The sequence below is a fragment of the Zalophus californianus genome, chromosome 3 (genome assembly GCF_009762305.2).
Source record: "Zalophus californianus isolate mZalCal1 chromosome 3, mZalCal1.pri.v2, whole genome shotgun sequence".
Lineage (NCBI taxonomy): Eukaryota > Metazoa > Chordata > Mammalia > Carnivora > Otariidae > Zalophus > Zalophus californianus.
The window spans coordinates 64,748,951-65,037,308 of NC_045597.1; the positions used below are offsets into that span (position 1 = coordinate 64,748,951).

The 288,358-nt window shown below is 36.9% G+C and overlaps 1 long non-coding RNA gene and 1 pseudogene across 1 annotated transcript; one reads left to right on the forward strand and one right to left on the reverse strand.

The window, feature by feature from the left end:
- Positions 1-6,439: 6,439 nt before the first annotated feature.
- On the reverse strand, positions 6,440-228,893 carry LOC113920693. The gene is made up of 4 exons (XR_003519346.1): positions 228,852-228,893; positions 104,685-104,821; positions 10,448-10,529; positions 6,440-6,569 (listed from the first exon to the last, which is right to left on the reverse strand). It is a non-coding gene; the product is annotated as an uncharacterized LOC113920693 (long non-coding RNA).
- LOC113920688 lies at positions 94,406-95,511 on the forward strand (annotated as a pseudogene).
- Positions 228,894-288,358: the final 59,465 nt, after the last annotated feature.

The window sequence follows — 288,358 nt, forward strand, 5'->3', positions numbered from 1 at the left end:
GGCTGATTCTAGCTTAATATCTTACATATTGTATATGCCAAATAAATGATTGTTAGGCAAAGGTATAATTGTTTTTATAGATTTTATTATTTATTTGACAGAGAGAGAGAAACAGTGAGAGAGGGAACACAAGCAGGGGGAATGGAAGAGGGAGAAGCAGGCTTCCTGCTGAGCAGGGAGCCCGAAGCGGGGCTTGATCCCAGGGCCCTGGGATCAAGAACTGAGCTGAAGGCAGATGCTTAACAACAGCCACCCAGGCACCCCGCAAAGGTATAATTTTAAAATAAAAATATTGACATGGTTTTTCTGCCAGTCATAAAGATAATTAGGAATATTATAACTAAGGAGCTATATGCCAAACAAATTTTACAGTGCCAAATCAAAAATTGTTAGCTATAGTAAGAAGCAGGAAAAGGCAACTTGTCACCAAAAAAACAGTCAATAGAACCAGATCCCAAAGTAAAAGCAAAGGCTTAGCAAAATTTATATGAGGATTTAAAAGAAAAATTAAACATAAGGAATGAAATGGAAAATATTCAAAAATGAAAGGCTAAAAACCAAATGTCAATAATAGGGAACTCCAGGATGGAATAAAGAGTAGATTAGACAATGCAGAAGAAAGAAAAGATTAGTGAATTTGAATATAAAACAACAGAAATTAACAAAATTGAAACAGGAGAAAAAAAATGGACAGAGCCTCAGCGACCAGCTGCAAAGTATCAAGCAGTCTAACATTCATGTAACTGTCATCTCAGAAGATTTGAGTATGTGTCAGTGTGGGGGAGAGGACAGAAAAACGTTTCAATAAATAATAATAACAGTAATTTTCTAAATATTTTGAAAACTATAAACCCAAAGATCCAGTAAAGCTCAATGAACCTCAAGCAGAATACACAATATTATTCACACCAGGGCTGTCATGAGCACACTAGGGAGGCACACACACGAGTTGTGTCTTTCCACGATGTCAGCTTTATTCAGTCATAGAGCAAAGTTAAAGATTTTATTTATTTATTTGAGAGACAGAGAGAATGAGAGAGAAAGCACATGAGATGGGAGGAGGGTCAGAGGGAGGAGCAGACTCCCTGCTGAGCAGGGAGCCCGATGCGGGACTCGATTCAGGGACTCCAGGATCATGACCTGAGCCGAAGGCAGTCGCTTAACCAACTGAGCCACCCAGGCGCCCAGTCATAGAACAAAGTTAAATCACAGTGATAAAGCAGGTTCAGGATTCCAGACTCAATGACATTTCACCTTGTGATTAAACTTGGCTTCTTACACAGCGCAAAGTGGGACAGGAGACAAGTCACACAACAAACAAGGTAACAGAAGGGTGTAGGAAGTTAAAGAACCAAACACAAAGTCAGTCTGTAGGCCCGCAGTTGAGATAAGGCCTTGATCTGGTCCGGGTCAGCTCTCGGTACTTACTGCTTCTGACGTTCAAGCTGTGCAGGATCTCGGTTCTGTTCAGGGATTCATTAGGCACAGTCTTCGGTGCCAGTTGCCTTTTTAAAGTGGTCAGACATAGAGGGGTCAGGTCTGAAGAGTCTGACAGTTTGCTGCCCAAATCCTTTTCTTTTTTCTTTTTTTCTTTTTTTTATTTTTATTTTTTAAAGATTTTATTTATTTATTTGAGAGAGAAAGAATGAGAGATAGAGAGCACGAGAGGGAAGAGGGTCAGAGGGAGAAGCAGACTCCCTGCTGAGCAGGGAGCCCGATGCGGAACTCGATCCCGGGACTCCAGGGTCATGACCTGAGCCGAAGGCAGTCGCTTAACCAACTGAGCCACCCAGGCGCCCTCCTTTTCTTTTTTAAAGGGATTTAATCAGTTTTGGGTCCCTGCAGACCTCCTCTGGTTTTGCTCATTATCAGTTCCGGGGTGTCAGCCGACATTGGTCCTGGCGGTATCTCCTAGCTGCAATACCTTAACTGCTTGCATCGTTGTTTGACACGGGCTCCTGCTTGACATGAGAGACTCCGTTTTGCTGTCTACAAGGACATACCACAATCAAACTGCCAGAAACCAGTGGTAATAATGGATTCCTAAAACCAGAAGATAAAAATCATACTATTTCAAAGAGTAATTAGAATTAAGAATCACTATAGAATTTCTATTAGAAATTATGGAAGCCATAAGGAAAAAAGAAAACTGAAAACTAGAATTGTGTAGCCAAACAAATATCCCTGAAAAATAAAAATAGAGATTTTATTTTTCAGACTAATGAAAGCCAGGATATTTGTTGCCAAAACACTTATACTACAGTAAATCATAAAAACAGTTTTACAGGCAAATGGAAAATGACTCGACAGAAACTTCACCCTAGATTAAAAAAAAAAATTAAAGGTGCTAAAAATGATTAATAAATGTATAAGTATCATAGACGTATTTTCTCATTTAAAAAACTTTTTTAAATATAACTGATGGCTTAATGAAAAAACACATGGGATTTTGTTGCTTCACAAGATATAAAGAACTAAAATACATAATAATAACAAAGGATGAGAGGATGAAAGGAGTATACTATTAAAAGGTTCTTACAACGCCGCATGTATACTTTTTTCTCTAATTCAAGTGTAATTAACATACTCTCATATGGAGGTATACAGTGATAAGTTAAATATGAAGATTATAAATCCTAGAATGTCCGCAGTGATATAAAAGCAAGATCCAAGTATGTGCTGTCTCTATAACTGTGATATAAAAATAAACTCCCAAGTGTAATATAAATATGAACCCTAGTCCTGTGTATATGCACACAGAACTAGCTTAAAATACAGGGATACAATCAGTTACATGATGCAAATACTAACAAGAAGGAAGCTGCAGTGGCTGGATTAATACATATAAAGTAAAGAAAATATAGGAATAAAAAATGTCAGTGATAAGAGGGGATATTTCATAGTGACAGACATATGAAATCAGCAAGAAGGTCAAACTGAAGTGAATAGTCACTCAATAACATAAATAGAGACAACTGATTTTTGACAGAAGTGCAGAGTTATTTCAATAGAAAAATAATCTTTTAAATAAATAAGACTGGACCCATTGCTAGAAGAAAACATGAGAGAAAAATTATGATATATATGTATAAAAACCAAAAAGTATGATTAATAAAAGGAAAAATAATAGTAAATTGAACCTTATCAAAATTAAAAAGTTCTTATCTTTGAAAGAGATTGAAAACAAAAACCACAAACTTCCAAGAAATGTTTGCAAAACACATTTATAATCAAGGACTTGCAGTTAGAATATATAAAGAAGTTTCAAACTCGATAAGAAAATAAACAATCCAATAAACAAATAGGCAAAAGATTTGAACAGACACTTCACTAATATATATTTATATACTTATATCATCTGTGTTAAGAATGCAAACTAATTTACAGTGACAAAAAGCAGATTAGTGCTTGCCTTAAATGGAGGTGGGGGGAAATGAACTAAATAAGAGCACAGGAAATTTTTCAGGGTGTTAAATATTATCTTGATTTGTAGTGTATACATTGTCTTGATTGGAGTATATATATATATGTCAAAAAACATGAAACTGTGATAAAATGTTAAAGTGTATGACAGGGGCGCCTGGGTGGCGCATTCATTAAGCGTCTGCCTTCAGTTCAGGTCATGATCTCAGGGTCCTGGGATCGAGCCCCGCATCGGGCTCCCTGCTCCGCGGGAAGCCTGCTTCTCCCTCTCCCACTCCCCCTGCTTGTGTTCCCTCTCTCGCTGTGTCTCTCTCTGTCAAATAAATAAATAAAATCTAAAAAAAACAAAAACAAAAACTGCATGACAGTCTAGGAAATAAGAAAATATGAAAATCTAAATATAAGAGAGAGTTCATAATTAAATGCTAAATTCATCAGCATCAGCTAGAATAGGCAAGAATGAGAAAGAGCAATTTGGTTGCCATTATCAGAACGGGTTATATGAAAAATGTACTCAGAAAAAAAGAAGATATTCCTTCACGAGGAAACAACAGAGCTAAAGGGAGAAACGACATGTCCTATATAAAGTTTGAGTGAAGACACCTGAGTTCCAGCTTTTGTTTAATAATGAACAAAGCTTAATATCTTAGGCAATTGTCTTTGTTCTCATCAAAAACAGAAACAAAAACAAAAAAAACAACCACAAAACATTCTAAAACCAATCTCCAGGACAAGATCGACCTACACCTCTGTGAAAGAAGTGAAACTTCGCAGGTAGGAAATGCTCTAACATCTGTGTGGTAGGTGTTCTCACACCTGTGAGGGCTGCCAGAAATACCCAAAGGTAGAAAACCATGCAGATTAGAGAGTAATTTGGTAAGGGCCACGGTTATAGCTTATCTACAACAGTATAATTTGGTCAAATAGTGAATGCATTTTAGATTTTTATTCTTTTTTTTTAATTGAGGTATACTTGCCATATAACATTATATTAATTTTAGGTGTACATAAAACATAATGATTCAATATTTGTATATATTGCAAAATGATCACCACAATAAGTCTATTTAACATCTATCACCATACATATTTAAAATTTTTTCCTTGTAATGGGAACTTTAAATTAGCAACTTTCAAATTTGCAATGGAGTTTTATTAACTATAGTTACCATGTTATATATTATATCCCCATGATTTATTTAGTTTATAATGGAAGTTAAATCTTTTGACCCCTTTCACCCATTTTACCCAACCCCCAAGCCCCTCCTTTGGCAACTACCAATCTACAATCTATTCTTTGTATCTGTAAGTTCTTTTTTTTTTTTAATTCCATATATAAGTGAGATCATAAGGTATTTTTCTTTCTCTGTCTGGCTTATTTCACAAAGCATGATTCCCTCAAGTTCCACCCATATTGTCAAAAATAGCAGGATTTCCTTCTTTTTATGACCAAATAATATTCCATAGTGTGATTTGTGTGTGTGTGTGTGTGTGTGTGTGTGTGTGTGTGTGTGTGTTTATATCACATTTTCTGTATCTATTCATCCATCAATGGACACTTAGGGTTGCTTCCATGTCTTGGCTGTTGTAAATAATGATGCAATGAACATAAGGGTTGCAGGTCTTTTTAAGTGTTTTTGTTTCTTTCACGATAAATACCCAAGAGTGGAATTGCTGGATCATACTGATGTAGGCAGTCTGGGTCAGAGGACCCAGAGAGGGTTCCCACAGGTCCAGCCAAGAGGATTCCTGGCTACATGCAGGATAGAAATCAAATGCAAGCCAGCAGGAGGTGGGAGCAGAGTTTATTGAAGGTATAAAGAGTGCTAAGATACAGACAGAGTGTCTGGGAGACTCAGAAAGGAAAGGAGAGAGAGTCTCGTCTTTGCTTGATGTCTGGGGTTTTTACTGAGGATTGTGGTCTGATGTATGTGTCCTCCAGGCATCTGGTCAGAACAAAGATGAGTGCCCAGGTGTCTTTCATAAATCAATTATTCCTTGGAGCCTGGGGGTCTTGGCATCGAGATGTCTAGCTCCAGTGATTTGGAATGAGCATATGACTGGCTTTGTCCAGTTACTCTCACTTGGTCCTTCCTTAGATGTTATCTATTCTAAAGAAATCATTAACTTCTTATCACTTACAAGGAGGACATATACTCTGTGCATTATGAAACATGTATAAAGTGGGGGGTGCAGGTCCTAGCAAGAATAGAAGCAGAAAGGAGAAAAAAAAGCAGATTTTTATGGAGTCCTTCAGTTTTCCTATCTCAGTATGGTTAGGTTGTTGAAAAGAAATTATGTTAAAAGAATAGTTTTTAAAAGCCTCATGGAATAATGAAATGAATTGGACATTAAAACCTGACTACCTGGTTTCAATTCTGGATCCATGTCTATTTCTCCATTTCCTTAATCTTGATAATCTTCTATGGGCTTCATCTTTGATTTGAGATATGTCATCCATAGAGGCTGCTTTTAGGCAAACAGACTTGAGCAATGGAATATAGACAGGCCCATCAGGCGACCCACCTCAAAATATCCATAGGCCCTCACTGACCAATGGGTTACTTACAACCAGGCACAGTTACCAAAAAAGGGAGAATTCCATTCTGTGGCCATACTTCCTCATCTTTCACCTTAAACACAGTCCCCACCCATTGCCTCCTTGCAGACAACCTCTCCTCTGCTGTGCTGCCCACAGCTCCCCTTTGGAGTAGTCGAGAAACTTCTATCTCCTTCTACCTGCCTCAGGTGAATTCTTTCACCTCCTGCATTGTGGTATTCCACATGATAGTCACCCCACATATGGGGACCCCCATCTGATCAAGAGACACTGCAGTTGGGCACCACACCATCTATCTCAGGACTGTTGTAAGCATTAAATCAGACACTATGTAAGCGGAAAGAGTTAGTACTCTCCAGATAAAGACAGAAAGACATAGCTTTCCTGACATAAGAAAAGTCATTTTAGCCCCCAGCCATCTTGTGAAAGAATGTAAGAACAACCAGCCACTATCAGGCCAGGAGATAGTCTAACTGATGAGGGAGAAGAAGGCAAGCTGAGGGCAAAGCACAAGCTAACACCCCACCATATCCCCCAATTCCCAAGGTGGGATATATGTGACATTCCTCAGGCACTGCTGGCCATCCTAGAACAAAGGAAAGGGACAAACAAATGGTTAGCAGAGAGAAATCATAATCATGCAATACCCGAGTCTCAGTTTGTAACTGTCTTAATGATTCACAAGAAAAAAGCAGTCTCTAGAAACCTATACACTCAACATCACCCTCCCCTCCATAGGATAGAAAATCTTTTTTTTTTCTTTTTTTACATATAGCGTATTATTAGTTTCAGAGGTAGAGCACAGTGATTCATCAGTTGCATATAACACCCAGGGCTTATTACATCACATGCCCTCCTTAATGCCCATCACCCAGTTACCCCATCCCCCCACCCACCTCCCCTCCAGCAACGCTGTTTGTTTCCTAGAGTTAAGAGTCTCTTATGGTTTATCTCCCTCTCTGATTTTGTCTTATTATTTTTCCCTCCCTTCCCCTATGATCCTGTTTTATTTCTTAAATTCCACATATGAGTGAAATCATGTGATAATTGTCTTTCTCTGACTGACTTATTTCACTTAGCATAATACCCTCTAGTTCCATCCATGTTGTTGCAAATGGTAAGATTTCATTTTTTGATGGCTGAGTAATATTCCATTGTGTGTATGGAATAGAATATATATATGTGTGTGTGTGTGTGTGTGTGTGTGTGTGTGTGTGTGTGTGTATTCATCCATCGATGGACATTTGGGCTCTTTCTACAGTTTGGCAAATGTGGATATTGCTGCTATAAACATTGGGGTGTGGTGCCCCTTTGGATCACTACGTTTGTACAGGATAGAAAATCTTAATAATCAGTTACTCCTTACAACCCCAGTGTAGCTCTTTCTGCCCTCAGGTCCTGTCCCTGTGCTTTAACAAAATCACCTTTTTTGTACCAAAGATGTCTCAAGAATTCTTTCTTGTCTGTCAGCTCTGAACCCCAACACTCCAAACCACATATAATCTTATTCAAAAGTGAAGATGACCTGAAGCACACTCCTAAATTATCTTTGCAGGATCTAAACCCCTGTGAGCACTCAGATACGGGAACAACTGGAGCCAGAGAATCGATGATGCTGACCCTTGCCAACCCCCAAGACTTTGACCTGGATTCAGTCACCTTAAGATGACTTTTGGCCCAATTTTATGCAGTATTCCCCATTGCACAAGCCCCTTCATGAATATGTATGCACCCTTAGCTTAAAAATTCCTCAGTTTTGTTGTTCAGGGAGAGAGACACTGCTTTGGGAAAGATCCAGTGTTCTCTTTTACTTGTTGCAAGTAAAACCCTTCCTTTTCCTATTCTTCAACTTCTTTGATTGTGTCTTTTGACTCAGCACCCATCAAGAGACAAATGCAGTTTTGGGTAACAACTATACACGAAATGCTGGACATATTCTCTTATGTCCAGGCTTTCAGAAATATTAACTTGGCTTTTTGTTTGTCCTAAGTGAAATTAGACTATTATAGCCTAAGAGAGATGAGTGAAATAGTAGAGAAACTTGGAGATAGACATCAATTAAAAGGCCAATACCATAATTTTCAATGCTAGGATAGCCAATAACTTCACTTTTCTTGATAGTCAGCTTTATTATTTCATTGCTACTACTTTTTTTCAGATCCTTAGTAATTCATGCCACTACAATAATATCAAGACAAATCTTCTGATCCTATATCCATCCTCCTTAATGCATCCTACATACTACTGACATATTCATTTTTGAAACAACATCATGCCTTCCAAGCCCACATAAAAAGCTTTACCAGATCTTTAGTTTTCAACACTCCAAACCAAAATAAATACCTAGACTTCAAAAAAATCAAAGAGGCAATTCCAATCCAAGATGGTAACATGAAAGCTTCCTGAATGTACCTCCTCCCACAGATATAGCAAATCGACAGCTATACACACAGCCATTCCCTCTGAAAGAAATCCAGAAACTGGCTAGGTGGCTCCTAAAAATCAGATGAATGAGAAAATACCATCACCCACATCAAAATGGGTAGGAAAGGCTGAGACACACTCCTGACACAAACCCCACCACCTGCAAAACACCATACAATTGGGAAGAAACTCCCAACTTCTCCCTATGGTGCAAAGGGTTTGGACCCCACATTTGGGGCTCCAACTTTTTAAGACACCCACTGAAGGATGAGTGCCTCCTTTCCCACACAAAACACCTAGCTCTGAAAGCCAATGGGACTGTGTCCATGAAGCACACTAGACTATAACAAGTAAATAAATAGTTCTTAACAGGTAATAAGTGTATATGTACAAAATAAATTAAAATATTTAAATAAGAACCTTATTAAATGGATGAAGGAGAGTCAGGGGAATGGCAAGAGAGGCTAAGTGGTACAAGATTTTTTGAGGGCTGATTAATATGTTCTAAAATTACATTACAGTGATGGTTGCACAAGTCTGTAAATATTGAATCGATACACTTTAAATGGGTAAACTTTATGGTATATAAGCTATAGCTCAATAAAGCCGTAAAAAAATAGTCATTAAAATAAAAAGTTATTTTCAATAGATAAGCCAAACTGTAAACCCAACACGAAAAGAGAATTGTCGTATTTCATCAGTTCTAATATGCAGATATTGTTCACATTTTAACATCTCTGAAATCAGGATGCATCTTATAACCAAAGTTGGCTTATGATCACTATCATCCAGGCATCCTTATGATGAAATTGCCACTTCCTCGTGTCTCACATGTATGAATTTGCTCATATCTGTTCACTTGAGTTATGTACTTGTTTGTACTTCATGTATTTCATATTATTTCCATTTACAATATTTTCAAAATATTGCATTTATCATTATTTCATCTTCTTAGAGTCAAGGAAAGAGCGGCAGAGATGAAATTGGATATTAATGAGACAAATATCATTGTAAGCGGACTAGTAATAAGTGAATTTTTTTTTCAAAATAAAACAAAATCCCTTAAGAATTCTAGGCAAGATGATGACTGATGCTAGTACAAACTGCGAAGGGGATATTCTTACTGCTATTTTTGGTGATCAAGTAGTTTATTCTTGGTGCCCAAGATTCTCCAGTATTTTACTCATTTACCTATTTACCCATAATCCTAGTCTCATCCTCTTTTTCAAAAATTAGTATCTTAGTAGTAGAACCTAACAACAGAGCAGATTAAAGTTGAAGGAGGGTCTAAATTTTTCAAGGTGTCCACTGGGACTCCCATTATCACTCCGGAACTCCTTACTTGAATATTCACTACAGTTTCTGAGTCATTTAAGTTTTCACTGATGTTAGTCAACCAGCCTAAGGTAAATTGTTAAATGACCACTTGCATCTGCAACTGGAATCTAGAACATCATTTTCTGGTTTAAAATTAAGATTCTAATTTCATTTTTATAACTTTAAGAAGTTCCTTGCTTAATATATAATTTTTAGTCTTCATATTTTCTGATTCTGTCACCATTTTAGCATACAAGAGTTGAGATGGCAATAGTATCTTATATGTGGTTTTGCCAAAATCCATTTTTTTTCCAATTTTGTACTAATATAAATAAATTGGTCATGTTTTTGCGAGGTTTTCAAAAAATTCATACAAATGTTTCCAGTAACTTTTGTAAAAATAGATTATAGGAAATTTTCATCTTCCTAATTTGAGGTCAGAATTTTTTTTACACATGTAATCTATCTTTATAACCTACATAAGTCATATTTTATTTTCCATACTAACATCCTAGTGAATATTGCAAAATAAAAGAAGGAAAATAGGAATATACTTGGGCAAATAATATACTGAGAGTCAAAATCATAAATACCTTATCATTCAAGAACTTGGGGAAATAGAATTTTTCAGGTTTTGTTTTTGTTTTTTCTGTTTTTTTGCCTAACATATCAGGTATGAAGAAAATAAAAACAACACAAAATAAATGCATCTTAAATACTTACTGGTGGTTATGTATTTAGCTCAAAACTTTTGTTTATGAATTTTGCTCCTTGTAGAATCACTGGAAAATTGTGGGACAGAAACCTGAAAGGAAGAAAGAATCATATGTTGAGCATAAACCCTGGAGTGTCTCACTCAGCAAAGAAACACTTCTCAGCCAGCCACAAGTGTTTACCACATGACCATGAGTGTCTGATGACAGTCCATGGTTGGCCCATCCCGCGGTTTATTGGTTTCTCAAATACTTTACACAATGAATGCACTTTCTCCAAACTTCTCCACCCATGATGAAGAATTTTTGTTACTGTATTCCTCAAACATCATCTTTACTCCAAAATAAGGATATGGGTTTTTAGTTGCCTTGCTCTTCTGATGATCTTACATTTTGTTATTTTTCTTTTCCTACTTCATAAAAGTTTCCTCCAAGAAATATCAATTACATGATTGATGGCAGCTAATGGGAATGTAGGTCCATATGTGGGAGCAGGGGAAAGTAATAACATGTTATCCAATGGACACATTCCCTAACCTCATCACTACTGGTACCACAAAAAATTATCACCAGAGTAAAGAAAAGTAAACATTTACTGAGGAGTTTTCTTAAAAAGATTCTGTGCTAGTTCAAGAAATCCATAGAATAAAAATGTATTTAGTCTATGAAGCTCCAGACAAAGAAATACCTAGTTTTAAAAAGTTTTCCATCAGTTGGAACAATGGATAAAGGTATAAAAATGCCTGCTGCACTGGTTAGAACACATGTTGGTGAGTCATGACTCAGCAGTTAGGACTTCATCTTTGTGTTCTAGGCATTGCCTTTCTATTTATACTGAGGATCTTTTATTCTAGTCCTTCAGGGAAAGGATCTGCATCTAATTGCTGACACTTTCTTTCTTAAGGCAAAACGATAAATCTCTCTGTGCACCTGTATCTTACCTTGAAATTATTAAAGAGATTAAATGACATTACATATATGAAGAATGCAGCATACAGGTATTTAAAGAATGTTACTTTACCTCCTGTTGGGGAACTTGACAGACTTATTGCACCAAAGTCACAGACTAGGCTCAGGACAGATCCTTTCCTTCCTGAAAATCTCAAATTTCTTTTATCTTTATGGTTTCTAGACTGTGTTTCTTCAATCCATCTTGTCCTTGTTAATTCATACCTTTATGGAAGAGGCATGAGGACAAAGGCTATAGAAGAGGAGAGCAACAGTTGGAAGTTGAGAAACTATTGGAATAGTAGTGACCTGCCTAGCCTATCAGAAAATGCCAAACACCATCAGTCGGGAAAGCCTAGAAGAGACACCAAAGCTCAGAAAGACCTAGGAAATGAAAGCACAGATTTGGACCTCCTGATAAGAACATCAGGATCTGGAAGATAATAGATCAGTGCTTTCACTAACAACAGTTCAATATTTTTCAACCCTAAAAGCTATACCCTGTCAAGCCATCCATCAGTTGTAAGAGGAAAATAATGACATTTTGGAGCATGCTAATGCTCAAAGTATTTTCCTCCCATGGATCCTCAGTCAGGAAGTTACTAGATAATATGTTATATTGTACAAGGAAATTAGCCAAGGAAAAGGAAGACATGGAATTAGGAGTTGGGGAAAAGTACAGAGGGGGGTCAGGGATGCCCCAGGTGACGTGAAAGAAGATCTAGAATAAAAGCCTTTCAGGGGGTCTGGATAATTGTGAAGCAGAAAAATAAGAGCTCCACATAGAATCTCTTCTTAAAAAGGATGAAATAGATTAAAGGCCTCATGTGCCTATAGACAAGAAAAGTGAATCAGACTTCATCAGAGAATTTGCATGTTAATTCTGTACGGATATTACTAAGCTAAGAAAAAATAAGCAATAATTCCATGAAACAAATTTTTTGTTCAAGAAAAGTAATCATGATCAGTAACTTAACTATGAATTATAATTATATATTTATAGTTTATAACAAGGTGGGAATGCCAATCTAATAAAAATTAGGATGAGACTCCTCCAGAGAAAGGGGTTGGGAAAAAGTATATGCATGTGAGGAGGAGAAAAGCTGGGCCATAAGAGTTTGATCCTATTTTCTGTTGTATGAAATCAATTAAGTGTCCCCAACCAAAAACCCAGCAAGTAACAGTATCAGAATGTTACTAAGTAATAGGGATTCAAGTGCCAAGAGAAGTCACTAGACTAGTTGAAACTGTTTGTAGAGTAGGAACTGGGAGGAAGAAGAAGAGACTATTATATTTGAAACTTAACATTCTTAGGATAGATAGATAGTTCTTACAGATATTCCAGATCTCTAATTGAGACATAATGGAATTATTCCTCCCTTATAGTCCTTCTTCTCAGACATCTTCCTAAGTAGCCATAGACTGAATTACCTAGCTCCTTGCTACTTGAAATGCAGGCCCCAGACCAGGAACATCAGTATCACTTAAGAGCTTGTTAGAAATGCAGAATGTTAGGACTCATCTAGACATACTGAATGGAAATTTGCATTTTAACAAAATCCCTGTGCACATTAAACTTTGAGAAGCATTGGTCTAGATCACTCTGCATTAGCCCCCTCATCTCTAGGTAAAATGTTTAGTCCTCTCTCATACCTTGCTCTGTCTCTACCCTTCTGCAAATCTCAAAACCAGCAATTATCCCATTACAGTTTTCAACTTTGGTACTTTTGACATTTGGACCAGAAAATTCTTTGTTGTGGGGACTATCCTGTGCACTCTAGGATGTTTACATCCTAGATGTAAACATTCTGGGCCTCTACCAACTAGATGCCAAACTCCCTACCCATAGTGACAACCAAAATTTTCTCCAGACATTACCAAATGATCCCTGAAGGGTAAAAATTGGCCCCAGTTGAAAATCTCGGCACTATAGAATGAATCTTGAGGTAGGGCATAAGGTGGCACGATCCTCAGGGTGAAGTGCAATCAGAATTGGGAGAAGTGACAGGGTGCCTGGGTGGCTCAGTTAGATAAGCAACCAACTCTTGATTTGGGCTAGGGTCATGATCTCAGGGTCATGAGATTTAGACCCCCTCCAGCTCTGCTTGTGTGTGGAGCCTGATTAAGATTCTCTCCCTCCCTCTCCCTCTGCCCTTCCCCACTGCTGGTGTGTGTGTGTGCTCTCTCTCTCTCTCTTTAAAAAACAAACAAAAAAAGAATTGGGAAAAGTGAGTTGAGAGGCAGAGAGAACCATAGTTTGAAAAGGAATATTAAACACTAAAATATGGGGCACCTGGGTGGCTCAGGCAGTTAAGCATCTGCCTTCGACTCAAGTCATGGTCTCAGGGTCCTGGGATCAAGCCCTGCATTGGGCTCCTTGCTCAGCAGTGAGCCTGCTTCTCCCTCTGCCTGCCGCTCGCCCTGCTTGTGCGCTCTCTCTCATCAAATAAATAAAATCTTTAAAAAAAAAAAACACTACAAAAGTAATTTTATATTTGAAATAAAATACCTGTGGTTTAAAATATATACTATTGACAGTAAAGCACCTGAACATTTCTTTGAGGATAGGCAGAAGATTCAAAACTCCTAAGTTAAATCCATCTCCTTTGGGTCCTAGGGCTCTTATAAGCATGCTTGCATTTTTGAAATTCCTATTGACTTAGAAATATTTGGGTAATATGTTCCAAATTTCAAAGTTATTTTGCAAAGAAATGGTCTCAAAATTGCAAAGAATATACCCTTAAATGTGTGAAAAGAGAAAAGATACCTGAAAACTTGTGTTTTTTTAATTAAAAAAAGTTTTTAAAAAATCCAGATTTATATATGGATCAACACCTGCACCTTTACTCAGTTCATATGTGAAGCGGCATCCTGAGGGAAGAGTGACAGTAGGACCATCAGTCATTTGTGTTGAAATGTATTACTGTTTAGATGGGCTGCAGGTAAATGGTTTATGGGTACCATTACCTTTTCTCACCTAAACAGGCCTTCTAAATGGGAAAGAGACTTGAAAAGATACTCCTAGTATTGCAGGCCCAAAGGAACAACAGCAAAATGCTAGACTTGACCTGCCTCCTACTCCTAGTACAATTTCTTAACCACCCACATAGTGCAATTAAGAAAAAAAAAAGAAAAATGTGGACAAAAATTTGAAGGAAAATGGCAATTTTATGAGGACTATTTAAAATATGAATTCATATAAACTTGTATTAATGACAAACCTTTCAAGTATATATTATCCTGGGAATACAGTTAATTATTTGTGTGTGTGTGTGTGTGTGTGTGTGTGTGTGTATAAAACTAAGACATATATTTACATATAGCAGAACTATCACAAGTGTGTGTGTGTGTGTGTGTGTGTGTGTGTGCACCTTAAGAAACTCTAAAGTGTAGCAACATAAATTTGTTGGACCCATGCCTGTGGAATGAAAGATTAGTCCAGGGAATTCTCCAAAGTAACATAGGAATAGTCTAGTTACCTGGTGTTTTCTAATCAGATGGTGTTTCTTTCAATTGGAGGGGTTGTACTTATAAAAATTTCTCCAAATAAAATCACCATTGATGATCTGGAAAGCAATCTAATTTATTCATCCTGCTTTACAACAGGAAGTGGTTTGAACAAAATTGAACTTCAATGTTACCAGATCTAGAAAGTCTAGAGCCTGCTGCACAGAAAATGTAAGGAAAGACAGTCTTGTCGAAGTGTTGAATGGATGGCTTGTTATCCTGATTCCCCTCTAGATATGGCTCATCATACAAGTCAAACAACTGTATGATTCAAGTCAGAGTTAGAGTCCACACCAATATCCAACTAATGCCCTCTTTGTAGTCCTACAGATGTCTGGGTTAAAATAAATACTGTTCTACTTTGAAACTCTGGAAATTCCTAATTCCAAACCTCAATTCTTAATTGTTAGGTATAAAACTTTTTATTCATAGATTTTTCTTCTTCATCTGTAGAACATCTCCACTTGTTATAATATTGCTTTAATAAACAAAAATAAGCATGTCCCTAATTGGGAAGGCCCATGAAACCAAATAAATGATGAGAGGGAAAAAGAAACATTTTTTATTTATTCAAAAATAAAGATATTCTTGGGGCGCCTAGATGGCTCAGTCGTTAAGCGTCTGCCTTCCGCTCGAGCCCGCATCAGGCTCCCTGCTCCACGGGAAGACTGCTTCTCCCCCTCCCACTCCCCCTGCTTGTGTTCCCTCTCTCGCTGTGTCTCTCTCTGTCAAACAGATAAATAAAATCTTAAATAAATAAATAAATATATATATATATTCTTTAAGTTAACACTAAATTTTCACACCTTATCAAATGCCTACTACAAACCAAATACACTGCTAAACAGAGGGTACAAAAACACAATCCCTAGCCTAAGTATCAACGAATTGATACAGGAATGGACAATTTTGCGATGAGCCAGATGATAAAAAGACTTTCCCATACACAAAATTTTTGTCATTTGAATAGTCTGAAAGAAGAAAGGCAATAATCCAGTTTGACAAACATATATATGGGAAGCTGTAATGAAGGAAGGGAAGGAAAGGAACAAGAAGAAGAGATGGCCAAGCTGGAACCTTGATAAAACCACAAAGAATTCAGCATGGAAGACACACAGTGTTTATGCAGAAAGGAGTAGAAGGGGACAGACTTTGAAGCCTCCTGTGAGCTAAACTCCAAAGCTGTAGAATTCATCCATGATGACTGGATATTGAAAGATTTTAAGCAAAGAAGATGGATGGGATCCAGATAAACAATACATTCTCTTGGAAGCTGGCTTAGAAGTCTGGCTTCTAAATTATTTTTGGTTCCCCTGGTAATACTCCCACAGTAAATGATTTACTATAATTACAGATGATTTGAGCATATTTTGAGACATTAATCTTTGTTAATTTGTATTATATATACATTAAACACAGAACAAACAACAAAAAATTCTTCTAGACCTAGAGAAGGAGAAGGGGTTGAGTATGGGTTGGAGAGCTAGCCCAAGAATTGCATGGAAACATCACAGAGGCAATAACCAGACCTGCAGACGGATGGGGGATGTCTCAGGGCAGCCTGTATAGACTGATGTAGAGTTCTTAATCCAAGCGAGGAGGAAGAGTAAGTTATACACAAAACCAGCAGAATGAAGAGTCAAAAACATTGATTAATTTTTGTTTTAATTATAAATAAATCAAATCATATCTTTTGAATGCACACTTCTCGCTTCCTCTAAATTGCAAATGCTGGTAAAAGTGAAGGTTATATCTATGTTGATCACTGTTGTAATACTAAGATTGATTTTAGCACATAATAAATCCAAAAAATACTATTTTAATAAATAAATATAAGAATAGATGATCCCTTTCAAAAATAATTCTGGAAGGAATGTGGAGATGAACTAGAAAAGGATAATTCAAGGTTTGCCTATTGAGTTATGTTCTGGAGAGGAGAGGAGGTTCTCAACTAAGTGAGTAGAAATAAAGAGGGATATTTTCAAGAAATATTTATAAGGTAAATTTAGATATTGGTTTACAATTGGAAATTGAAAATGAGGGTAAGAGAAAAGTCAAGAATAATATCTGAGTAACTATCTGGAAATAGTGATGTTGCTATTCATTGAGCTAAAAAAACAGGAAGAAGAAACAGTTCTCAAAGCAAAATAACTAGTAATTGACTTGGTTTAGGTGACTATGGCACACTCTGGTAGAGGTTCCCAATAGATTTGCCAAAATCTCAGAACAGTGTTTTGGCCTGGAATTTCATATTTAGTTGATAGTTCCAACAAATAGATCACTCAGAAAGATAGTGTAGAACTGCATTGTTCAATATGGTAGCTAATATCTACATTTGGGTATTTAATTTCAATCAAATTAATGACAATTTAATAAACATTAAAATTCAGTTACTCAGTCACACTGGCATATTTCAAGTCCTCAATAGCCACATGTTGCAAGTGGCTACCATATTGGACAATACAGAGAATATTTCCACTTCTACGGTCACATCTATGACATTGTCATCACCTGGCCATGCCAAATCATCTGTGAAATTATAAATTCCAACATTTTACTATCTGATCAAGCATTCTATCTCTCTAGCTTTCCTCATTCCCTTCCTTGCTGGTATAACTGCTTTAAAAAACAAAAACAAAAACAAAAACTTCACCTTATTTTCCCCTTCCATCTTTTCCTACTCCATAGTGATCCTTCTTATCATATAACCTCCTTTACACTCTCCATTCAGCCTGGACTTCATAATCCATTATTCCTTTTCTAATACCTGCAATGTTCTCACACCCTAGTCTTTTTTCCAAAATGCCTGCAAGCTTTCAATATTGCTATCAATTCCCGAACATACCTCTGCACCCACACCTGGGTGCTGAGTGCTGCCAGAATAATCATAGGGATCTGCATTTGGTGCCACCATAAAGCAATGGTCTTAGACCCCAGCCAGGTCTTTAGCCCTGCTAAGCACTATTCCTGGCCAAATTCCTTTCCCATTTTCCCCAGTGGCTGTAATAAATCTTTGCACCTCTTCTTAAGTCTTTTACTCCACCACCAGTACTTATTTCAATAATGATCTTGCCTCCTAATTCCCTGAGAAAATCAAGGCCCTCAAGCATGATCTCCCTGAGCTTCTTGCTCCCTATATTATATGTGGAGCAAATTTTCTTCCTTTTCCACCAGCCTCGGGGGGTGGGGGGGGGGGGATGTTTTATGCTTCTCCCAGGTTCATTTCTTTGTCTCGCAATCTAGTAAGATAATCATTTGCTCAGTCGTTATTTTCATATGTTCTTTCTCTTTTAGCATCTGTTCTAAAGCCTGTAAACATTCTTATTTCTATTTCATACTAATAAATATCCTCCTGGCCCATGTATTTCTCCCTGCTGATGTTCTTTCTCATACTTTTCCTTTAAATCCAAGATTCTTATATAATCGTCCGCCCTTAACTCTATTCCTTTCCTCTCATTCATTAACTTCTGCTCCCCTTGTCCAGTGACACACGTTGGTAATACGGACTCTTCTTAACCCTTAGGCTCCCCAGTAAAGAACGAAAGGAGATGAAACTTCACCTATCTTGAAGGTGATATCATATCATATGAGGTTTAGAGTATCTGACCTTCTTAATGAGGTCCTCTAATCACTTTGCTTTCATAATGCCACCCACTAAAAGGCAGTTTCTCATCCAGTTTACCCTCTCCTCTTACTTCTCTCCCATCATTGCTTCTTAGTCACCTTCAGGCTCCAGTTTTATTTGGAATTACTCCTTCCTATGACTTTTCATTTCAGTAATACCAATCAACCTGCCATCCCTTGAACAGTTAATGCCATTGTGTGCCTTGGACCCTTGTCCTTGATCTTTTCTCCCCAGTGTTTCATTTGCATTTTTTTCTGCTAAAGACCAGCTCAAGTATTAGTTTCTCCAAGGGGCCTGCCTTAACAACCTCAGGCTAAGTTGGAGGGCTATCTCAAGGGTTTCCATAATACTGTGTGTATATTTTCATCTCCATACTCAATTTTCACATTTTTAATAGCCTTGCAATTATTTGCCTGTTTCTTTGATTAGGCCATTAACTTTTAAAGACAGTTGGTATTCCATGAGTCTCTGCAGCCTTATCAAAGAAATCAGAGTACCTGGGATATAACAAGTGCCCACTGAAACTATGGAATGTGTGAAGTTAATTTAATAAGGTGGAATAGTTTAGTAATAACGGGAAGCTACTAGAAGTTTTTGCATGGAGGAGTTATCTGATTTAACAAGTATTTTGTGACATTAAATCTGGAAGTAATGAAACAAAAATTTGAGTGAAAAAGAGTCAGAAAAGCAGCATCAGAGGCAGGATATCCTGGGAGGAGAGATAGTACTGTCACACAGGACAAGAGGCAAGAGATTTCCAAGGATTAAGTAATAGTCAGCAATATTCCTGTAACAAGGCCAGAAAAGACAGGCAGAAAACAGACTGTGATAGAATGGCCCCCTGCAGAGCCCGTGCAAATTTTTTGTTCAAGAAAAGTAATCATGCCCCAAAACCTGTGACTATGTTACCCTACACAGCCAAAGGGGCTTTGCATGTGTGATTAGTTAAGGGTCCTAAAATGGGGAGATTATCCTAGATTACTCTGATGGATCCAATGCCATCATAAGGATCCTTATAAGAGCAAGCAAAGGGGATCAGAGTGAGAGGCATTATGTGACATTAGAAGTCACAGGGATGCAGGGCCGCAAACTAAGGAATGCAGGCAGTCTCTAGAAGATGAAAAAGGCAAGGAAAGAATTCACCCCTAGAGTCTTCAGAAGGAACACAGGCCTGGCAACTGAGTTTTAGACTCCTGAACTCCGGAACTGTAAGAGGATACATTTATGTTGCTTTAAGCCACTGTTTTGTGACATTTTGTTGTAACAGCAATAACTCAGTTGTTGGGCGTCTGCCTTCGGCTTAGGTCGTGATCTCAGAGTCCTGGGATCGAGCCCCGCATCAGGCTGCCTGCTCCTCGGGAAGCCTGCTTCTCCCTCTCCCACTCCCCCTGCTTGTGTTACCTCTCTTGCTGTGTCTCTCTCTGTCAAATGGATAAATAAAAACTTAAAAAAAAAGAAAAGAAAAGAAACAATACACAGACACTGAGAGAGTAAAAGGGTTAAGTCATAAGGGGAGACAGTGGGTGTAAACCATATGGGTGAAAAAGCCTCTTAGTGAATGAAATATAAAGTAAGATAAACATTTGGGAAAACAAATCCTAGAGCCTTTTCTTCACAGGAGAGACTTTAGATTTTGAAGAAAAACAGTGTGTGCGCAGGGTTGAATTTCTAATGGAAACAGAAAAGAACACTGTCATGAGCACACCTACCAACATGCTTACTTTGTGGCAGCCACTCACAGTCATGGCCCTTCCCACTTTACAGAAGCATCACAGTAAGTCCTTAAACTATTTACTTTATGAGAAAATTATGAAAGGAAGATTAAATAATTTGCCCAGGCTATACACATTATGAATTGTGGGGCAGGACTGATAACAAAGTCCATGCTATCAACCCCCCAAAAGACAGAAAAGGTTAGCCCTGCTGTCAAGTGCTGACTCCCTGTCCTTCGAGTTGGGAGGGGAGGAAGCAAAAAATGGGTGAAGAATTAGATGTGCTTTGGATATAAAATAAAGAAGATGAAAATGTACTTAGCAAAATAAGAAAAAAAATTTATGAGCCAACTTTTAAAGTGTGAGGTCAAGATAAAAATATTTTCCCACTGAATCACAATTTTCAATCAACTCTTTGATTATGTTTATACAGTTCTAACAACTGCTGAATGGTCAAGAGTTTCAGTTAAACCAAATTTTCAAGTTCTTCCCTTAAAAGAGAAAAAAAGTCAGAAACAAAGTTATCATATCAGAGTGTTCAGGTTGAATCTAAGTCAAAATAAATTACATTTCTAGTGAGTTTCAAAAGTACAAACTATTTTCTCACATCTGTAAGCAATAGATTTTACTCAGTGTGAGAAAATCCAACCTATTTAGCAGAACACAGCGTAAATTGACTTATCTGAATGGTATTTTGTGCTTCTAATTTGGGAAGGTTCTTGGTTTAACAATTTGTCTGAGTCCAAAAAAGGAAAAGACTACAATAAGAATTGGGTAAGTACAGAGAATTGATACACAGATATTTTCAGTAAGAATTTTTTTTAAATGTTTAAAATCTACACTTTCTTAAATATTCACAAATAATTCTAACTTTTAAACAATTAGATTAGATTCGTTTAACAAATATGGGGTCGTTGGATTTGGGCTAATTTTTGAAGACAATTTAAAATGCAGATCAATGAGAAAGACAATGTAAGTTGGGAAAACATTTCAAATGAACAGGCCACTTTGAGCAGTTGTATAGAAGTAATAATAAGATTAAGGCTTTCAAGGAAACTGTTGTATAACAGAATCAAAATTTATACTGAATTAGAAAGAACAGAATTATCTTTTGAAGAAGTGAAATTATGATATAGACAACAAATATAAAAAGATGCCCCAAAGTTTATATGAAAAGGAAAAAGCTTAACATTATAATGTAAATGGAGGATGGAGAACAGAAGTGCAAACAAAGAATGACAGGTGCTCCTGTAGAGAAATGGAGTAAGTGAACCAGAAATAATATCCAAAGATATAATGAAGAAAACATCGCTGAGTTTTAAAAAATTACCTAAGCATACAGGTGAAGATGTTTTATTATATTCTGAGGGGAAATGACAATGAAAAAGACCCTCAAATTAGATACAGCCTGGAAAAATAGCCTATCTAATAATACTAAAAGTATACTTTCATGCATCTATGCAGCAACTGAAATTTTCAAAAAATGTGAGGATCTATTTAAAGAACAAAACTCAAGATCTCCCCAAGCAGCTTTCAAAATTCAGGTAACAAGAGAGAAAGTTTTAGCACAAACATTGAATGCATGTGATTGTGGTTATCCAGCCAGACTGGAGTTTATCTCAGACAACAACAAAATTTCAGATACTTAAGGACTCTGAAAATATATCTCTTCTGTAACCTTCTTGAATAAAATAGAATTTTTACGCCAACCACATAAGAATTGCATTACCTTCTTATACATCCTTATATAGCCCTTCCTGAAATAACTGTTTGTGGATATTATTTCTCACGCATCATCCATTCTCAAGCGAGTGCTATATTCATACTACAAGTTTGCTCACAGATTATCTGATCAAGACTGGCTCTAGATCACTATCTGCTGACAAGTTTGCTCACAGATGATATCATAACTATTGGCTCCAGATCACTATCTGCTGACATGGATGCTTGCTCAAATCTATTGTCAGAGCCCATTTTACATCCAGTCCTAACTGGAGCTCTGTTTATGTGCAGTGCTCTCATTTCTCTTGCCTCCAACCTGTCTGTCTTCTACTCTGTCTTACTCTAGCCATAGGCTTTCTGCTGGTATTGGTGGCAGGGCTGAGTCTGTGGTGGTGACCTCTTCTAGGTCAAGTCCTCTGTGCTCCTACAGCACCTGTATTCCTCCACCAAAGGGCTTATGAGAGTACAACTAACTGCTTGTTAAATGTCTCCCATTGTTCCTACCACACTCACACAATCATTATAGATCAGTGCCCTGAAGAGCCCCTGAAATACAGAACATACTAAAAAAATTTTAATACCTGTATGAAAAGTAGCTGCTAGCCAGATGTTATTTAATTTTTCTTTTTAGTTGACAGAGACTTCAATAGCTCGTGTGATATGACAGAATTTGTGCCTCTGTTGCCCCTAATATAGTATATATTAAACAATGTCCTCATTATTGGACCCAATGGTGGCTAATTTGTTACTATCATTTACTCACACAGAAATCTTTTTCCTTTGATTGAAAAATACTATATTCCTAATATAATTAGGCCCCAGTATGTCTCTTACATGTAGCACTCAAGTTACATCGTTCAAAAGTTGCTTTTTGTTTTGTTTTGTTTCTTTTTAAATGAGAGATAGAGAGCACGAGAGGGAAGAGGGTCAGAGGGAGAAGCAGACTCCCCGCTGAGCAGGGAGCCCGATGCGGGACTCAATCCCAGGACTCCAGGATCATGACCTGAGCCGAAGGCAGTCGCTTAACCAACTGAGCCACCCAGGTGCCCCTCGTTCAAAAGTTTTGATAACTTAGTCAATTCTGACCATGTTAAATGCAAGCACACAATTAATATACCATAATCAGGGAAACTGAGAAAGTAGCGAGAGATGGGGGCATGCTGGAGCTGGCTCATGGCAGCTCATAAGAACCAACTACTACATTTTGAGGAATTTGAAGAGCTGGTTGCTAATCATAGAATAAAAATAAATCATATAAACTTACAATTAAATCAATTACATTAAAAACAAGGATAACAAATACTCCAAACTCACCATTTTCTAATTATTTTTATGACATTGCTATTACCTATGCTCTTGAGTTTATTTACATTCATTGTAACTGTATGGTAGACATACCACATAATGGTGTGCTGCTAGGCATATCTTCCAGCTCTTCATTGCTGCCCACCCTTATCTTGGTTCATATACCCATATTAACTTGAAGTTTTCCATATTTTTAGTCAATATGGTGATTCACAACAAGATCTTAATTCCCTAGACAACACAACCAAAACTTCCCTTTACTTGTATCACTTCTATTGAATGAAATGAACAACAAATGCTTTTAAGCCTTCTGCTACACAGTCATCACTGAGGACTCAAAAAGTTTGGAATTCCTTTCCAGCAAAGAGGACCAAATTATCTTAGCATAAAGATCAGGATAGTTTAAGCTTCCACTTCTTCATCGTAGGGACTGTTCAAATTGATGTGGGACCATGAGTGAATGGTCAAAAAAGAATTCTTGAGGGGCGCCTGGGTGGCTCAGTCGGTTAAGCGTCTGCCATCAGCTCAGGTCATGATCCCAGGATCCTGGGATGGAGCCCCGTGTCAGGCTCCCCACTCAGTGTGGAGTCTGCTTCTCCCTCTCCCTCTGTTCCTCCCTACCACTCCCCAACTCGTGCTCCCTCTCTCAAATAAATAAATAAATTCTTAAAAAACAAAGAATTCTTGAGATGTTTTTGGTGCAAAAAAGTGCTTTTATTATAGCAGAGGAATAGGATCTGTGGGCAGGAAGAGCCACACTTTTGTTGTGTGAAGCTGGTGATTAGATGCTTAGTGTTCAGGGAGGAGGGGCCATGCAGGGAGTATTAGATCATAAATGTTTTCTTCAAATTTCTACTCATAAAACTACTTTTGCAAGATTTCTCTGGTGCTTATCATTCAACTAGATAGGATGTATAGGCAATCATGAGACCCTTTAAGAATGCAGCAAACAGGATGTATTTGATCCTTATTGGAACTATGCAGGCGATAGGTCAGACTTCTGGGCTAAAGGTGAGTATTTTTCTGCTTCTATCCCTCATCACAAACTACCACCATTTTCTAGATGTCTAATTCTCCCATAAGCTGAAATTTCCTGGTTAGGCTGAGAATTAGAAAAGGAAGAATCACAATAAAAAACTGAGAACAATGAGAAGAAAGGGAACATAACTGGGAAGGATGCAACAAGAGCATACCTATCTGACTTGAAAGAACAGCAAATTAGAAAATTTAAGGGAAAAAATAAGGAATTGGGAAAGAAATATATATTTTTAAATATACACATACCTTCAAGATGAAACCAGTGGATTTTCCACAAAAGGAAAGAGTGTTGGGTGCATCATTCCTATTTAAGCCACTACTTTCTTCCTCCAAAGCTTAAGCTTGTTACAGGAGGCTGTTCTTATCTCTAATTATTTATAGAAATGAAACACTTCCTAGCTCATATGCTTATTTTATCTAAAATTTTGTATATCTAGCTTATCTTTCTTCTGAAAGATTTTTTTTTTACTTCAAGTTTCCCAGACTTCTCAGAATTTTCTAATGTATCACACAGATTCTTACATAATTTAGTCTGAAATCTGGATAATTCTCATCCCGTCCTTGCTCATCACAGAATGAATAAAAAGTAGAATTTCACTACTTCTTGTAAGCTAATTAAGAGACTCTGAAATGAAGACACATTGGGTTAAATGAAAAAGAAGGAAGTGGCACAGATGCATTTATAAGTCGCTTATACCTTTAGTAAATAATTTTAAAACAAAAGTTCTGTCTTGGATTTCCTATAGTTGGTGGGCTATGGGCACCTTTGCCCACTTTAATCTTGGAGGAGTTTTCTGCAAGCACAAACTGAAGCCACTATATAAAATTCTCCCTCTTTGTCATCTCTCTACAGGAACATTTATGTGCATTCAAGTCAGTGCTGTTGGACTTTTTCCATGTCAATATTATTGGATTTTCCCTTCTCTCCAACTTCTACTTGCAACAGCCTGTACATTGGATATGTGCTTTGCTATGTATAATTCCATATGCAACATGGTTTAGATCTTGATAAATGGAGGATCCTGCCAAGACTGCATGTCTTCCATCCTCAATTAAATTTTAATTTACTGGAAACCAACTACACATTCAGCAGTAGTGCTAGCCATGCCAGGATAATATTAAGATATCATCTTTACTTTCATGGTGATTCAAATTATATCAGGGAAGAGACAATTATAGTGCAAAACAGAACCCTTTATGTGAAGCTGAAACATTCAGCAAAGAAAGAAAGTCTTAATGGATCTTAAAGTCAATGCAAAAATATGTATAAAAATAAAGTTTTCCATCACAATAGATGGCCAGTGGGACAGTGAAGGGAACTATAAAAAAAAGAAGAAGAAGAGAGACTTAGACATCATGATTTGGTCACATGAAGCTATGAGTCCTCTGCTCTGTATGTTAAAAGGATGTATAAAAGCAAAGAATTCAAAGTAATTCTTCCCAAGTACCTCTGGCTGCCAAATGCCAACTGTAGGGAACATGCAAAACTGAAAGAGGCACAACAAGTAGAAAGGAACATGAGAAATAAGAAGCAGTGCAAAATGTCCATGCTCACTGCTCTACCCTGGGAAGGGGTGAGATTAGGTAAATAAGTCTGGAAAACAAGGCATATAAAGAAGTATTTCTGTGTCATCAAAGGCCACTCTATTTTCATTACAGTGTTAACAGAAACTAAAACACTTAAATACTATGTCTTCAGATCTTGGCAGTCCCACCTTAATGTAAGAAAAAAGCCAGTGGACTGGAAAGCTAATCCTTCTCTTTTCCTCTTCGGGGCCTATGGTGTTCTCTTTAAAGGAAAATTTACTCTGATCACTTTTCAAAATGTTTATACTTATTAATGGAATAACTTCATAAAGACTCAGAGCAAACCAGAATCTTGAGCCAAAAATATAGTTATATGCTTTGATGGCATTTGATGAAAGTTTTGATTTTTTTAAATTTTTAAAATTTACTTATTTTTGATAGAGAGAGAGAGTAAGCACAGCAGGGGAGGGGCAGAGGGAGAAGCAGACTCCCCGCTGAGCAGGGAGACCAATACGGGACTCGATTCCAGGACTCTGGGATCATGACCTGAGCCGAAAGCAGGCACTTAACCAACTGAGCCACCCAGGTGCCCTGATTAAAGTTTTATAAGCTCAACATTTTGTTAGGCACAGGTAACTTTAACATACAGATACACAAAAGTAAAATAAAGGATTTGTAGGCCATAGGTTTTATTGATCACTGCCTTTTTATAATTATTCAGCTTTCAGAAATCAATTCTCCCTGAAATAAAAAATAACACTTTTTAAGAAATTAGAGATTCTTCCCTTTCTTTTATATCAGCTTCCATAGGTTACACCTATATTAGTTTGTTTAATCACACTAATTACTGTATGTTTTGACTGAGCAAGAGTAAACATACGAGGAAATATACCAATTCTTTTACTATAGTGTAAGTCAGCAGGAGGGGAAAAAAATAAATGAAACTTAGCAAATCATGAATTTTACATGGAAATAGCAATCATACCAGATACTTTTTACCAAGGGAGCATTCACTATGAGCCAAATACACTGCCTTGATTAGTCAGCTCAGTGACCTTTTGATGAAGGTACTGTTAGTGCATTTTATACACAGGAACATTGTTAAGTTGCTCAAAGTCACATTCAGTAAATGACAGAGCCCAAGTTCAGAACCAGGTCTGTCTGATTTGTTGTTCCCTAATCAATCCACTTAAAGTAAAAATGTATTTGTTCCTTTCCTCTTCCTTTTGTTTTTATTCTCATGGAATAAACCATTTATTTTCATTTCTATTTTAAGTATAAATTGTGTTTATTTCTTCAGAGTAAGAAAAATAAGTCAAAATTATTATAAAACCAATGGTAAATAACCTATACTCTAGAGTTAAATTTTTTTATCAGTCTAGCTGACAATACTGACAATTTATTACTGTTTTTCAGGTTCAAATATATCAACCTTGCCCTAATGAACTAAATAAAAAAATCTTTCCAAGAATTAATTTTGCACTGGGTTTTTGCAAATTTCATTCTTTCATTTCCAATATAATGTTAGAAAAGTTTGATTTAATTGAATTTTAAGGAATCAAAAGAAATTCAAGAAATGTTTAAAGAAATCTTTAACATGTCTATGTCATTAGAAATATTTTTATTAAAAATGATAAGGAAAAGCTTAATGTTATCCTTTATCTACCCCTAAACATACCAAGAGAAAACATAAGGTATTACTACATATAAAATATTACCATTTTTTAAACTGGAGCTCTAGTGATGGGCAGGACTTCTATTGTTGTTTTGATGTTTAATTAGTAAAAAGCCAATGTTAGTGAGAATTTTGTCTGCATTAACATAGCCATAACTCTACTTAGAAGACAATTTGAACTTTGAAAGAGATGAAATTCACAATAAATAGAACTTCCTCTGCAAATTCAATTTCTGACTGTAACATCCCAAAAGAATAAGAGAAAAAGTAAATAACCATTAACAGCAATTTTTTGTTCTTAAAAGATAAATAGCATTCTCAATAGAATGAATTAATTTAGGAAGACTGTTTATACAATTTTCACATGCTCTTCAGTCAGCCAAAAAAAATGCTGGAAGTAGTGAACATTCAAATTCCTACTCTGATTCAGGATATAGGCCCTAACTCAGATATGAAGGTCTTTCGTTAGTCATTTCCGTCTTTCAAAGATGTGGGTGATATTTTGAAAATTAGCTAACAAAATTTTGGGGAAAATGTATGATTCATAGAGAAATTTTCTTAAATCATAGTTTTCTTACAGACTTCAAAATGAAGAAAACAATATCAATTTAATAATCCCACTTTGTTTTCATCCCACTTTGTTTTCAAGTTAATGGAAGAGATAGTAGGAAAAAATCAACATTAAATAAGGTTGTTTTTCTTAAGTGATAGCAGAAGAGAACACAATGATAAATAAGACAATAACACAGCATTCAAATACTGTTCAGATGCTTTTGAAATATGTGCGAGCTACTCACTTTAAAATATAGGGGGGAAATGTGTTACTTTTTTAGACTTTTTATTTTTAAGACATAAGAAGTTTTATTTCTTAGATGTTATAGATATGCCTCAACTCTGGAAAATAGGAGCATGATTTGTCATAACATCATAGAAAATCAAAATGAAAAATTCAAATACAAAATTAGAAAATTACATAACAGTTATAAGTCTAACAAAATGTGTATAAGACTTGAAAACTACAATGCTAATGAAAGAAATCAAGGAAGATGGAGAGACATATTGCGCTTGCAGATTGAAAAACTCAACATAGTAAAGAGGTCAACTCTCTCCAAATTACAAGTTTAACGCAATTCTTATCAAAATCACAAGCTGTTTTTGTATGTATAAGCAAATTTTCTAAAATTTATATGGAAATGTCAAGAAACTAGAATACCTAAATAATTTTGAAAAAGCAGAATAAAGTAAGAAGTATCTGACTACTCAATTTCAAGACATTATTTAACTATGATAATTAAAAATGCATGGTATTGGGGCGCCTGGGTGGCTCAGTCGTTAAGTGTCTGCCTTCGGCTCAGGTCATGATCCCGAGGTCCTGGGATCGAGCCCCGCATCAAGCCCCGCATCGGGCTCCCTGCTCCGCAGGAAGCCTGCTTCTCCCTCTCCCACTCCCCCCTGCTTGTGTTCCCTCTCTCACTGTGTCTCCCTCTCTCTCTGTCGAATAAATAAATAAAATCTTTAAAAAAAAATGCATGGTATTGGGAGAGAATTGACACATAGATCAATGAAGTAATACAGAGAACCTAGTAATAGATCCTCAAAAATATGCCCAGCTGATTTTTCACAAATCTTCAAAAGCAATTTAATAGAGGAAAGATAGTCTTTCAACAGATGCGCTGGAGTAATTGGACATCCATAGGCAAAAAAGTGAACCTTGATGTGAACCTCATGTTTCATATAAAATTAACTCAAAATTGATGATGAATTAAATTAAATGGAAACTACAACACTTTTAGGAAAAACTTTGGAGAAAATTTCTGGATCTAGGTCTAGGCAAAAGAGAATTATTATTATTATTGTTACTATTATTATTGAAGTATAGTTGACATATGATGTTATACAATGTATGTATATATAATGCCAGGTGTACAACATAGCGATTTGACAACTCTACACAAAAAGATTTTTAGACTTGACAACAAAAGAATGATCCATATGAGGAAAAATTGATAAGCTAGTCATTACCAAAATCTAAAACTTTTGCTCTGAGAAAGACCCTGTTAAGGTGAAGAGAGAACCTACAGAGAGAAAATATTTGCAAACCATGTGTGTGACAAAGGACTAGTATCTGAAATATATGAAGTCTCAAATCTCAGTAGTGAAAAACAAATAATCAAATTGGAAAATAGGCAAAAGACATTCTGAAGAGACACTTCACCAAAGAGGATATACAGATGGCAAATAAGTACATTAAAAAGATATTCAACATCATTAGCCATCAGGGAAATGTAAATTAAAACCTCAATGAGATATTAACTGCACACCTATCAGAATGGCTGAAATAAACAGTGAAACACCATATTTAGATTTCAGGTTGGAGTATACTAGAGTATATCTAAACTGGCATCACCTTGAAAAGTTAGTCTAATAGATAGGGCTTTGTCCCCTGCATCTACATAGCTCCACCAGGCATTCTTCCTACATCTACTCTCCACCTCTCTCCTTTTAGGTCTTACTGTAGAAATGGTTCCTGTGCTTGAAATCACTAGGGTATTACCCACTCCTCATAGGTTTCCTTAACCTGTCTGTATCTCCATAAGTGGTCTCTTACTAACTCTCTTGAAAGACCTGAGTGTCCATCTATTTCTTACCATGATCCTGAATAGTAAAGAAAACATGAGTTTTAGATCTGCAGTCAAATGAGTTTTCTAATACTTCATTCTGATTTAGAATTACCCACCTGGTGCTGGCACAGCTGGACAAATATGGGTTTTTCCCATAAGGACGGGGTCCTTGCTACCTAGTACAGAACAGACCTGTGTTAAGTGTCCTACACTTGACAAAAAATGTCAATTCTGTAGACACCTCATCACATGGAAAAATTAGGTCAGAAATGTGGAGGCCTCGAGTGCCTAGGTGGCTCAGCAGGTTAAGCGTCTAACTCTTGATTTTGGCTCAGGTCATGATCTCAGGGTCGTGAGATCAGGCTCTTCATCAGGCTCTGTGGTGAGCATGGAGCCTGCTTAGGATTCTCTCTCTCTCCCTCTCCCTCTGGCCCCACCCTGCCCACCCCACTCATGTACATAACTCTCTCTCTCACTCTCTCCAAAAAGAAAAGAAAAGAAAAGAAAAGAAAGAAAAGGAAGGAAGGAAGGAAGGAAGGAAGGAAGGAAGGAAGGAAGGAAGGAAGGAAGGAAGGAGAAAGAAAGAAAGAGAGAGAGAGAGAGAGAGAGAGAAAGAAAGAAAGAAAGAAAGAAAGAAAGAAAGAAAGAAAGAAAGAAAGAAAGAAAGAAAAGAAAAGAAAAGAAAGAAACATGGAGGTCCTGCCATAATATGCAGAGTACACCAAGAAATCCTCTAAAGCAGTGATAAAAAGAGAACATAAAATAGAAACTTTCCAAAGGATATGAAAAAGCAATTCACAGAAGAGGAAACTCAAATTGTCAGCTATATAATTCCTAGCCCAAATGGACATTCAATATGCTATTTCTTTTTATGAGATCACATTATTAATTTAAAGTTAGTTTCCTATTTGGTGTCATACTGAATATTCTGTCATTGATCAAAGCAATCAGAGATAACCTGTAAGTCAGTCCCAAACTTTATTCTATAAGGGCTTAAATTTTTGTCGTCTTAGTTCAGGACCATCATTCCACTATTTCAGACTATAATCCTGTCTTAATAAATAGGACTTACCCTATGCCAAGCAATTCTCTTAGTGATTCACATGTGAGAACTAATTTCACTTTTACAACTAACCTGTGAAGTCCATAGTATTATTATTCCCATTGACAGATAAGCAAACTGTGTGTCCAAGATCAGTTGGGATTTAAACTCAAGTGGTAGTCCCATGGTCCATGGTCCATGGTCTTAACTACATTATGCTGCCTCTAATTTGCAACTTGTTCCTGGCTTGAGCAGCATTCAGTCTATTTTAATCATCTTTTTTCACTTGTTTTAAGTAGCATAAACACTACCTCCCTTCAAGTACAAGGGAAAATACAAAGTTGCTGATGGAAAATGTAAACTGTGGTCTAATCCAGTGTGGATATCATGAAAAAAAATAGCAGGTATTAGATTAATATATTTAATTGCAAAACAACAGATATAATCATTTAAAGCCAACATTCTCTTCCTTCTTTGAGTTTCCCCAGTACTTGGGAAAGACTTAATGGCAATGGGAGGGGAAATTTCAGGTTGGGAAGAGAGCTCAGATCTAGCTACCTATTTAAGGAGGCAGAAACTGTGCCCTGCACAGGATTTCTTAGGGAGATAAGTAATGCAACCAATGAAGGAGCACTCACACTCAACACTGAATGCCATTGAACCTGTAAGAGGATTTCAACAGTAAACCAGGACCATAGGAATGCAGTGTTTCTCTTCTGGACAAAAGATGCTTATACCTTAAGTACAAAAGGTCAAAGGTCCTAAATGTTAGTACTTGACTTAAAAATCACTTTTCTCTCCTCTTTAAAATATTCACAATCTCTATTAAAATTGGCAAAAGAGGGAGAAATTATGGAAAGAAGAGAGAAACACAAAATTGTAGACTACAACTATTTTTTAAAGGTATGTGGGAAAATTTTCCAGTAAAGATAGAAAAATCCTCCAGTAAAATATAAGTTCCATAAGGGCCTTATTTATCTTATTCTTTATTCCATCCTTCTGTCCTCATTGCCTAGAACATTGCCCAGCCTAAAGAGATGCTCACTAAATATTTGTTGGATAATTTAATTAACTAATTGATTAGCAAATAAATGAATTAATGTTGGCAGACCAAGTCCCACAAAATATTTCTATTTCTTTCTTATACATAAATCCTGGCCATTTTTGGCTTAAATTATCAGGATTATGTGAATGAAGATCATATTTTGACCCTAATGATCAGTCTGATCTCAGCTGATTAAAATATTTTCAGAGATGCCAGACTTGTGTTTCCTTGCCAAGAGTTGCGTTGTTTCTTTCTCCAAGTCCAATGTATGTACCTTCTTTTTGCCTAATCAATCTTAGGCCTATTTTAGTTTAAACCTAAGCATTTCACCAATAGAACTCTCTCTCTCTCTCTCTCTCTCTCTCTCTCTGTCTCTTTCACCACCTACTAATTTTAATGAGGACTGGGCTCTAAGTCATTTCAGAGAAAAAATAATCATCAATCAATTCACAGATACATGTGTTTATTTGTTGAAATCTCTGGTTTATCCCGCTAAGGCCTCCACTCTACCAAATGTCTCTTTCAGCTCACCCTGTTGAGAGAGAGAGAGAGAGAGAGAGAAGGCCTGCAAGAGCCAATGAGCACTTAAGAAGGCATCCATCTGCCCAAGTAAATGAGAAACTGAAGCCTTTCAGAACAATCATTGAAAACACTTTGGAGTCAGCACATAAATACATCTGAAACTGTCCTCTCTAAACCCCAAAGCCACAGATTCAAAGCATATACTAATATATCAAAACTGTATACTAAAGCTTGTTTTCTAATAAACAGTGTGTTGACTGTTCTCCCTATCAGTGGTATCCTGGCAAAACAAAAGTAAGCCCATCGGGTAAGGACTTAGTCATTTTTGTTAATGCAGCTTCTAAGATAGTAAATGAGTTAATGTGGTCATTATAACTGGTATAGTACCTGGAAAAGAGCAGCACTCCAAGAATAGGGACTCTTCCTCCTTTCCCTTTCCCACTTAAATATAACAAAAATCTCCTGCTTAAATTTTTAAAATTAATTATATATGATTGGAGTTGAAAATCAATGTTCTTGTTCCTTTTGATTTTCTTTTTGGCTTTTGGGGGCCGAATTTATTAATAGAACTAAATTAATATAGGCTGGTTCAATGTTGTCTGGATACTAAGACAGATGTCCTACTTAATTATACTGTTCAAACAGAAGAAGGAAAAGGATATTAATTTGTCATCCTTTCTTTCCAGCTAACACGCATTGATCTTAAATTTACACTATCACTCCAACATCTACTAGCATAGCATTGTCTCTAGTCAAATTTGTCTATTTATTTTCATTCAAATTCTCCATACCTTTGCTTAGGTCTCTGTCTCCAGTGATTTGAAACCTGACAGCTGCCTCTATTTTCCATAAAAAATGCATGGGGACCTGAGGTAAAATTCCAGTCTCTGATATATAATTAACAACCCTCTTCTACAGACTGCATACTAAACAGACTTATATTTCACAGTTTTTAAAAAGATTTTTAGGCACTCTATCATCTGTATGATTTTTGTGAGAATGTTTGCTCTTTTGCTAATTAACCGGTATTTATAAGCCTCAGAAAGATGGAATAAGTCTTTAAGTACTGGTCTTCTTTCCTTAACATAGGCATTAGGCCAAAGGTTAAGTAGGACTTTAAGGAGGATATGAGGCGAGTGTAGAAACTGGGTAGAAGAAGCTGCTTGAATGATTCCAACATTCCTTAATAAGATACTATAAGACATTTTTGTAAAACTGAGCTCATGTCTCCATTTCTTGTTTTCGATGTCTGTACACAAGATGTCTAAACCATCATACTCCAAGCCATATTTCCCTGAAGTAAAACACTACTATGTAACATCTGGAGGAAAACTTGGAAAAGCATGATACAAAACTAAAATTCCACCAGGGAATATGCTGAAGAGCACTAGAAGTTCTGTACTTCAAAGTTTCCTCCTGTTTTTTCAGGTTTGTAATGTTAGAGGCTATCTGCATATAAACACATCACACACAAAGGCCTTAAGGCACTTTCTTCTCAGGGAAATCAGTTTCTTTTTTTTAAAGATTATTTATTTATATATCCATTTGGGAGAAAGAGAGAGTGAGGGAGAGCACAAGCAGGGGGGAGGGTCAGAGGGAGAGGGAGAAGCAGACTCCCCGCTGAGCAGGGCGCCAGACTCAAGACCCCAGGATCATGACCTGAGCCGAAGGCAGATGCCTAACAACTAAGCCACCCAAGTGCCCCTCAGGGAAATCAGTTTCAATTAAATGCCAATTAAACAGAAATCCTGCCAATTTATCGTTTTCTAACTCCTTTTTCAAGAGAGTGATTGTGGTGAAATCCTGGATTGGAACAGAAGTTACCTTAAGTAGAATCTAGACTAGCACTTATTTTTAACCTTTACACTTAGAAAACAGTTTCAGATAAAAGTTGGCCATATAGGAAGCAAAGTCTACATACAAATTATTGATGATTTATTGCTATAGGTGGCTCCATACTGGTAAATTTCTTAAAATTCTTGAAGTTTAGCTCCAGAATAATAAAGTTAATGAGTTTGGGGAAATAAGCTCCAGGTCCTGCTTTTTCAGTTTTTACAATTATCCTTAACTACAGAATTAAAAAAAGAAAAAAGAATATGTAATATTGTAATTGTGATAAAAGAATCTGTAATGACATAGAAAAAGGAAACAAAATCCTTCTCAGGAAAAACCTTGTATTTATTTAGAAGGAAGAAATCTAAGCCAAAATAATACGCTAACTGTGTTGGTAAGGATTGCCTGCCTAAACAAAAGGCAGTGGAGAAGTTACTCCAAACAGGAAGTGGTAAAGGATTTGAGATTCTGAAGAAAAAGTCTGAGTAACAAAATAACGGAGCCAGTGAGAAGGAACACAGGCTTGCCAAAAAGAAGATAATGGAAAACACCAGAGGTGGTATGACAGAAGTGAGAGTTCAGAGAATACACAAATATTTAATGAGGGAGAGGTATGGGATGTGTCACCCTCTCTCCCATAGAATCTTCATTTAAATCTATATTGTTCACTTAAGGTGTCAAGTGGATTTGAAATGAAGAGATATGAAAATATCCCTATCCAGCTTTGTAAGAAGGTGAATACACCTATGTAAGTGCAGAAACTTGGGGTTGAGAGAAAAGCTTTAATCTGGGACACAGTGAAATGCAAATTTATCTAATTAACTGTCATAGTATCATCTTCCCTTGACATGTTAATTGATCTTTATTATATAATTCCTCTATATTATATTTAAACTTTCCATAGGCTGCCCATTATAGTCAAAAAAATTAAATCCTGTAACACTAAATTTGTTATTGAGAATAGACCATGAACTTCATGGATTGAATCTTTAAAAAGAGACCGTAGGATCATCCAGCAATTTTGGCATTTTCTTACCTAGTGTAGAGGCTGCTTTTAGGCCACCATTTTGAACAATGGACACCTGAGTAAGGTAGAAGGGCCCACAGTGACCCCTAGCCCTTGGCTGAATATAAGCCCATTGGGAGATCCACCTCAAAATATCCATAAGCCCTAGTTCACCAATGGGTTACTTACACCCAGGAATGGGTACCAAAAAAAGGAAAATTCCATACCTTCCCCTACCCCTTCACCTTGCCCCTTAACTACAGTCTCCAACCCCTGCCTCCTGGCAGATAGTCTTTCCTTTGCTATCCTGCCTGCTGCTCCCTTGCAGTGTAGTCAATAAACTTCTATCTCCTTTGTTCTGCCTGGGTGACTTCTTTCACCGCCACTCTGCAGGTCTCCCCTGGATGGAGTGAACCCACACCTAGCACCAAATTGGGTCAAATAATATCTTGGAGCTCACATATGTTTAGCTAACATAAGCTCTGAAGACTATGTCTTATTATGATACATGATTTTTTAGTATGGATGTCAAAGAAGTATGAAATATATTCCCATTTTACACAGTGCTCTCAATCACAATTTTTATGGAACAAATTTATATCTATGGATATAATATTGCCAGAGAGGAAGCTGTTTTTCAATCATAAGAATGCAAATTAAGACTGGATAGCTCACTTTTTTCCAAAGATATGTCTATACAATTAAGTGTATCTTTTTATATCCAAAAATTACTAAAAGCCATAAAAAATGATTTATTTTCTTAGAAGCACATAGATTTTTTTAATACAAAAATACCTAAAGCACAAGAAAAGACAGAAAGGGGGAGGGAGGGAGAAGGGGGGAGAGAGAGAGAGAGAGAGAGAAAGAAAGAAAGAAAGACGAGAAAGAAAAAAACAATTTGCCTTTTATTACAAGTTAATGATTAAGATAACATGCAAAATGAGTGACCATTTCTGAATAAACATTCATGATGGCATCTCTCTCAATCTCATTTTAGTAACTCATTTTTTTTTATTTTTAAAAAGCTTATTTTTGTTAACAAGTGTTCTTTGAAGAATTTTTTTTTCCAAAAACATGTCTCAAGATCAAACTAAAAACTCAGTTGTATTAATCAGCTTTACAAAGTTAATAGAATTTAAAATATAATTAACTATTAGTTAAAGAGGACTGCTTTAAGTTAAAAGCTACTACTGTGGTTAATGGCCTTGAACTGTGTTTACGCTCCTGTTATTGAAGTATGCACGTGCACGCCCGTGCACACACACACACACACACAACTCAGAATGTCTTTCTTTTCATTTTTTACCTTTTCCTTCTTTTAAAAATGAAGATGACTAGAACATGGAGGTTAATAATATAATCCAAACCAAGCATATTTTTTGTATGAAAAACAGATAACTAAGGCAGCATGTATATATTTCAATTATCTGAACTTGTTCTCAAATTTTATTTTATCCTGCAGAGACGGAGAAAAAAATACATAAAGACACCTGTAGAATCTCTGGGGCACTGATCTCATCTCTTCTTTATTTCCTGGAGAAATGCGGGCATTAGAAGTCATTCCTTTTTATGCATTAATTGCTTATTTATAATGTGCCAACAAATCTCTTCTTACACTTCATATGGGAAAAAGTACAAAATAAGTTCTGTGCAAAATACGTGGAAAATAAAGCAAAGAAGCTATTTGTTGGCTTTTTCCCCCCAGTCTCTCAGATAGGAACTGAATGGAAATCACATTTTTACACTAATAGTCATTAGAACTTCAAAGTAAATAAAGATTTACAAAAGTGAAAATTCACAAGTAAATCTATTAGATTTTGCATTCATTTAAGGAAATTATTAAATGCTAGCTTGGATGTAGAAATAGAAGTTCTTAACTTCCTTGATGCTATAACAAAAAATAAAAATAAAAAACCATAATCTTTAAATCTAGCTTTCTGAAAATAGAAAGTCAAAGGAAATAGCAAATACTCTCCTGATAGACTTAAAATAGATATCAATGAGTAGAAAAGATGGACCATATCTAAAGAGAAGTTGAAATAAATTTAAAATCAGTTAAAAAGAAAAAATACTAAAAATTATGGGAGACATACTTTATTGGGAGTTTCAATTAATGATACCTCTATTAAGAGTCAATTATGTGGGCGCCTGGGTGGCTCAGTTGGTTAAACAACTGCCTTCCGCTCAGGTCATGATCCTGGAGTCCCGGCATTGAGTCCCACATCGGGCTCTCTGCTCAGCGGGGAGTCTGCTTCTCCCTCTGGCCCTCCCCCATCTTGTGCTCTCTCTCTCTCTCAAATAAATAAATTTTTAAAAAAATCTTTAAAAAGGAGTCAATTATGTGCCACAATATTAAACAAACAAACAAAAAGACCAGTGAGACTTTCAGGAGCAGTGAAAGAATACAATACATTAAAAAAAAATAATTATCACCCTACTTTACATTGCTCTGACAACGGTGTTTGATTCTCCCTTATGTTAAGACATCTATGTGCAAATGAGAATACACTGAAAAGCTAGCAAATAAGGTGGTATGGGAAACTATATCACATGAAGAAAATTGAAGGACTGAACATAGGGGCCTGGAGAAGAGAAAACTCAGGCAAATGTCAGGGAAAAAAGCAATTTTCTCTATGTGTTAAAAACACTGTTTATTGAAAAAAGAGCCCCATTTGTTCTGCCTATCTCAAAAAAGGACATCTAGGCTTCATATAGAGAAAAACATTCTAAAAGGCAAAACTGTATCATTATGGGAGAGGTTGCCATATTAGTCAGGTCTCTTGCTCACAAGTGGGAAAACAAACCAAAAAAGGAAGGAAAAAGGGGGGATTTATTGACCCACACACTCAAAAACCTTTGAACATAGTATATTCAGAAGTTCAAAAAATGTCATTATGCTGTCCGTTTCCGAGTTTCATCTTTTTTTTGCTTGGTTTCTTTCTTAGGTGACTTCTTGATACAGGAGAACTGAAAGAGCCACTGGAAGAACCAGGCTTAACAGAGCTTGAAATTACAGAGAAAAGAAAGCAGCCCTCTATTTCCCATCTTCCACTTGTGAGTTATAGGAGAACTGTAATTGGGTCTGCTTGGCTCCCAAGGTAGTTACTTCTTAGACCAATCATTATAGACAATGGGGGATCAGATGTCTTCTCAAAGGTCAGTTTGTTCCTTCCCTGCTTGATGCTATGAGAGACCTATCCTGGGTCTTATGCCTATTCCTAACATCACAGCAACCATGACTGACATGAGCAGAATCACTCTAAGCAGAAGAGAGGACAGTAGGTAGCTATGCAGGCAAAAACAAACAGGAAAAAAAAATGAACCAAACCAAACCAAGCCAAACTAAAATAATATGCACCACATCTACTTGAGAAGGTAATGAATTTCTCATCACTGAATATGTTTGAGCAAAAGTTAAATAACAACTTGTCAGGGACAAAAGGCCATATTGCCCCTTGTCAACAGTGAAGCCCTGAGCAAGTCATTCCTCATTTCCTCATTCAGTCAACAAATAATCATTTAGCACGTACAACATGGTAGGCCATGAAGACAAAACGGTGTACAAGACCGATAAGGTACCTGTCCTGGAGGACCTTATAACCTATGGTCCCTAATCTATAAAAGAGATTATATTTGTCACACAATATTAGAGTTTAAAAGAAAAGATGTATGTGGAAACTGATAATTATAAAATAACATATGACTGTAAGATATTAAAGAGCATAAATAGAATAGCAATATTTGGCCTGGGAAAAGTAGGAGGGAGTTAAAAGCAAACTTCATCTCCAAAGGAATTTGGTCTACACACACCACATACAGACTTCCCAACTCTGCTGTACAGCCTGTGATCCAATCCAAAATGAATTATGTCATCCAGTAAATATCAAGGGGAAAAAAAACCTCAGGGTGATTTCTCAGCCCAGGGGATACAATGAGAGGTTTAAGGAATAGATCATCCCATGGGCCATAAACACTGTGCTACTGCTTCTGAGACAAGATACGAGTGAGGTCCATAGCAGGCTTGACCTCAGGGCTCCATGAGCCAGCCCAAAAAAGGGTAACTTTTTAGAGTAGCCAGAATGCCTCAGCACCCAGCCTTCTAGGATGCTAATGATACTGGCCTGCTAAGCTAAAACTTAAAGGACATGAAACAACCTTGGAAAGGATGAGTAACCCCATCAACAGACTCAGTTTAAAGGGGCTGACAATAACAATATCTTATCCAGGAATGTGTCATCAGTGCCTGGGCATAGCGCCAAACACATCTTCCGTGTGAATGCTGCCGTTAGTGGAACACACTCTAATTCTAACTATACCTTTTTTGGGAAGCTCTTAGTGTGAGTCATGGTCACTTCATCTTTCTAAGCTTCAACTTCCTAATCTGAAGATGAAATAAAAGTGAGTGTAAATGCATAAATTCTTAAAAAAAAAACTAAATGAATTTACAGGATAAATAATGGAATATTGCCTCCCTGCAACTAATTCTTAAAGGTGGCCTGAGGTACAATTTTATTGCCTTAAGAGAGTGCCAATTTCCTCCATTGAAATCTATCTATTCAATGAAGACAATCTAAGATGTAAGAATTCACTGTTAACCTATGGGACTCAAATTTTTTTTATTCATTTCGAATTTTAAAATGTGGTCAGATACTGTTTTTTGAGGAGTGGGGAGTGAGGTCATTGGGCAATGTGGAAAAATAAAGTTGCTCACCACTGTCTTAGATTTTATCCTGGTTATATCACTCAGACACATGTATGATTAGTGACAGGATGTATGATAGAAAGTAGGACAAAGAGAAACCTCGAAATCAGACGTACTTACTTCAGCCTAGCTTCCAAATCATCTGAGTTGAAAGGCCTGCTTGGACCAGGATTAGATTCTGCCCACATGACCCTTTACATCTTTAAGTCAGACATTGAAACCCAAACATGGAATTTCCTTCTAGCTCCAAAATATTAATGTCATATCTTCACCACAAGAATAAACCAAGAATAATCTAAAGAAATTTCATCCCAGTTTAAATAGGCAAATAGGATACAGAAATTTCGCCCAGGTGATTCAAAATGAAAAGCCTAGAAGAAATTGCCAAAACATCGACCTCAAAGGGGACATTTAAATTGAATGAGGAATTCCATCCTTAGGTAATGACCTTTGGTATTGAATGCTTTGGTATTGAAACACCAATGAAGTGGCAATGGCTTTTACTTTTCCACTTTCAAAGAAAAAATAGGCTTCTGAGTCAAATAATTTTTTTGAAATATTTTGTGTTCTATGGGTACTGTTGATCAATGGAGTGAAAGGTGAATTTTGGTTTCTTATTCTAAATTTTGTTTTAATTCCCAAGTTTCCATTATTGCATGCTTCAGTCATTTGGCAATGAGAGGATCAGATGTCTTCTCAAAGGTCGGTTTATTCCTTCCCTGTTTGTATTAATCTCCAATACATTTTTTTTTCCTGATGAGAAGGATAAAGGGGTATGCATGTCTGTGTGTACGTGTGTCTATCTTTCATTTTGTTCTGAGGACAACAAAATAGCAGGCTCTCTTTTGATGTTCCGAGTCTTTGCAGCTCAGATATTTCCAATTAAGTGACTTGCTTCTTTTTTGACAGAGTCTATTACCTCATGGCTGTGTTTACCAACATTTCTCCTGACAGAGCACACATGAAGCCAACAAGGCTGCCTCTGGCTGGAGGTGATGGGCTGCAAAGGAGCTCTTCTCAGCGAGACCACAACAGAGCATCAGCAACTTTGACTTTAGCAACTCAGTTGTTAGTGGCTCCCTTCAAAGAGTTGAAGCGCAGTCTTTGCCAACAGTTCTGCTAAAAAGATCACCTAATTTTTCTATATCACTTTACAGGCTTGCATTCTCCTTCTCATTTAAAACACATTAATTGCTCATACGTCTGGAATGAAGTTCTGTATGATACAGTGTTGTTTTTCCCAAATACAGGTTACTTGAACTGGGTAGGTCCCTCTCCACATGCTGGAGGATCTCTCTCTGGCTGCACTGTCTCTGATAGTGTTCTGTCTGATAGATTTTTTCTGCCTTATTCTACAATCAGGGGGGCTTTAGTAAACAAACAGGCAGCTCACAAGTAAAGAACCGATATCTTACAGATTCACAAAATTCCTTTCAAAAATTCAAGAATCTAGGCTTCAAAAGGAAAAGGTAAAATTAGGCAATTTTGACCAAAGAAACAGCATTCGATGTCAAAGACAAATGGGGATGGACATATTAGTAACAGAAAGAATTCGTGTTTGCTGAACATGGCTGGCCTCTACCTAGTGTCAGGAGAATGCCCTTTTTGAAGGGCACTCTGAGCAGAGGCCACCAGAGGACTTTCTGGAAAGTGGGTTGGTGAGGATGGGGCATGTTTTGGGCAACACTATGGCTGACTCTCATGGAAGTTTTCGTTTTTTAAGTTTTGGTTTGCATGCAACAGTGATTTCAGAGGGCTAAGGAGAAGAAAAGGGAGTGAGCTAATCAATAAGCCTGCTTATTCCTCACTTGCTTCTACTGCTTCTCAACATAGTATTGAGAGCAATTGCTTTAGTAAGTCTGAATTTAGTATACAAAAAGATCTATTCCTAAAGCATGCTAGTTAATATCAGAATCTTTTGAGAGAAATATTCGTTTTACACCCCTGAAGGAAAGAAATGAACCCACAAAAATGAGAATGTGCTTTCCCATGGCTTTGTTCTCACTTGCTGTCTTGCTGTCTCACTTTCTTATTCTCAAATTCTAATGACATAAAAGACAAAAATTCAATTGATTTTACTTGTAAGTCATATTACACTATCTTGGTTCATTTTTTAAAAAGAAACAGTTAAATCACACTTTTCAAAGTTGATTTTTATGGTTTAAGGGTTTGTCAAAGTTCTCCACTGAAGTTTTCTTTTTTCTTTCTTTGTTTTGTTTGCTTTTTAAGTGATTTTACCATTACTTGGTTTCATTGTTTCCCTGAGGGAAATGTTGTCTTTATATTTTAAAGATACTGATCAAAAGCTTGGAATCCTTTCTTTTGTTATTTTCCAGCTGACTGCTTCCAGAAATAGATTATAACCCACAATGAACACTCAACCACCTCTATTTTTGTTTTCAAATTAGAATACTGCTTTAATTAAAAAAAGTTTAACCATGATCATAAAATTTTGACTAAAAAGATATATAAACATTAAAATGCTAATGGTAAGTACTCATGCCTTGTAGAATTTGAAAGACACAAATTCGATTACTCATATAAACAGAGTTGGAGAGAAATAGAATTGAAATAAATAGCTTCTGTCATTATTTATAGGAAAAGAAAATCTTAATTAAGAATTATTTAAAAATCTCATCAGAAATTATTTACCTAGCAGTTTATTTAAAATACCTATAACTGGAGACAAAAACAGTTCTCATCCTAGTTCTTTGAAACTGCCAACTTTTGAAGAGAAAATTCTGATGGTACTCTTCAGGTGTGACAATAGACTCAATTATTTATTATAATTCAAACAAAACCTAATTCACTAGACTATCTAAAAAGGCAACATTTTTATATATATTCAGCAAAATTTGTGTGCAATTGCTAAATAATTAGCAAACTTCTCCTTCACATGGCATCTGCACATATGTGTGCAATGTATACATATGGATGTAAGCAGAATGAAAGCCATCTTTGTGTATTTATAAAGTTCCTTTTTAGTGAATCCAAGTTTAATAAAAAGTCATCTGCAGCAAAATATTTGGCAAAAACCATATAAAAATCAAAGGATTTTATTTTCTCAGGTGCTTTCACTGGCAAGAAAAAGAACTCTTTCTAAATGTTCAGAGATATAAAGGAAAGAGTCAAGAAGAGCTTAAGTAATCCCCAACCTCTGATAATATCATCATGAAATGTAACTCTCCTAAAAAGGCTGCTAATATAATTGACAAAGGCTGGCTATACGTAATGGACTGCTCAGAATATGGCTATTCTTATTTTCTAAGGTTGAAATATGAAAACATAAAAATACTGTGAAATGTACAGGATAGAATATCACTTAGAATTGTCAGTGGGCTCTACTGGGTTGAAATTTCTGGAGAATATTATGGTGTTCTTGCCAACTTTGGACTCCTTAGTGAACCACTTGTTTTTCCTCATTTTTATTACTGCCTTGGTTTTCAAGGGTTTCCCCCTCCCCCAGCCAATACTGAGTGCTTCTTAATATTTTTAGATTGTCCCTCTGTCTCATAATAATTCTCCAGCCAGTCTAATCATTATCAGCTGCCATTGAGATTGTGATTCATTTACATCAAGAAAAGCCTGTTTGTTTTGCCTATTTAGGGGCATGATTTAAAATTTACAAGAATTCATCAGTTCCCTAATTAGAGCATTGGATTTCACCCACCTGACCAAAAATCACTGCATCTAACGTAGTCTGCAAAAGGACAGCATTTGTCCTTTTGAGTCATACTAGGCTTTCTCAGAAATGTCCTTTCATTGCACAGACATTTCCTTTACTAAAACGACTGGCTCACTGCAGCTAAACACACCCATATGGCCTGCCCCAAAGGCTGCCTTTAATAAACTGGCCAAATAAAACACTGAGAATGTCTGTAGAGGAAGAACACTAATGAGTACCTTTTAGAAAATGACTAGAATGTGGTTTTATTGAAAACTACAGTGCTAAAAAGAGAAAGAGATACAGAGAGAAACTATGCTCAGGCAAGGGCGGCCAAGTTTCCATAGAGACACTCTTTTACCCCATTAATCCTTTCTTTCCTTTCATGATAACTTTTATCTGGATCATATTACCGCTTAAAATAAAAACTATTTCTGTCTCTCTTGCAGGTAGCTATGGCATTTGACTAAGTTCTGGCTAACGGGATGTTTGCAACCTAAAGTGGAGAGACATGTCCTAACCCTCCCCCTTCCTCCACCCTGCTACCTGAAAAGTGGATGTGGAAGGGAAGCACGGAAAACCTGAAGGATAAGGACACCAGAGACATGCTGTAGCCTCATGATGAAATCTCCTGGGTCACTGGCAACCAATGGAATTGCTCTCCTCCAACTTTTACATGAGAGAGAAATGAAACTTTTGTTTAAGATACTGTTACTTAGGGTCAATGGTATAAGCAGCTGAAGCTATGTGCTACTTCTTCCCATGAACAGCCAGATTTCATATGCTAGCCTTCAGATGTCTGAGAGTCACCACACACATAATTCTGATAATCTTATGTTTTTATTGTTCTAAGGAATGACTTAGACTTTTTGCTAAACCATTTGGACTTTAATGTTGAAATCTCTAAAATCATTGCTCTTGTGCTACCCTCTGGGTTCTATTACTGGTATCCACAAGAATCAAGGGGTGGAAATGGGTCTGGGGGAGAGGCAAATCCTTGTGCTGGACAAAGGTCAGTTTACAGATATAATTGTAAAATCAGGATTAGACATTTGGCCATGTTTTATCAGGAACAAAAGTTATGGTCTCTTGAATTTAAGCCTGGGTCAGGGCTCATTCTCTTGCTGTTTTGCCCTTCTTATGTATAAAGAGCTATCAGAAACCACATATCAAGTGTACACACCCGAGCAATTTTTCTAGTTTTCTTATTTTCTAACTATGTATTTCTCCTTGTCCGTTCTTTATTTATGAAACCATCAGTTGAACATCTCTCCCACTTAAAAATTAGTCCCATGATTCACAAGTGGCCATTTCCAAGTCTGTACCTTCTCTCACTTCATGTTTTGGGGAATGAGACAGATGGTGGTTATCATCACTTTATTCTTATTAATTTCTTGAACCCACACCTATCTCTACTGTTGGTTTATGAAGGATTGGTGTTTCATTGTCAGTAAGTGCTCTATTTATTTGTTAGACCCCTGAGTGCGTTTTAGGTTGACTCTCCAAGGAGCATTCAAGTAAGACAGCATCTTACAGAATAACAGTGGCTAACTGTTGAAAGATCATCTAGTCTAACCTCACAACTAGTACAAAAAACTCTTGTAGCTAGTTGCTAGCTATGTTTGAGTGAATTACTTAACCTCTCTGAACCTCAGGTTCTCACTTATAAGTGCAAGTAAATTTCTATATTATACAATTAGCGCTGCTTCAATAATAGTAGTAATAACACCAGTGAAATTATTGCTTGATGTTGCTGTTTAGCCTTCTCTCGATACCTTAAAATAAAGTCTCCTCATCTGAGAAATTAAAGTATTTTAGTTACTCTCTGGGTTAAAAGGAAAATTCATTCTCTGTAATTTTAACCATCTGTCCTGGACTTTTCCACAGGGTTTGAAGATTGAATCTATTCTGTTCACATGATCCTGATTCTTCTCAACAAAACTTTTTATTCCTCAGGCTGAACATTCCTGGTGATTCTAACATTCTCAGACATGATAGAGATTCAAGTCTTTTTCATGAAGCTGACTTTTACCCTCCTGATAATCTGTGTCTTGTGTCCTTCTCAAAGTATAATACACAGACCCAAAGCAGACAGTTTAAGCAGTGACCGGACTTGTACTTTTTGATGGAGAGCAGTGGGCAAACACATGCATCCTTTCAAAAGAAGCCTAATTCAGAAGAAAGTTTTATTCAAGGTCAGGATTCCCTTATCCAAGGTTTCTTCCTCAAACTTTGTTCCCCACTTCTACTTCATTTGGGTTTAACCACTTGGGTATGATTCAGATATGATTATTGAAAAATCAAAGCACTTTTGTTTGTTTGTAGGTAGGTTCAGTCATATATGAGTTGGGTAAACTTGGACAATGCCTCATTTTTATCATTTGCAAAATTCCTGCCTTGCCTATCCTACTGGATTAATCCAAGATTCAAATGAAAATATGGACGAAAAAGCACCATATAAATAATTGTACAGTGTTGACAACAGTAACAAATTTTCCTTTCCACATTATTTTCCATTCTTTCTGAGTTTCCTTGTTCATAAAATGGGAATTAAAATACAGAATTATGTAAGGATCAATATGTGTGCAGTTAATATGGTTCCTGGCACACACTGGTCAATAAATGTGAAATTTTAATTTATAGTTGATAGATTCTGGCTCTCAAAACGACACAGACATTGTACCCATTTGCATGAATATAAGTCATTTTCCAAGCATCCTCTGTGGAATTTTTAAGAGGGTGAGACACTAATCTGAAAATAGGTCCCTCAAAAGATACTCTCCTGCATGAAGAAGAGTTAGATTTACCAAATTATTTCCTTGAAATGAATGACCAAGGTAATTTTCTCCTTCTCTCTTCACTAATAGTCACTGTTCCTTAAAGTCTCACATATACACAAATCCATAAGAGAAATCCATTGAAATATAATCTATTACCCTTAGGTAGAAATAGGGAGACACTACTTATCAAAGAGCACTTTATATATGTGCTGCTGAAGTGAGCACTATCAAATAGCACTTTGATTCTCCAAAAGAGATAGATAATTCACCCTTCCAGTTCAAAGAGCTTGCTCTTCTGATGGTAGCTCAACCTGGAGAACTTAACTCCCTAGCCTGAATGAATGGCTCACTGTATCTCCTGACCTCTAAGTATATAAAGAATAGACAACCATATAAATTCACACTCTGTCAAATTTGGTACCCAATGCCTATTGGATATAACATGTTTTTTTGTTATCATTTACATTCTTTTGGTCTCTGGCTATATTCCTATATTCCCCCATATTATCCATTTATAGTTATTTTAAGTCTTTAAAAAGATTTTATTTTTTTAATTTTTTTATTATGTTATGTTAATCACCATACATTACATCATTAGTTTTTGATGTAGTGTTCCATGATTCATTATTTGTGTATAACAGCCAGTGCTCCATTCCCCCTAAGGTCAGGAACACGGCAGGGATGTCCACTATCACCACTGCTATTCAACATGGTATTAGAAGTCCTAGCCACAGGAATCAGACAACAAAAAGAAATAAAAGGCATCCGAATTGGCAAAGAAGAAGTCAAATTCTCACTCTTTGCAGATGATATGATACTTTATATGAAAAACCCAAAAGACTCCACCCCTAAACTGCTAGAACTCATGAAGGAATTCAGTAAAATGGCAGGATATAAAATCAATGCCCAGAAATCAGTGGCATTCCTATACACCAACAAAAAGGCTTTATTTTTGGTATGATAAAAACAGATTTTTAATTAAACTTATAGGATTCTTCCATTATGCACTGCCTCTGTTGTGGGGAAAAAATTTAGAAACCAAGTTAACCTGAACCACTTCAGCTTTAACCACAATGGAAAGTAGAATTTACTGTTATTCATTTATTAAATATAATGTGACCCCAAGCTACATCTGTTCTTAAAAATGTCCAGCTGTCACCTAAAACTTCTTTCTCCCATTCTCCTTCTTCTCTCTAAATAGTAACAATCTTATAACTGCTTCAGAGGGAAAAAACAAGGCCATCACTTCAAAACATACTCAAATGTCCATTTCAAAATAATCTTCCTCATTTATTTATTCATCCTTCTACTCAAAGGATACCTCAAACATTTATCAGACCTTTATTGAGTATCTGGACACTTTAGGAGATAACAAAGTATTTCTCAATCCCAAATACAAAATGAAGGAGCTTTAAATCTATTACCAAGGAGCTACTGTCTCCCAGAAGAAGGTCCTAATGTACAGATGGTTAATATACAACCCGGAAAGCAATGAGTATCATTAAGGGAAAATAGTTAAAGTCACTATAGAAGAGCAGAAAATTGAAAGATCTTAGCTAGCCTCAGAGACACTATGTAATCTGCTTCCCAGTTATAGCTATGATTTGGGAACCTAGACATGGGAAAGGAGAGATTTTCCAGGGGACAGGAAGAACTTGAACAAAGAAAAAGAGAGAGAAAATTCATAAAATGTGCAGATATTATAATTAGTATAATTAACCTGACCTTATACTAATTCAGAGGAATTAGGAAAGTGAGACAAGAAATTCACAAAGAAAGATTTTAGTCTTTGTCAAGCTAGGTTGTATACCTTTTATCTGTTTGGAAATAGCGAGCCATTGGTTGTTTTCTGGCAGGCCAGAGGCTTCAGGAACATTAATCAGATAGTTATGTCTTGAATGAATTGGAAGGGAAAACTGAAGTGAGAGCTAACTTGGATAGTCATGGCAATGACCTAAACAATAAGCAAAGGGAGCCTGAAAGAGGCAGTAGGAATGGAGTAGAGGAGTTAGATGGACACAAGAGAAATATAAGGGCGCCTGGGTGGCTCAGTTGGCTAAGCGTCTGACTCTTGATTTTGGCTCAGGTCATGATCTCAGGGTCGTGAGATTGAGTCCTGAGTTGGGCTCCATGCTGGGCAAGGAGTCTGCTTAAGATTCTCTCTCTCCCTCTCCCTCTGCTCTCTCTCTTAAAAAAACAAACAAACAAAAACATATATTGTAAAAGACAATGAATCTTAAATATTTAATGTGTATGTGATTTTCAGTCAAACCCATGATGCAGAATTGTTTCAGGCTTAATTTTGTTTTCTTTTGTTTGTTTTTGTTTTTTCCAAGCTTAGTTTGGACTCAACATTGTATCTGAATACCAAATACTAAAATAAGTAAAACCTAGACATAAATTCATAAAACATAATAAAAATACCAAATTATTTTTTAAAACAATACAAAATTAAGCATTCTATTGTTTACAAACTTCCCTGATTTCTATTCTCTTTTATTTTTGTAAAAACAATGTAGCATTGCTTGCGCATTTAACTATGAACAGTGAAAAGTCCATATTCAGCCTCATTTATATGTGTAACATTCATGTTTAAAATCATTCCTCAATCATACTTCAAGCAAAACTATAAAGAAGCAACCTCCCACATATTCATCAAAGACTTGACAAAGCAAATTTCATTGGAGAGTTCCTTCCGGAAGGAGGGCAGTAGGATAGAATTTCCTGAGTACAGTGATCTTCAGTGCCAGGGCTGACAAGCAAATGGATGGCTTTTTCTATACTTGGAAAGACTCAGAAAAGTAAGTCAAAGAAGGAAAATTGGGGGTACAACAGAAATAAAGTAAGAAGAAACAATATTCAAAAATATTGGGGCTCAGATTCTGAATTTGTACACCTGCTTATAAAAGGAACATAAAAATGTTTTTTGTAAAATTCAGATTTATATATAAATGTAAGTTATTATAATTATAGACCTATAGAATTATAAAAATTGAAATGCAGAAGTGACCTTACCGGCACTGTATCATAACTTTATTTTGTGGACAAGCTATTGCTGAGAACAGCTAAGACTCCAATCTCTTCTCCCTCTCTGTCTAGTTTTCTTGTTAATAATTAAAATAGACTTTATTTCTAAAATGCTACTGCATCTGTGTTTTATAGAAAAAGCAAACAAGATTTGAATATGAACTAATCCTCTGAGATTTGGAGATTAAGCCCATTTCATAATTATATTCATCATGAGTGTCCCTAATGACTCAACAGCTACCCTCTCTAGGCTACTGTGCATTTTCCATGGCTCTGACTCTGTGCTTTCCTCCCCTCCCTTATGCACTGCTCACATGACATCTGATTTGGGTCTGGAGATTTGGCAGGTCTTTAGCAAGGGTCTTTGCCATAGTTCATAAGTATGTAAGCTGTTAATTTACTAGATCAAAGAATGGAAAAAGCTATAGGCCATACCCCTAATGTTCCTCATCAAAAACAAGTACATAAGAATGGAGTATGATGATTCAAAAACATCACAAACTGCAATTATTTCATTAAAGCATTATGAACTAACAAGACAGATGAAGTGGAGAATTTCCTTTCAGGAATAAAAAGAACCCACATGAGTGAGTACAAAAACCCAAGATAGAAGTAAATATAAATGTTAATTTAGAACTAAAAAAGGCACTTGAAAAAAGATATGTTCTAGGAGCATTTATCTAAAATTAGGTGAAAATGACTTTTGGTTATTCATCACTAATTAAAATGTCAATATCTCTGTCCTTCTTAGTTACTGAAATTCTTTGAAAATAAATTATTTTTATAAATATAATGCTTTTGTCTTATTTAGAATTTGGGAAATCATCAGGAATAGCATACTTAGACAATGACAACCATGTCTGGTTATGATATTTTTTGCCAAACTAGGTGACATCATTATATAAATTAGATTTGACGTGTGATTTTTGTGAAGTTATTTTCTTTTCTCCCATTTTATTTCTGTTTAAACAACTGTGGAAGGGCAAATGAAAATGTGTAAACAGTTTATTCTAGAACACTTGTAGGAAATTTTTCTTAATGTTGGCTGCATTTTTTTTTCATTTTCCCCATGAAATGTAAGAGTGATGTTGGATAAAGAACTACATATGTCAGTTCTATTTTAGCCATAATGCCCGTAGGTGTAATTAGATTTTCTTGCTTGAAATCCATGTTATTATGTGAGTTCGTGGCATGGCACTGCTGTGAGCAATCATCACAGAATGTCTACAATAGTCTTATAATGAGACACATATTTATATTAACACAATATTTTATTTTCCAATTGAAGTCACAGTCTCCTTTTTCAGATCTATGGGATGAAAAAATTCAAACCTTCTCCAAACAGCCTGGACGATCCTATGACACATTGCCATATGTTAATAACAGATTTTAAATTTTCCTGGATAAGGGCAGATTTTTAAGTGTTCATACATAATCAGTGTATGCTGTAAGTAAATGTGAATAGGAGATGGACAGGATTGTTTTAAAAAAAAGTAATAAAAGGTGAAATATATGTAAATAATATCCAGATAGATGATAGATAGATAGATAGATAGATAGATAGATAGATAGATAGATAGATAGATAGATGCAGAAATTTCCATCATAATTAGATGAGCAAACAAAGAAGATGGTTTTGAAGTTCAAAAGAGTTAAGATATGATTTACTTAGTATACCAAATGCCAGAGATATCTGATTCAAATACTGCCTGCATCACCTACTGGCTGTATAACTTAAGGTTCTTAATCTCTCTTGAAAAATAACTTTTTCTGGACGCCTGGGTGGCTCAGTCAGTTAAGCGCCTGCCTTTGGCTCAGGTCATGATCCCACATCCTGGGATTGAGCCCTGCATCGGGCTCCCTGCTCAACAAGGAATCTGTTTCTTCTTCTCCCTCTGCCCCTACCCACCACCCCGCTCATGCTCACTCTCACTCTCTCTCTCAAATAAATAAATAAAATCTTAAAAAAAAAAAACTTTTGGGGCACCTGGGTGGCTCAGATGGTTAAGCATCTGCCTTTGGCTCAGGTCATGATCCCAGGGTCCTGGGATCGAGCCCCACATCGGGCTCCTGGCTCAGTGGAGAGCCTGAGTCTCCTTCTCCCTCTGCCTCTCTCCCTGCTCATGCTCTCTCTCTGTATCACTGTGTCTCAAATGAATAAATAAAATCTTTAAAAATAAATAAATAAATAATAAATAAATAAATAAAATAACCTTTTCTGTAAACAAATATCTACTTTATAGAATTCATATTCAGTATACAATAAATAGTATTTTCTCCTCTCCACTCCATCCTGTTGTAAAGTTCCTCTCAGTTTAGCTAAACTTTAAATAGATTTCTTCATAACTGTAAGTCCTGACTTCCCTTTTCTTACAGTATTAACTTTAGAAAACTTGCAATTGTCAATTTTTCTGTCTCTTTGATGTGTAAATATTTTTCCAGTCTCTTGTCAGCTTTACAATCCTTTCTCAAGGACATAGGAGTCATTCCTTTGAAATGTAATCATCAAGAAAGATAGGGAGACTTCCAGGACCAGTTCCATGTATAAGGAGCTTAGTCCTCATGCTTCTTGCAGGGGGACAGGAAAAAGAACCACTTAGAAATATTCCAGAGCACTCTGTTCTTAAGAAGGACTGACCTCAGAAAAAAACTGGTTAACCAGAGGCTAACCTGTTTGGATATAATCAGAGCTTAACTGACCTTGGAGAAGTAAATAGCAAATTCCAGCCCACTCTAGCCATCTTATCCCACCTACACATGGAGAAAAAGACAGAAACATTTGTGAAGTTCAAAGTTATACAGCAGTTCCTTTTGCCTGGTACATCAGTTGACCTATCAGGAAAAATTACAACGCATGCCAAATGGAAAAAAATACAATTTGAAGAGACAGAATAAATATCAGAACCAGACATGGATGTGATATAGGACTTAACAAACCAGGAATTTAAAACTATAATTATTATGCTACGGGTTCTAATGGACACTGTAGGCTTGCAAATGTAGGGGCTAAGGATAGGCCCCCTCAAGATGGTCTAGTTTGGCATAAACATTTTGAGTTAAAATCAATCAAACTTCATCAGATTCAATAAAAGTTCTTCACCTGCTCCTCAACTGCCTATCTGTACCAGGAAGAGAGCTATTAACAGAAATTCCTCTTTACCTAAAATACTTATCTGCATAATAGGGCAATCTGTTTTCTAAGCATCTCCTCTCATCTTCCTGCTAAGGGTCCTTCTTCCCTTTGTATCCTCAGACCTCTATTCCTTTCCCTGGCTCATATGAGGATCATGTTACCTCACTGTCTTTGGAATTCCCACGTCTGTGTGGATTCCCTTATATGTATGCTATTAAATTTAATTTTCTCCTGTAAATCTGGTCTCATATCAATTTGATTCTTAGTCCAACTAGAAGGACCTTGAAGGGCAGAGAAAATTCTTCCACCTGAACACAAAACAGATGGGCAATGTAAGCAGAGAGATGGGAATCTTAAGAATAAAAAAAAGAAATGCTAGAAATCAAAAACACTGTAACAGAAATAAAGCAAGCCTTTGATGAGCTAATTAGTAGAGTGGACACAGCTGAAGAAAGAATCTCTTAGCTTGAGGATATCTTAAAAGAAATCTCCAAAACTAAAAGCAAATATAATAAAAGCTAAAAACAAACAAACAAAAAAAATCAGAACAGAGTATCTAAGGACTATGGGACAACTATGAAGGGTAGAGCAAATGCATAATGGGAATACCAGAAGGAGAAGAGAGAAAGGAACAGAAGAAAATTTGAAACAATAATGACTGAGAGTTTTCCAAAATTAATGTGAGACACCAAACCACTGATCCAAAAAGCTCAGAGAACACCAGCAGAATAAATGCAAAAAGGAACTACACCTACACCTAGGCATATCATATTCAAACCACAGAAAATCAGAGATAAAGAAAAAATACTGAAAGAAGCCATAGGAAAAACACCTTACCAATAAAAGAACAGACAAAAATTACATCTGACTTCTCAGAAACCATGCAAACAAGACAGTAGAGGTAAATATTTAAAGTGTTGAGAGAAAAAAAATAACACTAGAATTTGAACCCTAAGAAATTATCCTTTAAAAGTGAAGGAGAAATAAAGACCTTCAAACAAAAAATAAAGAGTATTTGTTGCCAGTAGACCTGCCATACAAGAAATGTTAAAAAAAAGGTTTTTGTTTTGTTTTGTTTTGAGAGAGAGATAGCAAGATGAGATGGAGGAGGGGGAGAGGTAAAGAGAAAAAGAATCTCAAGCAGGCTCCATACCCAGCAGAGCCTGATGCCGGGCTCAATCTCATGACCCTGAGATCAAGACCTGAGTCAGAAACTTAACCGACTGAGCCACTCAGGAGGCCCTAAAAAAGTCTTTAAGAGAAAACAAAAACGACAAAGGTCAGAAACAAGTATATACATAATGAAAGGAAGAGCACTGAAGAAGGTATAAATGAAGATAAAATAAAAACTTATTTTTCTTTCTTAACTGATCTAACAAAAAAAATAGCTTGTTCAAAATAATAATAGCAAAAGAGATATTTAATAGTATATGCTTGTATATAACTGAAATGAACGACAACAATAATACCAGGGAAAGACAGAAGAAATAAGATTATTTGTTACCATAAGGTAATCATATTACCCATGAAGTAGTGTTGTGTTATTTGAAAGTAGACTTGGATTTATGGTAAATGTATATTGCCAACTCTAGGGAAATCACTAAAAAAGTTTAAAAATAAGTATAACTGATATGCTAAGAAATGTGAGAAAATGAAGTCATATAAAATACTCAATTAAAACCACAGAAGTGGGCGCCTGGGTGGCTCAGATGGTTAAGCCTCTGCCTTCGGATCAGGTCATGATCCCGGGGTCCTGGGATCGAGTCCCGCATCGGGCTCCCTGCTCCTTGGGAGCCTGGTTCTCCCTCTCTCTCTCTCCCCCTCTGTTTCTCATGAATAAATAAATAAAATCTTTAAAATAAATAAATAAATTAAATAAATAAAAAAATAAAACCACAGAAGTTCAAAGAAGAGTAGAAGACAAAAATAGGAACAAAGAACAGGGCAACATTTAGAAAACAGTAACAAACATGGTAGACATTAATCCAAATATACTAATAATCATATTGAATGTCAATGTTCTAAACACATTGATTAGAAAAGATTGCCAGAGTGGATCAAAAAACGAGACCCAACTCTATGTTATCTATAAGAAACCTACATTAAATCTAAAGACACATACAGATTAAAGGTAAATGGATGAAGAAAAATATACACTGCTACAAGAAATCAAAAGAAAGCTGGGGTAGCTATATTAATTTCAGACAAAGCTGATTTCAAAGCAAGGAGAGTTATCAGAGATAAAGAAGGATATTATATAATGAGAAAGGGGTCAATTCTCCAAGAGGACATAGTAATCTTTAATGTGTATGTACCTAACAACAGAGCATCAAACTACCTGAGACCAAAACTGATAGACCTACAGGGAGAAATAGATGAATCCACTATTATAATTGGAGACTTAAACACTCATCTACCAGAAATGGACAGAAAACAGTAATGACAGTTGAACACAAAAATTACCGTCAATAAACTGGATATAATAAACATCTTCACATATATAGACCACTTCATCCAACGACAGCTAAATTCACATATTTCTCAACCTCACATGGAACTTTCACCAAAGTATATGACTTTCTGGGGAGAGGGTTAAGATGGCGGAGTGGTAGGGGTACCCTGAGCTTTCCTTGTCCCTCAAACACAGCTAGATCAACATCCAACTATTTTGAACAACTAGGAATATGATATGAGGGTTAAGAAAAAAATCTGCACAGTTGGAGGGAGAGAAAGTGGCAGATGTGAGGTTCAGAGCCATGAACTGGGGGAGAGGAAAGGCACGGGGCGGCAAAGGAGAGGGAACCCTTTCTGCAGAGCAAAGTCAGGGAGAGGGAGAGAGCGCAGTGGGTAGAGATTGCACAATAAGCTGTGGTGAGGAGATCTGGGTTGCTCTGGGAGAGATTGTTCCCCATCTCGGAGTACATTAGAAGAGCGTATTTTGCCTCTCCAAGGATAAAAGGCCAGCTGAGAGCCATTGAGCTGCACTCAACAACAGGGTTAGAGGTGTGTGTATAGAGCAGAAAACCTCTTAACAGCTTTCTGCTGAGAGCCACAATAGGCTTAAACCTCCGTGTGTGCCCACCTAGCGGCTGCTTTTCTGGGACAGAACTGAGCAGAGAGCAGAGATGGGGCAGACTGTAGATAACCTGGCTGCTGCTTTTTGCAGTCCGCCACAATAGATTCGAGCCTGCTGCTTTTCTGGGACAGAATAGAGTAGGGGACTGAGTTGCACGCAGAGGGCTGATAACCTGGTTCCAGCTTTTCGCTGAGCATTACAATAAACTAGCCTCTGTGCACAAACTGTGCAAATGCTTTTCTGGGACAGTATGGTGCTGGGAGTGACTGGAGGCTCTCCTCTGGGGGAGGGGGATGGGTCTGCACCTTGCCAGGCCCTTTAAAACTTGGCGTTTTGAATCCCAGCCACTGGCCTAAAATAAAATACAGGACATCTATGGTGCCAGACACACCAATGGCCCAGGAACAGACAGGTTAAGGGCAGGGAACTGATGAAAGCCCCAGACATAGGAGATTGTTCGCTTTTCTTTGAGGACCTCCTAAACAGTCGTGGCCAAGAGTTCCTCTCCCCAGGGACAAGCGGGCAGGATGACACCACATTCATCCTTCTATACCATCTTTTCCTCCCCCCACCCATCAGCCCAGTCGGATTTCAGAGATAAACACAACACTTCCAGTGGAGGCTGGAGTCCCCTACACTAAACCGTTGCCCCCTGGGCCAGGCAGGGGCATCTTCACAAGGGAAAGTCAGCTTGTGAACCAGCCCAGCAGGCCTCCTCTTCTGAGGGAGAGTCTCAGAAGACCAAAACAGGCCACCCTCCCACATGTACAAAGTCTACTGATTAAAGAATGCTCAAAAATGTCAGCTTCTGGTGGAAATAGGACCAGGCTTGCTTCTTTTTTTTTCCTTTTCTTAAAATTTTTTAAATTTTTAAATTTTTTATTTTTCTATTTCTTACTTTTTTATCTTTTATTATATATATATGTATACACACACACACACACACACACTTTTTTTTTCTTTTTCTCTCTTTTTTTTGGTATCAAGCTTATAATTTTTTGTTCATTTGTTGGTTGGTTTGTTTCCTTTTCTTAGTTCTTGGATCAGGCTTCTTATTTTTTTTTTCTCGTTTGTTCTCTCCTTACTGTTTTTTACTTCTTTCTTTCCTATTCTTTGGAATCAGGCTTATAGTGTTTTGTTTGTCTGTTTGTTTGCATTTTTGTTCCTTTTTCTTTTCTTTTGTCCTGGATCAGGCTTTTTTCTTTTTTCTTTTTCAGGCTTATCTTAACAAATCAAAGCACACCTAGTGAAAGGGCCAAACACACTCCCCACTACAAGCAAGGAGGAATTCTGTAGAGGGTGGACCAGTGGAAAGGGCAGAAAAACGCAACAGCAGAGTGTGCACAGCATACATCAGAAACACTTCCGTAAGTTTTTATTTTCATTTTCTTTTTCCTTCTTCCTTTCTCTTCTGGACAAAATGACAAGAAAGAGAAATTCACAGTAGAGGAAATACTACCAGATATTTATTCAATATGGATATAAGTAAGATGTCTGAGTTAGAATTTAAAACACGATTATAAAGATACTATCTGGGGTGGAAAAAAGCATAGAAGACACTAGCGAATCCCTTACTGTAGAGATAAGAAAACTAAAATCTAGTCAGGCCAAAAATAAAAATGCTATTACCGAGATGCAGTTCCAAGTTAAGGTTGTAAAAATGAGGATGAATGAAGCAGAAGATCGAATCAGTGATATAGACAACAAAATGATGAAAATAAGGAAGCTGAAAAGAAGAGGGAAAGAAACCTATTAGATCATGAAGGTAGACTGAGGGAACTCAACGATTCCATAAAGTGAAATAATATCTGTATTATAGGAGTCCCAGAAGATAAGGAGCAGGAGAAAGTAGAAAAAACTTCATTTGAACAAGTTATAGCTGAGGACTTCCCTAATCTGGGGAAGGAAACAGGCATTCAAGTCCAGGAGACACAGAGAACACCCCCTCAAAATCAACAAAAATAGATCAACACCTCAAGATGTTATAGTGAAGTTGGCAAATTACAAAGATAAAGAGAAAATCCTGAAAGCAGCTCAGGAAAAGAGGTCCTTAACCTGCAAGGATAGACACATAAGGCTGGCAGGAGACCTGTACACAGAGATCTGGCAGGCCAGAAAGACTGGCATGACATATTCAATGTGCTAAATGGGAAAAATATGCAGCCAAGAATATTTTATCCAGCCAGGCTGTCATTCAGAATGGGAGGATAGATAAAGAGTTTCCAGGACAAAAACTAAAGGAATTTGTGGACACTAAACCAGCACTGCAAAAAAATATTAAAGGGGATACTTTGAGTGGAGAGAGAGCCCCAAAGTAACAAAGACCAGAAAGGAACAGAGACAATCTATAGGAACAGTGACTTTACAGTTAAATCAATGGCATTAAATTCATACCTTTTAATAATTACTCTGAATGTAAATAGACTAAATGCTGCAATCAAAAAACATACGGTATCAAAATAGAAAAAAAAAAAAAAAGGCCCATCTACATACTGCTTATAAGAGACTCATTTTAGACCGAAAGACACCACCAGCTTGAAACTGAGGGTGTGGAGAACAATTTGTCATGCTAATGGACATCAAAAGAAAGCTGGAGTAGCCATCCTTATATCATAAAAACTAGATTTTAAGCCAAAGACTGTAATAAGAGATGAAGAACACTATATCATAATAAAGGGGTCTATCCAACCAGAAGATCCAGCAATTATAGATATTTATGCCTGTAACTTGAGGGCAGCCAAATATATAATGCAATTAACAACAAAATTAAAGAAATTCATTGATAATAATACAATAATAGCGGGAAACTTTAACAGCCAACTCACAGCAATGGATAGATCATCTAAGCAGAAGATCAACAAGGAAACAAGGGCTTTGAATGACACAGACGGGACTAGATGGACTTAACATATATTCAGAGCATTTCATCCTAAAGCAACAAATACACATTCTTTTCAAGTGCACATGGAACATTCTCCATTGTAGATCACATACTGGGTCACTAATCACAAAACAGACCTTAACAAATACAAAAATATTAGGGTGCCTTGGTGGCTCAGCTGGTTAAGCACCTGCCTTTGGCTCAGATCATGATCCTGGGGTCCTGGGATCAAGCCCCACATCAGGCTCCCCCCTGCTCAGTGGGGAGCCTGCATCTCCCTCTTCCTCTGCCCCTCCCCCACTCTGCTTGTGCTCTCTCTCTCTCTCTAAAATAAATAAAAATCTTAAAAAATACAAAATATTGAGATCATACCATGCATATTTTCATACAACAATGCTATGAAACGTGAAGTCAACAACAACAAGAAATTTGGAAGGACCACAAATACATGGAGGTTAAAAAACATCCTACTAAAGAATGAATGGGTCATCCAGGAAATTGAAGAGAAACATAGAAACAAATGAAAATAAAAACATGACAGTTCAAAACCTTTGAGATGCAGCAAAGGTGGTCCTAAGAGGAAAGTATATAGCAACAGAGGCCTTCCTCAAGAAACAAGAAAAGTCTCAACTACACAACCTAACCTGGCAGCTAAACGAGCTAGAAAAAGAACAGGAAACAAAGCCTAAATCCATCAGGAGAAGAGAATTAATAAAGATTAGAACAGAAATCAATGAAATAGAAACCAAAAGAATAGTAGAATCGATCAATGAAACTAGGAGCTGGTTCTTTGAAAGAATTAGTAAGATTGATAAACCCTAGCCAGACTTATCAAAATATTAGGGTGCCTGGGTGGCTCAGCTGGTTAAGCACCTGCCTTTGGCTCAGATCATGATCCTGGGGTCCTGGGATCAAGCCCCACATCAGGCTCCCCCCTGCTCAGTGGGGAGCCTGCATCTCCCTCTTCCTCTGCCCCTCCCCCGCTCTGTTTGTGCAGAGAAAGGACCCAAATAAATAAAATCATGAATGAAAGAGGACAGATCACAATCAAAACCAAAAAAATACAAACAATTATAAGAGAATATTATGAGCAATCATATGCCAACAAATTAGGCAATATGGAAGAAATGGATAAATTCCTAGAAACATATAAACTACCAAAACTGAAACAAGAAGAAATAGAAAAGCTGAATAGGCCCTTAACAAGCAAAGAATTTGAATCAATAATCAAAATCTCCCAACAAACAAGAGTCCAGGGCCAGATGGCTTCCCAGGGTGGTTCAGCCAAACATTTAAAGAAGAATTAATATCTATTCTTCTGAAACTGTTCCAAAAAATAGAAATGGAAGGGGAATTTCCAAATTCATTCTATGAGGCCAGCATTACTTTGATCCCAAAAACAAAGACCCTACTAAAAAGGAGAATTAAGACTAATGTCCCTGATGAACATGGATGCAAAAATTCTCACCAAAATACTAGCTAATAGGATCCAACATTACATTAAAAGGATTATTCACCGTGACCAAGTTGGATTTATTCCTGAGCTGCAGGGGTGACTCAACATCTGCAAATCAATCAATGTGATAAACTGCATTAATAAAAGAAAGGGCAAGAACCATATGACCCTCTCATTAGATGCAAAAAAAGCATTTGACAAATATAGCATCCTTTCTTGATAAAAACCCTTTTCCATGTAGAGATAAAGAGAACATACCTCAATATCATAAAACCCATATACAAAAGACCCACAGTGAATACCATCCTCAACAGGGAAAAACTGAGAGCTTATCACTTAAGGTCAGGAACATGACAGAGATGTCCACTCTCACCACTGTTGTTCAACATAGTACTAGAAGTCCTAGCCTCAGCAATCGACAACAAAAAGAAATAAAAGGCATCCAAATTGGCAAGGAAGAAGTCAAACTTTCACTCTTCACAGGCAACATGTTACTCTATGTAGAAAACCCGAAAGACTCCATCCAAAACTGCTAGAACTGATACAAGAATTCAGCAAAGCAGCAGGATATAAAATAAATGCAAAGAAGTCAGTTGCATTTATATATACTAATAATGAAGCAGAAGAAAGAGCAATCAAGGAAGAGATCCCTTTTACAATTGCACCAAAAACCATAAGATACCTAGGAATAAATTTAACCAAAGAGGCAAATGATCTGTACTCTGAAAACTATAGAACACTTATGAAAGAAATTGAGGAAGACACAAAGAAATGGAAAACATTGCATGCTCATATATTGGAAGAACAAATAGTGTTAAAATATCTATGCTACCCAAAGCAATCTACACATTCAATGCAATTCCTATCAAAATACTATTAGCATTTTTCACACAGCTAGAACAAACAATCATAAAATTTGTATGGAACCAGAAAAGACCCCGAATAGCCAGAGGAATGTTGAAAAAGCAAAGCAAAGCTGGAGACATCACAATTCTGGACTTCAAGCTGTATTACAAAGCTATACAAAAGTATAGTACTGGCACAAAAACAGACACGTAGATCAATGGAACAGAGCAGAGAACCCAGAGATGGACCCTCAACTCTATGGCCAACTAATCGTCAACAAAGCAGGAAAGAATATCTGATGGAAAAAGAGAGTCTCTTCAACAAATGGTGTTGGGAAAATTGGAGAGCAACATGCAGAAGAATGAAACTGGACCACTTGCTTATACCATACATAAAAATAAGTTCAAAATGGATGAAAGACCTAAATGTGAGACAGGAATCCATCAAAATCTTAGAGGAGAACACAGGCAGCAACCTCTTTGACCTGGGCCACAGCAACTTCTTCTTAGACACGTCTCCAAAGGCAAGGAAAACAAAAGCAAAAATGATCTATTGGGACTTTGTCAAGATAAAAAGCTTCTGCACAGCCAAAGAAACAATCAACAAAACTACACACACACACACACACACACACACACACACACACACACACACACACACACACACACGATGGAATATTACTCAGCCATCAAAAAGAATGAAATTTGACATTTGCAATGACACGGATGAAACTAGAGTTATGCTAAGTGAAATAAGTCAGCCAGAGAAAGACAAATACCATATGATTTCACTCATATGTGGAATTTAAGAAATAAAACAGATGAACAGGGAAGAAAGGAAGGAAAAACGAAGTAAGATAAAAACAGAGAGGGAGGCAAACCATAAGATACTTCTTTAACTATAGGAAACAAGCTGAGGGTTGCTAGAGGGGAGGTGGTTGATCGGATAGGGTAATTGGGTGATGGGCATTAAGGAGGGCACTTGATATAATGCGTACCGGGTGTTATATGCAACTAATGAATCACTAAACTCTACCCCTGAAACTGATAATACACTATACATTAACTAAATTGAATTTAAATAAAGAAAAAATTTTAAATAAGCAATCTTTATTTCCACCTTTGGAAACTTAGAAAAAGAAGCACAAATTAAATCCAAAGTGAGTAGAAGAAAAGGAGTAATAAAAATTAGAGCAGAAATCAATGAAACTGAAAAAAGGAAACCAATAGAGTAATCAATGGAACTAAAAGCTACTGCTTTGTAAAGATATATATAATCAACAAACCTCTAGCAAGGTATAAGAAAAAAAAGGGACAACTTACCAATATCAGAAACAAAAGAAGAAACATCACTTAAAATCCCATGGACATTAAAAGGATAATAAAAGGAACTATAAATAATTATATGCCCACAAATTTGATAACCTACATGATATGGACAAATTCCTTGAAAGGCACAAGCTGTCAAAACTCACATAAGAATAGACGATCTGAACAGGCCAATATCTACGAAATAAATTGGATCAATAATTAAAAACCTTCCAAAACAGAAAGCACTGGGGCTGATAAGTTTACTGGTGAAGTCTACCAAATATTTAAGGAACAAATTATACCAATTTTCTTTAATCTCTCTGAGAAATTAGAAATAGAAGGAATACTTCTTAGCCCATCCAATGAAGCCAGTATTACTGTAATACCAAATTAAGACAAAGTTATTACAAGAAAAAACTACAGACTAATATCTCTTATGAACATAGATGTGTAAATCCTCAACAAAATATTAGCAAATTGAATCCAACAAAATATAAAAAGAATCATACATCACAACCTACTGGAATTTATCCCAGGTATGTAAGGTTGGTCCAACATTTGAAAATCAGTTAATGTAATCCAGGCACATCAACAGGCTAAAAAATTTAAAAAATAACAGGATTTTAAATGGCCCAAATCCAGAACACTGACAACATCAAATATTGGTGAGGACGTGGAGCAACAGGAACTTTCATAAATTGCCAGTAGGAACACAAAATGGTACAGCCACTCTGGAAGACAGTTTTGCAGTTTCTTATAAAACTAAACATACTCTTACCACAAAATCCAGCAGTCATACTCTCTGGTATTTACCCAAAGGCATTAAAAACTGATGTCCACACAAAAACCTTCACAAGGAGGTTTATAGTAGCTTTATTTATAATGGCCAAAACTTGGAAGCAACCAAGATGTCCTTCAGTAGGTTAATGGCTAATTAAACATGTCCACATGATGGGATATTATTCAGCACTAAAAATAAGTGAGGTATCCAACCATGAAAAGACATAGAAGAACTTTAAATGCATATTACTAAGTGAAAGAAGCTTATCTGAAAAGTTTACATACCATATGATTCTAACTATATGACATTCTGGAAAATGTAAACTATGGAAACAGTAAAAATATAGGTGGTTGCTAGGGTTTGAATAGAAAGAAGGGATGAATAGGTAGAGCACAGATTTTTAGGAAAGTGAAAATACTGTTTGGTTCTAAATAATGATGGTATCATTTAACTATATTTGTCCAAACCTATAGAATGTACAAAACCAAGAGTGAACTACAGCATAAACTATAAACTTTGGGTGATGGATTTGTCAATGTAATTTCATCAGTTGTAATAAATGTACAACTCTGGTGGGGGATGTTGATAAAGGGGAGGCTAAACATGTGTAGGGGCAAGAGTTATTTGAGAAATCTTGTAACTTCCTCTCAATTTTGCTGTGTATCTAAAAGTGGTCTAAATAAAGTTTTTTTTTTTTTTTTTAAGAAAGAGAGGGCCCCTGTCTCCTAGTCTTTGTTGGAGGGTTGCAGTCTAACTTCAATAAGCACAATTAACAAATACAGATGGCCTAATCACAGAGACCAACTTCCCTGCTAACATCCTCCAGTACATTTTCACTAGCTCACTCCAGTGCTTAAAAACTTTCCTGCCTTTTGTTTTGATGGAGTTGAGTTCAATTTCTTTCCTTTTGCAAAAGTCTTTATAAAGTTTTTCTTACCAGTTCACCTGTCTAATGCAATTTTACATTGACAACTCTCCATGAGTTGGAGAGTTCTCCCTCCATGGTTAGCGATAATGTGACCCTCACCTGCAGGCTCAGTACTCATCTAGGATCTGACATCAATCCAGTCTTGAATATGATGTAGGGAAGTTAAGAAATCTTAGTTCAATAATTCACATGAGTCAGCAATAGGCTTGTTTCAACCACAAAATTTTTGTAATAGGACTTCTACCTTGCTTCTGAAATAACACCGTACTTGGTTTCCACTCATGGACTATATCTATTGGTCTCTCTAAGTAAGATTTCTTACCCTACAATCTTCCCCATTCCTCTAAGACCTTACTATTTCCATCTTCTAATCCAATTAAGAACTAGATCCCAACTAAGAACAGTTCATAAATCCTGTGTTTGCTGTGTGACAATTCCTACAGGGACCTTTATTTTGGTGTCTCAGTACCATTTTCTGCTGCCTATTTAGAAATATCATACAGCCTGCTACCTGGATTATTCCATAACATACCTTGTCATATGCTCTGGAGTTGTTATTTGTCCTGTCAGATGGAACTATCACTTATCACTTAGGTCTTCTTTTGTGCCTAAGTCCCTGTCTTACCTCGTCATTGGGTCTAGATTTCCAGGGTGTGTTGCCTGCTGGTCAAGATTATCTACAAGCACCTCTCAAGTGACAATTTAAAGTCATATTCCCTGCTGAAGTAAAATGCTGCCCTAACTGCTAATACTGGGTACAGAGAGATAGACTCAGGTGTTGTCTGTGTTTTGTAGTAGGCTATAGAATGTACAACTTGTGCTTTAACATTTTTTTCATTTTAGAAATTAATTTAAGCATATAATTTTATAATGAGTTGTGTTTATGGTTTTATACTAAATTTAGGTATATTATTTTTTATTCAATTTAGGCATATTGATTTGGAATAATATATTTTGGAATGCATAGAATTCTTCGGAGGAAAAAATGAATTCCATAAAAAGCGTCCCAAATATTAAAAAAATGTTTAATTTACAAAGAAAATAGCAAAGGCAGTAGAGACTAATAGAGAGGCTCTGGGGTTCCCAGAAATAAAGCCACAATATTGGATACAAATCTCTTTCCATCTGGGGCATAGAGAGAGGAACTCAATGAAAACAATAAAGGAAATAAAATCTTCCTGCCATTTTTTTCAAATTTCTTCTTCAATTAGGTCTGCCCTTAATGGAAGAGATAATTTCTTTTCAATAACTCCCAGGCTGCACAGATTTCCCAAGGAAAGTCTGCACTTCCCCAGAGAAACATATATGGATGTGCTCTTGAGTACCAACTCATAATACTACTAAAACCATTCCTTCCATTCTGCATAGAGTGAGGGCTGAATTTTTTGAATTATTTTTTTAAATAACTTCGTCACAGGCACAAACAGTGTCTGTGGAGAACTCTTTTCTACAAAAGTATAGATAGGTTTTTCTAAATAATCACCTCCCATCTCTACCCAAGTCAGTAAGAATATATATTCAAAATGATGATAGGTGTGAGCTTTTATTACTTGCAGAATTCATTAAAAAGATCATACCTTAAACTCAAATGACATTCAGATATGTTGGACGTGTTTGGCAAAGAGGCTAGACCAGTGGTTCCCATCAGCAATTTTACCCTGCAGGGGCCATTTTTCAATGTTTAGAGACTTTTTGGTTGTTACAACTGCAGGAGTGGGGAAGATTGCAACTGGCATCTAGTGGATAGAGGCTAGGAATGTTGCTAAATATCCTACAATGCTCAAGAAAGCCCCCCTCAGCAAAGAATTATCTTGTCCAAAACGTCAATAGTGCAGAGATTAAAAAACCTTGGGCTAGGCAAACCAAAGTCTTATTGGATGAAGGCTGACAAGCCTCCTGAGATAATTCACTCCAAGGTAAGAACGAACCAGAAGGGCAGGGGTAATTCTGAGTATGGCATAACATGTTGTGCTTGTTTCCAAAACAGCCCCTCCCTCATTGGAAGCATTCCTACATCCTAGAGAAAACAGAAACTAGAAGGAACAATGCCAAAATCTCTCACTAAAAACTCAACAGAGCAGCATGATTTGCAAACCTCTTCTTCAACAATATGTACCATGGAAAAAGGAATGGAGTGACCTTCCACTTTCCCCAACAATAAAAATCACAGCACTTGGAAAACTCTCAGTTCCACCAAGATGGAGTAGCCTCATTCCTCCTAGGTCCTCCCTCTTATAACTAGAATCCCTGGATATAACTCAACAAACAAATACAGCAAGACCCTGAAAGGAAGACAAAAGAAACCTGACAGATTGGGGACCTCAGAACTTGAGGAACATCATGGAGCTGTGTGGGTTCCCTGAGTTTCCTTGCTGCCTCCTGTGCAGCTCAGAAGAGGTGCTGTAGACACCTCCATGCCTGAACAAGCAACAGATAGACAAAGGAAGCTCCAAGAAAAGCCTGTTTCCACTAGCCAAGGGACTGAAGAAAGGGTAGCCTAACAATTTCGGCAATACCTGTCTTACTCCAGCCAAATACCATTGAAAAACCCTTCTCCTTGCCCTCACCTTGCAGGTTCAACAGGCTAAGTGGAAGAGCTTGTCTTCCACCACACACCCCAAATAAATGGAAGGAGGTTCTATTCCCCTGCCCTAAAAGGGAAGTAATCAATCCTCCATTGCCAGAAGCAGGTGGTACTCCAGTTTCACTGCTGGGATACTGTCAGATGGGCTGAGTGGAAAGGTGATTTTCTTTCCTTTTTTTTTTCAATCTTTTTTCCCATTTTTATTGAGATAGAATTGACATACAGCACTGTATAAATTTAAGGTGTAGAACATAGAGATTTGAACTATATATATTGGGAAATGATTAGCACAGTAAGTTTAGTTAAACATTCATCATCTCATACAGACACAAGAAAAGGAAGGAAGGAAGGAAGGAACGAAGGAACGAAGGAAGGAACGAAGGAAGGAGAAAGAAGAAAGAAAGAAAGAAGGAAGGAAGGAAGGAAGGAAGGAAGGAAGGAAGGAAGGAAGGAAGGAAGGAAGGAAGGAAGGAAAGAAAGAAAGAAAGAAAGAAAGAAAGAAAGAAAGAAAGAAAGAAAGAAAGAAAGAAAGAAAGAAAGAAAGAAAGAAGAAGAAAGAAAGAAAGAAAGAAAGAAAGAAAGAAAGAAAGAAAGAAAGAAAGAAAGAAGAAAGAAAGAAAGAAAGAAAGAAAGAAAGAAGAAAGAAAGAAAGAAAAAGAAAGAAAGAAAGAAAGAAAGAAAGAAAGAAAGAAAGAAAGAAAGAAAGAAAGAAAGAAAGAAAGAAAGAAAGAAAGAAAGAAAGAAAGAAAAATGTTTCTTTTCCTTGTGATGAGAACTCTTACTCCCCTAACTGCTTTCATATATATACCATTCTGTAGGGTTGACTTTCCATCTCCCACTCAGCTAAGCAGGCAGTACTCTGATGCTTCAGCCAACATTTGTAGTGCCCTCTCCTTTTTTTCCTCTGTTGCCCTTTCTTCTGGGTTTTTAATGTATTCTTAGCTTATTTTTCAATATATTTATATTCTTATAAATACATTCAAGATAATAAATAGCCTCTTAATGTACTGCTATGCTGCATTCCATAAATATCATTTCCTATTCTACTGAAAGGTTATTTAACAGTTTATTTCCAGACATATGAGGTTTTGTTTTTTTTAAGCCATCATATTATTATTAACTTCAATTTTTATTTCACCAAAGTCAGAAAACATTGTCTATTGTTGCTGATTCTTTAGGATATATGGAGGATTCTTTAAAAGTCAGACACAAGGCCAATTTTTGTAAACATTCTCTGTGTGCTCAAAAAGAATATGGATTCTCATATTTTTGCATGTAAAGTTACATATAAAATGCAGGTCTATAATCTTTTATTTGCAATTCTAAAACTCAAAAGTCTCCAAAGTTAAGATTTTTTTAAAATTATTTGTTGGAAAAATCTAAGCTGCCCTTAATGGATTCAGGGACAAAAACCTATCCTGATCTGATAGGCAGGTACTTAGTGTCTTTATTTTTTATTTATTTCTTTAGCTGTAGAAATATTAAGATTTGATCATGGAGTCTTGTGCTAGGTCTCTCCAGGGATAATATATAGCATATGTTTTATATCATTTTTATTACAAAAAAAATCTATATTCTGAAATTCATCTGGTCTTATGGGGTTCAGATAAGACTGTAACCTAAATATATATTAGTTTATTGATCATATTTAAGTCTTTTATCTCTTTGTTTATATTTAAATTTGTTTTGTTCATTATTTTCTGAGAAAAGTATCCCAAATTCTTCACATCAATTTTTGACTCATCTATTCTCAAATTTCTATCAGTTATTGAGTTACATATTTAGGGGCTATTAATGTTTGCTGCATACATGTTCAACTTTTGTATTCATTATCTATTGCTGCATTATAAAATATCACATACATATTGGCTTAAAACAACACATATTAAGTGGGTCAAGAATCTAAGTAAAACTTAACTAATTTACTCAAGGTTTCACAAGACTAAAATCAAGGTGTCAGCTAGGCTGTGTTCTCATCTTGAGGTTTGACTAGAGAATTACCCACTTCAAGATTCCTCAGAATATTGGCAGAATTAATTTTCTTGTAACAATAGAATTCATGGCAACTTGTTTCTTCAAAGCCAGCAAAGGAGAACAAGAGAGAGAAATTGACAGAGAAAGAAAGAGGTTGCTGGTTCAAATCTCTGAATTCATGAAAAGCATGATATTTCTTTTAATGAACTCACCTGAGTAGGTCAGACCCACCCAGAATGACCTCCCTTCAACTTAAAGTCAACTGGTTATAAGTTTTAATTTCTTCATCTTTGCCATATTCTATTAATTAGAAGCAAGTTACAGGGCCTGACCATAGTCAAGGAGAGAGGATTACACATGGATGGGGTCACTGGAAAGGGCATCATCTTAAAATTCTGCCTATCCCAACTTTGATATAACATCTTTTTTTATTGTGCCTTTTACAAAAGTATGACATTCCTTTTTGTCCCATATGATATTCTCCCCTATAGATTCTATTTTACCTGACTTTAAAAAAATTCTACTTTGCTACTTTGGTTTTATTTTATTATATTGGTAGTAAGTACTTATTTTTCATGCCTTTATTAAACTTCTCGGTATCCTTTTAATTGTTTTAAAATACAACATATTTCTGTATATGTTTTAAAAACCAAATCACTAGGTTTAATATTTTCATTGAGGCCAACTATACTAAGATTCATTTTACTATCTTTTTTCATATTTCTACTTTCCATATTTTTAAATATACTTTTTTTAATTCCACTTTTTGAAAGCTATGTATCCTATTTGTAATTTTCTGGTCTCTCATATGTATTCATCACATTTTTAATATTAAATTGTTATACATAGCCCAACTGACCCTTGTCTTTTAAGGCCCCATAAATATGGCTCCTAGTTTTTCCTCTAGAATGTTCAAATAAGGAACAGACACGTGGGAAAAAACAGAAATAAGGTTTGTGCTGGGAGCAGGTTAAAGAGGGGCATGAAATGACTAAAGGACAAATGAGATACACAAGAGACTAGAAAAGAAACCTGGAAAGCAGGATCCCCTAAACAGACTATGAAGCCATGTCTTAGGTAGATGAAGTCATTTTAGGACTCTATAAAGATAACATTGTCTAAGCATTTAGCATAGAAAATACATGGGAAAAACATCCAAGGTAATGGGTTTTGGTGAGGGCAAGAACTTTGGAGTGAAACTGGCAATATGTGAAAGTGATTGCTTAGGTTCAGATAAAGCCAGGCACCACAGTACAAGAAGAGAGAGATCGAGATAAGGTTGAGAAACACAAGATAAAATACTCACCAAAATTACTTCTAAAATAGTGCTGTTTATGAGCTTACAGATGGCATGCTATTAATTGCCTTATCATACATCCATGTAACATATTCTTTATTTGGTATCACCTTGGTTCTGATTATTTACTTACTTTTTGACATTTGCATTAACATATTTCTCTTATGACATCATGTTCTATTGATATATTCCATTTCTCAAGAAAAATGAGAATTTTTTAAAAAGCATGATCTAAATGGAATTGAAATACTGGGTGCCATCCAGTATCAATACCATTCCATGATATTGCTTCAAAACACACACACACACACACACACACACACACACAAATGTTGAGATTTGAATTGATTGTTTGAAAAGTCCAACAAAATTGACAAACCATTAGCTAGACTAAAAAAACAGATCCAAATAAGAAAAAGCAGAAATGAAAGCAGAAACATTAGTTGATGCCACAGAAATGAAAAGTATCATAAGAGACTACTATAAACAATTATGCACCAACAAATTAAATAACCTAGAAAAAATGGATAAATATGCAGCTTCCCAAGACTGTATCATAAAGAAATAAAAAATTCTGTACAGACTTAAAGATAATATGGGGATTAGATTTGTAATCAAACACCTCCCAACAAAGAAAAGCCTAGCACCAGATTGCTTCAAGCAGAATTCTACAAAATATTTAAAGAAGAATTAAAAGCAATTCTTCTCAAACTCTTAATAAATTGCAGAGGAGGAAACACTTCCAAACTCATTTTATGAGGCCAGCATTACCCTGATACCAAAACCAGACAAAGATACTACAAGAAAAGAAAATCATGGACCATTCACTCTGATCAATATTAATGCAAAATCATCAACAAATTCTAGCAAGCAGAATTCAAGAGCACGTGAAAGGGATCATATACCATGAACAAGTGGAACTTTTTCCTGGAATGCAAAAGTGTTTCAAAATACAAAAATCAACCAATATAATACACCACATTAACAGAGTGAAGGACAAAAATTACATGATCATCTCAATTGAGGCAGAAAAAACATTTGACAAAATTCAGGATCCTCTCATGATAAAAAACAATCCTCCTTTTAGGTATAGAAGGAACCTCAACATATTAAAGGCCATATATGAAAAGCCCACAGCTGACATTATATTCAACAATGAAAAACTGAAAGTTTTTCCTCTAAGATCAGGAACAAGGCAAGTATGCCTACTTTCACCACTTCTATTCAGAATAGTACTTGAAGTCCTACCCAGAGCAATTAGGTAGGAAAAACAAATAAAAGGCATTCAATTTGGAAAGTAAGAAGTCATCTGTTGGCAGATGACATGAACTTATACATTGAAAACCCTAAGGTTTCCACAAAAAAATTAGAACTAATAGACAATTTCAGCAAATTTGGCATTTCTATACACTAACAATGAAAACAATCCAAAAGCAAAATTAAGAGACAATCCCATTCACAATAGCATCAAAAAGAATAAAATTCTTTTGAATAAACAACCAAGGAGAAAAAGGACTTGTGCAATGAAAATGACAAAACACTGGCTTAAAACAAGAAGAAGGAGGAGAAGACAACAACACAAATAAATGGAAAGACATTCATGTTCATGGATTGGAAGATTTATTGTTAAAATGTTCATACTACTAAAAGCAATCCACAGATTCAATGCAATCCCTATCAAAATCCCAATGGCATTTTTTTTCAGAAATAGGAAAAAAAAAACACTAAAATTCATATAGAATCTCAAAGAACCCCAAATAGCCCAAACAATCTTGAGAAAGAAAAACAGAGTCAGAAGTCTCATACTTCCTGATTTCAAAACATAACTGCAAAAACTACAGTAAACCAAGTAGTATGGAATTGGCATAAAGATAGACATATAAACCAATGGAACAGAATAAAGAGCCTAGAAATAAACCTTTGTGTATATGGTCAAATGATCTTCAACAAAGGTGCTAAGACAACACAATGGGGAAAGGACAGCCTCTTCAACAAATGTTGCTGGGAAAAGTGGGTATCCACATGCAAAGATAGGAAGTAGGGCCCTTACTTTACACCAAATAACTCAAAAACTAATTCAACATGGATAAGATACTTAATTGTAAGACCTGGAACTATAAAGCTCCTAGAAGAAAACATAGGAGAAAAGTTTCATGAAACTGGATTTGGTGATGATTTCCTGTTGAAAATAGAGCTACCATATGATCCAGCAATTGCACTACTGGGTATTTACCCCAAAGATACAAATGTAGGGATCTGAAGGGGTACGTGCACTCCAATGTTTATAGCAGCAATGTCCACAATAGCCGAACTGTGGAAAGAGCCAAGATGTCCATCGACAGATGAATGGATAAAGAAGATGTGGTTTATATACACAATGGAATATTATGCAGCCATCAAAAGCAATGAGATCTTGCCATTTGCAACGGAACTGGAGGGTGTTAAGCTGAGTGAAATAAGTCAATCAGAGAAAGACATGTATCATATGACCTCACTGATATGAGGAATTCTTAATCTCAGGAAACAAACTGAGGGTTGCTGGAGTGGTGGGGGGTGGGAGGGATGGGGTGGCTGGGTGATAGACATTGGGAAGGGTATGTGCTATGGTGAGTGCTGTGAATTGTGCAAGACTGTTGAATCACAGATCTGTACCTCTGAAACAAATAATGCAATATATGTTAAGAAAAAAAAAAAAAGAAGAAGATAGCAGGAGGGGAAGAATGAAGGGGGGAAATCAGAGGGGAAGATGAACCATGAGAGACGATGGACTCTGAAAAACAAACTGAGGGCTCTGGAGGGGAGGGGGGTGGGGGGATGAGTTAGCCTGGTGATGGGTATTAAAGAGGGCATGTTCTGTGTGGAGCACTGGGTGTTATGCACAAACAATGAATCATGGAACACTACATCCAAAACTAATGATGTAATGTATGGTGATTAACATAACAATAAAAATTTTTTAAAAAGAAGAATATGCAAATTTAAAAATAAAATAAAAAGCTTCTGCGCAGCAAGAAAACCATCAACAAAATAGAAAGACAACCTGTGGAATGGGAGAAAATATTTGTAAACCATAAATCTTAAAAGGGTTAATATCAAAAATATAAAAAAACAAAAAATCTAAATTACCAATAAAAAAAGTGTAAAAAATTTGAGATATGTGTATATATATATATATACACACACACACACACACACACATATATATATATCTGTTGTATACAGAGATATAACAAATGGTCAAAAGTGTAAGGAGAGATGTTCAACATCACTGATCATTATGGAAATGCAAATCATAACAACAGTGAAATATCACTTCATACCCATTAGGATGGCCCTATCAAAAACAGAAAATAGAAAGTGTTGGTGAGGATATAGAGAAATTGAAAACCTTTGTGCACTGTTGATGGGAATGTAAAAAGGTGCAGCCACTTTGGAAAACAGTTCTGTGATTCATAAAATAATTGAAAGAAGAATTTTCACATACACCTCCTGATATATATCCAAAAGAACTAAAAATATGATCTCAAGGAGCTATTTGCACACCCATATTCACTGCATCATTATTCACAATAGCTAAGAGATGTAAGTGACCTAGATGTCCACTGAAGGATGAATGGATTTGGAAAATATGGTATGTTAATATAATGGAATATTATTCAGGCTCCAAAAGAAGACAATCCTGTCATATGCTACTACATGGATGAAGTTTGAGGATACTATGCTAATTCACCTTAGCATAAGCCAATCTCAAAAAAATTAATACTGCATGATTCCACTTATATGGTATTTAAGTAGTCAAACTCTTAAAAATAGAAAGTAGAATGGTATTAACTAGGGGCTGAGGTAGAGGAAAAAGAGGAGTTGTTATTCAGTGAGTGTTGTTTCACTTTTGCCAGATGAAAAAGTTCTAGTGATCTGTTGCACAACAAAGTGGACATAATTGACACTATTATACTGTACACTTAAAAACAAGATGGTAATTTTTATGTTATATCTTTTTTTACAACAATAAAAAATGACTGAGATTTGAAGTCTCCAACTGGAAAAGTTTTGCATACTTTTGAGCATCAAAAATAATAAAAGTTATGGGTTAAAGTTTGCCAGAGGGGAGGAGGACAGGGGGATGGGTGAAATAGATAAAGGAGATTAAGAATACACTCACCTTGAAGAGCACTGAGTAATGTATAGAATTGTTAAATCATTATATGGTACACCTAAAACTAATATAATGTTAATTATACTTCAATTAAAAAAGAATAATAAAAGTTATAGATAATAATACAAGGAAGCCATGAGTTAATAGAGATAGTTGAGACAGAGAGAGAGAGAGGGAGAGAGAGAAACTCTAATAAATGCAGAAAAATTGATAGGATTTTTTAAAAATGAATTTTACAACTCCAACATAATAATTGACTCATCAAAGATGTAAGACTACTGAGTGAAAAATTGTTGAAAACAGAATTTTTACATGGACTCAAGCTATTGCCCCATAAATTACTTACAGTTAGAAAGGAGAGAATATGCTTTTACAATGGAGATATCTGGCAGTCAGCAGATTAACCAAATAACAGTTGGACATCTGGTAATTATGTGATACAATAAAAATTACATAACATCATCTAGAATTCTTGCCAAAAATGTTTAACCTTAATCTAATCATGAAGAAATCATCAGATAAACCCATAATGTGAGACATTTTATATGACAACTGGCCTGAATGCCTCAAAAATTCAACGTCAGGAGAAAAAAATGGGAGTAGGCAGAACACTGTTCTAAGGGGAAAGACACTAAGGAGACACAGCCATTCAAACATAAGATATGAATCTTGAATGGATCTTGGATTGTAAATATATATATAAAAGAACTAGCTCTAAAATATTTTTGAAGCCATTGGAGAAATTTGAATATGAGATATTTTATTTTGCTGAGTTATTGTTAAAATTTCTTATGCTCAATAATGGCTGCATAGGAGAATATTTATTCTTAGAAGTTACATGCTAAAATATTTGGGATTGAGGTGCCATGATGTCTGCAATTTACTTTCAAATGATTCACCAAATGACATTAGTGTGTGGAGGGAGAAAAGCAAATGTGGCAAAATCATAAAAATAAGTGGATCTATATAAAAGGTATACAAGTGTTCCATTTTTTAAATTTTCAAAATGCAAAACCAGCAGAAATGAAGAAACACAGATTTCTACTGTATTGTTTGGGGAAATAGAGGAGGGAAATATATCGTGCATGAACAAACTTTCCAAGCATCTCCTTTATGCATCTCTGCTTTTCACCCCATTTCAACTCCTGACTGAAGCTACCACTCTTTCCCCTCTCATTCTCTCTCCTCTTCTCTCTCTCCCTCCTTCATTCATTCCATCAATCACTCACAGGCCACACACACACACACACACACACACACACACACACACACACACACACACACCTAAACACACATCCCTTGTAAAATCCATTCAGACTGCCCACTGTCCTCTACAACAAAAAACCTAGGTAGTCTGCCCAGCAACTGCATTATGACAGGGCACTGCATATTTCTTTGTAAAAAGTTAGGTTAGCAAGGTGAAGGAAAAGCTAAATTCATCCTTACCAACAAAGACTGACATGAATTCGTAGGAAAAACAAGGTTCTTGCTTTCTCAATCCATCACATGCAGCCCTAAACTTTTGACCACTCTACAGGAGGATCTATGAAAAGTATTTGAGGGCCAACTGGAAGTGGAGAAGGTTGACCTTCAAATACCACCAAGCCCCTGATAATTAGGTTAGAAATGGTTGTTGTTTAAAAGTTTGCCACAGTAGCAAAGCAGGCAAAGAGCTAATGAAAGAATTTAACAGACTCAGGGAACTCCAAACACACAAAATTAACCCCTCAAGTAGTACAAATATTGTTAAAGTCACCTCTGTGCTAACAGTGCAGAATGATAAATGCTCAGGCATGCCTCTTACACCCTACAGACTGTGAAAGATATGTAGATTGGGAAGGGAAAAGCAACCTCATTGTGGGCAGAACAAAATGATTAGAAGGACTCTAAAGATATTTGGTTAAGAAAATACTAGACCTTGGACTCAAAACCTTTAATAATAAAGTAAACTAAGTTTACCACAAGCTTAGTTTGCTATGCTTTCTCCCCTAATAATAGTCAATAGTACTAATACATAAAAGGCCAAAAGTTTTATATGATGTTTATTTTTATTGGCTTTGAGGCATCCATATTTATAGACATGGGACCCACAGGGTCATGTAGAGTTAGAAATTATCTTCTGTCCTTGTTGGCTTTCTTTTGCTACGTGAGCCAATGCTAGACTTCTTTTAAAACTACCTTACTTATCTAGGAAAAGAATGGTGTGATCATTAGCTGTTTTTTTTTCAATAAAATCCAAGTCTGCAAACTTCACCAGCTAAGCCTTCATAAGAAGTACAAAGTATTCAAAGCTATGGGTGTTTCCCTCCATTTCTGGTTCAAACATTTGTCACAAATTATTATTGTGATGCAATGCAAAATGTATGCCTAAAGGAGCAAAACCTGGTTGATTTAAGAACTGATTATTATTGCTCTACATTCTCAGTGTCTATATGGTCATGTTCGCCTATTTATTCTGTTCCAAAGTTGCATCTATGTGGCTAAAGAAACATTTGTAGAGCAGCTGATTCAGACACCACACAAACAGCATGAGGCAAAAAAGCAAATTAGCAGTAAGTTTAGCAAATAGAATATAACAGCTGTCTCCTATAAACATAAAAAAAGATAAAATGAAACAGAAAAATGTAACTATCTAAAATGAGTATAAAATGAAATGATCACCAATTAACTCTAAGTAGAACTGAATGACTTCTAAGACGCTGAGTAGGGAAAATTTCCTCTTATTGAAGATAAAAAGAAATGTTCCCAAGAAAAAACTTGGTGTTTTACCCTATTCAGAATTATGATGGACAAAAACTAGCAAGAGGTTGGTACTATCCTGTAGATAGGAAAAGTTGACACTTGAGGTTTATCTTAATAATACACTTATTTTAAAGCAGTGTTTATAAAAAAAATAAATGGAGAACTACAATTTTAGGCTCATGTGTTCATTCCAAATTATTTCAACTCTCCAATTTATTTAAAAAATAAATTAAGACAAGTCACACTTTAAGTAAACGTTATTGTGCTTTTGCAGATCCAAAATATGTAACTGTGTGTTTTAGAACACACATACACACACACAGAGAACACAGCATACCATTTGAAATCATGTTTAAGATGTACCTAGAACAGCAATGAGCAAAATGTGTTTGAGGAAATGCAAAAGCACAAAGTTATGACAGTGTTAAAATTGTCCAAATTTTTAAAAAAATATACATTTAAAACATACATTTATGGCATCAATTGCTTTGTATTGTGAGGTTTACTAAATCAAGCAACAGTAACAATTTGAAAGACTGCAGTTCATTGCACTAGAGCTCCATATCTCCAGAACAAATTTCTCAAGACATGCCATAGTGAGAAAGTGTTCTATGTCACATGTGGGAGGAATTCTGACTCTTCACTGCAGGACTCCTGTGAAACCATTTTTTTACAGTGTCTTCTAAAACTCCAGGTGTTTGCCCATAGCATCCTTCTTTGTGGAGTCTCTTCAGGGACCAGTGTCTGGAGGCACACATTTTGGAAATCTCTTCCCTGGAAAATTGAAGGTTTATGATGGTAGTTGAAGCCCTAGGTGTAGATAAGATGGCACACTAGTTTCAAAGACTGCCATTAAGAAAGTACTACAAAGTATCTTAAAAAGAAATGTAATGTGTTACAATCCTGGACATTAGAAGTCTGAGATCAAGGTGTAGGCCGGGGCAGCTCCCTCTGAAGGCTCTAAGGATCTGTTCCAGGCCTCCCTTTCAGCTTGTGGTAGTCCCTGGCTTGTGGCTGCAACTCCAATCTTCATATGAAGTTCTCCCCATGTCTGTGCCTCTGTCCAAATTACCCCTTCACATTTCACTCATCACAAGCAGTTCTATTGTTAACTCATGTTTCAGTTTACCTTTTTCAACTTTTGTGAGGAAAAGAAACCACTGTCAGACAAAAGAAATGTTAGCAGTATTTCATTTCATATTCAAGTAAACTATGAGCTGGAGATCCTGGTACATATTTTGTAATACCTTGAAATAAAACTAGTCTCTCCCTTCTTCTGACTGACAACAGAATTCTCTAGACCATATCTTTTATCATTTAAAAATATTCCATTTATCTTTTATTATATATATTGCCTTGTCATTATGTTCCAGCAATTTCAATAAGTCTCAATTGGAGTTGCAATTCATTATGATTATAAGTCTCTAGAGAGCAACAATACATTCCATGTCAATTTTATATCCTCAGTATTGCTTACCTTAGAGCTCAATGCAAAGTTACATGCTCAATAGAAACTTGTTTAAGAAATTAAATTATTAACTACTCTCCACAGAGAAATCGCCAATAATCATAAACGGCAAAGTCATCCAAAATTTTACGCTGAAGAAAACAAGATTGAATCTACTCCCAAGCCTTTTCTAACTGTAAGGTATATATAAAAGTTGTGAGTTTTCAACATTGAAATTTTTGTCACACATTGGCTTCTGCCTTGGTATCTGACTGCTCTCTTCCCATACCTTCCAATGACGGCTTCTTGGCTTCCTTTACTGATTAGCATCTCTGTCCTTCCCCTAAAGGGTGGCATTCCCCAAGTTCCTATTGTTGGACTGATTCACATCTTCTAAATCATCTCCCTAGAAAATATTCACATATTTCAGTTGTCAACTCCAAAGCAGACTCTACTTAAGTATATTTCCCTAGATCTGACCTCTTTTCTTAAGCACAGAGAAAAATGTCCAATTCTCACTTACCCACACTTAAACTTGTTATTGTCCCTAAAAACATCAATTCTTTCTTCTGTAACCTATATTTTGAGGAAATGAGAGAGTATCCAATAGTCATTTTTGTTTCATTCTTCTCTTTCAGCTCCTACATCCAAAATATTAAGTCTTGATAGTTCTATCTCCATGTGCCATTTATACTCTCTTCCCTTCCTCCACTGTCATTAATGCTGATCTGTTTCAGACCCTCAGTAGCTTTGCCTGAACTACTACAGGAATTTCCTTTATTCACTTGACTGCTGCTCATTCTTTTGCCATCCCAAACTACTTTCTAAACTGCAGCTATGCTGGATCTCTCCCATTTGTCCCTTCAGATCTACTCTCTACCCTTACACACATTGGTATGTCCCCCTGGAAGCTGAGGTATATGGACTATGTCAACAAGAATTTTGTCCTTTAGCTTCCCATTGGTTTTTACCAATGAGAAATGCTGGTAGGAGTTCAAAGGGTAAACAAAGTGAACCCAGGTTATTTATTGCCTAGATGCCTTTGGGTTTTTTTTATTTTTGTTTTTTTCTTTTTTTAAATATCATTTTATTATGTTAGTCACCATACATTACCTCATTGGTTTTTGATGTAGTGTTCCATGATTCATTGTTTGCGTATAACACCCAGTGCCCTTCTTAATACCCATCACTGGGCTAACCCATCCCCCCACCCCCCTCCCCTCTAAAACCCTCAGTTTGTTTCTCAGAGTCCATCATCTCTCATGGTTCATCCTCCCCTCCGATTCCCCCCCTTCATTTTTCCCTTCCTACTATCTTCTCTCTTTTTTTTTTTTTTAACATATAATGTATTATTTGTTTTAGAGGTACAGGTCTGTGATTCATCAGTCTTACACAATTCACGGTGCTCACCATACACAGCACATACCCTCCCCAATGTCTATCACCCAGCCACCACATCCCTCCCAACCCCCTCCACTCCAGCAACCCTCAGTTTGTTTCCTGATTTAAGAGTCTCTTATGGTTTGTCTCCCTCTCTGGTTTCATCTTGTTTCACTTTTTCCTCCCTTCCCCTATGCTCCTCTGTCTTGTTTCTTAAATTCCTCATATCAGTGAGATCATACAATACTTGTCTTTCTCGGATTGACTTATTTCGCTTAGCATAATATGCTCAAGTTCCATCCATGTCATTGCAAATGACAAGATTTCATTTTTTGATGGCTTCATAATATTCCATTATATACACACACACACACACACACACACACACACACACACACATATATACCACATCTTTTTATCCATTCATCTGTCGATGGACATCTGGGCTCTTTCTGTAGTTTTGCTATAGTGGATGTTGCTGCTATAAACATCGGGGTGCAGGTGCCCCTTCGGATTAGTACATTTGTATCTTTGGGGTAAATACCCAGTAGTGCGATTGCTGAGTCGTAGGGTAGCTCAATTTTTAACTTTTTGAGGAACCTCCATACTGTTTTCCAGAGTGGTTGCACCAGCTTGCATTCCCACCAACAGTGTAGGAGGGTTCCCCTGTCTCTGCATCTTTGCCAACATCTGTCATTTCCTGACTCGTTAATTTTAGCCATTCTGACTGGTATGAGGTGGTATCTCATTGAGGTTTTAATTTGGATTTCCCTGATGCCAAGTGATATTGAACACTTTTTCATGTGTCTGTTGGCCATTTGTATGTCTTCTTTGCAGAAATGTCTGTTCATATCTTCTGCCCATTTCTTGATTGGATTCTTTGTTCTTTGCGTATTGAGTTTGATGAGTTCTTTATAGATTTTGGATGCTAGCCCTTTATCTGATATGTCATTTGCAAATATCTTCTCCCATTCTGTCGGTTGTCTTTTGGTTTTGTTGACTGTTTCCTTTGCTGTGCAAAAGCTCTTTATCTTGATGAAGTCCCAGTGGTTCATTTTTGCCTTTGCTTCCCTTGCCTTCGGTGATATGTCTAGAAGTTGCTGCAGCTGAGATCGAAGAGATTGCTGCCTGTGTTCTCCTTTAGGATTTTGATAGATTCCTGTCTCACATTTAGGTCTTTCAACCAGTTTGAGTCTATTTTTTGTGTGTGTGGTGTAAAGAAATGGTCTACTTTCATTCTTCTGTATGTAACTGTCCAATTTTTCCAACAACATTTGTTGAAGAGACTGTCTTTTTTCCATCGGACATTCTTTCCTGCTTTGTCAAAGGTTAGTTCACCATAGAGTTGAGGGTCCATTTCTGGGCTCTCTATTCTGTTCCATTGATCTATGTGTCTGTTCTCCTGCCGGTACCATACTGTCTTGATGATTACAGCATTGTAATAGAGCTTGAAGTCTGGAATTGTGATGCCACGAGCTTTGCTTTTCTCTTTCAACATTCTTCTGGCTATTTGGGGTCTTTTCTGGTTCCATACAAATTTTAGGATTATTTGTTCCATTTCTTTGAAAAAAGTGGATGGTATTTTGATAGGGATTGCATTGAATGTGTAGATTGCTCTAGGTACAATTAACATCTTCACAATATTTTTTCTTCCAATCCATGAGCATGGAACGTTTTTCCATTTCTTTGTGTCTTCCTCAATTTCTTTCATGAGTATTCTATAGTTTTCTGAGTACAGATTCTTTGCCTCTTTGGTTAGATTTATTCCTAGGTATCTTATGGTTTTGGGTGCAACTGTAAATGGGATTAACTCCTTAATTTCTCTTTCTTCTGTCTTGTTATTGGTGTATAGAAATGCCACTGATTTCTGTGCACTGATTTTTATATCCTGCCACTTAACTGAATTCCTGTATGAGTTCCAGCAGTTTGGGGGTAAGTCTTCTGAGTCTTCCACATAAAGTATCATATCATCTGCAAAGAGTGAGAGTTTGACTTCTTCTTTGCCGATTCAGATGCCTTTGATTTCTTTTTGTTGTCTGATTGCTGAGGCTAGTAATTCTAGTACTATTTTGAATAGCAGTGGTGATAGTGGACATCCCTGCCATGTTCCTGACCTTAGGGGAAAAGCTCTGTTTTTCCCCATTGAGAATGATATTTGCTGTGGGTTTTTCATAGATGGCTTTTATGATATTGAGGTATGTACTCTCTATCCCTACACTCTGAGGAGTTTTAATCAAGAAAGGATGTTGTTCTTTGTCAAATGCTTTTTCTGCATCTATTGAGAGGATCATATGGTTCTTGTTCTTTCTTTTATTAATGTATTGTATCACATTGACTGATTTGAGGATGTTGAATCAACCTTGCAGCCCAGGAATAAATCCCATTTGGTCATGGTGAATAATCCTTTTAATGTACTGTTGGATCCTATTGGCTAGTATTTTGGTGAGAATTTTTGCATCCATGTTCATGAGGGATATCGGTCTGTAATTCTTTTTGATGGGGTCTTTGTCTAGTTTTGGGTTCAAGGTAATGGTGGCCTCATAAAACGAGTTTGGAAGTTTTCCTTTCATTTCTATTTTTTGGAACAGTTTCAGAAGAATAGGTATTAATTCTTCTTTAAATGTTTGGTAGAATTCCCCTGGGAAGCCATCTGGCCCTGGGCTCTTTTTTGTTGGGAGATTTTGATTACTGCTTCTATTTCCTTACTGGTTATGGGTCTGTTCAGGTTTTCTATTTTTTCCTGGTTCAATTTTGGTAGTTTATGCATCTCTAGGAATGCATCCCTTTCTTCCAGATTGTCTAGTTTGCTGGCATATAGTTGCTCATAATATGTTCTTATAATTGTTTGTATTTCTTTGGTATTGGTTGCGTTCTCTCCTGTTTCATTCATGATTTTATTTATTTGGGTTGTTTCTCTTTTCTTTTTGATAAGTCTGGCCAGGGGTTTATCAATCTTATTGGTTCTTTCAAAGAACCAGCTCCTAGTTTTGTTGATCTGTTCTACTGTTCTTTTGGTTTCTATTACATTGATTTCTGCTCTGATCTTTATTATTTCTCTTCTCCTCTTGCGTTTAGGCTTTATTCGCTGTTCTTTCTCCAGCTCCTTTAGGTGTAGGGTTAGGTTGTGTATTTGAGACCTTTCTTGTTTCTTGAGAAAGGCTTGTATTGCTATATACTTTCCTCTTAAGACTGCCTTTGTTGTATCTTAAAGATTTTGATTAGTTTTGTTTTCATTTTCATTTGTTTCCATGAATTTTCTAAATACTTCTTTAATTTCCTGGTTGACCTATTCATTCTTTAGAAGGACACTCTTTAGTCTCCATGTATTTGAGTTCTTTCCAACTTTCCTCTTGTGATTGAGTTCTAGTTTCAAAGCATTGTGGTCCGAAAATATGCAGGGAATGATCCTAATCTTTTGGTACCAGTTGAGACCTGATTTGTGACCCAGGATATGATCTGTTCTGGAGAATGTTCCATGGACACTAGAGAAGAATGTGTATTCCATTGCTTTGGGATGGAATGTTCTGAATATATCTGTGCCAAGTCCATTTGGTCCAGTGTGTCATTTAAAGCCTTTATTTCCTTGTTGATCTTTTGCTTAGATGATCTGTCCATTTGCGTGAAGGGCGTGTTAAAGTAGCCTACTATTATTGTATTGTTGTCGATGTGTTTCTTTGATTTTGTTATTAACTGGCTTATATAATTGGCTGCTCCCTTGTTAGGGGCATAGATGTTTATGACTGTAAGATCTTCTTATTGGATATGCCCTTTAAGTATGATGTAGTGTCCTTCCTCATATCTTATTACAGTCTTTGGTTTAAAATCTAATTTGTCTGTTATAAGGATTGCCACCCCAGCTTTCTTTTGATGTCCATTAGCATGGTAAATTGTTTTCCACCCGCTCACTTTCAATCTGGAGGTGTCTTTGCATCTAAAATGAGTCTCTTGCAGACAACATATCGATGGGTCTTGTTTTTTTTTATCCAATTTGATAGCCTGTGTCTTTTGATTGGGGCATTTAGCCCATTTACATTCAGGGTAACTATTGAAAGATATGAATTCAGTGACATTGTATTGACTGTAAGGTGACTGTTACTGTATATTGTCTCTATTCCTTTCTGGTCTATGTTACTTTTAGGCTCTCTCTTTGCTTAGAGGACCCCTTTCAATATTTCTTGTAGGGCTGGTTTGGTGTTCACAAATTCTTTTCGTTTTTGTTTGTCCTGGAAGCTTTTTATCTCTCCATTTTCAATGACAGCCTAGCTGGATAGAGTATTCTTGGCTGCATATTTTTCTTGTTTAGTGCTCTGAAGATATCATGCCAGTCCTTTCTGGCCTGCCAGGTCTCTGTGGATAGGTCTGCTGGCAATCTAATATTTCTACCATTATAGGTTACAGACCTCTTGTCCCAAGCTGCTTTCAGGATTTTCTCTTTGTCTCTGAGAATTGTAAGTTTAACTATTAGATGTCAGGGTGTTGACCTATTTTTACTGATTTTGAAGGGGGTTCTCTGTGCCTCCTGGATTTTGATGCCTGTTTCTTTCCCCACATTAGGGAAGTTCTCAGCTATAATTTGCTCCAATATACCTCTCTCCTTCTTCTTCTTCTGGGATCCCAATTATTCTAATATTGTTTTGTCTTATGGTATCACTTATCTCTTGAATTCCGGCCTTGTGGTGCAGTACTTGTTTATTTCTTTTTTCTCAGCTTCTTTATTCTCTATTTCGTCTTCTATATCACTAATTCTTTCTTCTGCCTCATTATCCTAGCAGTTAGATCCTCTATTTTTTATTGCACCTCATTAATAGCCTTTTTGATTTCAACTTTGTTAGATTTTAGTTCTTTTATTTCTCCAGAAAGGGATTCTCTAGTAGCTTCCACGCTTTTTTCAAGTGCAGCTAGTATCTTTATAATCGTCATTCTGAACTCTAGTTCTGACATTTCACTAATACCTGTATTGATTAGGTCCCTGGCAGTCGGTACTGCCTCTTGTTCTTTTTTTTGAGGTGAGTTTTTCTGTCTTGTCATTTTTTTCCAGAGGAGAATAGATGAATGAGAGAACAAAATGCTAAAAGGGTAACAACGACCCCAGAAAAATATACACAAATAATATAAGGTTAGGAAGGTGGCTGTAGTATACAGAGCACAGTGGTTTTCAAAGTGCTATTCCAGAAACAGCAGCAGAGGCATCACCTGGAAATTCGTTAGGCATTCTCAGGCTGTACCCCAGACCTTTTGGATCAGAATGTCTAGGTCCTCACCTCCCTTGATGTCTTTGATCAGGTGGCCCCCCTACACAGATCTCTCTCCAGATTTTATATTTAGAGTTGTAGATGGTAAAACCCTGCCTCCAGCCCCAGTTTCAAGGCCCAGAGGCTATTTCTTTGATTTCCATACATTTGCCAACATCTTTTGCAGAATTCCTTTATTGAACTCCTACTGAATTACCTGATTGGAATATGCCATCTGTTTCATAACTGATGCACTAACCAAAACAAACAAACAAAAATTATGTCACTTCTGTAACAAAATCTTAAATTTTTTTCCGTTGTTTAAATGTGAAAGTCGGTAGAATGGCATTCAAAGTCTTCCACAGTTTGTACTGTCATTCATCTCCCATTATAACCACACCACTCCCTATCACTGATCTATGCTCAGGCTCACTGTAGTTTACTCAATTCCCTAAAAAGCCATATATTTTTATGCACTGTGCCCCTCTATTCCTTCTATTTCTGGTGAAATGCTACTTATTTTTCAATGCCCAGTTAAAAATCTTTCAATAAAGACTTCTCAATTGAAAGTATATCTTACTTATCTGTTCTTCCAAAATCTATTGCATTATTAGTTATGTTCTGGCTTAAACTATTATATTAGTACTATTTTAAGTAATGGGCTATGTATTAACACTTTTGTGTGTTCATATGGAAATGTTCCCTTTTTTTGTGTGTGTGTTTGACATCTGTATTAAGCATACCAAAAGAATAGATAGCTTTCTGTGAAGTCCCAAGTTTTTAGGAGGAAATGTGGCTGAGCTGGGTGAATATACAACTGTAGTTCTGCCAATCACACAAAACCACCATATCCCCAATCAAATACCAACTTCTATGCTATTGAGCATTATCATAATGTGATAATACTGAGAGGAAAATACAGATGACAGAGCTAAAATAGAAGGGCTTATATGTAATTCTTGGTGAAAGAAAAATAATCCTCAACAATTTTAATCCTCAATAATTTTAAAATGGCATCCTAATTTCAGTGAAGAGAAAGCTGGGGACATAGGCAAGGGTCACAGATGGAGTCAAGTTAAAATATTCTTCTATGCTTTGACTCATAACTCTGTGAACTAGGAAAGGAAGTTGAGAAATTTCCCCAAGAGAACCGAGGGATTTCCTACTTGGCTATGCTGTGCTGAGAATGTTGAATAAATGTCACCTCAATGTTTTTCCATTACTAACATTCAAATTTGTCTGCTCTTCTGGGTCCACAATCAAATTTGAGGCACATATATCAACAACTGCAAAAGATACTAACCCTTGAGGACTTAGTTTCTATCTTAGGCTAAATTTAAACCTAGGTCAAGTTCAGCAAGAGGAATAAGTTTCCATATTTAAAAAAGAAATTTTAAATCAGCACTTACAAGGGCTTACATTACTTAAATGTGAATGATGAAATTGGAGAATATCTATTCTACACTAAATGATTGAAGTGAATACTTAAGAGGCAGTTATGAGTTTGAAACTATATATACTGAACTCCAAAAAATGTGGAAAGAGACAAAAATAGCTATATAGATATTTGGGCTATAACATGAAATACAATTAGATATTTCAAAACAATAAGAGAATTGACAAAACTTTTCACTTTTTTTTCAAATTGTTACATCTTTATATACCAAGTTGAAAAAGCATTACTTAAAACCAGACCTGAATAAAGTAGCATTTGTAGCCACATGCATTTAGTGCTTAGTTGGTATCTGGCTCCTTAACCACATTTGCATGCAGAGGAAATACTCAACATGAAATGAAGGATGGTGGGACAAAAAGTAATAGCCATGTACTTGGAACATCAAGGCTCATCTAGAATTTCCCTTGAATCAGGCCTTTTCTTAAAGTTAGGGACAGACATCTAAGGTTGCATGGGAATGTTGAGAGCACAAAGCCCAGACCAAGGCATGGTGGAAGAAAACATACATGCCAGCAGGGATCGCCCCTGTTTTACCAACTCGTGTCACTGCCATCTCTAATTTTGTGGATCTCTGTCTTGCCTTCTTGTACATTTTGCTTCCCACAATCTCCACAGTTTCCATAACCCACAGCCCTTCCTCACTCCCCACCCAAGCCACTGCTGGCAGAATATATGATTAGCTTGAAAGCAAACTCAGATTCTGAAGTTAGAGGTGACCCATCATGGAAGTGACCCCATTTGTTTCTATTTTTTTAATAAACATTTTCAACTAGAGGGTAATATTTCCCTTTGAAATAATAACCAGCCTAAGATGCCCAGAAATCTAGGTCATTTCTTTGCACTTAGTGGGAACTCAGTCAATTGTTAATTGGTAGTCATATTTATTTCTATGATTTGGATTTAAAATCACATTACTCAGAAACCTGGATCATATCTCCTCCTTGTAAATACATAATTGAAACTTCAACTTGGAGGAGGAATTTTTGTTTTTTAGAAAGGAATAAAAATGTGTTTTAGTTTGAAAGTATATTAAAAAGTCAGTTTTATGAACATCAGTTATATTCATTAACAAATATGTATCTTGAAAGCTATTTTATACCATATTTTAAATCCACACATGATTGAACTAAACAGTGCCCTAACTTTGTTTCTGTAGAGTATAATTCACTATACAGCTAACAGAGCAAGAACCTCCACATAGTGCTAGTACTCTTTTTGGAGCAGAAAGTCATTCCATGTTTAAGTTAAATGAATATATTAGCCAGAGACACAAACTGTTTTGTTACTTATTTTTCCACTAATCCAAAAAAGTGGCTTTGTTTTATCAGAAAGGAATTCTATATTCAATTTTGTGGTTGATTTTCTCTGTCTTTGTTTCCCTTCAAATATCATTACTTAGACATTGTGGTTATAAATGAACTAAAAGATATGTCCTCTTTGTTTTCAAGGTTACTACTAAAATATAAAAAGCATTATAGTATCTTTAGAAGGAAATGTATTTTCCACGAGCAGTAACTTTGTGTTAATTGTCAAAATAAAATTGAATGACTGACTCATAGTATTAAAAGCATATATGAATATACTACTCTAGCCATATTATTGTATTAGAAAATGAGAAAGGCCAGTTTGAATTTCTTCTGTCATTTAACCTTGGTTCCTTTATCTGTAAATGAGGAACTCATACAAAGTACTTCTGATTTCAGTCTAGGTCAACTATTATATTAAGTCCTTTTCATATTTCTTTAATAAGAAAGGAAGAAGCTTATTACCAACTCAGGTAATCACCATAGTCAGACTAAATAACCATTGCATTAAAAATGTCAGTTGTAAAAAATCAATCAATCAATCAATCAATCAATTGTAGGCTTGGATTGATAGAACTCCCAAACACAGAATAATTTAGTTAAATTTGATAGAGTTACTGATAGAATTTGATAGTTATTGATAATAGAGTCACAAAATAAAGACAGTTCCATCACGATAGAGAGTAGACCAGTCACAATGTCCAAGATAGAGAGGTGTAAACTTCTGAACCCCCAAATCCACACCAGGATTATACAGATAAGAATGAAGTATTTGAAAGAATAAAGTCTTTATCTAAAAGTCCAGCTTCCAGTCCATCTACAAGGCCCAGCTTTATAAACATACACATTTTTTAACATATGGTAAAATTATTCAACACACAGGCAACTGTAAATATGTGTAAGAGATCACTTCATCTGGTCTTGGTTTTAGTGTACCTCTCAATATCAGAATTTTGCAATAAAAGTCATGACTGCAGTGTGGTACAGTACCCTTAGACATGAACACAGTTCTTTTTAATGACACCAACCTCCCCAGACTAACCCAACCTGGCCCAAATGTATAACAGAAATCAGTGCTATGGAATAAGGACAAAGGTCAGTTCTGGTAGCAGGACAGGAAAATGAGCAAAAAAGACAACAATGGCAAGTTTTCACATTGAGAAGAAAAGAAAGTAAAGAAAGAAGAAAAGCCATCTCTATACTCTTTACTTTGGTGTCATACACTAGGTACATATTCCTCATTAAGTCATCTTAATAACTATTGAGCACTTGCTTTGTGCCTGGTACTGTTCGAGGAGCTGAAGAAAGAATGGTGCACAAAAGAAACACCCTGCTCATATGGAGTTGACGTTCTACTAGGGTTATCTTCTATGTGACACCAAACAATATTGCTTGGTGAAGGAGACCACTTGTGGGCTCTACCAGACACACTCTCTGTTTATTCAAGGTCAATGGGATGTGGCAAAAAAAGACAGACTGCTGGGCTTCTGGGTAACTCAACAAAATTATAACGAATAACATATGGGCAATGAGAGAATGTTCTGGTACAGAGTCTGAGACCTTCCCATAGGCCCATTTGTTTGCTTATGCTAAAGGTTTCATTTTCCTCAAAACAGAATTGACCCATGATACATAAAAAGTCATAGGGTAGGGGAGAGGTTATTAGCAAATCACTTTGGCATGGAGAGTGTCATATTTCTTTCTGTAGGGTAACAACCATTCTTAAAATCATGGTTAGTTAATTATGCTCTCAAAGAGTTCCTAGAGTATCCTTTCAATGGAGTCAGTCATCATAAGCAACGTGAATGAATGAAGCTGCTAGTGGTAGAAGACAAAAAGGAGTGAATTGTGGAAGCATACTACCTCTAAAGCCATTCAAACCTACTTCTTAAGAACACTATTCAGGCTAAATTTGGCCCAAAGTCTGTCAAATTACAATCTCTGCCATGATATTATGAAAAACTAAGCTCCTTGAATTATAAGTAATAATAATTATTGTCATTATTTTGGTCACAGGAATATTATTAGTGCACACCTCTTATTTTGCCACTCAATATCTAGTCACTCTGCCTTTCATAATCATAACCCACTTTTTTTTTCAGAGCAGATTTTTTATTGTTATGTTAATCACCATATATTACATCATTAGTTCTTGATGTAGTGTTCCATGATTCATTGTTTGCGCATAACACCCAGTGCTCCACGCAGAATGTGCCCTCTTTAATACCCATCACCAGGCTAACCCATCCCCCCACCCTCCTCCCCTCTAGAACCCTCAGTTTGTTTTTCAGAGTCCATTGTCTCTCATGCATAACCCACTTTTCTTTATGGGAAACCAACCTGTACTCTATTTTCTGACCATATGCTTTGAATGGGTTCCTTCCTCCCAGTAAGAGAGGCAGCATTTGACCTGGCATAAGCAAATCAAAGCATTATAATTCTCCAGAGAGTGACTGATTTTGTAATAAGCACATGATCTAATAAGAACTAATGAGATGCAAACTTTTATTGTTATTTGTGGAAAACAGATTTTTGTTTCTTATTTTGGATGTGAAAGTGAGACATTGTGAGGTCTACAGCATGGTTTCATTCATCATGGGACTGTGAAGGTGGAGACTGTCTGACAGAAAAACCAAGGAAGTGTCTTGGACATAGTGAGTGGATGCTTAAGATTTATTGGGCAAATGAATGAACAGCATTGGAGTTTCCAGATCTGGGTTGCCAAGGCAACTTAACATCTGTATAGGGTACAATTTCCTAAACTCTAAAGTAAAATGTGATCTAAAACAGTGACACTTAAACTACCCACAGAGGGTGAGGGAATATAACCAGAAATTGCCTCTCACCACTGGGAATTTTATTCAAGTTTTAAGTTTTATTTTAAGTATAGGCATTGTTTTGTTTTCATAATATTTATTTTAATACTGTTAAAAAAACAAAATTCAACCAAATAAATTTGAAGATCTAATTGACTTTCTTAAGCAACTCATGAATCAGGCAGCATCCAATCTAGCAAGTAGAGGGGAACTCTGGGGAGTTGTGCAAAATGGAAGGTTTTTATAAAAAGGAGGGTGGAGCAAGAAGTTATTAGCAAAATAAAAGAAAAGGTTATTTCAGGCCAGTCACTTTCCTTTAGGGCAGGGGGTCTTATTAGGTAAGATTACTTCATCTTCCTTTAGGGGTAAGGGGGGGCATGGAGAGGGTCCATGTGACAGATGACATCATTGGTGCTGACCAGAAAATTCCAGATTAATTGGCTTAAATCCCAGTCCTGGAGAGGTTAAAACTACAACTAAATCTTGGTTTGCTGAACTAGGGCAAGTGACTCCACCTTGGGCCTGTGGTTTTCTTTTTAACAATATTAAAATAATCCTCAAGTAAAAACTGATATTCCAAGAAGATGGGAAAATTTATTCTCTACCTTCAAGTAATCCCTAGAACATTGTCTTTGCCCTAGAGGTATTGAAAAATTCGGGACTAGAGTTTTCATAAAGAAACATCCACTATTAAAAGTCTGTTAATTTGCATTTCTGAACACTTAACCTTCAAGATATTCTATCAACAATTTATAAGTAAAGAAATAATATTACTGAGCTTTCCTGTAATTCAAGTTAAGAAAACATTACCAAATAGATGTCCCTTGAGAATTCAACTAGGTCTTCTTTGTATTCCTTCCCTGTATTTCTTCTCATCATCACCATTCATAAACTCAACTACTTTCCTTCCACTGTTTTGGCCATTAAAATTATAATATGAATTTGAAGATTGCTACTCAACCAGTATGAATAAGCAGCCCTGCTTCTCCTCATCCATGATGCAAATATAGGTATAAAGTGATTTTTTTTTAAGATATATCTTTTAGGCTTTTACAAGTCAATAGACTGTTTTGCCTACCTTATTTCAACTAAAGAAGGTTTTTAAAAAAGTGTGGGAGGGTAATGTTAAACAAGTTCCTAACTCCCTGACAGCTTTATTTCAGTGTGTCCAGCTCTGAGGAAGCAAAGCTTCCTAAGTCCTGCCAGGACACAGTAATATGCAAAATCCTGAGGACATTCTGCTAACTTGAGGAGTAATTGTGGAAGCAGCGCGTTATGGAATTGAAAACTAATCCTGGATTTTCCAGGGCAATGTACATTTCCTGGAACATTCAACTCTCCCCAGGCAGAAGTCGCAATGTTTATAGCTTTCAGCCTCACTGTTTGTAAATGGAAAGCTGAGCTCAGATTTCACAGTCACTGATTAAGCTGCTGTTTTTTATCCAATATTGGGGGTGGGGAAGGACAGTGGGTTCTCTCATACTGAACCATAAACAGATGTTTTGTTATGTGTAATAAATTCCCTAACATTGCACTTCTTTTGAAGGGAAGGATGAGGGATGTAATAGAATACTTGAGCCAAAAGCTAAAAGAGTCTGTCTAGTTGGCATATCAAGTTAAAAATGAAAAGAAATTCCTATAGATAGTATACTATATGTATTCCATGATTTTATTTTTCAGTGTCAACATAATAGAATGCTAAAGCTAGAAGGACTTTAGAGGTCACCTAATCCAATCCTTTCTTTACAAAAGAGGAAACTGAAAGCCACTGAAGTAAAGGAACTTCCTCAGAGTCACATAGATAGTGTCAATACAGAGAACACATTAAATTCTCCTGACATCTAATACAGCATTACTTTACTGCATAAATGATCGTATAGAACATACACTGATTCTGTATGTTAACTACTAATGAGTGTCATGTACAGATTGTGACACACCATTTTAAATATACCTGAGTTGTATTTCTCACAGTCTTCATGATTGTAAAGCCAAGTATTTAGGCATTACATTGATCTGAGACCTTGCTCACTGGATCTACTTTACCCTACCTCCGCCTGCCCATTAAGAAATGCTTTTGACTAAGCCAGAAAGCTCAAAAAGCACTGGTTAGGAAGTCTGACTTGGCTGACTTGGTCAAGAAAAGAAGGATCAATTATGAGTTAGGAGGAAAAGTACTGGGTCAGAGTGTAAGGACATTTCCTAGTTTCTGTATTTGATACTTTGACATCTTGGTATTAAAGGGAAACAGAATATGCCATCCCAAAACACGTCCCTTTGGTATAAAGAGTATTTTAGGCTGATTATTTTAAGAAACAGATGAGAAAACCTCTGGAAACCAATAGAAATTATCTTTTTGTAAAAGACATTTGCATTTGCAAGGGAAATCTCCATTTGTATGGGCGTCTTCCTCTCAGTATCAGGAACTCGGAGAACACCGAATCTATAGAAACTCCTGAATGAGATGCTGACTTAAATCTGCATAGCAACTATACCCTTCTTTACTGTGTTTTGCCTGATAACCTCCTGTAACTGGCTTCCCCCATCCCAACATCTTTCGTTTTTAGTTGGAGATGGTATTTAAAGTGGTGATTTGGGCCATTCAGGTTATTACTGTTTTCCTGTGTACCTCATATGTACATAGGAGGAAATAATATACATGTTATTATACTTCTGTTTGCTTTTCTCCTGTTAATTTGTCCTTTATTATAGAAGGGTCTCAGACAAGAACCTACAAAGGTAGAGGAGGAATCATTTTTTTCTCCTCTACAGTGTCTCACAGGCCCTGGAGGGACTGCCCCTCCCAGGGCCAGCCAATTCCTAGAGAGAGTAAAGAACTGGCCTGCAAATGTACCATCCCTATGTACACGAACCAATCTAGAGCCCACACCCCAACCACCTCCTTTATTGGCTTTCACTCTCTGGGCCAGCATGCCCCTGCCCTAATCACCCCAGAGCCAGGAAACAGACAACTAATGAAACCAACACACGTTAACAAATATTTTATCATTCTAGCCTAATGAAACTGGCTAACTTGATTGATTTATGGGCCTATTTTGCAGAAGTTGACTGACCACCGATGAGACTAGCTAAGATTGGAGCCAACTGGGAAGAATTCTTACAGCTGTGCAGAAGGGACAAGGAAAGAACAAAAGTAACCTCTGTGATGACCCACCTAGAGATCTTTCCCCCTTCATCATGCTTATGCCACCATTTTCTGAACATGTATCACATTAAGAGGCATGATTCCTGAATATACATGCTCAGAAAGGACACCTCCCTCTATCCCTATATCCAGTCATCATACTCCAGCCTACCCCTTACCCTTAAATACACCAACCCAACCCTTCAGGGAGGTAGATTTGAGAAATCTTCTCCCGTCTCCTTGCTTGGTGCCCTGCAATAAAACCTTTTTCTCTGCTGCAAAAGACACTGGTGTCAGTGTTTGAATTGATGCACACTGGGCAACAGGCCCTTGTCTGGTAACCCTAAGAATAGCCCCTACACCCCAGAGCCCACTCAAATTATTCAAACAAGCCAATCTTAAACCTGCTTGCCCTGTTTTGCCCATTACTTCCCGTGGAAAACACATTTTCCCGTTTCTCCTGCTTGCCCACATCCTCCCCTTTCTCATTCTGCCTCCCGACCAACACTGGTGGATCCCCCATGTGGCCGTGTGTGGTGTAATGTGTCCCTTCCTCTTAGGAACTGTGAGTAACAAACTATCTTTTCAAGCAGCCGGGGAGGTTCTAGTCTATTCTGTCTCACGGCAGCCTCCCCCTTCCACACAATCACGCTGAGCTCGTACCCGCGCTTGGAATCGGGCGGCAACCTCAGCCGCGCCTGCAGCCTGCCACCAGCTCTGGATCATGGACCCCCGCAAAGTGAGTGAGCTTCAGGCCTTCCTGAAAATGTGTAAGCAGGATCTGAGCGTTCTGCACACCGAGGAAATGCGCTTCCTGCGGGAGTGGATGGAGAGCATGGGGGGTAAAATACCACCTGCTACTCATAAAACTAAATCAGAAGACAATATCAAGGAAGAAAAAAGATAGTAAGAAGGTGGAGGAAAACATAAAGACAGACGAACCATCACGTGAGGAAAGTGATCTAGAAATTGACAATGAAGGTGTGATTGAACCAGATACTGATGCCCCTCAAGAAATGGGAGATGAAAATGTAGAGATAACCGAGGAAATGATGGATCAGGCAAATGATAAAAAAGTGGTTGCCACTGATGCCCTAAATGACAGTGAACTACAGAAAGCCATTGACTTGTTCACAGATGCCATCAAACTGAATCCTCGCTTGGCCATTCTGTATGCCAAGAGAGCCAGTGTCTTCATCAAATTACAGAAGTCAAATGCTGCCATTCAAGACTGTGACAGAGCTATTAAAATAAATCCTGATTCAGTTCAGCCTTATAAGTGGCAAGGGAAAGCACACAGACTTCTGGGCCATTGGGAAGAAGCAGCACATGATCTTGCCCTTGCTTGTAAACTGGATTACGATGAAGATGCTAGTGCAATGCTGAAAGAAGTTCAACCGAGGGCCCAGAAAATTGCTGAACATCAGAGAAAGTATGAGCGAAAACACAAAAAGTGAGAGATCAAAGAAAGAATAGAAAGCGTTAAGAAGGCCCGGGAAGAACATGAGAGAGCCCAGAGGGTGGAAGAAGCCAGATGACAATCAGGAGCTCAGTATGGCTCTTTCTCAGGTGGCTTTCCTGGGGGAACGTCTGGTAATTTTCCTGGAGGAATGCCTGGAATGGCAGGGGGATGCCTGGAATGTAGGAATGCCTGGGCTCAATGAAATTCTTAGTGATCCAGAGGTTCTCGCAGCCATGCAGGATCCAGAAGTTATGGTGGCCTTCCAGGATGTGGTCCAGAACCCAGCAAATATGTCAAAATATCAGAGCAACCCAAAGGTTATGAATCTCATCAGTAAACTGTCAGTCAAATTTGGAGGTCAAGCCTAATGCCCTTCTGACAAATAAAGCCCTTGCTGAAGGAAAAGTAACTTCGATCACCTAATGGATGCCGCAATAATACAAACCAGTGTACCTCTGACCTTCTCATGAAGAAAGCTGGGGTGCCATGAAGAGAATCCCTACCCCTCTGCCCCACATTCAACTGAAACATTCTACAGTGGTTTGCCATTAGGGTATTCATTCAGATAATGTTTTCCTACTAGGAATTACAAACTTTAAACACTTTTTAAAACTTAAAAATATTTTAAAACATATTAAAAGGATATGTTAGTCTCTACATTTTTCTTTACTAATCATTTCAGTTTTTTTCCTTTGGATGAATTGGGCAAGGAAGATACTTCAGTGTGGAAGATTTATTGCTCAGTTTGAGTGAAATAAAGGTTTATTAGTGGGAGGCAAATATAACATTTAAATAGATGAAGTTTGAGTTAGAGATACGGTTTCTGAGGCATTTTGACTTGTCTTTTTAAATGTTTTATTTTTTAAACACAGTTTATTTGGATAAAACCATTGTGACCACCAGTATTGCAGTAGGACCTGGGTAGAGACTGGAAGTGCTTGGCAGGGCAGCAGCAACTTTATTCCTTTTATATACTGTGCACCCATGTGCAGATGCATTTAAATCTTACACTGTGGTGAAGGGATGATTTTTATAATGCTGCAGTAGAATTGGATTACTTAGCTGTCTTCTTGTCTGATATAGAAAATAAATGTTTTGCATTATTTCCACAAAAAAAAAACCCAAACTATCTTTCCAATGGAAATTTTTGCTTGATCTGTTGACCTCACCTTATCTGAATAAAAGTATTTACATTTTACAACAAAGAGGTCAAAGTCCAGGAAAACTAAAGATGCCAAAATCCAAAATGGATTTAAAGAAAGCAAGAAGAAACAAGAGATCGGGGCGCCTGGGTGGCTCAGTTGGTTAAACCGCTGCCTTCAGCTCAGGTCATGAACCCAGGGTCCTGGGATAGAGCCCCACATCGGGCTCCCTGCTCATGCAGGAAGCCTGCTTCTCCCTCTGCCTGCCGCTCCCCCTGCTTGTGCTCTCTCCCTCTCTCTCTCTCTCTCTCGCTATCTCTCTCTCTGTGTCAAATAAATAAATAAAATCTTTAAAAAAAAAAGAAGAAACAAGAGATAAGCTATAAGCAGGGAGAATATGGCAAAGGTCTAGCTCAGGAAGAACTCTGCAAACCCAGAATTCTGATTGGGGTATAATTTTGGTGCCTTCCTGATAATACGGGAGGGTTGCCTTAAAATGGCATATTAACAATTTCTTGAACACACTGCCTAATAAATGGTATGTGAGAACTTTAACATTCCTAGACAAGACTCACTATGTAGCATGCCCATGATCAGTGCCCCATTGTAATTTTAACATAGCTTCTTGATCATCTCCTGCTTTTTCTTTCTCCACTCCTTAATTCATCTCTTCTACTGTTTCTAAGTCATAGCTTGTATATTGATAAGAATCTCCCATAATTTTTTTTATTTCTTTTTCAATTACATATTGAATCTTCACTATTACATTTAAAGCTCTTCAAATACTGTCTCCAGCATAGCCGCCAGCCTTGACTTCCACCATTTCACTCTATTCTCTATCATCTGGCTAACTTAAACCATCCATTGTTCCCAGCACATTCTCCCCATGAGCTGAACTACTCCATCGATAGAAGCACCATAGAATGTATTTTATAATATTAGCTTTAGAAACAAGTATACCTGGGTCTGAATGCTTAGCTCCTCCAACAAACCGTGCTCTGATCCTAGAACTTTAAGTTTCTTTTTTCTCATGCTGGAGGAATCAGAATGGGTTCCCTGGGAAATCACCAAGATAATAATATCCATGTTATAGAATTCTTAAACAGGTTAAATGAGATAGTATGTACAAAGATTTCAGCACAATTTTAATGTGAATTAATTCTAGTTAATAGCAACTATTATATCATTTCTAGCCTTAAAGTAGTGTTCCTGAGTTTTCAAAGTATGTCATGTACACTGCCAGGTATATTCAAGAAGTTCTGATACATGTTATAATTGATGTCATTTTTCAAATGAAAAAAACTCATACTCGAGAAATAACTTGCTCAAGCTCATACAGTTAGGTAAGAATTACAAGTTTCTTCACTGTTTCTTACTTTCACTCTTTCTTCTCTACACTAAGCTGACCTAATGCCCATAAAGTCATTTAGGGAAGGGACTGTGACTCATTTATCTTTTACTTTCACAGTACTTGAGAATTTTTTTTAATTTAACTTAACTTCATTGAGTGTTATGTGTGCAGCATTGTTTTAAGAAATTTATATAAATTATATCATTTAAATATGATGACACCTCACAAGATATATATTATAATGTCCATTTTCAAGTGAGGAAATGGAGAATCACAGAGATTAGCCTGCTCAAACCACACAGCAGTATTTGGGAACACCATAGCTACCTATGGCAAAATGTGCCACATTAAATAAGCTGCAAGTCAAAACAGGCATGTAATTCGTTTCTATTGAATTAAATTTTAATTGACATCTGGAAAATACATCCTCCCACTCTGCTAAAGAGTGTAAAAATGGTGATATGTTCTGGAAAACCTGTGTGCATGTGTGTGTATGTGTGTGGGTGTGTATAGTATCTGAGTGTGCTGTGTATATTTTAATAAGCATTCTAACTTTCTTTCAGTACTGATAGAAATCCTCAGTGTAACACATGGCTACTTTGGGAGCAGGGGGCAGGGATAAGGGTGCAGACATAAGCGCCATGGGATAAACCTCTTTTTTGTTTTTTTTTTTTAATTTTTTTATTGTGGGATAAACCTTTTCAGCTTCCTTTGCAGCTAGCTGTGACCCCGTGGAAAGTTCTGATCAATGGGATGTTAGGAAAAATGATGTAAATTAAGTTCTGAGACATACCTTAAAGGCAAGTGCAAGCTACTTCTCCCTTTCCCCATCCTGCTGAAAACATGGATATGATGGCTGGAGAGGTACAATTTAGACCAGGATAGTAAATATCATTCCCTAGGAATGACAGTATGGAAATCTCAAGGTAGCCTGAGTCCCAGTTAGCTACTGAGCCATCTTGCCTTTACTGAACTCAAAATCCTAACTTCCACTTAAACCAATGTTATTTTGGCTCTCGATAGCTGAATTATCACAAAACTTATTTACTAATTATTTACTAATGACTAAGACAAAGCTAACGAAAAAAGAAGGAAACAATTGAAATGTATTTTTGAGGGACTGATGAGTTAAGTATCAAGCCATAGAAATATGGAATCTCAGAGTTGGGAGGGATATAAAGAGTCTAATCTACACACAGAGGTGATGCTCAAATCCACTCTCCAAACTTTACCAAGTGAAGGAAAGCTATAAATAAATATGCTGAATTAGATGTATCTAAAGCAAAGTGTGAAATTTTGACAGTTGTCAGAGCCACATCTATGAGTTAAGTAAGTACTTGTTACTTGAGTGGAGTATGTGCAAAAGCACTGGTATGAGCCTAAAACATGCTGGTTCTATATGAGATGCCACATGAGGGACAAAACTGTCAGGAGACACGGTGGAGGCCCAAAGCGGGTATTTCTGAAGAGAAGATTATCAGATGCTCACATAAGATTTACCACTCAATGCTATATCTAATGTCTATTTTGTTCATCTAATTCAGAAGACTTTGACTCAAATCGTAGGGACTTATTTTCTCTTATTGTGTCCCTAAGTGCACATCTTCAATGATTTGCTTCATGGGAAGCAGGACCAGATCACATGAGACTCATTTTGGTTTTTAAAATATGTGTATTATTGAGTTATATTTGCATGATTATGCAGACAAGTTGAAAGCGAGGTCATTGTTGCTGTACAAAGAGAAACTGGTTTATTCTCATGTTTATGCCAACTGTTCAGAAGGAAAACAAAAAACCAAAGATGCTTACATGCTGATAGTGCCTTAGCTAGCAGGAAGTTCAATACTATGCTCCTTAGCAGTGTGACACAGCATCTGTCTAGAGGCCTGAGAAATTGTAATATTCAGGCATACAGCAAAGAGATTCCAAGAATGATTAAGACATGTTACTCCCTTCTGTACCTTAAGGGGCGGATATGGGTAAGAAAAGAACAGCTTGGCCCATGAGCAACCAGGATCTTCCTGCTTGACTTCTGGATTAACCCAGTCCCTCACCCCAGAGCTTAGAGGCTTGCACTAACCCTGCAGCACCAAAGCAAGGCTTCACATCCATCTTCCTGAATATATCCTTCCTGAATATATCCTCAAGAACTGATTATAAAAGGCCAACCTAAAAGATGCTCTAAAATCTGTTGAAAATTCAATTCTCTTCATCTAACATAATTGCTTCTCCAACCATTTAGCATATTTCTCTCTGTTTTTTTTTAAAGATGTGATTTTGTATGTTCCATTGAAGTGGGAATAAACTGTTACAAAACGTATTTTTATAAAAAGAAAAAAGCAGGATTACTTGGAAAGTTTTGTTTGACTTGCATTCTCCACTGGTCATGTGCCCACAAACAATGCCGCTATGATCTATTATCAAAACATATTTTACTCCTTTAGAAGGGCTGAAATAACTTCTAGTGGTTATGTCACAACTAGCTAAAAATAAAAGCATTCAATTGTACATCTCTATATTAATTGTATTTGTCATTATTTTTATATTATAAAAAAGTATTATTAACATTTAAGCAAAATAAAATTTTTTTATTTAATAAACACTCTTAACCTGATTATTTGGTTGGAGTTAAAGACTAGGTATTTTATAAAATCATATCATCTTCTTGATAATATTTGCTTATTATAAAAAATGTTTAAAGAAAAAAACTGTAACTGTGTGTGGTGATGGATGTTAATTACACTTACTGTAGGTGATTTCACAATATATACAAATACTGAATCGTTATGCTGTACACCTGAAACTAACATAATGTTAGATGTCAATTATAGCTAACTTAAAACAATTTTTTTTTTTTAGAAAGAGAGCACACAAGCAGGGGGTGAGGATTTAGAGGGAAAGGGAGAGAGAGAATCTTAAGCAGACTCCCCACCTAGCACAGGAGCCCACACAGGGCTCAATCCCACAACCCCGAGATCATGACCTGAGCCGAAATCCAGAGTCGGACACTTAATTGACTGAGCCACACAGGCACCCCAATTATATCTCACTTTTTTAAAAAGTTCAAAAAATGTATGAAATACAAGTGTAAAGAAGAAATAAAACTTATAATCCCATCATAGAAATTTTAACAAAACCATATTCTGGTACATTTTATAAAATGTTAACATATCCCATATTTTATATTTACAATTATATCACAAGCATTTTTCCATGTTTAAGATATCTTCTGTTCGCCTTGATATTTTATTTGCATTCTTTTTTGCTACATGGACTATATTTTATTTGCTTTTAACTCCTTAAGTTTCTTGGAAATCTTCTGGCAGTAGAGGTTAAAGATTCTTCTAAATATATTTCATTGTAGTGCTGTTCAAAATAAAGAATAAATGTACTTCATTTAAGTCACCCCCTTATATGATTAAAATAAATTAAATTTAGGTTCCATCTGTCCCTTATTGTGGCGGCAAGGCATGTGTGTTTAGCTCTGTGATGAATGGCCCTGGTCTCTGCATGAAGCCCACATCATCAAGTTCAGAGGCACAAAAACTAACACATTTAAGTTCATCCTTGTGGCTCCAGCTCATGCTTGTGCATTCCAGGTTGTTCTTTTTTAAAAACAGCTTTATTGAAGTATAAGTTACATTCCATAAAATTCACACAATGTAGGTGTACAATTTATTGACTTATAGTAAATTTACAGAACTGTGTATCCAACAGCATAATCTAGTTTTAGAATATTTCTAAAGGGGCCTTTTCTGAATATTTCATATAAACAGCATCATACAATATATTGTCATTTGGACCTGACATCTTTCACCTAGCATAATGATTTTGAAGTTCATGTGTGTTATAGAATGTATCAGTGTTTTGGTTTTTTTTTTGTTATATGAATATACAACATTTTGTTTATACATTCATGATAGAAATTTGAAATGTTTGTGATTTTTATCTATTTTGAATATGTTGCTATGAACATTTCGGTTCAAGTTTTTGCATGAACATATGTTACCATTAGATTCATAGAAATAGATATTGGATTCTATGATAGGTAAGTTTATATAGCTATTGATGAAACTGCCAAACTGTTTTCCAAAGTAGCTATGCCACTTCACATTCCAACCAACAATGTGTGAGGTTTCTTGTTTCTCCACATCTAGCCAATATTTGTTATTAACCACCTTTCCTATTATAGCTATTCTAGTAGGTGTGCATTGCTACCTTATGATTTTGATTGGCATTTCTCTAATAACATGATTATTGAGCACCTATTCCAGTTTTTATTAGCCATTTGTATGTCTTCTCTGATGAAAGGTCTGTTCAAGTCTTTGCTTATTTTTTAAATTAGATTGTCTTACTCTGATCAAGTTGTGAGAGTTATTTATATATTTCAGATGCAAGTCCTTTATCACATACATAAATGCAAATATTTTCTCCAGTCTATAACTGGACTGTTTCTGGACGTTTTTAATTTTTATAATAAAAATTTATAATTTTTATGATAAAATTTTAAAAAATTTTATCATTTTTTCTTTTTTGGTCTGCTTTTGGTATCATTTCTAAGATCTCTGTACCTAATCTAGGGCCACAAAGATTTTCTCCTATGTGATCAACCTAGAAGTTTTAGCTCTTACATATAGCTCTATAATCCATCATGAGTTATTTTTTATTTATGGTGTGAGGTATGATTCTAAGTTCTTTTTTTTTTAAATAGATGTCCAATTGTCCCAGAACCACTTGCAAATTCTATCCTTTTCCCCACTGAATTTCCCTGGCACTTCAGTCCAGCTTGTTCTGGCTCTCTCTCACTTTACATCAATTTTTGTTTCCCAAATGCCTGCCCTATAAGTATCAAGCTCCAGCATCAGACAAGAAGACGAATGCTGCAGAGACTGTTTAAGCAGCTCCAAAAACTGCATATGGTTAAAATCCTTAAGATAGATAGGTAGACAGACTGTCTGTTACTGGTTTTGTTTCTTTGATTGAATTCTCACTAATAATCAGGACTATACTTACTGTACAATGCCTACTAATCTGAAATTTTCAACTAAAATTTTTTGTGGTAAATATTACTCAGCCAATCAAAGATTTGCTATTTATATTGAGAGTTGTAAATATTCTCTAACTACTAGTTAAGCATACCTCTGTATTCTACTGGTTTCAGTGTTCACATCTAAGTCCTTTAATTTTACAAACCTCCCAATTCTTGAGATGTTGAATTTACTCATCTCTTAGTATGTATATAATAAGTTGTTTTATGCCAGCCAGGTCTGAGGATATCTTTCTGTTGAATTTATAGATAAATGAAAATTTAATTGTGTATTAAATTCTTGACTCAAGGGATATTTTTGTTTCCTTGGAAAACCATAAGGAAAGATATATGTTTATTTTCTCATTCTTTTGTCAATATAATATTAACTCTCCTCTTTTTACTTTTCCCAGGCACTTCTGGAAATTTTTAATTAATACATTTTGAAGATGTTCTCCTGAGAGCATATGATTAGAACTGCTGTGCTTCTGTTAAATTAAAATCCTTGTCATTAGGCCATGCCTATCTGTATATCCTATTGGACTTTTTAAGCTTAAAGTCTACTCCTTTTTTTTTTTACATTAATATAATTACTCTAGTTTTCCTTTACTTAATACTTCCCAGAAAATCTTTTTTCATTTTTTACATCCCGACTTTTCAGTTTATTTTTGTCTTAGATATGTTTCTTAATAATATCATATGATAAAAATTTGCACTTTATCTTATCTGATAATGTTTGTCTTTTAATTGTGTAATTTAACCCAATTATGTATATTGTGATTAAGTGCTACCATCATCTTGCTTGCTTTATATTGTTACCACTTTTTCTCTCCCTTTTTGTCCTTTCTTTCTGGGCTTAAGTATTTTTTTCTTTGTTTTCTTCTTATTCCAATTTTTTTCCTTGTAGATATACACAATTTGTTCTTTCTTTTTAATTGGTAACCCTTGAACTTTTACCATGCATGTTTATTATTTAATGATTTCTAAAGTTAATGTATTAATCCCACCCATGAACAACATAAGCACTGTAGACTAAGTTAACTCATTAGAGAAGGGACTGATGAGGCTCAAACATGGACAAAAGCAAAAAAATCCTGAAACCCTTCTTCAAGGTACAGCATAATATCTCATTTTCTGTGAAATATTATATCAGTTTCCCAAAAGTTGTTCATTCTCTTGCCCCCATCTTACTTAACACACTGTTTCTTTGTGTATATGCATACTTCAGTATGATTTCCTTGAGGATGAGGAATAGATCAGCTTTTTTTTAGTAGTACCTGACACCAGACACAGTATATATTAGCATACATTTAGTCTAGTGAATGAATTTTAAAAAGTAACAATTTTATGTTCCTATGCATTTATGATTTTTCATTCTCTCATATTTCAGGGAGATAACCAGTTTTATCAAAAACTTTACCCAGCATGACCACTCATAAGAGAGAAAATCTTAATAAGATTCAAATCACAGGGCGCCTGGGTGGCTCAGTTGGTTAAGCGACTGCCTTCGGCCCAGGTCATGATCCTGGAGTCCCGGGATCGAGTCCTGCATCGGGCTCCCTGCTCAGCAAGGAGCCTGCTTCTCCCTCTAACCCTTCCCCCTCTCATGTACTCTCTCTCTCTCTCTCTCATTCTCACTCTCTCAAAATAAATAAATAAATCTTTAAAAAAAAAAGATTCAAATCACAGTTCATATATTTCATATATACGTGTCTACACTTTTGATTTTAAGTATTATTCTGGTCTTTGCCCCTAACTAATTCATCCAAACAGCTTAAGTATAATGATTTTAGTTTGAGAGAAGCAGGATTAGGCCTTTTATAAATTATTCTATAAAATTAAATCTGTGTCATAAAGAGTTCCATGCGTTTAGGAAGCAAAAGAGGGAAGCTGACCTAATTATGGCTGAGCTAAATGAGTTGTGGTTATTCTTACGTTTATTCATATTATTTTGAAAGAAAATGAAAACTATCATGCTATCTTAAAACACCGTCTGCATTATTTTCTCAAAATTTTATTTACCTTTGTATGTCATGCTGCTTTCACATTCAAAGTTTTTCCAAACTCCTCTAGGGCAAGAATCATGGGCTGTGCAGATCTGTATCCTCCCTGGCAGCCAACCATGCAGTGGTCACTTGGTAAATTTGTGATCATTGTGTCTAGAAACAAATGAATACATGAGTTAGTGAGTGAATAAAGATACAAGAGAATAACTAAATGCAATGGCCTGTCATTTTCTACCTAGCTTTTTTTGCAACTTCCCCATTATTATTTAGAATTAAATTTTATTTAAATTTATTTAAAATTATTTGAATATATTTTTTTGTTTAAAAAAGGAACATTTCTTTTTTGTTTGTTTGACTGTTTTGTGTTTTTTTGTGTAGTTCAACCTGAAACAGGTCCATAAGTTTATGAGTGTGCATTAATAAATATTCCTTTTAGTTATTAGAAATGGAATGAATTACATAATCATATTTTGAAGAGAAACCAACAAAAATGGAGAAAAGAGGTAACATGAAAAAGAGAAATAGACCAAAGGGTTAAAGAGGACCTCTGAAGCGCATCTGAGATATGCACCCAAATGCAGACAAAGTTACACATTAGTCATTTCAGATTATGGAGTACAACCATCCTTCCTAACAAGTTGACTTTTTTAAAAGTCACCATAAATAACTGCCCAATATTAAATCAAAATTTCTCATTATGATAAAAGATAAACATGATTGATGCTGTCATAAAAGTCTCATGTGTACAGATTGTTTTATTTATTCCTCATGATCCTTTGACCTAGGAAGATGAAACCAAGTTTTAGAGGGGCTAAGATATTGGCAGAACCAAGACTTGACCATAGGAAATCTGATTTCAGGGTCCACCCTCAAAATTATTATACTCTTTGCTTCCCAGTACAGTAATAGAAATAATTCTCTTCATAGCAAATTGGTGGTACAACAAGAACAATGGTTCTTCACTCTTAGGAACCCTCAATTTAATAGATATTCATATATTTGAGGTTACATTTAGAGTTAATTCCTATTTTAAGAGGCAGTAATATAGGGATAATTGTAGTCCCTGCTTCTTCTTCCTCTCTCTATGTCCTGCTCCAAACATTTCCACAACACATCCCCATCCCCTCCACATACACACACCACTTTTTAATCTGTACCTAATCTACCTAGTATACACAGGTCAGTTTTTCATATGTTCTTCCACTATAGCAAATAGGAAGATAAGAATGCTCCTAGTACTTGAAATTTCCTGTTTCCAGAACCATCCAAGGGGTAGGTGACACAGGAAGTAAGACAGTTAAGTGACTAAGAATTTAAGCTCCAGAATCAAAGTCTCTGGCCTGTAATTACTATTTGTGAGACATCAGGCAAGTTTTTATTAACCTCATCTGTAAAATGGGGGAATAAAACAATTTCCAGTTGTTGTAAGGATCTAATTATATACTATCTATAATGTTTTTCACTTATGCATGTCACATAGTAAATGCTCAACTAATGTTAGATATGTATGTTAATTCTTATCTGGAAAAAGATCTAGTATCAAATGGTGCCATAATTAAGTTGTTGTTTGTGGTGCTTTTTAGCAGATTCAGTATGTCAGCTACATAGAAAACCATCTATTGTCCAAATGTTAACATGGTAATTATGTAGAGGGCTCCTTTGCAATTCTGCAATTCTACATAGAGCAGGAAATAAATGTGTTACAAGAGCCATATTAAGTTTCTGCCATGGAAGATAAAGGCATATTGAAATTATTTAGATGGAAACATTGTGCCTCTATTTATAAGGCTCTAAACTGCAATTGGGGAAAGTATTATGTGCTTGCAGGCATTTTTCTGGCCTACCTTTATGAAGTGATGGGATAGCTCTCTTTAAAGAAGAACACAGGGGGGCAGAGCAAGATGGCGGAGGAGTAGGAGAACTGGGTTTCCTCTGGTCTCAGGAATTCAGCTAGATAGGGATCAAACCATTCTGAACACCTACGAACTCAACAGGAGATCGAAAAAAAGAATAGCAACAACCCTCTGAGCAGAAAAGCGACCACTTTCTAGAAGGTAGGACATGCAGAGAAGTGAATCCAAAGCGATATTCGGGAGGATAGACGGCAGGGGAGGGGACCTCCGTCGGCCGCTTCTGGCAAGTGATAGAGCCGCGGAGCACAAAATCCGAACTTTTAGAAGTTGGCTCCGCTGAGGGACGTCGCTGCAGTGGCTAAGCAGGGGGTGGAACCCTCGTGGGACAGTGTGGTCTCAGGACCCTCGGGGTCACGGAAAGACCAGGGGTGCCTGAGTGCAGCAGAGCTCCCAGGTATTGGAGCAGGGAAGCCGGCTGCAGAGACAGAGCCGAGGTGCGGGCTCTCAGCTGGGGGTTGCCATAAACCGTGATCCGCGGCCCAGTCGGGCCACTGCTCCTCCAGCAGGGACCCAACAAGCGGCAGATCCGGGGAGACTCCCCTTCCTCCTCTGGGAGGAGCGGCGCGGGAGCGCGCCACAGGGATCTGCTGGGTTTGGAGACTCCACACGGGGTCGGGTGCCAGAGATAGAAACGCTTGGTCACAGGCAGGGTGAGCACGGAGTGCAGCCAGAGACAGGGGACATGGAAGTGACTGACTGCTTTTATCTGGGGGCGCACTGAGGAGCGGGGCCCCGAGTTCTCGGCTCCTCACAGGCAGAGATTTTCACTCTCGTCCTCCAAAGCTGTATGGAAAGCTTGCAGGGAACAAAAACTCCCGAGAGCAAACCCGAGCAGATTACTTAGCCCGGACCGGTAAGGGCGGGGCAATTCCGCCTCCGGCAAAGACATTTGGGAACCATGGCAACAGGCCCCTCCCCCAGAAGATCAGCAAGAACAGCCAGGCAAGACCAAGTTTACCGATCAAGGAGAACGGGAGAACTCCAGCGCTAGGGGAATACTGAAAATAGAATTCATGGCTTTTTTACCATGATTAATTAGTGTTTCAAAGTTAATTTTTTTAACTGTTTTTTTGAATTTTTCTTTTTCCCCTTTTCAACCAATATCTTATCAATCCCTTTTTTAAAAAAACATTTTTATTTTCATTTTTAGAGTCACATTCTATCCCTTCATAGTAGTTACCCTTATTTATGGTATATATATATATAAGTTTTTCTCTCTTTAAAATTTTGAGATACAGTTTCCTCTAACATATCAAAATGGACCCTAAATCTCTAGTGTATGGCTTTGTTCTAGTCTCCTGCCTGATCACATTCTCTCCCTTTTTTTTTCTTTCTTTCTTTTTTTTTAATCCTCTTCTTTCTTTTTTCAAGCACATTCTCAATTCCTTTATTAAAATGTTTTATAATTTTCATCTTTACAGTCATCTGCCATCCCTTCATTGTATCAACCCTTATTTTGTACATATATAAGTCTTTCTTTCTTTAAAATTTTAGGAGACCCTTTCTTCTAACAGACCAAAATACACCCAAAATCTAGTGTGTGGCCTTGATCTAGACACTAGCCTGATCATATTTGATCATATTCTGCTTTATTTTGTGTTGTTCTGTTTTTGTTTCTTCTTACCTTTTTCCTTCTCTTTCTTTTTTCTTTCTTTCCCTTTCTTTTCCCCTGGTTTCAGGTCTTTTCTGATTTGTTTCGAGTATATTTTCTGGGGATGTTGTTAACCTGTTAGCATTTTGTTCTCTCATTCATCTGTTCTCCTCTGGACAAAATGACAAAACAGAAAAAATCACCTCAACAAAAAGAACAAGAGGTAGTACCGTCCCCCAGGCACTACCCAATATGGACATTAGTAATATGTCGGACCTAGAGTTAGAATCATGATTTTAAAGATACTAGCTGGGCTTGAAAAAAGCGTGGAAGTTATTAGAGAAACCCTTTCTGGAGAAATAAAAGAACTAAAATCTAACCAAGTTGAAATCAAAAAGGCTATTAAGGAGGTGCAATAAAAAATGGGGGCACTAATTGCTCGGATAAATGAGGCAGAAGAGAGAATTAGCGATATAGAAGACCAAATGATGGAAAATAAAGAAGCTGAGAAAAAGAAAGAGAAACAACTACTGGATCACGAGGGCAGAATTTGAGAGATAAGTGATACGATAAGACGAAACAACATTAGAATAATTGGGATTCCAGAAGAAGAAGAAAGAGAGAGAGGGGCAGAAGGTATATTGGAGCAAATTATAGCACAGAACTTCCCTAAAGAGGGGAAGGAAACAGGCATCAAAATCCAGGAAGCACAGAGAACCCCTCTCAAAATCAATAAAAATAGGTCAACACCCTGACATCTAATAGTTAAACTTATGAGTCTCAGAGACAAAGAGAAAATCCTGAAAGCAGCTCGGGAGAAGAGATATGTAACCTAAAATGGTAGAAACACTAGATTGGCAACAGACCTTTCCACAGAGACCTGGCAGGCCAGAAAGGACTGGCACGATATCTTCAGAGCACTAAACGAGAAAAATATGCAGCCAAGAATACTATATCCAGCTAGGCTGTCATTGAAAATTGAAGGAGAGATCAAAAGCTTCCAGGACAAACAAAAACGAAAAGAATTTGTGAACACCAAACCAGCCCTACAAGAAATATTGAAAGGGGTCCTCTAAGCAAAAAGAGAGCCTAAAAGCAGCATAGACCAGAAAGGAACACAGACAATATACAGTAACAGTGACATTACAGGCAATACAATGGCACTAAATTCATATCTTTCAATAGAAACCCTGAACGTAAATGGACTAAATGCCCCAATCAAAAGTTTGGGTTATCACACAGGCTATCAGATTGAATTAAAAAACAAGACTCATCGATATGCTGTCTGCAAGAGACTCATTTTAGACCCAAGGACACCCCCAGATTGAAAGTGAGGGGGTGGAAAACCATTTACCATGCTAATGGACATCAAAAGAAAGCTGGGGTGGCAATCCCTATATCAGACAAATTAGGTTTTAAACCAAAGACTGTAATAAGAGATGAGGAAGGACACTATATCCTACTTAGAGGGTCTACCCAACAAGAAGATCTAACAATTGTAAATACCTATGCCCCTAACATGGGAGCAGCCACTTACATAAGCCAATTAATAACAAAAGCAAAGAAATACATTGACAACAATACAATAACAGTGGGGGACTTTAACACCCCCCTACTGAAATGGACAGATCATCTAAGCAAAAGCTCAACAAGGAAATAAAGACTTTAAATGACACACTGGACCAAATGGACTTCACAGACATATTCAGAACATTCCATCCCAAAGCAACGGAATACACATTCTTCTCTAGTACCCATCGAACATTCTCCAGAATAGATCACATCCTAGGTCACAAATCAGGTCTCAAACGGTACCAAAAGATTGGGATCATTCCCTGCATATTTTCAGACCATGATGCTTTGAAACTAGAATTCAATCACAAGAGGAAAGTCGGAAAGAACTCAAATACATGGAGGCGAAAGAGCATCCTACTAAAGAATGAATGGGTCAACCAGGAAATTAAAGAAGAATTAAAAAAAAATTCATGGAAACCAATGAAAATGAAAACACAACTGTTCAAAATCTTTGGGATGCAGCAAAGGCAGTCCTGAGAGGACAGTATATAGCAATATAAGCCTTTCTCAAGAAACAAGAAAGGTCTCAAATACACAACCTAACCCTATACCTAAAGGAGCTGGAGAAAGAACAACAAATAAAGCCTAAACCCAGCAGGAGAAGAGAATAATAAAGATCAGAGCAGAAATTAATGAAATAGAAACCAAAACAACAGTAGAACAGATCAACGAAACTAGGAGCTGGTTCTTTGAAAGAATTCACAAGATTGATAAACCCCTGGCCAGACTTTTCAAAAAGAAAAGAGAAATGACCCAAATCAACAAAATCATGAATAAAAGAGGAGAGATCACAACCAACACCAAAGAAATACAAACAATTATAAGAACATATGATGAGCAACTGTATGCCAGCAAATTAGATAACCTGGAAGAAATGGATGTATTCCTAGTGATGTATCAACTACCAAAATTGAACCAGGAAGAAATAGAAAACCTGAACAGACCTATAATCACTAAGGAAATTGAGCAGTCATCAAAACTCTCCCAACAAACAAAAGCCCAGGGCCAGATGGCTTCCCAGGGGAATTCTACCAAACATTTCAAGAAGAATTAATACCTATTCTCCTGAAACTGTTCCAAAAAATAGAAATGGAAGGAAAGCTTCCAAACTCATTTTATGAGGCCAACATTACCTTGATCCCAAAACCAAAGACCCCATCAAAAAGGAGAATTACAGACCAATATCCTTGATGAACATGGATGCAAAAATTCTCACCAAAATACTAGCCAATAGGATCCAACAGTACATTAAAAGGATTATTCACCATGACCAAGTGGGATTTATCCCTGGGCTGCAAGGTCGGTTCAACATCCACAAATCAATCAATGTGATACAATATATTAACAAAAGAAAGATCAAGAACCATATGATCCTCTCAATAGATGCAGAAAAAGCATTTGACAAAGAACAACATCCTTTCTTGATCAAAACGCTTCAGAGTATAGGGATAGAGGGTACATACCTCAATATCATAAAAGCCATCTATGAAAAACCTACAGCGAATATCATTCTCAATGGGGAAAAGCTGAGAGATTTCCCCCTAAGGTCAGGAACGTGGCAGGGATGTCCACTATCACCACTGCTATTCAACATAGTATTAGAAGTCCTAGTCACAGCAATCAGACAACAAAAAGAAATCAAAGGCATGCGAATCGGCAAAGAGGAAGTCAAACTCTCACTCTCTGCAGATGATATGATACTGTATGTGGAAAACCCAAAAGACTTCACCCCAAAACTGCTAGAACTCATACAGGAATTCAGTAAAGTGGCAGGATAGAAAATCAATGCACAGAAATCAGTGGCATTCCTATACACCAACAACAAGACAGAAGAGAGAGAAATTAAGGAGTCAATCCCATTTACAATTGCACCCAAAACCATAAGATACCTAGGAATAAATCTAACCAAAGAGGCAAAGAATCTGTACTCAGAAAACTATAAAATACTCATGAAAGAAATTGAGGAAGACACAAAGAAATGGAAAAACATTCCATGCTCATGGATTGGAAGAACAAACATTGTGAAGATGTCAATGCTACCTAGAGCAATCTACACATTCAATGCAATCCCCATCAAAATACCATCCACTTTTTTCAAAGAAATGGAACAAATAATCCTAAAATTTGTATGGAACCAGAAGAGACCCTGAATAGCCAGAGGAATGTTGAAAAAGAAAAGCAAAGCTGGCGGCATCACAGTTCTGGACTTCCAGCTCTATTACAAAGCTGTCATCATCAAGACAGTATGGTACTGGCACAAAAACAGAAACATAGATCAGTGGAACAGAATAGAGAGCCCAGAAATGGGCCCTCAACTCTATGGTCAACTAACCTTTGACAAAGCAGGAAAGAATATCCAATGGAAAAGACAGTCTCTTCAACAAATGGTATTGGGAAAATTGGACGGCCACACACAGAAGAATGAAACTAGACCATTTCCTTACACCACACACAAAAATAGACTCAAAATGGTTGAAAGACCTAAATGTGAGACAGGAGTCCATCAAAATCCTAAAGGAGGGGCGCCTGGGTGGCTCAGTTGGTTAAGCGACTGCCTTCGGCTCAGGTCATGATCCTGGAGTCCCGGGATCGAGTCCCGCATCGGGCTTCCTGCTCAGCAGGGAGTCTGCTTCTTCCTCTGACCCTCTTCCCTCTCGAGCTTTCTATCTCTCATTCTCTCTCTCTCTCAAATAAATAAATAAAATCTTTAAAAAAAAAAATCCTAAAGGAGAACACAGGCAGCAACCTCTTCAACCTCAGCTGCAGCAACTTCTTCCTAGAAACATTCCCAAAGGCAAGGGAAGCAAGGGCAAAAATGAACTTTTGGGATTTCCTCAAGATAAAAAGCTTTCGCACAGCAAAAGAAACAGTCAACAAAACCAAAAGACAACCGACAGAATGGGAGAAGATATTTGCAAATGGCATATCAGATGAAGGGCTAGTATCCAAAATCTATAAAGAACTAATCAAACTCAACACCCAAAGAACAAATAATCCAATCAAGAAATGGGCAGAAGACATGAACAGACATTTTTCCAAAGAAGACTTCCAAATGGCCAACAGACACATGAAAAAGTGCTCAACATTGTTCGGCATCAGGGAATTCCAAATCAAAACCTCAATGAGATACCACCTCACCCCAGTCAGAATGGCTAAAATTAACAAGTCAGGAAATGACATATGTTGGCGAGGTTGCGGAGAAAGGGAACCCTCCTACACTATCGGTGGGAATGCAAGCTGGTGCAACCACTCTGGAAAACAGTATGGAGGTTCCTCAAACATTTGAAAATAGAGCTACCATACGATCCAGCAATTGCACTACTGGGTATTCACCACAAAGATACAAATGTAGGGATCCGAAGGGGTATGTGCAACCCAATGTTTATAGCAGCAATGTCGACAATAGCCAAACTGTGGAAAGAGCTGAGATGCCCATCGACAGATGAATGGATAAAGAAGAGGTGGTATATATACACAATGGAATATTATGCAGCTATCAAAAGCAATGAGATCTTGCCATTTGCAATGATGTGGATGAAACTGGAGGGTATTATGCTGAGTGAAATAAGTCAATCAGAGAAAGACATGTATCATATGACCTCACTGATATGAGGAATTCTTAATCTCAGGAAACAAACTGAGGGTTGGTGGAGTGGGGGGCGGTGAGAGTGATGGTGTGGCTGGGTGATGGACATTGGGGAGGGTATGTGCTATGGTGAGTGCTGTGAATTGTGCAAGACTTTTGAATCACATATCTGTACCTCTGAAACAAATAATGCAATATATGTTAAGAAAAAAAAAAGAAGATAGCAGGAGGGGAAGAATGAAGGGGAGTAAATCGGAGGGGGAGAAGAACCATGAGAGACGATGGACTCTGAAAAACAAACTGAGGGTTCTAGAGGGGAGGGCGGTGGGGGGATGTGTTAGCCTGGTGATGGGTATTAGAGAGGGCATGTTCTGCGTGGAGCACTGGGTGTTATGCACAAACAATGAATCATGGAACGCTACATCAAAAACTAATGATGTAATGTATGGTGATTAACATAACAATAAAAATTTAAAGAAAGAAAGAAAGAAAGAAGAACACAGGTTTGAAATGTCCACATCGGTATATTATTTCTGCCATCTACACAACCAACATGAATCTCTAGTTTACCTGCTCTAGCTTCTTACCAGAATCTTCCATCTCAAATCACACATTCCACTTATGGTAAATACCTGACCCAAATATCCAATTGGTATAATAGCAATATACTCTCAAAATCTCCCAACCTGATTCCTACATTAAACAAGATATCCATAAAGCCACATGCTGTGCTTCATCTCATTATACCTTCAGTTTTCATAAACTGTTTTTAATTGTAAAACTATTATCAAATACATCACTCATTTTGTCCTTTATGGAAACATCCACATAAAAATGTCCTCTAATCTCAGAGCCAGATTAAAAATATAAATATAAATATACTTGACAAATTTCTAAGCTTCCATTTTTGGATAATGAGAGCTGTGCAACATGCCAGCTACTAGAATGAAGCTCTGTTAAATTTGAGTTCAAATATAAAGCTTTTCACCAACATTTTTATCTTTGATTATCTTAGTTTTATATTTGTCAGTTAATTTTTAAATTTGATTTTCACACTACCTATTAAAAAATGGAGAGAGAGTGAGGGAGGGAGGGAGGACTCACACAAAATTAGAAACTAAAGAGGAGAAATAACAACTGACACCACAGAAATACAAAGGATTATAAGAGAATATTATGCCAACAAATTGGACAAACTAGAAGAAATAAATAAATTCCTAGAAACATATAACCTCCCAAAACTGAACCAGGAAGATACAGAAAATTTGAACATACTGTTTACCAGCAATGAAATTAAATCAGTAATCACAAAGCTCCCAACAAACAAAAGTCCAGAACCAGTTGGCTCCCCAGGTGAATTCTAGCAAACATTTAAAGAAGAGTTAATACCCGTTCTTCTCAAACTACTCCAAAAATCAGAAGAAGGAAAGCTTCCAAATTTATTCTATGAGGCCAGCATTACCCTGATACCAAAACCAGATAAAGACACTACAAAAAAGAGAACTACAGGCCAGTATCTCTGATGAACATAGATGTGAAAATCCTCAACAAAATATTAGCAAACCAAATCCAATAATGCATTAAAAAAATTATTCACCACAATCAAATGGGATTTATGTCCAGGTTGCAAGGGTAGTTCAATATTTGCAAATCAATCAGTGTGATACATCACATCAACAAGAGAAAGGATAAATACCATATGATCATTTCAATAGATGCAGAAAAAGAATGTGACAAAGTACAAAATCCATTCATGACAAAAACCCTCAACAAAGTGGGTTTAAGGGGAACATACCTCAACATAATAAAGACTACATGTGAAAAACCCATAGCTAACACCATACTCAATGGTGAATAACTGACAGCTTTTCCCCTAAGGTCAGGAACAAGACAAGGATGTCCAATTTCACCACTTTTATCCAACATAGTACTGGAAGCCCTGGCCACAACAATCAGGCAAGAAAAAGAAATAAAAGCCTTCCAAATTGGTAAGGAAGAAGTACAACTTTCACTATTTGCAGATGACATAATACCATATATAGAAAACCCTAAAGATTCTGCCAAAAAACTAGTCAAATTCATAAAGGAATACAGTAAAGTCACAGGATACAAAATCAATATACAAAAATCCATTGCACATCTATACACTAATAATGAAGTAGCAGAAAAAGAAATTAAGAAAACAGTCCCATTTAAAATTGCACCAAAATAATAAAATATGTAGGAACAAACTTAACCCAAGGAGGTGAAAGATCCATACTCTGAAAATTATAATACACTGATGAAAGAAATTGAAGATGACACAAAAAATGGAAAGATAATCCATGCTCTTGGATTGGAAGAACAAATACTGTTAAAATATCTATATTGCCCAAAGAAATCTACAGATTTAATGCAATCCTTATCAAAATATCAATAGCAGTTTTCACAGAACTAATAATCCTAAAATTTGTATGGAATCACAAAAGACCCCAAATTGCCAAAGCATTCTTGAAAATGAAGAACCAAACTGGAGGGGTCACAATCCCCGGTTTCAAGATATACTACAAAGCTGTAATAATTATAACAGTATGGTAGTGGCACAAAAATAGACACACAGATCAAAAGAACAGAATAGACAGTCTAGAAATAAACCCAAGATTATATGGTAAATTAATTTGTGACAAAGGAGGCAAGAATATGCAATAGAAAAAGACAGTTTTGTTTTGTTTTAACAAATGGTGTTGGGAAAACTGGACAGCTACACGCAAAAGGATGAAATTAGACCACTTTCTTACACCATACACAAAAATAAACTCAAAATGGATTAAAAACCTAAATGTGAGACCTGAAACCACAAAAATCCTAGAAGAGAGCACAGGCAGTAATTTCCTTGACATTGTGGCAACATCTTTCTAGATGCCTGAGGCAAGGGAAACAAAAGCAGGAATAAACTATTGGGACTACATCAAAATAAAAATCTTCTGCACAGCAAAGGAAATAATCAACAAAAATACAACCTACTGGGTGGGAGAAGATATTTACAAATGATATTTCCAACAAGAGGTTAGTATCTAAAATATATAAAGAACTCCTATAACTCAACACCAAAACACCCCCAAATAATGCAATTAAAAATGGGCAGAAGACATGAACAGACATTTCTCCAAGGAAGATGTACAGATGGCCAGCAGGCACGTGAAAAGATGCTCAACATAACTCATCATCAGGGAAATGCAAATCAAAACCACAAAGAGATATCACTGCACACCTGTCAGAATGGCTAAAAAAAAAAAAACAACAAACCACACACACACACACACACAAACACACACACACACACACACATGAAACAACAGGTGTTGGTGAGGATATGGAGAAAAAGGAACCCTCGTGCATGGTGGGAAAACCTGTTTCTCAAGTTTCATCTTTCTTCAATGGCATTCAACAAAGGTGCTCTCCCCCATTTCCTAAGTACACTTTTTTCACTTGCCGCTCAGGAACACCTCACTCACTACCTCACTGGCTCCTTCTACCTCTTTGGTTAGCTCCTCTTCTCCAACTTCTAATGGCAGACTCTTCCAGGACTTAGTTCTTGGACCCCTTCTCCATCTTAATTCCTTTCTTTGGTGATCTCATCCAGTCTCAAGACTTTAAATGCCACCTGTATTCCAATGACTGCCTCCTTGACAGAGCCATTAGCCCTAAACTACTCCACCCATCTCGACTGAGGGCAATTCTGTACTTAAATTTTCTCAGGTCTGAAACTTTTAGTCATTCCTGTGTCCTCTTTCTTCTCATATCTTATATCCAGTCTCTCAGACAACGTCATTGCCTCTAACTTTGAAATCCATCCAGATTCTACTACCTCTCCCATCTCCACAGATTCCACCTTGATTTAGGCCAACATCATATCTCACTTGGATTACAACAATAACTCCTAAATAATCTCCTGCTTCTCTCCTTTTCCTACAACAGTCTATTCTCAATGAAGTAGCCAGGTGGATGTTTTTACAGCATAAATGATATCTCACTTTTCAAAAGTCTCCAGAGGCTTCCAATTTCACTAGAGAAATAGCCAAATTCCTTTATTCATTTAAATGGTATACTGTTACTTCCTCCCCCTCTTTTTACTGTTACCTCTCTTATATCATTGTCTTGCTCACTTTACATTGGCTTCTTTGTTTTTCTCTAGCATATCAGACATGTGCCCACCTCAGGGCCTTTGCACAGACTCTTTCTTTTGCCTGGAATGATTTAATCTCATTTCTTTCAAGATCTTTTTTATTCCCTCCTTTGCAATGACAGTTACTCTGATGACCCAATTTAAAATTATAATCTGCTTTCCTCACTCCTAACTCCTCTTCATTTCTTTCTCCTTTCTTTGCTTTACTTTTTAAAATTTCCTTCCATTTAATTTAGCACTTTTTAACATACTCTCTGATTTACTTATTACATTTATTGACTATTGGCGCATACCAGGGATGTAATAAATATTTGTTCAATGAACATGGAAAGAATATCTGTATTGATCAGCATTCTTACAGACAACAGAATCCACTCTAGGTGACCTGAGGAAAATTATTAGCTAGTTCCCTCTATCCTTGGTACAACTGAAATTAAAAAATAAATAGAAAGTGACTTTTTTATATAATTTCCAGAATCACATGGCAAAATTTTCCAGCTAAAAAAGCAGCTGCTGCCATTACTCTGCCAAATGATCAGAAAGCAAATAAGGAAACTGTTGTCATTATTTGAGCCCAAGAAAAGCCAAATCTTCTTGTCCCCATTCTTGCCAAAATATCCTGTCTCTTCCCTCATGACTGTCACAGTAGAAATGCCCACTTGGCCAAAACATAGGTCATAAGCACAATCATAGCTGAAGGGCCATCTGATAAATGTAACTTTTTTCTTTCCAGTATTTCATCTTTGATCTTTCCAGGAAGTCTTGCTCCAAGAGAGTATGAGTGGATGTTCAATAAGCCAATTACATTATGTATCATAACCCACACTGTGAATACTCAACATCAGTAAGGTCATTAACTCCCACACTTAAACCTCTAAACAATAGCAATGTTCTTTGCCTAACCATAAGGCAACTTACCTCACAAAAGTGGAAAAGACCTTCTCCTCAAAAGAGGAAATTCAAAATTTCATCAAACATTGCAACCATTTCTGAATAATCAGCCCTCCTCAAATTTAGTCTCATTCCTCTCTCATTATCCTATAAATATATATCCTATAATTATTATGATCAACACCACCACTACTCTTGTGTAAAATGTTAGTGAAAATAGAACAAAAGGAGGGAAATTTGTAATATATAACTAAATATGTGACAGACTAGAAAGGGAAAAAATAGTTTAATCTTCAGTACTATAAATGATCACAGGCCATATAATTTGTAACTTCCTTTCTTTACTACACACTCCATGTTCCCTTGGCTCCTAGGCAGCACTAGGAAGGACTCCCAAAGGATATGTATATGTATATGTTATAAAATAAGTATATATATAATATCAACTATTTTTATCATATTGGTTGTAAATATTTTTTCATTTGTTCTTTTCTCTATTGACTTTTTACTTCCAAGATTTAAACTATTAGAGGATAATACCCTGATATCTCCCTTTGATTTATTTTATATATCTTTTATACATTATTTTATACAAAGTTTTACATTCAGCATTTTTTACTAATATAGTTTTTCTTTTTTAGCCCTAGTTTATAGCATTTCTTAGTGTTATAATTTTTAAATCTTTTAATCTATCTGGAATGTATTTTGGGATCTGGCCATGCTCTCATATATATTCCATTTCTATTCTAACGCTTCTATATCTATGAAGGCAATATCACTGCTTCCATAGGTTTAGATTTTTATTCATTCATTCATTTGATTAAAAATATTATACAACTTAGTTATGGGTGTTAGGTGATAAGGATAATGAGAAGATATCTTTATTATTACATTCTAGTGATGGAAATGGTTAGTAAATAAGCAATTAAAACAATTCCAGAAGGTAGAGCAGCATGTCAGAGGAAATAAGTGGGATGCAGTGATCTTTAAATAGAAAAAAAAAAAAAGGTAATACAGAGAACATTCTTCTAATAGTAAGTTTAGGGAAGATCTTTTTTTGGTAATTGGATATTTAAGCTGAAAATCAAAGTATAAGAAGGCAGCCACAATGAAGGAGCCAGATGAGGACAACCTGTTTTCTTCATGTCCTAGGAGAGAAAGACTGAGCATAATTTCTGTGTTGATGAGAACACCACAGGGGAGTGGCTAGAGGTTTAGGATATTAAAATAGAGTTAGAATACATAGGGCCTTGTAGTCCACAGAAATTTTGGATCTAATCCTAAATACAACAAAAAGGAAAGATGTCCTTTTGGCTACTATTCAGAGAACTGATAAGAGAGCAATGTTGGAAGTAGGGAGGTGACAGTCATTAGTGCTATCTGCCACATACATGGAATGATTACACTTCCTGGACCTCTTGTGGCTTGGAGAGACCATGTAGCGTTCTAGTCACTGAGTCGTGAAAGGAATAACATGTAAGTTCCAGGCTGAAGCATTTAATTGGCAGTGTGAGATCATCCAGGGTTCTCACTCATTCTCCCTACACAACCACTGGCAACGTTAGATGTGATGCCTGATCCGTTTGTCTGGGACATAGAGTCCAGAGATGTGCAACAGAATCTCAGTCTATTCATGATGGACAAAAAAGCATGTCCTCAGTACATCTTTATTATTACAAACCACTGAGATTTTGGGACCGTTATTTTTTTTCCAGCTATATTGAGGTATAAATGACAAATAAAATTGTAGGATACTTAAAGTGTACAATGCAATGATTTGATATGCATATACATTGTGATAGGATTCTCAGGGCCTTTCTTATAGCATAACCTAGCCCATCCTGACTGAATACAAATGGCCATTCCAATAGTGTAATTAGAGATGGTTGTGGCTTGAGCAAGATCCTAGCAGTGAAGTTCAGAAGTTGACAGATTTAGCATTTGTTTCTGGCTGGTAGGTAGTGCTTTGCAATAAAATGTATGAGGTAAGAAAGCGAGGTGTCAAAGAAAAACCCCACTTCTGACCTTAATAAATAGTGCCATTTACCGAGATAGAGAAGTATAGATTTAGACCAGGTATGATGGAAGGAAAACAATTCAAAAATTCTGTTTGGACAAATTAAGCTTGAAATTCTCACATGTAGCTGTCACACAAGCAGCTGAATATGTGATTTTGGGACCTGAGATCAAAAGTGATAGTGGCATTTATAAAATTTTGGAGATGTCTGAATATACACGATGTTCAAAGCTATGGAACATGAACAGGATTGCTCAGAAGGAGGTTAGGAAGACACCCCAGAGCCAAGTCCTTAGGAACTCCAGCATTTAGCATTTGGTAGAAGAAAAGATGCAAACAAAAGAAATTATGAAGGAGACACTAATGATTAGAAAATAAATACCAGGAAATTTAGTGTCCCTGAAGGGAAGAGAGGAGATTAAAAAAAAAGAAGAAAAAGAAGAAGGTGGGGGGGGCATAATGAATTGTGTTGAATGACATTGAGAAGTCAAATAAGATAAAGACTAAGAAGTACTCATTGGGCAAGTCACTGTAAACCTTGACAAGAGCATTTTTGATGGAGTAATGAGCATCAAAGGCCGGACAGGAGTGGATGAAGAGTAAATGGGTGATGAGGAAATAAAGACAATAGGAGGTGAGAGACATGAAGGGGGCAAGTTCCTGGAGGAGTTTGTGAGGAAAGAAAAGTTTTATTGTAGTTGCTCTATAGTTTTAATGGGAAATAAAAAATATATTAGTTTTTTTAAAAGTATATTAGTATGATTATGGAAATGATCCAATTAAGATTGATATTTTAATATCCAGTAATTTAAGTATGCCTTCAATTCTTTTTCAAAAATGACTTCAGCCAGATTTTTTTTTCATCTTCTTTTACATTCATTTGCGGGTTTCTTTTTTAACCTTTGTTAATTACATTTTTGGCAAACCATGGCTAAGTCCAGAACTTCCCCTGGGTTTTTAATAATTGAACGCTTTCTGAATTGTTGAAAATTTTTGGCTATGAACTTAAATTGCCTTTTTTCTCATGTCAGTAGGCTTATCTGAGACACAGATTTATGTGAAATTTTTTGTCTTCTTAATTCTTCAGTAAATTACAGTAAAACACTCATTAGCTGTTATTTTTTAAATAATTTGAAGGCAAAATGGAAAACATAAAAACTCTCCCAATACTTAAAACTATTTTAATATCAAATCAAACTATGGTCAAGTTTTCATTGAAAATATATTTTTATATATTTATGTATGTAGATGTGTGTGCTTATCTTTAGTTCCAGAAGTGAAATAAAGAGTAGTCTGTAATGCAGTTGAAAAGGGATATTATCCCATATGGGGAGGCAGCCTAGCTCAATTAGCAATTGAAGACAAATACAAATAAAAGATTTTTTAAAATTCTAATTCCAGAAAAAGGAAATAGTCTAAATTGTCTTAATGAATGATTATAATTTTCACTTTTAAAATTATGTTTCCAATTGGTCCTAAGAAATACTTTTGAATAAATTTTTTTTCTACATGGCTATTTGTCAGATCTAACAGTATTTTTATTGCACTTTATTTTCGAAACTACTCTTAAATTTCCAAAGTAAGAATTCAGATGGTAACCATATTTTGTGAATTAAACTCAGTAGAGTTTATTTTCTTAAAGAGTTGGTAGGAAAATAGGAGAACTAAACTTTGCCTTGTTTTAATATTTATTTTAATATGGAAAATCTCAGGTATGTACATTAAAGAAACTGCAAATGTTTCATATATAAAAATAATTACTTTTATTGCACTAAATCCCTTCTATACCATCAGAATATATATATATATGTATATATATGGTATTTATATTATTATAACTTTCCTGTTAGAGATGTTGACTCTCATAATGTTCATTTGCCCAATTTGCTAATTCTAGGAATGCATGCATTTTAAACACTTAGAGAGAGGAATGCCATATCCACTTCTGATTACAAATTTAATCTCCACAAGAGAATTAGGCTCAAGAATCAATAACCTGGATAACCTGACTACCAAACACTAACATGTGAGAAAATGTATACAGAAAATTAAATGTCATTCACAGAATTCTCAGGGAAACATATAGCCTTTATATAAGTGTCCAGATGGACATCATAGATGTTACTTTTACCTCCTTTTTATCCAGCCCATGACTCCCTTGCCATGTAATTCAAAGAACACAAGACCTCAAGTCGTGGAATCTATTACCAGCTCTTCTGACAATTTGCTTTTGCACTTTCCAAATACTTGACCTGTCTGTGCTTTAGATTTCCCCTATAAATTAGTGAGGAGAGGGCTGAATGCAAATAACTTAAATCTAGGTAAAAAATAAATTTATTGGGAAACTAAATGGGTACTTTACAGTACCCAAAGTAAAATGCAGTAAGAACTGAGGACAGGAATCTGTCAAAATCCTAGAGGAGAGCATAGGCAGTAACCTCTTCAACACTGGCCATAGCAACTTCTTTCAAGACACATCTCCAAAGGCAAGGGAAACAAAAGTAAAAATGAACTTTTGGGACTTCATCAAGATAAAAAGGTTTTGCACAGCAAAGGAAACAGTCAACAAAACTAAGAGGCAATCCATGGAATGGGAGAAGATATTTGCAAATGACATTTTGGATAAAGGGCTGGTATCCAAGATCTATAAAGAACTTATCAAACTCAACACCCAAAACCCAAAAAATCCAGTCAAGAAATGAGCAGAAGACATGAACATACACTTCTCCAAAGAAGACATACAAATGGCTAACAGACAGGTGAAAAGAATGTTCAACATCACTAGCAGCAGTGTCCACAATAGCCGAACTGTGGAAGAAGCCAAGATGCCCTTCAACAGATGAATGGATAAAGAAGTTGTGATACATATATAAAATGGAATATTACTCAGCCATCAGAAAGGATGAATACCTACCATTTGCATCGACATGGATGGAACTAGAGGGGATTATGTTAAATGAAACAAGTCAAGCAGAGAAAGACAATTATCATATGGTTTCACTCACATGTGGAACATAAGGAATAGCGTGGGGGACCCTAGGGGAAGGGAGGGAAAACTGAATGGGAAGAAATCAGAGAGGGAGACAAACCATGAGAGACTCTGGACTCCTGGAAATAAACTAAGGGTTACAGAAGAAGGGAGGGGGTAAGGGGATGGGGAAATTGGGTGATGGTTATTAAGGAGGGCACGTGTTGTGATGAGCACTGGGTGTTACACGCAACTAATGAATTGTTGAACACTACATCAAAAATGTATAATGTACGATATGCTAACTGAACGTAACAAAAAAAAATAAAAATTAAATTAAAAGAACTGAGGAACTAAAACCAGGGGGTGGGAATCTTTTGGGAACTATTTACTTTCTGCTTTTATCCCTTTGTAACAAAATGTCTGATATCTATTCTTTTCTGATTTTTCTTCTCTCTCCCTCCACCTTGGCTCCACCAATCAACTTATTAGCACATGTCCCAAACATGGTCATGATCACTCAGATACCTTATAACTCCATACCCACAGTAAAATGAGCAAGTCTGTCCAACATCAATTCAATTCTTGGGAGACAAAATGGCCTAACTTAGGTCATGTTTCTCCCTTTGGTCCCACCAGTTGTAAGCAAAGGACAGGAAGAAATGGAATTATGGGGAATAGAGTATATTCAGCAGGACTGGGCAGAAGGCCCCCTGACAGTTTTTGTTACAACATAATATGGATTGGAAAGAAATTGATTGGTGAAGGAAAAGTTTTGCATCTCTGGATTCTTCTCCAGGACATTTAAAGATTTATAAGCATAAATGGAGGTTACAGGCAACAGTGATTTCAAAATGTATTTAAGTGTTTTAAATGCTGGATATAGTTATCAATAATTTCTTCTGTGGCTTGTTTGAATTTCTCTCTACACTTAATTTTTATTTCATTTTTATTTTTTTTCCAGTAAAATTAACATACAGTGTTTTATTAATTTCTGGTGCACAATATAGTGATTCAACAATTCTATACATTACTCAGGGCTCATCACAATGAGTGTACTCTTAATCCCCTCCACCTGTTTCACCCACCCTCCCATCTACCTCCCCTCTGGTAACCATCAGTTTGTTCTCAATAGTTAAGTGTCTATGTCTTGGTCTGTCTCTTTTTTGTTTGTTTGTTTTGTCTTTAAAATTCCACATATGAGTAAAATCATATGATATTTGTCTATCTCTGATTAACTTATTTCATTTAACATTATACTCTAGATTCAACCATGTTGCAAATGGGAAGATTTCATTCTTTTTTTATGACTGAGCAATCTTCTACTGAATATATATACTACGTCTTCTTTATCCATTCATCTATCAATGGACACTTGGGTTGCTTCCATAATTTCGTTATTGTAAATAATGCTAGAATAAACAGGGATACATATATCTTTTTGAATTAGTGTTTTCATATTCTTTGGGTAAATACTGGTAGTACAACTACTAGATCACATGATAATTCTATTTTTAATTTTTTGAGAAACCTCCATACTGTTTACCATAGTGGCTGCACAAGTTTGCATTACCACCAACAGTACAAGAGAGCTCCCCTTTCTCCACATCTTTACCAATACCTGTTGTTTCTTGTGTTTTTTATTTTAGCCATTCTTGCAGGTGTGCAGTGGTATCTCTTTGTGGTTTTGATTTGCATTTCCCTGATGATGAGTGATGTTGAGCATCTTTTCATGTGCCTGCTGGCCATCTGTATGTCTTCTTTGGAGAAATGTCTGTTCATGTCTTCTGCCCATTTTTAATTGCATCGTTTGAGGTTTTTTGGTGTTGAGTTATAGGAGTTCTTTATATATTTTAGATACTAACCTCTTGTTGGAAATATCATTTGTAAATATCTTCTCCCATTCAGCCCTTTTGTTCTTGAGGAAGTCTCCCAAAGAACCCTGCCCCTCAGCACATGCTCTGAGATCAGTAGATAAACCTCCTTCCTATATATCCCAGGCATTTTTTAAATTGCTGTTTCAGGGCTGTATCTCAGCAGGCCTATTTGTTGTACTATCTCTTTAAGGGCATGGAGTCAGTTTCCTACCATCCTCTGGCTTTCCCAGAAGACAACCCACTGATTTTTAAGGTTCCAGGTGTTTATCCCCACTGATTGTAAGAACCACAATGTTAGGTCCCTCTGGTTTTCAAAGCCAAATGTTATGGGGATTCATCATCCCAGTGCTGGACCTTCATGCCTAGGGCACCTCATGTGGGCTCTGCTTCTCTCCGTTCTCCACACCCATGGCATCCTTCCCTCCCATGGGTAGTCTATTGGGTCCATCTGGCTCTGAACCATGTCTCTGCCCTTCTTACCCTCTTCAGTGTGGCCTCTTCTCTACATTTAGCTGTGGAAAGTCTGTTCTGTCAGTCTTCTGGTTGTTTTCTGGCTTATTTACACTTACGTGGATGTTATCTACACCTACCTTGCTAGGTGTATCCATGGGACAAGGTAAGATCCTCCTACTCTGCCATCTTCTACCCTTGCTTCTGCTCTCTGTATTTAATTTAACATTTTAGGTTAACTAACATAAACTTCCTAATAAATAAGGACTAATTTTTAACAACTGTACAATTTACATCTTTTTGCCAAAACAATACTTAGAAAGTTATACTTGTTTTTGGTCAGTGACTTCATGTCTTTCAGTATAATGAGATTTTATTCCAGAGTACAAAAACGTATACCATTAGAAATGATATTTCAACATTATAGTTTTGGGTAAAGGCTAACCAATTGGCTCAACAGAGTATATAGTTAGTAAAGATATGAAAAAAGATGAGTCATATATTATGTTTGGATAAATCCTAAATATTTGCCTTCTATACATGCACCAAATGAGATGGGAGACAAGGTCATACCTTTTTGAATCTTCCATCTATTCTACACTTGATCCTAGCCAAAAGGCCAGGCCATCTATTCTGACAATATATATATTTCAGAGAACATTCATGTTACTCTTTATTTTTATCCTAGAGGTATCTTTTCTATCCTACAATTTTATTTTTAAGAGATATCTGAGTACAAGGTAACCAACCATCTTGCTTCCCAAAGATGTCCATGTCCTGATTCCTAGAACCTATGAATATATAACCTTATATGGTAACAAGACTCTGCAGATGTGATTAAGTTAAGGATCTTGAGATGGGAAAATTATCCTGAATTATCTGGGTTGGCCCAATGTAATCACAAGGGTCTTTATAAAAGGGAGGAAGAGAGAAATTTTACTACAGGAAGGGAGTGGTTAGGGTAAAGAAGAGTGAGAAAGACTTGACAAGCCACTGCTGACTTGGAAGATGGAGCAGAGGTCATGCACCAAGGAATGCAGGCAACCTCTAGAAGCTGGCAAAGAAAAAAGAATAGGGGTGCCTGGATGACTCAATTGTGGATGACACAATTAATCATGTGATTCTTGATTTCAGCTCAGGTCATGATCTCAGCATTGTGAGATCAAGCCCTGGGTTGGGCTCCGTGCTCAGTGCAGAGTCTGCTTGAGATTCTCTCTCCCTCTCCTTCTGCCCCTCCCCTCCCCCCATTCGTGCACTCTTTCTCTCCCTCTCTTCCCCCCCAAATAAATAAATATTTTTAAAAAAAGGAAAGGAAATAGATTCTCCCTCTGAATCCTCAAGAGGGAATGCAGCCCTGTCAACATCTTGATTTTGGACTTCTAACTTCAAGAACTCTAAGAGAATACCTTTGTTTTCTTTAAAACCACTAACTTTTTGACAATAGAAACTAATGCAATGAGTTCCCCCCAAAATAAAAATTAATGGAGATGATTTAGTATCCTTACGAAAGTATTCTTACCCCACCCAACCCCATACACACTCACTCTTATGTTTTCCTCTCTTCTTTTGAAGAATACAGTCTTGATTTATTTACAAATTATTATATATTTCTTAAATGTACATACTTTTGCTGCTCTCTTATTTTGTTTTGTCTTGGGTTAAGACAAAATGCATCACTACTTTTCATGTTAAAATAAAGAATACAGAGCTAGTTCTGATTTGGATAAACTCAATTACTTGATTCTTCTATCAATGAGAGCTATTATTGTCCCATTTTATCAGTGAGCTAACTCAGGTAATTTATTTGAAGTTATACAACAATAAGAAAAAATTTGCTAAGTCAGGATCTAAAATTGAACAAAATCATCTGAAAACAATGTCCAAGCTCTTAACTATTAGGCAGTTTATGTTATAAATCTCTCTATGTAGTACAGTTGTACTGACTCATACTGCGTGTGATAGGATGTTTACTGTTTTTCATGCCATTAGAAAAAGGAAGGGAAACTAACATTCCTGATAATTTACTTTGAACAAGCAGCTTGCTAAGGGTTTTGTTGTATGATCTTATCTGTTTCTCATACCAATCCTGAGAAGGTATACATTTTTATTTTTTCACAGACAACTTATTGTTGGATAGGTAATTCTAACAGATTTTTCAGAAACCCATACTGTTACAATAGATCAAAGATTTCCATGCTTTTAAACTCATGAACCAGTAAAATATTGGAAGAAAGGAAAACAGTGAAATGACATCAGGTGTGAATTTTTTATTTTGCCAAGTTAAGACACGCAGAAACAAATAAATTAAAACAAGAAGGAACAAGAAAGAGAAAGAAAGAGAAGGAGAAGGAGAAGGTTGAGAAGGAGAAAGAAACTACACAACACACCCTAGCATCTACTATTCCCCTCACTTCATAAAAGAAACTGTATGTTGCACCAAATACCAAAAAGATCATAGTTTCAGTATAAAGGACAGTTCTCTTTTTTTAAGATTTATTTATTCATTTGAGAGAGAGAGAAAGATAGAGAGAGAGCGGGGGCAGGGGGGTAGGGGAGGCAGAGGGAGAGAATCTTCAAGCAGACTCCCCGCCAAGCACAGAGCCTAAAGCAGGGCTGTCTCACAACCCTGAGATCATGACCTGAGCCGAAATCAAGAGTTCGACTGAGCCACCCAGGTGCTCCTAAAGGACAGTTCTTAACATTAGTTTCTCCATAAAGATATTTATTTTTTACCTTGAAAGTTTTGTGAGGCACCTTTTTTGGCACTGTATGCAGGAGGTACCTGACTCTCATACACATCCTAAGCACCAAACAAGGACTGGCCTGGAAGCCAGGTCTCTACAATGCAGGCACCTAACAAGAAAGCATTCTACCACATCTTACACCTTTTCCTTGCTAAGGCAAGAAAGAATCACTATTTACCCTTACTTTAAAAAAAAAAAGATTTTATTTATTTGACAGAGAGAGAGAGAGACAGTAAGAGAGGGAACACAAGCAGGGGGAATGGGAGAGGGAGAAGCAGCCCTCCTGCTGAGCAGGGAGCCCCCACGGGGCTCAATCTCAGGACCCTGGGATCATGACCTGAGCCAAAGGCAGACACCTAATGACCAAGCCACCCAGGTGCTCCCCCTTACTTTTTTTTTTAAGTTCAATTCAATCTGCAATTTTATTCTGTTTCTAGTTTAAATTGTTGTTTCTCAGAATTTGATTCTGTTCATCAGAATCAAATACTTTATCAGATGCCTTACTGCAATGTATCCAAAAGAAAGAATTTATCTCACACACTTATAATAAATATATCTTAGGCATTAACTTGAGAAGATTAAAAGATTCACTTTATAACCCAAACCTCATCCATGCTGATTGGTGAGTGCATCCCATGTGCCTTTAAAAATGCAAATTGTAGATTTGTTCTTTTTCATGCTTCAGAATTTACATCTATTCGTATATTGTTATAATATAATATAAAAAGTCTTTTGCTACTAATCATAGGGCTTAAAGTAAGAGAAATGTGTGTTATGAATCTCCACACATGTTGAAAATAGATGGATAAATTTGTTATTTTGAAAACAGATTGCACTGATTGACTTAACAGAAAATTATAATTGGCATGGTTTGCTATACATTAGTTTGTAAAACGTAAAGCATATTGGCCAACTTCATTACCCTCTCTGAACAAACACTGAGCAATTCTGTGTAGCTTAGGCTTATTTAATTTTGATAGCAGGTCATTCCTACAGCATTCTCTCACTCCTAGAAACTTACACACTTTCACAGAGTACCTTTTGTTTACTTTTAACAACAAAAAAAGTTGTATCTACTTACTGTAACAATGATAGATTATACTGTCTCTTAAGGTTCTGAGTGGAAGAATTCTCTGTAGTCAAGTAGTAGATGCTTAGTAGTAAGAAGTTAACACCTGGAATTATTTCTAAATCAAGTAAGCACATTTATGTAAATACAGCTACATTGGGATATGGAGGACAAAGTGTCATAGGCTAAACAGTATTAGATGAGTTATAAATGTGATTCCAATATCTTGCCTCATTTAGTGCCAAAAAACACCTATAAAATATTTTAAATTAATAGGAGCTCAGATTTTATTAGTTTCCACATGCATAATTGAATACAGAAACTCACTAAAAAGTACTTCTAGAAATAAGTGTTACCAACCATAATTAAAGGAAATATTAAGTGTTGATTGTTCTTCAGATTTAGACTGAAAGTCATAAACTGCATCCTAAAACTTTAGTTTTATTCCTTGCTATTTACAAGTATCATTGTAAAGGGCAACAAAAGCAATTAAGACCAAAATTTTATTTAAAATAATTAGGTTGGATTTTTTTTAACTTTTGGCAGATGTTGACATATGTTTGAAAAGACACTCAAAGGGCTCACAGTTTAGAGAAACATACAAATATGCAAACAGACAGCAAAAACAATGTGGTAAGTGTACTAATATAGGAGCACAAGGGGTGGGGCAACCAATACTGCTTAGGTGAGACAGGGCAGACATTATAGAGAAACAGAAATGGTGTATATTTTTTTTTCTATTTTTCATTATGTTATGTTAATCACCATACATTACATCATTAGTTTTTGATGTAGTGTTCCATGATTCATTGTTTGCATATAACACCCAGTGCTCCATGCAGAATGTGCCCTCCCCAATACCCATCACCAGGCTAACCCATCCCCCCACCCTCCTCCCCTCTAGAACCCTCAGTTTGTTTCTCAGAGTCCATCATCTCTCATGGTTCGTCTCCCCCTCTGATTTCCACCCCTTCATTCTTCCCCTTCTGCTATCTTCTTCTTTTTTTTTTTTAACATATAATGTATTATTTGCTTCAGAGGTACAGATCTGTGATTCAACAGTCTTGCACACTTCACAGCGCTCACCATAGCACATACCCTCCCCAATGTCTATCACCCAGCCACCCCATCCCTCCCACCCCCCACCATTCCAGCAACCCTCAGTTTGTTTCCTGAGATTAAGAATTCCTCATATCAGTGAGGTCATATGATACATGTCTTTCTCTGATTGACTTATTTCGCTCAGCATAATACCCTAAATGGTGTATATTTTAAAGAATACATAAAGATTTGCAAGTTAAAGAGCAAGGAATGGGGGTAGAGAGTAGAGAGAAAGGATATTCTAGGCACAGACTGGAAATATTTACCACAGTAATACTGTATACCTATGAATCCCCTCTTATTTACTTAGGTGGTTTGATTTTTCAGGTTTATATGATTCCACTTCTCCTACCCCCCCCAAGAAAAGTAAGAATTTAGAAGTGGTTTGCAACTAACATACAGATATAACCCAGAGCACTTTTTCAAGTGCAAGAGAAATATTTACTATAACCAAAAGTCTGGCTGAAAGAAAACAATTGGAAACATAATGACAAGGTACTATTTGAGATGGTATCTGCATACTGTAATTTGGGAAAAAAAATACACACTATATCATTTGATATAATATGACTATATGTACATATTTTAATATAGTAAGGGAATTAAGAAGAAAAATCATTACTGAAAATTTTACTGCTTAAACATAAAGGTTGAAAATAACTTCAGTAAAACAAATAAAATATCTATAGCAACAATTAAAGGTGTATTGGTACAAAATATTATGAACTTTTGTGGAAAATTCTTCTTTCAAACATTTTATGGCAACAGTCATAATTAGGCACATATGTTAATGTGAAAGAATGTAGCTCTTATTTTCCATATTGCCTCATATATTCAGGGGGTCTAAATCTACTAGGTCAAATGCAAAGTTCAGATGAAGCAATGCATGAGTGCTGTTTTCTTCTCAGGTGCAGTAAATTATACATTTCTATTAATTTATCTTCGTGTGGTATTTACTTCACATGGTTGATGTAACCATTTCAGTTACCCAACATATTGACAGTTATTCACATCTCTCACCGTTATTCATGAATGTTAATTATGTAATGTCTATTTCTCAGAGAAGTAATCAGAGATAAAAATTCTGCTCCCAAAAAAAAGTCTGATATTGGCAGGGCTGCCAAAATTACATGGACAATTTCCAGTCCTTCTGTGATTTGAACTCTGGCATTTGACCTGTTGTTGATCTTTTCTTCTTTTTTAAATATCCCACCATTAGCTTCTACAACAAAACTATATTCTGAGTTTCCCCCTACCTCTCACATCCTTCCTTCTGAGCTGCGTGTGTGGACTCTTGATCGCCTTTGGCAGGTTTCTTAAATCCTAGCATTTCTTAAGTTTCTGTATTTAATCCCCTTAACATCACACTGTGCCGACTCTTCTGAGAGGATTCATTCCCTTTTAAAGAGTCAGCTCCCCTCTTCCTATGAAAACCAACTTACCCTAAGCTTACTATTATCCTTCTCACCTCATCTGCTCTTTCTCTTACTCTCTCTTCCAGGTTAATGACTGCACCAGTTTTTAGATACCCAAGCCAGAAATTGTGGAGTCATTTTGACTCTTCATTCTCTTTCAACCACCCATTTCCAACCTCCAGTTGTCCACCAAACCCTATGTACTGCTTCTTCTTAGCTCTGGTCTCTTGCATTACTTTACATAGTAAAGTAATAGATAATAGATAATAAGATAATATGGCATCACTATCTCTGCCACCATTCTCCACAAGACAACCAGAATGAGCTTCCTAAGATATAAAGGGGAACATGTTCATTTCTTGCTTGCAATCTTTATGGAAAATACCCCAACATATCAGCATAACATATAAGTGAAGCTAACTTCTATATCTTCTCTAACCTTACTTCAGAGGTAAGGAGGTTTGGAAGATTTGGGAGCTATTCAAGAAAAAAAAGAAATGACTACAAAAGGCAGTAACACACAAAGCTTTACTGGGCAACCCTTGGGCAGGTTAGCATGTGGGGGAAATCTCCCACAGTAGCAGTCTGCCCAGATGCTGTAATGCAGGGAACCCTATGCAGAAGGGGAGGAAGGCAGGGAACTCCTGGGGGAGAAAGGAATCAAAGAGGAAGCTTATGTCCAGGTGATCTCTGCTCACAAAATGGGGAGTCTCTGGATCAGAGAGTTCCAAAGAGCAATAGCAGCTGTGGGGCTGGGGCTTATGTATTGCTAGCAGTGGTGTGGGATGAGGTTTGCAAGGTGGGCAAAATAGGCTGGCTCTAAACAGCTAAAATTATGGTTGTATGGGCTATTTTTTAAATACTTGAATGTGGAAAAGTCTGAATTTGGCACTGGCAGGCTTTTGAGTTAACAGGTCTCAGCCTGCAGGAAGAAATAAAAAATCTAGGGGCCAATACACAGAGGCCATTTTTGTTTCATTTATATAACACCTCTCAACACCTCCTAAAAAAGAATCTCCTTGATCCTGTCTACTTGGCTTTCTCAATGAGTAATTCACTTTTACATATCTATACTGGTGCCCAAGATGTTCTTATGAGACCTTCCATTCAGGAGGGAGAAAAAAAGGTTGATTAACACAGTTGGGGGCCAGTATTGGATGAAATAAAGCCATTTCAAGCTTATATATACAAAGAGTATAATGGAAACTTCCTATAAATCAGTAACATTAAATGTATTAATTATATGAAGTCACTTTCGTATAAACCATTCCACCTCTCCCCTCCTTGCAAACCAAGACCTCTATTCCATCAAAGTTTATCTAATTACCTCAGTCTAACTTTGTTATATTCCTGTTTCTTTGTTATCTAAATATTTCACAGGCATATCTTCATTTGGATCATTGGTGATAATACTGAACAAGTTAAAACCAAAATTTAAATCCCCTGGACACCACTAGAGACCTCTCTCCAGGCTAGCATTAGGACAAACATTTATTAGACACCTTGTATATGATCACCAAAAGTGATGAGCTTGTACCTATGTTATCTTATTTAATTTTCATATTAGTTGTGGTAGCTACCTATTACAAGCCTCTTTTTGACAGATGGGAAAAAATAGAGCTCAGTATAGCAAGGTAACTTTCCCAAAATCACAAAATTAGAAATTGGCAGTATTGAAATTCAAACCCAGATCTGTCAACAAAGCTTTTGTTTTTTTTCTATCAAAAGACACTGACCATCAAATAGTACTTTTTAAAACCTGTTTTATTCCCTTTTGTCAATAAGATTTTCCTGCTCACATCTTTGAAATCCTTAGAAATTCCAGAAATGCTATGATAATGATAATTTTATAACGTCTCCCTTAATTGTCAGAGCTTGGACACAAGGTATTCCAAAATCTTAGAAATGTGAGGCAGAGAATAAAGGGAGGAAGTAGAGAGTAAACTCTCTAAGAATAGCTGTTTGGGACAAGTTGAATTCAGATGTGGTTTGCAAATTATTAATATCAATGGGATCTAATCCAGTCTAGTTAGGATTAGGTTCCACATCAAGTCAGAACATAGGGAACAGGGAGGTCCTTAGTTCCAAGCAGTTAATAAGGCTGTGAAAGACAGATCTAGTGACAGAGGTAATGGCGCAAGGCAAGGCTCACTGGAAAAGACAGGGTATCAAGCCCCTGATGAACCAAGTAGGCACCTAACCATCAAGCAGGACAAAAGCAGAAGGAGGAAGAAGAAATGCAATGGAATCACAGAGGTGACCACCCTCATTCCCAGAACTCTGAAATCTGGATCCAGGTTCCATCACACAGTTGGAAGGACTTAGGAATTCAGCTAACGATGAGCTTGCAGGTGAGGGGCACTGTGACTCCACTGTGGGTGTCACTAAGATGAGAAAGGCAGAAAAAGAGAGCTAAACTTTATAGTAACATTGGAATCTGCCTGTTTTTTTTTCCTCCAAATAAGACAAATGAACATTAACTGTTAGCATGAACACAGACACAAATAATTCTTAAAGCATTGTAACATAACCTTTCTCAGCTAAATCCATGCTCATGGGCATTGAGAAAACACATTATTTTCTGTCTCCAGAATTTGGAGACATATACTTTGACCAGTAGAACAATTACAATTGATTTTAGAAGTTTCAAGACTTAGTATAAAAATTTCCCAAAATATTATCACAACACTGCAGTTGCTCAGTGTTTAAAAGTGCCAGTGGAAAAATCGTATCTTGGGAAATTTGTGTACAAACAGTAGAATGATTAATTAGTTCATTTATTTGGAATGCAAAATACTCGTTAAATACTATGGGAAATTAAACTATTTCCTCTACAAAGTACTTTCCATGCCCATTTTCTTGAAAAGCATCTCTAAAAACATTAATCTTTTAAGGAACACAGTTATTTTAAAATACTGGCAATTTGTTAGAAACTAATTAGTTTTTTAATTTTTTTTTTTTGTTTTGAATCCAACCATTAACTAAGGATAATATATTCCCTTTAGAGGGAGGCTATTTCTGCCTGGCTCAGTTTGGTAGAGAATTATGAGGCCAGGTGCAATCCCCTTGTGGACCAGTTAGCTTTTTCATGGTATTCTAAGACAATGTACCATAGACTTAATCATAGCCAACATCATGAAGATGAACAAGCCAACGGGCAAGAAGAATCATTAGAACAGGAGAACTAGTTGCTATTATGCCTTTGCACACCTGTGAATTTTACTGCATTGTACTCTGATACATTGTCCTGTTGAGACCTTAAAAGAAAGACCAATACAGGGGCACCTGGGTGGCTCAATCATTAAGTGTCCGCCTTTGGCTCAGGTCATGATCCTGGAGTCCTGGGATTGAGCCCCACATCAGGCTCCCTGCTTGGCAGGAAGCCTGCTTCTCCCTTTCCTACTCCCCCTGCTTATGTTCCCTCTCTCACTGTCTCTCTCTGTCAAATAAATAAAATCTTTAAATGAAAAAGAAAAAGAAGAAAGAAAGAAAGAAAGAAAGAAAGAAAGAAAGAAAGAAAGAAAGAAAGAAAGAAAGAAAGAGAAAGAAAGACCAATATAGAAAAGCATTGGAGCCTCCCAGATCAGAAGGCATTCCTGATGTAATTCAATGGATAAGAAGCAGATCCATATATGAACTACTAGAACTTCAAAAGCAGACTTCAAATAGGCTGGAGAGGGGCATTCCATTTCTTCTAGGGCCTCCTAAGACTTGACTTTGGATTTTAAATAATCTAGACTCATGTTAAAAGACACCTGGAAAATGGAACAGGATATTAAATGTATCATTTTATGTCTTCTCAGAGTTTCAGATGAGAGTTCAGTAAAAAAGAAATTAAAAAATAAACACCAATTACCTTCATATCTTAAAGCAAAGACTGGGCTACTTATGCAGGGAGGTCTAAAAGATTTTCGAGCAAATTCTATCCTCTGCCCATCACTCACCTCCGGGCTAAATGAATAAAGGCAGATGAACTTATTTGAGAGGTTTTAGAGTTTGAGTATGGCAGTAGTAAGAACTTCTTTGCAGACATTTGTCAGGGTGTTGTGTATTTTTTCCCTCTTCCAAAGGAGGAGAAATGGGATGCCTCCCTCTTCTCTCAAGCCATGGAAAAGAACAACTCTGTATAGCCCGATATACATTCCCTGAAATTTAAGAGACAAGGGGCTGATATTGGTCTCCTTCCTAAAAACAAAGGCTTTAGTTTAGCCATTTGCCCTAAGGCATTAGAGCAAGAAGAGGTGGCTAAGTTGGGAATGGCTTGTGCTTTTAGGTCTGTGTGAATTTCCCTGGGGTTGGATGTAGACTCCAGAGAAAGAAGCCGGACTGATTCATCCTGAGTAGGACTCTGATGAAGAGGAGGACCTGGAGGCATGAGAGGATGTGGCAAGGCTCATTAGAGCCATCCATTAGAATCCAGGGGCCTTGAAGGAAGATTATAAGCAATTAGCAACAGGCAGTATCTACCATGTCAAAGGAACTGAGAAGGGACCCTCCAAAGAATCACAAAAGACTCTAGAGCAACAACACGAAAAATCATCACTGTGAATCAGCAACATCCAGAGGGCATCAATACTGATACAGAATGATGAAGAATGAGTAGGGCAGAAGATGGAAAAAAAGAAAAGACACTGACCTTACTAACCCCCTTCAGCTACAGTCTTCTAAGCCTGAAATGTGCCTGACCTAGGGGAAGAGAAAGACTTGAAACTGCATTAGTGGGCAAGATAATGTGATTACACTGAAATAAATGGATGTTTTATTGTTTAACAATAACCAGAAACATCATAGCACTTGATCAAGACCCAGATGCAGTATAAGAGCTATTTGACAAAGTGAATTTAATGGAGAATAGTGAGAAATAGGTTGTTGTCTTCTTGCACATAGAATCCAACTTATTCAATAAACTGGCAGCGTCAAGGATCACAGGCACTCTGCCCTTCAGATCAAGGTAGGTGCCTAGGTGAGAAAGGGTCATCACTGTAAGAAACTACAAGTGAGGATGAACAGAATCTGTCTTATAAATCATTTTCTCTCGGTACACACTGCTCTCTAGTTATTTCCTTTTTGTTTGCCCTAAGCATTTAATTATGTCTTATTTTAATATTCTAGCCTGGTCTCACCTGGGTACTATCCAGTTAGCCCAGAGATTTAAAAGGGTAGGATCTCATGTCCCTTAAGGTCATAATGGCATTAATTAGGACGAAAGCCCCAGAGAAGTTACCTTAGAGCATTGTAAGAATAGGAAATATAACACCCAACTGTCTCAACACAGATTTATATATTCTACATTGCCAAGCTGGGAAGATAATAATGTTAATCATCTTAAAGAGTGAGAAATTTTCTTCAAACATACACTATGTGAAAGCATACATCTTATAGCTAGCTGATCAGTTGTATCAGAGTAATTCAAGAGTATTCCTTTAAATGAGCAAAAGTACTTAATGTATTTGATTAACAAAGTATACACCCAGTGTTCTGACAAAAGGTGTGTTAGAGCATAGGAAGATGCAGGGGATCAAGTTCTCAGAACTGGTAGTTTCTGGGGAGATAACAGTCCCACCCCACCCCAGCTTGAGCAGCAGAATTTTAGATATATTTTTGTCCCATGTGGTAAACATTTTGTGGAAAAGTGACATTTGTCCATGTAACTGCTAAATAGTGATAGAAAGACATACACTATATCAAAGCAAATGTAAGGAAAGAGCCAGATTAGGCTACAGAGGGATTGGTGTTTCAAAAATTCATACTCCTCTCACTCCAAAGCCTGTATGTTTTCTAGATTCTCCCTCATCTTCCTAAAACTGGTCTTCTCCTCCTGAAACAGAACTTTTAAGAGACTGAAATTAATGACTTAACTGCCAAAGCCAAGGGTCCTTTCAGTTTTCACTGCATGTTCTTGTTTTCATTTTGTAATTAATTTTTTGTGCGGCCATTTGTTTAATGCCAGGCTTTTCACAGATTATAAGGTCCCATAAGGATGACACCCTAGTTCGTTGCTTGATACCCAGCTCCAAGCACAATGCTGGGTGTATAGCAGGAGCTTAAAAACTAAATTGTTAAATAAATAAAAGGTACTTGGATTGTAAAGGGTTTTGAATGCCAGGCTAAAAAAATATACCTTTATTATGTAGACAAGGAAGAGGCACTAAAGATTTCTTAACTTGTGCCTCTTAGGTTTGATAACATGCTGGGATAATTATTCTGGCAGAATGGTGCAAAATCATCTGGATGAGAGAAAGGCTAGAGACCTAATGCTCAAAACAGAGCCACAGGGGCAGACATTTAACCTTCTATAGTATACAGGTAAACTAATGTCCAAGCAAGTAAACCAAATAAAGCATCTTGGCTATTTTTTGTTTATATTTTGTGTATTTAAATGTGTTCTGTGTGTCTTTCCCCTCACTGAAATGACTGATTGGCTACCTCAACAAATTAAAATCACAGATAATTAGGGATACACAGTCTATAGCTAAAATCATATGGAAGTCATTTCTGACCTATTGAGCAGGACCTATTGCTGGAAAAGTCTTAACTGGACTTCAGTTTTTTAACTATCTGAAAAGGGCCAGAGCATCTGTCCAATTTCTCTTTCCAGTAATCTTATAACTTTTTACATGAAGAGTCATTAATGTTTCACTTTCTGGACTGAAGTGGATGGCAGCCTCTCCGAGCCAGGAAAAAAGTCTGGCTAGAAAGACTCTGGCCTCAAGCTTGGGTATCCCTTGAGAAAGAGCCTCAGTTATAGGAGAAAAGATCAGGCTACATCCGGATCAATCTCAATCAGACTATGGCAGGTTTTTACACTATAAATAAATATCATCATTCATATTTCTTTCATGTTACCTCCTGCTCTATTTCTGCAACTTCATCTCTTCTAAAAACTCAAGTTTATTCATCCCAGTGGATTTACTAAAGCTTACCTTGTCTCGTGAGTCATGAAACCCTATTTTATAAACTGTATGGAAAATGTGCAGTTAACTTATTTTCAGACAGTCCTGGCCTATACTACAATAAATTCATTTTTCCCCCTGAATTTTATTTCAGTAAAGACAGCCAAGGATTCCAAGCTCAGCATTCTCTCCGGGAGACCAAAAGACATATATGCTATTTTCTAAGATTTGAAAGTACCAGGATATTTAAAAAGAAAAAAAAACTCAGAGATTTAAAATTTGAATTTTCAAAATCTTATTCCCACTCAAGCTATTAGGACTATATCTATTGTATAATCAAAGAAAGCATTTATAGTCACATATCAGATAATTCTAACAACATGGTATTTATCATTATTTTTAGGGACAAAAAGGTTAATAAAAGAAATAGGAATTAAAAGTGGAATATCTATTTAAAAGCTAATCATTGATATCATAATGGTTTTGATACTTTGGAGTAGACTATAGATGAGGTTTTTTTTTAAGATTTTATTTACTTATTTGTCAGAGAGAGAGAGAACACAAGCACAAGCACAAGCAGGGGGAGGGGCAGGCAGATGGAGAAGCAGGTTCTCCACCGAGCAAGGAGCCCAATGAGGGGCTTGATCCCAGAACTGCAGGATCATGACCTGAGCTGGAGGCAGACACTTAACTGACTGAGCCACCCAGGCATCCCTATAGATGAGTTTTATAGTATAGAATTGTCCAAGCCAAGTGCGTCACTGCCTTTATTCACTATGTCCTTGGTACAGTGCCTGACTGGGCACCAAATATATATTTGTTAAGTAAATGTTAGTGGACTAATAAACAAATGAATGAGAATGGATGAATCTTTAATTTGATATAAATAACTTAAAGGTAACGTGAGATTGTGTTTTTCCCATACTTTATTACTCATAGTCTATTGTATCTGAAGGTGACATAAAGTTCACCCTCTGGGTACCTGAGTAGCCTAATCTGGTCCCATGGCCTAAATGCCATCTACATACTGACAATTCCCACTCTAGGTGTACCTAGTCCCTGAACTTCGGAGTTATGTGTTCAACTGTCTATGCAAATACTTCTACTTAAGTGTGTGTAAGTGTGTACATACATGAATGTGAGCAAACCTAATGTATCCAAAACTGAACTCTTGATTTCTAATCATCCCCCAACTGCCTGCCTCTCTTTAGTCTTACTCATATTAGCAAATGATAACTACACATCTCAGATGAAAGTCTTAAGGCCATCCTTGCCTACTTCTCTCACATCCTATACCCAACTCATCAATCAGCAAATTTTTGTGCTCTACCCTCAAAATATATTTTGAATCCAACCACTTCTTCCCACTCCAGCACTAATCCTTCTTATCCAAGCTAAATTATCCTCCTTGGGACCATTGCAATAGCTGCCAGATGTTGACCCTGCTTTCCCCACCCTCATCCCACCCTACGGGGATCCTTGTAGAACTTAGATCATGTTTAGATTGGGCTCTCTCCTCCCATACCTTCCCATTTCACTCTGATTAAAACCAAAGCCCATATCTCAGCCTACAAAGCCCTACCCAAATTCACTAGCTACCTCTCAGATCTCCTCTTCTCCCACAGTGCCCCTGATTTTCCAACAATCATACTGGCTCCCTTGCTGCTTTTCAAATCCACCAAAAAAATGGTCCTGCCTCACAGCTGTTGTACCTGCTCTCTCCTCTGGTTGGCATGCTCTAATTCCAGGTTGGCATTCCCTTTATCTTTAATGTGGCTCTTTTCACTGAATTCAGTCTCACCTCATCAGTTCACCCTATCTAAGACAGCACTGACTCAGGTCACTCTCGATCCCCTTACATTGCTTGATTTTAATCCCTATCAATTACCACCCCTTGATCACCCCATAATTGCATAGGTATCATTTGTTTGTTTTCTACTGCTCTACACTGGAACATAAGCTCTATGAGAGCAGCCTGATAGCACTCCGTAAATTGAACAGCATTCATACTATTTCTTATTCATCTTTGAATATCCCATGTTTAGATTCAGTATGGACAGCTACTCAATAAAGATCTACTAAATGAATGAATTTATTTTAGAAATAAGTCTACTAACGGAGCAGTTAAAGTAATAGAACCAGATAAGATCCCACAGAGCTAAGTCAAAGAGTCCATCTTACTTTTGCTTATGTATGTATATAGCTTGTAATCAAAGCCCATTCTAAATCCTAGCTCCAAAGGAACAACTCCTCCTTTGGTAGTATATGTCAGATGGCCTAGATATATGTTTTGGACAGAGCTATGCTCTCAGTTTGTCCTCAATCTGACCACAATCATAATAGGTTAATGATTTCTCCAGATCAGTCTGGGTTGTTAGCATCCTCTGACCATGGCTGAAGAGTCATTTTTCATGGCAAAATATCCTGCCTTGATAAAAAGTGATGGGAAACTTTAGTCACTTTATTTACCTACTACTTTTCTGCATCTGAAGGTCCTGCTGCACTCGTCTCACTGAGATCACCTCAAAACATATCAAACTGCTCATTTATAACATTAATTCAAAAGAAGAATTATATTTTATAAAAATTTAAGAAGCTGCCAAATCCTATTTTTAAGGTACATATGAGTGTCTAGGATGCTGACCAGTACCTTCTTTCTCTTTTCATGTTCAGTTATATACTCCGAGGAACAATTCTTAGGAAAAGGCTTTTATCTTGCACACAAGAAGCATAAATAATAATAGTAATTATAATCTGAAATTACTCTCCCTCCTTCAAAAAAGAATGTTTCAGGTTGTCCTGCTATCTAAAAATTCAATGTGAGTGGGAAAATTAGTATATGTGAAAATATCTGTACAATGACTCTATTGGAAATTTACTTTTCTTTGTTATAATTAATGATCCACAGAGTAACATTTTCTTCCTATAAATTGGAGTAGTTCTGCCTTTCAGGAAAATTTTTATTGTGAAATAAAGCCACATGCACACAAGTACTCATGCATACAACCCAGCAGGAGGAACCCCCGTCCTGACCCAGGCCTGACTAATCACAGTACCCTATTCTAAATGCACCGATAGGTCCAGAAATAGGTATGAAACCCAAGCATGTAAATAAAAGCCCTTTCCTTGAAGTGATATTTTCAGACATTAAAAGAGAAACGTCCTGTCTTCTGGAGTAGCTAAACCTAAAGGAGCCACCTGTCCAGCTACATTGAAGTGACCATTGGGCAGGTGACCATCAAGGTACTAATTGGTTGCCACCTTCTCAATTTGAAATAATCCTAAAGAAATTCTCACTTACACTTATCAAAGAACAATGCCAAAGCCACTTGGAAATAAGCAGTAAATTTAAATTGAAGCTCAGTTTTCTGACTTATCTTCATTCTTCACCTTTTCCCCATTACAGACTGTGTGGGTTAATGATCTGCAAGTTCTTTGATGGTAATGTTTTGTATTTGCAATTTTGTTTTCCCTTTCAGTTTTAGAGCTTAGCTTTTTTATTTCAAATAGTAAAACTAAGGCAGACTATTGTAGTTTCTCTCTCTTAGATGGCATTAGTTCCTGGAGCTACAGGTAAATCAAGAATTATTAGGGGAGTGGTGCCTGGGTGGCTCAGTTGTTAAGCGTCTGCCTTCGGCTCAGGTCATGATCTCAGGGTCTTGGGATCGAGCCCCGCATTGGACTCCCTTCTCAGCGGGAAGCCTGCTTCCCCCTCTCTCGCACTCCTCCTGCTTGTGTTCCCTCTCTTGCTGTGTCTCTCTCTAACAAATAAATAAATAAATAATCTTTAAAAAAAAAAAAAAGAACTATTGGGGGAAATATATAAAAGGAAGATGAGTTGAGAAAGAAGAATGTGAATGGTCCCTGGGTGGGCATCTAAGAATGAGAGTGAGAAGGTCATCCCAGTTTCAGCCCTTCAACTTATAGATGAGGCTCCTGAGAGGACTTAGGGCTCTCAACCAATGTCTCACATAGTTAATGGCAACTCAGCTTCCTTATCAATTGCCTTTGATGGAGAAGGCCCATGTGTAGTTGAAAAAAATGAGGCCACCTCACAAAAGAAAATGTAACTGAGATACAGGCTAGAGAAGGAGAAAGAGGTGAGCGGAAATGGGAGCAAGAGAAAACATCCATGACTCTGAATCAGTCTGTGCTTGTTACAGTTCCACCCCCACTCTCCCCAGGTACAGCTAACTGCCCCAGACTCTCTTTTTTGGTTAAAGTTAAATTGAATTAGGTTTGTGTCATCCCCAATGCTTTTATGCCAAGTTTAACTCTCTGACTCTCATTTTGTGTCTCTATAAAATGAATAATATGCCAATCTCATAAGGTCCTAGGAGTAATTAAAGTCATCATCAAGATGATGTGCTCATCAAGAGATGGTGTAGTTTACAGCAGGGACTTATATTTAATAAATGTTACTTGCCTCCTTTATTTACTAAGCCTGATGATAGATGTGAAAATAAAAATGGCACTTCTGGGGCACCTGGGTGACTCAGTTGGTTAAGCATCTGCCTTCGGCTCAGGGCCTGATCCCAGGGTGCTATGATGGAGCCCTGCATTGGGCTCCCTGCTCAGCAGGGACCCTGCTTCTCCCTCTCCTTCTCTAGCTCCCCTTGCTTGTGCTTTCTCATGTGCTCTCTCTCTCCCTCTCTCTCTCAAATAAATAAATAAAAATCTTTTCAAAAATAAATAAAATAAAAATGACACTTCTGATAGGACTGGGTGGCTCAGTCGTTAAGCATCTGCCTTCGGCTCAGGTCATGATCCCAGGGTCCTTGGATTGAGCTCCACATCGGGCTTCCTACTCAGCAGGGAGTCTGCTTCTCCCTCTGACGCTCCCCCCTCTCTTGCTTTCTCTCTCTCACACTTTCTTTCTCAAATAAATGAATAAAATCTTTTAAAAAAAGAGATAGTAATGTTTGTTTACAAAATAGGGTTAAAATTATTTAAAAAAAAAGAAAACAGATGTGGATGGTTATCTACCAACAGTGTTGTATTTTGCCCTACTGTTCAAGTCTAACCAAAATTCCCACCAGGCTATCCTTCAAAATGCACCATAACTCTAGTATCCAGGAAATATCATAGCCTCTAAATATAAACTAATGCACACACAAAAATGTTCGTTTTTCTCCTGGAAAAATTTTTTGTTATTATCATATACATGACTATAAGAAGAAAAGTTCATCCAAACATATGAGTCAGAGTTGATATACTGTTTGTGACAGAAAAGAGGTTTTGAATCCATTGGAAAGAAAAGAGTACCCTTTACACATTTCTCACAGTACTTGACTGAAGCCAGAAATGCCTTGAGAGTGAAGGTATAGGCTGTCATGTTATCCAAGTATGGGCAGACATCCCCTCAGTCAGGAGTAAGAAAATCTCTCCACTCTTCTTCTTTTTTTTTTTTTTTTTTAACAATAGCTTTCAGGCCATGAGAGAAAGAACTCACCAGGCACGTGTCGTCTAAAAAGTTTGCTAAATATAGCATTTATTATTTTACAGCATTTTACCAAGTGCTTTTTTAGTCAACCTTTGTTTTGGTTGGGATTTGATAACACAATATATTCATACTCAAAAAAGTCTTCATGAATATCACTGATCTAATCCAAATTAGATGAGAAAACAGCTTACTTCTGGCATTATTTGCTGATTTTGCCAACTTGAGGGAAGTTGATATTAGTCAATGAATAAATGTTTACTCAAGCTTTGCCATGGCCATGGGACAAATGATGTCCTAGGGAAGGTTTGCATCTGAAATTCGTATCTGTAATTTGACTTTTTATAGCTTGAGGGAAAAGTTACCCTTTTAAATTATCATTTATTTAAGTTATACAAAAGAATGAAGAAAGTCCTGAGTCCAAATCTTACAGAATAAATAATATTACACTTATGCATGTTACTCATTGTCCTACTTAGCTATTCATGGACAGAAATAAGAATAAACTGATACAAAAGTCTATCATCTTGAGGACAGGAATTAGGTCTCCTTTGTTTGTAGAGCAGGGTAATGTTGTGCTTAAGAGCCAGTGCTCCCAATTCAAATCCAGTGCTGCTCATTACTAGCTGTGTAGTGTTGAACAAGTCCCTTAACCTCTCTATACCTGTTTCCTCATGTATAAAAAGAATAAGGCTAGAACCTTCCTCATGGAATATTGCAAAGAACAAATCAGATATTTAGAAAAGTGCCTGGCACATAACTACTATAAATATGACAATTACTACCACTATCATCCTCCTCTCCCTCCTCCTCGTCATAATCTGAATCCTCTCAAAGCATAGACAACAGTGTCTACCACATAATAGGCGCCCACTAAATATGTATCGGCCAAATTAATGATGAGTAGACATTTCAAATCAAAGACACTATTTACTGTCTTTAATTTACTGTATTTTGTGTGACTGACTAAGATGGCATATAAAAAGAATTTGAACTTTGATATCGGATGACTTGATTTCAAACCCTGAAGGAACCACTTCAGCTATATGTTTATATAAAAATCACTTGACCCCCTCCCCCGAGCCTCTATTTCCACAGGTGGTGACAATTAGCTGACACATGTATAAGGCACCATCAGAGTGCTTCATGACAGATGTTCAAGAGATGTTTGTTCTCCCTCTGCCACCTTCCCTCTCAAAAGCTAGTTACCAATTTAGTGACAGACACAATAAGATTTCTGGTATTAGGAAAGGGGGGGAACAGGAAAGATGAAACATGGGGAAGTCTGGGAAGATTTCTTGGAAGAGATAACCTTAAACTGGATCTAGAATGGTGGGAGGATGTCAACATCTTGAAAGGGAGGGGAGGAATGGTGTCATGGGAGTGAGGCACAGATCAAGAACTGGAGCATAGGTAACCACTTTGGCAGGAGCAGGGGGCTGTGTAAGAAGCATTAAAGGAGAAGACAAGTACAAATGGTAATATTTGTGAGTTTGAAATTTGAAAGTTTTCTTCAGGAAACAGGAAGTCCTCAGGACCCTTGAGCACAGGTAGGTGTGCTCTGGTGCGTGGGAAGCTTAGTCCGCTAGCTGTGGGCACAGAGTGGAGGCAAGACTGACAAAAGGTGATTGCATTAGAGGATGAGACATGCTGATATTCTGGACTGGGGGGAAAGCACAGAAATAAGATGCATCATCTTTCAACAGGGTCAGGTTGCTGAGTATAAGGGGAGAGGGAGGAATAGTAAAACCATTTTGAGTCTGAATAAAGGACAGGTAAGTAAAAAGGGGAAATGAAGAATTTCATTGGCGATCTGACCCTGCTTAAGAGACAAAATAAGAATTTTCCATATCTGTCACAGAGACATATAAATAAGTATTTATCTTTTGTTTCGCAGAATATACTTTCAATATGTTGATTAAGCAAAATGCTGATAATCACAGTTATGAAAATATATATTTTTTGGTGTTAAGAAGCCAAACTGCAGCCTAAGTAAATCATATCTACCCAGTGTATTATATTATACATGTAAAGGAAATAACTTTCCTTCTGTCAAAAGGAAAACACATATTAGAACAAAGTATTTTTGAAAGGATTATGAATTACACTAGAAAGTATTTTAATTGCAAAACAATTTGCATAAATAAGCACTAATATACCAGAATTCAATCATTTTGCAATCATTTATTCATTACAGATCTAATAGTCAATTTCCTAAGAAATGCTGGAAGGATTGGATTATCACATAAGTCACACAGATGGTCAGTGTGTATTCTAGTATCTGTTTACCCAAAATTATCTCAACCACTTTTACCAAATCAGTGCATTAATTATTTTTAGAAAATCTAGACCCCACTTAACAATTCATTCAACCAACACTAAATGTCTGCCACAAAGTGAAAGGTGACAGTCCCAAGTCTAGAGACAGACTTTCTCCTTCCAAGGGTCTCTCACTCAAATCTTCCTAGAATCTTAGTTGTTTACTTGAGGCTCTTCAACACAACGGAAGTGGGGATAAGTGCTTTCCTGATATGCAGAGGCAAACGGTATTATTTACTTCATTAAAGCTGCTAAATTTGGGAACTTGAACAAACCAAGCTGATTCTGTTTTCAATTACAAGAATGTAATTATTTCATTCTTCCCCCTTCCCTTTATCTGTTTAAGTTGAACCTGTTAACCAAGTAAGTTTAATTCTGTAAAAAAAATATTCATTTAAGCCTTCATATGAATTTTTTACATTTTTAACTTCCTAAAATGTGCAACTTCCGCTATACTGACAGAAATAATATATGCTACTTATTAAATTTTGAAGTCTTAGAAGACTGAATATTAAAATGTTATACATAAAAGGGGATTTGAACCTTTTATTTGAAACTGGATTTGAACCTTTATTATAAATACAAAAATATGAAAGAATTTATTTGATATATTTTACCATGTGTCACCTTTCATTTGCAGATTATTCACTATTATTATTCTAAGTCAATTCCATGTCTTGGGAGAACAGAAAATGTAGTGACATACAGTTCCTACAAACTCACAAATAACCTACAATGTTAACATATTAAGTTAGATCACCATCATCACCACTATCATCATTCATTACTGAATTAATATGTTCCAGTCACTACATGCTTTACATGGAATATCTCATTTATTTCTCACAAAAATCCTGGGAGGTACAAAATATTATTACCTCTATTTTGCAGATGAGCAAACGGAGGCTTTGCAAGATCAAATAAATTGCTGATGGTGGTACAGAGACAGAGTTGGGGTTCAGTCTTAGGTTTCCTGACTCCAAAGACCATGAGCCATAGTTATGCTACCTCTTGATATGATTTCTAAAGATTCTATTAATCAGAAAACATAACTAAGATAAGATGGAGCACTTGACTCTAATTAGGGGGAGGAAAGGATTCTATGATTTCTAATGGGAGCTATGTGTAAAGGTATAATTTCAAAGCATGCCATATCGGACTACCTAGTAATTATCTAATTCGGTGAACAGAACTACAGTAGGAAAATTTTGTAAACAAACCTTTCAGCAAAAATACAAGTTTCCTAAGTAAGTCCATATCTGTCTGACCAAAAGCAAGTTTTCACAATCATTTCCATTGGTCGTGGCTTTCAAATCCATTGTGTGTCTTCTCGTCACTTAACAGGAATATGTGTAATACGCATACAAATTCCTGGTAGAACTTTTGCCAAAATACTTTTGTAAACAGTTTTGGAAAAAAATGTCAACTCATGTATTTTTCAGAATGTTTCCAGTTAAAATCAGCACCTCTCTCCAAATAGATAATGTCATCTAAACTCTTATTTTATATATTCATGAGTCTTGGAGCATATTCTGGTTTCTGGATTTGTTTTCTTTCATAAAATTACGACTGCATTCAATGTTTGAATGAAATAAAGATAGTTTATTTGTAGCCCTGGAACCTAGGTGTATACCAAACTCTCATATTCCACCTGAACCACTGACCTCTTCTTCAAGAACAGTAAACCACATCACCAAATACACAAAGGACACCAAATGTTTGTTGAAAAAAGTGAAAAAACTTGAAGATTTTTCAACATATACTAACAGCCTGTATGTTACACAAAGCTTTACATCCAAAATAAATTCTGATATTTGAGGATAACAGGCTAGTATATCAGAAATGGAGCCTTGGCAAAGCTACCAACCAGCAAACCTCATACAGAACACCAACATTCAAGATGGGGAGGAAATGCAGCTTATTTTTCTGATTCTATGTTCTTATAAGGTTTGAAAAGCTAGTGAATTATATATCCAAACTATTTTCTAAGAATATAACTCATAAAGAATTAATTCCTATATAGCTGATATTTGTGGGCATTGATTTAGTCAATTTGAAGGGTAATTTAAACTTCTGGTTTCCTTAAATTGAAGATATGGTGCTATCATCTTACTGTTTTCCCAATCAGAATCATTATACTCCGAGCACAAGTGACTTGTGCACTGGTAGATGACTTAGTTGTCAACTTAGTGTTCTTTGGAAAACATTAAAAAGGACAAACTAGCCTATTAGTTTTCTTCATCTTCCCGGTTCCTGATATTCCACCATTACCAATTATTTTTAAAAAAAATGCTCTCTTCATTCTGTTCTCTTTTAAAATGCAAATATTCTCTAAAGCACAAAAATTTACTCCCTGTAACACTTCCTTGGATTTCTCTTTGCCTTAACAGGAAAAATTCAGGCTCCATACAAAGCAAAGATGGAAGCCAGTGGTAGAAGGAGGCAAGATGAGGCGCTGGATTCAATAATTTTACAAACTCTGTCTATAATTTTCACAAAAGCTCTAAAAGGGGCATTTTATTTGCATTTGACAGAATAGTAAATAATGTTTGTGAGATTCCAAACCAAAACCTATCTTCCTTCAAAACTCATGTTCTTTCCCCCTCCATGGTAAGGTACTATTAGAAGGAGATCAGTATACAGAGAGTGACTGGAAAGGAGACCTAGATAATCAACAATGTCATTCCCTATAAAGTAAGATGCTTTTTATTTATCTAAAATCACATAGGTGATTAACTGAATACCTGACTGCTCATAAAACTCTTGAGAGCTCCATAGAAATAGAAAAGAATACAGTATTTTGATTCGGGGAAAAAAAAGGATAAAATCTCAGACTGTCAGTGCGTAACTTAGTATATTAATCTCTCTGAGTCTCAGTTTTCCTTAGGATAATCTTATAAAAGCATTATTTTTTATATAATGTAATTTTACTATATTTGAAAACCTCTCAAGTTCCACTCAAAATTTATAATTCCAAAATCTTTGTCACACCAAAGAGCCAAGTACAGCCAATATCAAACAATTTGAAGAAATATCTAAAAAATTGACATATTTTTAAAAAATTTTCTGGCAGAAGAATTAGGTAACTTGTGTGAGGCTGTATTCACTATTTAACTGCATAATATGTATTAACTGTCAGTATATTTTCCAGTATAACATATATTAAAGAATATGAATATATAAAGTTTATGTATATGTTTATATACAAGACTAGATTTCAAACTCTATTGGAGAAAAAAATCATGGGACAAGAAAATCCAGTATACCAGACACCCCATGTATTTTGGAATATCCTTTTGTACTTACCTTTGCATGTGTGTTTGACATTTTTTGTAATTTGCACTATTTTGAAACAGTAAATCACACTATGAAAATGACTAAGATAGAGTTGAAAAGTTATGTAGCTTCCTGATCCTCAAAGTGATACTCTTATGTTGATGTAAAATGCAGCCTAAAATAAATTGTAATAATCTAGCATTTATTTTAGCTATCTTTCCCAAATTTAAAAAGTAATCAGAAGTTTCTGCCATACAATTATCTAAAGGATGCAAATCTTCCCTTAAAGTAAAAATAAAGAAACAATTAGTCTAACAGTAATATTGTGGGAGAGTAGTTAATCCCCACAGACTTGTTATGTCATTTTCACTGACTCCCTGAAAGCAAGTAACATGCTCAGCTGGGGAGCTTAAAGCAGGGGCAGTAGTGGACCTGTGCTCATAGGCTAAAAGGTCTTAGAACCAGATGCAGGGAATAGAGAAGTGCATTTTGGAGTCCACTATGTCTAAGACCCATGACATTCCACGTTTAGTGGTGTGAACTTGTCAATTAAATAGTAAAAGATTGACAACTCAGTAATGCTAATTTATTAAATATGCCCTACTCAGAAACGTATCACATTGAGCTTTAGTTGAGACTATATATTATTGATGCATGCTGTAATGGCCTCCAGATTATCTACATAAGCTGTGTTTTTGAATGTCAGACATGGTCACCCACACACAGCTCACTAGGCTGCAGACAACCCCTGCCACTAGTGACTAGCCACAGCCCTTCCTGCAATAGCTCCCATGTTCTCCTCTGGTATTTTGAAAAGTCTGTCAATGAGAATGAAGCCCACTATATCTGAAAGTAACACAAAAATTTTCATCAAAATGAAGTTAATCAGTTTTTAAACATTTGCTGTCTCTTTAGACTTCACTCTCAGACTGGTGGAATTGTTATTATTCTATTTTACTGGTTTTCTCCTTTCCTGGATAAATTTATCCAGATGTTTGGACATTTTTCTCTATCACCCACACTCGCTCACTAACCAAACTTCACTTTGTCCAACCTCCATAAGGTTGCAGGGTCATCTCTAGAGGCACTTCAAATAAAGAGTTCTTTAGAACTAGAGATAGATTTTTTCTTTCCAATAAGGAAATTGTTTCCTTAATGATGAGATAATTATTTGTATTTAAGGAATAGAGTTATTTTTCCAGGGAATTTTAAATGATAACATTTAAAACCACATTTAGTCTGAAATTTCTCATCCTATCATCTTCTAATCTGGGTGAATCATGACAGCAAAAAATATTTCTTCCATCAACACGTGGAGACAATTCCTTCAGAATGAGCCTGACCTAGATTTCATGTGGTAAAGTAACTAATTAACTTACTAGAAAAGAAAGTCAAATATACAATCATTAAACTACTCCATGTCGTCATCACCCTGTCTTAGTAACATAGCTAGGTCTGATTGCGACTTCTCAAAATGTTTGAATATTTGAAATAATAATTTTTAAGAATAAATATTGAATATTGAAGATAATAACCAGAAGCCCATGAGAAAGCAAATACAGATCACAAATAACTCTCTTTTAAAAGGCACAATAATAGAAGCCACCAAATGTGGAATGCCAAATTCATTTAATGCTAACATTCAAGAACTCCAAAAATCAGATGGTGATATAATCCCACATCTGTATAATATAGTAACAACTGAAAATAATGACAGAATCATTTAAAATAAAGGTGTAGCAGCAAAACCTACACAGGTACAAAAAAGCGTTTGTATTAAATACAGTGTATTTTAGTTATATTTAATTTAAAATAAATATTCCACTTTGGGCCACAGGAAATGCTGGAAAGATTTTGTTACTACATTGTATTGAAATTATCTAAATCTTTTGAAACTGAGGAATATTTCTTATTTATATGTGCACCACCAGACATAATATAGCGCCTGTCTCACAAACAATGCAAACCACCTGCCCTAGTGTCAACCGTCCAAGTACAGATTTGTAGATCTCGCTCCTCGTACTCCAAAACACAAAACTCTGGGGGGATCATCAAAACCTACACTTTTAAAAAGCTCTCCAGATGTTTCTTATGCATACTGAAGTTTGATAGCTATTAACATAAAGACCTCCTCACTAAATGTTTGGTGACTTTAGAACACCATTGTGTAGAATGCACAAGAAGTACATTCAAAGTTACCTTTGGAAAAATGTTACCTGGGCACCAAGCCCAATACTTTCCTCAGAGAGACTGATGATACTAAATTGCCATATTTTTCATTCTTCTTTTCATTGATGAATATCAAAAATTCAAATTGTACCTGCTCCACCTCCTAAATCCTGTCATCTTTCCTGGCAAGGTACAGAGGGAATGTTGTTGGTACTATGGACTGAATGTTTATGTCTCCAAAGTTCATATGTCAAAGACCAATGTGATGGTATTTGGAGGTAGATTTGGGAGATAATTAGGTCATGACAACGGAGTCATTCTGAATGGGGTCAGTGTCCTTTTGAAAAGAGACACAAGGGGCACCTGGGTGTCTCAGTTGGATAAGCGACCGCCTTTGGCCTCAGGTCATGATCCCAGGGTCCTGGGATTGAGCCCCACATTGGGCTCCCTGCTTGGTAGGGGGCCTGCTTCTCCCTCTCCATCTGCCACTTCCACTGCTAGTGCTCTCCTGCTCTCTTGTTCTGTCAAAAAAATAAATAAAATCTTTAAAAAAGAGAGAGAGACACACACACACACACAAGAAAGCTTTCATCCTCTCTCTCTGTCATGTGAGGATAAAGCAAGAAGGTGGCCATCTGCAAGCCAGGAAGAGGGTCCTCAACAGGAACTGAATCAGCCAGTACATTGATCTTGGAATTCTCAGCCTTCAAAACTGTGAGCAAAAAATATCTGTTCTTTAAGCCACTCAGCCTAAGACAGTTGGTATCCTACTGGTCCTCCACTGTCACTTCCAGACCAATAAAGAGGCTGAGGCTATAAGCCAGGTGAGACATGATGGCAATTTAGACTGGAATTTGCAGCACTGGGGTTAGTGAAAAGTGCTTAGCTCTAAGATATCAGTGCTCCAGAAGACTCAGTGCTGAATTCTCTTTGAACTCTGTACCTTCTCTTTAGGCAGGCTCATCCATTTCCATTGCCTCAATCACCACCTGCACATGAATCATTTACATTTACATTTCCTACCACCATCTGTCCTTTGAAATTTAGACTGTTATAACTAATGGAGTATTTGGCATCTCCGTTCAGTTTTCTCAAAATCACCATTTCAAAGGTTTAAGTCATAATTTTCTCCCCCCAAATTTAATCTTTTCTAGTGTTTCCCATCCTAGAAATGGCATCACTATCTATCCAATTGCACAGTGGTCATAGATTCCTTATATTACCTTATCCTCCCATATACAGTCTTTTTGCAAGTCCGTTTTATTTCCTAAATATTAGATCAGTGGATTTTTCTGCATTGGTATCACCAATCCCCTGGTCCAAGTCACCATTTTCTCTTGCAATAGTTTCATAGCCAGTTTCCTTATAAATCACTTTTATTCCTCCTCTAGTTTCTTTTCCACAATAAGAGCGATCTTAACAAATGCCAATGGCTTTTCACTGCTTTTATGGTGAGAACTAAAAATTTGGATGTGGTTACAACAAGGTCTGATCGTACATACCTCTCCAGTCATGTTTCCTATCAGCACTACCTGTGGACACAGAAGAGGGACCTCTACTGAACCCCTCACTTTAGAAATTTTCCCATATCTCACACACACACACACACACACACACACACACACACACACACACACACATACACAAGCACACACATATGTGCGCACATACAAAACATATTAAGAAACACATAGGAGCCTCTGTCACTAGAATAGGAACCTAACTGTGACACAGTGCAACTCATTTCCTTGAAAATCTACTTCGTGATTGATATTCATGATTGATACTCAAATGTGGAACATTTCTCCACAGCTCCTCCACTATATCCTCAAAACAAAAGCAATGGCCTCCAAATGCCATGAAGATTTATAGATAGTGTACACCACTGCTAATAGCAGAAGAAGAACACTGCTTGGGAATGCAGAAAGGATTTCAGCAACACAAACTCTTAGATAAGAGCTAAGTAAATCAATTAATTTGTCAAACCCTCTTCTCTGATACCATGAATGTGATAGAATGATGTGTCATTTTACAATATTTGAATGTTTCATAAAGATTTCTCCTGACAGACTGTAACCTGCATGAGGGCAGGAGCTATGTCTTTTTTTGCCCACTCTAGTGTTTAGCATTGCCACATACTGAATAATGAATACTTGTTGACTAAATAAAGGAATAAATTTAGAATAAGACAGAAGTGGTGGAGGGCCTTGGGCAAGTCACTTTAACCTATCTCGTAGTTTATAATCTGAAATGAGGATAAAGACACCTACCTTACAAGGTTGTTTATGACTGTAACAACATAATGCCATGAAGGATACACAAGCTCTGCACATGGTAATTCAATGAATTATAAATGATGATGTTGCTCTTCTCATGGTCATGATTTTCCAGATCCCACCACATTTATTAATGCTATGCTTATTTTTCCAAATTTTCAAAACAAATTGCCTGGAAACTAAATTGTAGCATGCAATTGCACTGGAAAACTAAACCCACTATGTCTTTTGTTTTTTCTGCCAGAATTTTTTTCAAAAGATGAGAACTATAATGAAGCAGTACAGCTGAATTTCGATGACAGAGGAGGCATTTTGTTGAGTGACTCTATTGTGCTGACACAAATATTGATCCTATATGATACTGACTCTCCTGACCCTTCATTTGTAACTTAAAACTCATTCTCTTCTATTTATTTGCAGATGGCATTTGAAGAGTATATCAGAAAATCACATTTGAAATTACATTCTACATTGGAAGGCATTTATTATTAATCACTGTCACTTTTACCGTACTAATCTTCTAACATGATTCTAACTACATTTGTCTGAATATAGATGTCCTTTCCAAAATTCTGGCTCTCAGTACCTTGATCCCCTTTCTCCTCCAATAACTTCATCCTTCATACCGCCTCAACCACTCACTGTCATGGTCATAGCTTAGAATTTGTCACTACCAATGTTTACAAACCTACCAAATCTCAATTTCTAGCCATTCCTCTCCTTCTTCCCCAAACCTCCAACATTTTGCTGCCTGTCTGTACATGTATTGATGGCCTTGCATCCTTCTTCTCTGAAAAAATAGAAGTACTACTTTCTTCTGAACACAACACCTAGATTGATCTTGTTAGAGGGTAAGTCAAATAATGTCATTCCTCTGATGAGAAACTACTTTCATGCCTTTTCATCATGGTCAGCACAAAAGCCACACCCTATAAGGCCTAAGGGTAAAGTTTTAAAAAGGTACTATTGATAACTAGGACAACAGGCATGAACTGGGAATCTTCTAAGCAAACCAAGAAGTGTATTTCACCTACATGGATCTGGCATCCATCAACTCTCTGACCTTATCCCCTACTGGTTTCCCTCTTGCTCACTCTGCTGCAGCTACAGGGTGCTCCTTACTGTTCCTTGAATACACTAGGCACTCTCAGTCTGGAGTGTTTTCACCTCTCTTCTCTTTGCCTTAAACATTCTCCAAGATATCCTCTCTGTTTAGTCCCTCACCTCCTTCAAATCTAGGCCGTCTCTTGGGCCACTGTCTAAAACTACCACATCCCTAGTCTCTATCCTCCTGCTTTCTTCTTCTATTTAGCCATTATCACCATCTACTATACAAAATATTTTACTTACTTATTTTGTCATTGTATGTGTTCCAACACAAGTATGTAAGCTCCCTTTGGGCAGGGATTTGGGAGAGGGGCTTTTTTTTTTTTTTTAATTCCAGAACTGGAATAATATAGAAGACTAGAAGACCCTCAGTCAACATCTATCTTTGAGTCTGACCGAAAATGATGGAAGTTCTTACTCGGCTCAGGCAGTCTCACTCATTAACACGGTCCATTCTTGTAAGAATTGACTTTCAGAACCTGAAAGATAGACTGAATAGGCAAATAGAAAAATCATGTAAAACATAAGCCTACCCATATTCCTTGGCTTGTGGCCCCTTCAAGCAGTGGCATCACTCTGCTTCCATCATTACATCTCTTTTCCTGACTCTGCTTCCCTCTCTTCCCTTAAAAGAACTCTCATAATTACACTGGGACCACCTACATAATTCAGGGTAAAGCCCCACCTCAAGATGCTTAATTTAATCACATCAGCAAAGTCTCTCTTGCTAGGGTAACACAAAAAGGTAACATATTCATAGATTTTGAGGATTAGGATGTGGACATTGCGCTGGGGGGTGGGGGGGAGGATCATTCTGCCTTTGTACACACCAAGTGGAAACACTTCCGAATCATTCACTCCACCACCAAGGACAGAGAACCTGAGACACACTGCACTGATTTCTTGCCCTTACTTTTGTTTGAAGATTGCCTTGGGTTGTACCTGCCTACAGCTGAGCAAATTCCCAGATGCAAAAGGAAGTCATCAGCAGAGGAGGTGCCGGAGTTGGGATGCTACCAGTAGACAGAAATTGTTCTGAGGGCAGAGCACCACTGAATCTGATGGTCATGGTGTAGAGGATAATTAGGAGGGTGTATGTGGGGAAAATCACAGGATATATAGTATTGAACAGATAAGAGTGGCACACATGATGCAACACCCCATGGACCAAACCACTGACATTGGGAAAACACAAATTTTAAAGAGAAGTAATTAAAGCAGGATTTTAGGGATATTCATCTTGCAGGAAAATACTGGAAGCCCAATACAAATGATGCTCCAGTAATCAGGAGGTAAGATGATGGACTGTCATAGCCAATGCACAGACCTGAGAACTGGGAGGAAGCAGTGGAAACAAAAGGAAAATAAAGGGCTAAGCACTAAAACTAGGGATTGAGGAGAAAGGAAAATCAAAGATATTATAAGGCTTCTAGCTCTAAAAGGCTGAAATAATAGTGATTAAAAGAAGTTGAGAATGAAAATTCATTTGAAGGAATAGTTAGGTTCAATTTCAGTCTCATTGAATTTGAGGTAACATGATGGTGGTATTTCTACCTTGAGTCAAGTCATAAAAATTCCTCTAAGTTATTCCTTTTCTAAATATTTCCAATTAAATTGGAATTCTCATTTGAGACACTTAAGATCATTACCATTTCATTTCATGTGTAGTACAGCAAATATTTTGACATTCCTCATCAGTCCATTTTCAATAGTATATTGATTGATAAGCAATATGTTATTAATGCCCAAAGCAACCACATGTTGTGAACTGGAATGATCATGAGGCAATCTATGTTAGGATTATTAATAATGTCTTACGTTAGGCAGCACTTTGCAGATATCTCTTAAAGTCTTCCTGTAATCTTAAAAACTACTTCATATGTATGTTAATATTTGTTTCATTTAATAATTGAGGAGACTGAGACTCAACTGGGCCACTACCCAAGGTTAAGCAATCAGTTAGTGATAGAGTCTGGATTCAAACTCACCTCTAGCACCAAGTTCAATAGTATTTTTATAAAACGAAGATATTTTTCATTATGCCAGACATGTAATGTCTAAATATAACTTGAAGTATTGGAATAAATATGGATTGATTTAAATAGAGTTTACTCAATTACATAATCGTTATCTTTTGTAATGATTTTCTCTGTGTAGAATATGTAATATTATATTTTAAGAGTTTATATTATTTACTTACCTATATGAAGAGGAAGATTCTCAAGGGCAAGAGTCTGTTATCTGTATCTACCATATAACTTGGCACAAAGCAGATTCTAAAAAGGTCTGATGTATGAATAAATATAGTGACTTTAACTGGCATATCTACGGAGTATTTCACATTGTTCAATATTTGTAATTGCTGTCTACTGTCTTTGTCATATGAAAGATGTTAAAAGCTGACATACATTTTCACAAGATACTTATTTCAACTGTCATACAAAACAAAACAAAAAAAAAAGAAAAGAAAAGCTATAAGCCAGAGAATAGAAAAATTCACAATAATAGTTGAAGCTTTTAAAAATACTCTCAGTAGGCGCGCCTGGGTGGCTCAGTCGGTTAAGCGTGGGATTTTGATTTTGGCTCAGGGTCATGGGATCCAGCCCTGCCTATGGCTTCCCGTTCAGCATGGAGTCTGCTTAAGAGTCTCTCCTTCTCCCCCTACCCCTCCCCCCTTCACAAGCTTGCGCCTACCTCTGCGCTCTCTCTCTCACTCTCTCACTCTCGTTCTAAAATAAATAAATAAATCTTAAAAAGTAAATAAATAAAAATACTCTCAGTAATTTATTGAACAATGAGATTTTGAAAAAGGCAAAGACATACAATATATGTATCTACCAGTTTTACACAATGACACATTTATGTATCCAACAACTACAAAATACACATTTTTTTCAGTGTACATGGAATGTTCACCAAGACAGAAATGTGTTGGGCTACAACATGATTCTTACTAAATTTTAAAAGACTGAAATTTTACAGAGCGTATTCTCTGAGCACAACAGAATTTAACTAATAAAAATATATCTGGAAAATTCCCCAAACATTTAGAATTTAAACTACTAATTTCTAAGTAGCCCATCGATCAAAAAACAAATCATATGAAAAACAAGAAATATTGTGAACTGAATGACAATTTAAAAAATCATGTCTATTAATAGAATAAACATATTATAATATATTCACAGTATGGAATACAGTTCAGCAATAAAACAGAACTAATTATTGAATATAAAACATGAATAAAACTTATTGTGCTCTGCTAAAGAAGTTGAATATAAAAGAGCACATATATATGAAATTCTAGAGCAGGTAAAGTTAATTTTGATGAATAAAATCAGAGGAAAAAAGTTGCATGAGAGGGAAGGGCATTGACACAAAAGGAGCTTGAAGGAAATTTCTGAGTGACAGAAATATTCTGTATCTTGGCAAGTGTATTTGTTTCACTTGGGTGTGATTTGCCTAAATTTACTTATTGTATGGTGCACTCAAGATTTATACCTTTCACGTAAGAGAGAAGGTATAACTCTTTATATCTTTAATGTAAGAGAAAAGGAAAAGCTCTCTTTTACATAAGATTTATATATTTTATTTATTTAGACCCTTTACTGTATGTAATTTTACCTCCAAAAATATTTGTAAACAAATATTGAACTCTAGTTAGGAGATTAATCTTTCACAGTACTGTAGTTTAGCAATTCTGGAACTATTTTCTAGATATTCTAGGCTATAAGGGTGTATTAGTTGGGGTTCTCCAGAGAAACAGAATTGTGTGTGTGTCTGTGTGTGTGTGTGTGTGTGTGTGTGTGTGTGTGTGTGTGTGTGTGTGTGTGTGTGTGTAGAGAGAGAGAGAGAGAGAGGTTTTAAGGAATTGACTCATAATTATGGGACTGGAAAGTCTGAAACCCGCAGGGCAAGCTGAAAGGCTGGAGAACCAGGGAAGAATGGATGTTGTTGTTTGGACTCTGAAGGCATTCTGGAGGCAGAATTCCCTCTTCTTTGGGGGACCTCAATCTTTTCTCTTAAGGCCTCCAATTATTTGGATGAAGCCCACATACATTAGAGAGGGTATCTTCTTCACTCAAAGTCTAATTTAAATGTTAATCACATCTGAAAAACAACTTCATTTAGACTGGTGTTTGACCAATCATATGGGTACCATAGCCTAGTCAACTTGACACATAAAGTCAACCACCACAAAAAGAGTGACAACTATGAAAATGGTGGAATTTAAAATGTACCCTGTGATACTGGATTGAAGTTAGAGGTATCACTATAAACACATGGTTTTTAATAAATAGATATAGACATGGACATAGACATAAATATGTAGAGAGCTGCATTATACTTATTCACATACACACATATTCCCTAGCTCTGTCTGCTGAGAGAGGCAAGAAGCAATGACAGAACAGTAGCAATGCACAAAACTAGCGCTCAGATGTTAGTTTCTATATAGCATTCTACACTAAAACACAAAAGCACTTCTTGGAGAAAATGCTGGTTCCAGGGCTGGGGCAAGAAGAGCACAGATTAAGCCTAGAATATCTCATGGTACAAAAAAGCACTCAAAATTATGCAAACATAGTAAAGGCACACAGCAACCAGATTAAAGGGTTCCTACTAGACATGAATAAATTCTGGGACAATGAATAAACAAATGGGGGAGAAGGAAAAGCTCTCCCTTAGAGTAGGGTAGTACTCTAATAAACGTAGAAGAAAGAAAATCATCCATAGATGCTAAAACTAGTAGATGAAAGTTTTTACAAACAGCATGTACATGGTTTCAGTTTATCTCCCCACAAACACTTACGAAACCAAAAAGAAAATTATAACTTCACAACAGAGAGACCTGGCTGGTGCTACCTTAACGATCAGTAGTCTTAGAACAAACCCACATCATATAATTCCCAATACAATGCACGAATAAGCACATAATATCATTACTGTGGTATTTCTGCCAAGAAAAAAAAAAGAGAGCTTGAATGTAATCAGGAGAAAATACCAGCAAAACCCAAATTGAGAGTCAGTCTATAAAAATTGATCCATAGACTTCAAAATGCTAGTCAAGATAATCAAAAAAGACTGATAAATTATTCTAAAGTATAGCTGACTAAAGACTGAATGCAGTACCTGATTGGACTGATCCATTACTAATCAATTATTGGGTGGATCCTATATCAGGGAAAAAATACCCATTAAAGAAATTATTGGGACAATCGATGAAATTTGAATAGAAACTGTGGATTGGATAATAGTATTGCATCACTATTAAATTACCTGAATTCCATAATTGTACTAGATAATGTAAGAAAATCTGTTTAGCAAGTACACACTGAAAAATTATTGTAAAAGGGCACAATATCACTATAATATCTCCAACTTATACTTAAGTGGTTCAGAAAACAAAATATAAACATATGTAAATACCCATATATGTTTATAAATATATGTAAATATAAATGATATTCATAAGATATAATAGAGACTTTATATGATAAATTTAATAAAATATATAACAAATTATAGTATAAAGTTTATATTTATGTACATGCAAATATAAATTATAATAAAGCAAATGAGGCAAATGTGAACAATGGTGAACAGGAATTAAAGAATATCCAGAGTTCCTTCTATTGTTCTAACAACTTTTCCCTAAGTCTGCATTTCAAACTATAAAATAAATCAAATTTAAAATTACCAAAAAACTGGGGTGTCTGGCTGGCTCAGTTGGTGGAGCATGTGACTCTTAATCTTAGGGTGGTGAGTTCAGGCCCCACGTTGGGCCTAAGAGCTTACTTAAAAAAAATTACTAAAAAGGGCGCCCGGGTGGCTCAGTTGGTTAAGTGACTGCCTTCAGCTCAGGTCATGATCCTGGAGTCCCGGGATTGAGTCCCACATCGGGCTCCCTGCTGAGCAGGGAGTCTGCTTCTCCCTCTGACCCTCTCCCCTCTCATGCTTTCTCTCTCTCAAATAAATAAATAAAATCTTTTTAAAAATTTACTAAAAAAATAGAATATTTTTATATGTGCATGATTTTTCTCATGACAAAACAATGCCTACCACATAATAGATGTTCAATTTATTAGATTTATTAAAGAATGGATGACCAAACTTATTTTCTTATGAATATAAAAGCTCTTTGTAAGTTTGGAAAAAACTGTGAAACAAACAGTGAAGGTTTTATTAAAAATTGGAAATCCAGTCTTTATAATTCATACCACGTTTTTCAGTCCCTAGATAATCATAATACACACCATGCAAATATTGTTATGTGATTGGAAAAAACTGAATACAAAGATAAACAAGTCAAGCTATCCCCACAATCATTAAGACCCCAGGGGATTTAACCTTAGGTCACGAGGCTAACCAGGCAATCACTCTCCACTTCAGTGTAATCAGCTCTTACCTCTCTAACTCTCACAAGGTGCATGAATTTGTGTTAAATATTTAACATCCTCTCAAAAAAGGTGTAAGAATGCCTTGTAGAATAACTTAACATTCTCTATTTCTTCTCTGATGATGCCTTCATTTTTACCACCTTGTACAACATGTAACTAAATCGGTAAAAAATCCAGTTCACAATCACATCATCCAAACCACTTGGGCCAGGGTACATGTTTGACTTCAGGAGGTTTTGAGAATTGTTAAAAACAAGTATCTCAGCATTTGAATAACAAAAACATAATAACTTTGTTACTATTTTGAGGACTATTTCACAAACACTAGGACAGATTTATTAAAAGCAGCTTATTTGTATTTTGAAAGAATAGTAACAGAAAAGCAAAACTATTATTTAGTGAGAAAAGCATTCTACCAATATCCTAAAGCTACCAAGATTTTTATAAATAATCTTCTTGCCTATTTCTATCAAAATCAATGCAGTTCTTATTGTATCGCATAGTTGAAACCTTAACACATTTCAAAACCATGGCTCTGTTTAAGAAAGGAAACTACGTGAGAGATGCTGGCAACATTTATCGATTGCCTCGTATGTGCCAGACACTGCATTCAGTATGAATATGCAGATATGAAAGACCTGTTCCTTATTCTTAGTGAATAAGCACAAAATACACTAAGGAACACTGGAATGTACCTAACCCAACTTGAGAGTAGATGTGTCTCAATGATTTAGTGAAGGTGTCCAGTAAAAGCTAATTATGCCTAGCTGAGTTTTGAAGACTCAATAAGATCTATGCAGGTAAAGAAAGTAGGGGAAGGTATTTCTGGGAAAGGGAACAGCAAACATGAAGGTGAAGAGGTAGGTGAAAATATGGATGTTTGGGAAACTTCAAAGAGTTTGATAAACTTGAGGCAAAAGTTCACCAAGAGAATGATGAAAAATGTGACTGAATAGTTTATCAGGGACCTGATTATAAGGAGCCAAGGATGCCATGGCAAGATGGCAGGGATTTGGGATTCTATCTAAGCAACTATGGAAAACCAGTCAGGAAATTTTAACTGAGAGGTGACATGATCAAGTTTATAAAAGAACACTTATTCTGGTGGGTAACACTAAATGCATTCAGAATTGTCATAAATTCAGTATAGATATTTTGAAAGCCTGAACTAAGTTGATGATTAAGTAGAATAACATAGAAGTACACTTTTTTCCCCCTTCTCTCCACATTTTCCACCAAAAACCCATAAAACTAAAACACCACAACACACACACAATCACACAATATTGGAAGGTGGCTTCCAAAAGATGACATTGAAGAAAAGAAGTGAGCTTGGGGGATAGGCTTACACATAGAAGAGTTCATTGCCCTCTTCCCACTGGATTCCTCCATACCATAAGCAAACCATGTCAGAGCCCTGAGTTTGTCTTTTTTTTTTTTAACTGAGATATAAAGACATATAATATTGTATAAGTTCAAGTTGTACAATGTGCTGATCTGACACACATATTGTACAATATGATTACCATCTTAGTAGCTTTGGCTAATATCTGTATCACATCACATAATTATTATTTCCTTTTGGGGAAGAGAACATTTAAGATCAAGTCTTTTCACAACCATAAAGTATGTAATGCCATATTATTGACTATAATCACTATGCTGTGCTTAAATCTCCAAAACTTATCTTCTTGTGGCAAGTTCGTACCCTTTAACAATATCTCCCCAGTTCTCCCACCTGCCAAACCCTGGTAAGCATCCTACTACTCTCTGTTTTTAGATTCCACATGTAAGTGGATCAGTATTTGTCTTTCCTGTCTGACCTACCCCACCTACCATAATGCCCTCAAGGTCCATCCATGTTGTCACAAATGGCAGGCTTTCCTACCTTTGTGAGGTCGGTCAGCAGGCTCCTATCTTTTTATATATTCCTGTTCCCAGGTCTCTTTTCAGGGGTGTGAGCAGGCTACGATTTCCTGTGCATCCTGCTGTACCTTATGTGCCATGTGGTGGTTTCCCAGGGGAGCTCTGAGAGCTAGACCTAAGGTAAAGTAGTAGGAAGCCTTATTTTGACCACAGATTTAAGCTTCATTTTCCAATCTAGCTTTAGCAATAATAAAGCTAATACTTTAACTTTTACCTGAATGTCACATATAATTGCTTGATTCTCAGAGAGGTAAATAGATTTCAAAGGGCTAAAGGCCCATAGATGAAGAAAAAGGTGGGAAGGAAAGTCAAAGGCAACCCGTCCATACAGGCCTCTCGCAACATGCTTCTCTAGCACAGTCACAGGGAGCTGAAATTCAGTGAAAAGGTCAGTGATTAATCTGGCTTGGAAAACAAATTTCTCTCTAACACAGTATCTTTGGTCTACTCTGAGTAGATTCAGGTGGAAATGCCTTGGCAGGACATTCAAGGAAAGAAGCAGTGCCAGAACTTATATCCTCACCTGCTGTGCTAATACAAGGCAAACAGACCTCAGTCTACTCGCTGCCCATCACAGTCAGTCAATGGCATGCCTAAAGGAAACAGCTTTATTAACACTACATGGTTACTGACTTCCCTGCAGGTAGGCCGAGACTTGGAAAACCCCTTCTCACATTAGGGACCCACCCAGCAATGATTCATATTTCTGAGAAAAGCTCTGGTAAGACATTAAGTGGTATGCAAAAGGAATTTGTTATTTGGAGTAAAATCAAATTAAGTGTCACTGATGCCTCACATTAAGCTTACATAGAAATGCATCCCATTTTTCCTTTTTCACCATTAAGATTTGAAATCTACACAGAGTCAAAATATGACATCCCATCATCTGTTGGCTAATATCTTTTCTAGCTCCCTCTGGACCTATGTTCCCATGTTATGAAGTTCAAAACTATCCAAAGAAGCTGTGTGCTGTGGATTGTAAACCTTTCAGATAGCTTGCTGACTTCACTCCTGTTTTTTTGTTGTTGTTTTTAATAATATTGAGAATTAGAACAAATGTCATATAAGATATGAACTGAAATCAATATAGCATTTAAGTAGAGTATGGGAATTTATGTCATCTTAATACATTATGAGAGATAAAGCTTTTTTTAAAATATTAGGTCAGACAGAGAAAGACAAGTCCTGTATGGTATAACTTATATGTGAAATCTAGAAGTTAAACCTATAAAAAACCGAGAATAAAATGATGGGTTACCAGGGGATAGGGGTGGGGGAGGTAAGAGTGACAGTGTTTAAAGATACAAACTTGTAACTAGTAGTAAATAAGCCATAGAGAACTAATGCATAGTATAATGAATATAGACAATAACATTGTACCATAATTATGTAATGTGATACATACCACTACATTGGCAATCATATAACAATATATGAATATACCAAAGTAACATGCTGTATACCTTAAACTTACACAATATTACATATCACATCTATTGAATAATTTTTTAAAAAATACTAATGCTTAAAGAACTGGGTAAAAACAATAAACACATGTCCTTGATATATTTAATATTAATAAACAATACCACACACAACAGTTTGCAATACTGAGTGAAGGGCATTGATGTATTATATATCTTACTGTTTTATAGTCTGGAATGCCATTAACTTAAAAGAGTTTATTTGAACTACTCCTTGCTGGTACTAATATAAAATGAATTTTTCACATAAGCAGTTTCTTGACTTTTTTTCACCTAAAAGAACCCTTTGTGTTTTCTCCTCCCCAGGAAATTAGACATTGAAAGTGATGTCTTTTTGCTTGGTTGCTTTTCTTTTTCTTCTAAAAAAAAAAAAATCACTGGATTTCAAAGAAGGTATTGGATCACCTGGCACATAGCCCTCAATCAATATTTGTTGAATGAATAATTGAATGAAGGAATGCAAATTATCTTGATTCATTGATGCAGAGGGGAGAGGTAATTTGGGTGAAAAAGATAAAAGAATAACTTCCTTTTAACGAGCAAGGCTCCTATTTTGAAAAAGAGAAAGAAAATAGTAGAAAACCAGAAGAGTATCACCTAACAGCTATTTTTTCATTGTTATACACACACACACACACACACACACACACACACACACACACACACACGAACTAAGCCCATCTCTATCACCCCTCAAATAAAGCTAAAGTTGGATTACAAGAAAAGCTCTTTAAGTAGAAAAGGCAGAATTTTCATAAATGCTTTTTTTTATCCCAGAATATATTGTCCTGTTATTACTCCTTATTTCAAAGAAAAATAAAGGTCAATCAAGAGCCTTTAATATTTAGGAAAGAAGTGTTTGGAGAACACAATAATCCAGTGCTGACATCCATACAGTAATCCCATGTTTCTTAGAGTAAAACATGAGATAGGAGTCTAGAAAGTACACATCTTTTAAGTTCTTAATAATATATTCACATGTCAGGGCGCCTGGGTGGCTTAGTCAGTTGAGCATATGACTCGGTTTTGGCTCAGGTCGCGACCTCATGGGTCATGGGATTGAGCCCTAAATCGGGCTCTTCACTCAGCATGGAGTCTGCTTGGGATTCTCTCTCCCTCTCCCTCTGCCCCTCCCACTAATGTTCTCTCTCTCCCTCTCTAATATAAATAATAAATCTTTAAATATATATATATTTAAATACATATATATGTATTCACATGTAAAACTTATTTTCAGGGCGCCTGGGTGGCTCAGTTGGTTCAGCGACTGCCTTTGGCTCAGGTCATGATCCCGGAGTCCCAGGTTCGAGTCCCACATCGGGCTCCCTGCTCAGCAGGGAGTCTGCTTCTCCCTCTGACCCTCCTCCCTCTCATGCTCTCTCTCTCTCTCATTCTCTCTCTCAAATAAATAAATAAATAAATAAATAAAATCTTAAAAAAAAAACTTATTTTCAGATTAAAATAGTATTACTCAATTGTCTCCATTAAACAGTAGAGACTACTTTATCAGGTTTATAATTTAAATAAATAATAAGCTATTTGTATCATATTTACATAAATTGAATATCACAGATGCTTCAGAATATTTCCCACATTTGGAATGATAGATTAAAAGGTTATGCTTAACTCCTAGCTTAACCACATTACAAACCACAAAGAAATCCTGTATTAGGTTTGGTTAATGCTATGTTCCCTTCTAAAAAGTAAAAATTAAAAAAAGAAAAAAGAAAAATCCCTCTGAAGCTTAAAAGGCAAATAACCTCATAAATGTGTTGATGATTCTAGACACCTGTCACATTTACAGCACTTTAGGTTTGTCCTTAGGGAACAGAATTGACATTCAAAAGCGAAAAAAGTAGGTAAAAATTAATAAATACTGTGTAATCATGTGTTTATCTTGATAAAAGTTGATTTATAAGTAGAAAAGTTTCTGAAAAGATATATATTAAATTTTATTTGTGATTTTCTGCTTTTGCTTATATGCATTTTTGAAATATACTTTTATAATATAAAAAATCTTTAAAATTATATTCATGTTCAAAATTTATAGTAATCATTTGTTAATTGAAAAGAAAAAATGTTACTTTCATTTTTTTAATTTAAAGAAAAGAGGCTCACAATTGTGTGCTCCTCTATCTACAAATAAGAAGTCTGAGCTCTGGAAAACCCTCCATTCCTCCTTTTGAGGCCAACTTAGCAGCTAATTCTTTTGTTCATTTTGACAGATCAGCTGCCTCTTCCCTGCAGATCAGTAATGAAATTCAACTACATGAATCACAGTTACTTATACATTTTCTAATTTGACCTGACTTGCTATTTCTTAGCTGTGGGTCTCATTCAACTTTTAATTTTCTGTGATTGGCAGAAATAGCACCACACTGAGGATGTGCAGCTCCAACCTTTCTCATAGGGACTTACCGCCCCTTTTGGAAATCCTGTGCTGCCAAGGAAAAATAGCTATTTGACAATTTAGTTGAACATGCTCATCAATCTAACCTAGAAGAGACTTCAGGCCCAAACTCTAGATTAGAGTTATGTGGTGATAAATTTATCAGTTTTTGTGCTTACAAAAGTAGGACGTTATTTTCTGAGTTAATAATTCAAAACAATTTTCCTGCATTGAGTTCAATGGGCCCCTCAAACTTAACACCAGGATGTGGAAGGGAGATCAGTTTCCTTTTGCTCCTTTCTTCTCTTCCTTCATATAATACCCAAGTACATTTAGACATGTACTACTCCAAGGAAAGTCTTCAAAGTCGGTATAACCACACTTCACAACTGGATGGAGCTGGCCATATAGATAAAAAACATATTTCCACTTTCTTTTTATTACCATTTAAACAACAGTTTCTTGTGGAAGTGTGACTGAGGTAGGTTTTCCAGATCATCTCTTGAAGTGAAAAAGTGATCAAAATGAAGGAAAATGAAGCAGTCTGACAAGGTGTCTCAGGCCGATTCTCTTCAGATGGGCCATCCCCGCGGGGTGCTGCCAGCTGAGGGCCTGTTTTTTTGTTTTTTTGTTTTTTTTGAGGGCTCTGTTTGCAGTGCTGCCAACAGCCAGGAGAGTAAATACTGAAATCCTGAGCATCTGTTACACGGGACATAAAGGAGATGGCAATGCCAGAATTAACCTGGGAGTCTACTCACTTCACACTACCTCCTTGCATTTCATTGGCAGAGCGCTAAACCAATACCAGCAAAGAATCGACTACCACACAGGCTCCATAGCAAGAGACAGACAAAAGAGAACAAAAACTCAGGAGTTAATGAGAGACGATTGACTCTGAAAAACAAACTGAGGGCTCTAGAGGGGAGGAGGGTGGGGGGATGGGTTAGCCTGGTGATGGGTATTTAAGAGGGCACGTTCTGCGTGGAGCACTGGGTGTTATGCACAAACAACAATCATGGAACATTACATCAAAAACTAATGATGTAATGTATGGTGATTAACATAACAATAAAAAATTTAAAGAGGAAAAAAAACTCTGGGGTTAACCACACACTCTTTTATCTTTTAAAATGTATTTGCATTTTTATCAAGAGAATTCATGTGCCTAGTTTTAAAGGTAATGCTACAATCTTATAATGAAAAGGGAGGGGAGATGGAAAAAAAGAAGAAAAAAGAAAAAAGGAAGTCTCTTGCATACCCATTCAGACCTCCCAGGATCTCTCCAAAGGAAACCACTTTCTGTTCTCTTTAGCTGTTTCTTCTGGTATTTGTCTCTATATTTCTAAATGACGTGCTTATATATCTTTTTCTTGACCTGACAGTTTCAGGTATTTTCTTCCTGTGATGAAAGATGAGGACTTAGCTGTTTTATATTCCCACAGTCTTTCTCTCTCTCTCTTCTTCTGTCTCTCATTTTGTGTATGTGTGTGTGTGTGTGTGTGTGTGTGTGTGTGTATCTCTGTCCCTGTCTCTGTCTCTCTCTCAGATTCTCTCTTTCCACTGCCACTATCTTTCTCAGTATCACAAATGTTAAGTCAATTGCCACAGCTGATCTACATCATGAAGTAGAATTTTGTTTTTCCTGGAATTGCCATTTGTTTCATTTGCCTTATTTTCTGTAACTGTCACTAATTCTTCCCTAAATTCTCTGACAGAACTGTAAAATCCTCTGAATATAATCAAACACACATCTTAATCCATCTGTCCCATTGTACTTTTGTGGGCTGCTTTGCTCCAGGCATCCTTCCTCCTCCTGCTCCAGCCTGGTCAGCTGTCAGAATATGCTTGCTGCTCAGCTGTTGCCATTGTGTTTCTCCTTACCATCACCCTGGCACTTCCAAAGCCTCTCTCCCGTTCATTTTCTGTTTCTTAGATCCCAAATTTTCCCCGTCGATGGCCTCTCCTTACTTTCGTTGTAAAAATCATCTGTTATGAGAAAAATGCTTAGAAGAATAATTCTTGTGGAATTTCCATATATCAATTTTCATATTCCAACTGCATGTATAATGTACAGCTTAGCTGGATATTGAATTCCAGGTCAAAAAGTTATTGTCTATGGCAGACTTGATCATTTCTCAAAGTTACCATTATTGCTGTGAAGAAGTCTGAGTCATTTTAATTACTGGCTGTTGGTTTTTTTGTTTGTTTTTTCTTTGCTTGTTTTTGTTTTTTTGGTATATGTATTCTGTTTCATTTCTCTCTGGAAATTTTTAGGATTTTCTATTTCTCCTTTGTATTTTGGACTTCTACAGTAATGGGACTCAGCATGAGTCCTTTCTCATTTACACTCTTGAATACTGGTACAACATTTCAATCTAGAAACTCATGCCTTGAGTTATGTGATATTTTATTGTATTACGCCTCTATTTCTCTTCTCTCCATAATCTCTATCCTCTTTTTGAAACTATAATTAGTTGAATAGTAGAGTCCTAGCTTGACTACTCACTTCTTTCTTTTTTTTTTTTAAAGAAGATTTTACTTATTCATTTGTGAGAGAGACAGAGAGAGAACAAGCAGAGAGAGAGGCAGAGGGAGAGGGAGAAGCAGACTCCCTGCTGAGCAAGGAGCCCAATGTGGGACTCGATCCCAGGACCCTGGGATCATGACCTGAGCCGAAGGCAGACGCTTAACCATCTGAGCCACCCAGGAGCCCTCACTTCTTTCTTTTATTCCATCTCTTTATCTTTTTGTTTCAGTTTTACAAAATTTCACTAACATTTTCCAAACTTTATTAAATTTTTCATTCTTGCTCTCATTTTTAATTTCCAGAATCTCTTTTATACTCTATACTACTTTCCCTCTACTTTTGAAGTATTTTAGGATAGTTCCCATATCTCTCTGAGAATATAAATTCCCCACCAACAATTTTGGACAATTTTACAATTGCATTACTAGTTTCAGGGGTAGCATTTACTGATTCATCAGTTGCATAAAACACCCACTGCTCATTACATCAAATCAACAATAAAATACTTCCCATGAAGTATTTTAGGATATTTCCCATATCTTTCTGAGAACATCAATTTTGTGTTTTTTTTTAATAAAAAAGATTCCCTTCTGATAATGGCATTTTTTTCATTTTACTCCAGTCTTGAAGGTGTTAAAAGCTAGGATTCAATAGGCAACTTCTTTTTCTCTAAGAAAAATGTATAAATGACCATATAACTGAATAGACATGGGTTATTAAATGCTTTGTACTGAATATTACTCTGATAACTTAATATCAAAATAACCTTTAATTTATACCCTTGTCAAGGACACAAATACGAATAAATGGTAGCAAATAAAATCAAAAGGCCTTGACCTAATTATCTAATTTATAGTTATTTGCCCCATATCAGAAATAAATGAGTGAGATTGTCACATTACTCCTCAGTCAGAGGAAAAAAGAAAGTCCCTAGCACCCTAAAGGAGATTTGTGGAGAAAGAGGAACCTTCTTACACTGTTGACGGGAATGTAAACTGGTGTATCCACTCCGGAAAATAGTACGGAGATTCCTCAAAAAGTTAAAAGTAGAACTACTCTATGACCCAGCAATTGTACCACTAGGTATTTATCCAAAGGATACAAACATAGAGATTAGAAGGGGCATATGCACCCCAGTGTTATAGCAGCAGTGTCCACAATAGCCAAAATATGGAAAGAGCCTAGATATCCATTGACAAATGAATGGATAAAGGAGAGGTGGTTTGTGGTGTAGATATATACATAGATATATAGATATAGATAGTGTATATAATAGATATACACAATGGAATATTACTCAGCCATCAAAAAGAATGAAATCTTGCCATTTGCAATGATGTGGATGGAACTAGATGTGGCTGCAATGATGTGGATAGAACTAGAGGGTATCATGCTAAGAGAAATAAGTCAGTCAAAGAAAGACAAACAGCAAATGATTTCACTCGTATGTGGAATTTAAGAAACAAAACAGATGAACACAGGGGAAAGGAAGGAAAAATAATATAAAAACTGAGACAGAGTAAACCATAAAGACTCCTTTAACTATAGGAAACAGAGAGTGGCCGGAGGGGAGATGGATGAGGGCATGGGGTAATTGGGTGATGGGCATTAAGGAGGGCACTTGATGTAATGAGCAATGGGTGTTTTATGCAATGGAAGAATCACTAAATGCTACCCCTGAAACTAGTAATACCCTATATGTTAACTAAATTGGATTTAAATTAAAAAAAAAAATTTTTTTTGAAAAGGAGATTCTTTCCTTTACAATTAGCCCTGTTGTAAACAAACAACAAACCAACATTGGCTCTATTTACATAACCTTCAGTAACCTAAAAAAAAAAACAAACAAACAAATATGGGTGATAGAATAGGACTCCTTTTCCCATATGCATGTAAAGGTTAGAGAGTATGGAACAGCTTTTTTCCAAATAAGAAAACTAAACATGTTGATAAATTCTCAGGAATTCAGGAACTAGGTAGGGTATTTCCCAATAAGTATCCTGAATATAGTTCCACTTATAAAATCTCCCCATCTGGCAATTTCCCCTGCCAGCAAAGGGGGATATTAGAGTTCATTTTTCTGTTTCCAAGAACACTTTTTTTGCACGGGGTTTGGCATAGAGTGAAGGATGAATGCTCCCCAATAGCAGCTCTATTTTCTCAGAGAATGTGATCTCTTCACTAAGAACAGTTATACTACAAAAAAAAAAAAAAAGGGGGGGGAGAGTTTCACAAAACAAACAATAAACTAAATAAAAGATAAGACTTAGGGCACAAAATGGAGAATATTTCTTTTTCTTTAGTTTATGTGCACTAGCTCAATTTCATTTAAGCATGTGAACATGGTCAGGAACATTTCATTTTCACAAATATAATCCTGTGCTTAGCTTCTCTTGTGTGTCATAGTGCCTTGCTTTTACTATCACTCAGTCTAAGGAAAATTTCTGAAAACATTATACTGTTTATCTGAGTAAGAATACTTAAACCCAAATAAAAAAAAAAGCTATTTCTTAAAATATAAAAATGTAAAGAATGGAAAAGTGAGCAACTACTTGTTCAATCCTATGGTATGTACTTGTAGGAAACAGTGTAACAGAAATGTTGGCCAAAATTATAATTAAAAAATCTCATATCAGGATGTTTCTTCATTCTATAGTCAATGATTTAAGAATTCACACTAGTAGGAGAGCAAGGAATATGACAAAGTAGGAAGATCCTGAGCGCACCTCATCCCACAGACACACCCAGGCAACAACTGTGGTCCGAAAATATTCAGGGAATGATTGGTACCGGTTGAGACCTGATTTGTGACCTAGGATGTGATCTATTTGGGAGAATGTTCCATGGGCACTAGAGAAGAATGTGTACTCTGTTGCCTTGGGATGGAATGTTCTGAATATACCTGTGCCAAGTCCATTTGGTCCAGTGTGTCATTTAAAGCCTTTATTTCCTTGTTGATCTTTTGCTTAGATGATCTGTCAATTTCAGTGAGGGGCATGTAAACATTCCCTACTATTACTGTCCATGTGTTTCTTTGATTTTGTTATTAATTGGCTTATATAAGTGGCTGCTCCCATGTTAGGGGCATAGATATTTACAATTGTTAGATCTTCTTGTTGGAGCCAAAGAACAAACAATCCAATCAAGAAATGGGCAGAAGACATGAACAGACATTTTTCCAAAGAAGACATCCAAATGGCCAACAGACACATGAAAAAGTGCTCAACATCGCTTGGCATCAAGGAAATCCAAATCAAAACCTCAATGAGATACCACCCACACCAGTCAGAATGGCTAAAATTAACAAGTCAGGAAATGACAGATGTTGGCGGGGATGTGGAGAAAGGGGAACCCTCCTACACTGTTGGTGGGAATGCAAGCTGGTGCAACCACTCTGGAAAACAGTATGGAGGTTCCTCAAAAAGTTGAAAATAGAGCTACCATACGATCCAACAATTGCACTACTGGGTATTTACCCCAGAAATACAAATGTAGGGATCCGAAGGGGTACATGCACCCCAATGTTTATAGCAGCAATGTCGACAATAGCCAAACTGTGGAAAGAGCCGAGATGTCCATCGACAGATGCATGGATAAAGAAGATGTGGTATATATACACAATGGAATATTATGCAGCCATCAAAAGGAATGAGATCTTGCCATTTGCAACGACGTGGATGGAACTGGAGGGTGTTATGCTGAGTGAAATAAGTCAATCAGAGAAAGACATGTATCATATGACCTCACTGATATGAGGAATTCTTAATCTCAGGAAACAAACTGAGGGTTGCTGGAGTGGGGGTGGGGTGGGAAGGATGGGTGGCTGGGTGATAGACATTGGGGAGGGTATGTGCTATGGTGAGCACTGTGAATTGTGCAAGACTGTTGAATCACAGATCTGTACCTCTGAAACAAATAATGCAATATATGTTAAGAAAAAAAACGAAGAAGATAGCAGGAGGGGAAGAATGAAGGGGGGTAAATCGGAAGGGGAGACGAACCATGAGAGATGATGGACTCTGAAAACAAACTGAGGGTTCTAGAGGGGAGGGGGGTGGGGGGATGGGTTAGCCTGGTGATGGGTATTAAAGAGGGCACGTTCTGCGTGGAGCACTGGGTGTTATGCACAAACAATGAATCATGGAACACTACATCAAAAACTAATGATGTAATGTATGGTGATTAACATAACAATAAATAAATTGAAAAAAAAATAGATCTTCTTGCTGGATAGATCCTTTAAGTATGATGTAGTGTCCTTCCTCAACTCTTATTTTAGTCTTTGGTTTAAAATCTAATTTGTCTGTTATAAGGATTGCCACCCCAGCTTTCTTTTGATGTCTATTAGCATGGTAAATGGTTTTCCACCCCCTCACTTTCAATCTGGAGGTCTTTGCATCTAAAATGATTCTCTTGCAGACAGCGTATCGATGTGTCTTGTTTTTTTATTTTTTATTTTTATCCAATCTGATAGCCTGTGTCTTTTGATTGGGGCATTTAGCCCATTTACATTCAGGGTAACTATTGAAAGATATGAATTCAGTGACATTGTATTACCTATAAGTTGACTGTTATTGTATATTGTCTCAATTCCTTTCTGGTCTGTTAGTTTTAGGCTCTTTCTTTGCTTAGAGGACCCCTTTCAATATTTCTTGCAGGGCTGGTTTGGTGTTCGCAAATTCTTTTAGTTTTTGTCCTGGAAGCTTTTTATCTCTCCTTCTATTTTCAATGACAGCCTACCTGGATATAGTATTTTTGACTGCATATTTTTCTCATTTAGTGCTCTGAAGATATCATGCCAGTCCTTTCTGGCCTGCCAGGTATCCGTGCATAGGTCTGCTGCCAATCTAATGTTTCTACCATTGTAGGTTACAGACAACTTGTCCCAAGCTGCTTTCAGGATTTCTGTCTCTGAGACTTGTGAGTTTTACTATTAGATGTCAGGGTGTTGACCTATTTTTATTGATTTTGAGGGGGTGGTTCTCTGTGCCTCCTGGATTTTGATGCCTGTTTCCTTTCCCAAATTAGAGAAGTTCCCTGCTATAATTTGCTCCAATATACCTTCTGCCCCTCTCTCTCTTTCTTCTTCTTCTGGAGTCCTAATTATTCTAATATTGTTTAACGTTATGCTGTCACTTATCTCTTGAATTCTCCCCTCATGATCCAGTAGTTGTTTATCTCTCTTTTTCTCAGCTTCTTTATTCTCCATCATTTGGTCTTCTATATCACTAATTCTCTCTTCTGCCTCATTTAGCCTAGCAGTTAGAGCCTCCATTTTTTATTGCACCTCATTAATAGCCTTTTTGATTTCCACTAGGTTCGATTTTAGTTCTTTTATTTCTCCAGAAAGGTCTCCAGTACCTTCTATACTTTTTTCAAGCCCAGCTAGTATCTTTATAATCATCATTCTGAACTCTAGTTCCAATATCTTACTAATTTCTGTATTAATTAGGTCCCTGGCAGTCAGTATTGCCTCTTGTTCATTACTTTTGAGGTGAGTTTTTTTGTCTTGTCATTTTTGTCCAGAGGAGAATAGATGAATGAGAGAACAAAATGCTAAAAAAAAAAAAAAAATGCTAAAAGGGTAATAATGACCCCAGAAAAATATACACTAAACAAATCAGAAGAGACCCAAAAACGGGGAGAAAAGAAAGGGGGAAAAAAAAGGATATGATCAGACTGGTGAATATAACAGAGCCACACACTAGATTTTGGGTGTATTTTCGTCTGTTAGAAGAAATTGCCTCCCAAAATTTTAAAGAAAAACTTATATAGATACAAAAATAAGGGTAAATACAATGAAGGAATGGAATATGACTGTGAAGATGAAAATTAAAAAGGATTTTAGAAAAGGAATTGATAAGAAGTTGGTTGAAAAAAGAATGAAAAAAACTAAAAAAAAAAAGAATGTGATCAGGCAGACTAGGACAATGTCATTCACTAGATTTAGGGTATATTTTAGTCTGTTAGAAGAAACTGTAGCCCAAAATTTTAAAGAAAGAACAACTTATGTATATAGAAAAAATAAGGTTAAATACAATGAAGAGATAGAATATGACTGTAAAAATGAAAAATTAAAAAAGATTTTTAGAAAGGAATTGGTAAGATGTTGGTTGAAAAAGGAAAGAAGAAAAATTCAACTAAAAAAATAGAAAAAGGGAAAAATAAAGAAAATTTAAAAAATTAACTTGGAAAGACTAAAGAATCATGGGGGAAAAAAGCCATGAATTCTATGTGCTGTATTCCCCTAGCGCTGGAGTTCTGCCGTTCTCATATATCGGTAAACTGGGTCTTGGCTGGCTGTTCTTGTTGATCTTCTGGGGGAAGGGCCTGTTGCAGTGATTCTCAAATGTCTTTGCCAGAGGTGGAATTGCCCCACACTTGCCGGGGACGGGCTGAGTAATCTGCTCAGTAGCTTTTGTTCCCTGCAAGCTTTCCATACAGCTTTGGAGGAGGAGAGTGAAAATTGCGGCCTCCCAATTTCTGGCCCCTGAGGAGCAGAGCACTCAGGGCCCCTCCCCTCAGTGCACCCTCAGAGAAAAGCAGTCAATCACTCCCATTTCTCTGGTCTCTGGCCGCACTCTGTGCTCACCCGGCCTGTGACCGAGCATTTCTATCTCTGGCACACAACCACATTTGGAGTCTCCAAACCCAGCAGATTCCTGTGGCAGGCTCCTGCACTGTTCCTCCCAGGGGGGAGGAAGGGGAGTCTCCTGGATTTGCCACTTGTTGGGTCCCTACTCAAAGAGCAGGGGCCCAACAGTGCTGCGGATCACAGTTTATGGCAACCCCGAGCTGAGCGCCCACTCCTCGGCTCTGTCTTTGCAGCCAGCTTCCCCACTCCGATATCTGGGAGCTCTACCATACTCAGGCACCCTGATCTTTCTGTGACCCCGAGGGTGCTGAGATCACACTGTCCCAGCGAGGGTTCCACCCCCCGCTTAGCCACCTGAGCAACGTCCCTCAGCAGAACAGACTTCTTAAAGTTCCGATTTTGTGCTCTGCTGCTCTACCACTTGCCAGTAGCCAGCTGAGGAGGCCCCCTCCCCTGCCGTCTATCATCCCAAATATCGCCTCAGATTTACTTCTCACGTCCTACCTTCCAGAAAGTGGTCACTTTTCTGTTCAGAGGGTTGCTGCCATTCTTTTCTTCGGTCTCCTGTTGAGTTTGTAGGTGTTCTGAATGGTTTGATAACTATCTAGCTGAATTCCTGGGACCAGACGAAATTTAGGTCTCCTGCTCCTCCACCATCTTGCTCCTCCCCTGCTTCTTTTTCTTATTCTTAATTGATCTGATAGTAGGGTTTTTATTTTCCAAAATAATAGCAATAATGTATACACACGTGCTCTCTCTCTTTCTAAAATAAAAAAATAAAATCTTTTTTAAAAATTAGAAATCAATGACGTTGAAAACAAAAAGTAGAGGTCAACAAAACCAAAAGTGGCTTCTTTGAAAAGACTAATAATATCAATAACTAGCAAGGTTAACTAACAACAACAAAAAAAACACCCCACAAATTACTAATATCAGAAAGAGGGGACATAATGACAGATCTCATGGACATTAAAAAAAAAAAAAGGAACATTATGCACAACTTTTTGCCCACAAATCTAATAACCTCGATGAAAGATACTAAATCCCTGAAAGACAAAATCTACCAAACCTTTTGCAGGGATCATGAGACAATCTAAATAGGGCCATATCTATTAAAGAAAGTGAATCAATAATTAATAACATTTCAAAACAAAAAGCATTAGGCCTGAAGGATTCACAGGTGAATTCTACCAAATATTTAATGAGAAAGTTACATCAATTCTCTACAATCTCTTCCACAAAATAGAGGCCCAGGGAATACTTCCTAACTCATTCTATGAGTTATCCTCATATCACTACCCTAATATCAAGAGTGAAGGCATTGCATTAAGGTAAACTGCAAACCAATATCTCCCCTGAACGTAAATACATAAAACCTCAACAAAATATTAACAAATCAAATCCAACAACATATATTTTTTAAAAAATTACACCATGACCAAGTGGGATTTATCCCAAGTACAGTATGAAAGGCTGTTTCAACGTCTGAAAATCAATTGATGTAATCCACCATATCAACAGGCTAAAGAAGAAAAAATAATATGATTCTATCAACAGATGAGGAAAAATCATTTGACAGAATCCAACACTCATGATAAAAACTCTTAGCAAACTAGGATTAGAAGGGAACTTCCTCAACTTGATAAAGAACATCTGTTTTAAAACTACAGCTTAGGAGCTCCTGGGTGGCTCAGCTGGTTAAGCGTCTGCCTTTGGTTCAGGTCATGATCCCAGAGTCCTGGAATTGAATCCCACATCTGGCTCCATGCTCAGTGGGAAGCCTGCTTTTCCCTCTCCCTCTGCCTGCCACTCCCCCTGCTTGTGCTGTGTATGTGTGTGTGTGTGTGTGTGTGTGTGTGTATGTGTGATTGTGTGTGTGTCCAATAAATAAATAAAATCCTAGGGCACCTGGCTTAGTCGGTTAAGGATCTGCCTTCAGCTCAGGTCATGATCCCAGGGTGCTGGGATCTAGTCCTGAGTCGGGCTCCCTGCTGAGCAGGGAGCCTGCTTCCCCCTCTGTCCGCAGCTCCCCTTGCTTTTGGTCTCTCTCTCTCTGACAAACAAATAAATAAAATCTTTTAAAAAAAGAAATATTAAATAAAATCTTAATAAAAAAAACTACAGCTTACATCATACTAAATCATGAAATGCTTTCCTGCTATGATCAAGAGCAATGCAAGAACGTCCCTTCTCGCCACTCCTATTGAACATCATACTGGAAATCCTAGCTATTACATTAAGACAAGAAAAAATAAATGAGACATATATGGACTTGGAAGAAAGAAATAAAAAAAAAGAGCTAGATTGAAGGTAAAAAAGAGCACACACACACACACACACACACACAGAGTGGGATTTGGAAATATGGAGTTCTGGTTTTTAGAAGGGAGCACTTTGAGTATGCCTATGACCTGGGGGAAGAACTTATAGAAACAATGTTGAAGGTATAGAAAACAGAAACAATGATCCACAAATCAATGCCCCTCTGAAACAGCAGGAGGCAAGATTCAGAGTATTGGTAAAGGATGATAGAGCAATTTATGCTGAGGTTAAATATCCTCAAAATTGTCTTCACACAGTCACTAGCAAAAGCAGTGGAAAGGAATAACAGGGTTAATTACTCCCCAGGATTGTGGGGGTTTCCATGTTTTAAAAAAAAAAATCTACCCAAGGCTATCTCTTTTCATGTCCTAAAGAAATTATTTTTTTCCCTCAGCCTCTATAGAAACAGCCATTCAAAATTTCCATTCTCCCTCCTCATTCTACCTTTCTTCCCAGCTCTGACCTACAGAATTGTTGCAGTGTTTTAACCATATGCACAGTTTTGCAAGATTTTATATGCAATGATTAATTGTGGTGGTCTTTAGCAAGATGAAATGCCTAAACTTTTTAATACCCACAGTCAACTGGAAGACAATCCCGTTTTTAAAAAAATAATGGCAATTAATAATGATAATGATAACTACTACTTAGCATTATTTTGTCAGATAAAATGTATCTATTCTTGTTGCTTTAGTTCACCCTAGCTGAAAAATTGAGTATCAGTGCATGTTTGACATCTAGGCAATTTTTAAAATGCAACGCTTGTTTTGAAATTATTCTTAAACTAGTTTATATCATGAGATAAATTTATTAGGTCTGATTAAAAGGAGGAGAGGTAACTTAAACATATTTTATGTTTTTAAATGTTGCTGGTAAAATATTACCTAAGCTAAAGAAAAACAGGCTCACTAATCACAGTAATTCATTAGAAGATGGACATTGAAATCTGTTTCCTGGCAAAGGTTTCCTCCTGAAAACTAGAAGGAACCATTTTAGCTGAAGCCAAGGTAAAAAATAACTCCAGTATGCCATATTTGAGAAAGCCAAGTAAGCAGAACTTAGTTGAACTAAACTTTTCATTATTGTAAATAGGTACCAAACAGTTTATCATTGTCATAATTATCACAAATTAAATTTTGCTTGATTTTGTACAAAGCTGGTTAATGAAGTTTTCTCACATAATTAGGTATGATTTTAGTATCTTTCTAATTGTTAAGTCATCCTTTTGGATAATCCTCCTTATTTAACTGCTAAAATTGATCTATAGAGTCATTTTGATAATATTTTATTATTCAAATCTCAAAAATAATCACGATTCATTTTGCAAAACCACTTTTAAACAGGGATTATTACTTACAATTTTAAAAACCATAAATTTCTAACCAATCATATAAGTAACAATTAAGGAACAATTATTTCTATAAATGTAGATTTCTTAATACTTTTTTCTTCTGGAAAATTTGTTGCATCTTGGGGAACTGGGAAGTAACAGGCGGGGTCCAGATCTTGGATATCAGAAAAAAAGGGAAAGTAACCTGCAAACATAAGGCTTGCACCCAGGTCTAAACCACAGTTCAACAGATGAAAAAAGCACAGGTATTCAGAGAACCAAGAGAAAATAAATCAGAAAGGCAAAGGCACAAGAAAAGTGGCAAGAATCATTCAGAGGCAATCTTCAGGTGATAGAGGAAAGATATCAAATTCAGAACATTTGTAGACTCAAAACTGCAGAATATTCACTATTAACAGAATTGCCTGATAATGGTTTCATTGTCCATAAGTCAGGACATTCTGGAGTCATTAAGGGTGTCAGTGTGGCTTAAAAAAAAATAATTGTAGAAATTAAAACTTTAATTCCATAGAAGTATTATTTTTTTCCATCAACAACACTTTCTTTTCTATCTTCACTAGGGATGGGTAAACTACAAAGTCAGAAAAATAGACATTGTACAGATAAGATTTCTAAACTTTTCTGGGATTCCTAGATGAAAGACACTGCAAATGAAATACAGCCATCTGCTCTCTAGAGGTTATTTTTCAGATACTAATATTATTTTGGAAGATAGAAAAGAAATGAAAATAAAGGGCCTCTGGGAATTGAAATCAGATTTAGTCATTCATTTACTCTTTTGTTAATTCATCAGACATTTGTTGAGTAATTATACAATGAGCAAGATACATGCTAGATGCTGCAAATACAGTGGGGGAAAAGCAACCTCTACCACATGGGGTTTATAGTCCAGCAAAAGAGAATAATATAAGAGTACCACAGGGTATCCAAAAGTACAGAGTAGTGACTCCTATTCCCATCACTCCCTGACTAAAACAACAGGGTTGGGATCTTGGAAAGCTGTCCAAGGGCTGAAACTAAACTAATATTTAGATGATAATATTTCTAGGAAAAGGTGGGAAAGATTGTGAAGGAAAAGCAGAGAAAGATGTTGGTTTAGGCAAAGAGAAATAATGAGATGAGCTAAAAAGAAACGGATGCATTTGAGGAATCAAAAAGGAATGCAATCGTTTATTTTTTCAAAAATATTTATTGAACCCTTACATGGCTGGGAATGGAGCCATGGGGAAGACAGAAAAGGCCTCTGCTCTCCTACTGTTTACATTTTGGTGGGTCAAAGTACATTTGAGGCAGAAGAAAGAGTAAAAAAATACAAAGGCTTGACTTGTTTGAGGAACAAAGAATGGGCCAGGGCTGGAATGTATGACCAAGAGGTGAGATCTGCAATAAAGTGGACATGTAGTCAGAAATCAAATCCTACAGAGTTATGTCAGGCAGAGTAAATTTTTTAAATTTTATTTCCTACCAGGGGGGTTTTAGCAAAGGAGATATATAATCTGATTTATATTTTTCCAGGATTATTCTGGCTATTATGTAGGAAATGGATTATAGGGAGATGATAAAGAAAATAAGAAAATCAATTAAAGGATATTATAATCAGCCAAGACACAGATAATGTTGGCTTGGTTTAGAATGAAAGCAGTGAAAATGACAAAATGTGACTGGACTTGCAATACAAAGTTTTGGATACAGAGTTGACAGTATTTGTCAATGATTCAGTAGGCATGAGGAACTAAGAAAAAAAAAGATATGTGGCTAGAATTTAAAGAAAATGATGAGGCTGGCATTAAAGATGAAGCTAAGAAGAAAAATAAGAACCAGTTTATGAGAAACATGTATGTATTAGAGTCTAAATATTGATACTAAGAACAACAAGAATCCACTGAAGGATTTCAGGCAGCTATTTTGCTTTGAACAGATATATTTTTTTGAAAGATCACTCTGGTAGGAAAATTCTTATTCAAATAGCCTCAAAACCTATAAGACACTCAAGAAAAATCCTTAAAATATTGTAAAAACTTCTATGGAGAAAATCATAAAGTGTTATTAGAGGAGATAAAAGACCTAACTAAATAGAGAGATACACTATATTCATAGACTAGAAGATTCAATGTTATAAAGATTTTAGTTCTCTCCCAAGTTAATATATAAATTCAGTGCCATTCAAATAAAAATCCCCAAAAGTTATTTTTAGGTAACTCAGCAATATGATTCTAAAACTTACATTGAGGAAAGCCCTAATAATAAATAAGATCATTTTGAAGAAAAGTATAGGAGCTCACACGCTTCCAGATATCAAGAAAAAAGCTGTAGTAATTGAATTATGTAATAATAAATACTGTGAGAGAAAATAGACTGATTACCCAGATAGAGAATCAGAAACAGACCCAAGCCTGAAAGGAAAATATCTATCTACTAATTAGTATACATACGTATATACATGTATACTAATCTATAACACATACAGATTAGTATATATATACACTAATGACATCTTTTTTCTTTTTTTAAACTTAATTTTATTATGTTATGTTAATCACCATACATTACATCATTAGTTTTTGATGTAGTGTTCCATGATTCTTTGTTTGGGTATAACACTAATGACATCTTAAACAAAAAGATAAACTAAGGAAAATGACTTAACTGAAAGAAGATAGTGGAATAATTATTTATTCATATGGAAAAATTAAAATAAAGTTAGATCCCTAGCTCACACTACACACTGTAACCAAAGGGATAAAGGAAACAAGCCTGCAAATGCTACTATGTTTTAGCGTTGGTGACAAGAAATTAAGGGTACCCTTACTTGAAGGCTTCTTTTTTCTGAGGCAAGACCATTCATTGAGAGTAAGAGCAAAAGTAACAGAAAAACATGTTTGAAGGATGCCTGGGTGGCTCAGGCAGTTAAGCATCTGTCTTCGTTCAACTCAGGTCATGAAGCCAGGGTCCTGGGATCGAATCATGCATCGGGCTCCTTGCTCAGTGCAGAGCCTGCTTCTCCCTCTGCCTGCCATTCCCCCTGCTTGTGCTCTCTCTCTCTCTCTCTCTCTCTGTCTCTCTAACAAGTAAATAAATAAAATATTTATTTTTTAAATTTAATTTTATTTTATTATGTTATTTTATTCACCATACAATACATCATTAGGTTTTGATGTAGTGATCCATGATTCATTGTTTTCATATAACACACAGTGCTCCATGCAGTACGTGCCCTCCTTAATACCCATCACCAGGCTAACCCAACCCCCCCACCCCCCTCCCCTCTAAAACCTCAGTTTGTTTCTTGGAGTCCATAGTCTCTCATGGTTCATCTGTCCCTCCGATTTCCCCCCCTTCATTTTTCCCTTCTTTCTCCTAATGTCCTCCATGGTATTCCTTAGGTTCCACAAATAAGTAAAACCATATAATTGACTTTCTCTGCTTGACTTATTTCACTTAGCATAATCTCCTCCAGGTTCATCCATGTTGATATAAAAGCTGGGTATTCATCCTTTCTGATGGCTCAGTAATATTCCATTGTATATATGGATTACATCTTCTTTATCCATTCGTCTATTGAAGGACATCTTGGCTCTTTCCACAGTTTAGCTATTGCGGACATTCCTGCTATGAACATTGGGGTGCATATAGCCCTTCTTTTCACTACACCTTTGTCTTTGGGGTAAATACCCAGGAGTGCAATTGCTGGGTCATAGGGTAGCTCTATTTTTAATTTTTTGAGGCACCTCCACACTGTTTTCCAAAGTGGCTGTACCAACTTGCATTCCCACCAATAGTGTAAGAAGGTTCCCCTTTCTCCACAACCTCTCCAACATTTGTTGTTTCTTGCCTTGTCAATTTTTGCCATTCTAACTGGTATAAGGTGGTATCTCAATGTGGTTTTGATTTGAATTTCCCTGATGGCTAATGATGATGAAAATTTTTTCATGTGTCTGTTAACCATTTGTATGTCTTCTTTGGAGAAGTGTCTGTTCATGTCTTCTGCCTTTTTTTTGACTTGATTGTTTTTTGGGTGTTGAGTTTGAGAAGTTCTTCATAGATCTTGGAAATCAGCCCTTTGTCTGTTCTGTCATTTGCAAATATCTTCTCCCATTCTGTGGGTTGCCTCTTTGTTTTGTTGACTGTTTTCTTTGCTGTGCAGAAGCTTTTTATCTTGATGAAGTCCCAAAAGTTCATTTTTGCTTTTGCTTCACTAGCCTTTGGAGATGTATCTTGAAAGAAGTTGCTGTGGCTGATGTCAAAGAGGTTACTGCCTATGTTCTCCTCTAGGATTTTGATGGATTCCTGTCTCCCATTGAGGTCTTTCATCCATTTTGAGCTTATCTTTGTGTATGGTGTTAGAGAATAGTCGAGTTTCATTCTTCTGTATATAGCTGCCCACTCTCACCACTATTGTTCAACATAGTACTAGAAGTCCTAGCAACAGCAATCAGACAACAAAAAGAAATAAAAAGTATTCAAATTGGCAAAGAAGAAGTCAAACTCTCTCTCTTCGCAGATGACATGATACTTTATGTGGAAAATCCAAAAGACTCCACCCCCAAATTACTAGAACTCATACAGCAATTCAGTAATGTGGCAGGATACAAAATCAATGCACAGAAATCAGTTGCTTTCTTATATATTAAAATTTTTTAAAAAAATGAAAAACATGTTTGAAAGGGGGAGAATTTTGAAAGCTGTAGAAAATAAGAGAGACTTGGTTAGGAAAATGCTGAAGAATTCTGGGTAGTATTAAAATACCATATGGATATACAATTTGTGAATGAATATATAATATTGTATACATATGGAATATAAGGCGGCACCAATCTTAGAGCTATTCAACTTTCCAATAATTTTCTCATAGAGACTTGAGACAGGTGGACTGACTAAAAGTTGCTTACCACAGACAAAGAAGGAAAATGGGTTCAGGCTGTTGAGGATAATGTCAAGAAAGTGGTTGAAGTGAAGGAGCACAAACTATTAGAACTGGGAATCCAGAGTTTGGCCCCATCATCAGCATGGCTGATTAAAGTCACCCAGGATGAAGGTAGAAGTTGGAGTGGAGAGGAAAACAGGAAGCCATATGCCCAAACTTCCCACAAATCCATGGAATAAAATGCATCACCTTTGTTCATAGTACTTATTGGCTTTATTTTGAAGACAACTAGAACCCATTTCCATATTTAAAGTGGGCACATTGCAGTCCTAAAATATTACTGCTGTTGGGCTGATGGTGGAGAAAAGTGTAATAAAAACCATAAATAACAAAGAGAAAAATTATAAAAGTATAACAGTCTAGAATCACTTACCATGGGGAAAAATGAGCCCTACATACATCAGAGACCCCAGAAGATAATATCAAAATCACAATCTGATACAATAATAAAATCCCAAGACTTGGCAAATCTGATCCTAGGCCCTGCTGTTCTCCCTTGGAAAATTCTCTGAGATTCAGTTTCCATAACTAATGAAGAGAGTAGACCAGATCATCTCCAAGTTTATTTCTAGCTCAAAGAATCTATGTCCTTAATGATGATCCTGATATACATCAAGGGAAGATTTTTATCGAGAAAGAGATTATGTTATATATTTTATTAAAACATCATCAATATAATTTAAATTATCGAAGTGCTAAATTTCAATTATTTGAAAAATGTAGCTATATGGGATATTGCATATTGCAACAATGGAAGTAAATTAAAAGGAAATTGTAGCAGAGTCCTATTTGTATTCCCATATTCTAGGATTCCTATAGTCCACAATTTAACACTATTTCATAGAGTTGACTCTTTGCTTAATATTGCCCCCCAATTAGATTGTGAGTTCCTTCAAGGCAACTTTACTCGAGAGTTCACTTTTCTTCTTCAAGACTGCTCTCAGAGCTCTTAGTATAAACCAGACATTTAATATTTTCAGTGTCTAAAATGAATAAAAACTGTATCTGGAAAGTATTCTCCAAAGGTTTCAAAAGAAAAAGGACATGTTTATACAACACACAAACTAGCCCAAGAACTAGAGCCCAGAGCCTATAATGGTCTTATCTATTTCAACAAAAAATATTTAGTGAGACTCCTGATATCCAACATCAAAGAGTTGAGGTTTTTTTCATGTAATGTTAAAATAGATTTTTGCACATAAAACAAACCTATCCCTAGCCTTACTCATTTCTGACTCACATATCAAGAACTGCGAATGTTTTTGAAACATTAACTTCTCCTGATCTCCTTTTCAATAGAGCAATTTAAAAAACATCAAACAAAAAACACCTAGAAATTTACAATGTGCCCAAAAATCTAGAATTCAGATTATTCTTATTTTCCCCAGAGTTTTCTAACACAGATAAGTCATAAAAATGATTGTAAAAAATGATTAAGAACAGTTTGTATTTTTAAAGTATACAAAATGAGGTACTAGCTAAAATGACAACAATTCTTTAGGCTTAATGTTTCCATGAACAGATGAACCTCAGGCTCCACTCCCCAGCAACTAAAGCTTCACCAGTCTTTTACAAGAAATGACAAACAGTACTAGCAGCCTCAAGCACATGTGCCACATTCTTCCTACTAACTTTGCTTGCCCTGGCTTGTCTCTCCATACAGCATGAAAGTTCTTTCCAAGAAACTTCAAAAGGCCCCTCAACGGCAAAAACAAAACACATGTCAGGAGAATTAGGCTGTTAGTGGAACAAAATTTACATTCTCTGACACAGGAGTTGACCATCTTTTATTCTATAAGGGTTCTCTGGAATTAAAAGAAAAGTAAAATCTCCAATTCATCTTTCTTAAAAATCTGAAGCAATTTCAACAGATTATCCAAATGTACACATAATCCAAATTTGGACATGTGTTTCCTTTTCATTCAACCAATATAACTCATAATCATAAAACACTAAAGATATAGAGGAATAAAAAAAATCATAGAACCAGAGACCTAGATATTGTCAATGAGAAAATACATAATAAATGACAGGACAGAGTCTAGAATCTAGGAATGCTAACTGAAACTCTAACGCTCTTTCCATTACACCAAGATGCTGCTTGTGTCAAATTTCAGATTAAAATACCCACAATTAATAAAAATAAGTTTTTTAAGCAAAGGCATTTTCCTTTTACAGAATTAAACTTCAGCCCAGTCTTTGTAAAGTACAACAGCAGAAAGAGATTTGTATTTTGTGTCATATTCTGATACTTGTTTTTAAAAATCACTATGAATTCTGTAATTAGATTAACTAACATTGATTAAATTATTTATAATTGATATAATACATTTATACAGCTACAGAGAAATAGTACATGGAGCCAAAAGTGGTTGGTTTTACAGGCTTTCAATCTTTCTTTTCTCATCTATAATTCTGAAGTACAAAGTAGTAAGCTAGAATTTCACTGAATTCAATCATTAGGAGAATGGTAGAAGTCAGCTCCTAAAATGTGCATGCTGCCATTGGTTATAAAGATGGAGACTGAGTATTTTTAAAGATCATCAGAAAGAGCCAAGATGTCCATCGACAGATGAATGGATAAAGAAGATGTGGTATATATACACAATGGAATATTATGCAGCCATCAAAAGGAATGAGATCTTGCCATTTGTAACGACGTGGATGGAACTGGAGGGTGTTATGCTGAGTGAAATAAGTCAATCAGAGAAAGACATGTATCATATGACCTCACTGATATGAGGAATTCTTAATCTCAGGAACAAACTGAGGGTTGCTGGAGTGGTCGGGGGTGGGAGGGATGGGGTGGCTGGGTGATGGACATTGGGGAAGATATGTGCTACGGTGAGCGCTGTGAATTGTGTAAGACTGTTGAATCACAGATCTGTACTTCTGAAACAAATAACGCAACATATGTTAAGAAAAAAGAAAAAGAAGAAGATAGCAGGAGAGGAAGAATGAAGGGGAGTAAGTCAGAGGAGGAGTCGAACCAGGAGAGATGATGGACTCTGAAAAACAAACTGAGGTTTCTGGAGGGGAGGAGGGTGGGGGGATGGGTTAGCCTGGTGATGGGTATTGAGGAGGGCACGTTCTGCATGGAGCACTGGGTGTTATGAACAAACAATGAATTATGGAACAGTACACCAAAACAAATTATGTAATATATGGTGATTAACATAACAATAAATAAATTAAAAAAAAAGAACTGAAGAAAAAAAAAAAGAAATATATATTCCTAGCATCCTTCCTGTTGATTTTAAAAGACTACCACACTTTCAATCTAAATACAGTGCCAAGCATAATTTCACTGCCACTATTCCAACTACTAAAGAAATCTAGATGTATAAACATTATCCAGAAAGAAAAAAAATCATATCCATAATAAATTAATAATACCCCAATTCATTAATATATTACAAATTAAGTACCAATTGGTCTAACAGTCTCCTTAAATAGGTTTGACATGCCCTGCACATGTGGTCAAGAGAATTCAAATCCCACTGCATTATTAAAAACTGACATCTGTCATCATTACATATAGGACCCACCTTGCAAGACAAGGAAAATGCAGCTGGTACCAGAAACATGATCTGAATTGGCCCCAGGAGAATATCGCATGATTTAAGATTATACAGAGTTGAGACTACTGCTCCATTTTTCATATATCCCCCACTTACTCTATAACTAGAGAGCTGTCAAAAATTAACTCTCTCGCTTCCCAAAGTCACTCACCAAAGGTAAGCTCGATGACATCTTGTTGTTCTCTGAAATCAAGAACATTTTATATTTTTTAAAGTTATACTATAACATAACTATAAGAAGTTCTTTATAATTACAATGTTGTAAGAGCTGCTGAAAAATTTTCTCTAGTACAAATTGTATGAAATTAGGTATAGAGTGCATCTTAGAAAATTTGATAATTAAAGTCTCTTTAGAGATCTCTTTAGAGGAGAGATGCTTATCATACCTAATCTCTCTGTAGTCTCAACACATTTTCCTTCTTGATGGTCTGGTCAATTATTTCTAAGACACCATTTTCTTTTCATTCTCCATGTATCTCCTCATTTCTCCTTCTCAGTGCCAATGTGGACTATTCTACCTCTGCACCCCTGTAAATGCTGGTGAATCTTAAAGTTTCAACCCAAGAATTTTTACCATCTCATTCCATATAGCTTCCCTAGATGATTTCATTTATTGTCATGAATATATCTATTACCTATGTGCTGACAAAAACCTTTAAATATAGACAAAAATCTACTTCAGAGCTTACTTTATTCATTTGACAACTATAGCTAGCATTTTTAATTATGTTCTATGTGCCAGGCACTATTCTAAATGTTGGAGACACAACAATGAATAAAAGAAATGTCCCTTGTCATTATGAAGATAATATTCCAGTTAAGGAGGAATAGGTGACAATAAATAAAATATATACCAGATGATGGTAAATGCTGTGGTGAAAATAATGCAGAGGGAGAAGATAATACTTATCTGAGTATTAAAAACATGAATAAAGTACAGTGAAATAAATTCTCTTTGCAACAACCTTTGAAACCTCCCATGTATGTCTATTGAGCCTCATACAATGAGAACAATACACTATCTTACATTTCACATTAGCCCCAAAACATCAAAAATTGTTTTATTCTAAAGTCCTCAGAGCTTCTCCAGATCTGAGTTCAAAGTATAAATTATGCCCAATGTCAGAAAAGTCTTCTCACTGGTAAACTAGTAAATTTAACTTTTTTCTCTGTCCTCTGTGGAAAAAATCACTGGTCACACTCTTGTATCCCAATAATGTCATAGTGACAAACTGCTCATGTGGTATGAGTTTGGAGACAATGGACCAAGCCTCTAATCAGCATTTCCAATAATGCATTCCATGACCCATGGATTCTGATAAACATTAATAGGTGATACAGAAATGAACAATTAATAGTTGGCTTTAATGGTTAATACAATTGCTAAATGCTCTATTAAACAGAATTTAAGAATTTTTTTCACAAACCTTTTCACAGTCTTTATTCTAAGGTGAATTTTGAATTTCCAATAAAGGGATAATCTTCCCAAACATGTGACCATGGAATGCTCTTTAAGAAAACTGTTTAGACTTGGCAAGAGGAGTTAAGAAGGCAGGGTAGTAGGAGGACCCTATGCTTGCCTCATCCCTCGAACACAGCTAGATAAATATCAAACCATTCTGAATATCCAGGAAATCAATCTGAGGACTGAGAGAACAAACGGCTCAACTAGAAGGAGTAAAGAGGCTACATGTGGAAGGTAAGAGACACAGACACGTAATCTGGGAGAGAAAGGAATCCTTGTGCTGTGGAGGTGAGGAAGAGAGGAGAGAAAGAAAGAGAAAGAGAGAGAGAACAGAGTGCAGGACATTGCACAAGAAAAACACTTCCTCAAAGCCACTGATGGTGAAAATGAGAGGAGCTAATAATTGCAAGATTTTACAAGCAGCAGAGCTCAAAGAATAAAGTTTTAGAAGTCCACGCCATTGCCAGGTGGAGCCTGGTGGGCATAGAGTGCTTCTGTAGAGAAGGAGGGAGAGGCCCAGGAGCAGACACTGTGGTCCCAGGATCCCCTGGGTCACACTGGAAGAGACAGTTCCCCTTCTTGGAGTGCATTTGGGAGAGGTGGCACTGCCTTTCTGGGGACAAAAGAGCTGGTGGAGATGCCTACTGAGGGTAGCTAACTTGGATGCTGGTTTTTTGCTGTGCTGTACCATAAAACCCAAAGCCCCTGTGCATTCATGCAACTTCCCTTCTGAGACAAACTAGCACCAGCCAGGGAGCAGCAAGACCATCCCCCAGAGGATCAGTGTGGATCCACTCCCTAAAATTTGGAGTTTTGAAACCCAGCCCATGGGCTTGAGATAAAACACAGGAGTATTGCACTGCTGAGTGGACAGACAGCTCAGATACAGACAGGGTGAAGGGAGGGATCTAAGAGAAGCCTGGGACAAAAGAGGGGAGATTGTTCACTCTTCTGTGAGGTCTTCCTGAACAGCAACAGGCACAAACTCTCCTCTCCAGGGATGAAGAGCTGGCTGATGTCATTTTTCTCTCACCTATCAGCATCAATGGATGTCAGTGAGCAGCACAGCACCCCGCAGTGGAGATCTGAGCCACTTACACCAATTCCCACCCCAACCCTACCCCCACACCTGTGCTCTACAGGTTCTTCTGAACTAGGCAAGTGTGCCTGAGAGTCACAGCAGCAGTGGCCTGTCCCCCAGAAGACTAGCACAAACCCTACACAAACCAAGGCTACTGACCATAGAGTGCTGCAAAGCTTAAGCTGTAGGGGAAATACGATGTAGCCTCTTTTAACAGGCAGACCAAAACACCTAGTTAAAACTCACCACACACTGGACAAGGTCAAGGAGGAACTATGCAGACAACTTACCTGAGGGATAGAGCAGCCAAAACACAACAGCAGAGTACATATAGCATATACCAGAAACACTTCCTGAATAGCCAGGCCCTAGACAGTATAGGACCTCTTCTTAATATAGCCATTACTCTCAGGAGCAGGAAACATAACAGGCTTTCATAACACACAGAAGACAGAGACCTAGATGAAATGCCAAGATGGAAAAGAAAGAACAAGAGGTCATAGCCAGGGATCTAATCAAAACAGATTTAAGTAATATGGCTGAACCAGAATTTAAAACAACAATCATAAGGATACTAGTTGGGCTTAAGAAAAGCATAGAGGACACCATAGAGTCCCTTACCACAGTGATAAAAGACCTAAAAATTAGTCAGGCCAAAATAAAAATGCTGTAACTGAGATGCAAAACCACCTAGAATATAATAATAAGCACAAGGATGGAAGAAGCAGAGGAATGAATAAAGTGATAAAGAAGGTACAATTACAGAAAATAATGAAGCTGAAGAGGAAAAGAAAAATATTGGATCACAAATGCAGACTTAGGGAACTCAGCAACTCCATAAAGCATAACATTTTTATCATAGGGGTCCCAGAAGGAGAGAGGGAAAAGGGGGAAGAAGGTTTATTTGAGCAAATTATAGCTGAAAACTTCCCTAATCTGGGGAAGAAAACAGACATCAAAATCCAAGAGGTACAGAGAACTCCCATCAAAATCAACAAAAGCGGGCCAACACCAAGACATATCATAGTAAAATCAGCAAAATACAGAGATAAGGAAAGAATCCGGAAAACAGCTAGGGAAAAGAAAACCTACAAGGGAAGACAAATAAGGTTAGCATCAGATCACTCCACAGAAATCTGGCAAAGCAGAAGAAAGTGGCATGATATATTCAACATGCTGAATGGGAAAAATATGCAGCCAAGAATATTTTATCCAGCAAAGCTGTCATTCAGCATTGAATTCATGGGTGGAGAGATAAAGAGTTTCCCAGACAAACAAAAATTAAAGGAGTTTGTGATCACTAAACCAGCCCTGCAAAAAATATTATAGGGGACTCTTAGTGGAAAAGAAAGACGAAAAACAACAAAGATTAGAAAGGAATGGAGAAAATATCCAGAAACACTGATTTTACAGGTAATATAATGGCATTAAATTCATATCTATCAGGTGCCTGGGTGGCTCAGTCAGTTAAGTGTCTGCCTTTTGCTTGGGTCATGATCCCAGGGTCCTGGGATGGAGTCCCACATTAGGCTCCCTGCTCATTGGGAAGTCTGCTTCTCCCTCTACCCCTCCCCCATGCTCATGATCTCTCTCTCAAATAAAATCTTTAAAAAAAATTCATATCTATCAATAATTACTCTGAATGTAAATGGACCAAATGCTCCAATCAAAAGACGTAGGGTATCAAAATGGATTTTAAAAAAACAAAAAACAAAAAAAAAACAAGGCCCATCTATATGCTGCCTACAGGAGACTTATTTTAGACCAAAAGACACCTGCAGATTGAAAGTGAGGGGATGGAGAACCATTTATCATGCTAATGGAGGTCAAAAGAAAGCCAGAGTAGCCATACTTAAATCAGACAACTAGATTTTATTTTATTTTAGAGAAAGAGAGAGAGAAAGAGGGGTGGGGGAAAGGCAGAGGGAGAGTGAGAATCTTAAGCAGGCTATACAGCCAGCATGGAGCCCAACATGGGGCTCAATCTCACGAGCCTGAGATCATGACCTGAGCCAAAATCAAGAATCAGATGCTTAACTGACTGAGCCATCCAGGCGCCCTGACAAACTAGATTTAAACCAAAGACTGTAACAATAGATGAAGAAGGGCAGTATATCATAATAAAGGGGTCTATCCAACAAGAAGCTCTAACAATTATAAATATTTATGCCCCCAGCTTGGGGGCACCCAAATGTATAAATCAATTAATAACAAACCTAAAGAAACACCTTGATAGCAATACAATAATACTACGGAACTTTAACACCCCACTTACACAATGTACAGACCCTTAAACAAAAAATCAAAAAGGAAACAATGGCTTTGAATGACACACTGGACCAGATGGACTTAATAGATATATTAAGAACATTCCACCCTAAAGCAGCAGAATATGCATTCTTTTCAAGGCACATGGAACATTCTCAGAATAGATCACATACTGGGTCACAAATTAGGCCTCAACAAGTACAAAAATATTGAGATCAAATGGCAAGATTTAATTCCTTTTGATGGCTGCATAATATTCCATTGTTTGCAATGATGTGGATGGAACAGGAGGGTATTATGCTGAGCGAAATAAGTCAATCAGAGAAAGACATGTATCATATGACCTCACTGATATGAGGAATTCTTAATCTCAGGAAACAAATTGAGGGTTGCTGGAGTGGCAGGGGTTGGGAGGGATGGGGTGACTGGGTGATAGACACTCGGGAGGGTATGTGCTATGGTGAACGCTGTGAATTGTGCAAGACTGCTGAATCACAGACCTGTACCTCTGAAACAAATAATACATTATATGTTAAAAAAAAAAAAAAAAAGAAGATAGTAGGAAAGGAAAAATGAAAGGGGGGATATATCGAAGGGGGAGATATGAGAGTCTCTCCTATGAGAGACTATGGACTCTGGGAAAAAAACTGAGGGTTCTAGAGGGGAGGGGGGTGGGGGGATGGGTTAGCTTGATGATGGGTATTGAAGAGGGCACGTACTGAATGGAGCACTGGGTGTTATATGCAAACAATGAATCATGGAACACTACATCAAAAACTAATGATGTAATGTATGGTAATTAACATAACAAAATTTTTAAAAATGTTAAAAAAAAAACGCCAAATGGGACAAATGGCATGGCCTGAAACCTGTTATATTTGCAAAATTCTAGTGAGAATCCTGTGTCCAGGAACTTCTGGTAATTTCCTAAGTTGGTACTTACTGTTGGTGTTAAAAAATAAAGCGGTACACAGTCAAAAAAAACAAACAAACAAAAATATTAAGATCATACCATGAATATTTTCAGATCACAGTACTATGAAACTTGAAGTTAACCACAAGAAAAAGTTTGGAAAGACCACAAATACATGGAGGTTAAAGAACATCCTACTGAAGAATGAATGGGTTAACCCAGAAATTAAAAAATAAATAAAAAAAATACATAGAAGCAAACGAAAACACAAGAGTGAGTCCAAAACCTTTGGGATGCGGCAAAAGTGGTCATAAGAGGGAAGTACATACCAACACAGGCCAACTTCAAGAAACAAGAAAAGTCTCAAATGTACAACCTAACCTTACAACTAAAGGAACTAGAAAAGGAACAGCAAATAAAGCCTAAAGTAAACAGAAGGGAAATAATAAAGAGTAGAGCACAAATAAATGATATAGAAACAACAACAACAAAAAAACCCACATTAGAACAGATCAATGAAACTAGAAGCTTTTATTAATTTTTGAAAGAATTAATAAAACTGATAAACTCCTAGCCATTCTTATCAAAAAGAAAAGAGAAAGGACTCAAATAAATGAAATCATGAATGAGAGAGAAGAGATCACAACCAACACCACAGAAATAAAAATTATAAGAGAATATTATGAAAAATTATATGCCAACAAATTAGGCAATCTGGAAGAAATGGATAAATTCCTAGAAACGTATAAACTACCAAAACTTGAAAGGAAGAAATAGAAAATTTGAGCAGACCCATAATCAGCAAAGAAGTTGAATCAGTAATCAGAATATCTCCCAACAAACAAGAGTCCAGGGCCAGATGGCTTCCAAGCGGGAATTCTACCAAACACTTAAAGAAGAGTTAATACCTATTCTGAAACTGTTCCCACAAAAAGAAATGGAAGGAAAACTTCCAGACTCATTCTATGAGGCCAACATTACCTTGATTCCAAAACCAAAGACCCCACTAAAAAGGAGAATTACAGGCCAATATCCCTGATGAACATGGATGCAAAAATTCTCAAAGATACTAGCAAATCAAATCCAACAGAATAATTAAAGAATTATTCACCACGATCAAGTGGGATTTATTCCTGGGCTGCAAGGGTGGTACAATATACAGAAATAAATCAATGTGATACACCTCATTAATAAAAGAAAGGATAAGAACCATATGATCGCTCCCCCCCCAGAAAAGAGCCATATGATCCTCTCAATAGATGCAGAAAAGGCATTTTACAAAGTAGAGTATCCACTCTTTATAAAAACTCTCAACAAAGTAGGAACAGAGCGAACATACCTCAACATCATAAAGGCCATATATGAAAGACTCACAGCTAATATCATCCTCAATGGGGAAAAACTGAAAGGTTTTCTTTTATGGTCAGGAACAATACAGGAATGTCCACTCTCACCACTGTTATTTAACATAGTACTGGAAGTCTTAGCTTCAGCAATCAGACAACAAAAAGAAATAAAAAGCATCCAAATTGGCGAGGAAGAACTCAAACTTTCACTCTTCACAGATGACATGATACCTTATGTAGAAAACCCCAAAGACCCCCCCAAAAAATTGCTAGAACTGATACATGAATTCAGCAAAGTCGCGGGATACAAAATCAACATACAGAAATCTGTTGCATTTCTATACACCAATAATGAAGCAGCAGAAAGAGAAATCAAGGAATCATTTCCACTTATAATTGCACCAAATACCATAAGGTACCTAGGAATAAACCAAAGAGGTAAAAGATCTGTCCTTTGAAAACCACAGAACACTTATAAAAGAAATCGAAGAGGACACAACGAAATGGAAAAACATTCCATGCTCATGGATTGGAAGAACAAATATTGTTAAAATGTCTATTCAACCCAAGTCAATCCACGCATTTAATGCAATCCCTATTAAAATAACAATAGCAAAGACAAGTATCATATGATCTCACTGATATGAGGAATTTGAGAAACAAGACGGAGGATCATAGGGGAAGGGAGGGAAAAAGAAACAAGACAAAACCAGAGAGGAAGACAAACCATAAGAGACTCTTAATCTCAGGAAACAAACTGAGGGTTGCTGGAGTAGAGGGGGGTGGGAGGGACGGGGTGGCTGGGTGATAGACATTGGGGAGGGTATGTGCTATGGTGAGCGCTGTGAATTGTGTAAGACTAATGAATCACAGACTTGTACCTCTGAAACAAATAATACCTTATATGTTTAAAAAAATAATAAAGAAGAAGATAGTAGGAAGGGAAAAATGAAGGGGGGGGGAATTCGGAGGGAGAGACGAACCATGAGAGACTGTGGACTCTGGGAAACAAACTGAGGGTTCAAGAGGGGAGGGGGGGAGGGGGATGGGTTAGCCTGGTGACGGGTACTAAAGAGGGCACATATTGAATGGAGCACTGGGTGTTACATGCAAACAATGAATCATGGAACACTACATCAAAATAAATAAATAAATAAATTGGGGGGGAAGAAAGATCCTACAAAAGTGAATAGGATATAGTATTTTCCCTTAGGGAACTTATAATAGGAGAAAGAGAAGCATAAAGAATCTAATGGAAGTTATTTATAATAAAATAATATAAACATATGTATGTATTTTTCCCTTCTACATTCTATTCCTCATAGTGTATTTAAGGATATGGCTTCCTAGATCTTTTTAAGTATTATAAACATTCACCTTCCAAGTGGTAGGATTTCAAGTTAGGGTGTATGTCATCTAGAATAGTATCTACCAGTGAATCACTTTCCTATTTTGATTCTGAAATGCCTATTTTATTATAAGCATTAGTAAAACATGTATCAAAGTTAGCAAATATAGATCTATTTTGTTCATGTATTCATCAAGTATTGGCACTTATCTTCCAAAATCAGGATGGCCAAATGGCAAAGAACTATATGAAATTGCGATTTGATTTTATATAGACCTATAAAAATGTAATTTCATTAGTTCAACATAACATATATAGGCATATATTAATGTGTATGTGTATTTTTTGTTTCTTTGTTTTGAACTTCAATACTAGATACACATTCTGCCAGAGGAGAGTGAGGATGCAGGGTGTCAGAGGAAATTGTTTGTGCTGGTCTCTAAGAGATGCAGGAGTTCAGCAAATAGACCAGCTCCAAACAAGGAATTCAGGATGAACAAACCCATAAAAGCATAAAAGAATATGGCAGGGCCAGGAAATAACAAGTGTCCAGCTTGTCTAGTGTATAGTTCTTGTATGAAAAAATGGACAGTGACTGGAGGTAAAAAAAAAAAAAAAAAATTCTTTTGGCCCTAAGGACTCTAGCCAACTCATGGCAATGCCCTAATAATTATCAGTTCTTATTTAAACATAAATTAACACTCCATTTTTCTGAAAAGATATGCAACAATGGTTTAGATATACAGATATACTTACTTTCATTTTGTGGCCCAAAACTTCTGTACTTTTATAATTCTTTTGTTAACTTACATGAATTGTATCTCCCTTCACTAACAAACTATTAGCTATCACTTAATCACTTCAACCTCTAAAAGGTTTTCTACTACCTCACACCTCTCATCTCACTAACCATCAGGAAGTTGAAACACTGTATAACAAAACTTACTAAGATCATGTCCAAAGCTAGTTCATTGATATAATCTCTGAATGAGGCCTTTAGAATAAAAATATGAGGTTTAGTACTTTGAGAATGTAATTTTGACTTCTTAGTGGCCTTTTTTGCTTAGTTTATATTTAGAATTGTGTTCCACAGTTAAGACTACCAAGAGACTAAATAATTGAGAATCTGAGGTAATTCACAAACCTCATCTCCCAGAGGCCAGCATAATAGCCTATCAGGGATAGGAACTATTTTGCTTCTGGGTACTGAAGTCTATGATTGGTACAATGAGTATAAATGCCCACTCAGATCTAAATATATAAAAATGGGAAGGCACTTCTTCCAGAGAACAACCACAAGAGACTGAATGTCTGGCATTGCCATTCAAAGAGTAAAGTTTTCCATTACTGCTACTCTTCTGTCTTTTATCCTCTGAATAGGCTGAGTTTGGAACACGAATGCATCTAATAAATAAATCTAATTCTACTGAACTGAATTTAGCATCATTTACCAATACATATTGTAAATGCAAATTTCAGAACTAAAACAGTTACTATCATCAGTAGCTTTGCCAAAAGGAATACTAAAAAGGCAAATTTACTGACACACCATTAATGTATTTTGAACTGGTTAAGTTCTCCAAACTTGGTAAAATCTGAGCCCACAACGATAAAAGCAAATTTAAATGAATTGGGAAGTTTGTGTTGGTTTGTTATGCTGATTACTTTTTTTAACTTGCTCTTTGCAGTTCAATAGACTCATATGGGGAGATACAGAAGAATAAAGAAAGCAAGTATGCCAGAACTAGAAAACATTCTTCCATGCTAAATCAACTATGGTACAGTGCCAAACTGATTTTTCAAGCTCTCAAATATGCTGTCTTTTGGAATGGCTTAATACATAACATATTCCATTCATTTCCCTTGGTGAAAACCATAGTTTTTCGACTGTACATTTTGTTAAACCTAACAAGGATTTTTTTTAATTTTTGAAAGTATTTCTGTAACATTTTCATCAGTCAAATCCATAGTCATTTTTTACCAACATGCTATTATTATTTAACCATTATTAAGATCCCACTGAGAATTAGTTGTATCCAGTCCACTTACCAAGCAGTCAAATCCTTATGGTGTTAAAAGTTTTGGCCTTGATGGCAAATATGTGTCAAGAGCATTTTTCTAGTATCAATACAGATTAAAGGAACTGAAAATACTCTTATACCTACAAACACACATTGACATATAAAGAAAACTAATATCATTCTCAACCATAAAATATAGAAGAAGTTCATGAAGATGCTCAGTTCTCACAGTGCCTAAATTACTACCAACACCAATTCTGCAGAGAAGGTGATTGGATGTAGCAGGGAACTATATAGGTCATGATCATATTCCAGTTTACTGAAAAGAGAAGTCACACTAATTTCAGGTTGAGGCATTAGCAGACCACAGAACAAAAATATGAAATGCATCCCTGAGTCTAAAACCTTATGAAAGAAGTTTAAAATAAATTTTAAAAAGGAAATAAATTCCAGGTAGACATGGTAGATTAAATGTGCACATTTCTCTCTGCTTCATATCAAAATCATACTAACAGAGAACCAAGAAATTTTTAAAAAGGGATAAGATCACAAGGTTAAAAAAAAAAAAAGAAAGAATGGGAGATAAGAAGATAGCAAATAAGTGAAAGAAACAAGTTTGGAGTTGAAAAGCAAATGGGGGAGTGCTACCTAATGTAGCTAATCTGAGAAAGTCCAAAAGGGAAGGATGGCGATATGTGCTGCAGCAAGCCCTGCAAACATCAGGTGTTCTGGAGTGTGTGGGTTGGGCACAACACCAGAAAAACTTGTTTTAAAAATCAAAAGATTCCCAAACGCTTTCACAATCCTGCAAGACCAGGCATCCTTCTGCTGCCCTGGCTAAAAAATGTGAGATGTACTCTCTAGAGAAGCTCTGAGCTAAAGACAACAGAGCTAAATTCAAAGAAGAAATGCCAAAGCAAAACCAGGGGGATTAATTAGAAGTTAACACACTAAAATAGCAAGAGCGTGAGTGTCCTTGTACTCACAGGCAGGAAACTTGAAGACTGTAAAGAAAATGATTAACACAGAGGAAGAGAATCACAGAAACAAACATTTGGGGGTATCCACTTGACAGCCCTACAATTTAGCTCACCAGTAGGTGCACCAACCCACATGGCTTCCAATAATCTTTTTAATGCCTCATTCTTAAATATAAATGGACAGCCTACAATGACTCAATATTTGAGGACACCATCCAACTTGAAGGATGTTCACCAAAATAAAGAAGTAAGGATGCTGCAGAAAGCAGAAGAAAAATTATTTTTTTCAAAACTTAATTATGATCCTCAGATAAGACATTGCATCTATGAAACAAGGGTGGGATGCCACAAAAATGTTTTAAGATATTCACATAACAAGAAAGAACTATTAAAAAATTTTAAATGTGATAGTTGATGTGGAAAGCAAAGGCAGAAGAAAAATTATTAAATTTCCTTACTATCTATAGCCCACTGACAAGTCCTTGAAACAGGCAGAATGACATTCCTCTAGGAACTCAAGTGCCTTGATGTTAATACTTTGCTAAGGGCAAAAGGCAATCTTAGCCCAACCCCCAGGATCCTGTAAGTCTACCTTAACGTTTAAAAATTCTTTTGTAAACTTCATCTGTACCCCCCAAGGTATGTGTTGGCAATCATCCCCCAAGCCTATGACTCATCAATATAAATCTGAAGGGTCTCATGACTCAGGTTTTATTAGATGGCAATAAATGATCTTTTCCCAACAAGAGCTAGCTCCCTCAAGGTCCTGGAAACCTTGCTTCCAAAATTCCTTAGAGACACTATCCCTAACCCTCTCCCAGCTTGAAAGTATATAATGGGCCACTCCTCATGACCCCAGTGCAGCTCTTTCGGCCTGTAGTCCTGTCCCCCCGCTTTAATAAAATCACCTTTTTGCACCAAAAACATCTCAACAATTCTTTCTTGGCCATCGGTTTCAAACCCTAACATCTCTCCTACATCAGTAGTGAAAAAAAAAGTGAGAGTTTTATTTATGACAACCACATTGTAAATCAGTAGGAAAATGTAGTGGTATGTAATAAATGATGCTGGTTCAATTGCTTATTTGTATAAAAGAGAAATTGATCCTTATCGAATATTAAACCAAAGTGTCAATTCCATATGAGTTATAAAAGTAAAATTAAACAGCAAAATTCTAAAATATTATAAAAAATGTAGGACATTATCTTTATATTGGGGTGGGTAGGGTAGGATGTCTTTTTTAAAGACATGAAAGTGCTTTTGGAGGAAAAAAAACTACAAATTTGACTGCACTAAAATTTAAACAGTTGTTTATTAAAAGATTCTTTAAAGACAATGAATAAATACCCTGCTGTCTTTGGTTCTATTGAGAGGAGTTTGGAATTTAGAGAATAATACAGAAAACTAAGCAAACAAAAAACTGAGGTAATTATTAAGTGCAGGAAAAATAAAATGATATACAGAAGAAAGTGATCAGGATATAATATGTGGTTTACATATGTATATTTAGAGTTGTACTATTCTTAACACTAAATATTGATTTACTTTAAAACCACAATATAAGTATTTTGAGAAGATGGAGGGAAGAAATGTGTGCAGGGAAAATGTCAAAGCCAAGTCCTCTTCTTCCATAATAGCAAGTTAAAGATTAAAAAGTAACAGTAACAACTAACACATGTAGCCTTATAGTTACTCTTTCCAAAATCCCTAAGAGGTAGGTACCATTATTATTCATATTATACTTAACATTTAGAAATATAAAGGCCAGAGAAAAAGGTGAAAATAATTGTCTTTCAGAGCAAGCTTAAGTCATACAAAGTAGTACAGAAGGGGGATTCTCATTTATGTTTTCATATAGTAGTATTTTATTTGTTGCCAAAATATACTTTGATTACAAAATTTAAAATAACTAGAAAACAAAATAAACTTGAGAATTCTTGTTCTAAATATGTTGGTCTTGTTTCTCTTATAGTAATTACTTATAGTAATAAAAGTAACAAGTAAAAAGACAGATTTTTATTCTAGACCTAATTTTACCATTTGCTGATTTTATATAATGTGGTACTCTCAGATCTCTTTCACAATCATCCTTATTTCTTTTTTATAAATTTATTCTCAACACTGAAACTTTGTAGCCAGAGTTCAGTTCTTGGTCTCTTGACTTCTTTTCATTTTTATATATACTCACTCCCTATGTGATCTCATCTAGTCCCATTGCTAAACACTCTATACGTTGATGACTTCCACACTTACACCTTCAGGCTTAATCTTTCCATTAAACTTCAGATTCTCACAATAAAAAAAATTTAAAAAAATAAATAAACTTCAGATTCTCATATCTAGGGTCAGTGACTATCACCCCTGGGACAGTTCAATTTTGTATCTATTGTCTTAGCCTTCAACCAGTTAGTAGTCTCTTTCACTCTCAAAAGTGTCCAGCAATCACAGTCCTTGGTATTTACTCAGAGGATTTGAAAACTTATGTCCCCACAACTTGCACAAGGCTGTTTATAGCAGCTTTATCATAACTGCCAAAACTTGGAAACAACCAAGATATCCTTTAGTAGGTGAATGGATAAATAAACCTTGGTACTTACAGACAATGGAATATCATTAAGCACTAAGAAGTAAGCTATCAAGCCACGGAAACACATGGGGGGAATCTTAAATGCATATTACTAAGTGAAAGAAACCAATCTGAAATGGCTACATATTGTATGATTCCAAGAATATGACATTTTGGAAAAGGCAAAACTATAGAAAAATAAAAAGACCAGCGGTTGCCAACAGTGGGAAGGGAGTGATGAATCTGAGCACAGAGGATTTTTAGGGCAGTGACAATACCCTGTAAAATATTATTATGATTGATATGTCATTATGCATTTGTCCAAGCCCAAATAATGTACAACACTGAGAATGAACATAACGTCAACTATGAACTTTGGGTGATTACAAAGTATCAGTGTGGTTCCATCCTTGTTTATGTACCATTCTAATGAGTGATGTTGATAATGGGAAAGGCTGTGCATGAGAGGGAATATACTGAAAGTCTCTGTACCTCCCTCTCAATTTTGTCATAAATCTGAAAGTGTTCCATGAAAATAAAGTCTTTTATTAAAACTGACTGAATCTTTCATATTTCCTATGTCTAATGGGTTTATATTTCTTCTTTGGGTTGCCTGATTATATTCTCTGCTTTTTTTTTGTTGTTGTTGAATTGTCATTTTTTTGTTTTCTTGCTGTTCTCTATCTTTTAAGTACATTTTAGGTAAATATTTGCAAGTATTTTCACTCAGCCTGTGGTTTACTTTATAATTTAGCTAATAGTGTTTTGTTTTTGTTTTCTTTTGTTTTGGTTAGGGTCACGTCAAATTATTTTATAATAAAAAATTTCAATGTGAAAAAAAGAAAAGAAAGTCTTAAGGAAATAATAGCACATAAGGATAACTGAAACATTTGTTTTATTTTATTTCTCATACTTAATATATTCAATAACATCTTTCTACTTAAAAAAAAAATCTCATTCAGTTCTAATTGTTTAAACCAACATCTGCTTTATTCTCTGTCATTGCTAAAAACCAAAACAAAACTTATAATAGATATAGGGGTTATTTCAAATAGGAAACATAAAGACAAGGTCACTAAGCTTTAGGTAAGATCATTTTCATTCAGTTCATTCAAGATTTATTAAAAGATTTCAGACAGAAAATCCTCTATAAGGTCTGTTGTCATTTATTTGTGTGATTGGTATGTGTTGAAAAAATTCACTGTTCAATCATTAAAATCCACATTATAAAATGTGTAGGAGTAAACAATCTGGAGGCATTTAGAGTTTAGTTTTCAGTTTTTAAATGGTTTTAATTTAAAAAAAAAGTTAATATTATATTCCTAACTCTACAATCCTTTTATTCCGTTCTTCATTTTTTTTTTAAGATTTTATTTACTTATTTGACAGAGAGACACAGTGAGAGAGGGAACACAAGCAGGGGGAGTGGGAGAGGGAGAAGCAGGCCTCCCGCTGAGCAAGGAGCCCGATGCGGGGCTCGATCCCAGGACCCCCCCTGACCCGAGCCGAAGGCAGACGCCCAACAACTGAGCCACCCAGGCACCCCCTGTTCTTCATTTTTATACCTACTTGAGTTCCAAGGAAATTCTAATCTATATGTTCATGATTAAATTTTTATTTTTAAAATAAATAAATAAAATATAATAAAATAAATAAAACTGCCAAAGTTAAGCTCTGACTCTACCACAGAAAATGGAAATAGTGCTATTTTCTTTGATGATTATATTTCAAAGAGATGTCTCCCAAGTCCCTAAGAAACCCATTCTTTGTGTTGTAAAACTGGCAAGAAGCTTTTGTAAAAATTTACATCTCAAAGAAGTAGAAAAAGAATTTACCAGTTTTATAACAAAAATGCTCTAAGACAAAATGAGGTCAAGACCTAGAGTCAGGAAGAAGCCTATCTAAAGTTTAGTCAAACTGAGGGGACCATTGAGGCCATCTACCTCTAGTAACTCCCAGTTCCTTCATTTCAGTTTGAAAACAATACTATTCAATGTTGTATGGTGACAGATGGTAACTATACTTAAAGAAAAAAAAAGAAAAGAGAAGAGAAGACAAAAATCAATGTGAATGATTTCTGGCAGTCATTCATTGTGGGGTTTTTTTTGTTTTTTTGTTTTTTTGTTTTCCAAAGGAGAATGAACTATGGGGGATTTTTTTTTCAGAGTGTGTTTTAACTAGTCCTGCAGATGCTTTAATATTTCCCCAATATCTACAAAGACACCGATGAGGAAAAGGACTGAATGTTTCATTTTAACCCTTAGTCAAATAATACTAATATGCCCCAAAGAAAAGTTGGGTAAGACCATACCCTGTAGGCTTAGAATTTAAATTGTTGTGGGAGGGAGGAGCAAGATGGTGGAGGAGTAGGAGACCTGGATTTCGTCTGGTCCCAGGAATTCAGCTGGATAGGGACCAAACCATTCTGAACACCTACGAACTCAACAGGAGATCAAAGAAAAGAATAGCAACAACTCTCTGAACAGAAAAGCGACCACTTTCTGGAAGGTAGAACATGCGGAGAAGTGAATCCGAGGCGATATTCGGGAGGATAGACGGCGGGGGAGGGGCCTCTGTCAGCCGCTTCTGGCAAATGATAGAGCCGCAGGGCCACAAAATTGGAAATTTTAGAAGTCGGCTCCGCTGAGGGACATCACTCAAGTGGCTAAGGGGGGGTGGAACCCTCGCGGGACAGTGTGGTCTCAGGACCCTCGGGTCACAGAAAGACCGGGGGTGCCTGAGTGCGGCAGAGCTCCCAGGTATCGGAGCAGGGAAGCCAGCTGCAGAGATGAAGCCAAGGAGTGGGCTCTCAGCTCAGGGTTGCCACAAACCATAATACACGGCACACTCGGGCCACTGCTCCTCCAGCAGGGACCCAATGAGCGGCAGATCTGGGGAGACTCTCCTTCCTCCCTGGGAGGAGCGGCATGGGAGCACACTGCAGGGATCTGGATTTGGAGACCACACGGGGTCGGGTGCCAGAGATAGAAATGCTCGGTCAGAGGCCGGGTGAGCACAGATTGCAGCCGGAGACCGGGGAGACGGGAGTGATTGAATTCTTTTCTCTGGGGGCACACTGAGGAGTGGGGCCCTGAGTTCTCAGCTCCTCCAAGGTGGAGATTGGGAGGTCGCCATTTCGCTCTCATCCTCCAAAGCAGTACGGAAAGCTTGCAGGGAACAAAAGCTCCCAAGAGCAAACCCAAGCCGACTGCTTAGCCCAGACCGGCTGGGCAAAAACATTTGGGAACCACAACAACAGGCCCCTCCCCCAGAAGATCAGCAAGAACAGCCAGCCAAGACCAAGTTTACCGATCAATGAGAACGGCAGAACTTCAGCACTAGGGGAATACTGCACATAGAATTCATGGTTTTTCTCCCCCTGATTCTTTAGTCGTTCAAAGTTAATTTTTTTATTTTCATTTTTTTCTTTTCTTTTTCTTTTTTTGAATTTTTCTATTTCCCTTTTTCAACCAACATCTTATCAATCCCATTTTTAAAAAATCATTTTATAATTATATAAGTTGTTCTCGCTTTAAAATTTTGGGATACAGTTTCTTCTAACAGATCAAAATATACCCTAAATCTCTAGTGAATGGCTTTGTTCTAGTCTCCTGCCTGATCACATTCTCTCCCTTTTTTTTTTTAAATCCTCTTCTTTCTTTTTTGAACCAACTTCTTATCTTATCAATTCCTTTTATAATTTTCATCTTTACAGTTATATTCCATCCCTTCATCATATTAACCCTTCTTTTGTACATATATATGTACATATATAAGTTTTTCTTTCTTTAAAATTTTGGGAGGCACTTTCCTGTAACAGACCAAAATACACCCAAAATCTAGTGTGTGGCACCGATCTATGCACCAACCTGATCATATTGGATCATATTCTGGTTTGTTTTGTTTTGTTTTTGTTTGTTTGTTTTTATCTTTTTCTTTTTCTTTTTTTTCTTTCATTCTCTTTCTTTCCCCCCGGTTTCAGGTCATTTCTGATTTGTTTAGTGTGTATTTTCTGGGGACGCTCTTACCCTGTTAGCATTTTGTTCTCTCATTCATCTATTCTCCTCTGGACAAAATGACAAGATGGAAAAAATCACCTCAACAAAAAGAACAAGAGGCAGTACTGACTGCCAGGGACCTAATCAATACGGGCATTAGTAAGATATCGGAACTAGAGTTCAGAATGATGATTTTAAAGATACTAGCTGGGCTTGAATAAAACATGGAAGTTATTAGAGAAACCCTTTCTGGAGAAATAAAAGAACTAAAATCTAACCAAGTTGAAATCAAAAAGGCTATTAATGAGGTGCAATAAAAAATGGAGGCACTAACTGCTAGGATAAATGAGGCAGAAGAGAGAATTAGTGATATAGAAGACCGCATGATGGAAAATAAGGAAGCTGAGAAAAAGACAGATAAACAACTGCTGGATCACAAGGGAAGAATTCGAGAGATAAGTGATACCATAAGACAAAACATTAGAATAATTGGGATCCCAGAAGAAGAAGAAAGAGAGAGGGGGGCAGAAAGTATATTGGAGCAAATTATAGCAGGGAACTTCCCTAATTTGGGGAAGGAAACAGGCATCAAAATCCAGGAGGCACAGAGAACCCCGCTCAAAATCAATAAAAATAGGTCAACACCCTGACATCTAATAGTAAAACTTATGAGCCTCAGAGACAAAGAGAAAATCCTGAAAGCAGCTCGGGGGAAGAGATCTGTAACCTACAATGGTAGAAATATTAGATTGGCAACGGACCTATCCACAGAGACCTAGCAGGCCAGAAAGGACTGGCATGATATCTTCAGAGCACTAAATGAGAAAAATATGCAGCCAAGAATACTATATCCAGCTAGGCTGTCATTGAAAATAGAAGGAGAGATAAAAAGCTTCCAGGACAAACAAAAACTAAAGGAATTTGCAAACATGAAACCAGCCCTACAAGAAATATTGAAAGGGGTCCTCTAAGCAAAGAGAGAGCCTAAAAGTAACACAGGCCAGAAAGGAACACAGACAATATGCAGTAACAGTCACCTTACATGCAATACGTCACTGAATTCGTATCTTTCAATAGTTACCCTGAATGTAAATGGGCTAAATGCCCCAATCAGAAGACACAGGCTATCAGATTGGATAAAAAAAAAAGACCCATCGATATGCTGTCTGCAAGAGACTCATTTTAGACCCAAAGACACCCCCAGATTGAAAGTGAGGGGGTGGAAAACCATTTACCATGCTAATGGACATCAAAAGAAAGCTGGGGTGGCAATCCTTATATCAGACAAATTAGATTTTAAACCAAAGACTGTAGTAAGAGATGAGGAAGGACACTATAGCCTACTTAAAGGGTCTATCCAACAAGAAGATCTAACAATTGTAAATATCAATGCCCCTAACATGGGAGCAGTCAATTATATAAGCCAATTAATAACAAAAGCAAAAAAAAAAAAAAAAAAACACATCAACAACAATACAATAATAGTGGGGGACTTTAACAGCCCCTCATTGAAATGGACAGATCATCTAAGTAAAAGATCAACAAGGAAATAAAGACTTTAAATGACACACTGTACCAAAAGCACTTCACAGATATATTCAGAACATTCCATCCCAAAGCAACAGAATACACATTCTTCTCTAGTGCCCATGGAACATTCTCCAGAATAGATCACATCCTAGGTCACAAATCAGGTCGCAACCAGTACCAAAACATTAGGATCATGCCCTGCATATTTTCAGACCACGATGCTTTGAATCTAGAATTCAATCACAAGAGGAGAGTCGGAAAGAACTCAAATACATGGAGGCTAAAGAGCATCCTACTAAAGAATGAATGGGTCAACCATTATACTGAACATATAATGACATTTTTTTACTTTCTATCCTCTTTATCTGGAATAAAAAAAATCATATCCCATTTATTTATACTTAATATTACCACATCTTTCTTCTTTCAGTTATATCATGCAGCTATTACCAATATCTAAGTTCATAAATTCTCTTAGACTGGTTACATCTCAGGGTGAGGACTTTCTGATAACAAGTAGAGCAACAGTCTATTATTTCCTAGGGCCAGCTATCTTAGAACTATAGCCAGCTGCCACCACTGAATAGTTCCCAATTTATAAAAAAATCCCTTTTTGATAGATTCTCTTTTAATATTTACCTATTTCTTTTTCCTTAATATTTAATATTCACCTTGGATTCTATGATATATTGCAAAAGGTTGGTGGGTTCTCTCTCTCTCTCTTCTCTCTCTCTCTTAGGAAAGAAAACTTTTCCCATAATCCTCAGATGGAATTCCCCCTATATCTCATTAGTCTGGGCTGGGTTACATGCTCATCATTAGAAAAGTCATTGGCAGGGAAGTATGACATTCCCATAACTGGCTCAAAACATGGCCTCTCCACTGCTGGAAGAGGAAACTACCTTCCTAAGCACTTACTTCCGAATGCATTACCTGTGCATTCCCTGAACAGATGTGTGTTCTCTGTCAAGAAAGGGCTGGGGAATGACCATTCAATAGGCAATAAAACAGTCACTACCACTAGAACCTCACTATCAATGAAGCATTTTTGAAAGCCTAGGTAGTCCAAAATATCTTTAACACAAGGGCTCTTTCCTTACTTTGAACATTCTCAAGGGTTTCCACTTTTACAGTTTAGTTCTTGGATTTTGTATTTCCATTTTCATATGGGCTAACTATTATTTCCAAGTAATTATCAAAATTGGTGCTTATGAATGGTTACTGTTAAGATCTAATTTTTTCAAGCCTCCCTCCACAGTAATTTTGCCATTGCTAGAGTCCCTTTTGTAGTAAATACCCATATGCCAATTGATGAGTTAACCACATAGATGACAACCCTCAAATGGGAATACAAAAATTCCAGGAATATTCAGTTCAGGTATGTTTCTAATGGCATAAAACATTAAAGAGAGTAGAGCCAGAAACTAAAGAAAAATGCCTGCATTTTTAAAACACAAATGTAGAATGTTATAATAGCACTGGCAATATAAAAGTAAAAAAAAAGATTTGCTATTTTCAAGGAATATATAATTTGAGGAACAAAGAGGAGCAAAGCATAAACTATTAATTATAATACACCATAAAATCTGTTGCAGTCGAAATATAAATAAAATGTTGTATGGACACAGACAAAGGAATGGCTTAAAAAAGCAGGAAGTAACTGGTTAAAAAATTAATAGGCAAAAAAAAGATTTGCTTTGATTCATTTTAATGCTATAGTAAGGTAGAGAAGAAAATAATTTGGGTAGCAAGATGTTGTATCATGATCAGTACAAAAGATAGAGAAATTGGAGGTGGGACGTAGGGGTGTTTTTTTCTTTAAGGAACATAGAGGAACAAATTGTTATAACACGAAAATGTTGTAATATTAGCCTTATCAAAAAGTATAATAAATTGTATATTCACATTTTAAAATGTTTATTGCATGCTTACTCTCTGCTAGAATTGTGGTAGGTACTGGGGACACAACAGCAGACAAGAGAGACAGGACCTTGCCCTCATGGAGGTGACAGTCCAGCAAGGAAGTCACATCTTACCTAGGCTAAGCAATAATAATGAAATGTGATAAGCACTGGTAGAAGGTAAATCAGTTAGGACTCTTTCAGTTGCCAACTGGAACACACACACACACACACACACACACACACGCATGCACCCTGACTTAAAGAAACAAACAAACAAACAAACAAAAGTGAATGTATTAGCTCATACAACTGAAAACCTCAGACATACATTTGCCTTCAAGTGATTTTTGATGCAGGAATTTAAATGTTTTCACCCAAAACTGGTTCCTTTGTCTTCATCTTTTGGCTCCCCTTATCTAGGTTGGCTGCATTATCCAAACTGGCTCTCACCTTATGGAGACAAGCTTAACAACCATGATCTCACATCTTTACAGCAGAAAAAGAGAGCCACTTCTCCAGTAGGTCCCCAAGAGCTCTGAGACTCATGCTGATTTTATCAGCTTGGATCATACACTCACTCCGAGACAATGATCACAGCCTGGGAAATGTGATATACAGATTGTCTAGGCTAGTATTTATGGCAACTGTCTCACAGAAACAGCTACCATATTATGTCAGATTCAGGCAACATACCCACAATTATTTTTGTTAGAGCTACATTTAGATATCAACATGCCAATTGAGCATTGCAAAAAGGTATGAATACCATCCTGAATGCTTTTCTTTCAGAGGTAACACTGATGAATCATAGAAACTTATTGACTACTAATAATATTTTCCCCTGTTTCTCTCCTTTGAATCTCAAACCACAAGAATCTAAAGGAAGCATTCCACTATCAAAATATTGTAATCCAAAAATTTAGTTCTTCACCAAAGCAGATAGTATTCAACATAAACTACTATATAATTATATATACAATACATAACTATTTTGAATTTGAAAGATTTTTAGAACCTTATGTTTGCCATGTACTCTGTAACTGGATAAGTGTGAAAGCCATCATGTAACACAAGGACATGACATTTTTTTTAATATAAATAGAAAATTCCCTCATTTCTGAGAGGAGCAAAATGGTGGTGCCAAGGAAGGCTAAAAGGTTTGATCCCTCAGAAAGGAGAAACCTGGCAGTGTCCTAAATTTCAAATCATTTAAACATCCCATTATATATGATCAGCCCCAGATCTAATATGTATTGAATGTCAAAAGATAGCTGTAGAATAGATCTTGAAATTCCCTATGGTCACAGATTTTTCCAAAAATTTCTGTTATATTTGGGGAGAGAAAAAAATGAAGATAAGGAGAAAAGGAAGGAATTCCTATAAAATAAGAAGGAATAATGTCAATTCTAAGCACCTTATGTCAAACACCTTGACACAGGTACTTATTCCTACAAGGTAGCAGTTTACAAACTTTAATGTGCATCAAATCATCTGGGAAACTTCTTTAAAATACAGATTCTGAGCCCTATTCTCAGACATTCTGCTTCCATAAGTTCTGAATGGTGCATAAGATCCTACCTTTTTAATGAGCACCTTTGGTGATTTCGGTGCTAACAGTCCAACAAACACACTAAGAGAATATTAATTTATATCTAAATCAAAAGCTGCTATATGTAATGAAAACAAAATCTCAGAAACTACTGTAAGAATAGAGAGCATGTAAATGTCAGTACTATCCCTCATTCATGAGTAAATCCCACCAGCTAGATCAGGTTCTGCTTTATAAATGCAGATATACATAACACAGACAACAGTTCTTAGAGGCATACAGACAGTAGAATTTAAGATAGTTATGTCCCTGAGAACAAATACTGTCATCATGGAGATACAGTGCATTTTTGAAGTGAGGACAGCAAGCAGGACTGTGTAAGACAAAGGACTTCAATCCAGAAGGTTATTTGGAGGTCAGGTGCAGAAATCTCTGGGGCAGGCATCAGATCAGCACTATATGCTCTATCTGTAAGCATTTTAGCAAACTTTCCTAACAAATCTTGAGTTCTGGTTGATTTCCAAAATGATTCCTGGAATGTTGGAATACCTCATTTGTAGAAGCAGTGACTAGTAGGGAATTGTGGTCATCCACATCTCCCCATACAGATCCAATTTCTGATTCATTGGGTTACATCATGTAATGTGATCAGAGAAGAGAGCAAAGTATAATAAGCAGTCAAACTACGGTTCTTGCAAATACCTGTTCATTTTCAAATCCACCAGTAATCCAAGGACTCTGCAGTGGCTTTATACTCTCCATTAATTTTTCTACCCAGTCTATCCCCATAAAGTTTATTTCTGCTAGACTTGCAGAAATTTTCTGCACTGTATATTTTCACAAAGCCCCAAAATCCATGGGTAATAACTGAATATCTAAAAGTTTTCATCTATGAAACTTATAAACTTATAAATCTGGCCTTATAAACATATCCAAAAGACAGTTTTGACAATAATTCAGATGCTCAGAAAAAATGTTTTATATTGCAATGACCCACATGGGGGTTGTGTGTGTGTGTTTGTGTGTGTGTAGTATGTGTGTATATAGACAGTAGTGTAATATTTCAGGCAAAAAATACATACTTATCTCTAATGGAAAACTATCTCTTTTCTTTTTAACCAATGTTAATTTATTTTAAGAGAGGGCAGAAAATTAAAATCAGTACAGTATAGTGATTAAAGGTACAGATTTTGAATTGAATTTTAATCCCAACCCTGACATGACTTTTGAGATTTGGGATAAGTTTCTTAAATCTCTAACATCAGTATTCACAGCTCTAACAAGGACACAAAAATACCTACCTTCCAGGATTGTTGAGAGTTTTAAAAGATATAATGTGTGTCAAGCACTTAACACAGTGACTATAACATAGTAGGTAATTATAATCATGATTTTGATCAAATATTTACCTTAAAGAAGCCATTTAGGAAGAAAAAGGCACATTCCTTCATTAGTTTCTCATGTATATTAGAAGAATCAAATGTTTTCAGAAAACATTTGAAAATTTGTTAAGTGACCTGAAAACATCCTGAATTCTTGCACTTCACAAAATAGGAAGAACAGAGTAGGCAGAGGACAACTTTTTACCTACCTATACCTATAATTCATCGTGAAGATGTTGATTCTAAAACAGTTACTGTTAGATTCTAACACAGTTTCTACTGTGTTGAAAACCAAAGCATGCAACATTTCTACTCATTTCCACTTCCATTTCTATTTCTACGCAGCCCAGATTACTATGATTGTTAGAAGGATCATAAGGCAACTGAAAACTAAATTTACCTATAAAAGGGCAACCAGAATACTTATGATCTTAAGAGACCCTATATTCTTGAGAATACTAATTAAATACTAATTTCCTCCAAAAATTATTCTGTTCTCCCACAGAACACCTGATTTTTAAGTGGGCATTTTACCACCCAAAATAAAGACTCCTTTACAAGTAGATTTGTCCAAGTGACCTGATTCTTCAAGTCAGTAAGATATAAGCACAAATTTATTGAAATTTTGAAAACTTTCCTTAAAAGGTAGCTGGCACATGATCCTCTCTTCTCCTCTGTCCTCTCTCTTACTTGCTAGCTAGAATATGAACATGCTGACTAACGGGGGAAGAAGCCATTGTGGACCAGGAGGTGACTTGGGAATAGAGGCTATCATAGAAAAACAGTAAGCTAGAAAAAGCCTTGAGTCTTGAATGTTTTATAAAGCAAAGCTACCATAACATGCCTGATCCTACTTTTGTGTGAGAGAAAAATCATTTTCTAACTTTTTTAAGTTACTGTTATTTTTATATCCACCACTGAACTTTACCATAACTGTGTTGAATGAAGAAAATATTTTAGAGGAATGAGATTAACCTAGACTCACATGAGCTGAATTAAAATCCACTCTCCTGAAAGGCCTACACTTCATAACCAGCAGTGGCCTGAAAGTATGCATTGCCCTGTTTGCATGTTTTTAAGTTCCCAGTTATCCTCAGGACATTATTTATCTCCATAATTCTGAAACAGAGATGCTCCTCCACTCTTACAATCAATCCAATAAAAACAAAACCCATCACAATCTTCACTTTTCCAATTTTGGAATTTCTGTGAAAACAGACTCCTCTATCACTTTCATATAGCTAACTGGTTCTCAATTCTTCCTAATGAAAACCCATGATTTTTCCCTTCTCTAAACATTTCAAATGTTACCAACATTATTCTTTCATGTATTGTTATTTTTAACTTAAAAAAACTGTGATTTTCTAGACTTTAAAGACATTCACTCAACTTTTTTTTATTATTATGCTATGTTAATAACCATACATTACATCATTAGTTTTTGATGTAGTGTTCCATGATTCATTGTTTGCATATAACACCCAGTACTCCATGCATTACGTGTCCCCTTTAATACCCATCACCAGGCTAACCCATCCCCCCACCCCCTCCCCTCTAGAACCCTGTTTGTTTCTCAGAGTCCATAGTCTCTCATGGTTCATCTCTCCCTTCGATTTCCCCCCCTTCATTCTTCCCTTCCTACTATCTTCTTTTTTTTAACATATGATGTATTATTTGTTTCAGAGGTACAACTCAACTTTTATTCTTCTCAACTAAAGAAGCCTAATGTTTTAGTCTGTCACTGATATTTTTACCCTATTTGATTCTTTTTTAAACATATTTATTTATTTATTTATTTATTTATTTATTTATTTGACCGAGAATGTGGGGAGAGGCAAAGGGAGAGAATCTCTAGCAGACTGTCCACAGAGTGCAGAGCCCAACACAGGGCTCAATCTCAGGACACTGAGATCATGACCCAAGCCAAAATCAAGAGTCAGAGGCCTAACTGACTGAGCCACTCAGGTGCCCCCTCCCATTTGATTCTTTTAGTGTCCTTTGGCACTTTCAACATTACGTTATAAATTTCCTGCGTATAACAAAACTTTCCAGTGAAAAATGAAGAAACAAAAGAACTCAGGATATGAAAGAAACAAATTGTTGAACCAAATCCTCATGCTTATTGTAAAACATCTTTCCTACAGATAATTATATATGCCTAAGATGAAAGAAAACTTCAAAATAGGCATTCCTTCCCCTCCTCTTCAGTATTGCTGTGTTGAGGGCAATGAGACAATAAACTGAATCATACCTCTCTCTCTGCTTCCCCTTCATTACCAGGACAAGGGACTGGAGAATTTCCAATGGAAAGTACAACAGAGTAATATACTTTGTTAGGGCTTCCTACTACCACAAGCACTATCCAAGCACTTTTCCACTTGCTAGCTCTATAACCTTGGGAAAGTGACTTCACCTTTTTCTGCCTCAGTTTCCTTACCTAAAATTTGGGATAATAATAGTATCTTTGAATTGGATTATTATGATTAAATGAGACAATTTATGTAAAATAATTGCCATGGCATCCATCACATTTTAAGCACACAGTAAATAGATCTCCTTACTCATAACAATGATGATTCTGTCTTCCTCTAATCGGGCCATGGTGGCAACTGAATGACACTGATAGAACACTGGGACACTTAATCATGAACTTCGTGCTCTGCATGCAGCCTACCCAAAAAAATCTACACATCAAAATCTATACAAAATCTACTAAATGTACACATCTGAAATTTTAATTTAAAAAATATATACTGAGATATACATTATATGAATCCTTTGAGTGTAGAATGTAGCACTTCAATTTTGATTGCCTCTTAAATTTTTAAAGAATTATCACATCAGTGTGTTTAGCACCACTTGAGATATATTGAAGAATGTAGCAGAAATGTAACAGAGCCTGTTTTGTAGAGTTTACCTAATGCTAATATCACAGACATATTTGCCAGCTTATAACATCAAACATACTATTAAGACAATATAAGACTAGGAGATAAATTGTAGAATGGGTTCCAAATGTTTTACAGAGGGGGAAAAAGATAAAAGAGAATTCAAGTTGTGAAGAAAGATTCTATGAAATACGTTGGCATTAAACTAAGCATTAAAGAATCTTGACTAACTCTTAGCTATTTCATTAAGCCAAAAATGTCCCCTTTAGAATGGGCCTGTTTCTGTTTCTCTTGCGTATTTTTATTCATTGAAAAAATTTCTGAGCATATTCATGTATTGAGGATTGTAGAAGTCACTGACAATACAACAATAAACCTAGTTCACTCCTCCCTGTCATAGAAAAAGCCTACAGGATTTCCTGCTCCTGGTGTTGGTGGAGTGGCTAGCTGCAGAGCAAAATTTCCACAGGCTTAATCGGAGATAATTGGAAAAGTTGGGGAAAAAAAAAGTGTTTGAAAACAGAATCATTTGCGTATCCAAGATCCTGGAGAGAAGGGAGGTACAATGTAGTACTTTTCCCTTTGAGATATTTGTTAGGCTACAAGAATGGCAGGATAAAGAGGGTAAGAGGCAAAGCAGAAATAATAGCCAAATGCTAAAAACATGAATTGAGTTTTGAACAGTCTAATGAGACTAAGGGGATAAAAACTGGAGTTCAGGGGCCTGCAAATCAGACAGCCCCTGATAAAAGGCCCAGACCTCCAAAAGGACTTTGAAAAGGCCAGACTTTAGGATTAAGGGCAAATCTCTCATAAAAATCCGGTGTTGACCAGTTCAATTCAAGACCAGGTAAAGGTCATCTGTTCCTGCTCAAAGTGCAGAGTAAATTAACACTAAATCCTCTCTGGAGAAAGATAACATCAGGTAGAACTTCACAAATTGATCTCTATGATTTTTCATATACAATTTCTGGCATTTAATTTTTTTAATTATTAAGCATGGTAGGCTAGAGTTCAATGCTCAGAAATCAAGAAAAAACTTAGAAAAAAAAGGAAACAGATTCAAGATGATGCAAACTTTGGAGTTCTCACACAAGGATGTTAACACAACTGCTGTGATTAATGTTTTCAGAAAGTAGATGAGAAAATGGAGAAATTGACCAGTAACTGAAACTAATCAAAAATTCTAGACTGCAAAAGACAATTACTAAAATTAAGAAATTTATAGACATTAAACAGGAGATAAGAGAATTAGAACTGGAAGTTAGGTCAATTTAAAATAACCAGACTGGGGCGCCTGGGTGGCTCCAGTCGTTCAGCGTCTGCCTTTGGCTCAGGTCATGATCCCAGGGTCCTGAGATTGAGCCCCACATTGGGCTCCCTGCCCTGTGGGAAGCCTGCTTCTCCCTCTCCCACTCCCGCTGCTGGTGTTCCTTCTCTTGCTGTGTCTCTCTCTGTCAAATAAATAAATAAAATCTTTAAAACATCCAGACTAAAGAACAGAGAGAGGAAAAGATGAAAAATAAAGAAAAGGTATATGAAAGATCTATTGGACAAATTATTGAAGTCCTAAAAGGAGAGGAGATAGTGAGGAAAAATCTTATATGATGTTGCCTAACAATATTACAAAAACAGCAGACATCAATCCACAAATTTAAAAATCTCCATGAAATCCAAGCAGGATAAACACAAAATAAAACAAACAAACAAGGAGCACGATGGCGCAGGAGTAGGAGACCTGGATTTCATCTGGTCTCAGGAATTCAGCTGGATAAGGATCAAACCATTCTGAACACCTACGAACTCAATAGGAGATTGAAGAAAAGAATACAACAACTCTCTGAACAGAAAAGCAACCACTTTCTGGAAGGTAGGCCTGTGGAGAAGTGAATCGGAGGCGATATTCGGGAGGATAGACGGTGGGGGAGGGGGCCTCTGTTGACTGCTTCTGGCAAGTGATACAGCAGCGGAGCACAAGACTGGAACTTTTAGAAGTCAGCTCTGCTGAGGGACGTCGCTCCAGTGGCTAAGCGGGGGATGGAACCCTCGCAGGACAGTGTGGTCTCAGGACCCTCGGGGTCACAGAAAGACCAGGGATGACTGAGTGCAGCAGAACTCCTGGGTATCAGAGCCGGGAAGCCGGCTGCAGAGACGAAGCCGAGGGTGGGCTCTCAGGTCGGAGTTGCCATAAACTGTGATCGGCGACACAGTCGGGCCACTGCTCCTCCAGCAGGGACCCAACAAGCAGCAGATCCGGGGAGACTCCCCTTCCTCCCTGGGAGGAGCGGCGCGGGAGTGCACTACAGGGATCTGCTGGGTTTGGAGACTCCACACCGAGTCGGGTGCCAGAGATAGAAATGCTCGGTCACAAGCCAGGTGACCATGGAGTGCGGCCAGAGACCGGGGAGACAGGAGTGATTGACTTTTCTCTGGGGCCACATTGAGGCACAGGGCACCCAGTTCTTGGCTCCTCTGGGGAGGAGACTGGGAGGCCACCATTTTCACCCTGGTCCTCCAAAGCTGTACCGAGAGCTTGCAGGGAACAAAAGCTCCTGAGAGCAAAGCCCAGCAGCTTGCTTACCCCGGACCGACAAGGGCAGGGCAATTCCGCCTCCGGCAAAGACATTTGGGAACCACGGCAACAGGCCCCACCCCCAGAAGATCAGCAAGAACCGCCATCCAAGACCAAGTTTACCGATCAATGAGAACGGCAGAACTCCAGCACTAGGGGAATACTGCACATAGAATTCATGGCTTTTTTACCATGATTCATTAGTCTTTCAAAGTTCATTTTCTTTTTTTTAACTGTCTTTTTTTTTGCGTGTGAATTTTTCTTTTTCCCTTTTTCAACCAACATCTTATCAATCCCTTTTTAAAAAAATTTTTTTTATTTTTCATTTTTAGAGTCATATTCTATCCCTTCATAGTAGTTACCCTTATTTTTGGTATATATATATATATAAACTGTTCTCTCTTTAAAATTTTGAGATACAGTTTCTTCTAACAGATCAAAATGGACCCTAAATCTCTAGTGTATGGCTTTGTTCTAGTCTCCTGCCTGATCACATTCTCTCCCCTTTTATTTTTTCTTTCTTTTTTTTTAAATCTTCTTCTCTTTTTTCAAACAACTTCTTATCTTATCAATTCCTTTTATAAAATTTTTTATAATTTTCACCTTTACAGTCATATTCCATCCCTTCATCATATCAACCCTTATTTTTGTACATATATAAGTTTTTCTTTCTTTAAAATTTGGGAGGCATTTTCTTCTAACAGACCAAAATACACCCAAAATCTAGAGTGTGGCACTGATCTATGCACCAGCCTGGTCATATTTGATCATATTCTGCTTTTTTTGTTGTTGTTGTTCTGTATTTGTTTGTTTTTATTTTTTTCTTTTTCTTTTTTTTTTTCCTCTTTCTTCTTTCTTTCTTTCCTTCTCTTTCTTTTCCCCTGGTTTCAGGTCTTTTCTGATTTGTTTAGAGTATATTTTCTGGGGACATTGTTACCCTGTTAGCATTTTGTTCTCTCATTCATCTATTCTCCTCTGGACAAGATGACAAGACAGAGGGATGCCTGGGTGGCTCAGTCAGTTAAGTGTCTGCCTTCGGCTCAGGTCATGATCCCAGGGTCCTGGGATCGAGTCCCGCATTGGGCTCCCTGCTCAGCGGGGAGCCTGCTTCTCCCTCTGCCTCTGCCTCTCTCTCTCTCTCTGTCTCTCATGAATAAATAAATAAAATCTTTAAAAAAAATGACAAGACAGAAAAAATCACCTCAACAAAACAAACTAGAGGCAGTACCGACTGCCAGGGACCTACTCAATATGGACATTAGTACGATGTCGGACCTAGAGTTCAGAATCATGATATTAAAGATAATAGCTGAGCTTGAAAAAAACATGGAAGTTATTAGAGAAACCTTTCTGGAGAAATAAAAGAACTAAAATCTAACCAAGTTAAAATCAAAAAGGCTATTAATAAGGTGCAATAAAAAATGCAGGCACTAGCTGCTAGGATAAATGAGGCAGAAGAGAGAACCAGTGATATAGAACCAAATGATGGAAAATAAAGAAGCTGAGAAAAAGACAGATAAACAACTACTGGAACATGAGGGCAGAATTCGAGAGATAAGTGATACCATAAGACAAAACATTAGAATAATTGGGATCCCAGAAGAAGAAAGAGAGAGAGAGGCAGAAAGCATATTGGAGCAAATTATAGCAGGGAACTTCCCTAATTTGGGGAAAGAAACAGGCATCAAAATCCAGGAGGCAGAGAGAACCCCTCTCAAAATCAGTAAAAATAGGTCAACACCCTGACATCTAATAGTAAAACTTACGAGTATCAGAGACAAAGAGAAAATCCCGAAAGCAGCCGGGAGAAGAGATCTGTAACCTACAATGGTAGAAATATTAGATTGGCAACAGACCTATCCACAGAGACCTAGCAGGCCAGAAAGGACTGGCATGATATCTTCAGAGCACTAAACGAGAAAAATACACAGCCAAGAATACTATATCCAGCTAGGCTGTCATTGAAAATAGAAGGAGAGATAAAAAGCTTCCAGGACAAACAAAAACTAAAGGAATTTGCAAAGACGAAACCAACCCTACAAGAAATATTGAAAAGGGTCCTCTAAGCAAAGAGAGAGCCTAAAAGTAACACAGGCCAGAAAGGAACACAGACAATATGCAGTAACACTCACCTTACACGCAATACAATAGCACTAAATTCATATCTTTCAATAGTTACCCTGAATGTAAATGGGCTAAATGCCCCAATCAAAAGACACAGGCTATCAGACTGGATAAAAAAAAAAAGACCATCAATATGCTGTCTGCAAGAGACTCATTTTAGACCCAAAGACACCCCCAGATTGAAAGTGAGGGGGTGGAAAACCATTTACCATGCTAATGGACACCAAAAGAAAGCTGGGGTGGCAATCCTTATATCAGACAAATTAGATTTTAACCAAACACTGTAATAAGAGACACAGAAGGACACTATATCCTACTTCAAGGGTCTATCCATCAAGAAGATCTAACAATTGTAAATATCTATGCCCCTAACATGGGAGCAGCCACTTACACAAGCCAATTAATAACAAAATCAAGCCAATTATTTAAGGCAATTAATAACAAAAGCAAATAAACACATTGACAGCAATACAATAATAGTGGGGGACTTTAACACCCCCCTGACTGAAATGGACAGATCATCTAAGTAAAAGATCAACAAGGAAATAAAGACTTTAAATGACACACTGGACCAAATGGACTTCACAGACATATTCAGAACATTCCATCCCAAAGCAATGGAATACACATTCTTCTCTAGTACCCATCGAACATTCTCCAGAATAGATCACATCCTAGGTCATAAACCAGGTCTCCACGGGTACCAAAAGACTGGTATTATTCCCTGCATATTCAGACCACAATGCTTTGAAACTAGAACTCAATCACAAGAGGAAAGTCGGAAAGAACTCAAATACATGGAGGCTAAAGAGCATCCTACTAAAGAATGAATGGGTCCACCAGGAAATTAAAGAAGAATTAAAGAAATTCATGGAAACCAATGAAAATGAAAACACAACTGTTCAAAATCTTTGGGATGCAGCAAAGGCAGTCCTAAGAGGAAAGTATACAGCAATATAAGCCTTTCTCAAGAAAGAAGAAGGGTCTCAAATACACAACCTAACCCTACACCTAAAGGGGCTAGAGAAAAAACAGCAAATAAAGCCTAAACCCAGCAGAAGAGAAATAATAAAGATCAGAGCAGAAATCAATGAAATAGAAACCAAAAGAACAGTAGAACAGATCAACAAAACTAGGAGCTGGTTCTTTCAAAGAATTAACAAGATTGATAAACCCCTGGCCAGACTTATCAAAAAGAAAAGAGAAATGACCCAAATCAACAAAATCATGAATGAAAGAGGAGAGATCACAACCAACACCAAAGAAATACAAACAATTATAAGAACATATTATGAGCAACTCTATGCCAAGAAATTAGATAATCTGGAAGAAATGGATGCATTCCTAGAGATGTATCAACTACGAAAACTGAATCAGGAAGAAATAGAAAACCTGAACAGACCTATAACGACTAAGGAAATTGAAGCAGTCATCAAAATCTCCCAACAAACAAAAGTCCAGGGCCAGATGCTTTCCCAGGGGAATTCTACCAAACATTTCAAGAAGAATTAATACCTATTCTTCTAAAACTGTTCCAAAAAATAGAATGGAAGGAAAACTTCCAAACTCATTTTATGAGGCCACCATTATCTTGATCCCCAAACCAAAGACCCCATCAAAAAGGAGAATTACAGACCAATATCTTTGATGAACATGGATGCAAAAATTCTCACCAAAATACTAGCCAATAGGATCCAACAGTACATTAAAAGGATTATTCACCACAACCAAGTGGGATTTATCCCTGGGCTGCAATGTCAGTTCAACAACCGCAAATCAATCAACGTGATACAATACATTATCAAAAAAAGAACAAGATTCATATGATCCTCTCAATAGATGCAGAAAAAGCATTTGACAAAGAACAACATCCTTTCTTGATCAAAACTCTTCAAAGTATAGGGATAGAGGGTACATACCTCAATATCATAAAAGCCATCTATGAAAAACCTACAGCGAATATCATTCTCAATGGGGAAAAACTGAGAGCTTTCCCCCTAAGGTCAGGAACACGGCAGGGATGTCCACTCTCACCACTGCTATTCAACATAGTATTAGAAGTCCTAGCCACAGCAATCAGACAACAAAAAGAAATCAAAGGCACCCAAATCAGCAAAGAAGAAGTCAAATTCTCACTCTTTGCAGATGATATGATACTTTATGTGAGAAACCCAAAACACTCCACCCCAAAACTGCTAGAACTCATACAGGAATTCAGTAGAGTGGCAGGATATAAAAGCAATGCACAGAATCATTGGCATTCCTATACACCAACAACAAGACAGAAGAGAGACAAATCAAGGAGTTGATCCCATTTACAATTGCACCCATAATCATAAGATACCTAGGAATAAATCTAACCAAAGAGGCAAAGGATCTGTACTCAGAAAACTATAAAATACTCATGAAAGAAATTGAGGAAGAAACAAAGAAATGGAAAAACGTTCCATGCTCATGGATTGGAAGAACAAACTTTGTGAAGATGTCAATGCTACCTAGAGCAATCTACACATTCAATGCAATCCCCATGAAAATACCACCCACTTTTTTCAAAGAAATGGAACAAATAATCCTAAAATCTGTATGGAACCAGAAAAGACCCCGAATAGCCAGAGGAATGTTGAAAAAGAAAAGCAAAGCTGGCAGCATCACAATTCCGGACTTCCAGCTCTATTACAAAGCTGTCATCATCAAGACAGTATGGTACGGGCACAAAAACAGACACATAGATCAATGGAACAGAATCGAGAGCCCAGAAACGGACCCTCAACTCTATGGTCAACTAAACTTTGACAAAGCAGGAAAGAATGTCCAATGGAAAAAAGACAGTCTCTTCAACAAATGGTTTTGGGAAAATTGGACAGCTGCATGCAGAAGAATGAAACTGGACCATTTCCTTACACCACACACAAAAATAGACTCAAACTGGTTGAAAGACCTAAATGTGAGACAGGAGTCCATCAAAATCCTAAAGGAGATCACAGGCAGCAACCTCTTCAACCTCAACTGCAGCAACTTCTTCCTAGAAACATCGCCAAAGGCAAGGGAAGCAAGGGCAAAAATGAACGTTTGGGATTTCATGAAGATAAAAAGCTTTTGCACAGCAAAAGAAACAGTCCACAAAACCAAAAGACAACTGACAGAATGGGAGAAGATATTTGCAAATGACATATCAGATAAAGGGCTAGTATCCAAAATCTATAAAGAACTTATCAAACTCAACATCTAAAGAACAAATAATCCAATCGAGAAATGCGCAGAAGACATGAACAGACATTATTCCGAACAAGACATCCAAATGGCCAACAGACACATAAAAAAGTGCTCAACATCGCTGGGCATCAGGCTAATCCAAATCAAAACCTCAATGAGATACCACCTCACACCAGTCCGAATGGCTAAAATTAACAAGTCAGGAAACGACAGATGTTGGTGGGGATGCGGAGAAAGGGGAACCCTCCTACACTGTTGGTGGGAATGCAAGCTGGTGCAACCACTCTGGAAAACATTTTGAGGTTCCTCAAAAAGTTGAAAATAGAGCTACCATACGACCCAGCAATTGCACTACTGGGTATTTACCCCAAAGATACAAATGTAGGGATCCAAAGGTGTACGTGCACCCCGATGTTTATAGCAGCAATGTCCACAATAGCCAAACTGTGGAAAGAACCAAGATGTCCATCGACAGATGAATGGATAAAGATGTAGTATATAGATACAATGGAATATTATGTAGCCATCAAAAGGAATGAGATCTTGCATTTGCAACGACATGGATGGAACTGGAGGGTGTTATGCTGAGTGAAATAAGTCAATCATGGAAAGACATGTATCATATGACCTCACTGATATGAGGAATTCTTAATCTCAGGAAACAAACTGAGGGTTGCTGGAGTGGGGGTGGGGTGGGAGGAATGGGGTGGCTGGGTGATAGACATTGGGGAGGGTATTTGCTATGGTGAGCGCTGTGAATTGTGCAAGACTGTTGAATCACAGACCTGTTACTCTGAAACAAATAATGCAATATATGTTAAGAAAAAAAAAAAGAAGAAGATAGCAGGAGGGGAAGAATGAAGGGGGGGAAATTGGAAGGCGAGATGAACCATGAGAGACAATGGACTCTGAAAAACTAACTGAGGGTTCTAGATGGGAGGGGGATGGGTGGATGAGTTAGCACGGTAATGGGTATTAAAGAGGGCACATTCTATGTGGAGCACTGGGTGTTATGCACAAACAATGAATCATGGAACACTATATCAAAGACTAATGATGTAATGTATGGTTCTTAACATAACAATAAAAAACACTTAAAGAAAAAACCACATTCCTTAATTTCTTATTAAAAATAATTCTTGGTAGATAACAGGTGTTCAATAAATGTTAGCTACCATTATTATATACCAGATATTATTCCAAGAAATGTATATGTATTAATTCAACTATTCCCCCAAAGTTCTAAAAGGTAGGTATCATTATTAATATTATTATTATTTATTGTTATTATTAAATGAGGGTACTAACGCCCATCCCACAAATCAGGATTTGAACCTACACCAGGGCTTTTAAACACTCTGCCATTCTGGCTCCAGGTTTAAATTGATGATTTCCAACAAGACACACCATCCTTTTTAGTTAGGATTCTGGTTAAGTTCATCAATATATCACGTACTTAAGTGTCATTGTTTGAGACAGAAAAAAAGAAAGTAGTTGTTCATTTTATCTAATAATTATATGTCAGTCTATTAAGAAATGATTCCCATTAGGTTTGATTAAGTTAATATACCAAAAAATAATTTTTGCTCACCTTTAATAATTATATATAATCTCCTCAATGTAGAACTCCATTTCATTGGGGGTAAAACTAAGAATATTAAATAGTTAAAATTACTTCAGAAGTAAGCCTTTTTTCTTATGAGACACATGCTAGCTGTTGCAATTTTGTCATCTCCTGTCTACTTTCACTTTCAAGACAAAGTTACATTCAAGAAATTTCTTATTAAATGCATGGCTAATTCTCAAGTCAGTATTCTCAGCCTGGATCTTTTTCCCTGGAATCCAAGAACATGGTTTTCAACAGTCTAATGATTAGTGTGATCTATTGATAAATTCAAGAAACCTCCCCATTAGTGTTATTGTTGCACCATCATTTTCTTATTTACCAAGATTAAAACTTCAAAGTTGTGGGGTTTTTTTGTTTTTTTATGAACATTTTATTATTTTTTTAAATATGTTCAGTTAGCCACTGTATAGTACATCAATAGTTTTTGATATAGTGTTCAGTGAAAAGAAAAAAACAAAAACATAGTAAAACTGCTGAAAAACAAAGATGAAAAGAACATTTTAAAGTAGAGAAATAAAGATGTAAAAATAAAAGACTAAAGCTTCTGTAAGATAATGTAGCATAATATATTCATGACCTTGGAATACAGGAAGATTTCTTAAGCAGGATACACACACACACATACATTAATCATCTCTTCATCAAGAAACACGATCATGACAATAGAAAGAGAAGAACATATAATCAACAAAGGATTTGATTCCAAATAATCTGAGAACACATAAATCAATAAGAAAATGATAAACCCATAGGAAACTTGAAGAATCATTAAAAAAGGGATGGGGCACATACAAATGACCATTAAAGATATAAAAAAGTGCACAACCACATTAGTCATTAAAGAAATGCAACAAGATATCACCTCACAAGTATGGATGGCTAAAATTGGAAAGCTTGACAACAGTAAGACATATCTATGACCAAGAGAACCCGGAGTTCTCATATATAGCTTATTGAAGCACAATATGATACAACTACTTTGGAAAACTTCAGTAATATCCTCTATTATTGTAAAATATACATCCTATGACCCAGACATTCTACTTAATTCAATACCTAACAGAAATGCATGCAAATGGTCATTAAAAACTATACATACATAATAACAGCAGCATTAATTATAATAGTCAAAACTGGGAACCACCCAAATAGCCATTCAGAGTAGAATAAACCAATAATTTTGCTATATACATACAACAGAAGGTTACCTATGATGAAAAATGAAAAACTATTGCTATTTACAAAAATGGGTATATCAAATAAACTTAATTTTAAACAAAACCAGTTCCCCCCAAAACATTATACCTTATGATTCCATTTATATAAAATTCAAAAGACTGGATGGAGAATATTTATGGAGAGGAGGAATGGGTAGTGACTGTGAAGGGCACAAGAGGAGCTCTTGGGGTACTGAAAATTACTTTATTTCTTGTCATGAGTAGTAGTAATATGAGTGTGTTCACTCTGTGAAAATTTATATGTTGTATAATATGATCTGTGTACTTACTTTACACAATATTAAGTTATATGCCCAGTACCATGTTAGTTAAAGGAAATAAATATCTACTTTTTTAATTTATGGACTTCACTTGCCATAGACACAGTACATCCAAAAAAATGGGGGGAGGGGAGATCCTGACACAGGAATAAAATATAAAAACCAATTCATCCTCACAGGTGCAAGAAGGCTGGGTAAATTTTCAGCCCTGATGCCTGTGCCAGGATCACCACACCCTTGGCACAGCTGTCCATGAGCCACGCTTGCTTTATAAAAGAACATTTTGCTAACTTTCTAAGACTGTAGACCTAAACACAAAATTCTGTTTCTAAGATAACATCCTGTACCATACCTCGTTTTACTTTGGCTGCCAACCTGGAACAGTCATTGCCTCCATTATTTTAAATGGAGGGCTTTTCAGTGCTACATTTATGAGTTTCTTATTTTTTAAGTGGATAAACCTGGCCAACACCACAACCTTAAATACTTTTACTAGAACAAGTACCATCCACTGCAGACACATCCTTCATAGAGAAAAATCTGGCTTCTTGATACTTTGGTCTGGCCAACAGACATCCTGCCAGGTTTACAGTGAAAGATCAGCGTTCTCTGACAACAGCATGAGGAATATTTCCCATCCAGGAATGAGTGAATTCGGACAGGAGTTTGCAGGTCTGGCAAGACATCACGTGGACTAGGCCAAACCAAACATCGAGTGGAAAACTCCACTCAGACAGTATGCCATGGGTCCAGGCCCCCTGCAGCCAGCCCACATGTGCAACTGACACTACTTAGTAATGAAGCAGCAGCCAAACAGTACTGCACACACTGTGCAGAGAATGTACCTCAGCCAGGTGGAGGGAAGGATGACAGGACCACTGGGACACTGTCCCAGGTCTAATCAGAAAAATACACTCTGGATTTTTCCAGGACCTCATGATGCCAGAGATATTTTGATCATGAAGTTGAGGAGGTATTTTGAGCATAAGTGGCTTTTGTGACCCATATGTCTAAATATTTTCCCTTTTATGCTAGGAAAAAAAGAAACCTTGGCTCACAGTTCCACAAAGTGAAAAAAAAAATGAAATAAAACTTTACTTAAAGCACAAATGTATCCTACCAGATTCTGTCATCTCCCTTCAACCTTCTTATTCCTCAACTGCCAAGTCACTAGTTACGAATAGTGTTGCTATGCATTTTGCATAGTGACTAGTACACTTTTCATTCCTAAAACTATTATTTATTCATATAGTTGTTACATCTACTTTTGTTAATTTATTTTAAACACTTTTAAAGGTGCATGTAAGCACTTCTTGAAATTTTGCCCCCAATAAGAAAGATTTCATAAAGAGGACAAATTAATTCAACATATCTAAACTTGCACTTGCCACAACTTCCATATTACTTCTCTCCATTGCTATGAATAACTGAGGGTTGTCTGTGTATCTACTTTAAAGTATGTGACATTTACCCATTATATCTGAAACTGGAAAGCATGAAGATGCATGTATGTGGCAAATGCAGAGCAAGATATTCTCCCCCAAAAAGTAGGAAATCACTTTACTTACAGTATATTGTAGCAGACTTCACAGAACAGTTGAAGATGTCAGAAGACTCCTAAATGTGTAAAGGAAAATTAATTTTTAAAAGTCTGTGAACTTCAAAGATTGTACAGATATATAAAACAGTTATATCACATGCACTAATATTTCTATGACTAATGACGCTATTAAGATCCAATTTCCAAAACATATATATACATTTCCTGACAGATAAATTCTTATAATTAGAACAGCAGAGTTTTTCTAAATAAATATTATTCACATACATTTAAGTAAAATCACATTTATATACATCTTCTCAAAGAGTAAGGAAAGAGCCAAAAATTACTGTGAGCTGTTAACTCCAACAAGGGTCAGTTACCTTCTGCTGTGCTTTCTCATGTTTTCTTGGAATTCCACAACACCCCATTTTGTAACCCTAGTTTTTTGATCATCTCAGTAAAAATTCAAAGATTCTAACCCTTCCCATAAGAGGCAAAGAAGGATGAAAGACTGCTCCCCAGGTCAATTTACTTGCCAAGGAGCTAAGATTTCTCCTAGTATTCAAGTTCCAATGGCAGAGGGTTTAAGAGGGAAAAGAGATAGATTGTTTGGTTCAATACAGAACACTCTTGACTGAAATATTTTTCTTTTTTAAAAATAATATCTACAATTTCTATAGCCATTTATAATTTACAAAATGCTGCCCCATGTTATTTTGTTTAATCCTCACCAGAATAGGTATTCAGACGATATTTTGTAGATGTAGAAACTGAAGTCAGAACCTGAATCTATGCCCCCAACCCCAGCACAAAGCTTTTTCCTCTTAACCACAACTGCTCTGAATATGTGAAAATAAGAAATGAGGCTGCTTAGAACTCCCTTCTCTTGGGTGAGAACCATAAAGAAGATTCATGATTTAAAATTAAGAGAGTTATCAACAAAAGTTAAACTATGGAAATAGTCCAAGTGTCCATCAACTGATGAATGTATAAAGAAGATGTGGTATACATACATACATACATACATACATACACACACACATGCATATACACACAATGGAATACTACTCAGCCATCAAAAAGAGTGAAATCTTGCCATTTGCAATGATGTGGATGGAGCTAGGGAGGTTTATGCTAAACAAAATAAGTCAGCCAGAGAAAGACAAATACCATATGATTTCACTCACATGTGGAATTTAAGAAACAAAACAGATGAACATATGGGAAGGGAGGGAAAAAGAGAAAGAGTGAGAGAGAGAGGGAAACAAACCCTAAGAGACTCTTTACAATAGAGAACAAACTAAGGGTTGATGGAGGGAAGTGGGTGGGGGATTGGCTAAATGGGTGATGGGTATTAATGGCACTAGTTATGATGAACACTAGCTATTATATGTAAGTTGATGAATCACTAAATTCTACTCCTGAAACCAATACTACACTATATGTTAACTATATGCAAACAATGAATCATGGAACACTACATCAAAAAACTAATGATGTACTATATGGTGACTGACATAACATAATAAAATAAAATTTTTTAAAAATTTTTGAAAAAAAGAAAAATAATAAATAAATAATAAATAGATAGATAAATAAAATGAAGAGAGATACTGATGGAGCCTGAAAAGATACTTAGCAAATCTGACTAGACCTATGAAAAAAAATTTTGATAGAGAAAGAGAGCTGAGACATGAAAGTGATCATTTCATCCTCTAAGGAAGTCACTAAAAAATGAGAACCGTTTTAGCATTAGTATAACGAATGCTAAAGCAGAGGTTCTGACTGGTGCTACCAAAAAAAAAAAGAGAGAGAGTCTGGGATTAAAACACCACATCTGTAGTCATAATAAGGATAGAGCTAGGTAAAACCTGCTTGTAACTGTAAATCAATAATATCTCTACTGTAGTCAAATAAAAATGACCTTTTAAAAAGAATTTGAGTGTAATAGTAAGATTGCTGAAGGACATGGCAATTTCAAAGAGGTTTATGAGGAAAACTACAGTATTCTCAAGCAAAGTTGGGAAACTCATGGTCTGAAAATTGTAACTGAAAAGAAAATTGTTAAACTTACATTGGTAATCTTTTTTTTTAAGATTTTATTTATTTATTTGACAGAGAGTGAGAGCACACAAGCAGAGGAAGCAGCAGAGGGGGAGGGAGAAGCAGCCTCTCTGCTGAGCAGGGAACCCAACTCAGGGCTTGATCCCGGGACGCCGGGATCATGACCTGAGCCAAAGGCAGACACTTAACCCACTGAGCCACCCAGGCACCCAGATAATCTCTTTCAATTGTGCTGTATCAGTTGAAATTATTGTTGAGTTTCCTGCCTTTCTAGATTGAATGACTTAAACTCACTATTTCCACAGCTTGTAGAAGCATTAAACATCCCCATGATCCCTTTCTACCTTTACCTTCTACTTCCACATGTGCTGTTTTGGTGTTTCACTGTGTCAACCAAATTGTGAACTCATACCTTTTACTGGTTTCAAAAAAAATTAAAACAAATATTACCTTTTTAAAAATCATATTCACACTGATCATTATGAGAAATAGAGATTACAGATTTCAAAAGATTCAAAGAGTATGGCATAGCTCCAATTTTAAAATTCATCTTTCAGATACCATTTTTCTCAAAATTTCTCTGGCAGTAAAGGAATTTGGAGGTCCTGACTTCATCCCTTCTCTAGCCAGCACCTCATCTAGTCTCCTAACCTGCTAACTGCTGTTGCTTTTCACTGATCTCCTTCTTTTCATTTTCTTCTCCCTCCATCTCAAGAAAGGGAAAAGCTTTCTTGTATCAAGTTTAACAATTTAGTGATTGTCTTTTGTTGCTGAGATGTGCCTAAGGTCTCATGATCCAAACCAAGAGATTACTCAAGCATTTTTCTCCCCCAATACCTCTTAACTCTAGTAAAGGGGAAAAGAATGGAACAATAGTCATAAATGATCAAACAACTCTGGACACCCATTGATTTGAAAAGAAACATACATTTAAAACCAACTTAAATAATGTATTATTTGTCCTATGTATTTCATATTCATAGTTGTTTTAAAAGCAAACTACTTATATGTATCCAGGTCACATGAATATGAAGGATTAGTAAGCAAAATCCCTCATACAGAATTATAAAGGACATAGCATGTGGAATGATACAGCATAGTTCAAAGTCTGTCTCCCCCACTACCTTAGGCAAGTTAACTTGCTCATAATAGGGACTTACTTAATATTTACTAGTTCAAACACCAGCTGTAATAACACCAATGATGTGTCAATATATTTCTAAGTTGCCTTATGTCATCATATTGGAGAATCACCTCAAAACCCTAATTATCAACTAGTATTTGCCTTCTCCTCCCTCTCCATTACTGTAGATATTCTGAATTTTGTTTATGTGGGCTTTTCATTGTCCCTACTGAAACTCTAGGCCAAAAAAAAAAAAAAAAAGGAGGGTTGGAGGAGCTAAATAAATGTTAGACTCATGGCATCGCATGTATATCCATGGTAAAGAACATATTTCTGTATTTTTTACTTTCCAGTAATTTTTTTTCTAGGATAATTCCAATATAAAATATGCAAGCAATTGTAAAAGAATACTTTCAGCTAAAAGTGGGCACACTTTAGGATGAAGTTTTTATCTCTTGAGTTTTTCCTCTTTTTTTTTATTATGTTATGTTAGTAACCATACAGTACATCATACATCATTAGTTTTTGATGTAGTGTTCCATGATTCATTGATTTCGTATAACACCCAATGCTCCATGCAATACAGGCCCTCCTTAATATCCATCACCGGGCTAACTTGTCTCCCCATGCCCTCCCCTCTAAAACCCTCAGTTTGTTTCTCGGAGTCCATAGTCTCTCATGGTTTGTCTCCCCCTTCCCCCCCCCCCTTCATTTTTCCCTTCCTTCTCCTAATGTCCTCCATGCTATTCCTTACGTTCCACAAATAAGTGAAACCATATGATAATTGACTTTCTCTGCTTGACTTATTTCACTTAGCATAATCTCCTCCTATCCATGTTGATGTAAACCTGGGTATTCATCCTTTCTGATGGCTGAGTAATATTCCATTGTATTTTTGGACCACATCTTCTTTATCCATTCGTCTATTGAAGAGCATCTCCACTCTTTCCACAGTTTAGCTATAGTGGACATTGCTGTTATGAACATTGGGGTGCATATGGCCCTTCTTTTCACTACATCTGTGTCTTTGGGGTAAATATCCAGGAGTGCAATTGCTGGGTCATTGGGTAGGTCTATTTTTAATTTTTTAAGGAACCTCCACACTGTTTTCCAAAGTGGCTGTACCAACTTGCATTCCCACCAACAGTGTAAGAGGGTTCCCCTTTCTCCACTACCTCTTTAACATTTGTTGTTTCTTGCCTTGTCAATTTTTGCCATTTGAATTGGTGTGAGGTGGTATCTCAATGTGGTTTTGATTTGAATTTCCCTGATGGCTGATGATGATGAACATTTTTTCATGTGTCTGTTAGCCATTTGTATGTCTTCTTTGGAGAAGTGTCTGTTCATGTCTTCTGCCCTTTTTTTGGCTTTTTTTTTTTTTTTGGTGTTGATTTTGAGAAGTTCTTTATAGATCTTGGATATCAGCCCTTTGTCTGTAGTGTCATTTGCAAATACCTTCTCCCGTTCTGTGGGTTGCCTCTTTGTTTTGTTGACGGTTTCCTTTGCTGTGCAGAAGCTTTTTATCTTGATGAAGTCCCAAAAGTTCATATTCGCTTTTGTTTCCCTTGCTTTTGGAGACATGTCTTGAAAGAAGTTGCTATGGCCGATGTCGAAGAGGTTACAGCCTATGTCCTCCTCTAGGATTTTGATGGATTCCTGTCTCCCATTGAGGTCTTTCATCCATTTTGAGCTTATTTTTGTGTATGATGTAAGAGGATAGTCAAGTTTCATTCTTCTGTATATAGCTGTCCAGTTTTCCCAACACCATTTATTGAAGAGACTGTCTTTTTTCCATTGCATATTTTTTCCTGCTTTGTCGAAGATTATTTTACCATAGAGTTGAGAGTCCATATCTGGGCTCTCTATTCTGTTCCATTGGTCTATGTGTCTGTTCTTGTGCCAGTACCATGCTGTCTTGGTGATCACTGCTTTGTAATAATGCTTGAAATCAGGCAACGTGATGCCCCTAGCTTTGTTTTTCTTTTTCAACATTTCCTTGGTGATTCAGGGTTTTTCTGAATCCCTATAAATTTTAAGATTGTTTGTTCTGGCACTTTGAAAAATGTCATTGGTATTTTGATTGGGATGGCGTTGAAAGTATAGATTGCTCTCGGCAGCACAGACATTTTAACGATGTTTATTCTTCTGATCCATGAGCATGGAGTGTTTTTCCAACTTTTTGTGTCTTCCTCAATTTCTTTCATGAGTGTTCTGTACTTCCTAGAGTATAGATCCTTTACCTTTTTGGTTAGGTTTATTCCAAGGTATCTTATGGTTTTGGGTGCTATTGTAAATGGAATCGATTCTCTAATTTCTCTTTCTACAGTTACATTGTTAGTGTATAAGAAAGCAACTGATTTCTGTGCATTGATTTTGTATCCTGCCATATAACTGAATTGCTATATGAGTTCTAGTAGTTTGGGGGTGGAGTCTTTTGGATTTTTCACATAAAGTGTCATGTCATCTGTGAAGAGAGAGAGTTTGACTTCTTCTTTGCCAATTTGAATGCCTTTTATTTCTTTTTGTTGACTGATTGTTGTTGCTAGGACTTCTTTTTTTTTTTTTTTTTTTTTTTTTAGGATCCAAAAGTCATTTTTATTTGGCTTCCAAGTGTATTTGATGAATTAATTTTTCCCCCTACCACAGATTTCACTTTTTTTTTAATTTTTTTATTGTTATGTTAATCACCATATATTACATCATTTGTTTTGGTGTAGTGTTCCATGATTCATTGTTTGTTCATAACACCCAGTGCTCCATGCAGAATGTGCCCTCCTTAATACCCATCACCAGGCCAACCCATCCCCGCACCCTCCTCCCCTCCAGAAACCTCAGTTTGTTTTTCAGAGTCCATCATCTCTCCTGGTTCGTCTCCCCCTCTGACTTACTCCCCTTCATTCTTCCTCTCCTGCTATCTTCTTCTTTTTCTTTTTTCTTAAAATATGTTGCGTTATTTGTTTCAGAAGTACAGATCTGTGATTCAACAGTCTTACACAATTCACAGCGCTCACTGTAGCACATATCTTCCCCAATGTCTATCACCCAGCCACCCCATCCGTCCCACCCCCGACCACTCCAGCAACCCTCAGTTTGTTTCCTGAGATTAAGAACTCCTCATATCAGTGAGGTCATATGATACATGTCTTTCTCTGATTGACTTATTTCACTCAGCATAACACCCTCCAGTTCCATCCACATCGTTGCAAATGGCAAGATCTCATTCCTTTTGATGGCTGCATAATATTCCGTTGTGTATATATACCACATCTTCTTTATCCATTCATCTGTCGATGGACATCGTGGCTCTTTCCACAGTTTGGCTATTGTGGACATTGCTGCTATAAACATTGGGGTGCACGTACCCCTTCGGGTCCCTATATTTGTATCTTTGGGGTAAATACCCAGTAGTGCAATTGCTGGATCGAATGGTAGCTCTAATTTCAACTGTTTGAGGAACCTCCATACTGTTTTCCAGAATAGTTGCACCAGCTTGCATTCCCACCAACAGTGTAGGAGGGTTCCCCTTTCTCCACATCCCCGCCAACATCTGTCGTTCCCTGACTTGTTAATTTTAGCCATTCTGACGGGTGTGAGGTGGTATCTCATTGAGGTTTTGATTTGGATTTCCCTGATGCCAAGCAATGTTGAGCACTTTTTCATGTGCCTGTTGGCCATTTGGATGTCTTCTTTGGAAAAATGTCTGTTCATGTCTTCTGCCCATTTCTTGATTGGATTATTTGTTCTTTGGGTGTTGAGTTTGATAAGTTCTTTATAGATTTTGGATACTAGCCCTTTATCTGATATGTCATTTGCAAATATTTTCTCCCATTCTGTTGGTTGTCTTTTGGTTTTGTGGACTGTTTCTTTTGCTGTGCAAAAGCTTTTTATCTTGATGAAATCCCAATAGTTCATTTTTGCCCTGGCTTCCTGTGCCTTTGGTGATGTTTCTAGGAAGAAGTTGCTGCAGCTGAGGTCGAAGAGGTTGCTACCTGTGTTCTCCTTTAGGATTTTGATGGACTCCTGTCTCACGTTTAGGTCTTTCAACCATTTGGAGTCTATTTTTGTGTGTGGTGTAAGGAAATGGTCCAGTTTCATTCTTCTGCATGTGGCTGTCCAATTTTCCCAACACCATTTGTTGAAGAGACTATCTTTTTTCCATTGGACATTCTTTCCTGCTTTGTCAAAGATAAGTTGACCATAGAGTTGAGGGTCCATTTCTGGGCTCTCGATTCTGTTCCATTGATCTATGTGTCTGTTTTTGTGCCAGTACCATACTGTCTTGATGATGACAGCTTTGTAATAGAGCTGGAAGTCCGGAATTGTGATGCCGCCAGCTTTGCTTTTCTTTTTCAATATTCCTCTGGCTATTCAGGGTCTCTTCTGGTTCCATACAAATTTTAGGATTATTTGTTCCATTTCTTTGAAAAAAGTGGATGGTATTTTGATGGGGATTGCATTGAATGTGTAGATTGCTCTAGGTAGCATTGACATCTTCACAATGTTGGTTCTTCCAATCCATGAGCATGGAACTTTTTTCCATTTCTGTGTGTCTTCTTCAATTTCTTTCCTGAGTATTTTACAGTTTTCTGAGTACAGATCCTTTGCCTCTTTGGTTAAATTTATTCCTAGGTATCTTATGGTTTTGGGTGCAATTGTGAATGGGATCGACTCCTTGATTTGTCTCTCTTCTGTCTTGTTGTTGGTGTATAGGAATGCCACTGATTTCTGTGCATTGATTTTATAGCCTGCTACTTGACCTAATTCCTGTATGAGTTCTAGCAGTTTTGGGGTGGAGTCTTTTGGGTTTTCCACATAAAGTATCATATCATCTGCAAAGAGTGAGAGTTTGACTTCCTCTTTGCCGATTTGGATGCCTTTGATTTCTTTTTGTTGTCTGATTGCTGTGGCTAGGACTTCTAATACTATGTTGAACATTAGTGGCGAGAGTGGGCATCCTTGTCGTGTTCCTGATCTTAAGGGAAATGCTCTCTTCTTTTCCCCATTGAGGATGATATTCACTGTGGGTTTTTCACAGATGGATTTTATGAAATTGAGGAATGTTCCCTCTAACCCTATACTCTGAAGAGTTTTAATCAGGAAAGGATGCTGTATTTTGTCAAATGCTTTTTCTGTATCAATTGAGAGGACCATGTGGTTCTTCTCTCTCCTCTTATTAATGAGTTTTTCATTTTACTTGAAAATTACTTAATTCATATGTAGCTGAAGGTTGCAAAGGGTGAATTTGTACTGGCAATTTTACCTATTTTTCATGGCAATAAGACACTCAAGGATAGAAACTACTTTCCAGACATTTAGGTCACTCTATCTCTTCACTGCTCTGCTCATATATCTCATTAACTCTCGCGTGCATACACACCCCACCTTAAAACAAGTTCTCAGACTCACAAGAGACCCATTTCATGAATTAAATTAAGTCAGCCAAAGGGAAAAAGAAGAGGCAATTTTAGGTCTAATTCTTTTTGGATCACAAAATCTGAGTCTTAGGCTGCTTCCAAACACCTGCACCTAACTAGGAGAGCAGAGACATGTTTTGTGGCACTCTAACCAACTACCACTTAATGAAATAAACATTATAATTTTCATAGGATAATTTTCATGGAAGTGCACTTGGTTAAGAAATGGTACATAATATTATGTATCTTTGTATCCGTGAATAAAAATATACTTCAGGTAATAGAGATACAGACAAATACAACCTGTCTTTTACAATAGCAGTGAACATCCAAGAGTATGTAGAGGAACAGTGAAAACAAATAACAAAACTACACAATCTATGGAGTTCCTATGTTACATCACCGGACCAGCATACATCAACCCTCACTCCAACACCCACTCCCCAGGTATCCTTGTTCAGTAAAGTTATATACATAGGAGTTCCTTTTTTGTAAGTAGAATAGAAGAACGGAGTTTGTGGTTGAATTCTAATACTAAGAAAGGAGAAGGATGGCAAAGATGCTATCGTGTTTGCTCTCAACAGAACTTTTGTTCTATGTTTAAACCCCTATGATTAGTGGGATGGGGTCCAAAAATGGTTAAATTCTTTTGTATAAAAGAGTCTGTAAATTATGGGACCCAAGAAGAGGTTCTCTGACACTTCAATTTTTTAAATGCTGAGGCATAAAATTGAAGACACCATTCTTCCCAGTACTGCCCAAAATCCTACAATACTTTGTCAGTTCAAGGGCTATAGCTTAAGAAGGATTGCAGATATTTTTCTTAGAGTAAACTAGTGCTTTCATGATGTAAAGTGGCAAGTGAGGCTTCTCAGGCAGTAATTCTATATACTTTTGAGCTAGAACATAAGAATACCAAGGGACAACTACATCTAGAATGTGCACATTTTGAAGCACCCGCTTGTGGAGATAACTTGAGCAATATATTGAGAGTGATAGATTGAGATCCTGCTATTATACAGATAGAGACTAGCACATCAGCAGTTTTGGGGCTAAGTGTATATTGGAGTTTTAGAAAGCTAATAATTGAAATCAATTTTTCCCCTCCCAACTTCAGTAATGATCAAGTGATAGAAGAAAGGAAGAAAACAAAACACCAATTTTATTACTAATGAATTGGGAGATGTGGTTTGGGTGTTCATTAATCATGAGTTTCCCCAAATTAAATAGAGTTACCATCCTGGCACAGGAAGTGTTAAAGGCTGCAGACCTCCCCAAAAGGGGCAGAGTCTGCAATGGAAGGTCATGACAGAATGTATGCTTTCTGCAGGCAAATCCAGAGTGGAGGACAAAAGAATTAGGCTACATATGCAAAATTCTTCTTTCCAAACTCGCCAATCTTTCCAACCTTATCAATCACCTTAGGAGCATTAAGGAAAAGAGTAGGATAAAACACCAGTTTTATTCTCGTGGAACTCCTTCTATAAAGAAAGATGAAGCCTATGGATATGATGTTCTTCCACCATCAGCAATGTGCAAGGAGCCTGACACTGGGCCAATCAGGGTAGCAGACTATTTATGGAACAACCTACCATGATCTAGGCACTTGCCAACAATACCAGTTAGATACCAACAAACATTTGTCTTCCTAACCATAAAACTTAGTATATATTAGGTGTATGCTCTTACTTTTCTAAAGGGCTGGAGGAAGAAGTATGCTTCCTAAACATAACTGGTGGTAAATAAGGCCATTTAGTAACGCTGTGATTACAAAGGTGATTCAGAAAAAGATTTCCATTGATATTTAGATTATCCATGGAGGTGGGGAGGGATAAGCAATAGAGATTAGATTCAAATTCAAAATAACTTTTATAAAGTGCCCACTCTGTGTCAGGCAAGAGTTAATACATTCACAAACAATTTCATTTAATATAATTTAGTACTTAAAACAACCACATTATAAGAGGAAAAATTAAGGCTCAGAAGGTTAAGTAATTTGTTTAAGGAGTCATACGAAAGAAGAGGTAGAATATTTTGAACCAAGTATGACCGACTTATTTCATTCTGCTGCTCAGCAGCCATTATCAGTATATAGATATCAAAACAATCATAACTTTTAAAAAATGAATTTGGTAAACAAAAGTAAAAAAGAAACCCTATGGGACTGTCAATCATACTAAATAAAATAAAATAATTTACTTGATATCATAACAGCTCTTCTAAAATCAATTTTAAAGGATGTGTTTAATCTTCAAGGCACCTTTTCAAGGAACAATTTAAAGGACTAACAGCTATATGACTAGTACATCAGTAAAAGGTTTTTGTTCACCCTTAAAATCATTGTGTATATGTCCTTCATCAAGCCCAAACCTTGGGACTTCTACCAAAATTAGAGAAATTTTCCTTTGACACTGCACAGATCAGGATAACCCAACGATAATCACTCCCTTGCAGGCATTGCACATGAGGCATTTTAAATGCTGGGGGAGATAATCTATGGATTCAAACCAACATAAAAGCTGAAGTAGAAGAAAGCAGGCCTTCTTTTTTGTGAAATGTTAGCTCAGAGAGGCAGTACATGGTGTCCTGAAGGTAAATCAGGAAACATAAGTCTTAGCCTGTGTTTTGATTGTTCCCAGAGGCTCCCTTGGCTTTTCTGGCACATTTCTTTTCAGATTTATTTTCTCCCACACCACTTCCTGGAGTGATTAGAAAAAAATACCGATGCCAAGCAAGTCCAAATATGCCTGAGATCCTCTTAAACAGCTTGGCACTTCCTGCTGCTCTCATTGGCAATTCCATGATGTGGTTAGCTAGAGAAGTTTTAATTCAAATTCGGTTAATGCAATTAATTAATTTGGAATTTTGACTGGTTCATTTTTAAAAGTATTTCTAGACTTCTATTTGGAAAGAACAAATTATACCCTAGGTTAAGAGACAGAGCAATTTTATATAGACTTAATTAGCCTCAAACATAGTGTAATAAGCAATGATCTAGAGAGCATGATTTAAGAGACATCACAGAAATCTAAATTATCTCAATGTGTTTTGCTTCTCTTACTTTCCTTGGTACTTCCCACCTTTTTATCCACCTTACTTCATGGATTCACCACTTGAGTCCCTCATCTGAGTTGGAAAACTAAAGTAAATTATCTCTAAAAGGCTGGTAAAATGCATGTTATGTAGGAAGAGTAAAGGGAGAAATGGTGGTGTTGAAAGGGGGTTCCATCTCTCACTGAAGAATCAGGGTGAACTGCTTTATGAGGCTGGCCATTTTTCATCTTTAGAAGCAGGAATTGAAGAAAAGCTATGCATGTTGCACTGAAGTACAGATAAATCATCTCATGCCTATTACTTTGTGAACGTGCCAAGAGTAGGTCCAGTTTCAAACTTAATGTATGTTATCATAGAGTTCAGAGTAATTCCTGGACACGGTCAGTTCAGTAGTATGTAATCAATATGTAAACTGGAGGCGGGGGAAGCATTCTTGCTTTCCCTATATCAATTTCATCATCTGAAAGATGTGATAGCTCTAAAAAGAATACATTCAGACTATGAAAAAAAAAATCTGATGAAAAGCACTTCCAAAATGGCCAAGTAATGATCTCAAAAAATCTTTTCATCCCTAAAAGCAGTAAAAATATCAAAATTTTTAAAAATCAACATTTTCAGAACTCTAGAAATTAACTGGAAGCTTGCAACAATATCAGGAGAATTTATTCAAGGGAGAAGACAATACTCAAGGGAAAAGGAAGAAAGAACAGCAAGCATTACAACATTTTAACTCACCCTATTCTCATTTGTCCTCTCCCCAGTTTCACAGTAACCATGAAAACCAATAGCCTCACATATATGGTAGCTGCAAAAACCATAAACTTAGCAGCCACTGGAGAGGGAAGTATAGGTTTGGAACTCCTAAAATATCACAATTCCCAGAAATTTGTCATTATTTGACTTGTCTAGTAGCTGCCTAGAAGCCCTCACTTGCAGGACTCATCTCTATGTGACATTACTGAGAGCTTTTTCACTGTAAACAGCTTTCCCCAGGGCAATATTGATTGACAACAATCATGAGCAATTGTTTAACACCACAGCTGAATAAGGGGGGAAAAAACAGTTGAGGCAAAAAAGAGGCTGACCAAAAAAATCAAAAGGAAAAGTTGAGGAATCCAATATCTATAGTAGGCTGTGAAAAGCTCCAAAATTATCTGGGAATTTAGAAGCCCATGTGAATATGCAGATGTATGGTTTATGTTTTTTATTTTATGTATATCATGATGTTTTGATATCTTAAGAATATTTCTGGCTGGAGAAAGAGTGCACCTCCTGGGACTAGCCAATTCTTAGAGATAGCAAAGGATTCAGGGTGAACATGCCTTTAATATGCAAACTAAATGGTCCAGAGCCATACATCCTCTATCTGGCTTGTATAGCTCAGGAAGCAATATTCCTCTGCCTGAACAGTCCCAGGCAAGATAACAGTACCTAGAGACTATCTCCATAGCCCAAAATCCACTGGAATTATCCAAACTAGTCAACCTAACCTGTTTACCCTGCCCTGTCTTACCTTTCCTGAGGAAACCCCAATAAAAGCTCTGGCTTAGACTTTCCCCTTGCTCCTCTCTTCTGTCTCCTGTCCACAACCTGGTGTTTCTCACATGGTCCTGTGTGGTGTGCCAGGACTCCTGTTTATAGAATCTGTGAGTATAATAAACTTTGTTTACTGAAACTGAGACTCTCCTGTGTCCCCTCTATGGCAATGCCTGACTGACTATCACATAAAAGAACGGAGGACAGCCGTATGGGCATGGCAAGGAAATATCTGAAAAGTGTTCAGGTATAATCTCTTGCCTCAGGCTGACCTCATATCTCCACACAAGCAGGAAATAAAAGCTAAGACAGAGTTGTAGACTACTGGAACACTGAAGGCATGACCTAACTTGCACACAGCCCTACCACAAAGGTTTGGAGATGTATTGATTCAAAGCATTTAAAAAATCTTTGTCCAATCATTAATTGACAACAAAGCTATCAAAACAGATACTTCCATGGCCACATATGACAAAGAATAGAGACTTTACAAATTTGTTCAGGAGAGTCACTAGACAAATGAGCAAGTATCAGTAACAACTACAATAATGAACAGCAGTAACAACAAACACTAAAGGGGCATGTGAGCTCCAGAGTTGCTTCACTCTATTATTTTAAATGTCCAGTTTTCAACAACAACAGCAAAAATTCTGAGACATGCAAAAAATAGGAAAGTATATTCATACACAGAAGAAAACAGTCAATAGAAATCATCTTGAGAGGTGGTTCAAGATGGTGGTATAGAAAGATACTGTATCACCTCCTCCCACGGACACACCAAATTACAGCTACATATGGAAAAATTCCCTCTGGAAAGGCCTAAGAAGTATCCTTATCCCAAAGGATAAAAGGGCCACATCAAGATAGGTAGGAGAGACAGAGACAGTCTCACCAAACACCCCACCATGAGCATGGCAACCCACAATCAAGAGGGATCTCATAAATATGGAGCTTCTCCCTGAAGAGCCAGTGGTTCGTGCCCCACATCAGACCTTGGGAGCTGCACCAAAGATATGAACCCCCAAAATGTCTGGCTTTGAAAATCAATGGGACTTACATCCAGGAGACTCAAAGGGAAGTAGGGAATTGAAATTCTGCTCTTTGAGAGCTTACACACAGATTCACTTGCCTCAGAATCCAGCACAAAAGCAGCAGTTTGAAAAGTGCCTAGACCATATATGAAGAAAATTCATTTGCTAATATTAAAGCATCTACTGGAGGAGCAGGGGCCTGTCAGGATTCTCTCTAGGGAAAGAGATGCTGGCAGGTGCTATTTTTGTCATCTTCCTCTACTTTGCTAGTGCCAGCAGACAGGCACCGTCACGGTGCTCTCTCTCTACCCCATTATAGCCAGCAGCCATGCCCTGCCTCTGCACTATCCCACTGCTTTGGCCAAGCCTGCAGGTCCACAGCAGACCTACGTTTGCCCACTACTTCACTAAAAGCCAGTAGGTGCACTCTGGTCCTGCACTCTCCTGCAGCCTCGCTAAAGTCAATGGGCACAGTCCACACAAAAAATGCTCCTTGATTGCCAGTTCTGGTGGCCAAGAAGGCTTGTGTTCTTAATCCCCAAGAGCTTGGAATAATTAGAGAGACTGTTCTTGGCAGGTAACCATCCCTGGGCACTGCATAGACAATAGAGTGAAACACACCTCCAGACTTCTGGTGGAAAAAGTCCTATTTATTTGTCTTGGAACTTCAGCCTGAGAACCAGCCTTCAGTTTTGCACAAACCTACAGGTTATGTATGTGCTTTCAAGGAATATAGGCCAGGGGATGCCACCTTTGCCCTCTCCCCTGGCCTCACTATAGCCCAATGGTCCCTCCTAGAAACGAGCTTAAACACTTATCTAGAGCCCCAATTTTTGCAATTGTAACTCAAGGGACACCTCCAGGTCATCTGGTCTAGAAGGAAGCAGTGTTTATAATTAAGGTCCCACAGGACTGTATATATTTGCATACTTTCAAATCTGCTGCCTAAGACCTGGCTTCTAATCACCCTGAAACTAGGCGCTGACTGAGACCCCTCCCTTGGAGCACTGAAATGTCTTGGTACAACCTCAAGAACTGGGACCTATCATGAATAAGTCAGGCTACTTCGACAATCACAAAGGTTTAAGAAACAATCAAGAGCTAGAGCAAGGTTGAGCAATAAGGTTCAACTCCTATACAAGGCTGCTCCTTCAAGACTGTTTTGCTTTAAACATATCAACAAACACAAAGAGTGAAGCAAAATGAGGAAACAGAGAAATATGTTCCAATGAAAGAACAAGATAAAACCTCAGGAAAAAAAAACCTTTATGAAATGAAGATAAGTAACTTATCTGATAAAGAGTTCAAAGTAATGGTCATAAATGGTCACAGAAGTTGGGAGAAGAAGGAATAATCACACTGAGAACTTCAACAAGGGGACAGAAAATATAAGTATTAGAAAATATAAGAAGTCACAAAGCTGAAGAATACAATAACTGAATTAAAAATACACTAGAGGGTTTTGATCAACAGCAGACTAGATGAAGCAAAAGAAAGGATCAGTGGTCCAGAACACAGGGCAGTAGAATTCACCCAAACAGAGCAAGCAAGCAAGAAAAAAGAGAGAAAGAAAAGAAAAAAGAATTTTTAAAAGTGAAGACAGCTTAAAGGATCTACAGAATAACGTCAAGCAGCAAAACATTCACATTATAGGGGTCCCAAAAGAAGAGCGAGGAAAAAGGGAAGAAAACATATTTGAAAATATAACAGCTAAAAACTTCCCTAACCTAGGAAAGAAAACAGACATTCAGATCCAGGAAATAATAAAGATAAAATGGAAATAAATGAAATAGAAAAGAGAAAAACAATAGATAAAATCAGCAAAATGCAGGAAAAGTTATGTATAACATTTCTAATTGGATGACTTAGACAGTGGGAAGAACTGCCCAGAGCATACCCAAGAGCACAGTAAATAATGCTACCTGACTGGGCGCCTGGGTGGCTCAGTTGGTTAAGCGACTGCCTTCGGCTCAGGTCATGATCCTGGAGTCCTGGGATCGAGTCCCACATCGGGCTCCCTGCTCAGCAGGGAGTCTGCTTCTCCCTCTGACCCTCTTCCCTCTCGTGCTCTCTATCTCTCATTCTCTCTCAAATAAATAAATAAAATCTTTAAAAAAAAAAAATAATGCTACCTGACAACTCCCCTAAGTAATGGTGGAGAAGAATGTAGGGGAAGAGAAGGACACCACCATCATACTAAAATATCCCTAACGGTGAATCCTGCACCCCTTCCTACAGATGTTTCAGTTCCCACCAACTTTAACAGAAGAGAGTTGACATTTAGAAAGTCATTTCACTCATGCAGTGTCAGAGTCTAATTGCAATAATGCATCAAGTCTAGCTTAAGGTACCAGAAAGATCCACAGAGAAATGTCCATTTGTGGTATTTAGCAGTACAGCAACCAAATGTTTATCTGTAAGATCAGGTGGTGGGTTACATATCCAATAGTTCACCAAATTCAGATTGGTGGCAACTGCCTATGAAAGGCATATCAATGAATTTGGTGAAGGGGAGTTATACAGGCTACCCTGTGAGAGACAGATAGAAGAGAGGTGATGTATCCATCTCCTTCCCTTCCCTCTACCATATCTGGGATATTTTGGAACCTAAAGAATTAACATCCTACCAGTTGAGAGGACTTCTGCCTATCAACTGTGATGTAGGGCAATCTGTCCTTTACCATAGGCAAGGATAGTGCTCTTGATCCAACCCTCAGGGTAGTGAACCCAGATCTTCTGGATTGGATTCTCTCTTGGTTCAGTAACAATTTCTATTTTATATACTGTTTTTCATCTCATGGGGCTACCTGGAGCCAAAAGCAGGGGCACTTTAAAGGAAATATTAAACTCAAGACCTCAAATTGAGGCCATTATTTTTTAGGTGCGTGTAGGAAACAAACAAACAAAAAATTCTCTGCACCTGGGAAATAAATGAATAAGGTTACTGACTTCCACCAACTTCTATTTAATAGCCATCCTAATCTTTCAAGAAAGAATTGAAGGAGGTAGAAGGCCCTTAGAGGGTCCCAGTGGAGACTGAGTTATCAAATTATAAAATAAAAGTGTACAGCTGAACAAAAGGGGTGCACATCCTATTTAAACATGCACTGCTTGATTGAGTTATATAATCCTGGCAGGGGCTATCTAGTCCCCATCCATCAGCCACTTAAGCTGATCCTTTAATTATCCATTACAGTGCTCAACCACCCCTGTAGCTTGGGAGTTTTATGCAGCATAAAGAGTCCATCATATGCCCCACTATTGGGCCCACTGATGTGTACCTTAGGCCAAATTCCAGAGCCATTATCAAAAGCAATGTGCTCAAGGTACCCAAACAGAAAACAAATGTAGCCTCGTAGTACCAGAAAGTGTGGCCTGAGTCAGTGGAATATGTAAGAATGGCTAGGTCAACCACCTAAAAAGTGTCAAATGCAGTCAGACTCAGGCAGAACCCTTTGGACTGGACAAGAGGCCCAACACGATCTAGACAGATGTCATCAAGACCTCTCGTGGGCTATGTAAGAGCTTCAGTAGTCAACTAGACCCTCCAACTACTGGGCCCCTTTTTTATTTGTGGAGGCAGAGATGGCCAAAAGTTGGCAACTGTTTCTCTGGAATGAAATATGGTACCCCTTCACAGATCATCCCCAGGAATTTTACTTGAGTATAGTAGGTCCTTGTACTTTGTCAGTGTTAATGGCTCAGTTATGTTGTGCTTGTCTCAATGTGATCTCAGGGTATCCAGTCCTTATTGGGCAATGCCCTTGTCTGGAGGTCAATACAGTGGAAGGTCAGTGTTCCCTCAGGGAGTGGGACTTTTTCCATATCACAACATACCTGTTCATTGCAAGTAGCCAAGGAATTTAGGAGCCTTGTGGAAGGACATTAAAGGTATATTAAAACCCATTCCAATAAAGGCAAAATGATCTAGATGGAAAGTGATGCTGAGAAATGCATTGTAGATATCACCTGCCACATACCAAGTTCCCTTGGCTTGCACAATAGCCTACAGGCTGTCACAATATCAGCTCCACCAGTGCCAAGGGCAGTACTGTAGTATCGAGCCCCCTCAGTGATAATTCTCTAGCTACCCAAGGTCTTGCACATAGGCCAGATGGGACTTTTATATGGAGAAATAGTTAAACTTAGGCTTTCTTAAGCTTGGCAACAGGGCCATTATTTCTTCTTCTCCCCCAGGCAGCTGATATTGTTTTTGGATGATAATGGCACCAAGTGCTGGTAGTCAGGTGGGTCCAGGATCTTCTACATGCCCCACTAAGATGGCCCTTATTGAAGTAATTCCCATTAGGGGTTGGAGGTGAATATGAGCCTGAGTGCACATAAATAACACATCTCAACCAATAATACATTAGGTAGTATAGGTCATAACAATGGAGATTTATAGAGACCCCAAATAGTCAAACCCTGGGCAAAGGTCTCAGTGAGACTAAAACCATAAACTACTATCTGTTTCACCTCATTCTAGTACCAAGGATTGTGGGGATCACAGTCACCTGTGAATCAGCATCTGAAAGGCCCAAGAAATTCAATTCTTCCCCACATCCCCACTGAACCCTGACCTTGGCATAAGAAATCCAGTCCCCTTGAGGGGCTGAGGACCTCAACCTAACCCCTACTCCTGCTTATTTGTAAAGCTAAGAGTTCTGGGTAAAGGTGTTTGGACCTGTCCAATTCATCTCAGACTCACTGGGAGAGAAGGAGGGAATGGTTACTTGTGTCAGTCACAGAGACCTCATCATGTGAACCCTAATAGAACTGCCTATAAGGATCACCATGGCCCAGTACCTGATCATGAGTTCCTTGGTGGCGCAATAAATCTCTTCTTTTGAGTCCTCATTATAGAGTAATCAAATCTAGAGATCTTTTGAAAAAGGCCCTTGTCCAAGTTGCTCAGGAAAGGATGCCCAGTTACTACCCCTTCATTGCTTTTTCTGTTGCTCACGTGCAGACAGTGAGCCACAGAAAGAGACCCTGGCAGAGGAAGTCAGAAAAAGAGCACAAAGACAAAGCAGGTGGAAAGAAAAGCATAGACAGAGAAACTGAGACCAGATGATAGACCTTATGAGAGAGGCCACAACTGCCCTTTTCTGAGGAGCTGACAATGGGATTGCTATTGAGTGAGCTGGGCTGATCTGGGACAATAGTCCCTGCTCTCCAAAAGGCTGGATAAGAGATTAGGAGACTTCCCATACTTTCCCACACATCTTCACCTGCTAACTAAAGGAACCAATGATATTTGCCTTCCTCACAACTAACACGTCTAGAGTTTGGAAAGGATGTGCTGATGAGAGGTCAGTTCCTGCATAGTTCTGTATGCAAAGCTCACAAACTGGAATTTGACCCTGTGGGAGACAGGAAGTCACTGAAGAGCTTTATGCCAGAATGACATAAACAGATTAGTGTTTAGAAAAACCACTTTGTGAACTGTAGAGACTAGGCTGGAGAATTAAAACTGAGTGGAAAGAGAGAACATTAGAACATATTAATTCTTAACACGTGGTGTCCCTGTGTGACTTCATTTTTTTCTGCTCTTTTATCACTGAGTTTGTATCTGCCAAAAGTAAACTGGGTACTAGTGGTCACAGTAAATGTGAGCAGCTATAGTCAGCTTGATAAATCTAAATAAGGAATCTATTTAATTCTCAGTTGTAGGGCTTTTCCTATCACTTCTCTTGACCTAAACAGAGAAAGTCAGACTATGCATGAATAAATATCATAGAAGTGAGAAGCATTTAAGACAAAAGTTTAAAACAAAGCAGTGTAAGTCACAAAAAAGTTTCAATTATGGCATAGGAAAACTCTGGAAACAAAGTCCCCAGTGATACAGTAATAACCTATTACTTGCTTTCCCCTTTAATGTAGTATATTAGAATGCAGAAATGTATCATTAGTACAATGGTCCCCAAGGACAAATATTTCTAGTTTCCTAAGCTATATAATGACTGAGTTTAAATACACTGGAGGATCTTTAATTTAGTTATGTTTAAGGCTTACCTTTCATCTCTACTAACAATTCTAGTTTTTAAGTTCATACCCTTTGGGTTGCAAATCTTTGGTGGAAATTTTGAGAAAGATTTTTAAATGTTCAATCTAAACAGTCATGCCCTAGAAAGAAGCCAAATAAAATAAACCAGGGAATTTTCTGATTAAAAGACTTCAAAGAAATTGCAACCAGCTGTTTTCCTTCCACCATCAATTTATTTCCTCTGAAAACTGAATAAGAGGAAAGAGTCTGTGGTAAAAAAGACTGGTTTAGATATATGTCAGGAATCACTGATAGTAAGACTTCCTAAAAAAATAGTCAACTGAAAGGCAGAGAGAAAGAAAACTAACATTTGTAAAACACTTTTAAAAATTGGTCACTTATAAATATATTGACTCTCTTAGAATTTGAGAGACTCCATAAATATTTCCCCCTTTCCTGGCCAAAGATCAGAACCCATTAAAAAGCAAACAGTTAAGGGACATCTGGGTGGCTCTGATGGTCAAGCGTCTGCCTTTGGCTCAGGTCATGATCTCAGGGTCCTGGGATGGAGCCCTGCATTTGGCTCCCTGCTCAGTGGGAAGTCTGCTTCTCCCTCTCCCTCTGCCTCCCCACTGCTCATGCTCTCTCTCTCTCAGTTAAATAAGTAAAATCTTAAAAAAAAAAAAAAAAAAAAGTAAACTGTTAAGACAGAAAGAGATTGAACTATCACCTCATTACTGACAAAGGCTATGTGAGAGAACACGGCTAGGTATTGTTGAGCCACAGAATTAGTCAGATTGACCCAAAGTCAACGGGGTGGAATAGGTGGGAAGGATGGCTTGACTTAAGCATGCCCAGTTTCTCACTCTAATTCACCCATCATAAACCACTCCTTCCCTGGAAAGGTGCTTGGGGCAGGGGGAAGCCATATGCTAATAAAGTCCCTTTCACTTGGAAGGATTCCTTAGAGCAAGGAGTAAGTGTCCTCCTGCCTCCAACCCCAACACATACCACCACATGATCATAATCAGTGTTGTAAGCAGACACTTAGAAAATTTTAAGTTACTTATTCAAGACTTATATATCTCAACTATTAGAATCGAGATTTGAATCCCAAACCATCTGACTAAACTTCCATCTACTACCCAGGTATGTTCCAGTGTAGGGGAGGAAAAATTTCTTTTCTAGACCTTCTTAGGGTCTTTAGCTGAGCCTCAGAATTAAACTAACAGGAGAAAAACATACAAAAACATACAGATTTTATTTAGTAGTTTTTATATGTATATGAGAGTCTTTACAAGAAAAAGGAAGATCCAAAGAAGTAGCTAGGCCTAAGTGCTTATATACCAGATTGAACAAAGAGTGGCAGTTGTAGAAAATTAAAATATATGTGAAGATAAAATATATGTGAAGAATGAAGGAAGATAAGAGTTATTTTAACAAAATCTGTTTGTACAAACTCCTCTTCATCTAGATTCCACATCTCTAATGGTAAGAATGTCTCTTCCCTCTTGGTACTGGGAGGGCATCTTTCACATGGGAGTTTCATCTCCTACTTTCAGGAAGAAAAGGGGAGGTCAGAACGTCCTTCCTATACTAGATTTTCAAGTGACTTTAGCTCAGAATAATCAATATGCCAAAGTGGCATATTTGCGGGTGGCATGTCCTGAATTTCTTCACCATCTTTTTCTTAGAGTATGGTGGAATAAGGACGGTTTGAACTTCTCTGATGATACCCTTTTAAGAGGTATAAAGGAGTTTAAGATTCTGTATAACTTTCTACCAACAAATTATAACAAAACACAAATATTTAACCTATTTTTACATATAAAACCTTAGTTGTATTCCATATATTCATTATTTGGTCTAAAGGGCAAGGCAACCTTACCCTTAATGGAATTTGAAACTTTGCCCTCAGATTGAGGGAGTAAGAACCAGACCCTGTGTTTCTAAAGAGGAATTCTCTCTACCTAAAAAGAGGGGAAGTCAGGTTTTCTATTGCAATTATTTTTGGAAGCAGTTTTAAATGGGAGATCACAGACCTTCCAGATCAGATATCCAGGTCAGGGAAAAGAAAAGAAATAGGGAAATGAAGCCATGGAGAAAGTAGAAGTGAGGATGCTTAGAAAGGAATAGAAGAAAGGCAGCAGGAAGAAGGAACCTAATTGCCAGGGGCCTGCAAGCTAAGAGAGTTCCAAGAATGGGGTGTTGCCTTAGGAGGTACTGGCAAGAGACCAACAAGAATTGCTGCTGTGGCCACTGTTCAAATGTTTAGAGGTCCTGTTGTAGGACAGTCCTAACTAGATAGTCAATGTCACCTTTTGAGTAAGAACTTTTCCTTATTCACAAAGTACTTTACCCAGTTATTGTGGAAAGAGCCACACATAGGCTGAACTTTAGCAACCATCAAGGATATCCCCTGAATACCTACTGGGTGGTGGGAAGAAGTTCCATCCCCTGACTTGAAAGCCAAAATAGGCATCCTAACCAGAGCCCTCATGAGATGGAGTGGATACCCCTAGTACCTCATGGTGCCAGATGAACATGAATACTAAGATGCTGCCCTTAGGGAGGAAGTAGAGCTGAGATAGGAAGCTCTGTAGATAGACTTGCCTGGATGTTATCCTAGTCAGTTGCTTGCTAGCTATGTGGCCATGAGCAAGTTGCAGAATGTCTTTATATGTCAGTTCCAAAACTTGTGGGGATAAGAAATAGTCCTAACTTCACAGGCTCAGTATCAGAATCAACAGAGTTAATATGCTGAAAAAATTTAGAACCATGCCTATCACATAGGAAACATTCAGTAAATGATAATGATGCCATCTAGAATTTAAAGTTGAGAGTTATCAACAATATTCCATAACTGTTAGCAATATTCCATAGTCTGATAAGTTTAATAATGTTTATGAAAACCAAAGAACTATATCACCGATTGAATAAGTTGCCTCTAAACCTTCAGTACCTATGTACTTTTCTGAAATGTTTTCCCACAGTGTGGTCTAGGAAAAGGTATGTATGCTTTGGAGCAAGGCAGACTCCCCAGAGCAACCAGTGGCCTATCTACTACCAAAGTCACTATCACAGACACCTATAGAGAGAACCCTGCTTCAGCCTGGAAGCCAGCAACTACTTTTTATTGCCTCTCTTTTTGGTTCTCTTCCCCCATTTAGTGGTACTACCCTGGATCTTGGGATGCTGCCCCATGACTGCTACCATTCCCAAAGGCAGGATAGCAGCGGTAGAAGCTATCTGCTATCCTGCCTTTGGGAACTGAATCTGGCTGATAATAGATTTTGGCCCATTCTTAATGACTTCAGTTTAATTTGACACACAGGAAATGATTCTTCTTTCTGCATAGTTGCTAATCAAGTCTCACCGTACAGGTACAAAATTCAAACTTTCCCATTAATAAATCTGATTAGGCTGCCATTTATCAGTGACCAAAGACCACATTTTGGCTCTTGGAAATGTTACAGCTAGAAAATTTATAGAGTTAGGTATCCATGTCTGGTGGAATTTAGCAGAGGCCAGTGGTGGGGAGGGTGGAAAAAGAAGATTCTCAGGGAATAGCGCTGCTATGGTCTGAATGTTTATGTGCCCAACACACCTAAATCTAATATTGAAATATTGAAACCTAATCCCCAGTGTGATGGTATTTGGAGGTGGGGTCTCTGGAAGGAGATTAGCTCATGAGAGCAGAGCCCTCATAGATGACATTAGTACTGTTATAAAAGAAGTCCAACAAAGCCCACCATGTAAAGATACAATGAGAAGTCTGAAACCCAGAAGAGGGCCTTCACTTGACCATGCTGGCATCCCGATCTTAGACCTCCAACCTCCAGAAGCATGAGGAATAAATTTCTCTTGTTCATAAGCTACAAAGCTTATGATATTTTGTTATAGGAGTCCAAACAGACTAAGACAAGAGCATAGCAACATGTACATAAAGAATATTGGTGTGGGAAGCATTCTGAGGCTTCTCCAAAAGAGGCAGTGTGACTGACTGCAGGTCATCTTGTATGGTCTGTTATAGCAATTCTAAAGCAGGTGCTTAACATAAATAACCACATATACATGATTTTGCTTTAGGTAGGATTTGGCCTTTTTAGTCTTCAAATTTCTGCTTAAGGCTATGTCTCCCAAAAAGGACACTCATCAGTTCACATCATCTTCAACTTAGGTATACTTCCAAATCAATTATCCTCATTCTTACGATTCTCACTTTATGTCACCTATTTGGGTCACTGCTTCCTCAAGCACTGAATGATCTCTTTAGAAAGAATTTCTCAACCACAGCACCACTGACAACTGGGGACAGATAATCTTTGTTGTAAGGGATGGTCCTGTGCATTCTAAGATATTTAGCAATATCCTTAGTCTCTACCCCTTACTTGCCAGTAACAACACTCTCTGTACCACTCTCTCTCCCACTTATGACAACCAGAAATGTTTCCATACATTGTGAAATGTCCAGGGAGAACAGAGGAGTAGAGGAAGGGAAAAAAATCACCACCCCCCCAGGTTGAGGACCATTGCTTTACACCAAACTGTACATATACACTATGCAAGGTTCATTTGCTCTGACGCACATACCTCGGTACTCTCAGATACTTCTTTTTCTTAATAGCTCTTCAGTGAAGTTTATTTTGGTTGCCCTTTATAAACTTTTTATTTATATCCTTGCCCACTTTTCTAGTATGTTAGTTTCTCCAAGACAATATTTTGAAAAATCAAACCTTAAATCTGTATTTTTAAACATATGAATGAGCCAAAAACAGCTGTTTTGGGGCAAAGGAATTCCCTTAGCAAGTATTTAAGAAGACATCCACTGGAGTCCTCATCATCCTTCAGCTATTTGGTCTCTCTGGCTGCTTTCTTCATCTATAAAATGAGCAGATGGACTAGATCATAATTCATAAATTAAATAAAGAGAAAGAGGAGAAGTACAGAAAACAGGCCATAAGGGAGACAGACCTTTGGAATTAACAAGATTATCCATGAAGAATACAGGAAACAGTGAACAGAAATGGCCTTTCACAAAAATGCTCACAGGTCTAAATACAAAATATCAATTATGAAGCCCCCAGGAGAAAATACAGAAAATACCTTTAGAAGTTCAGAGTGGAAAGTGATTTCCTAAATAACCACCACAACAAAATATATAAACTAAACTATATAGATTTGATTACCTCAAAGTTATCTATTAAATAAACGTCATCAATGAAAATTCATCAGACCAGTTGGGGGAAGTTATCTGTGACATCAAAAGCTGACATGGGATTTGTATTAAAAATATACTAAAGTATCTTTCAGTTCAGCAAGAAAAGGCAGGAGTCAATAGACAAAAGGGCAAAGTCCACGAATAAGCAATGCATGGAAGAGAAAACGGTATCACTGGGAAGACACAATTAGCCTCACTAGTATTCAATGAAATACAAATTCTACTTACACAGTTAGTAAATTAGATATCACCAAATGCCACTCATGCATGTGAAGAAAACTTAACTTGTTAATTTTGTCCATAGATTATCGGATCTCCCTCATGGTTATTTTCAGCCCTCTGGTTAGAGGCAGAGCAAAGAATGGACATGGGAGGATGAAACAAAGTCCAGTCTAGTTTAAACTTAGTCTGACCTAAACATTTACACTGTTCCTTTAGCTGGCGCACTCTCTTAGACAAACTGCTCAATCTCTCAGAAAACCTTCCTCTCCCCTTGTTTGGTTCCCTATGACGTGGTAGGGGCATATGAAGGAGGGCTGTGAATTTTACCACCTTTAGTAGTCCTCGACTTCCTCTGGTCTCAGGGCAATGCCCTTTCTCAACCTGGTGCTGTTTGCCTCCTGGCATTCATGGCAAAATCTGTTCCTGAGGCTACTCATTTTCTATCTGCTTATTAAAGTCCACACTAGCACTGCCTGGTTTACTCAGCCTTGCCTCAGCCCCCACAGATGCTAATAACTCCTTAAAGTCAGTTAGTAGTCCCACTTGTCCACAGTCTGGGCAGTTTACTCATCCGCTTTGCCCCTGCTAAGGTGATCCTCTCTGACAAGCTCAACCCAGCCAGACTCTCCTCTGAGACCCATCTATGTCTCTAGGAAACCAAAGGCAGATGAGAAAAACAGCCTCAGGTATTCCCTTTGCTTCCCTACAGTATCAACCAGACAGTTTGGTTCCACCCAAAGGTCATCATTTCCCAGAAATCTAAGTGAGCACTATGGTTGGGCGGGGGGGGTGGGGGGGTGGTGGTGAGGTCTGGAAGCAGGGTGGAAATGGTGGGGGTCAAAAAAGCTTCCTCCTCTCATGTTACCTCCACTCAATTAATGTGCCTCTCTTTCAAGGCCAAAGCTTGGAGAGTAGAAAATCAGAACATATATCTGCCTGATTGGTCTCTCCTCTTTACCTCCCAATTCTTTCATGATGGAAAGCAGATAGCCTTTTGTTTTACCTCCCCTGTGTCATGCCCACCTTCTCCCACTGGGCAGAAGCTTCATGGCTTTACTGCCATAGGTAGAATAATATCATCTCTGTATGGAAATGGAATTCTGTCAGCCTGTATTCTCCATGCTTTGTTGCTGATGATCCCAAAGGAGAGAAAACAGAATTGTTAAAGGCCTGCCTCAAGAGAGTAATCCAACTTGCAAGGCTAGTTGCTTGTTGCAATATCCTATTTTGGATGTCTGAGGCTGCCTATTTCTTTAGTCATCCTTCAAGTAGAAGGGTACTCCAGACCAACAAGGGTAAAAGGCAAGAAAGAAAACCACATTACAAATAGATATACATTTTACCCAGTATTTGCTTATTTATTTACATGTTAAAGCAGAGTAAAATATTATTCTTTTAGTACTTTTCTAAAGAATGCCATTAATCCATACTGTATCCCAGACAATTCAACTTGCTCAACTGCATTCATGATTTGATTAGTTTTTAAATGAATAATAGAGGTGAATTATATGAATTTAAGATTTTTTACAAATGAGAATTTAAGCAAAGTGTCCAATATTGATAGATGTTCTCTTGTGGTTCCAAAATTCTGTAAACCCAGTGTACTTGGGAATTTGCCTAGCAATATTTTTCCTATTCTTATATAGGTCTTCATAGTTCTCAAGTTCAAAAATTTCTTTTAACGGCCCCCCCCCCCAAAGAAAACCACCTACAATTGTCTTATTACTCATTTTAGTTCTGGTTTCACAGAAACAATTACTTTTAGTTCCTCACTCTTATTTATCACATGTCTGAAGGACATCAGAGAAAAAAATATAGAACTTTTAAAATGTGCTTTATATCCCATACTGTCCATCCAAAAGCAATTCATGTTTAGGAACAATCTATGTGCTTTAAATAACCACAGGATCACAATATACTAATACTTTCATTGTAATATTCGAGCCTATAAGAAAGTGTTTATGATATACTTTTCACCATATAGCAGAAGTCCAGCAGTTCCTCTCACAGCCAGTGTGATAAGCTGTAAGTGCCTTGGATTAGGAAGAATTTAGTCTCTCCTAAATTCAAGTTTCCAAATGGCCAGTTAAATGTCACTGTGTCCCGCAGGCACTCCAACATTGAACTCATTATCTATTCTCCAAATATATTCCTTCTTCTTTGAGCATTATTCTGGTTAATCATTCTCCTGTAGCTAAAATATGTGGGGTATCTTCAATTCAAATTCTTTCAAAACCAACCATCCATCCATCATCAAGTTCTCTAGGTCATCCTATATAATGTCTCTGAAAACTCCCTTTTCCTACTCATTCTCACAGCCACGGCCTTAGTACAATGCCACTTCCTCACTACCTGATTACGGCAAAAGCTTCCTAACTAGGCTCTGTTCCACTATCATATACCCTTTCTAATTCACCGTCTGTAGCCAGAATGTCTATGCTGATGAAAACTTCAATTTATAAAACATACTTTTGCCAGAGCACCTTCAAATATGTTCCTTGTATACATCTATCTGATGATTATATTCCTCTCTTTAATAGCTTCAATTGCTCAACATTTGCTTTAGTCTTTTTCTCCCATCCAATTTTTGTCTGTGGAATAAAATACAATGTCTTTAGCATGTCATTCAAAGCCCTGATGACTTTGATCCTGCATATCTTACATTCCAGCACTAGAACACCACCTGTACTCACCTGTATTTGTTTCCTGGAGCTGCTATAACAAAGTATCATAAACTGAGTGGATTAAAACAGAAATATATTGTCTCACAGACCCAGAAACCAGAAGTGCGAAACCAAGGTGTTGGAGGGACATGCTCCTTCTGAGGATGCTTAGGAAAGCTTCCTCTTTTGTCTCTTCTATTTTCCGGTAGCCCCACAGGTTCCTTGGCTTATGACCGCATAACTCCAATCTCTGCCTGTCTTCACATGTTTTGTTTCTTCTTTTAATTCCCCCTTCCAGCCATACTGAATTAGGGCCCACCCTAAGGACCACATTTCTACTTGATTATCTGTGTAAAAACCCTATCTCCAAATAAGGTCATATGCTAAAGGACTAGGCATTAGAATCCAAAATATCTTTTTCAGGGGAGCACAGTTTAACTCATAACATCATCTGAACAGGAAAAGCTGTTGGCCTTTGTTCATGCTATATTCCGGACACGAATGCCTATCCCCCCTGCTCAACCTCCTCAAAAACACCCTCTCTCCTGTACCATCATCACGCCACCGGAATCTTCTCTTCTACTCCTGAAGAAGGTGATCATACTGTCATTCTATGGGCAAGGAATCCACAGCCTTATGATCTTTGTTTCTGCTCACCCACATTGTTCAACATCTCCAAAGTTCCCTACATGGTACAGAGGCTCTCAGAGGGAGCAAAATGGCCGGTACAGAATATGGATATATGGATACAGGGTGAGGCCTTGAAATGTACTGGGAATAGAAGTAAAAGCCAAGAAAACTATCTGTATGGGGTGTGGTGTGGAGTGTGTGTGTGCACATACACACAAGGTGATTAAATGACACAAGGTTTTCAGGAAATAACAGCAATATTGATGACGGTAACAGAGGCTAGAGAAGTCACAAGGTTAAAAGATTAAGGTAAAAAGTAATAGAAATTATAGTAGCTTTTATGAACATCTTACCATTCATTCGTTCCAAACTACCACACAGTGCAATGTCATCATGTTTATCATTAAATGTGCTGGGTTATTTTTGTCGGAAGTATTTTTTTCCCTGGTTTTAGAGATTATAATCTATAGCTATGGTTAGCATTTATATCTCGTGCTCATGTAAGATGACTGTGAGCTTAAAAAGATTGAAAGAATGAGAAGAATTGTTGCTTTAAGAAAGGGAACCAGGGATAAGATAAACTATCTATCAGTACCTCCTTTCTTCTTCTCCTTGTCATCCTTAGACACTTTGTACCTCTCACCCCCTTCTTTGCTCTGGACCAGTCCTATTCTAGTTGTTGAGAACCTAGGTTGCCCCAGAAAAAAGCTAAGTAGGAGGACAGAAGTTCTCCAAACAGTCAGACTCTGTTATGAAGACCAGCTGGTGCTACTGCTTGTCTCAGTCTGGGGGATTCACAGCAGGTGGAGGATTTGTTGCCAGCCTAACCTGAGATGCAGTGAAGTAGAGTGTTGGCAGGGCTCATTTTTGCTCCAACCTTTCCACCATCAGGAAACAGACTGTTCCTTGGGAGGCAAGAGCACAACCCAGCACAAAAGCTACTTTGAAGAATCTCTTCTTAGCTTTTTGTTTATCCTACCCACTTTTAGAGCTGCAGGTTTGAAGCTATGCCATTTGAAGGAAGAAGTATATATAAATGCAATTTGTGTTAATATAAGCCAGGGAAAAATGGAAATCACACCAGGCAAAGAAGTTGGCTGCCAGTTAGTAGGCTTGATTTGTCTTAGTTTGTGAGTTCCACTTCTACCCATAGCACTGAAATATTAAGAAAATTTTCAAAAGCTGAAAATAAAAGCTTTGGCATTTTAAGGGATGTTTGAATGATGTAGTCTATTCCATTATTTTCTTTCATTTCATTATAGTTTTCATGACTTGAGACATAGTATGAGCCTTAAAAACAATTGATGAATGTGAAAAAATGATTTAGGTAAACAGAACTAAACTTAGCACAGTGTTCATCTGCAATAAAAAATAGTATAAAGCTTACACTCATTATTTTTTTCTTCAAGCCTTCAATGAATCTCTTAAATATTTGAGAGTTTTTGGTTACAATATAAAGGCATACAAAAATTTCATAAAATTTTCTTCCTTTGCTCAAAAATTTAAAGTCATTTCTCTTTCTAAAATAGGATTTTACAAATAGAAACAAATGAACAGAGAGGGAGGCAAACCATAGGAGACTCTTAACGATAGGGGGAGAACTGAGAGGGCTTGGAGGGATGGGGTAATTGGTGATGGGCATTAAGGAGGGCACTTGAGGTAATGTGCACTGGGTGTTGTATACAATTGATGAATCACTGAATTCTACCTCTGAAACTAATAATACAGTATATGTTAATTAAATTGATTTAAATTTAAAAATTTTAAAAAGAAGACAATGAAGCTAGACTATATCAAAATGATTTTTTAAAAACCCACATATAATAATTTTAAAGACTGTAAAAATTATAAAGAAGAAAATAATTATACTAGCAGGAATCATTGGTGTTACTATGTTAACGTATTTCCTTATACTTGTTTCATACATAAACAGTATTTTTACAACTTCAGATAGTGTATACTCCTTTTTAATCATCTTTTGTGAAATATCGGGTATACAGAAGAATGCATAAAACAATTGTGCAGCTAACAAATAGATAAAAAGGGACAGCCTCATAACCACCATCCTGTGGGGACACTGCTGGGACCGTAGAAGCCCACAATCAATGTCACTTCATGCTGAGTCTTTGTACCAAGCAACTTTTGCTTATAATTTTATTACCCAGGTTTCCTGGTGGCAGAAAGAAAAGAGCATTGATGCCAGTACAAATATTCTATTCCCCATGAGATTTCTTCTCTTCTCATTGTGAATTATCAAGTTATCATTTTGGTTTTAGATATCAGTGTTTTGAACTTGGTTTTTGAGAATACCCTCTGTGAAATAGATCTGATCTTGGCGCTGCCAAAATCTCGTTTCCAAGTCTGAAAGATAAAGACCACAAGTTGGCATGAGATAAAATCACTAAGTTAATTATGAGACTGATAGAACATTCCCAGGGCAACACGTGCTCTATCTTACCATTGGTTTAGTATGCACATGCTTCTTCCACAGACTTTTTGCTATTTTAATTTTGGAACAGACAACTTGTCTAAAAATTAAACTAAAGTTGCAAAAGAACAGCTTAAAGGAAAATAAGATTGCCCAGCACTCTGCCTACCTAGTCTTTAATCTTCAATTCACAAAGTGTTTTTGAAGCTATGCTCCAAGCCTGTGACTGGGAGTTTATTACAGAGCCTATCTAGGACTTAGAGAGCTATGGAAGATATATAGTAGATGTATAAACAGCCTCTTCCTTCTTCCTTGCCCTGCTTTTTGGAAAGTTGGCCTCCTGTTTACTACATCTAATCACCCAGATATGTCCGCTGGGTTTCCCACATGCTCAAAACAACACAACTGAACAGAAGTTACCAGTTCCCTTCTCAACAAAACAAGATCAGATCTACACAGTCTCCTTGCTGAGGCTCTAGCCAAATTGAAAGGAGGGGAGGGAAGATAGAAAACTTACTAAAAGAAGTAATAATAATTATTACATTACATTACATTACATAGGAACAAACAGATATAATGAAAACACAACTTTTTTGGCCTTCCATTTCAATGAGGGAAACACTTCCCCTGCCACTGGATAAAAAAATCACAAGATTCCATGATTTTCTTCTTACTTTACATATAAAATAATTCTCCAGTCATCTGAAGGTATTACAGAAATGTAATCTGTTTAGTCCAAGATATTATACTTTAATGTTTATTGAAAAATAAGACTCTCCTGGCCACAACACTTGTATTGGCAGGGTGTCTGAGAGCTCTTATGTGTTAGGCTCTCTACTATGTTATAAGACACAAAATTAAGTATGGTATCTTCCTTTCCTTGGAAGCACTCACAGTCTTTGGTGGATGAAGATATTGGAAGGATGAGTCAAGATGTGCATAATTAAATACAATCTATAAGCACTATAAAAGGATAATGAACAATATATTGTAGGAGCATTATGGAGAAAACAAATTGTTCTCAGGGATAGGGTTATCTTCAGTAACTTCCCCATAATTAAATCATTTTTAATTATATGCCTCCTTGGAATGAAGGGGAAAAAAGGCTTATCCTACATATAGAGAAATTTAAATTAGAGTTTATTTGTAAAACAAGTGGAACTCTGTTATTTTTTCAGATATACAGAAATACATCAAAAGTTATGAAAGTCAATTCCTCAGTTAAATATTAAATCTTTATCCTTTTAAAGCTTAGTTTTTGAAGGAAGCTGTGTAGTATAATGGAAATCAGGTCCTGAGTAAGATTCTACCCAGAAGTCAACTTCTCTAGGATAATGCATATCCTGGTCCTATAGACCTAGGCTCCTACAGCACACCATGCTACTTATTACACAGCATTGCAACTGCCTCTTCTGCACATATTACATTACAAGATCCCTAATGTAAGAGATTCTGACAAAAACGCTTGTACATTGTCAGCATCTGGCAAAGGGCTTTTAAATGACTGAACCTGTCAATGATTTACTTATCTTTGCATTTCTAAATGCCACAGTTGCCTCAACTTTGATAAGCCCCTGTCTAAAATGGTCTGTTAACAATGCTCAAAGACCAAAAAGAACAGGTAGAAAAAAATGTGAACATATTTCTGATACCATCTGTCTCACTTCAAGTCCTGAAAATATGGTCACCAAATCTGTACATCAAATATTAGCAATAACTTAACATTTCATTGATTTCCCCTCAGAGTTAACTAGCTTAAGTCCTAACATTTTTGGAAAATCCAGGTTAGCCCCAAATATCAGTTATAAACATGTTTTGGGTGGGGTCTTGTTTTGTTATGTTCTCTTCAAATTAAATGTACCAGTAATCAAATGGCAGAAGAGAAAATATATTTTCAAAATTAGACTCAACTACCATGAAAGTTTATTGGTTTAAAGTCCATATAAGTAGATCTCCTAATGTAATCAATTTTTCCTAGAACAGAGTGTTCCTTTCAATCTACAGAGGCAGTTTTCAATTGAATTAAGGAAAAAGTCTTCCATAATATGCCTTGAGTACATTCTCTGTTCCAGTTGTTGAATTCTCTGCTTCAGGGACACCATTTATCCTTTCGTTGGATCATCTTTATCTCTTCTTTTGATTAATTGAGCTTCTTTAATTGCCTTAATCTTCATGTGTTTTTCTTCTACCTTTATTTTCATTACCTTAAGTATTTTATTATGAAAAAAACTTTAAGTCATATCTTTCCTGTTTGCAATTTTTTTATTAGTTCTGCAATAGTGACTCTCTGTCTTCAGTGTGACTCCTCTTCTGGACAATCTTTTTTTCATTCTCAGTCTGATTTTATGCTCTTATCTTTGAGACTGTCTTGTTAAATTCATATTCTTTGTAAATTCTTTAATGATAAGATGCTTTCATGGAGATGTTTCTTCTTTTCGCTGGCTTATACTTACTTTTAGAATAAATTTTTTAAATCCATTATCTTGGCTTCAATGATGTTTTCTTTCTTTTCCTCCCACTTTTTCCACAATATATTTACTACAATTTATTTACATATACCCCAAGCTGGCGAACTGGTTTTTGTTTCATTTGTATGTTGCTCATGCAAGGAAGGTTACTGAACAACTGAGTCAACATCTGTTGTTTGGTCTGCTAGAATCTGGAGGAACTCTTCTTGACTCCCTTTCCACACTGAACTTTCAGTTTTATTTACTGTATCCTCAGGCCTTATTGTTTGGGTTTGGAGAAAAGTAAGTTTCAGTTGGGGCTGTGTGAATAGTTTTTGTTAGCAAGACTGTGCTCTTCTCTGTCTTCAGAGATTTTGTTAAATGTTCTCTGTTCCAGTTCTTTCTATATAATCTTGAGTTTATCTTAATCCCATCTGAATAATTTGAAATTCAAACAATTCCTCCAATTCAATGTCAATGTCTGGAAACTTAGCTTCATCAAGGTCAGCCTGAATTTTTCCCCAACCGCATTTCACTTTTACTCTTCCATCAGCCACTCCTGTCCTCCAAAAGAGGAGGAGAAGAAAGTGGGACTTGCAGGGGGTGGGGTTGTGTTGTCTTTTGGTCCCTATGTTAAGAGTCCACAGTTTGGTGAAGGGAACTTTACCAGATGCTCTTACCTCTAAGCTCATCTCTTTCCCTGCCTCCCTTAGAAGATCTAGTCTTAGATCTCCTCCTCTCCCTTATTTCTATTTATTCCTGTACTAATATGTATTAAGTATTTTTAGGATCCATTCATCTTTTTTCTTACTCTTCATCCCCAACAGCAGGCTCCAAATACGGTAAACTCGTTTTCCCTGATCCTGAAGGGCAAACAGAAAGGCAGGAAAGAGGTTTTTAATTTCAAGTACATTTCTACATCTTCCATAGCTGCCCACATCTTCTCTCTGTCTCTAGTTCTGCCACTACTAGATGACGACACATTAAATTTTTCAGGATTTTGTTTATGCACAGCCCTTTCCTCACTTCCATCTTGCTTGACCTGCACTTCCAATGCTCCTGTATGAGAAAGTCAGAAGCTGCTCTGAGCTATTCCAAGCAATGACATCCTAACTTGTGGAAACTTCACTTCTTCCTTCACTAGCCACAAGCCCTTTGCTTGCATTGTTTAGTTCATGCCAGCACTTTTATGCCCAGGTCTTTTTTTCCTAATGATTTTTAGTTATACCAGTATGTTTCAGAGGAAGAAAGGTTTTTTTGTTTGTTTGTTTGTTTTAGTGAGGAAATTATTTTTGGGAGTCTCCTATGTATAAATGTCTTACAAAATGGCTCCATAAGTGAAGTAGATTTTTTTTTAATTTTTACTTTAATTCCAGTTAGTTAACAGTGTAATATTAGTTTCAGGTGTACAATTCAACACTTCTGTACATCACCCAGTGCTCATCACAGCAACTGCACTCCTTAATCTCCAACACCTATTTCACCCATCCCACCACCCACCTCCCCTCTGGTAATCATCAGATTATTCTCTATAATTAAAGGTCTGTTTCTTGTTTTGACTCTTTCTCATTTTTTTCCTTTGCTTATTTGTTTTGTTTCTTAAATTCCATGTATGAGTGGAATCATATGGTATTTGTCTTTCTCCATCTGACTTATTTCACCCAGCATTATACTCTCTAGCTCCATCCATGTCATTGCAAATGGTAAGATTTCACATGTATCCCTTTGACTTAGTGTTTTTGTATACTTTGAGTAAATATCCAGTATTGCAATTGCTAGATTGTAAGGTAGTTCTATTTTTAACTTTCGGAGGAACCTCCACACCATCCTCCACAGTGGCTGCACCAGTTTGCATTCCCATCAACAAGTTTTCTTTTCTCTCTACATCCTTGCTGACACCTGTTGTTTCTTGTTTTTTATTTTAGCCATTCTCACAGATATGAGATGATATCTCATTGTAGTTTTGATTGGCATTTTCCTGATGATGAATGATGATGAGCATATTTTCATGTGTCTATTGGCTATGTGGATGTCTTCTTTGGAGAAATGTCTGTTCATGTCTTCTGCCCATTTTTTAATTGGGTTATTTTTTGGGTGCTGAGTTTTGTAAGTTCTTTATATATTTTGAATACTACCCCTTTCATGGATGTGTCATTTGCAAATATCTTCTCCTATTCAGTAGGTCACCTTTTAGTTTTGCTGATTGTTTCCTTTATTGTGCAAAGATTTTATTTTGATGTAATCCCAATAGTTTACTTATGCTTTTGTTTTCTTGCCTCAGGAAACATCTAGAAACAAGTTGTTATGGCTAATGTCAAAAAAGTTACTGCCTGTGTTCTCTTCTAGGATTTTTATGGTTTCAGGTCTCACATTTAGGTTTTTAATCCATTTTGAATTTATTTTTGTGTATGGTGTAAGAAAGTGATCCAGTTTCATTTTTTTGCATGTTGCTGTCCAGTTTCCCCAACACTATTTGATGAAGATACTGGCTTTTTTCCATTCCATATTCTTTCTTGCCTTGTCGAGATTAATTGACCATATAGTTGTGGGTTTATTTCTGGATTTTCTATTCTGTTCCATTGATCTATGCATCTGTGTTTGTGCCAGCACCATACTGTTTTGATTACTGCAGCTTTGTAATATAACTTGAAATATGGAATTATGATGCCTCCAGCTTTGCTTTGCTTTTTCAAGACTGCTTTGGCTATTCAGGAATTTTGTGGTTCCATACAAATTTTAGGATTGTTTGTTCTAGTTCTGTAAAGAAATGCTGTTGATATTTTGATAAGGATTGCATTAAATCTATAGATTGGGTAATATAGACTTTTTAATAATTTTTGTTCTTCCAGCCCATAAGCATGGAATGTCTTGCCATTTCTTTGTGTTGTCTTGCATTTTCTTCATTAGTTTTTTATACTTTTCAGAGAACGGGTCTTTCAACTCCTTGATTAGGTTTATTCCTAAGTATCTTATTATTTTTGGAGCAATTGTAAATGGGTTGATTCCTTGCTTTCTCTTTCTGCTGCTTCATTACTGGTGTATAGAAATACTACAGATTTCAGTATATTTTCTATCCTGTGACTACTGAATTCGCTTGTCAGTTCTATCAGTTTGTTGGTGGAGTCTTTTGAGTTTTCTATATAAAGTCTCAGATCATCTGTACAGAGTGGAAGTTTTACTTTTTCCTTACTGATTTGGATTCCTTTTTTCCTTTTTGTTGTCTGATTGCTATGGCTAGGACTTCCAGTACTATGTTGATTAAAGGTGACAAGAGTGGATATCCTTATTCCTAACCTTACGGGGAAAAGCTCTCAGTTTTTCCCCATTAAGGATAATGTTAGTTGTGGGTTTTTCACAGATGCCCTTTATTATCCTGAGGTATGTTCCCTCTACACCTATTTTTTGAGGGTTTTTATCATAAATGTATGCTGTACTTTGTTAAATGCTTTTTTGTAATCTATTGAAATGACCATATGGTTCTTATCCTTTCTCCTATTGATGTGACATATCACATTGATTGATTTGTGAATATTAAACCACCCCTGCAACGAAGGAATAAATCCCATTTGATTGTGGTGAATGATTTTTTTAATGTATAGTTGAATTCAGTTTGCTAGTATCATATTGCAAATTTTTGAATCTATGTTCATCAAGGATATTGGCTTTGGTCTGTAGTTCTCTTTTTCAGTAGTGTCTTTAACTGCTTTCAGTATCAGGGTAATGCTGGCCTCAGAATGAATTTGGAAGTTTTCCTTCCTTTTCTATTTTTTGGAATAGTTTGAGAAGAACATGTATTAACTCTTCCTTAAATGTTTGGTAGAATTCATCTGTGAAGCCATCTGGTCCTAGACTTTTGTCTGTTGGGCGTTTTTTGGTTACTGACTCAATTTCCTTGATGGTTACTGGTCTGTTCAAATTTTCTATTTCCTCCTGTTTCAGTTTTGGTAGTATATATGTTTCTAGGAATTTATCCACTTTTTATAGGTTATCCAATTTGTTGGCATATAGTTTTTCATAATATTCTCTTATAATTGTTTGTATTCCTGTGGTGTTGGTTGTTATTTCTCCTCTCTCATTTGTGATCTTATTTATTTGAGTCCTTTCTCTTTTCTTCATGATAGGTCTGGCAAGAGGTTTATAATTTTATTGATTTTATCAAATAACTAACTTCTGGTTTCATTGGTTTGTTCTATTACTTTTTAGTTTATCATTTATTTCTGCTCTAATCTTTTTATTTCTTTCTTTCTGCTGGTATTAGATTTTTGTTTGTTCTTCTTTTTCTAGCTCCCTTAGGTGCAGGTTAGGTTGTTTATTTGAGATTTTTCTGGCTTCTTGAGGTAGGCCTCTATTACTATAAACTTCCCTCTTAGAATTGCTTTTGCTGCATCTCAGAGGTTTTGGACCATTGTGTTTTCATTTTCATTTGTTTCCATGTACTTTTTTATTTCTTCTTTTATTTACTGGTTGACCTATTCATTGTTTAGTAGCATATTATTTAACCTCCATCATTTGTCATCTTTACAGATTTTTTTCTGGTGATTAACTTCTAGTTTCATAATGTTGTGGCCAGAAAATATGCATGATATGATTTGAATCTTGAATTTGTTGAGGTTTGTTTTATGTACTAATATGTAATAACACTATCCTGGAGAATGTTCCATGTGCACTTGAAAAGAATGTCTATTCTGTTGCTTTAGGATAGAATGTTCCAAATATATCTGTTAAATCCATGTTTCAGTGTGTCATTCAAAGCCATTTTTTATTTGTTGATGTTCTGTCCATTGATGTAAGTGGGGTGTTCATGTCCCCTACTATTGCATTATTATCAATTAGTTCCTTTATGTTTGTTATTAACTGTTTTATCTATTTAGGTGCTCTTATGTGGGGTGCATAAATATTTAGAATTGTTATATCTTCTGTTGGATTGTTCCCTTTATGATTAGATAGTGTCCTTCTTTGTCTCTTGTTATAGCCTTTGTTTTAAAGTTTCTTTTGTCCTATATAAGTATTGCTACTCCTGCCGTGAGCCAAGTTACTCATGCTGTTTGACAAAGTCCAAGTATGGGGGATAATCCTGAAAATCAGGAGACTCCACAGCTGGCTCCTGCTACTCCCTTTCATTTTATTTGCAGCAATCTTTATAATCATGGGATTTTTTCTGGGGTTTCATGATAAAATGATTTAATGAAACTGATTCCAAAAAGGCTGACGATGGGCCAAGAAGTAAAAATACCCAATGTCCTCCAATCTGTAAGGGAGCTGTTGGATCCAGGCCCAGTAAAAATTCCTATTGATGAGATTCCTCAGGCACCTCTGAAACATCAGGATTCTAGGAAAGGAAAATCTCATTGTCGTTCCCACAATACAGGGACCTCCCTATGTTGCATGCAAATAGGAGACCACCTCTGGTATGCCACTTGAGGCAAGCCCTGGAATAGGATTAACTTCCTTACCCCTACTCCTCTCATTCCTTATACTGGAGTTGATGAGGAGGACATGAATAAATGGTATAAGATTAAGGGAAAAAGGGTGCAGGCATCATCTAACAGCCTCTAGGAAAGGATTAAGAGGAGTAATCCTCCGTGGTATCTATGGAGCAAGGACAAGAGATGAAAACATATAGAAATGGAATAAGTACTTTGATAAGATAGGGTGCACACATTGTAAGCTATAAATAAAGTCGCTCTGAGGCTATCAGAAGGAGAAGCTTACAACCTGATCCTGTGTCGTGTCTCCTCACTCGCCGACGCCGTCCTTTCCTTCAAGGACCCTTCCCCTGCTGGAGCTGGACTCCGGCATGCTCCAGCTTTCTTTTGACATCCACTGGCATGATAAAAGTTTCTCCATCCTCTCACTTTCAATCTGCAGTTGTCTTTAGATCTAACATGGGTCTCTTGTAGGCAGCATATAGATGGGTCTTGTTTTCTTATCCATTCTGCCACTCTATGTCTTTTGATTGGAGCATTTAGTCCATTTACATTCAAAGTAATTATTGATAGATATGTATTGCCATTTTATTACATATTTTGTGGTTGTTTTTGAAGATTTTCTCTGATCCTTCCCTGCCTTTCTCTCTTTCATGTTTTGCTGATTTTTTTAGTGATATATTTGAATTTCTTCCTCTTTATTTTTTGCATATTTATTAGTGGCTTTTGAAATACAGTTACCATTAGGTTTGTAATAACCTCTTCTGCACATAGCAGTATATGTTAAGTTGATGGTCATTTAAGTTTGAACCCTTTCTTTTCTCCTCTCCTCCTCGTGTTTTAGGTATATGTTATTATATTTTATATCCTTTCTTTGTGAATTCCTTCACTGTTTTTTTACCGAAATATTCACTTTTACTGCTTTTATGTTTCCTACCTCTATACTGGCACTGTTGGTCTCTCCTTTCCATGCAAAGATTCCCTTTTAATATTTCTTGCAGAACTGGGTTAGTGGTCACAAACTCTTTTAGCTTTTATTTGTCTGGGAAACACTTTATCACTCCTCTACTCTGAATGATAGCCTTGCTGGATAGTGTTCTTGGCTGCAGATTCTTCTCATTCAGCACTTTGAATATATCATGCCACTCTCTTCTGGCTTGCAAAGTATCTGTTGAAAAATCTCCTGCTAGCCTTTGGGATTTTCCCAAAAGAAGTTAGTGACTTCTTTCGTCTTGCTGCCTTTAGAATTTTTTATTTTGCAATTTCATAAATCTAATTACAATATGTCTTGGTGTCAGTCAGCTTTTGTTGGTGGTACTCTGTGCCTCCTGGATCTGAATATCTGTTTTCTTCCCCAGATTAGGGAAGTTTTCAGCTATTATTTGTTCAAATGAATTTTCTGCCCTGCCTTTCTCTCCTTTTTCTGAGACTCCTATAAAATGAATCTTATTACATTTGGTGGAGTCATTGTGTTCCCTAAATCTATTCTTGTTTTGCATAATTATTTATCTTTTGTTCAGCTTGATTACATTTCATTATTTTGTCTTCTAGATCACTAATTCATTCCTGTTTCTCCCATCCATCTGTTCATTCCATCAAACATGCTTCTCATTTCATTTATTGTACCCTTTATCTCTGCTATGTTGTTATCTCTGTATTAAGGGTCTCACTCATATCTTCCACTCTTTTCCCAAGTCTAGTGAGTATCCTTATGATCATTGATTAAATTATTTATCAAGCATGTTACTTATATCTGTTTCACTTAGATCTCTGGCTGTGGCCTTGTCCTGTTCTTTCATTTGGTATAAATTTCTCTGTTTCCTCATTTTGTCTGTCTCTCTATCTATTTCTGTGTATTAAGGAAGTTACTTATATCTTGAAAGTTGTGACTTTATGGAAAAGAGGTCCTGGAGTGCTCTGCCGTGTAGTGTTCACCAGAACCTGGTACTTCAGGAGAGTATCCTATGTATGTTGCTTGTGCCCTGCTTTTGTGTCTGAGTCACTCTTCTTTTCTGTGAAGTTGTCCGCACTGACTCTGCTTGTTGTGGGCTGTGCTTGCTTTCTGTGGTTTTAGTGGGATCCAGGCTGGCCAGCTGTGTGTGTGTTTTGGGGGGGGGAGTGACCCCAGGGCACTTGGGAGTGGGGCAGCAGTGTTAGCAAAATGTGTGGTGGACCATGAGTCCTATGCCAGATCCCCTGAAGTGCTGTGATGGCAGGGAATGTGCAGCTCAATGCAGCATGAGGTGACAGCTGTGTAGCCAGTAGCTGGGCAGGGGGCAGGCTGGGCTTTAACAAAATTTGCCCTGAGGTCAGGGCTGAGACTAGAGGCTTGGAGTGGATGGGTCTTCAGGAGAACTTGTGGCATGGCACATTGTTAGCAGGTTAGATAGCAAGTATCTGTGCAGCCCTGCCTCCCAGAGGTGTCTCTGTGCCTATGCTGGAGGATGGGGGAGGAAAGTGTCACCTGCCAGCTCCTGTGTTTTCAGAGAAGTCTCCCAACATGCTCAGAAATCAGTATGAACAGATCTGTCTCCTGTTTGCCCCCAGCATTATGCAAACTGCCGTTTTTATGGTGCCTCTTCACTCAGGCTACTGTCTCTTTAGGAGGGCAACCCAGTTATCACTGCCTTTCCAGCTCACCGGGTGCTGAGTCAGCTGACTTCCAATCTCCAGGCTCCAAGTCCCACTGGTTTTACAAACTCATGGAATTCAGCCCCTCTGGTTTTTTAAAGCCAAATGGGATGGGGATTAGCCTTCCCCATGTGAACTCCCTGGTGTGAAGGCCCATTTCTCTGCCCTCTCTGTGCATGCATGCAAGTTCCCTCCCTCCTGTGGGCAGCCTCCCTCCACCTTTCTGACCTTCCTAATCCTTCTGATGCAGCTTCTTCTCTATATGTAGTTGTGGAATTTGTTCTGCCAGTCTTCAGATTGCTCTACAGTTTATTGCCTTAGATGTGGATGATATCTAGTTGAAAACGCGGGATGGGGTGAGATCATGGTCCTCCTACTCCACCATCTTCCCAAGCTTTGTCTGGAGGGAAAAAGATTTTTAAGTCTGGCTTTACTTCATTATCTTAAATAAGAATTAATTTATGCTCCACTTAACAGGCCATAGACGACAGCCCCCAGGTCCTTGAGAAAGACAATGTCTGGGTTATAAAACTGGCAAGAGGTTTTTACATACATCTCAATAAAGCAGACAAAAAAAAAAATGACAGTACAAATTTTCCAGTGTAAATGCTCAAAGAAAAAGATCAGGGACCAAGATGCAGAAAGAACCTGTCTAAAGTCTACTCAAGATGAGAACAGTAAAGTTGACTCAGTCATCTTATTTGCCACCAACTATGACAGTAAATTAAATGTAAATCACCAATGTCTAGATCCTATTCTCCTTACTCAGCTTGCCTTATATAATTTGATATACAATTGAATAATCATCAAGGTCACAAAGAATATTTGCGATTATTTCATTTGTTGGTACAATTATACAGGGGTTGTATTTAGCACAAAGATAAAAAGATAAGTACAAATTCTCTGAAGTGAAAAATTCAAAGTCTAAAAATTTCCTTTTAAGGTCAATTTACTGTTTCAGACCTTCATATTCAGTACAGCTAAATGTTCACAATTTCTCACTTGACATTTAACTATTTAAACTCTACACTGTTCAGAAAATATACAGACACTGAAAACTGTTTCTCAGTGATTACAGTATTTTATTCTAAAACAAATAATTTGAAAGGTTTCTCAGATTGTCATTCCTAAATGATGCTCACTACATTAGACATCCTTTTACATGTTTTAAACTATGTTCTTATATTTATTTTCAACCTCAAATATATGACATACATATTTCTCAATTATTTATACTAATATATGGAAGTAAATGAAATACTGATAATACTTTAAGTTACCTTTAAAACGCTTCTTGTGCTTGTATTTAAAGTTATGATATTCCAGAAATATATTTTGATTGCTCTGCTCCAAAAGAAGTTAGAAAGTTGCTGGCTCTTTCCACCTGAATTTGAGTTACCTCCCCACTGCAACACACAACACACTTGTAATTAATCTCCCCCTTGCTAGCCCTTCCTAGGATTAGAAATTCTGGTTTATATTTTTAATTCTAAAAGACTTCCCCTCTTAAGACTAATTTCATTTAGTTTGATTCAATAAATACCTAGTATCTCCTACCATGTGCAGCCATTATATTAGTCACTGAAGCACCATCCTATCTCAAGGAGCTCATGGTCCAGTAGGATCAAATTAAATATAGGAGAGTGAGAGACAGAGGTTGAGAAATAAAAATATAAAAAAAATGCTACAAATCCTATCAATAAACTTTAAAACAAGATTTTACATGAATGAGTCATTTCAGATACATTTTCAGTCACCAGTCCTATTCCCTCTGCCTAGAACACTCTTACCTACTGCCCTATAAATCTGACTTTTCCTTTAAACCTCAATTTAGATATTACCTCCAAGTAATCTTCCATGGCCTCCACTTCCCACCCAGATTCGGAGGCTCATAATAGTCTCTGTTTTACCACTTATGACATTGAATGGTATTCATTTCTTTACTTGTCTATAGCTCCAACTGGACACTGAGTTCTTTGATGACTGGGGTAAAATCTATATCTCTGATATCCATGCACCTCACCTCTGGGAATGCAATAAATATAGATTGAAAAAATAAATGAAAAGATGGCTACATACAAGAACAAGAAGAGCTAGCATTTACTAATTTATCTATGTGACCCACTATGCTAAATGTTTTACATGTATCATTTTAATTACTCTAATTATTATTCCAAATTTACAGATGAGAAAAACAGAAGCTGTGAGAAATTAAGAAACTTGCTTTAGATTAAGCAACCATTAAATCATAGAGTTAGAATTTCGACACTGGCAGTCTGACTTTGGAGCCTGTTCTCTTAACCACATTCAAATTGCTATTACACAATTGAGAATGAGACTATCTTTGTGAAACAGGTGGAACAAATTTCCACTAGGTCTATTAATTTAGCAAAGGCTCCATAATGGGAGTAAAAATGTCAAAAGTTTAAATTGCTCCACAAAAACAGGCAAATGAAATGCTAAATATCCCACTAGAACTATTTAAGTATAAAGTTGCCTCAAGGCAGGAATAGCCTTTCCAGGAATCCTTCCAACATGGGGACATCACAACTTAAATATTTTCAAGATACACATCCAGATTTGGAATATCAGTGACATAAGTTAGCAGTTATGCTTTATTTCTTAGTAACTACAGTCTTTAGTCCATTTTTAAATAAAATTTTTATCGTTAGCTCATTTTGTAAGCTTAACAATTCAATTTGACATGTACACAGTAAATTTTTATATTGAATAATGAGGTTATTAAAAGTGTACTGAGAGGTGCCTGGGTGGCTCAGGCAGTTAAGCGTCTGCCTTCAAGCTCAGGTCATGATCCGAGGGTCCTGGGATCAAGCCCTGCATCAGGCTCCCTGCTCAGCTGGGAGCCTGCTTCTCCCTCTCCCTCTGCCACTCCCCCTGCTTGTGATCTCTTTCTCTGTTAAATAAATAAGTTAAATCATTTTTAAAAATGTATACTCAGAATTTCATAATTAAAACTCTCACCTCTAACTCAAGTCAAAGAAGTACAGGTATACTCAAATTCTGCCTGAATTCTACACTCATGAAAAGACTGTTTTGAGCTACATCACTCAACAAGCTTATATTGAGAGCATCATTGAATTAAGCAAGTATTTGATCCAACTTAATTTAAGAGCAGACAGTAAGATTGTACTTCAAAAGACTTTAGAAAATAAAGAAAAAGTTAGTTGGCTGTGCAAAAATAACAATTTCCCTCACTTTGTGCTTTAATTCATGAGGTATTGATTCCAGAAAACTAAATTCTATTTCTGATCATGTCACCTTCATGCCATCCTCATGCACAAGTGTCTGATTTATTAGTCTTTGGTTAGTGTTCACAGTTTCACTTTTTTCTGAACAACTCCCTAGTGCCTCACCTCACTGGAACAAACAGGACCACAGTGTCCTTATTGCATTAATTGTGTGAGACAGAGATTTTTCCATCCAACTACAAACTTCCCAAGCATATTAGAACCTGCTTCTTGAGGAGCAGACCCAGATCAGCGCTTTGTAATCAAGTGGGAGCTTATAGGGAACAAAACTGGGTTAAAGACTTTAGTTTGAATTTATTTGTTAATATTATTATTAATGCACAATTCATCAGAACATTACAAATTTTCATAAATACATTTTAAACATGAAAGTAAAATTTATTGGAAATGTGCTTCTTAATTAAATAGGGTATTTTTTTTGTTTCCAATTAGTTAATGTATTAATGTATCCATGGTGGAATTTTAATTATTACTAAAATAAGGTAACAGTCAATTCTATGTCTATTTTCCATTTTATAGATACAAGTGCTAAGAAACTTTAGTCAGATGAACGAATAGAAAATAATGGAAGGAGTTTGTTTCTTTAGCAAATGTCATTCAATTCTTTGCACTACTTCACCAAAACCATATGGTAATCTAAAAATCACTTTTCATAATAAATCAGTTGGAAACTCAATTAGGTCTTTCCCCAGTACTGTTGAAAACAAAGAACAGAAAACCAACTGGTTGCAAAATGATCTGCCACACAATCAGTGGTGTTGTTCACATTCCCATTTTCTGAGAGAAATTATCACATTAATATTAACTATACCCATTATTCTTTCATTTATAGGCACCTAATTAACTCTACATACTCTACATATAAAGAAAGTGTTGGGGAATCAAGATATTGTTAATTCCAATGTATTTTTACCATTATAACTATCTTACTATATGCTTCAAAATGTCAAAGCTGTAGGTTTAACTCATTCACTTACTACTGTATGATTTTATTATAGATTTTTCAGCTATAATCATAAAAGAAATTGACCTTTGATTTTCCTTTTTTTCTGTTTTTGATAATTTGGTATCTGGTATCTTATCTAGGCTCATAAAAAGTCTCAAGCAATTTTTACCTCTTCTACTTTTTTCTTGGATATCCTAAAATAAGGTGGTATTGGTTATTATGTATCATTTGAAAGTTGGGTAGAACTAGCCTGAAAAATCATCTATCCTGGTGCTTTTTATAGAGGGATGGTTTTGGTTGCCACTTCAATTTTGTTTATGGTCATTTTCTTTTCAACTTTCCTGCTTCTTTTCTATTTCTACTGCTATGTGACAAGGAACCAACTTTAGCATTTTATATTTTTTCCAGAAATGTGACCATGTCATTTTGGTTTTCTAATTAGTATATGGTTGTTCATAAATTTTACTTTTGATTTTCAAATTATTTTTACATATGTATATAATTATTTACATTTTGTTTTCAATATTTTGTTTTTCTTTCACATTTCCTTGATTCACTTTTCTATAGATTTATCTAACTTGTAAATCTTTTCAAAGAAACATATTTCAGTTCTCATAATAGAATGTATGAAGAAATAAGAAATATCATTCACAAGAACAATTAACCTAAAATACCTATGAATAATTATTCTAGAAATGTATTTGAATCTTATGAAGGAAATTATAAATCTTTATTGCTACATAAACTAGCATATAGTCTTGTTTCTACATTGAAAGTTTAATATTGTAAAATAACAGTTCTTCCTAAATTACTTTACAAATTACTTTAATTTGATTCCAATAAAAATGCCAAATTTTTTATAAAATTTTAATGCCCAAAAAGGATTTTGAATTTCATGTGGAAGAATAATCAGACAAATATAGCAAAGACAATTTTTTTAAAGGAAGTAGGGATTCACACATAGCAGTTACTGAAATTTGTTATGAGACTATAATAATTTTTAAAATGTAGTGCTAGCATGAGATTATCCAGGCAAGTCTCAGGCAAGTCAACCTACATTTAAAAGTATTTGAAAAGGTATCCATGAAATTGACAGAGACATGACTATTTACTGATGTCCATGGTCTCCTCTAAAACTCTCAAATCACTTTGCATCTTGGTAGAGTAATGTGACTAGATCTAGTCAATGAACAGGAAGTGATGGGAGTCAAAGCATACAAGGGTGGGTGGAAGTTCTCCACTTACTCTCTTCCCCTGCTTTGTGTGCCATCAGGAGTACACAAATTCATATGGCAACACCCAAAATGGGAATAGCCTGAGTTAATCATGTGGAGGATGAAGGATGAAGCTGCCTTAGAGTTACCCAATTCTCAATGAACTGGACACAATTTCAATTCTTAGTCATCTGAGTTGAGTACTATGAAACAGTAAAAAAGACAATTATGAACAGCTCTCTGAAACCCTGGAAATAGAGAAAGTGTAGTTGCCTTTCAAAGTTAGTCTAAAGAATCAACACTTACGAATCTGAGAAAAGATCCTTGCATCAAAGACATGAGACATTTTTACTCATGAAAACTCAACTTTATGGGTTTTTTTTTTTAAGATTTTATTTATTTATTTGAAAGAGAGAGAATGAGAGATAGCATGAGAGGGAAGAGGGTCAGAGGGAGAAGCAGACTCCCTGCTGAGCAGGGAGTCTGACCCGGGACTCGATCCTGGGATTCCAGGATCATGACCTGAGCCGAAGGCAGTCGCTTAACCAACTGAGCCACCCAGGCGCCCTCAACTTTATGGTTTTATCTGTCCCCCTAACCTCCAAGACCCATAAGAATATGCAAAGTGGGTCAGGTGGACGCTACACACACAGTGGATTCGTGTCACAGTTGAAGAACACTGTACTTATTTTATAATGAGGAAATGTTTTATAATGAGCAGTAAGCAAACCTGATCTTTGCTCTGGAAGGAAATATTATCTTTATTATACTGGAAAATAAGCACATCTGCTGTCTGTTAGAGAAGTACACATTATCTTTATCTTCCAAAGCCATTCTATTTTTTTAAGATTTTATTTATCTATTTTAAGAGAGAGAGAAAGAGCACAAGGTGGGGTGGGCAGAGGAAGAGGGAGAAGCAGGCCCAGGGCTTGATCCCAGGACTCGGGATCATGACCTGAGCCAAAAGCAGATGTTTAACCAACTGAGTCACCCAGGCGCCCCCCACAAAGCTATTTATACAGATATCCTTGAAAATATAATGTGGAATAAAAGGGCAGTTAGTATCTCTGCTCACAAGATGTACAGATGCAGAGGAGACCCATAGAGAATTATCTCTCAAAAGTCATAAAGTAACTAACCAGTTCAATAAGTCTACCATTCCTAGTTTGCATGGGTCCAGAAAAACTCACTCAGCTCTATCCCCAATTTATTTATAAAGAAAATTTAAAGTTTTCAGCTCCATGAAGAAATACCTTGGAATTTGGTCACCCCTCTTTCAGTCAATTTCTGGAATAATGGAAGAGAAGGGGAAATTAAATTCAACTTTAAGCTTCATCATTACCCAAACGCCATTTGATAGAATTATTTTATTAATCTCTATCTCTAAAGATTCTCATATTTCATAATATATCAAAATTTTGGCAAAGTGCTATGTACAGTATTCCCTCTTTCCCTAGGGTAAGGGGTTTAACCTGGATTTGGTTTAACCTGGGACACTCTTAAAATTATAAGAAGCAAGAATACATGCAAACAAGCCAATGGCAAAATGAGTTACTGAGTCCATGGCAAAATCATTAAATGAGAACAGCAGCTGTCAGACAGGGCTCACCAAACACCTAAGTATTTCATAAGAACTTGGCAAGCCACTCAAAGTACTGCCTCTGGGTAGAACAAGAAGCTTGTAGATGGGCTCAAATACCATGGAATAAATGGAGTAATGGTCTATGTAAAGGAAACCAAATGTATGTGTCATCTATGATAATGGAAACACAGGATCAGAAAGTTACATGATACTATGACTAATTTGTCAGCATTTCAGTGTATTAAAGGTTTTAGGACTATCTAGAGAATAGTCTCAGCCACCACACAGTTGTTCGGTGTTATATAGTTCAGAAGAGCACTGTAATTTAAGCATATTATTTCTGAAAGAGAAATATTTTTACTTTATTTAAGAGATTTTAAATTTTATTTTAGAGTAATTTTAAAAGGCTAAATTTCTTTTTGTTTTAGCTCTGTAGAAAGAAAAGTTATCAGTTATGTGGAAAAGTAACTATAAAACATGGTATTTATAAAGACGAATGAGCTCTGAAATATCAATGTACTGCTGCCTAGTACCTTTTAAAATTCCAACACCAACTCAAACCACCAACACCAACTCAAAATGTGCAGAAAATCCCATGAGTAAAGGGAGTAGCCTAAATGCCTGAACCATGTGTCTAAATATGCAGCCATTTTACATTTTCTTTCTGAAGCTTTAGTTGTACAATATGGTCTGCTCTAGAAGCCATTTACTAAAACATTTTGAAGCTTTATTGGTTCACATATAGGAATGAAAAGTTCTAGACCAATTACTTTTTCTGTCTCTCTACAGAAAATTTGAAACAAAAATGATTTTTAAATTATTCCAGGCTATTATTTTGAAAAATGATAGAAAGCAGGAGTTTTAAAGTTAGAAACAAGAGTTTCAAACCACTGGAAAAGAGAATGGAATTATTTATTCTCTGCTAATACTGGATAGGAAATGTAGAAAATTTAAGCTAATATAGGTGAAACCTAGAAATGGGAATTTAGCATCACCTACATAAATGTGGGGTAGTAATTCTAAGGACAACATAATAATTTTTACAAAAAAAGGAGGAAAGCATTGAAAAACAAAAACTGAGACCTGCTCAGAGATATGCAGGAAACAGATTTTTGAAAAAGCTACCAAAATAGTACTGCAGTTAGAGGAAGGGGAACCCGTCCCATGGCTGCTCCCAAAGGGTGTCCTACAAAGCAGAGTTTCACAAGATTCTATTAGATATTATGCTGGAGGAGCTCCACGGTTTAGAGAGTTAGGACAGAAGGACTTCTTAGCCCCTCAATATGGTAATTTGTGTCATGAATTTCCAACGGGAAGATAGAAAATGCAGCATTTCCCAAATTGATGTTAGAACTTTCCAGAGAGCCTACCTAGCATAGCTGTGCCATGAAACTCTGCAAAAGAAAATATAAGTTCCAAGTCCTACACAACAGAGGGAAGAATAGCAAAAAGGAGGGTAGGAATAAGGAAAGAATAGTTATGAAGTAGAAAGAAATGCTGCCAGAAAAGGTCTTCTGTTATAGTGGGCTGAATGGCAGCTCCCAAAAGATATGTCTACCCAGAACCTGTGAGTGTGATTTTATTTTGTAAAAAAGGTATTCTCAGATGTAATTAAGAATCTCAAAATGAGATGATTCTAGAGTAGAGCGAGCCCTAAATCCAATTACAAGTCTCCTTAATAGAAAGAGAAGGGGAGAACATGTAGAGGAGAGGTGATATGAAGACAAGGGAGGCAGAGATTGGAGTAATGCATCTAGAAGACAAGAAACACCAAGGATTTCTGGCAGCCACCAAAAGCTAAAAGTAATGCATGGAACAAATTGTCCCTCAGAGTCTCCAGAAGGAACCAACCCTGCAGACACCTTGATTTTGGACCTGTGATCTTCAGAACTGTGAGAGAATACATTTATGTTGTTTTAAGCCATCCAGTATATGGTAATTTCTTACAACAGCCTTAGGAAACTAAAATGCCTATATTAGGAGAAAAAAATCCAGAAACAGAGGAGGGGGGGAGAGGATGGAAGAGGAAGAGAGAGAGAGAGAGAGAGAGAGAGAGAATATGAGAGGGAGAAAGGGGGAAAGAGTGAAATTGAGACATATAAAAAAAAAAAAAAGATGGGAGGCGCCTGGGTGGCTCAGTCGTTAAGTGTCTGCCTTTGGCTCAGGTCATGATCCCAGGGTCCTGGGATCGAGTCCCGCATCGGGCTCCCTGCTCTGTGGGAAGCCTGCTTCTCCCTCTCCCACTCCCCCTGCTTGTGTTGCCTCCCTTGCTGTGTCTCTCTCTGTCAAATAAATAAATAAAATCTTTAAAAAAAAAAGAGGATGGAAATTAATTGGCAGGGAGCAAAAAGAAATGAGGACTGGGAGAGTTCATTAGGCAGGATCAGAAACTCTGAAGAATTCAGTAAAGAGGAAACAAGGAGGAATGACAGCTGACCTCTCCCCTTCTCCTCTCATGCCCCTGAGTATTATCTAAAAATGGATAATACTCGCTTTCTTAATAAATTTTCTTAAAAAAATCTAATGTCTTCTGTTATTCTTTAATTCTCTGAAGCACACACTATTAATCCCAAATTGTAATTCAATATTAAGATAGTAAGATGAGAGGGATGCCTGGGTGGCTCAGTTAAATGTCTGCCTTCAGCTCAGGTCATGATCCCAGGGTCCTGGGATATGGTCCCGTATTGGTCACCTGGCTCATACGGGAGCCTGCTTCTCCCTCTGCCTCCCACTCCCCCTGCTTCTGCTTGCTCCTTCTCTTGCTCTCTCATTCTCTCTGACAAATAAATAAAATCTTTTTTAAAAATAAGATAGTAAGAGGAGAAAGAAGCTTTTCCATATGTCCCCCTCTTTCTATACCTCTTCCCTGCATTAGACCTTCAGAAAGCAAAAGAAAATCTCAAACATGTGGTTATTATCTGAGTAACACACAAAATTGAGAGTAGCTATTCATGGATTCTGCTTCTCTAAAACACTCTATTAATTAAAATAACAAAATACAATAAGTAAAATTATGATGAGCTTAAAAATTATTTTCAAAGCACACAAAAGAAAAACTTTCATGTACCTAACTGCTTAATTATTCATACCATGACCAATTTACATAATTTATATTTTATATAAAACTGGTTTACTAATTTAAAAAAGTGACATGTTCATTATAGTCATTTTGAAAACACATTAAACTAATAAGAATATTAAAATCACTCTTCTCAAAACTTTTGTATTTTTAAAAAAGAGTATAAATATAAATATTTCTGGGGCTTTCAAATTCCATGTGATTCCCAAAACGGTTTGGATTTAATTTCTCCACTCTTATTCTTTACAAAGAAAGAACGGGGGTGGGGCAGAGCAAGATGGCAGAGGAGTAAGAGACCTGGATTTGGTCTAGTCTCAGGAATTCAGCTGGATAGGGATCAAACCATTCTGAACACCAATGAACCCAACAGGAGATCGAAGAAAAGAATAGCAGCAACTCTCTGAACAGAAAAGCAACCACTTACTGGAAGGTAGGATGTGCGGAGAAGTGAATCCGAGGCGATATTCGGGAGGATAGATGGCGGGGGAGGGGGCCTCTGTCGACTGCTTCTGGCAAGTGATAGAGCAGCGGAGCACAAAATCGGAACTTTTAAGAAGACGGCTCCACTGAGGGACGTCACTCCAGTGGCTAAGCGGGACATGGAACCCTCGCGGGACAGTGTAGTCTCAGGACCCTCGGGGTCACAGAAAGACTGGGGGTGCCTGAGTGCAGCAGAGCTCCCAGGTATCAGAGTAGGGAGGCCGGCTGCAGAGACGGAGCCAAGGCAAGGGCTCTCAGCTCGGGGTTGCCATAAACTGTGATCAGTGACAGTCGGGCCACTGCTCCTCCAGCAGGGACCCAACAAGCGGCAGATCCAGGGAGACTCCCCTCCCTCCCCCCGGGGAGGAGTGGCGCGGGAGCACACTGCAGGGATCTGCTGGGTTTGATGACTCCACACGGGGTCGGGTGCCAGAGATAGAAACAGTCAGTCACAGGCCGGGTGAGCACGGAGTGCGGCACAGAAGTGACTGCTTTTCCCTGGGGGTGCACTGAGGCACGGGGCCCTGAGTTCTCGGCTCCTCCGGGGTGGATGTAGGGAGGCTGCCATTTTCACTCTCGTCCTCCAAAGCTGTACAGAAAGCTTGCAGGGAACAAAAGCTCCGGAGAGCAAACCCGAGCAGATTACTTAGCCCAGACCAACAAGGGCGGGGCAATTCCGCCTCTGGCAAAGACATTTGGGAACGACGGCAAAAGGCCCCACCCCCAGAAGATCAGCAAGAACCGCCAGCCAAGACCAAGTTTACCAATCAAGGAGAACAGGAGAACTCCAGCGCTAGGGGAATACTGCAAATAGAATAAATGGCTTTTTTACCATGATTCATTAGTTTTTCAAAGTTAATCTTTGTTAACTTTTTTTTTGAATTTTTCTTTTTCCCTTTTTCAACCACCATCTTATCAATCCCTTTTAAAAAAAAATTTTTTTATTTTTCATTTTTAGAGTCATATTCTATCCCTTCATCATAGTTACCCTTATTTTTGGCATATATATATAAGTTGTTCTCTCTTTAAAAATTTTGAAATAGAGTTTCTTCTAACAGATCAAAATATACCCTAAATCACTAGTGTATGGCTTTCTTCTAGTCTCCTGCCTGATCACATTCTCTCCCTTTTTTTCCTTTTTCTTTTTTAAATTTTCTTCTTTCTTTTTTCAAACAATTTATCTTATCAATTCCTTTTATAAAATCTTTTATAATTTTCATCTTTACAGTCATCTTCCATCCCTTCATTGTTTCAACCCTTATTTTGTACATATATAAGTCTTTCCTTCTTTAAAATTTTAGGAGGCACTTACTTCTAACAGACCAAAATACACCAAAAATCTAGTGTGTGGCATTGATCTATGCACTAGCCTGATCATATTTGATCATATTGGTTTTTTTTTTGTTTTGTTCTGTTTTTGTTTGTTTTTATCTTTTTCTTTTTCTTTTTTTTTTCTCTTTCTTTTTTCTTTCTTTCCCTTTCTTTTCCCCTGGTTTCAGGTCTTTTCTGATTTGTTTAGAGTATATTTTCTGGGGACATTGTTAACCTGTTAGCATTTTGTTCTCTCATTCATCTATTCTCCTCTGGACAAAATGACAAGATGAAAAAAATCACCTCAGCCAAAAGAACAAGAGGTAGTACCATCTGCCAGGGACCTACTCAATACGAACGTTAGTACGATATTGGACCTGGAGTTCAGAATCATGATTTTAAACATACTAGCTGGGATTGAAAAAAGCATGGAAGTTATTAGAGACACCCTTCCTGGAGAAATAAAAGAACTAAACTCTAACCAACTCGAAATCAAAAAGGCTATTAAGAAGGTGCAATCAAAACTGGGGGCACTAACTGCTAGGATAAATGAGGCAGAAGAGAGAATTAGCGATATAGAGATAAAATGATGGAAAATAAAGAAGCTGAAAAAAAGAGAGATAAACAACTACTGGATCACGAGGGCAGAATTCAAGAGATAAGCGATATGATAAGATGAAACAACATTAGAATAATTGGGATCCCAGAAGAAGAAGAAAGAGAGAGGGGGGCAGAAGGTATATTGGAGCAAATTATAGCAGGGAATTCCCTAATGTGGGGAAGGAAACAGGCATCAAAATCCAGGAGGCACAGAGAACCCCTCTCAAAATCAGTAAAAATAGCTCAACACCCCGACATCTAAAAGTAAAACTTATGAGTCTCAGAGACAAACAGAAAATCCTGAAAGCAGCTCAGGAGAAGAGACATGTAACCTATAATGGTAGAAACATTAGATTGGCAACAGACATATCCACAGAGACCTAGCAGGCCAGAAAGGACCGGCATGATATCTTCAGAGCGCTAAACGAGAAAAATATGCAACCAAGAATACTATATCCAGCTAGGCTGTCATTGAAAATAGAAGGAGAGATAAAAAGCTTCCAGAACAAACAAAAACTAAAGGAAATTGCAAACACGAAACCAGCCCTCCAAGAAATATTGAAAGGGGTCCTCTAAGCAAAGAGAGAACCTAAAAGCAGCATAGACCAGAAAGGAACACAGACAATATGCAGTAACAGTCACCTTACATGCAATACAATGGCACTAAATGCGTATCTTTCAGTAGTTACCTTGAATGTAAATAGGCTAAATGCCCCAATCAAAAGACACAGGCTATCAGTTTGGATTAAAAAACAAGACCCATCAATATGCTGTCTGCAAGAGACTCATTTTAGACCCAAAGACAACCTCACATTGAAAGTGAGGGGGTGGAAAACCATTTACCATGCTAATGAACACCAAAAGAAAGCTGGGGTTCTAATTCTAATTGGAACCCCAATTCTAATATCAGACAAACTAGATTTTAAACCAAAGACTGTAATAAGAGATGAGGAAGGACACTATATCCTACTTAAAGCGTCTATCCAACAAGATCTAACAATGTAAATATCTATGCCCCTAACATGGGAGCAGTCAATTGTATAAGGCAATTAATAACAAAAGCAAAGAAACACACTAACAACAATACAAAAATAGTGGGAGACTTTAATGCCCCCCTGACTGAAATGAACACATCATCTAAGCAAAAGATCAACAAGGAATATAGACTTTAAATGACACATTGGACCAAATGGACTTCACAGACATATTCAGAACATTCCATCCCAAAGCAACGGAATACACATTCTTCTCTAGTTCCCATGGAACGTTCTCCAGCATAGATCACATCCTAGGTCACAAATCAGGTCTCAACGAGTACCAAAGGATTAGGATTATTCCCTGCATATTTTCAGACCACAATGCTTTGAAACTAGAACTCAATCACAAGAGGAAAGTCGGAAAGAACTCAAATACATGGAGGCTAAAGAGCATCCTACTAAAGAATGAATGGGTCAACCAGAAAATTAAAGAAGAATTAAAAAAATTCATGGAACCCAATGAAAATGAAAACACAACTGTTCAAAATCTTTGGGATACAGCAAAGACAGTCCTAAGAGGAAAGTATATGGCAATACAAGCCTTTCCCAAGAAACAAGAAAGGTCTCAAATACACAAACAAACCCTACACCTAAAGGAGCTAGAGAAAAAACAGCAAATAAAGCCTAAACCCAGCAGGAGAAGAGAAATAATAAAGATCAGAGCAGAAATCAATGAAATAGAAACCAAAAAAACAGTAGAACAGATCAACGAAACTAGGAGCTGGTTCTTTGAAAGAATTCACAAGATTGATAAACCCCTGGCCAGACTTATCAAAAAGAAAAGAGAAAGGACCCAAATCAACAAAATCATGAATGAAAGAGGAGAGATCGCAACCAACACCAAAGAAATACAAACAATTATAAAAACATATTATGAGCAACTCTATGCCAAGAAATTAGATAATCTGGAAGAAATGGATGCATTCCTAGAGAGGTATCAACTAACAAAACTGAATTAGGAAGAAATAGAAAACCTGAACAGACCTATAACCACTAAGGAAATTGAAGCAGTCATCAAAAATCTCCCAACAAACAAAAGCCCAGGGCCAGATGGCTTCCCAGGGGAATTCTACCAAACATTTCAAGAAGAATTAATACCTATTCTCCTGAAACTATTCCAAAAAATAGAAATGGAAGGAAAACTTCCAAACTCATTTTATGAGGCCACCATTTCCTTGATCCCCAAACCAGACAAAGACCCCATCAAAAAGGAGAATTACAGACCAATATCCTTGATGAACATGGATGCAAAAATTCTCCCCAAAATACTAGCCAATAGGATCCAACGGTACATTAAAAGGATTATTCACCATGACCAAGTGGGATTTATCCCTGGGCTGCAAGGTTGGTTCAGCATCCGTAAATCAATCAATGTGATACAATATATTAACAAAAGAAAGAACAAGAATCATATGATCCTCTCAATAGATGCAGAAAAAGCATTTGACAAAGTACAGCATCCTTTCTTGATCAAAACGCTTCAGAGTATAGGGATAGGGGGTACATACCTCAATATCATAAAAGCCATCTATGAAAAACCTACAGCCAATATCATTCTCAATGGGGAAAAGCTGAGAGCTTTCCCCCCAAGGTCAGGAATGTGGCAGGGATGTCCTCTATCACCACTGCTATTCAACATAGTATTAGAAGTCCTAGCCACAGCAATCAGACAACAAAAAGAAATCAAAGGCATCCATTCGGCAAATAGGAAGTCAAACTCTCACTCTTTGCAGATGATATGATACTTTATGTGAAAACCCAAAGGACTCCACCCCAAAACTGCTAGAACTCATACAGGAATTCAGTAAAGTGGCAGGATATAAAATCAATGCACAGAAATCAGTGGCATTCCTATACACCAACAAGGCAGGAGAGAGACAAATTAAGGAGTTGATCCCATTTACAATTGCACCCAAAACCATAAGATACCTAGGAATAAATCTAACCAAAGAGGCAAAGGATCTGTATCAGAAAACTATAAAATGCTCATGAAAGAAATTGAGGAAGACACAAAGAAATGGAAAAACGTTCCATGCTCATGGATTGGAAGAACAAACATTGTGAAGATGTCAATGCTACCTAGAGCAATCTACACATTCAATGCAATCCCCCTCAAAATACCATCCACTTTTTTCAAAGAAATGGAACAAATAATCCTAAAATTTGTATGGAACCAGAAGAGACCCCGAATAGCCAGAGGAATGTTGAAAAAGAAAAGCAAAGCCGGCGGCATCACAATTCCGGACTTCCAGCTCTATGACAAAGCTGTCATCATCAAGACAGTATGGTACTGGCACAAAAACAGACACATAGATCAGTGGAACAGAATAGTGAGCCCAGAAATGGACCCTCAACTCTATGGTCAACTAACCTTTGACAGAGCAGGAAAGAATGTCCAATGGAAAAAAGACAGTCTCTTCAACAAATGGTGTTGGGAAAATTGGACAGCCACATGCAGAAGAATGAAACTGGACCGTTTCCTCACACCACACATAAAAATAGACTCCAAATGGTTGAAAGACCTAAACGTGAGACAGGAGTCCATCAAAATCCTAAAGGAGAACACAGGTAGCAACCTCTTCGACCTCAGCCGCAGCAAGCTCTTCCTAGAGACATCACCAAAGGCAAGGGAAGCAAGGGCAAAAACGAACTATTGGGATTTCAGCACGATAAAAAGCTTTTGCACAGCAAAAGAAACAGTCCACAAAACCAAAGACAACTGACAGAATGGGAGAAAATATTTGGAAATGACATATCAGATAAAGGGCTACTATCCAAAATCTATAAAGAACTTATCAAACTCAATACCCAAAGAACAAATAATCCAATCAAGAAATGCGCAGAAGACATGAACAGACAGTTTTCCAAAGAAGACATCCAAATGGTCAACAGACACATGAAAAAGTGCTCAACATCGCTCGGCATCAGGCAAATCCAAATCAAAACCTCAATGAGATACCACCTCACACCCGTCAGAATGGCTAAAATTAACAATCAGGAAATGACCGATGTCGGCGGGGATGTGGAGAAAGGGGAGCCCTCCTACACTGTTGGTGGGAATGCAAGCTGGTGCAACCACTCTGGAAAACAGTATGGAGGTTCCTCAAACAGTTGAAATTAGAGCTACCATACGATTCAGCAATTGCACTACTGGGTATTTACCACAAAGATACAAATGTAGGGATTCGAAGGGGTATGTGCACCCCAGTGTTTATAGCAGCAATGTCCACAATAGCCAAACTGTGGAAAGAGCCAAGATGTCCATCGACAGATGCATGGATAAAGAAGATGTGGTATATATACACAATGGAGTATTATGCAGCCATCAAAAGGAATGAGATCTTGCCATTTGCAACGACGTGGATGGAACTGGAGGGTGTTATGCTGAGTGAAATAAGTCAATCAGAGAAAGACATGTATCATATGACCTCACTGATATGAGGAATTCTTAATCTCAGGAAACGCACTGAGGGTTGCTGGAGTGGTGGGGGGGGTGGGAGGGATGGGGTGGCTGGGTGATAGACATTGGGGAGGGTATGTGTTATGGTGAGGGCTGTGAATTGTGCAAGACTGTTGAATCACAGATCTGTACCTCTGAAACAAATAATGCAATATATGTTAAGAAAAAAAAAAAAGAAGAAGATAGCAGGAGGGGAAGAATGAAGGGGAGTAAGTCGGAGGGGGAGACGAACCATGAGAGACGATGGACTCTGAAAAACAAACAGGGTTCTAGAGGGGAGGGGGGTCGGGGGATTTGTTAGCCTGGTGATGGGTATTAAAGAGGGCACATTCTGCATGGAGCACCGGTTGTTATGCACAAACAATGAATCATGGAATACTACATCAAAAACTAATGATGTAATGTATGGTGATTAACGTAACAATAAATAAATTTAAAAAAAAAGAACAGAAAACTCCAATGCCTATAGCTGATTGTCAAACATTTTACATTTGCTCACAGAACCAGCAACAGAAAGAAATAACTTTTTAAAAATATGTTTATGAATATTTGTATATTATAAAAATTAAACATGCTCACTTTAAATAAAAACAAAAAACACAAAACTATAAGAAACATAAAAGTAGAGAGAAAGAATAGTAATCACCCATTATTTCATTACCATTAGACAGTCACTAT